Here is a 288,358-nt window from a genome sequence, read left to right on the forward strand (position 1 = left end):
ACTCTCACAAAGGGGTACAGCACCCAGGACAAAGCGACTTGCCAAATGGGCATACCGTTAACTGCCCTAACTGTCTGTACCCTCCACTACTAGCTCACAGTGGCTGCAGAACCATCTACAAAATGAACTTCAGCTGTTCACCCAGGCCACTCCAACAGTAACTTCCAAATCTGTTAACTCACCCACCGAGAATAGCAGGTGTATAGGAAATCAGTAATATGCAAAGTTTCCCTTCAAGTCATACTCTCCAATCTATTGTCGGTTCCTCATTGTCACCAGCTCTAAGTGTGGAAATTCTCATCCACCCACACTGCAGGATTACCTTTACCACAGGACTATTCAAGCAGGCAATTGACCATTTAGGAATGGGCAATATTTTTGACCTTGGTACCACTGGCTAGAACCCAAAAAATAAATTTGAAAAGCCAGACTAATATATTCTGATATATGTATTTGGATGCCTGTGACTTCAGACAACTTTATTACATGAAGTTTTCTTTTTATAGTATTTTTATTCAGAAGAAAAAACAAGATTTACAGAGTGCAACACATAGATACATCTCAACATAACTTGTGTACATTCATATATTGTAATAAAATTGACCAAAATGTTATAGCATAACACATAATGGTATACCACCCTGTAATCAAAAATTTAAAGATAGGTCATACATCATAAAAAAAAATTATATAAAAAAAGTCAACCCCCTACCAACTACCAAAGAAAAAAGCTGATGGATGATAATGGATAATTAGAAAAAAAACATATTCGCTTAAGAAGAGAAGATAAAAATATACACGAAAGTCTGTGCACTGTTAAACTTTATAAATTGGAAAAGTAATTTAGGAAAGGTCCCCAGATATCATAAAAAGATTGTTTCGAATTTAAGACTGAGCAGCGGATCCTTTCTAAATTTAAATAAGACATAATATCATGTAGCCATTGAAGATGTGTAGGAGGGGTAGACTCCTTCCATTTAAGCAAGATTGCTCTTCTTGCTAAAAGAGAGGTAAAAACTAAAACCTGTAGGTTAGAAGTATTTAAAGTTATATCTTCATTTGCAATAATACCAAACAAGGCAGTAAAGGGATTTGGGTCAAATTGGACCCTAAAAAGTTGAGAGAAGGTATGAAATACTTCCTGCCAAAACTTTTCAATTGTAGGGCAAAACCAAAACATATGAATTAAAGAGGCATCAGCAGAGTTGCATTTGTTACAAAGTGGAGAAAAATTTGGGTAAAAACTGGAGAGCTTCTGTTTAGAAATGTAAGCTCCCTGAACCACTTTAAATTGTAGAAGAGAATGATGAGCACAGAAAGATGATTTATTAACCCGTTTAAGAATTTTATTCCATCTATCATCAGAAATCTGCCAATTTAGGTCATCCTCCCAAGCTTTTTTTATTTTATCCAAACAGTCTTGTCTAGAATCAATCAACAAGTTATATATACTGGTAATAGAACCATTAACAAAAGTTTTTAAATTTAAAGGATCGTCCTGTAAATTTTTATCAGTACCTATAGGAAAAGTAGTTAATTGGAAACGTAAGAAATCTTTAATTTGAAGGTATATGTAAAAATGTGTTTTTGGGAGTGCAAATTTAGTTGACAATTGGTCAAATGAAGCAAGAGATCATAATTTTATTCGTTGGGTTAAGTAATTTACTTGTCTCCTACCGCTCAGGTTATTACTAACTCTCAAATTTCTAAGCCCTTTAAATTACAGTGGGGAACTAGACAACGTTGCCCTCATAGTCCTTTACTTTTTGCTTTATCTATAGAACCCTTAGCAATAGCATTATGAGAATCTAAGGACATTTCTGGTATACTAAGGGAAGGTATGACTCATAAAATTTTGTTATACGCTGATGATATTTTACTTTTTATCTCTAACGCTGAAACTTCCTTACCTTTGGTTCTTTCTTTAATTTCCCATTTTAGTTTTTTTTTCAGGATATAAGCTGAACTTACATAAAAGTGAGCTATTTCCTTTAAATGACCTAATGTCATCAAATGCCAAATTTCCGTTCCAAGATGTTACGTCAATTTACATATCCAGGTGTAACAATTACTAAAAACTTCAAGAATTTATTTAAAGAAAACTTAAACCCTTGTTGAATTATGTGAAAAAGACGCTTTCTAAATGGTCTCCTTTTTCTTTATCCCTAATTGGCTGAATTAATTCGATTAAAATGAAGATTCTTCCTAAATTTTTATATCTTTTTCAGGCCTTACCTATTTTTATTCCTAAGACCTACTTTGATTCTTTAGATTCAATTTTAACATCTTATATTTGGAATAATAAACAAGCTCGCTTAAGTAAAGTTTACCTACAAAGAAATAAAGAGATGGGTGGATTAGCCCTACCCAATTTCAGGTTTTACTATTGGACTGCCAATATAAGGAATATTACATTCTGGTCCTATTATATTTATCGTAAAGATTGCCCATCATGGGTTTCCTTAGAAGTTAATTCTGTAAAAAATTCCTCTATTGTCTCTCTTCTTGGATCATACTCTTCTTTTTCAGCAAAAAAATAAAATAACAGATAACATAATTAACATAATTGTTAAGCAAACTTTAAGGATTTGGTCTCAATTTAGGGAATTTTTTGGTTTAGCAAATTTTTCATTATCATCTCCCATTCTCCTTAATTAATTTTTTATCCCTTCCATGACTGACAATGTCTTTAAGGATTGGGATGAACTAGGTATTAAGTGTTTTTGGGACCTGTTTATCTCAGGACCTCTTGCTTCATTACATAAAGTTAAGTAAAATTACTCAGTTAAAGTGAAAGCGGAAAGATTAAAAAGGGACTCGAGCTGGCATTTTTTAACACAAAGGACAGAAGGAGCCAGATGAAGCAGTAGAGGCAAGTACAGTTACAAGACTTAAACAACAGTTGGGTAGGAACAGGGATAGGAAAGGTTCAAAGAGGCATGAGACAAGACAGGAAAATTGGGCAAGCTCAGACAGGTAGCTTGGTTGGCGGGATGAATTGGATTAGAGAACTTGTTATCCCTGATGTAGATTGTGATAAGGGTGAATTCTGAAAGATTAATGCGGGTCCCCACCCTTTATTTCTACAGTATTAATTATACAAATTTTTGGTGTCTCTTGCTGTACCAACATGCAGTAAAAGCAAAAGGTAATATTTTTGACCTTTTAAACTAATGAAAGATTTCATCAATGCGGCATGATTTCACCTACCAATGCACCTTGGTAGCTTGTCACGAAGCTGTAAGAAATGAAAACAAATCCAGACAATGCATCTTTGTGTATGTAGACAAACCCACAACATTACAAGGATTTGAGTGATGGAGCAAGGATGTCTTGCTACCTCTGTACAGGACCTTTGTATGAAGGCACCTAAACTTTTGTGTGCAGCTTGGTCTCTTCATCTGAGGACACATGCACTTACTATGAAAGTTTTGTAGTAAATATTTCCTAGACCATCCTGGGATGACATTGAAAGTATGAGGAAAGAGTGGATGGGTGCATTATTCACTAGATTTTAGTGGAATGAGCTGTGACTACAAAGTCCTAACAGAAATAGTCAGTTTCAACGTAGAGAGGATATTCCCAAAGGCTGGAAAATCCAGTGGTGGGAGTCTCAGAATTTGAGGTATGCTGTTTGGAATGGAGAAAAGAAAACACTTCATCCCCCAGAGACTGGTGAACGTGTAGAATTCTCCACCATGGAAGGCAATGGAGGCCAAATTATTAAATATACTCTCAGTGGTGATATATTTCTTAATCTAGAAGATATTTGATAAAAGGCTGCATGAATGACTTGTCCTTAAGATAAGGATGCATGGAGTTGGGGATAATGTATTAGCATGGGCAGAAGATTAGTTAAGCAATAGGAGGTAGAGAGCTGGGATAAATGGGTGATTGGTAGACAGCGGAAGGCCACAAGGGTCAGTGCTTGGCCCACAAATGCTCACAATATGCAACCACTATTTTGAAGAGGAGTTCAAGTGTAGTGCATCTAACTTTGCTGATGACTAAACTGAGTGGAAAAGCAAATTGCGCAGAGGATGAAGAGAGTCTTCAGAGAGATATACAGTAGATATGTTAAGTAAATTGTCAAGGGACTGGCAGACAGAATACAACTTTGGTAAATGCAAGGTCATCCACTTTGGAAGGAAAAATAGAAGATCAATTATTATTTAAATGGTGAAAGGTTGCAACATGCTGCTGTACTTGGGTCATCTTGTGCAGGAATCACAAAAGATTGGTTTGCTGGTGCAACAGGTTATCAAGAAAGCAAATGGAATGTTGGTCTTCTGTGCTGGAGGGATTGAATTTAACAGCTGGGAGGTTATGCTGCAACTGAACATGGAAAGGGCAAGGCTGAACCTGGAGTACTGCCTGCATTTCTGGTCTTCTTACTTCGAGAATGATATTCTATCTTTGAGGGTGTTCGGAGAAGATTCAACAGGCTGATTCAGAGATGAAGGGGGTTAACCTGTGAGGCGAGATTAAGTCACCCGGGACTATACTTGCTGGAACTTAGAAGAATGAGAAGAGATCTTATAGAAACATACAAAGTAAAATTATGAAAGTGATTGATAAAATAGGGAAAGGCTCCTCAGTAGAGATTGTCAAGAACACCAAATTTCTTGGTGTTCACCTGGCGGAGAATCTCACCTGGTCCCTCAACACCAGCTCCATAGCAAAGAAAGCCCAGCAGTGTCTCTGCTTTCTGCGAAGGCTGAGGAAAGTCCATTGCCCATCCCCCATCCTCATCACATTCTACAGGGGTTGTATTGAGAGCATCCTGAGCAGCTGCATCACTGCCTGGTTCGGAAATTGCACCATCTCGGATCGCAAGACCTGCAGCAGATAGTGAGGTCAGCTGAGAATATCATCAGGGTCTCTCTTCCCAGCATCACGGACATTTACACTACACGCAAAAGGAACAGCTTTATGAAGGACCCCATGCACCCCTCATACAATCTCTTCTCCCCCTTGCCATCTGGGAAAAGGCTCCGAAGCATTTGGGCTTCCACGACCAGACTATATAACAATTTCTTCCCCCAAGCTATCAGACTCCTCAATACCCAGAGCCTGGACTGACACCTTGTCCTACTGTCCTGTTTATTATTTATTGTAATGCCTGCACTGTGTTTGTGAACTTTATGTAGTCCTGTGTAGGTCTGTAGTCTAGTGTAGCTTTCTCTGTGTTTTTTTTTTACATAGTTCAGTCTAGTTTTTATACTGTGTGATATAACACCATGGTCCTGAAAAATGTTGTCTCATTTTTACTATGCACTATACCAGCAGTTATTGTCGAAATGACAATAAAAGTGACTTGACTTGACTTGACTTGAAAGGAAAGTTGCTTCAAATAGTAGATAAGAATTGTGATAGGAGACATTGCCTCAAGATTCAGGAGAGTAGATTTAGAAACATAGAAAACCTACAGTGCAATACAGGCCCTTCGGCCCACAAAGTTGTGCTAAACATGACCCTACCTTAGAAATAACTAGGCTTACCCATAGCCCTCTATATTTCTAAGCTCCATGTACCTATCCAAAAGTCTCTTAAAAGATCCTATTGTACCCACCTCCACCACCTTTGCTGGCAAACCATTCCAGGCACTCACCACTCTTTGCATAAAAAAACTTACCCTTGACATCTCCTCTGTACCTACTCCCAAGCACCTTAAACCTGTGCCCTTTTGTGGCAGCCATTTCAGCCCTGTGAAAAAGCCTCTGACTATCCACACGATCAATGCCTCTCATGTTCTTATACATCTCTATCGGGTCACCTCTCATGCTCCGTCGCTCAAAGACGAAAAGGCTGAGTTCACTCAATCTGTTTTCATAAGGTATGCTCCCCCAATCCAGGCAATATCCTTGTAAATCTCCTCTGCACCCTTTCTATGGTTTTCACATCCTTCCTGTAGTGAGGCAACCAGAACTGAGCACAGTACTCCAAGTGGGTTCTGAACAGGGTCCTATATAGCTCCTATATTACGTTTTGGCTCCTAAATTCAATTCCACGATTGATGAAGGCCATATGCCTTATTAACCACAGAGTCAATCTGCATAGCGGCTTTGAGCATCCTATGGACTTGGACCCCAAGATCCCTCTGATCCTCCATACTGCCAAGAGTCTTACCATTAATACTATATTCTGCCATCATATTTGACCTACCAAAATGAACCACTTCACACCTGCCTGGGTTGAACTCCATCTGCCACTTTTCAGCCCAGTTTTGCATCTTATCAATGTCTCGCTGTAACCTCTGACAGTCCTTCACACTACGCTCAACACACCCAACCTTTGTATCATTAGCAAACCTACTACCCATCCCTCCACTTCTTCATCCAGGTCATTTATAAAGATCACAAAGAGTAAGGGCTCCAGAACAGATCCCTGAGGCACACCAATGGTCACCAACCTCCATGCAGAATATGACCCACCTACAACCGCTCTTTGCTTTACGTGGGCAAGTGTTGGGGTCCGGTCCATTCCGAGCCCGTGTTCCGGGTCTTGATCCGGTCCATGGACTCCAGACTCCCAGTCTTGCAGTTGTCCCTCCCGTCACCCTTGAACCAGTTAGGATCCTCCTGGCTTAAGGAGGCATTCCTGTGGCCAATTCAGCTGCAGGTGTTTAAAAGGGGCCTTGGGATCTGCTCCACATCCTGTTTACCCTGCCTGGGTTCTGATCTGCTCTGCATCCTGTTTACCCTGCCCGGGTTCTGATCTGCTCTGTATTTGTTCTGTCCAGGTTGGTCTTGTTCCCCTGCTTTTTCTTGCATGCACTGGTCCTGCTGCTCTGCCCGTTTCGCCTTGCTTGTGCTGTCGTGCTGTCTGCCTGCATCTCCTGAGCTACCTGGGGATCATGGCTGTCATGCTGGTCACCCTGGATCTCATCCCTATTCTACTCCTTTGCCTCTGTTGGGCAGGTCTGGCTGGACTGCTGCTGCGTGGGGCATTCTGCCCTTTTCTATCCATGACCCCTGTTGGGCAGATCTGGCTGGACTGCCGCTGCCCGGCGGGGTGTTCTGCCCCTTCCCCCCCACCCCGGCTTCTGAGGGGTTGCGCCCTGCACCTGCCTAGGAGTCCGCATCTTGCCCAGGCCTCTGTGTTTCTGCCTGGGAGGTGGCCCTACCTGGGATATATGTGGCCCGCCCGGGGGGGGGGGGGTGTTTCCTCCAGCCAAGCCATGTACCTCAAGACCCTGCCTTCTGCCTGACCTCTGGATTCCTGCTCTGCCTGCCTGACTGAGACTCTCTGTATGCATGAACCCCAGCATTACCCCTTGCATGCCATGGCATCCCCCTCCTGTCCTACCCCTAGTACTTTAGTGCCTGTATCCTGCACTTGGGTCCATTCCTGTCCCTGCTCCTGACAGCAAGCCAGTTCTTGATCCACAAAGCAATGTCCCCTTGGATCCCATACCCTCTTACTTTCTCAATAAGCCTTGCATTGGGTACCTTAGCAAATGCCTTGCTGATATCCATATACACTACATTCACTGCTCCTCCTTCATCAATGTGTTTAGTCACATCCTCAAAAACTTCAATCAGGCTCGTAAGGCACAACCTTCCCTTGACAAAGTTATGCTGATTATTCCTAATCATATTATACCTCTCCAAATGTTCATAAATCCTGCCTCTCAGGATCTTTTCCATCAACTTAACAACCACTGAGGTAAGACTCATTGATCTATAATTTCCTGGGCTATCTCTACCCTTTTCTTGAATAAAGGACCAACATCAAGAACCCTCCAATCCTCTGGAACTTCTGTCCCCATTGATGATGCAAAGATTATCGCCAGAGGCTCAGCAATCTCCTCCCTCACCTCCCACAGTAGCCTGGGTTACATCCCATTTGGTCCCGGTGACTTATCCAACATGATGCTTTCCAAAAGCTCCAGCACAACCTCTTTCTGAATATCTACATGCTCAAGCTTTTCAGTCTGCTGCAAGTCATCACTGCAATCACCAAGATCCTCTTCCATAGTGAAGTATTCATTAAGTAACTCTGCTATTTCCTCCGGTTCCATACACACTTCCCCACTGTCATTTAGGATGGAGATGAGGAGAAACTGCTTTTTCCAGAGTAGAGAATCTGTGGAATTGTCTGCACAAAGAAACAGAAGAGGCTCCCTCATTAAATATATAGTATTTAAGACTCAGTTAAATAGGTTTTTGCATAACAAGGGAAGTAACATTTATGATGAAAAGGCATGTAGGTGAAGCTGCATCAACAGATAGATCAGCCATGATCTTATTGAATGATGGAGCAGGCTGGATGGGTGAGATGGTCAACTTCTCCTCCTCCTTCCTATGTTTTTAACACTAAAGGAATGGAGGGATATCGGGAGAAGACTAGAACATTTTACAGAAATGGGTCATCAGCCCTTGACTGTGTTGAAAGTTTGGGTAGGAGCTGGAAAAGTTTGGACTGAATGCCCTCCTCTTGCTCCTATTTTCTATGTTTCCATTCAAGAAATGTGAAATATTAATAAATGCGTTAGTCTGAAAATAAGAAATTGCAGATCAAGCAAAGAAACCTATTAGAGTATATATTTATATTATGCTAAAAACATTTTAATGATCAGATTAGATGACATTAATTTGTTGCTATACCATATATACCCTTGTGCAATAAAAATCCTTGTCTGCAAGAAGCTCACAGTGTAAACATGTAAAAATAAATACAACAATAAAGGAACAATGAGCATAAAACAGCAAATTGGTGCTAAATTTGTAGAACAATATGAAGTAGCTAAAACAATAATGACAATAAAGGAATAGCTAAGGGAAAATTTAAAGGAGATGTGGAAGACAAATTGCTTTATACAGAGAGCTGTAGGAGCCTAGAGTGTTCTGCCTGGGGAGGTGGGTGCAAACAGATAAATAGCAATGCTTAAGAGGCATTTAGACAAATACATGATAGACAGGAAATGGCAGGATATGGACCATGTGCAGGCAGGTAGGATTAGTTTTGCATAGTGGCTGATGCAGTGGGTCAGGCAGCATCTGTGGAATGTTGCAGATCCAAAACACATGGTTAGACCAGGAAAAAGAGGTAAGATGGCCATCTTAAGTTGCATGGAAGTTAGTGGGAGGAACAGTGAGGACAAGGTCTTTGTTTTATCCTTTTAAATCTTTTGTGCCATGTCTCCAATAAATAGGAGGAGTCACTGGATTACTTTTCAGTAAAGCTGAAATGATGTTCAGTCATCTGTGACATTTCTCTCCATATCCGTAGCCCACAACGACAACAATTTAAGGTTCCTTGTCCTTGTCTTGGTCTGAATATGCATCTTCTATTGGTTTCCCTCCTTTATCTTCTCTTGGAATTTACCTTGTCCATGTTCGCTCCCTTTAATTTTCCCTAACCATTGACTACCAAAATTCTCTTCATTCACACCCTGTCTGCCAAATTGGACGTAACCAGCTTTCTTCATATAAAACCATCTCTAACCTTTACAAACAAGCTGTCACTTATTAAATTCAAACACCAGGTAAATGGAATTTATATCCAATCAGATTTCTACTATTTCTAAATCAATAATCATCAAATTAAAATGGAAACTTCTGTACTTGCCACTGTGTTAAACTATCCCTCTGCTTCCTTCTCAATCTACCTGCTGTTTCTACATGTCCCTCATCTGATTGGATCCTATTCACCTGGTTCCATCTTTATTTGCCCAGTAAAATCCTCCAACCCTAAATGGGCTCTTAGAAACCAACTGAATAACAACTGAACCTCTTGACAATGTTTGTTGCTGTCAGAGCACTGGTGTTCTTCCACACAGTCACCTAGTCTACACTTTAAATCATACACTATGCTATATAAGATAATTAGGGCATGTAATATGCAAATTGGAAGAATCTACTTTTTGTGGCAGAGTCACTAGCTAGCATTGAAAGTAAACCAGAAAAATGCTGGAACCACTTGCAGGCCTGACAACATCGGTGGAGGAAGAATTTATCCTATCTATACCTATCAAGTAAGATTAAAAAAAATTGGACATGGTCGCGGTATTCTCCTTGTTTGCTTCTCATAATATCCAAGGATGCACCTGGTTAGTCACTGGAGATTTTACTCACCTTTATATATTACAAGACTTTTTGCTGTTTTACAAAGCTGTATCATAACCTCTCTGCTCCTACATTCTACAGCAAAATATAATGAAATCTATTTTGGTAAGATTTATGGTTATTTAGTCTGGTTTCTAAGAAAGCATTGGCCCAGATTTTGTTTTTAGTTTGTTATTCGGGAACTAAAGCACGTCAGACATCAAGTCACTGTATGATCTTATTTGATCTAGTCCAAGATTTGTTTGAGGCTTTCAAGTGAAATCAAAAATTGATTCATCATCAACTTGCAGCAGTGCCATGTCTCAGGTTGGATCCAGGTGGAATTTCTGACTTCTTAATCCAAAATTCCCCCAAATACCATTTTAGACTATGGGTTCAAGCTTCTTTTCTGAGGTTCCTTTGTGAGTCTCATTCTTGTTTATGGTCTGATGATATAATTCTTTCATATTCACTCTATCTGCACCTTTCAATATTTGGTAAGTTTCAGTAAGTTGTCTAAACTTCAGCAAGTACAGGTCCAGAGCCATCAAATGCTCCTCAAATTAATCCTTTCATTCCTGGGATAATTCTGCTGATCTCCTTTGAACCCTCCCCAATGCTAGATCATCCTTTCTTAGATAAGGGGACCAAAATGTGCTCACAATACTCCAAGTGCCTTATAAATCCTCTGCATTGTATTCTAACACCAACACCAACCCTTGTGGACAACCACTAGTCATTGGCAGCCATTAAGAGAAGTGTCCCTTTATTCCCACTCTTTGCTTCCTGTCAATCAGCCAGTGCTCTATCTACATATATTGATAACTTTCCTGTACTACCATGGGCTCCTAACGGGTTAAGCAGCCTTTTGCATAGTACCTTGTCAAAGGCCTTCTGCAAATCCAAGTACAGAATATCCACCCACTGTGCTTGCTATTCCCTCAAAGACTTCCAATAGATTTGCCAGGCAAGATTTTCCCTTAAGGAAACCATGCTGACTTGGCCACAAAGCCATGAACTCCATCATTGACATCTAGGTGGTCCCATCACCAACCTCTGTACTAGCCACCAGTACCCAACCAGAAAAAAAAACCTCTTTATTATCACTCTTTGCCTCCTGCCAGACATCTAGTCTCCCATCTGTGCATACAGACAAGGTGTCTTCCAAGCCTTTATCAATATTTGGCCAGCATACAAAACTCCTATCAATGACTGACATGGATATTCCTCATCCAGGTACATCTAGGTGTTTTCTGAAAACACATGTGATAACCATTCCTTTTCTCCATTCTAAATGATTCTGACTTATATAACAATATACTAACTGCAAAACTGCCTATCCCAGAAGCTGCAGTTGCTGTAATTCTTGATTCAGGATGTAGAAATGACAGTAAGTGTTTGTGATCCATAATAAGTCCCAGGGGATTGATGGAATTGCTTCACAATGTAAGTAACTGCCTTGTCAATTTGTGAGTGGTTTTGTTCACTTTTGATGAGAGTATGACAAGTAGATAATGTAAGCTGCCACATCTGTCATGGCTGTAACCTGAAAAACTGTGTTCCAGTTTTAGGGTTCTCTTTGGTTTATGGTAAGCCGATAGAAATTTGTTTCTCACTAACTGATAAAGCATGGAAACAGGTCATCAAGTCTGTACTTGCCATCATCTCCCCATCTGCAGTGATCCTATATTTAAAATTCTTCACATGTTCTCATCAACACCCCATAATCTATTACTCACAAATTACAGAGAGGCAGAGCAAAGTCAAGATGCTGCTAAATAGCGACTCCTTTGCTTGCATCATCAGAAACAGCTCTATTTCCATCTTTAAAATCTCTAATTTTCCCTTTCAGGGATCTTTTGAAGACCCTAACCTGAAGTTACACGCTGACTTCGGTTCTTTGTGGGAATGGGACCCATTCTCGTTGTTTCAGGACTGGCTGTTGTTCAGCACATCAAGGGTTTGGCCTGAAAGCCCGGCTCGGTATTGGAAGCCTAGAATATTGGGGCTCTGGAGATGGGAGGATTGAGGGCCGGTGTCACGGCAGGAGACCCGTGTGTCTTCGGGGATTCGGAAAATCTTCTGCTGTGTGCCCAAAGACCCGGAATCTTTGAGATCTTTGGGAACAAAACTCAGAAGAAGCAACGTAATGGACTTTTAACATCGTAAACCAGTGAGCTGTTAGTTATGTCTCCCTGCTTGCTGGGGAAAAGAAGGAGACACCTCCTTCTCCCTTATGAGAGAGAGAGAACCTGTGGTATGTCGAATACCGGGTGAATGAGTAGTCTTTGGGGTAACTGTGTCTTTGCTGTTGCTTTGTTCACGCTTGAGTGCTCGGTGGTGGGTCCTGATGCTTTTTTTGCTGGTGGGGGCAGGGGGTATCGCTGCTTTCTGCCGCTTATGCACGGGAGAGAGGGGAGCTGGGGGGGACTTTGGTGTTCTTACATTTAACCGTCATTCATTCTTTGGGGCATTCCTCTGCTTTTGTGGATGTTTGCAGAAAAAAGCATTTCAGGATGTATATAGTATACATTTCTCTGACATTAAATTGGACCTTTGAATCTTTGAATTTACAGTGGACAATTAACTTATGATCCTACACATTTTTTGGTTGTGGGAAATACTAGAACTTCCAGTGGAAAGATAAGAAACTTCACACAGACATGGCCAGAGGTCAGGATGAGACTCAATGGAATAATAGAGTATGGAAACAAGCCATTCAGCTCATCATGTCCATACTAACCAATGGAAAATCTTCTCCCATCTCTTGGTCGATAGCCATCTATGCATCGGTGATTCAAATGGGTGTCTATTTACTTTTTAAGTGCCATCAGTGCTTCCGCCACTCTGTCAGGCATTGTATTCCAGGTACTCATCACTCTTTGGGTGAAAAGAATACCCCCCATCCCGTACCTCTTAACTCTGATCGTAAATCTACATGATCTAGTTTTATCTACCTGTGACATGGGGAAAAGTTTCCCAGTGGTTACCTAGTCTGTAACCCTTGCAATTTTATATAATTTAAGTATCTCCCATTGTAATCCCCTCTTCTCCAGGAAAAAGGAGAAATGACCTCCACTCTCTCCTCATAAATGTAATACTCCATCTAGGGCAACATCATGGATAATCTTCTCTGCAGAGCTATCACATCTTTTCAAGAGAATGTTGACTAGAACATCATGCAGAATCCCTTGGGTGGTGTTCACTACTCTTTGTTTCATCTGTAAACTTGCCCCCAGATCAATATTTAAGTCATTCACATATATTACAATTAGCAATGGTCTTAAGATTGACCTATTGGGAGCACTGGTATTCATAGATATTCAACCACAGAAAGAGCCCTCCCTACTTCTATCCAAAAGCCAATTAAAGAGGGATGCCACATTTGCTATCAGCTGGCACCTCATTTGAATTTCACCCAGCCCTGGAGATATATCCATCTTTAAGACAGTCAAGGCATTGAGTACCTCTTAACATGCACCAGAATTTAATCTTGCCCTTCACAGATTGAACCCAGGTCTCTTGCTCTGTGAGTGATTAACTATGCCACTATGCTGGCCATTGTACCATACTCAAATATACAGTAGTTGCATTGAAAGCGTGCTGATTGAAGTTTTGTAGGAACTTGGATCCTACCAATTGTACATAGAGGTCTTGGAAGATAGGCAAAAGAACATCTTTTTCTGTGTATAGTCTTATTTAAAGTTAGCCTGCTGAAGCTGCATAATTTTACTGCCTTTGATTTACGTAAATATTGAAGTTCCTCAATTACTGTGTGACTTTGACCAGAATGTTTTACAAGGAATAAGGAAGTGGCAATGGTTTGCAGAAGACTGGTTTGATCCCTAGTTTAACCTTTCTACATACTAGGTATTCCAGCAAACACATTTTAGAAGATTTCATTGTAAATGATCAAAACATCTCCAGATATGACAGCTCTGTATGCTGAATGATGGACTGTAATTAGCTGCCAAATCCAGTAGCATTTGGTGACATAATTAAGTTAGAGAGGGTATTGAAAATTTCAGGAGGATGTTGCTTGGAATGGAGGGCTTAAGATATCAGCATAGGTAAGTCTATTTTTCCTGGAACCAAAGAAACACAGAGCCAGACAGCAGGGAAATAGGCACTTCAGTCCAACTCGACTGTGTCAACCGAGGCGTTTTATTTAGTGGTCTATAAACCAACCTTACCATGTGGGATTTTGTCAAGGTCCATGTAGATAACTTCTACCACTCTGTCCTTATCAATTCCTTTGGTTACCTTTTCAAAAAACACAGTCTAGTTAGTGAGATATGTTTCCCCAGCACAAATCAATGCTGACAAACTCTAATCAATTCTTGCCTTTCCAAATGCAGATAGATCTTGTCTCACAGAATCCCCTCCAGTATATTTCCTATCATTGATATTAGGCTCACCAGCCTGCACCATTCCATGGCTTGTCCGTGAAGTCCTTCTTAAATTAAGGTACAACATTTTCCATCCTCCAGTCTTCCACCTCGCCTTTAGGTAAGGAAGGTAAAAAAATCCCATCCCAGGGATCCGGCAGTTTCATCCCTTGCTTTCCATAATGTCCAGGGATATTCTTGGCAATTTATCCCATTTTATGCATTTGATTACTGCTAGTGGCTCTTTTTTCATAATGTTGAAATATTTCAGGATATCATGTTTTGTCTTCCATTCTCCAACTTTAATGACCTTCTCACAGCGAATCAAATGAGAAGTATTTAATCAAATCCTTGTCCATTTCCCATGGTCAAAACAGAGACAACCACATTGATCTCTAAGGGGACCTATTCTCTCCCTAATTACCCTTTCTATTCTTAGTATACTCTAATTACAGTCCCTTGTGAAAGCATATGGCCCCTAACTCTTTGTTCCCAGAGATGAGTATTATAGCTAGGGATTTTGATCAATTTAACTGTGAATCACAAGCTCCTTTTTTTATGCAGTAGAACCCTCCCCCCCAAAAAAACAACAGGGAAAATTGTAAAGCATGAAAAACAAAAAATTCAAAAACGGAGAAGTTGGTGGACTCTGGCCATAGAGCGGTGGTAGATAACATTCTTGCGGTCTTGCCAGAGATGTTCAATTGGGTTAAGGTCAAGACTCTGATGGGATCATTCAATGACATTAATTTTCTTCATTTGAAGCCACACCATAGTTGCTCTGGCAATGTGCTTTTTGTTATTGTTCTGCTGAAAGACAGACTTCCTTCCCAGTTGAAGCTTTCTGGCAGAGGCTAACAGGTTTTGATCCAGGATCTCTCTGTGAAAGGCAGCATTCATCTTCCTGTTAATCCTGGCCAGTTTTCTAGTCCCTGCTGCAGAAAAGCATCCCCATAGCTCCACCGTACTTTACACTAGGGACGGTGATACGTGACTGATGCACAGTATTAGATTTATGTCATATGTACCACATAGGGTTGAGGCCAAAATGTCTTACTTTAGCATCATCCAATCACAAGACCTTTTTCCACATCTGTATGGTATCTTCTAAGTGACACACTACCAAGTCTTTTTGCTTTTTTTAAATATAGACAGAGCTTCTTCCTTGCCACTTTTCCATATATACCCTTTTTGTGCAAGGTCTTAGAAATTGTGGATCCATGAACTTCATCTCCAGTTGCAGCCACTGACTTCTGCAGCTCACTCAGAGTGACTGTTGGCATCACAGTATCCTCTCTTACAGATGCCATTCTTCTTCAGCGTGCCTGTGGTTTTAAATGTTTCATGATGGACTGCACTGAGCTCTGAGGTACTTCCAGTGTCTTTGAGATGGTCCGTACCCTTTCCCAGATCATTTCCCTGACTTGTCTCGAATGCTCTTTTGTCTTCATTTTGGTTTGTTCTGTGGAAAATCTATCGTACTGTTGGACCTTACAGAGAGAGAGAGAGAGAGAGAGAGAGAGAGCGTGAGAGAGTGGGGGTGGGGGGGAGGTATTTATTCTTATGAATTCTTTGGAAACAGGTGATGCTTCAAAGTCCTACGTCAACAAAATGGGTGAGTTGGTATCTTTTTTTTCCTCACCTGCTTTCCTTCTTAATGTACTTATACATCCTTCATACTCATCAAGGGATTCACTAGATTCAAGTTACCTGTGATTCAGCAATTCAGGAACAGCTCCTTCCTCTCTGCCATCCAATTCCTAAATGGACATCGAACCCTTGGACAATTCCTCACTTTTTAAAAAATATACAATATTTCTGATTTTTACACGTTTTTAATCTATTCAACATATGTATACTGCAATCTATTTATTTATTTATTTATCTATCTATCTATCTATCTATTTATTTATCTATCTATCTATCTATCTATCTATCTATCTATCTATCTATTTATTTATTTATTTATTTATTCTCTTCTATATTATGTATTGCATTGAACTGCTGCTGCTAAGTTAACAAATTTCATGTAACAAGCTGGTGATAATAAACCTGATTCTGATTCTGTATCTGACATAGGATTTCTTCTTTTTCTTTAACAGTCCTTCAAAATCCATGAACAGCCAGGATTTCCTAATCTTGCCAGGCTTACACTTCTTTCTAAAAAAGAATCTGCTAGCAGTGAAATATTCCTATCTCACTCCTATCTTCCACTTGCTAGATGTCCCTTTCACTGCAAACAGCTTTTTCCAATCAAACTTTGTACGTTCCTGTCTATTGTCATCAAAATTATCTTTGCCCCAATCTAGGTCCTTAATATATAGACCTTTTTATAAGTGTTTTAAAACTAATAGCATTATGGCCAGTGAGGCTGAGAGGTGACATAACAGGGCTTTATAAAATTATGAGAAGCATAGATAGTCAGTATTTGCTTCCCATGGTAAGATTGTCTAAAACTAGAGGGCCCAGGCTTAAAGTGAAAGGGAGAAGGTTTAAAGGGGATCTACGGGTAAAATTTTCACATAAAATTTGATTAGTATCATGGATGAGCTGCCAGTGGAGGTTGTAGCAGAAACAGTAAGAACTTTTAAGAAGCATCTTGACAGGTATCTCCTGAATGAATAGGACACAGGACATGGAGTTAATTCAGACAATTGGGATTAGCATAAATAGATATGATGCTTGGTAAAATGTGGTGAGCCAAGTTCTGCTTCTATCCAATACAACTTTATGAACCTATAGCATGGCTAAGCATTGGAAGTTCCAGACTCTGAACATAATAGCATTCCACTTGCTGTCTCTGTCACCAAAACTTCAAAGCTCCAGCACAGGATCTCACAATGTCCACACCTCATAGGATGCCGACTCAAACTAAACCTCTTCTTCTGTGCATGATTTGTATACCTCCATTCCCTGCATATTCATGTGTCTAACAGCCTCTAAAAACCCTGCTATTATATCTGCTTCCACCACTACACCTGATAACTCATTCCAGATAACTATCATACTATATGGAAAAAAATCATGCCCAGCACATCTCCCCTTCTTAATTTAAATGCATGTGTCTAGTACTTGACATTTTTACTCTGGGGAAAAAGATTCTGTCTTCCTTATCTGTGCCTCTCATAACTTTACAAACTTCTATGAGGTCTTTCTTGAGCTCTTGACACTCTAGAGGAAACAAGCCAAGTTTGTCTAACCTCTCTTTATGGTTTATACCCTTTAAGTCCAGGTGGTATCCTTATAAACCTCTTCTGCACCATTTCCAAAACCTCAATATACTTCCAGTACAAAATTCAAAGTTCACAGTACATTTAATATCAAAGTAGGTTTACTGTATATAACCTTCATATCTGTCTTCTTGCAGACAGCCACAAAATAAAGAAACCCATTAAAAACCCCACACAACCAAGACCATCAAATACCCAATGTGAAAAGAGAAGAACAAATAATGCAAGAAATAAAAATGAACAAATAACACGGAGAACATGAACTCTAAAGTGAGTTCACAGCCATGGAGTCAGTTCAGTGCTGAGGCAAGTGCCGATGATCGCAGAATCTGTTTGGCACTGAAGTGAGTATATCTCGCAGAGTAGTGAGCTGAACCCCCGTTCGCCTTTTGCCCTCGGCCTTGATGTCTAGACCAAATCACGCAAAAAGTATAAAAAGTAGTCAACAAAAAGCACATGGAACATCAACTGCAGAGTCCCCAAAAGTGAGTCCACAGCTGCTGAGGCAAGTGAAGCCCGTCCAGGAGCCCAATGGCTGCAGGGCAGCACCGGCTCCTGAACATGGCCGCACAGTATGCAAGACACCCGCAGCTCCTGCCCGACAGTAGTAGCGAGAAGAGAGGGAGGCGGGTCAAACGTAAGCAGATGGCACTGAACACCTGTTCATTTTCAGTCCTTGTCCTTGACTATTTTAATCTTGCTCAGTGTTTTAATCGGCACGGAGTAATGGGTGACCGTCGACACAGCGTCCATCCCCAGTGATGGTGATACCAGCTCTCATGAGAGTCCAGTTTGCCAAATCGCACAGGGGATCACAAAAGCACCAGACCATTCAGTTGGTTCGAAGGAAAATCCTTAAAAGAGAAATTAAAGGCTGCGGACTGTAGTGATCGCAGTTTAGGAGTATATCTACTAGAGTATAGAAGTACGTGTACTAGTAATGGGGCAAACACAAATATCCCAGTTCAGCCTAACCAAAATTTTATGTAGCTATAATATGATTATCTACTCTTACACTCTGTGCTGCATTCAATGAAGGCAAGCATTTTTACCACCCTATTCCCTGGCCTGGTCACTTTCAGGGGGATATGGACTAGGCACCAAGACCCTTCAATATATCAGAGTCCTGCCATTAACTTAGCTGTATACTTTCCCTTACAGTTGACTTCTTGAATTGCAACATCTCACACTGGCTCAAATGAAACTCCACCTGCCATTTTTGGGCCTATATCCGCAAATGATTCATATTCTGCTATAATCTTTGACAATCTCTACCATGTTTACAGCTCCACCAAGCATGGCGTCATTTGCACACCCACCTCTGTTTTCATCCAAGTCATTTATACTGTATATCACAAGCACAGAGGAACCAGGACCAATCTTTGTGGCAACGGACCCCTTGCAGAATAGCAACCACCTCACATTGGATGTGCAATCCAATTTGGAATCCAGACTACCAAGTCACCTTTGACCCCATATCCGCTGAATCAACCTACCATCAGTGACCTTATCATGTGTCCTACTAAGGTCCATGTAGGCAACGTCCACTGCCCTAAGCTCATAAATCACCTTCACCTTCATCCTCAAAAACTGAGTCAAGTTTGTAAAACATGACTTTCCCTGCACCAAGCCATGCTGGCTGATCCTAATTAGGCCACACTTTTCAAAATGCAGATAAATCCTATTCAGCTCCAGTATTGACCCTGATACTGATGTAAGCCAAACTAACCTATCACTTCCTTTCTTCTGGTAAAAGTACAGCCTAAACACGCAATGAAAGCAATCTCTTGGGGAACTACTGCTGATACGTCCACAACACTGAATCACGCCACTCACTTCTCATTTCTCAAACAATGCTTTGGGAATTCCCCTTTGAAAGTTACATTTGTGGCCAGCACACTGAATTTGGTATCTGACAAGTCACATTAAAGATACGTGCCTGTGTACCTAACAGCTTTTGATTAGATTCTTTCATCCCCTATACATCACTCCTACCTTAAATGGTTTTGGTTTAAAATACTCTTTTTAACTTTCAAACTACCTCTACAAGGAAATGTTTTTCCACTTTCTGTGTTGCTACTAAGTTATTGAGTGTACAGTTTGCTTCAGAATTGGTATCTGTATTGAAAATAATGTCCCTTTGCATTATTCAATGTTCTTCATTATCAACCGCAGGGATATTATTGGGCATGAAAGCCATCTCTATCCTTTCCATGTAGGATGTGGACAAGTTACACCTTATAGACAAGGCTGTCTTTGAATTTGGGTTATGTTTCAGTTCATCTGTTTCTTTTTTCGCACAAAAGAAAAATGGCAACTGCTCTAATGTGTGAACAGCCTCTGCTCAGCATGTCTCACAATCTTGTCCATCTTGGTTTATTTATACTTTAAAATCTTTTGTACAGCTTTAAAAACGTTGGGTGTATCTGCTGCTCTCCAGTCTCTTTGATTCACAAGGCCTGTCTGTACTCAGCAAATTCAAAGATCGGCCCTGTTTTTTTGTCAATGCGTGTCCCTGATTCAGGGTCTCAATTTAGAGCCTCAGCCAGTCCTTTCCCTTCACAGATGCTGTCTGACCTGTTAAGTTTGCTCTTTGCTTCATTTTGTTTTTGCTAATTCTGCTGATTTTTCTTCACAGCCACAGAGTTTCCCTGGGGTTCCTAGGCAAATACAAAGTAGCACCCTGTTCAGAGGTGCAACAACAATTTTGACTTCTGAACTGTTTTTCCCTTGAGTGCAGATGTGCTTCAGAGCCAGAAAACTATTTTTGATACCATTATAATGTACCTTGGCTGGTTGTTGGATTGTACTGGGATTGAGGAGCGCTCAAACCATAACAACATATGTAGGACAGATGGCTCCAAATAAGAGTGAGTCATTCATTTTGGTATTAATTTTTATATTTACAGCTGATAGGTAAACACACCATTCTCATATTCTATGTTAATGTTGTGCATAAAACTTTGCTTAGAGTACTGTGCACAGTTCTGGTCACCCCATTACAGGAAAGATGTGGAGCGTTTGGGAAGGCTGCAGTAGACACTAACCAGGCTGCAATCTGGATTAGAGAAAATGTCCTATAAGGGGAGATTGAACAAACTCAGATTGTTACCTCTGGTGCATTGGAAGCTGAGCAGACACCTGATAGAAGTATATTAAATTATGAGAGACATAGATGGATTACACAATCCAAATCTTTTTCCTAGGGTAGAAAGGTCAAGTACTAGAACATGTACATTTAAGGTGAGGGGGGTAATTTTAAAGGAGTGTATGAGTCACATCTTTTACACCAAATGCAGTAGGTGCCTGGAACAGGCTGCTCGGGATGGTGGGGGAAGCAAATAGTATCAAGGTATTTAAGAGGTTGCTAGACAGACATATGAACATGTAGGGAATGGAGGGATATAGATCATATACAGACAGATTCAGAATCACTGACATATGTCATGAAGTTTGTTGTTTTGCAGCCGCTACAATATATAAAATAAATAAATACATAGTGCAAAAAAACAGCAAGACAGTGAGGTAATGTTAATGGGTTCTTGGACCTTCCAGAAATCTGATGGCTGAGGGGAAGAAGCTGTCCCTTAAATGCTGAGTGAACATCTTCAGGATCCTTTATCTCCTCTCTGATGGAGTAATGAGATGGCAGAAGAGATTTAGTTAAATTTGGTGTCATATTCAGCGCAGGTTGGTTGGTGGGTTGTGGAGACCTGTTCCTAAGCTATATGTTCTATGGCCTGTTGTAGCTTTCCAGATCGGGTTCCAGCACTTGTAGTTTGTTCCAACGCTGACTCAATATTCCTTCAGCTTCAGCATCACTGACTCCCAACCTCCCCACCTCAGTAAATCCCCAGAAACAGGTGTATTCCAGTTCTGTCCTCTCTCTTTGCTTTTATAATGTTCTACTGAACCAAACTCTTTCTGTAAAATCTCTTGTTGTGGAGTCTGGATAGGGATGGAGTTTCAGCAGCTGCCAGGCTAAGGCTGACAGCAGAGTTTGTTGCAGACTGGCTAAACTGTTGGAACTATACATAGCTCAACAACAATCAGAGTGCAAAGCTTGCCTGATCCTGAACTATTAGCTCAGAATAATTTAAGAATAACAGTAAAGGAATTGTGGATGTGATGGAAATACAAACCTAGTTCTTAATTTAGTGGAAGTTGCAGTTTCTCAAAATCAGAATGTTGTGAAAACAATCTATTGACATAAATTCCAGTTGTGGTATATATATTAAAAACATTTGGCAATAAAATGAACTTATCTTCTAGTAGCACTCATGCTGAGTAATTATGCTTACTTAGTAAAACAAGTAATCATGAGACATTAAATTATGTAGCTCCGACTGGAGTCAACTTGCTATAAGATAAACTCTGTTACCTCAGATGAACTCTGGGCCAACAGAGATTAGTTTGCCTTGACATTGGGTGTAATGAATAATTTGTCTCTTTTTAGGGAGACTAGATAGGTTTAAGTTTTTTTATCTATTCATTTATGGGATGTGGGCATCGCCAGCTAAACCAGCATTTATTGCCCATCCCTAGTTGATAGCCATGTGTAAGATTAAGAAAGATGTGCAAATTTATTAACCATGGAAGTGCGAACTGTGTGATATCTCATTGCACTTCTTCTTAGAATAGGATGACAAGGAATTCCAGAACCTCTGAGGCCTCAAATCCAGCTTTCAATTGTCTCTAGGTCCCTGGTAGGCAGAAGAACACAAGACTCATTACTCTATGAATATTTTACTAAATGTAGTATCTGCAACTTTACATTGTTAACATATCCTTTCTCCATCATTGACCCAAACCCTCAAAACCCTCAAACACTGCTTACATTCCATTAAACCAGTGAAGGCATCAAGTAAGGTGGTGGGGGTAAAGGAGGACATTGATCATCAATATATGGGAGTGATCTGTTGCCATAGCTAAGGAATTCTTCAGTGCCCATTATTGGGAGAGGTGGGCACCCACCATCTCCTGGCTCAGCTGAGAGAGAGCTGACCAAAGAAGTTTGTTTCTAAAGAAAATCATAAAATAAAAGAGAGACCAGAAATTAAATGAATCAGGATATTAATATTAAGAGCAGCTTGGAAGGGCATTTCTTATTGGCTAATTGTGAGACACATCAGCCAATAAAAAAAGCAGGCACTAAAACAGTGTCCATTGTGAGAGTAGGTCAGTGCTTAAGTGATAAGATGAGAGACTTTGGCAAGAGGCACAGGTAAGGTTGCTTATTTTTTTCAAACCTTAGAGCAGTGGCATGTTCCCTCTGCAGGATGTGGAAAACCTAGGAGACTATGGCAGTTGAATGTGTGGCTGAAGAATTGGTGCAGAGGGCAATGTTTCAGATTTGTGGATCATTGGGATCTCTTCTGGGGAAGGTATGACCCGTATGAAAGGGGCAGGTTCCACCTGAAGTCAAGGAGGGCTGATAACTTGGCAGACAGGTTTGCTAAAGCTGGTGAAGAGGGTTTAAACTAGTTTGGTAGGGGTACAGGAATCAGTGTGATAGGATGGAGTTGTTAGTGTAAAGATGGATGCAACAGTAGAGACAATGTAAGGAAAGATGGGCAGTGTATATTGTATAAATACAGTCAACTGGATGGTCTGAAATGTGTTTGCTGTAATGCAATATACATCAGAAACATGGCTGATAAGCTTAGAGCATGGTTCAGTACATGGAACTTTAATGGCCATTACAAAGGCTTGCCTGTTACTAGGGCAGGAATAGTTGTTGGATATTCTGGGGCTTAGATGTTTCAAAAAGGACAGGGAGGAAGGTAAAAGAAGTTGTTGTCATCGTTATGGCTATTCCTCGAGGTCGAGGATGATGGTCTTGTTCCGTTGCCACAGAGTGAAGCCATCTGTGCATGTATTTGTTTAACGTGTACTTGATGTTGCACTCCAAGAAGCACACGATACTTCACAAATCAATCAACTGATTCCAATGGCATGGAAACCATGATGATTGGAGCTGATGGATTTGTTGCAGCCTTCATCCACCTTCACAGCCATTGAGATCAAAGTAACTTCATCCAGTTGTTCCACTGTTGAGGCCTTGGTTGGATTGTTCTTTGTCAGGGACCTCACCCGCTACCTCACCGCTATGGATGACCCTACCAGGAGCATAGCTCCAGACGACATTGCTCCTGGGATCTTAGGACCACACAAGCTTCTCCACCACGACAAGGTGACATCCGCAGAGAAGGGTAAAAGAAGAGGGAGGGGGGTGGTGTGATGAACTACGTGTGCCTGACTGGACACGCCCCCTGCTGACTGCTCTTGTGGCTCCTCTCACAGACCCCTGTATAAAGGCGATCTGAGGCCTGAGCTCGGCCTCTCAGTCTCCAGGATGTAGTATGATGGTCACTCACTGCTGGTTCCTTCTTCCAGCCAATAAAAGCCGATATCTCGCCTTACGTCTCAGAGTGAGTTATTGATGGTGCATCAGGTGGAGCATTGATAATCAGTATCACAGTTGAGGAAGGAAAGACTTCATGCAGGGATTACCTACTGAGTGAGTGCAAGTGGAAAGAAGCAATCACTCTACCCTGGGGACTCCCCCCCCCCACCCAACCCTCACCCTGACAGTAGATCAGGAGGCTGATTTTGGAAAGATGCAAAAATACCAGGGTGACTTCAACTTCCCTAATATTGATTGACATGTTCTTAGTGCAAAAGGTGTAGTTGGGGTGGAATTTGTTACAAGTGTCCAGGAAGGACTCCAGACATTACAGAGGTGGATTTGGATCTGGTACCAGGCAATTAACCTGGTCAGGTGACAGATCTCTTGGTGAATCAGCATTTTGGAGACCACAACTCAAAGACTTTTACCATAGCGTTGGACGGGGATTGGTGCACATGGTATGGGAAAGAATTTAAATGGGGAGGACAAATTATGATAACATTAGGGAGGAACTTGATGGTGAAGGTTGGGAACAGATGAACTGAGGAAAGAGCACAATGGAAATATTGAGGTTGCTTTGGGATCACTTGCATGGGGGTTTGTCTCATTGAGGTAGGGTGAGAGCACCATGGATGACGAGAGATGTGGAACATCTAATCAAGAGGAAGAAGGAAGCATATTTAACGTTTACAAAAGCAAGGATAAGAGAGGGCTCCAGAGAGTTACAAAGTAGCCAGGAAGGAGTTTAGGAATAGACTTAGAAGAACTAGAAGGGGACATGAGAAAGCTTTGCTGAGTAGGATTAAAGAAAACTCCAAGGCATTCTACGTATACCTGAAGGACAGGAGGAGTACTAAAGTGAGATTAGGAATGATCAGGGATATAAGAGGGAACATGTGCTTGGAGTCAGAGAAGGTAGGTGAGGCCCTAAATGGATACTTTACCTCTGTATTTACCAGCGAGAGGGACATCGCTGAATGTGAGGACAGTGTGATCAGGCTGAGATGCTGGAACTTGTTGAAATTAAGGAAAAGAGTGTGCTGGATCTTTTGAAAAACATTTGGATAGATCCTGCTCTCTGACCTGTTGACCATGTGCTCAACAAGAATTGCTACTACAGAGTACTTTATTTTGATTTTATTTTGAGAGACAGCGCGGAACAGGCCCTTTCAGCCCTACAAGCTGCACCGTCCAGCAACCTACCTATTCAACTCTAGCCTAATCACACAGAAATTTGTAATGACCAATTAGCCTACCAACTAGTATATCTTTGAAATTGGGGAGGGAACCAAAGCTTCACCTATCACTTTCTAGCTTGTACTCTATCCCCTTTACTTCCACACCTTCTTAGTCTAGCTTCCTCCACCTGCCTTTCCAGTCCTGCTGAAGGATCTTGGCCTGAAACATTAACTGTTTATTCATTTATGTAGATGCTTCCTAACCTGCTAAGTCCCTCCAGCATTTTATCTGTGTTGCTCAAGATGGATAAGTCCCTGGAGCTGGTTGGGAAATACCCCAGATTACCATGGGAGTTGAAGGATGAGACTGCTCCACCTTTGACAATGACTTTTGCATCTTCTCTGGCCATGGGAGTAGTACCAGAAGGTTGAAGGGTGGCAAATGTTATCCCGTTGTTCAAGAAAGAGACTGGGGCTGATCCTGGGAATTATAGACCAGTGAGTTTTACATCAGTCATAGGAAAACTATTGGAGAGGATTCTTCAAGATAGGATTTATAAGCACTTGGAGAAGCACAGTAGAATTAGTAATAGTCAGTACAACCTTTTCATGGATAGGTTATGCCTCACAAACTGGATTGAATTACTATGGGAAGTGAGGGAGGAGATTGCTGAGCCTCTGATTATGATCTCTGCATCATAATTAGGAACAGGAAAAGTACCTACCAGAGGATTGGAATGTTGCAAACATGGTTTCCTTGTTCAAGAAAGACAGAAGAGATAACCCAGGAAACTATAGACCAGTGAGTCTTACTTCAGTGAGGGGAAAGTTGTTGAAGGAGATCCTGAGAGGCAGGATTTATGAGCATTTGGAGGGACATAATCTGATTGGGATAGTCAGCATGCTTTGTCAAGGGCAGGTCATGCCTTACAAACCTGATTGAATTCTTTGAGGATTGAACAAAACATATTGATTAAGGTAGAGCAGTGGATGTAGATTATATGGATTTCAGTAAGGCATTTGATAAGGTTCCCTATGCGTGGCTCATTCAGAAAGTAATGAGGTATGGGATCCAAGGAGACCATGCTTTGAGAATCCAGAATTGGCTTGCCCACAGAAGGCAGAGGTTGTAGATGGTTCGTATTCTGTTTGGAGGATGGTGACCAATAGGTTACCGCAGGGATCTGTTCTGGGACCCCTCCTCTTTGTGATTTTTATAAATGACCTGGATGAAGAAGTAGAAGGGTGGGTTAGTAAGTTTGCTGATGACACAAAGGTTGGGGGTGTTGTGGATAGTCTGGAGGGTTGTCAGAGGTTACAGCGTGACAACAATAGGATGCAGAACTGGGCTGAGAAGTGGCAGATGGAGTTCAAACCAGATAAGTGTGAAGTGGTTCATTTTGACAGGTCAAATTTGAAGACAGAATATAATATGAATGGCAAGAATCTTGGCAGTGTGGAGGATCAGTGAGATCTTGGGGTTCATGTCCATAGGACACTCAAAGCTGCTGCGCAGGTTGACAGTGTTGTTAAGAAGGCATATGGTGTCTTTATCAACCGTGGTGTTGAGTTCAAGAGCTCTGAGGTAATGTTACAGCTACATAAGACTTTAGTTAGACCCCACTTGGAATACTGTGCTCAGTTCTGATCGCCTTACTACAGGAAGGATGTGGAAACTATAGAAAGGGTGCAGAGGAGATTTACAATGATGTTGCCTGGATTGGGGAGCATGCTTTATGAGAATAAGATGAGTGAACTTAGCCTTTTCTCCTTGGAGCGATGGAGGATGGGAGCTGACCTGATAGAGGTGTATAAGATGATGAGAGGCACTGGTCGTTTCATTGGCTAGAGGCTTTTTCCCAGGACTGAAATGGCTAACCTGAGGGGGCATAGTTTTAAGGTGCTTGGAAGTAGGTACAAGGGGGATGTCAGAGGCAAGTTTTTCACACAGAGAGTGGTGGGTGTGTGGAATGCACTGACAGTGATGCTGATAGAGGTGGATAAAATAGGGTCTTTTGAGAGACTCTTGGATCGGTGTCTGGAGCTTAGAAAAACAGAGTGTTATGTGATAAGGAAATTCCATCATGTCTGATTTATTTTCCCTCTCAGCTCATTCTCCTGCCTTCTCCCCATAACCTTTGATGCTCAGTCTATTCAAAGCCCTTTCGCCCTCTGCTTCAAATAATGTATACCCAATGACTTTGGAAAGGGGATAAAAGCCAGGATGATAGAACTGAGGATGAGCCAGGGGGTTTTCAAGTAGATGATAGGTGTAACGTGAATGTAAGGAAGGACACCCCAATGATTGGGTCCTTTGAATCGGGAGCAAGTTACAGCTTGTGATTCGGCTGGGAGCTCAGAGAATTTGACCGTGTAGGTAGGATTTAAGCCTACCTGGTCAATACCTGTGGAGGAGGGGGAACTGCGCAGGCGCGAGTGACGTCAGCGTCGAGCGCGCACTTTAAAAGGCAGGACTTCTTTTCAGAGCGGGCAGCGGAGTCCGTGGAAGCAGTGTCCTGGGCTTTGGCTAAGTGGGCTTCGACGTAAGGGGACTTCGGTAAGCTTGTGTGATTGCTCGCTGAGGGGAAGAAGGTAAGGTCGCTAGGTGCTTTATAGACTTATTCTATTAATCCAGTTCAGGTATGGGGGAGACAGTCAGAGCAGTGGTGTGCTCCGTATGCAGTATATGGGAGGTCAGGGTCAACACAGTTGTCCCTGATGACCACATCTGCAAAAGGTGCGTCCAGCTGCAGCTCCTATCAGACCGAGTTAGGGAGTTGGAGCAGGAGCTGGATGAACTACGGATCATTCGGGAGGTGGAGGCAGAGATAGATAGGAGTTATCAGGAGGTAGTCACACCAAAAAACCAAGAAGTAGGCAGATGGGTGACGGTCCAGAGAGGCAGGGGGAGCAGGCAGAGAGAGCAGAGCACCCCTGCGGCCATTCCCATTAACAATAAGTATACCGTACTGGATACTGTTGATGGGGATGACCTACCAGGAATGAGTTGTAGTGGTCCTGCCTCTGGCACAGAGGTTGAACCCTCAACTAGAAAGGGGAGGAGGGAAGAGAAGAGAGCGATAGTTTTAGGGGACTCTATAGTTAGGGGGGCAGATAGGAGATTTTGTGGGGCAGATCAGGAGTCTCGGATGGTATGTTGCCTCCCTGGTGCCAGGGTCTGGGACATCTCAGATCGGGTGCAGGCTATTCTTGAGAGTGAGGGCATGAACCCAGATGTAGTGGTCCATGTAGGGACCAATGATGTAGGTAAGGTGAGTGAGGGGGTCCTGCTTAGAGAGTTCAGGGAGTTAGGAGTGAAGCTGAAAGGCAGGACCTCCAGGGATTGCTACCTGTGCCACGTGCGAGTGAGGCGAAGATTAGAATGATTATGCACATTAATACGAGGCTGAGAGCATGGTGCAGGAAGGAAGGGTTCAGGTTTTTGGATAATTGGTCTTTGTTCCAGGGACATTGGGATCTGTTTCGAAGGGATGGTCTACATCTGAACCGGAGGGGTACTAACATTCTTGCAGGAGTATTTGCCAGTGCTGCTCGGGGGGGTTTAAACTAGATGTGCAGGGGGCAGGGATCCAGATCCAGAGGGTTGGTCAGAAGGTGCATGGGGTTAAATGTGTACAAGGTTTGGGTGATCTTGAGAAGGTCATCAAAATTCAGGGTGCAATTTGCCCGATGGAAGTTCAAGGAGCTGGGTTAGGTACAGTAGACAGTGTTTTAAGCAAAGAGAGGAGGAATGGGCTAAGAATTCTATACTTGAATGCGCGTAGAGTCAGAAATAAGACAGATGAGCTTGAAGCTCAGATGAAAATGGGGAACTACGATATTGTTGGGATAACGGAGACATGGCTGCAAGGGGATCAGGCTGGGAATTGAGTGTACCAGGGTATATGTGCTATCGTAGAGACAGAAATATGGGAAGAGGGGGTGGGGTGGCCCTGTTGGTGAGGAATGAGATTCAGTCCTTAGCAAGAGGTGACTTGGGAACAGGGGAAGTAGAGTCTGTGTGGATTGAGCTGAGGAACAGTAAGGGTAAAAAGACCCTAATGGGTGTTGTGTACAGGCCCCCAAACAGTAGCGTGGATATTGGGTACAAGTTGATTAGGGAGTTAACATTGGCATGTGCTAAAGGTAATGCAGTCGTTATGGGAGATTTCAACATGCAGGTGGACTGGGAGAATCAGGTAGGTGCTGGACCCCAGGATAGGGAGTTTGTGGAGTGTCTAAGGGATGTATGTTTGGAACAGCTTGTGCTTGAGCCAACCAGGAACGAGGCTATTTTGGACTTGGTGATGTGTAATGAACAGGAATTGATAAGTGATCTTGAAGTAAAGGAGCCATTAGGAAGTTGTGATCATAACATGATAAGTTTTTATCTACAATTTGAGAGGGATAGGGGCAGATCAGAGGTGTCAGTGTTGCAATTAAATAAAGGAGACTACGGAGCCATGAGGGATGAGCTGGCCAAAGTTAAATGGGCGGATGCCCTGGCAGGAAAGACAGTGGATCAGCAGTGGCAGATATTCTTGGGCATAATACATACATGCAAATGCAGTTCATTCCAATGAGAAGGAAGGATTCAAAGAGGGGGAAGGGGCCACAGTGGTTGACAAAGGAAGTCAGAGATTGTATAGCATTAAAGAAAAAGAAGTATGACAGGGCTAAGATGAGTGGGAATACAGATGATTGGGAAAGTTTTAAGGAACAGCAGATCTTAACTAAAAAAGCAATATGGAGAGAAAAAATCAGGTATGAGCTCAGTCTAGCCAGGAATATAAAAGGGGATAGCAAAAGCTTTTTTAGCTATGTGAAGAGAAAGAAGATAGTTAAGAACAATGTTGGCCCCTTGAAGAATGAATTGGGAGAAATTGTTATGGGAAACAGGGAAATGGCAACAGAATTTAATGCATACTTTAGATCTGTCTTCACCAGGGAGGACACAAGCATTCTCCCAGATGTATGGATGGGCCAGGGTCATAAGGTATCAGAGGAATTGAGACAGATTGACATTAGGAAAGAAACTGTGATGAGTAGACTGGTAGGACTGAAGGCTAATAAATCCCGGGGTCCAGATGGTCTGCATCCGAGGGTTCTAAAAGAGGTGGCTCAGGAAATTGCAGATGCATTGGTAATCATTTTCCAATGTTCCTTAGATTCAGGATCAGTTCCTGAAGATTGGAGAGTGGCTAATGTTGTCCCACTTTTCAAGAAGGGAGGGAAGGAGAAAATGGAGAACTATCGCCCTGTTAGCCTAACGTCAGTCGTGGAGAAGATGCTTGAGTCCATTATTAAGGACGAAATAGTGGCACATCTAGATGGCAGAAATAGGATTAGGCCGAGCCAGCATGGATTTACCAAGGGCAAATCATGCTTGACTAATCTGTTGGAGTTTTTCGAGGGTGTAACAAGGATGTTAGACGAGGGTAAGCCAGTAGATGTTGTGTACCTAGATTTTCAGAAGGCATTCGATAAGGTGCCACATAGGAGATTGGTGAGTAAAATCAGAGCTCATGGCATTGGGGGCAGGGTTTCAACATGGATAGAAAACTGGTTGGCAGATAGAAAGCAAAGGGTAGCAGTGAATGGGTGTTTCTCAGACTGGCTGGAGGTGACTAGTGGGGTACCACAGGGCTCTGTATTGGGACCACAGCTCTTTACGATTTATGTCAATGATTTAGATGAGGGCATTGAAAACGATATCAGCAAGCTTGCTGACGATACTAAACTAGGTGGCAGTGTGACATGCGAAGAGGACATTAGGAGAATACAGGGAGACTTGGATAGACTGAATGAGTGGGCAGATACTTGGCAGATGTCATTCAATGTGAATAAATGTGAAGTTATCCACTTTGGAAGCTGGAACAAGAGGGCAGAGTATTGTCTGAACAGTGTCGAGTTAGGTAAGGGAGAAATGCAAAGAGACCTAGGAGTCCTAGTTCACCAGTCAATGAAGGTGAATGAGCAAGTGCAACAGGCAGTGAAGAGGGCAAATGGAATGTTGGCCTTTGTTACAAGGGGAATTGAATACAAGAGCAAGGATGTTCTTTTGCATTTGTACAGGGCCCTGGTGAGACCACACCTGGAATATTGTGTACAGTTTTGGTCTCCAGGTTTAAGGAAGGACATTCTGGCAATTGAGGAAGTGCAGCGTAGATTCACTAGGTTGATTCCTGGGATGGCAGGGCTGTCTTATGCATAGAGGTTGGAGAGATTGGGCTTGTACATGCTGGAATTGAGGAGATTGAGAGGGGATCTGATTGAAACGTTTAAGATAATTAAAGGATTTGATAGGATTGAGGCAAAAAATATGTTCCAGATGTTGGGAGAGTCCAGTACCAGAGGGCATGGATTGAGAATAAGAGGTCAGTTATTTAAAACAGAGTTGAGGAAGAGCTTCTTCTCCCAGAGAGTTGTGGAGGTGTGGAATGCACGGCCTCGGAAGACAGTGGAGGCCAATTCTCTGGATGCTTTCAAGAAGGAGCTGGATAGATATCTGATGGATAGGGGAATCAAGGGATATGGGGACAAGGCAGGGACTGGGTATTGATAGTGAATGATCAGCCATGATCTCAGAATGGCGGTGCAGACTCGAGGGGCCAAATGGTCTACTTCTGCACCTATTGTCTATTGTCTATTGTCTATTTGCGAATAATGGCTGCCCTGGTTGTATTGCAAAGAAGATCTACCTCGAAGAAGTTGCTGTAGTAATCAACGGTGATGAGGTACTCTTTTCCTTCCAATGTAAACAGGTCGGTACCTATCTTTTTCCATGGCCAAGCAAGTATCTCATGATTTATAAGTGATTCTTTCTGCTGTCTCATTTCGTATGTGTGACAAACATCACATTTAGCAATATATTGCTTGATGTCGCTGCTCATGCCTGGCCAAAGAAGACATTTGTGTGCACGTCTGAGGCATCCTTCTATGCCCAAGTGTGAAAAATGAATTCTTTCCTTTGTTTGCTTTAGTTCACTTTGTGGTGTGATGACACATTCACCTTTGAAGGTTAAGCTGTCCTGGACTGTGAGCTCATCTCTGTAGCTATAGTAAGCTGTGAGTTGCTCTGGTAGTGCGTCACGTTTGCTCGGCCACCCGCTGATGATTACGCGTTTCAACATCTGTAGTGCATCATCTTTTGCTGCGAATCTGCTCTGGACGCTCATTACGGATTGGCAGGTGTGATAGCATGTTAACTTCGTCGAAGCTGTTCTCCTGGCCTGGAGTACCGCTAACTGCTCGCGATAGCGCATCCGCGAGGTGCATGAGCTTTCCTTGACAGTAAGTGATGTCGAAATCACAGCTCTGCAGGCGAAGAAGCATTCCCTGTAGGCGCTTTGGTGCCTTCACCAATGGCTTCTTAACTATCATTTCGAGCGGCTTGTGATCGCAGAGTACTCTCGTGAAGCGGCCAGAAGTGTATTGATGAAACGTTCATGTGTAAACAATTGCGAGCATTTCCTTTTCGATTGCTGAGTAACGCGTTTCTGTGTCAGTTAGCGCTCTGCTTGCATATGCAATCGGATGCCCATTCTGGAGGAGTGCTGCCCCTAAGCCTATGTTGCTGGCCTCACATTGGATGGTTAGCTCTTCCTTAGCGTTGTAGTGTGCTAACACCGGTGCTTCGGATACCATCTGCTTGACCTTGGAGAGAGCGTCTTGCTGCTCAGCTGACCACTCCCATGCTACATCTGGCTTTGTCAGCTGTCTTATTGGCTCCAGGGTATCTGAGAGACTTGGTTGAAAACGGCTCAGTTAGTTGACAAATCTGATCAGTCACTGCACTCCCTGCCCTTCTGTGGGTGCTGGCATCTTGAGAATGTCAGCGACCTTTTTAGGATCGGGCTGAAGTCCCTCATTTGTGATGAGATGCCCCAAAAAGGGTATCTCTGTTGCCCTGAAGACAGATTTGTCCTTGTTGAGCCTGATATGCTGCGCTGCACAACGCTCTAATAGCTGCTCAAGTTTCACATCATGATTGGCCATTGCCTTTCCCTGCGTTTCCCCTTTTCCGTACACCAGAATGCCGTCTGCGACGCAGATCACTCCCGGTAGTCCTTCCAGCGCCTGATGCAGTCTGCGCTGGAAGATCTCTGATGACACATTGATTCCAAACGGAAGTCTGAGCCATCTATACGGCCAGAAAGGTATGTTGGAGGTGGTGAGCACGCTTGGTTCACTGTCCAGTTTCACTTGCCAGAATGCAGAACTCATATCAAGCTTACTGAAAACCTCAGCCTGGTCAAGATCTGGCAAAATGTCCTCTATCACCGGAAGGGGGCTGTGTTCTCTCCTCAGTGCTTTGTTCAATGGTCGAGGGTCAATTGCTGTTCTTCTTCTCTGCAACTGGTTGGCTAACCCACCTTGTAGGTTCATGGACTGGAGCTAACACCTTGCCGTCTACCAGTTGATCAAGCTCAGCTTTCACTTTCCACTTCATAGCGTGAGGTAGATATTGTGTGGGGTAACACTGTGGGTTGAACTTCCTCATCAATCTGCAGGTGGGCTGCACCCGGAAGCTCCTCGAGCGCATCATCAAACTCCTCTGCATAGCGTTCTTCTGGTGTGTATTGTTTTTCTTTGAGTGTAGATGCATGCACCCTGCGAAAGTTGTCATCATTGACCGTAATCAGCTTCGTTTGCTGGCTGGCCCTGCTTCCCAGCAATGGTGTAAAGTCATCAGTGACCACGACAAATCCGACAGAATACTTGCAGTTCGTCATGGAGTTACACAATTTCACTCTGCACGGCCCTTCTGCATCCATGGTGGTCTTGTTCCACATCATCAGCTTTTTTGTGCATTGTCTTAGTGTGTAATCTACTCCCTCCAAGTATTTGTGGGGTAAAATGTTAATGCTCACCCCACTGTCAACTTGGAAATCTATTGGCTTTCCATTGATGCGATTACGTCATCCTTTGTCTTCAAACTGTTGACCACCGGTACGACATTGTCGATAAACTCGGTGCTGCTGTCGCTGTCGGTTTGGTCATCGCTTTGTGCTTCCGCTCCATGCAGGGGCTTCTGCTTGCATACCTTCGCAAGGTGATTTCAAATGCCTCACATCTTGCACGTCTGTCTGTATGCTGGGCATTGTTGCTTGTCTCTTGCATGTTCCGTGCCACAAGGGTTCACTTTGCTTCTGTGGCTGTTCAAGGTGCCTTTTGCTCCGGCTCCACCACTGGCGCTAGCCTTCTGTCCAGGATGCTTTGAACCTTTCTTGTTAGCGCGAGGTTTAATCCCATGGACAGTAGTGGACCTGCTATCTGCAGCTGTACTGAATGCTTGTAGGTGTGATTCAGCCATTTCTGTGCTTTTGCAGATGTCAATGCAGTTATTGAGCGTTAGCTTTCTCTCTTGTGTTATGTCCATAGCCCCCTCCTTTTTGAGAATCGCAAGATCACTATTGAGTCAGTTCAGGAGACCCGGGAAATGAGAGAAAGACATGCAGAATCCACAAAGAGTTTGGAATGTGTCCTGGCCTCCGAAAGGCGGAACCATTGATACTGGCTATTGTCTCTTGGAGACGGAATTGTGTATTGAATCCTGTACGATGCATTGAAGCCCCCAGGCAATGAACCGAGGGGGGGGGGGGGCTTGGTGGAGGGAGTGCATCATTCCAACCTGATTGACATCTGAGACCCTGTGAGTCAGGATAAAAGAGGGTCTGTGGGAACAACCCCTCAGACGCACTAGAAGAAACGCTAGAACTCCTGTAACAGTGTAATAGCGAAAGCTGGTGGAAACAGCCCACGTGTGTCCCTTTCCATTTGCCTCGGAATTGGTGGGTCTTGCCATGGAAGCATGGCTTTAGCTAACACAAAGGGGAAACCAGTCCCCAACGACTCTCGAAGGATTGACATCATAAAAGGAATGGGCAAGTTAAACCTCCGTCTTTCTCTCCAACCAAAAAAAAGCTGCAGCCTACAGCTTGAATGAACTAAAGTGACTTTTATATTTCCATTGGACAATACATGATCCCCTAGACAATGATAGATTGTTATAATCTATTGATTATTATTATACCCGCGCTTTTAGATTTAGTATTATGTTTGCATTGATATTATTTTCGTGTATTTTTATCAATAAATACTGTTAAAAATAGTACCATCAGACTTCAACGGACCTCTCTATCTTTGCTGTTAAGTGACCCAGTTACGGGGTATGTAACAGTTGGGGTTCTTGTCTTGAGATTTGACACCAGATTGGGAGGCCAGTGAATCGGGCTTGTAAGTCCAAACTTGGATTTGGTTACGCGTGTAGCCAGACAGGAAACCAGCAAAGATGGATGTGGATGAATTTATAGAAAACCTGACTCTAGGGGCACTAGAGGCGGCCACCAAATCGGACTTGATAAATCTGGCAAAAGGGCTAAACCTCACAGAGGTGAGGTTGTCCATGAAAAAGCGGGAGGTGCGAAGGGCAATAACTCAGTATTATATTGGGAAGAATGTGTTTGCAGCTGAGGTATTGGAAAATATCTCTGAAAAGGTACCAGCTAGTGGAACGGCTCAGTTAGAGTTGGAGAAATTAAGGTTGGAACATGCAATTAACTTAAAGCAGCTGGAAGCAGCTGAGAAAGAGAAGGAGCAAGAAAGAGCTGAGAAACAAAGAGAGCATGAAATTCAGTTAAAACAGCTGGAAGCAGCTGAGAAAGAGAAGGAGAGAGCCGAGAAGGAGAGAGAGTATGGGGAGGCAGAGAAACAGAGGAAACATGACTTGGAGATGGAGAAGTTAAGGCAAGGGTGAAGAGATCAAGGGTCAGACCGAGAGGAGCGGTTTAATGTTAGTCGGGAGTTGAGGTTAGTACCTCCGTTCGAGGAGACGGATGTTGATAGTTATTTCTTGCTTTTAGAAAAGGTGACAGTGAATCAGAAGTGGCCCAAAGAGCAGTGGGTGGCGTTGTTACAAAGTGTGTTAAAAGGGAAGGCACAACGAGCATATATGGCGTTCTCCATGGAGGAGGAAGAGGAGGAGAGTTATGACAAAGTAAAGGCAGCCATTCTCCAGAATTATGAGTTAGTACCTGAAGCGTATAGACAAAAGTTCAGGAATTTAAAGAAAGGGGGGAATCAGACGTATACCGAGTTTGCCTATGAGAAGGCTGTGCTCTTGGACCATTGGCGTACAGTGGAAATAGTGGACGAGAATTATTGGCATCTCAGTGAGTTAATTCTGATTGAGGAATTTAAAGGTTGTGTTTCGGAGTTTATCCGGATGTATTTGAATGTCCATCTCAGAATTTGCTAGGTTCGCAGATGAATACGCCCTAACCCACAAGACAAAGTTTTCCTCGAATAAAAGTTCCCAGAGAGACCGTGGGACCGATAGAGAAAGTCCGCCGGCTGAGGCAGAGGTCCCGCCGGGAGCTAGTGGTAAGATCGAGGGGGAACGGCAAGACGGCCGGAGATTTCTGGGCTTGACCTGTCTTAATTGCAGAAAGGGGGGGGGGGCATATTGCATCTAGGTGCTTTGCTCCGAGGAAAGAGACAGGAAAAGGGAAAGCAGTGGTCCCTATCGGATGTGCCGTGGTAATCAGTAAATCGACAAGAGATGCCCAGGTAGACAAAGTACAGGAAGGGTCTGAGACTTGTATGTCAAACGGAACCGTGTCTGTGAGGGAGGGAGTCACACCAGTTCCAGTAGGGATCTGGAGAGACATGGGGGCTGAAATATCATTGATCAGCAGTAAGGTACTAGATTTTGGTCGCAAGATGGGAATGGTAGCTGTGAAAGGAATAGGCAAAGGGACGGAAATGGTGCCCTTGCATAGGGTCATTATGAATTGTGAACTAGTCTCTGGACCAGTTGAAATGGGGGTGCATTCAAAATTCCCGAGAACTGACGCGGACGTCCTTCTGGGTAATGATTTAACCGGTGGTAAGGTTTGGGCAGCAATGATGCTGACAAAACAGCCTGTGAGTGTTGAGGCTCCGCCCCTAGATTCCCAGATCTATCCCGCATGCACGATCACTCGCAGCATGTCGAGAAAGGCAGCTGAGAAAGGGAGCAGTTTAAATCAGGCCAGTATCGATTTGGCCAAGATGTTTTTACCGACCCTGTACCACGAGGGTTTAGAGGGTGGTAAAATGAAGAGTAGTAAAGTGAAAGAGAGTAAGGGAGAGGTGGTAGACCCGCCCTTAGCGAGGAGAAAAGTTCTTGAGGCAGAAAATAAAGATGAGGAACAGTTAGAGCTGTTAAAAGGACCAGAGTTGGACATGGATGATCTGTCTGGTTTGGCAGAACTGTTTGAAGAAGTTGAAAATTCTAAAGGTGTTCCCGATAATGAAATGAGGGCAGCCCTAGATGAAAAGGATGCCCTTACCTTGAAGAAGTCTGTTGGGTTGGCAGATGAGGTTGTTTCAGCCCACGGGGTTGAGTTTACTCCAGAAGGGAGTTGCCCAGAGAGTAGCTGGGAGAATCAGGGGAATTTAGAATTTGGACCAGGTACAGGTATTGAAAGCCTGGAAGAGGCAAATGTCCCGTTTGAGTGTGTCCAAGATATGGATGCACGTGGTGCTGAACCTAGTAATGGAGCTCAGAAAAAGTCTGAGGTATTTGATTCAGTTGAAAAGGAAAGCAGTCCTTGTGGGTCAGATAGACTTGGTTCAGGGAAGAAAGGGTTAACCTTGGTAATAGTGGGAAGTGAGAGTTCCCAGGTGTTTGTGCTCGAAGGTGTGCTAAAAGTTAATGCAGAGATCAAAAGTGGGGAAACGAATATTATTATCGAAGGAAATGGGAAATATGTAGTTCCCAAATTGAATGAAGAAAATTTAAAGGCTGGATTGATATCAAAGGCAGCAACCAGGCTACAGAGACAATGGTGTGATACCACAAAGCCTGTGGATCACTTACAGGTTGAGTTGGAAGGTGACGAGGCCCCACACGCTATTGTTATTCCAGAGTGTGGTGTGAAAAGGCAGAATTTGAAATTCTGTTTGAACCAAGAGTTCGAACTGAAAACTAATAACCTGAAGGGTCCTGAAGAGAAAACTAGCAACTTGCGTAAAATTAAAGAATTGGGTGGAAATTCAGAAGATGGTCTAAGTTTGGGGCACATTGTTGATAAAATAACTTCTATGGAAGGAGCAGACGAAAACCTATTTCGCCAGGGAGCCCAAGCTCCCCACGTGGGAATTAACCGGAAAAGAGGCGATGGTTAGTGGGGACGCCATTTTTAAATAGCGAAAGCTGGTTTTACGGGATTTTGACAAAGCATGTGAATAATAAAGACAACCCCATGGAAACCTGCCTGTTCAGTTTGAAAGCAACATAGAGATTAGTATTTGCATGAACTTTTGTAGTATACCTGTAAGCTAAGATCACAACTCTTTAGTTTTTGGTTGCTAAAGAAAAATAAGACCTACAAATAGTTGGTTACTAAATTGGAGTCTGATGCTACAAGACTTTAGTAAGGTACAAGATGTTAAGGTATCAAAGGAAGTGACAATGCAATCGGTAACCATCTAGAGACTGAATTGAATGTATAACTGTATTACTCTGTAGAAAAAAAACTTTGGTGTTGTGTTAGATTCTAAAATCCTGTAAGACTTTGTATTACTTCGTTTTATTCCGATGGTAAAAAATGCGTTGAAGAAAGGGGGTGTTACATCCGTAGCCCCGTCCTTTTTGAGAATCGCAAGGTCACTATTAAGTCAGTTCAGGAGTCCCAGGGAATGAGAGAAAGACATGCAGAATCCACAAGGAGTTTGGAATGTGTCTTGGCCTCCGAAAGGCGGAACCATTGATACTGGCTATTGTCTCATGGAGACGGAATTGTGCATTGAATCCTGTACGATACATCGAAGCCCCCAGGCAATGAACCGAGGGGGGGGGGGGAGGTTGGTGGAGGGATTGCATCATTCCAACCTGATTGACATCGCTTGTTGAACAAGTACTGTTCATCTGCCTCAGTTTTCTCCTCGGTGGCATATCTGTCAAATGCAGCTAAAATCTTTGTGAGGTCTTGGCTTTCAGCCTCATCTGCAAACACTGAACTGTCATAGATCTCAAGTCCTGCCAGTCCAACTGCATGCAAAAATAATGCCATCTTGTATGCTGGAACTTGTTCGTGCAGTTGTGCAACGACGCTGTAGTTAGTCCACATCTGCTGCCATGTCTTCCATCCATCTATCGGTCCGCAGTTGACCGTCATGGTCGGTGGCGGGCAAATGCCATTGACTGGGAGAGTGCTTTTGGTCCGACCATGGTTCCCCGGTACAGGGTCGCCCCCGGGTGCTGGGTGCCACTGAGATTCTGCTGTCTCACTTCCAGGCAATGCTACTACACCTGTCTCTATTTGTGGCTGGTTGCTTGTCTCAGTTGGTATTCTTCTTATCCTCCTATGTTTCAGAGTTGTGCTGTTATTATGCTGCCAACTGCAAGTTGAAAAAATCGGGCACTGCAGTTGAAAAAAGTAAATTTTCTGAGCACCACCGCTGCCATCATGTTTTGAGACAGATATTTCAGATAAAAACAACGGCGCATGCGCACCAACTTTAATCGTCTGCTCACTAGTGCATGTACAAGTATATCATAACACCTCCCTCTGGTGCTCTTCCCCCTTTCTTCCATGGCCTTCTGTCCTCTCCTGTTAGGTTCCCCCTTCTGCGCCCTGTATCTCTTTCACCAATCAACTTCCCAGCCCTTTATTTCACACCTCCCCCTCCTGGTTTCACCTTTCACCTTGTGTTTCTCCCTCTCCTCCTGTGGTGAACTATGTGCCTGTCTGGACACGCCCCCTGCTGACTGCTCCTGTGGCTCCTCCCACAGGCCCCTGTATAAAGGTGATTGAGGCCTGACGCTCGGCCTCAGTCTCCAGGACATAGTATGGTGGTCACTCACTCCTGGTTCCTTCTTCCAGTCAATAAAAGCCGATATCTCGCCTTACGTCTCAGTGTGAGTTATTGATGGTGCATCACCTCCCCCACTTTTTAACTCTACTCCTCATCTTTATTTTCTCCAGCCCTAGTGAAGGGCCTTGGCCTGAAACATTGACTGTACTCTTTTCCATAGTATGCTGCTGAGTTCCTCCAGCATTTTGTGTGTGTTGTTTGGATTTCTAGCATCTGCAGATTTTCTCTTGTTTGAGAAAAGAACTCAAGGTGTGAATTGGAAAGGGCAGAAATGGGAAAGTCCTTGGCTAGCAGTACTAAAGAGAATCCTAAGTCATTCTATACAAAGAATCAAGAGCAAGAGGATAACTAGGTAGGCCCACTCAAGGGTAAAAGAAATCTCAGTTACTTTCCTTTGCACGCATTGTTATTATATTGTGCAAGGAAAACAATTAATTGTAGAGTATAATTTTTTTTCTATATTTTGAAAAAATATGGCAAAATGTTAGTGACATCTGATCAACCTTGCAACAAATGTTCCTTTAATGACTCTTTCATCATGTGAGCTGATCCTTCTACTTCCCCATTTGCAGCTGGGCAATGAGAAATGAAATAGCTTTTTTTATTGCACCATTCATCATATTTTCTTCAACCTGAACCAAACTCTTCAGTATATTACCAACTGATGTAATCTCTTGTGGGAGAACACTTATGGTAAGGGTGGATCTGTGCATTCCTTGGAACTGAATTCCTCCACATGCTTTACTTTAAGCATTTCAAGTGGCTATTGATTAAAATCAAAAAGTTGTCCACAAATTTTACATAATAACCTGCTAGAGTGGTCAGCAGTATTGACGTTTGCAGAGTTGATTTTCTGTAATGCTGACATATTATGATCTTATTGGATAAGTATATTTTGTTTATGTCAGGAAAACAGACCAACACTCAAAGCATTGCCTTCATAGCCAATATATCCTATGTTCTCGGAATTCCTTCATAGTTTTGGTTTTTCTTTAGCATCTCCAACCAGTTCCATGTAACCTTATTTAGTAAATAGCTCATGGCATCATTATGAAATATTTGCATATTTTTATTTGGACTTGTGTCAGAATGAGTCACTTAACACATGTTTATATACTTGCCACAAAATCAAGTCTTTTTAAATAGTTCTAGTTATTTCTACTCCAGTAACAATGCCATCATTTTCTACTATCTATAGAGTATAAATTTAATCTTAAATTTCTGAAGACTGTCTGGTCAAGGCAGTCACCAAAGCGTTTGTATATTTGCTCTATCTCAGTAAGATTGTATTGTTCAGATAGTAAAATAACCTTCTTTAGTGTCCTTATTGCTGCCATTCCAGAACTACAGACTGAAAAAATGCTCAATAAATGGTGTATTCTCAGTGGTGATTAAAGGGGATATGTCCCCTCCTCTAACTGACCTTTTGTCAGATTTGGCCAGTGTCTGTGGCATGTAAGCAAAAAACTTCTTGAGGTTTTTCGGGAAATATCTTCCCAAGTTTGCACTGTATCCTTACTTTATAATATAGAAATCACAACAATGAAAAAATTATTGATTCATCTCCCATTTTCCTTTTTTTTATTTGTTATGAGGTTAAAGGTAATTAAGTGACCAAAAGAACTTTCTGTTTGATGTTTATCATTTTTCACAGAAAAAATCTTGATGGGAAATCGTTCACCAGCATTTTGACGATTTGTTCATTTCATTTCCCTCTGTAATAATTCTGATGTTCCCGCTTTCACAGGTTGTTGGAATAAATCCAGACTTAATGAGCTTTTCTGTTGACTTACAGCTTACAGTCACGCCATAGTTTTCAAGAGAACCGATTGTTACATTTGTCTGCATCCTGTTTGTATCTGAATGGACAGCATCTTTAATATTATTTCGGTTCATAGATAGAAAACAGATGCAAGGCTCAGACATCGGCATTTGATTTTATTGAAACCTTCTTGACTGGGGTAGAAATTTAGATCAATTTTTAGTTTATCTGTTTACCATTATTGAAATAGCAGCTTGCTGGAGCTTGGCTGTCTGTGACATGGCCAGTCATTCCACAATTAGATGTATTGTAAGGGAATTTTAGATCATCAGTAACAACAGGTTCAAGAACAAATGTAATCAGCCTTTAACCATTTGCTTCTTGAATCAACTGGGGCAACACTTATCACTACAGTATTACATCACTATGAACACTTTGATCACTTGGCACTAAAATTCACTTTGTGTCATTCTTCTGTTCTAATTGTGTTTTTTTTTCTTGTAACATTTTTGTATAATGCATGTTTTTTTTATTCATTTATAGGAAGTGGGCATTGTCAGCTAAGCCAGCAGTTATTGCCCACCCCTGGTTGCCCTTGAGAAGGTAGTGATGAACTGCTTTCTTGAACCACTACAGTCCCTGGGTTGTAGGTATGCCCACAGTATGGAGAGATCTGGTGTAGTGGTAATTACCCCTGGATCCAGAGAACCAGTTATACACTGTGAATATGAGTTCAAATCCCCCCAGGGCAGATGGTGAATTTGAATGCAATAAAAAAAATCTGATGATCTAAAAAATCGTAAAAACCCATCTGGCTAATATCCTTTTGGGAGGGAGTCCTGCCGTCCTTACCTGGTCTGGCCTATAAGACCCACCAGCAAAGTGGTTAATGTCAATGTTCAATGTGGACTCTTAAATGTCCTCTGAAATGGACTACAAGCCATTCAGTTGTGTCCAACCACTGTATGCCAGGTAGCTTGACTTTGAGATAATGCAGCACAAAGGAATCACTGTTAAGGTTATCCATTTTCCAATCCTTCCCACCAACATGACTCATCTTTAGTAGTTGATGGAGCTTGTGCTGCAGTAAAGTTGACTAATAATCTAGCATAACATTGCTTCATTCTTAGATCTGACAAAGCTCTGTCTCACTTTCAGGTTTTCAGCTTTTGATCATCCTTTAACTGGCTGCTGTCCATGTTCACCTACTCACAGATCTAAGTAAACGTCTGCCTCTGCTCAAGGGCACACTAAGTTTAGCTTGTTGCCATGTGATTATTTTCTGCAGTAACTGAAGGGTTCTATTCCCCATACTCCTGTAACTAGAGATCATCAGATTGCATAAACAATATAAGAGACACTGTGGCCTCTGATTCAGGGTTATCAGGAATAATTTTGGTGGTAATTTCACCCAACTGGTAGCTTTATAATAGAAACTCTGGAACGGCTAATATGTAGAACTGAAATTCTTCACCTGAAGTAACTTTGGCATCAGCACGAGCCCTTAGAACATATAACAGTATAGTTCAGGAACAGGCTGTAGTGCCCATGATGTCGGTGCTGAGCATGATGGCAATCGAAATTAATCTCATCTTCCTGAACATCGTCCACATCCCTTCATACCCTGTATATCAATGTGCCAATTTAAAAGCCTATTGAATTCCATTATCACATCCGTTTTTATTACCAGCACTGGAGGTGTGTTCAGGGCAGCCCCCACTCTGTTTCTTTAAAAAAAATGTTCTCCCCATGCATCCCCTTTAAATTTTACCCCTTTCATCTAAAGGCTATGCCCTCTGAATTTGACATTTCTTCCCTAAGAAAAAAGATTCTATCTACTCTATCTATGCCTCTCATTATATAAACTTCTATTGGATCTCTCCTCTGAAGTTCCAGAGAAAATAATACAAGTTTGTCCCACCTCCCCTTATGATTAATGTCATGCAGCCAGCACCTCCTTCCTCTGCTCAGGTAGGACATGGATACTGAGCGGAGCCATCCACAGTAATTGGCAATTGATTATCGAACTGAGATATCATGAGCTTTTGTTTTGTACGCCGCCCAAACAGATCATTTCAAATATACGTATATCGAGGCAGTATAAAAAGAAAGACAATAACAGAATTCAGAATATTGTGTTACTGCTGTAGAGAGGGTGCAGAGCAGTGAGAAAAATGGTTTAAATTTTGATGCTGATTGGGAGATCAATTTCATCTTCAGATTAAAAGACATTGAACAGTTTTATGACAGTGGGATAGAAGCTCTCTATCGAGTCTGTTGGTACATGTTTTCAAGTTTTTCTATGTTCTGCCTGATGGGATTGGGGGTTGGGGGAACAAGAAAGAATTACTGGCGTGCCAGACGATCAGAAGACAACAAATATCGTAGCTTAAACACAAGAGATGCTACAGGAGCAAACATAAAATACAGACAGGAAATCAGATGGTCAGGCAGCATCTATAAAGAGGAATGAACAGTCAATATTTTGAACTGAAACCCTTCCTCAGGATCCTGACTGAGGACGGAGAGACAGATAGATGAAAGCCAGTTAAGAACAGACTTGTGAGTTTAAAATCAGTAATAGAGAAATTATTGGAAGAAGTCCATAGCAGCCTGATAAATCTACAGTTGGAAAGGAAATAATTAATCAAAGCATGGTTTTCTCTGGGAGAAATCCAATATGACTAATCTGGTAGAATGTTTTAGAAGTTACAACGTGTACTGATGATACAGTGTGACTGCTTGTCTACATTAGCTTCAGTAAAACCTTTAAAAAGGTACCACATATGTTAGCCATTAAGCAAAGTAAAATTCTGCTTTATCCGTTCCAGCCCTGATGAAGGGTGTCAACCCAAAACATTGGCTGTTAATTCCCCTGCATACATGCCACCTGACTTGCTGAGTTCCTCCAGCATTTAATGTGTAATACTTCATAAAAATTTTGAGGAGACTTGATCCATCACTGAAGACACTGTACTGTTACCACACAGGACGAATCTCATGACATGATCACTGATAATGCAGCTGATCCTGATTTAGATTAAACCCTGAGGGTTCTCTGTTCTGTGAGACAGCAGCTTTCCAAGCTGTTCACCGTACTTCCTATTTCATGAATGAGCAGAGTCTTAACAGGCTGGGTTGTTTTTCATGGAGCGTGGGAGGCTGAACAGAGACTTGATCTAGGTATGTAAGACAATTAGGGGCATACATAGCAGAGATTTTAAGATTCAGATTAGTTCATTTTCGGAAAACCCAGGGTGCGATGAAGTAAGAACAGAATTAGGCCATTCAGCTCATTGAGCCCACTCCACCATTTCATCATGGCCGGTTCATTTCCATCACAATCCCATTCTTCTGCCTTCTTCCCGCAACCTTTCACTGATCAAGAATCTATCAACCTCCACCTTAAATACACCCAATAGTCTGGCTTCCGTAGTCGCTTGTTTCACCGAATTCCACAGATTCACTGCCCTCTGGCTAAAGAAATTCCTTGTCATCCCCATTCTGAATAGACATCTCTCTACTGTGTCCTCTGGTCTTAGACTCCCCCACCATAGGAAACATTCTCTACACATCCACTCTATCTGGGCCTTTTAACATTTGATAGGTTTCAATGAGATCACCCTTCTTACTTCTAAATTCCAGTGAGTAAAGGCCCAGAACCATCAATCACTCCTTTGATTCCTGGAATTATTTTGTGAACTCCCTCTGTACCTTCTCCAATGTCAGCACATCTATTAAGTAAGTATCCCAAAACTGCTTGCAATTCTCTAAAAGAGGCTTGCCAGTGTCTATAAAGCCTTAGCATAATGTCCTTGCTTTTATATTCTAGTCCTCTCAAAGTGAATGCTAAAATTGCATTTGCCTTCCTCATCACCAACTCAACCTTCAAATTAGCCTTCTTGGGAATCTTGCATGAGGACTCATAGAACATAGAACAGTACAGCACAATACAGGCCCTTCAGCCCACAATGTTGTGCTGACCCTCAAACCCTGCCTCCCATATAACCCCCCATCTTACATTCCTCCATATACCTGTCTAGTAGTCTCTTAAATTTCACTAGTGTATCTGCCTCCACCACTGACTCAAGCAGTGCATACCATGCACCAACCACTCTCTGAGTGAAAAACCTTCCTCTAATATCCCCCTTGAACTTCCCTCCCCTTACCTTAAAGCCAGGTCTTCTTGTATTGAGCAGTGGTGCCCTGGGGAAGAGGCGCAGGCTGTCCACTCTGTCTATTCCTCTTAATATCTTGTACACTCTATCATGTCTCATCTCATCCTCCTTCTCTCCAAGGAGTAAAGCCCTAGCTCCCTTAATCTCTGATGATAATCCATACTCTCTAAACCAGATAGCATCTTGGTAAATCTCTTCTGTACTCTTTCCAATGCTTCCACTTTCTTCCTATAGTGAGGCGACCAGAACTGGACACAGTACTCCAAGTGTGGCCTAACTAGAGTTTTATAGAGCTGCATCATTACACCACATCTCTTAGACTCTATCCCTCGACTTATGAAAGCTAACACCCCATAAGCTTTCTTAACTACCCTATCTACCTGTGAGGCAACTTTCAACTTTCAGGCTCCCAAGATTTTTCACAATTAGAGAAAAGTCTATGCTCTTATTCTTTCTACCAAACTGTATTACCATACAATTCCTGACACTGTGATCAATTTGCCACTTATTGTCCATTCTCCTAAACCGTCTGTCCTTTTTCAGCCTCTCTGCATTCTCAAGACTACTTGCCCTTGCATTTATATTTGTATTGTCTGCAAACTTGGCCATAAAGCCATCAATGCCATCATCCAAATCATTGACATACTGTAAAATGTAAAAGAATTGGTTCCAACACCAACTCCCGTGGAACACCTCTGCTCAGAAAAGGCTCCCTTTATTCCCTGTCTTTTTCTTCTGCCAATCAGTCAATTTTCTATCCATGCTATTATCTTTTCTGTAATATCATAGACTCATATCTTAATAAGCTGCCTCATGTGCAGCACCTGAATAAATGTTGTCTGAAAATCCAACTACATAATATCCACTGATTTTCCTTTGTCTATCCTGCTTGTTAATTTCTTCAAAGAATTCTAACAGATTTGTCAGGCAAGATTTTCCCTTGAGGAAACCATGCTGACTATGGCTTATTTTATCATGGGCCTCAAAGTACCCTGAAACCTCATCCTTAACAATCGACCAACATTTTCCCAACCACTGAGGTCAGACTAACTGGCCCATAATTTCATTTCTTCTTCCTCCCTCTATTCTTGAAGAGTGGAGTGACATTTGTTATTTTCCAGACCTCTAGAACCATTCCAGAATCTAGCGATTGTTGAAAGATCATTACTACTGTCTCTACAGTATCTTTAGCTAACTTTTTCAGAACCCTGTGGTGTAGTCCATCTGGTCCAGATAACTTATCTACCTTAGACCTTTCAGTTTCCCAAGCACCTTCTTCCAAGTAATAGCAACTGCACTCACTTCTGCCCCTTGACACTCTTGAATTTCTGAGATACTGCTTGTGTCTTCCACAGTGAAGACCAATGCAAAATATTTATTCAGTTTTTCCACCATTCCTCCCCCAACTAACTGTCCAGCATCATTTTCCAGTTGTCTAATATCTACTCTCGCTTCTTATTTACTCTTTATATATCTGAAAAGACTTTTGTTTGGCTAGTTTACCTTCATATTTCATCTTCACCCCCCCATAACTTTTTTTAGTTGCATTCTGTTGTTTTTTAAAAGTTTCCAAATCCTCTAACTTCCCAGTAATTTTTGCTCTATCATATGACCTTGCTTTTGCTTTTAAGTTGACTTTGACTTCCCTTGTTAGACATGGTGGCGTCATCCTGCCTTTAGAATATTGCTCCTTCTTTGGGATTTATCTATCCTGCACCTTCCGAATTGCTCCCAGAAATTCCAGTCATTGCTGCTGTGCCATCATCCCCGCTGGTGTCCCTTTCCAATCAACTTTGGCCAGTTCCTCTCTCATGCCTCTGTAATCCCTTTTACTTCACTGTAATACTGTTGCACCTGACTTTAAATTCTCCCTCTCAAACTGCAGGATTAATTCTATCATATTATGATCATTGGCTTCCAAGGTTTCCTTCAACATAAACTACCTAATCAAATCCAGTTCATTACAGAACACCTAGACTAGAATAGCTGATCCTCCTGGTGAACTCAACCTCAAGCTGCTCTAAAAAAAAAAGCCATCTTGTAGGCATTCTACAAATTGTCTCCCTAGGGATCCAGCACAAACATGATTTTCCCAATCTTCTTGCATATTGAAACCCCCATGACTATCATAGTGTTGTCCTTTTGACATGTATTTTCTATCTCCCATGGTAATCTGTAGCCCACATTCTGGCTCTTGTTTGGAGGACTGTATATAACCGACACCAGGGTCTTTTTACTCATGCAGTTTCTTAACTCGACACACAAAGTTTCTACATCTTCTAATCCTATGCCACCCCCCCCCCCTCTACCTTTCTGTCTTTTCAATACAATATCTATCTTTGGATGTTAAGCTCCCAACCATAACTTTCTTTCAGTCACAACTCAGTAACGTCCTGAACATCATACCTGCAAATATTTAACTGTGCTACAAGATCATCTATCTTATAAACTCAGTGCATTCAAATATAACACCTTTGACCCTGTATCTGCCATCCTTTTTGATTTTGTTCCCTTTTACCCTGCAACTCATCCCACTGACTGCAATTTTGCCCTATCATCTGCCTGTCTTTTCTGACCGTCTCACACACTGTTGCTGCTTGTAAACAAACCACCCTATCACACGAGTTCTCTTCTCTTTGCCAAGTTAGTTTAAGCCCTGCACAAACCTGCCCACAAGGATATTGCTCACCCCTCGGGTTTAGGTGCAACCTGTCCCTTTTTTACAGGTCATACCCTCCCCAGACGAAGTCCCAATGATCCAGAAATCTGAAACTCTGCCCCCTGCATCAGTTTCTCATCTGCCAAATTATCCTAATCTTACCCTAACTGGTGCAATGCACAGACAGCAATTCCCTTTTTGCATGAAGTTCATAAAGAAAAGAGGATACCTTCACCATCCACAGATGTGTTTAAAAAAAACAAGAGGTTTATCATAAAAGGAAAAGTGGTGATTGGGATCTGGAATGCACTGTTTGGCTGGGTTTTTCCCAACATTGAAGAAATAGCTGGATGAGCAGTTAAGTAAAATGTTCTCTTGTATTTCTTGCAAAAATTATGTTTATGGTTATCTTGTGACTGCTGCTTACCTGATGCCATGTGCTGGCGCTGGCAAGCCTTTCATTGTACCCATTCATACATGTACTTGTGCATAGGACAATATATTCAACTTCTGAACTCTGATGAGATGCAGAGCAAATGGTGACTGGTGAAATCTGAGGAAATCGATGAGAAGGATATTGACACCTAATGTAGGCAAATGGGATTAGTGTGGATGGGTATTGACACGGTAGACCAGAGGCTTGTTTCCATGCTGTATCACTCTATGACCCCGGAATTGAAAGGTCGCAGGTTCAAAGGAGAGAGAAGTAAAAGGTTATCGACTGAAGTAGGTTGTTAAAAGCAGCATGTCTTTGAAATCATAGAAATAAAGCAAAAAAAAAAATGCTGAATGGAAACACACTGATGGGCCATTTTTTTTCTGGAAGGAAAAGAATAGTCTGTAAAGTGCTTTAGGTTGTTTTGAACAGAAAGCAGTTCTATAGCTATAGTTTATGGTTGGTGCCTGCTAAGGCTTATTAAATTGCTATTGCCTCAGTGATCCAAGGTTGTGTGTACTGTTGAACTGGTCTCGCACAAGACTGGACTTTCCTTTTGAGGTCTTTCAAACTTTAAAACTTCGCCCTGCTGATAGCATGTCTCTAAACCCTGCAGCAATTTGTGTGCCGTAGGATCCCATAAACAGCAATGGGAGGATTGGTTTCAGTCTGCAAATTCATACAGATGGTTCCATTTCTTTCTGCACTACGCACGTGAACATTGATATCAGAAGTCAAACTTTATTATGGAGAATAATTTCACAGTAGTATGCATTAAATGTGGCAATAAACATTCCTGCAATTTGTGACAAAATAATGAAAATTGTCTCTTGTTCTGATCACTCAAACATTGTACTGTTCCTTCAGAATTAGAATCATGGTTTTACTTCTAACGATGAAAGGAGCATCTATTTTCTGCCAGAAGTGAATATAACTATTCTGGTGAAAAGTTAGCAAAATCTATAGCACTAAGACTTTATCATATTAATACAAACAAGATTAAAATCCTGAAAGCACTTCTTGCCGAAAGCCTACACGTAAGTCTGATTCATTATCATTGAGAACATCATGATTCATCATTATAATATTTCCTTCGCTATAATCTCAACTTCAATCAATTACAAAGCCAGTTGACTGAATCTGGGTGTATAGCTTAGTTAGCGAGGAAAGTATTGTAACTAATCTTTATACCTGTTCTGTTAGTAAAACACCAGAATTTGATGGGAGTCATTTTGCTTTCATGCAATTTAGAGTACTTATAAGACCAACAAGAAGAATCAGAGATACACCACCAAGCCTGCATTGACCATGAACGGTTGATTTTTGCACTAATCTTACATTAATTCCTTCTTTAGTCATTCCACATTTTCTTCAACACTACCAAGTTTCTAACACTCACTCAGACATCTGGGGAAATTTACAGTGGCAATTAACTACCAACCTGCATGTCCTTGGAATGTGGGAGGAAAAAACTAGAGCACCCAAAGGAAACCTACAGAATCAGAATCAGGTTTATTAACACCGGCATGTGACGTGAAATTTGTTAACTTAGCAGCAGCAATTCAATACATAATCTAGCAGAGAAAGAAAATAATAAATAAAACAAAACATAATAATAATAATAATAATAATAATAATAAGCAAGTAAATCAATTACATATATTGAATAGATTTTAAAAAAACATACAAAAACAGAAATACTGCATATTTTTTTAAAAAGTGAGGTAATGTCCAAAGCTTCAATGTACATTTAGGAAATGGATGGCAGAGGGGAAGAAGCTGTTCCTGAATTGCTGAGTGCCTTCAGGTTTCTGTACCTCTACTTGATAGCAACAGTGAGAAAAGGGAATGCTCTGGGTGCTGGAGGTCCTTAATAACACCGCTCCCTATAGATGTCCTGAGTACTTTGTAGGCTAGTGCCCAAGATGTTGCCGACTTAATTTACGACCCTCTGCAGCTTCTTTCGGTCCTGTGCAGTAGCCCCTCCATACCAGGCAGTGATGCAGCCTGTCAGAATGCTCTCCACGGCACAACTATAGAAGTTTTTGAGTGTATTTGTTGACATGCCAAATCTCTTCAAACTCCTAATAAAGTATAGCCACTGTCTTGCCTTCTTTATAACTACATCAATATGTTGGGACTAGCTTAGATCCTCAGAGATCTTGACACCCAAGAGCTTGAAGCTGCTCACTCTCTCCATTTCTGATCCCTCGATGAGGGTTGGTTTGTGTTTCTTCGTAGTATGGTCATGCAAACTCCGCCCAGACAGTGCCCGAGGTGAGGACTGAAGCTACGTCTCTAAAACTATGAAGCAGCAGTTTTATGAGTTGACAAGGTAAAATCACAAGTCAATGGCAACAGAACAGAGCAAATATAAAGGAGTTGACAGAAGGGAAAAAGGGCAAAACAGAACCAAGTCTGCAATATAAAATAGATTCTTTAGTCAGAAATAACAATCTAAAATTACCAACTAAAGGGAAAACATTAATATTTTGTTATTGTTTTGATTTATGGTTGTAACTATGAAAGAAGCTACAGTTTTTCAACTCTTATTTAATCATCTTGAAGCAACTGCATAGGCTATTTTAACTGTTATACTACATAAAGTGTAAACAGATCTATCCCCAGCAACACACTTCAACCTCGCAGAAAGTGGATTAAAGGCTGATAATGTCATTACAGGAGATTTGATTCAATTTCAAAACCAATTTTTAGAAATTTCAGAAAACAAATGAAAGCTGAAAATAGTTGAAGTGCAGACAATAATTGTATAATAATAATAATAATGAAAATCCAATCTATCACTGTGAAAATACAATCACATTTCAGTCACATATTTCAAACTGTTGATGTATTCTTTCTACCATTATTTCCAAACAATATATTATCTATAGTTGCAAAAGTATTCCTTTGTGATATTTGTTTATGAGCTCTGTATTTGTTTGTTTAATATTTCTCACACTTCTATTTAAAATCTTTGCCTCTTAAACCATGGAATAATATTAAATCTTTGCTCATTCTGTTGAAATATCACTGGTCTGATCTGTATTTTATGCCTTTAGGAGCTTTCCAAAAAATTGTGTTTTTTCTTCATTTTCTGTTATAAATTCAGAGAGAAAGATATAGAGAGAGGCAGGTTAAAAGCTGGTTGGCAGTTAAAACTGAAATTAAAATCATTTTGTAGTTGTTAAAAAAATTATGGGCCTGGTGTTAAGGCCGCTGTAAATTGGTCAACTCACTTCAATTCTAATATTCACATAAATTGCAATTTGGACCATGTAGTGTAATCTCAATCAGAATCCAATTTGGAAACATGGCCCAAGACAATTATTAGACACCTTATATGTCTAGATAACAAGTTATACTCTTGTGGGTAACCTACCCATGTATTGAATCCTTCGATGATTATTTCCTCCCTGAAAAATGGTAGCAACACATTTTAAACTCTGGGACAAATGCCAATTCAACACACAAACTAAGTGACTATAACAAACACAAGGAAATCTGCAGATGCTGGAAATTCAAGCAACACACACAAAATGCTGATGGAACGCAGCAGGCCAGCCAGCATCTATAGGGAGAAGCACTGTCAATGTTTCGGGTCGCGACCCTTCATCAGGACTAACTGAAAGGAAAGAAAGTAAGAGATTTGAAAGTAGGAGGGAGAGAGGGAAATGCGAAATGATAGGAGAAGACTAGAGGGGGGTGGGGTGAAGCTTTTCCCAATCACCTTTCCGGCTCTCAGCTTCACCCCACCCCCTCCGGTCTTCTCCTATCATTTTGCATTTCCCCCTAGCCCTCCTACTTTCAAATCTCTAATTTTATTTCCTTTCAGTTAGTCCTGACGAAGGGTCTCGACCCGAAACATTGACAGTTTTTCTTCCTATTGATGCTGCCTGGCCTGCTGCATTCCACCAGCATTTTGTGTGTGTTGCTAAGTGACAATAGTCTTGTCTATGCTACTCATGGAACCACAATAATTCAAAACTAAAATATCATGAAAAATGGAAAGAAAAGCAGAAAGTTCTGGAAATATTCAGCCAGTATAGCTCAGTTGAGTTCCATATGTGGGAGAAATAATGGATTAGAAGGTATTTGATTGATCTAGATACCTCAAGAGCTGTTAGAGAAAAAATAAATAAGAGCTGTGTTTTAGTTTGTAGACTGGGCAATCAACCTTGTGATAAATATTTGCTTTCTGCATCAGGGGGCCTCTTATTTTTTTGGCCAAGCTTTGCTTTCTAAGTACGGTAGCTGCCACATGTAAATAACAAACAGTTTTAAGTTAAACTTCCAACTATATTCATTGTTTAGTTTCTGGTTGTAAACAGAAGCCAGTCTTCAGTTCTTAATGTAAATGGAAAGTATCAATCAGTTTCAAGTTGTAGAAACATAGTTTGCAAGCAAGCACTGTTTAGATATCAGAATGCTGGCCATTATACCTGTTGTACAGCTGGAGAGATGCAGTATAAAACAGTAGGTTATTTAACTGGGCCAATCCCCTCACAAACTTTAGCATGTTTCCATTCACTAATTAACAATTGCAACACAATATCATTAAGTAATGAAATGATGTAAGCATTTGTTCCCATCAGATTGAACTAGCATCTGTTTCCTTCACAGACTTCTATTGAATAGGAATTTTGCGTCATTAACCCTATGAGTCCAGTCTTGTTCATACATTAAATCAAGCTGTTCAGGATGATAAACAGGATTTAATCAATATATTTCACAATTAGTGCACTTGATATTGAAAAACTACAGCATGCTTTGACCTTGCATTCTGAATCATAACACTAAGTATTCTATTATATACGATCACCTGGATCAATCTTTCCAACTGTTTAAATTATACTTCCTCAGCTGTAGTTGGGCAAAGAAAAAAAACCCCACAAAACCTTACAAAAAGAAAAACTTACTCATCTCAATGTTTCAAAAGCCCTCCATTTGACAGTGTCTCTATGGCCTAAGTGCATATATGATTTTTAATTTGTAAAAGTAAGACCAACATACATTATCAACCTCATTGAACAGATGGCGATTATTTTTTGAACCACTGTAGTCTCCAGAAGCTGTCTGGATTAGAGGGCATCTGCTATAAAGAGAGAGTTGGAAAACCAATGTTTTCTTACTGGAGCAGCGGAGGCTGAGGAGAGAACTGATAGAGGTTTATAAGATTATGAAAGGCATTGAGTTGACAACTGGTATCTTTGTTCCAGCGTCATGTCCATGCTAGAGGCCTGCATCTAAGACAAAATGGTTAAAGATCAAAGAAGAGGTGCAGCACAAATTATTTAGCGTAGTGAGTGACTGGAATATGATACCGTAGGTGCTGATGGGGATAGATATGATAGAGGTGTTTAAGAGGCTCTTAGATAGACACATGAATATACAATCAACGGAGAGAGATGGAGCATATTAGCTTAATTGTTTAGGCACAACATAATGGGCTGAAGTACCTGTTCTTTCGTTGTGCTGTTCTACATTGCAAAGATAACGTCATTTGCAAGATATCAGATTCCCAAAACAAACATTGTATTCTGAGATCTGTAATGAAGTGACTACAATATGGGCGTGAATTGAAGGATGTGATCAAAACCTCTTTGAAGAAATGTGACATTACTATTGATATGTGAAGCTCTAGGCTAGGACCATCCCTTAGCTCAGAGTATAAGCAAACAGATGGGAGCGTGTTGAGAGGAGGAATGGGGGCAGTTTGCACTTATCTTTGTACAGGTTGTAGAGTTTGTGACTGTGTGAACAGCCATGTACTTAATTACCCAATTCACCTTGCATTCATGTCACTTACATATTGTAATAAATTATCCTTAGAAGCATCACCTCAGAATAAACAAATAAGTAATTGAGCAATTATGGTTTGAATAAGGACTGGTTAATAAAGATGTGTGTGCACCCCTAACTCCTGGTTTAGTTGTTGGGGCACCGTCATGACAAACATTTTGCACCGATCTTTTAGGTGATTGCTCATCGTACAGCATGTCTTGGGCATCTGAAACCTGGCAGAGCCTATCCCTCTCCAGGTTTTTGGAGGCGGCTGGATTCAAACTCGGGAGCCTTCGCTCCAAAGTCTGGCACTGATGCTGCTAGACCAACAAAGGTACAACACAACACTAACTACAACACCAACACTACACCGGCCAAAGGTAACTACCACCTGGACAAAAAAGACACATGCGTTCGGATGCTGTTCATAGACTTCAGTTCAGCATTCAACACAATCATCCCTCAGAAACTGATTGGAAAGCTGAGCCTATTGGGCCTGAACACCTCTCTCTGCAACTGGATCCTAGACTTCCTGACTGGGAAACCTCAGTTAGTCCGGATCGGGAGCAGCAGCTCCAACACCATCACACTGAGCATGGGGGCTCCGCAGGGCTGTGCGCTCAGTCCATTGCTGTTCACTCTGTTGACCCACGACTGTGCTGCAACACACAGCTTGAACCACATCATCAAGTGGATAGCTTAGCATTTATTGGGGTTGTGAGGCCAGGGTTACATGTGGTTAAGCTGTAACCAGCATCACCCAGTGGATGCGTTAACGATAATGGCTGGAGAGAGAGAATCTGAACAAAGGAGCTTAAACACCTATGACGTGAGGGCAGCTAGAAAATACAAAGTAAAGGAATATGTAGGATCTGCCTGGATGGTCCTATCATGATGTAGGGGGGCAGTTAGAGACAGAATGGAACAATATTATGCAAGGGTGAATGTCCATTTGTGATGCTAGCAGAGTAAGTTATAGAATTTAACACAGAGTCCAGAAGGCTGCTTTTTTCCTGGATGGAAGGTGAGGTGCTGTTCCTGAAACGTCAACGTAGCAGTGCAGGGGGTTAAAGACAGATAGGTCAAAGTGGGAGAAATCAAGGGACAAGCGATGGATTGTGGCCCAGGGCCAGTCATAACTTGCAAGATTACCTTGAAGACTCAAACCAGATCGGATGATTGGTTTACAAGTTACCCATGCTTTGTTATCACCATACAGTCTTTCTTTCTGCATTCCTCTCATTCCAACCATTTGTACATTTGCTTTTCCAATTTATCATAAAATTTCCATCATGTGATATCACATTCTGATGATCCCTTCCTAAATCTGATCACGTTTCTGCTTAATTCTTGTAGGCCACTTCTTTGGCCTGGTGTTCAATCTCTTGGAATTACTGTAGGTGGCATTGTGTCACATCTTACCTGATAACTTTTCCCTGAAATACCATGGCTACTATATTAAAGGTGTAGCCGGGTGACCGTCGAATCTTTTTCAGTATCTTTAAAAATGTACTCAGGCATTCATCTGGTTAATGCTGGAGTAGTTGTCCGTGCCTTTAAGTGGCGATGGTGATGTCATGAAGCACGTGCAGGATAGCTTGGAGACCATTTTGTTTTCTGCTGCAGGAGCTGCTGGGGCATTGGAATCGAGTTCCCCCAGAGGTACTGAGCTTGGTGAGGAAAGGCGAGCATTAATTTACAATATCCATGTGAATTCGTTTATGCTTGTTGGCCAATCAGGAATATCAATAATTTGACATGTTTTACATGTGGATGCTTTAGATTTTCACGAGTAAAGAACCCGACGCTGGATAGTGTGGCTTGCAAAGTTCCTCACCAACCAAGTCAGTCTTCCTGTAATTTAACTCCCAGGCAATATCTTGTAAAAGTTGTGCCAAAATGTACCTCTTGTCAAACTTTATTGTATCATGACTGATTGTGCATGTAACAGCGTAACGTGAATGTTCAGTCCCTGTTCGGGAGTTCAGCGCCTGTGTACTAAAAAGTAGTAGACGTCTTAGATGAGATGTATTCGCTTACATTTTTTGCTGCTTTGTACAAGATACAGGGTTGGGGGAATTCTAATGTTGTCTGTAGTGTGTTCCTTCAGAATTGCCACTACCATATCAGTACTGTATTAGTTTCGTGCAGTTTTCTTTGTATTTTTATACTGCATATGCAATTGGCCGAGACACAAGTGTGTGGATCGGAGGTTAAACAGAAATTGTAATGGCAGGACCTGATTGTAAAGTCGTTCGTTTTGTTTTAAGACCCTCTTCTGGCGCTTAAACACTAAAACAGATAAAGGAATTAAAACCCGAAAAAGTAGTAGTTGTCCTGAGTGTGTACTTTTCCCCGGGCTACAACAAAGGTAAAATGCATCTTCTTATTCAAAGTTTCCACTTTGAAAGCTGGGAATGAGAAACTAAAATCCAATGTCAGTATTTCAGTGGAATAAAGGAAATTACAATGGCATGAGAGGGGAACTGGCCAAATTTGACTGGAAATTTGACACTAGCAGGAAGGACAGCAGAGTAACAAGGCAGGAGTTTCTGCAAAAAATGAGGGAAGTGCAAGTACTTCCAAATATTCCAAATAAGAAGAAATCTTCAAATCAAAGAAGAGCACTACCATGGCTGACAAGTGAAGTCAGAGCCAAAGTAAAAGCAAAAGAGAGGGCATACAAGGAAGTCAAAGCCAGTGGGAAGATAGAAGATTGGGAAGCTTTTAAAAACTTGCAGAAGGAAATTAAGGTCATTAGGAAGGAAAATATGAATTAAGAAAGGAAGCTGACGACTAATATCAAAGAAGGTATTAAAAGCTTTTTTAAATATATAAAGGGTAAAAGAGAGTCAAGGGTAGATGAAGGACCAGCAGAAAATGACGCTGGAGATATTGTAATGGGAGACACAGAGATGGCAGAGGAACTGAATGCATATTTTGCATCAGTCTTCACCGTGGAAGACATCTGCAATATGCCGTTCATTCAAGAGTGTCAGGGAAGTGAAGCATGTACAGTGAAAATTACGACTGAGGAAGTGCTCAGGAAGCTAAATAGTCTGAGGGTGGATAGATCTCCTGGACCTGATGGAATGCACCCTCAGGTTCTGAAGGAAGTAGATGGAGAGATTGCGGAGGCATTAATGATGATCCTTCAAGAATTGATAGATTCTGGCATTGTATCAGATGACTGGAAAATTGCAAATGTTTCTCTGCTATTTAAGAAGGGTGGGAGGCAGCAGAAAGGAAACTATAGACCTGTTAGCCTGACATCAGTGGCTAGGAAGTTGTTGGAGTTGATTGTTAGGGATGAGATTACAGAGTACCTGGAGGCATGTGACAAGATAGGCCAAAGCCAGCATGATTTCCTGCAGGGAAATCCTGCCTGAAAAATCTTCTGCCATTTTTTGAGGAAATTACAAGAAGGGTGGACAAAGGAGATGCAGTAGACATGGTGCACTTGGATTTTCAGGAGGCCTTTGACAAGGTGCCACACATGAGGCTGCTAAGCAAGCTAAGAGCCCATGGAATTACAGAGAAGTTACTAGCACAGGTGGAGCATTGGATGGTCCGCAGAAAACAGAGAGTGGGAATAAAGGGATCCTATTCTGGCTGGCTGCCGGTTACCAGTGGGGTTCCACAGGGGTCGATGTTGGGACCGCTGCTTTTTACAATGTATGTATGTACATTCATAATTTGGACTGTGGGATTAATGATTTGTGGTTAAGTTTGCAAATGATACAAAGATAGGTGGAGGACCAGGTAGTGTTGAGGAAACAGAACGTGCAGAGAGACTTAGATAGTTTAGGGGAATGGGCAAAGAAGTAGCAAATGAAATACAATGTTGGAAAGTGTATGGTCATGCACTTTGGTGGGCAGACTTTTATTTCGATGGGGAGAGAATTCATAATGCAGAGATACAAAGGGACTTGGGAGTCCTTGTGCAGGATATCCTAAAGGTTAACCTCCAGGATGAGTCGGTGATGAGGAAGGCGAATGCAATGTTGGCAGTCGTTTATAGAAGTATAGAATATAAGAGTAGGGATGTGATGTTGAGGCTCTACAAGGCACTCATGAGACCACACTTGGAGTATTGTGTGCAGTTTTGGGCTCCTAATTTTAAAAAGGATATACTGACTTTGGAGAGGGTTCAGAGAAGGTTCACGAGAATGATTCCAGGACTGAAAGAGTTACTGTATGAGGAACATCTGGCTGCATTCCCTGGCATTCAGAAGGATGAGGGGAGATCTCACAGAAACATTCTGAATGTTAAAAGGCCTGACATGGCAAAGTGATTTCCCATGATATGGGAATCTAGGACAAAAGGGCATAACTTCAGGATTGAAGGACGTGCATTTAGAACAGAGATGCAGAAAAATTACTTTAGTCAGAAGCTGGTGAACCTGCGGAATTTGCTGCTACGAGCGGCTGTGAAGGTCAAGTCATTGAGTATATTTACGGCAGAGATAGATAGGTTCTTGATTAGCCAGTGCATTAAAGGGTATAGGGAGAAGGCATGGGAGTGGAGACGACTGGAAGAATTGGATCAGCCCATGATTGAATGGCGGAGCAGGCTCAATGGGTTGAATGGCCTACTTCTGCTCCTATATCTTATGGTCTTATTATGACCTGATTCCATTCTACTTTTGTGGTTCTGAAAATCAGCAATAAATGTAGATGCTGAGAATCTAAAACAATTATCTAAAGATGTTGGAAATACTCAGCAGGTCAGGCCACATCTGTGTGAAGAGAAACAGGGTGAACGCTTCAGTCTGGAGATCCTTCAAAAGAACTTGAAAGAAGACATAAGACATTGTAAATCTGCATGGAAGGTTCGGGAGGGTGATGTCTCTGAAAGAGTAATATTAGGTTGACCACGGGGATAAGCTGTAAACAATGTTACATGGTCCATAAATGAATGAGAACATTTGGAAGGGGGGAACCTAGATAAAAGAATGTGTGTGTTGCAAAATGCAGAGCACTAGGACCAGGCTAACAGATCACACCAGGTATGTCTCCACTCCTAGAGAGAAAAATGGTAGGAAAACAAAACAAGCTGAGGTAATCTTCAATATTATTTATCGATACAGACTGAGAAATCAAGCTATCTTCAGTCATAGAATTGAATTTAAGTCAAGAAGGCTGCCTCCAGGGTGGAGGTTGAGATACAGAACCCTCAAAGCAGTGAAGAGGTATCAACCATACTAACTTAGACCAGAACCAGAATCAGGTTTAATATCATTGGCATATATCATGAACTTTATTGTTTTACGGCAGCAGTACATTGCAGCACATAATAGAAATGAAATTACATTCAGAAGTGTGTATACGTATATATAGGTAAATAAATATTACAAAAAGAGAGGAAAAAACAGTGAGGTAGTGATCATGGGTTCAGTGTCCATTCAGAATTCTGAGCGTAGAGGAGAAGCTGTTACTGAATAATTGAGCATGTGGCCTTCAGGCTCTTGTATGTCCTCATTGATGGTAGCAATGAGAAGAGGGCATGTCTTGGGTGATGGGGTCCTTAATGATGGTTAATGCCTTTTTGAGGCAATGCTCCTTGAAGATGTCCTGGATGCTTGGGAGCCTTGTGCCCATGATGGAGCTGACTGTTTATGACTTTCTGCAGCTTATTTTGGTCTTGTCACTCCCCCCTCCCCATACCTGATAGTGACGCAGCCAGTTAGAATGCTCTCCATGGTACATCTGTAGAAAACTGCAGATGTGACACACCAAATCACCTCAAACTCCTAATGAACTATACAGACAGACAGACATACTTTATTGATCCCGAGGGAAATTGGGTTTGGTTACAGTCGCACCAACCAAGAATAGTGTAGAAATATTGCAATATAAAAACATAAATAATTAAATAATAATAAGTATATAATGCCAAGTGGAAATAAGTCCAGGACCAGCCTGTTGGCTCAGGGTGTCTGACACTCCGAGGGAGGAGTTGTAAAGTTTGATGGCCACTGGCAGGAATGATTTCCTATGACACTCAGTGTTTACATCTCGGTGGAATGAATCTGGCTCATAGCTGCTGTTATGCCTTCATTGACATGGAATAAACATGCTGGGCCCCTGATATATCCTCAGTGATGTTGACACCAAGGAATTTGAAATTGCTCACCGTTTCCACTTCTGATCCCGAAATGAGGATGGTTACGTGTTCCCTCATCTTAGCCTTGCTGACCAGTTTGGTTTTACTGACATTGAGTGCATTTTGTTTCTGTGACACCACTCAGCAAACTGGTCTATCTATCTCGCTCCTGAACGCCTTCTTATCACTGTCTGAAATTCTGCCAACAATGCTTGTGTCATCAGCAAATTTACAGATGGCATTTGAGCTGTGTCGAGCCACACAGTCATGGGTGTGGAGAGAGTGAGCAGGGGGCTGTAGTCTTGGCAGGGAAAGCAAACCAATATTAGTGTCCTCTCTGTGCCAACATTCACAGCATCTAGAAGTTAAATACACTCAGCCAGTCATGATCAGGACATATCATCCACATCATACCATAAGGTGGCAAACAACCAACTGATGAAAGTAGGATATGTTTCTCACAGACCTTGACAGTCCATAGAAATTCTTAGAAGTAAACTAAAATGAAATATTTTGAGGCATTTATATTTTATCTTGAAACTTATATAGTATCTATAGACTTCCTCAACCAACTTGTCAAAATTGCCGTCAAGTCTACTTGTATCCTTGTCATAACTCACATTCCCATTCAATTTCATACTGTTAGCAAATTGGAAATATTGTACCTCCAAATTGCTAATACCTATTGTGGATCTCTGAGGCTCACTGTAGATGCCAACACCAAAATAAAATACTTATTGTAACTTGCTTCCTGCCTAAAAACTAATTATCACTCTATCCCAGTACATTACCTCCAATCCCACATGCTTTAAATTTGCACAATAATCTTTATGAGGGATTTATTTTTACAATAATTTGTGAATAACTGTTCTGAATGTTGGTTATTAACTATTGAAAAATGTAGAGCTGACCTCTGTAGTTTTACATTCGGGTTGCTGTCCAGTCCACTGAAATTCCCTTTGTTGCATTCCCCTTCTCCCAGACCGAGAGGATGCTGGACTGGTAAAGTTGCTTGATGCTCACCCAAGTCAGCCTCTATCTGACCACCGGCTTATCTGTCCCTCACCCACTTTTCATTCCCTTGAAATGGTACTCGGAGTGAGGAATCTCCAGCCTTTGCGCCAGCAGGAGACCTCAACTGGCTCAGTCATTCTCTTCTGAGTGGCTGGAAGTCCTTAAGCTTATTGGGGTTCTAGAAAGCATAGTTCTCTGGCTTCATCTGTGACATGGAGGATAGGTGTCACTTATTATTTTGCAATGCTGTTTTATTGTTCCTGTCAAAGAGAGTCGAAGAATCCAATATTCAACTTTGCACCGTGCACACTATACAGAGTGAGGAGGTGTGTGGATTGACCTTTTCTTTGATCCCCTTCATCTCTTTCCAATGCTTATGTGGGAATGCATCAGGGCCAGGAAAAAAAACAGCATTCAGGAGGGAAGTAAGGTGCATTGTTCTCTTGGAATGTATCTAATTTTTGAACATCACCTTTCTGAATCCTTGCACAACACATGGATTCATTTTCACTTTAACAGACAGACAGACATACTTTATTGATCCCTAGGGAAGTTGGGTTTTATTACAGCCGCACCAACCAAGAGTAGTGAAGAAATATAGCAATTTAAACCCATAAATAATTAAATAATAATAAGTTAATCATGCCAATTGGAAATAAGTCCAGGACTAGCCTATTGGCTCAGAATGTCTGACACTCCGAGGGAGGAGTTGTAAAGTTTGATGGCCACAGGCAGGAATGACTTCCTATGACGCTCAGTGTTACATCTCTGTGGAATGAGTCTCTGGCTGAATGTACTCCTGTGCCTGTGCCATTATGGAGTGGATGGGAGTCATTGTCCAAGATGGCATGCAACTTGGACAGCATCCTCTTTTCAGACACCACCGTCAGAGAGTCCAGTTCCACCCCCACAACATCACTGGCCTTGCGAATGAGTCTGTTGATTCTGTTGGTGTCTCCTACCCTCAGCCTACTGCCCAAGCACACAACAGCAAACATGATAGCTTGGATTGGTCCAGTTATAATACTGCCTGGTTGTATCTGCTTAAGCTTGTCAACTGTGAAGCTGCAGAAAGTTGTAAATCTAGTCAGCTCCATCTTGGGTACTTGCCTACAAAGTACCCAGGATATCTTCAAGGAGCGGTATCTCAGAAAGGCAGCGTCCATTATTAAGGACCTCCAGCACCCACAGCCTGCCCTTTTCTCACTGTTACCATCTGGTAGGAGGTACAGAAGCCTGAAGACACACACTCAGTGATTCAGGAACAGCTTCTTCCCCTGATCCACCCGATTCCTAAATGGACATTGAAATCCTGAACACTACCCCACTTTTTAAATATATTGTAGCAACGTGCTACACACAGCACTGAAATAACTACACGCAATCGGTAAGTCATTTCAAGACTAGTTTATTCAAAGTTCGCAGAGCTGGTAATTCAATCTCTAGTGCCTGCCCTCTCCGGGTGGAAACAACATCAGAATGCATTACCAAAGTCTCTTCCCGTGCGCTGGCTATTTGTGAGCCGGTTCGCCTGCGCAGAAAGTGGGGTGCCACATAACCCCACCACCCCAGAACTGGCGATACACCCCCCAAAGTCCTCAGTCTGGGTCGGACTCTGTTTGGGAGGTCTGCCTCTGCGCCACGGTGCCTGAACCTCGACGAGCTGCGCCGTCCACATGGGCTGGTTTGAGTCGGTCTACCATGAAAACCTCTTTCCCCCCAACGTCCAGAACTTACGTGGACCCATTGTTGTTGATCACCCTGAACGGCCCCTCGTACGGCCGCTGTAGCGGCGCCTGGTGTCCACCCCTTCGTACAATCACAAACTTACAGTTCTGCAGGTCTTTGGGTACGTGGGTCGGGGTCCGTCCGTGCTGTGAAGTTGGTACGAGGGCCAGGTTGCCGAGCCTTTCGCGTAGTCTGTCCAGGACTGCTGCGGGTTCTTCCTCTTGCCCCCTTGGGGCTGGTATGAACTCTCCAGGGACGGCAAGGTGTGCGCCGTACACCAACTCGGCCGACGAGGCGTGCAGATCCTCTTTGGGCCCTGTACGAATTCCGAGCCGGACCCAGGGAAGCTCATCCACCCAGTTAGGTCCTCTCAGGCGGGCCATGAGAGCCGACTTCAAGTGACAGTGGAAGCGTTCCACCAGACCGTTCGACTGTGGGTGGTAGGCAGTTGTGTGGTGCAGCTGCGTTCCCAACAGGCTGGCCACAGCTGACCACAGGCTGGAGGTGAACTAGGCGCCTCTGTCGGAGGTAATGTGGGCCGGTACTCCGAAGAGTGTTACCCAGGTTGTGATCAGTGCTCGGGCGCAGGAATCGGCAGATGTGACAGTGAACGGGACCGCCTCTGGCCATCTCGTGAACCGGTCAACCACTGTTAGGAGGTACCGCGCTCCTCGGGACACTGGTAGGGGGCCCACGATATCCACGTGAATGTGGTCGAACCTCCGGTGGGTGGGTTCAAACTGCTGTGGTGGGGCTTTAGTGTGCCGCTGCACCTTGGCTGTTTGGCACTGCGCGCACATTCTGGCCCATTCACTGTCCTGCTTGCGAAGTCCGTGCCACGCGAACTTGCTGGAGACCAGCTGGACGGTTGTCCTGATAGTTGGATGCGCCAAACCATGTATGGAGTCGAAAACTTGCCGCCACCAGGCTGCCGGGACGATGGGGCGAGGTTGGCCGGTAGCCACGTCGCACAAGAGGGTCCTATCACCTGGGCCTACGAGAAAGTCCTGCAGCTGCAAACATGAGACTGCGGTCCTGTAGCTGGGCATTTCGTCGTCTGCCTGCTGCACCTCTGCCAGTGCTGCATAGTCCACCCCCAGGAACAGGGCCTGGACAGCTGGTCTGGAGAGTGCGTCTGACAAGATGTTGTCCTTCCTGAGACGCGCTGGATGTCCGTCGTGGACTTTGAGATGTACGACAGATGCCGACCAGGGAGCAGACACCTTTGTGAAGGCGAAGGTCAACAGTTTGTGGTCTGTGAACGCGGCGCACAGCCTGCCTTCTAGGAAGTACCTGAAATGCCGGATTGCCAGGTAGAGCGCCAACAGTTCCCGGTCGAAAGCACTGTATTTGAGCTCGGGTGGCCACAGGTGTTTGCTGAAAAATGCCAGGGGTTGCCAGCGGCCTGCGATGAGCTGCTCCAGTACCCCACCGACTGCCGTGTTAGATGCGTCCATTTTGGGGTGCACTAGCATCGCGGCGTTTGCTAAGGCTTCCTTCGTTTGAATGAAAGCGGCGGCGGACTCCTCGTCCCAGGTAATGTCCTTGCCCTTATCCAACATCAGGGCGAACAGGGAGTGCATGATTTGGGCAGCTGAAGGGAGGAAGCGGTGGTAGAAATTCACCATACCCACGAATTCCTGAAGGCCTTTGATTGTGTTGGGTCGGGGGAAATGGCGGACTGCGTCTACCTTAGCGGGCAGAGGGGTTGCCCTGTCTTTAGTAATCCTGTGGCTCAGGAAGTTGATGGTGTCGAGCCCGAACTGGCATTTGGCTGGGTTGATTGTCAGGCCGTACTCACTCAGTTGGGCGTAGAGTTGACGGAGGTGGGACAGATGCTCCTGACGACTGCTGGGCTATGAGGATGTCGTCCAAATAGATGAAAGTGAAATCCAGGTCACATCCCACCGCGTCCATTAACCGCTGAAATGTCTGTGCGGCATTGTTTAGGCCGAACGGCATGCGGAGGAACTCGAAAAGGCCGAAAGGGGTGATGAGTGCCATTTTGGGAACGTGTCAGGATGCATTGGGATTTGATGGTACCCTCGGATGAGATCTACCTTGGAGAAGATCCGTGCGCCATGCAGGTTTGCTGCAAAGTCCTGAATGTGCGGCACAGGGTAGCGGTCTGGTGTTGTAGCCTTGTTCAGCCTGCGGTAGTCGCCGCATGGTCTCCAGCCCCCTGTTGCTTTGGGCACCATGTGCAGGGGGGAGGCCCATGGGCTGTCAGAACGCCGTATGATCCCCAATTCCTCCATCTGCTTGAATTTCTCCTTCGCCAGGCAGAGCTTTTCTGGGGGGAGCCTTCGAGCACGGGCATGGAGGGGTGGTCCCTGGTTCGGAATGTGATGCTGTACCCCATGTCTGGGCATGGCTGCCGGGAACTGCGGTGCCAGAATCGATGGGAAGCCCGCCAGGAGTCTGGTGAACTTGTTGTCTGACAGCGTGATGGAGTCCAGGTGTGGGGCTGGCAACTGGGCTTCACCCAGGGAGAACGTCTGTAATGTCTCGGCATGTACCAGTCTTTTCCCTTGCAAGTCGACCAGCAGGCTGTGAGCTTGCAAGAAGTCCATCCCCAGGAGTGGTTGGGCCACGGCAGCCAGTGTGAAGTCCCACGTGAACCAGCTGGCGCCGAACTGCAGCTGCACTGTGTGGGTGCCGTAGGTTCGTATCGTGCTGCCGTTTGCGGCTCTCAGGGTGGGTCCTGGCTTCCTGTTGCGGGTGTCGTACTCAGACGGGGGCAAGACGCTGATCTCCGCTCCGGTGTCGACCAAGAAGCGGCGTCCCGACTGTTTGTCCCAGATGTACAAGAGGCTGTCCTGGTGGCCAGCCGCCATAGTCATTAGTGGCAGTTGGCCCTGGCAGGGCGGGCGACAACGGCGGGCTTTTGTGCCCCACCGCTGGTGGTAGAAACACTGCTGTTCACTGGCCTCCTCACTCCTGTCTCTGTGTTGTGTGCGCCCCCCCGCTGGGCCTGGTCTGGTCTGCTGTTGGGCACGTGGCCTAGTAATCTGACCAACAGACGCCACGCTCTCCCTCTTGGCTTTCCACAGCACGTCTGCCCAGGCCGCCACCTTCCGGGGGTCGCTAAAATCTGTGTCGGCCAGCAGCAGATGTATGTCCCCGCGCAGTTGCTCCAGGAACACTTGCTTGAAAATGAGGCAGGGCTTGTGTCCGTTAGCCAGGGACAGCATCTCGTTCATCAATGCTGATGGCAGTCTGTCTCACAAACCGTCCAGGTGAAGCAGGCGGGCACCCTGCTCCTGCCATGAGAGGCCAAAGGTCCCAATGAGCAGCGCTTTGAATGCTTCATATTTGCCTTCTTCCGGGGGCGACTGTATGAAATCCGCAACCTGGGCGGCTGTCTCCTGGTCAAGGGCGCTCACCATGTGGTAGTAACATGTGGAATCAGAGGATATCTGCCGAATCTGGATCTGGGCTTCTGCTTGGCTAAACCACACGCGTGGTCGCAGCGTCCAGAAAGTCAGCAGTTGTAGCGAAACTGCGTGTACAGATGAAGAGTCGGTCATCTTTGGTCCAAATCCCGTTTGGACCGTCGGGGTCACCAACGTAGCGATGTGCTACACACAGCGCTGAAATAACGACTTGCAGTCGTTAAGTTGTTTCGAGACTAGTTTATTCAAACTTCGTGGAGCTGGTAATTCAATCTCTAGCGCCTGCTCTCTCCAGGCGGAAATGACGTCAGAGTGCATTACCAAAGTCTCCCCCCGCGCGCCGGCTATTTGTGAGCCGGTTCGCCTGCGCAGAAAGTGGGTCGCCACAATATATTATTTCTGTTTTGCACAATTTTTAATCTATTCAATAAACATACACTCTAATTGATTTACTTATTTATTTATGTACTGTTATTTTTTTCTTCTTCTATGTTATGTATTGCATTGAACTGCTGCTGCTGAGTTAACATCACATGCCGGTGATAATAAAGCTGATCCTGATTCTGAAGACCAACACTCAATGATTTAGGAACAGCTTCTCATTAACCATCAGATTTCTGAATAGTGCATGAACAAGTGAACACTATTTTGCTTTTCCTTTAGTTCCTGGACAATTCATTTATGTTTGTAATTGAGAGGTTTTTACACCTTTGCACTATACTGCTGCTACAAAACAACAAATTGCACATCATATCAATGAAACCTGATTCTGATTGAACCTGAGTCATTGGACCTGTGGAAGCAGCAGCTATGTCATCCTATGTGCTATTACCATTCCTCCAATGTTGAACCAATCTTCTCTACATTTACAGTCATATGGTCATAGCGTGGTCATCTTAGGGCTAAGGGACAGGGATGAGGAAGGGACAGGGAAGTAAAGCCAAAGCCAAGGTTAGAATGCTCTGCATTGAAGTCCAGTGATCCTCATGGTCGGATATCAGGTCAGCAAGTGCTGTGGGTGAAGACCAGTGATCCCTGTGGTCAACGAGCAAAGACAGTGAACCCCCCTGGATGAGGGCCGGTGACCCAGCAGGTTGACAAGTCACCCGAAGTCAGTGAGTCCCAGTATTGGAGATCCGTGTGGACAGGAGGCACAAGGGCTGTGACCACAATCCTCCCCACAACTCACCCCCCCATGTTAGTGTGTCCTAGAGCCAGAGGTCTGAGTGGGGAGTTGGTGAGTCCAGAAGCTGAGGCCCAATGGTCAGTGTGTCTGAAAGCTGGAGCTCTAATTGCCACAAGATCATAAGAGCCCCAAACTGCCAAACTTTCCTCATATGTTGACCTTTTCATTTCCATAATTATCCTTGTGAACCTGCTCTGGACTTTTTCCAATGACAGCACATCCTTTTTGAGATATGGGGCCCAAAACTGTTGACAATACTCCAACTGAGGACTGACTAGCGTCTTATAAAACCTCAGCATTATTTCCTTGCTTTTTTATTGCATTCCCCTTGAAATAAATGCCAACATTGTATTTGCCTTTTTTACCACACTCAACCTATTAATTAACCTTCTGAAAGTACTGCATGAGGACTCCCAAGTCATTTTGCACCTCTGATGTTTGAATTTTCTCCCTCCTTAGATAATAGTCTGCATTGCTGTTACTTTTACCAAAATGCATTGTCATACATTTCGATTTGCCACTTTTTGCCCATTCTTCCAATTTGTCGAAATCCTGCTGCAATCATATTGCTCCCTCAGCACTACCTACTGCTCCACCCACCGTTGTAGAATCCACAAAGTTTGACGCAAAAGCATCAATTCCACTATCTAAGTAAATGACAAACAATGTGAAAAGTAACAGTCCCAATATACCGATCCCTGTGTCACTGGCTGACAACCATAAAAGGTCTCCTTTATTCCTTCTTCCTGCCTCCTCCCTTTCAGCCATCCTCTATCCATGCCAGTAACTTTACTGTAATGCCATGGGAATTTATTGTGTTAAGCAGCCTCATGTGTGGCACCTTATCAATTGTTTTCTGAAAATCCAAGCAAATAACATCCACTACCTCTCCTTTGTCCACCCTGCTTGTTACTTTCTTTAAGAGCTCTTAACAGGTGTGTCAGGCAAGATTTTATTTCACAGAAACTGTTGTTGCATGAATGAAGACACTGGGGAAAATTACTGGTAGATACAAAGCAGCTTTTTTATTCAACAAAACAAGGTCATACAGAGATGCTATCAGTTGAAAGTTCTCACTGCCCCAAAGTGCCAAAGTTTATGTGCTAAACATCAAAGGATAATTCCATATGTTCAAAGTATGGACAATACTTTTGTAATGTTCTCGCTCAGGTGTAAGAGAACTCTGAACTAAACACCGAGGTAAACCATAGTCAATGAAAACAGGATCGCAGTAAGATTAAACGTTTACTGTTCACTCTTCCACACTAACGTATGGTGAAAACTGTTGATTAAACAATACAAAATGTATACAGTATTTGTTTCCTTCTTGATATCACATTTACATTGTAAATACTTGCAAAAGTAAAACTACAACAACTACATTACATTAAAGTGCAGCATACAGTCAGAATCTAGCTATGCCATTGACTGCTTTAAATACAATTCAACACAAACTATCTGCAACTCTTTAACTAATGAAAACATAAACCTTATCAACCGTCATTACTTTTAACAGAATCAGCGTTAACATTTTTAATTCAACACATTGATTATCTCATGAACTTATAGCGTTGCTTCACTGAAGTGTCTAATGCGTAGAAAGAAAACTTTTCTTGCACTGATCCTGCACATGTGAGCCCCCTCCTTCCCGTTTCTCCAAACCGGTATTTTCCCACAAGACGCAGCGAAACCGGGTGTGATGTCATCGCATGCAGCAATATATCACAGACAATGAATTTACTTTAAACAATCTTAACTTTAACTAGAAAATGCTAACAAACGAATTACTAAAGCGAAAATATTATAAACTAAACCAATGCCATAAAGGAAGCACACTCCCCGTTTGACCTTTGTAAGGTCACAATGAACATAATACAAAACTTCAGTCTCTAAATTAGTCCTTAGGTAGAAGTAGAATGACTTCTGTAACTGGCCTTTGGTAAATTTTCACATCACCTTGGTCAGAAGTTTTCAACTCAACCTTCCTGACATGTCCATCCCTACTAGGGAATGTGGCAGTGATTCTGGCCATTGGCCAGCTGTTGCGGGCGATTTGCTTGTCCCTGAGCAGGACTAAATCTCCAACTTGAAGATTCCTGCAGGGTTCTGTCCACTTTTGTCTGTGTTGCGACAAAGGTAGATATTCCTGTCTCCAACGAGACCAGAACCAATTTGCCAGAGCCTGGACTTGTCTCCATTGCTTTGTGTACAAATCCTTATCAGAGAAGTCCCCTGGTGGAGGGGGGGCTCCTGCGTTCTGCGTAAGGAGCATTGATGGCGAGAGTATGAAGGGGTTTTCCGGGTCAGAAGACACAGGTAGGAGTGGTCGTGCATTTATTATGGCTGTGACCTCTGCCATTAGTGTGCACAGTACCTCGTGGGTCAATTGGATGCATTGCTGCATCTCAGGTTTTCTTTTCAGGGTTTTTTGCAAGGGCGTGAACCACTTGACTGCCTGCTCTTTGTTGTTTGGCAAACACTGGCGTGGTTCTCTGAAAGGCAGTGGGGCGACCCCATTATTTGCTTCATCTCTGAAGACTTTGGTGTCCTTTGTTTTTAAGAAAATGGCGTCTTGAGCTGATGGAGCAAGTTTATTATCATGCTCAGTTTGAGCGAAGACTGACTGACCCAGCGTCTTGTCGGTTACTTTACATTTGTTAAAGCCTTGTCGTGCTTCCCTGATACACGTGACACTTGTGTGGGGTTGAAAAATTGAATGACAGCCACTCTCTAGCACATTGGTGTTGAGTGTGCTAACCATCGATTTGTGTACATTGCCAAGGCACACCTCTCCTATCACCACCCAGCCTAGATCCAGGCGTTGCGCAAAGGGGGCGTCATGTGGTCCATTGACCTGCTGCCTAACCTTGTGCACCCGGAGAACATCTCTTCCTAATAGCAGGAGTATTTCTGCTTTTGGATCCAGTTCTGGGATGCGTTTGGCGACGTGGTGGAGATGTGGCTGGTGTAGCACCGCACTTGGTGTCGGGATCTCAGTGCGGTTCTTCAAAATTTCATTGCACTCTAAGGGTGGAAGGAGACATATGACGACTTTACCATCCAGGGACTCGAGCTGGAAGCTTTCTGCCTTCCTTCCGTGAGTTTCCACGTTTCCTGAGCAAGTTCTAAGGTAGTATGGGAACTGATTACTCTCAATGTGGAACAAGTCAAAGAACTCTGGTCTGACTAGTGAGCGATTGCTCTGATCGTCCAGAATTACATAGGCTTTGATGGCCTTGTCTTTGGCTCCCTTAGGGTACACCTTAGTGAGGCAGATCTTTGAACAAGAACAGCTTTACTGAGCTTGACCGCAAACTTCTGTGCAGTTTGAGCTGACAACAGTTGTCCTGGAGTGAGCCTCTCCCTCCCCGCCGTCCTGTTGTGAGGGTGAAGGAGCTTTGTCGGTTTGCGGTAACGGGCCGGGATGCATGGCCACATCGTGATTAGTGCTATGACATTCCGGGCACTTCACGGCGGTCGTACACTCTCTAGCAAGGCGAGAGGTAGAGGAACAGCATTTAAAACATATTTTTTTTCTCCTTGAGAAGGGCCATCCTCTCTTCAAGGGGTTTTTCCCTAAGCGTTCTGCATTTTTGAGGGGGTGGGGTTTGTTATGCAATGGACAATTCTTGCTAGGGTCATTGTTAGTTGTAAAGGCTTCAGTCTTAAGCACTGAGACGGGTTTATTAATGTCAAAATTATTCGAAGTGGATTTATCTGGCTTGGTGTAAATTGTACTGCTTCCTGGACCCATGAGGCTAGGGTCATTTCGCTTCTTCGCCTCCTTGCACACAAACCTAGTGAAATACTCAAAGGGAAGAAATCAACCAATGTTCTCTTCCTTGTACTCTGTGCCAATGGACACCCACCTTTCCTGCAGCCCAAATGGAAGTTTGTCCACGATTTGTCTAATCCCGTATGGAGTATCTAGGTATAATAGACCAGTTAGATAGCCATCTTCTTTGGCGCCTTGAATCTCCATGAGTAAATCTCCGAGCTCTCTTAACTGAGTGTGGTCCTTGGCTGACACCTTAGGAAAATTTTCCAGACGTCGGTATAGTGCCACTTCAATAATTTCGGGGGCCGCATAGCCCTCCCAAAGTCTCTCCCATGCTTTGCATAAGGCTAGCTTGGGGTTATTGATGTACACTGAACGAATGCGTCTCACCTGTTCGCATGATTCTTTTCCCAGCCATTTCGCCATAAGATCCAACTCTTGGGTTGCTCTGAGCTGGACTCCGTGGATAGCGTTGGTGAATGTGGAGTACTGTGCATGGTAATTTTCAGGCTTATCGTCAAACTGGTATAGTCCTGAAGTGACGAGATCTCGTCGTGCTAAATACTGTGCCATGGGTTTAACTGCAAGTAGCATGCAGCCTGGGGGAATATATCGGCGAGTATATGACTGAGGGCGTACCTCTGTTATGGAATTTGCTGTTCTGAATTCAGCCTTTGCCTCTCTTCTCGCCAAATCTGGTAAGTTTGGTGTCGAGAAGTATTTGTCATCAGTCTTTTCATTCTTGAATTCATTGCGGAGTTGCAAGGGTAAATTGTCTTCCTCGGATGGATGTGATGCAATCGGGCCTCTCTGAGGCTCCTCATAACGTGGGGTTTTATAGTATAAGTATGGAGAGGAAGAACGAATCTTCAGGTCTATTTGAGATTGGACATAGTCGCTTGTGCGTTTCAATCTGATCTTTTCTGAAGTAGATTTTACATCAACCAGAACATGCATTTCTTCAGCATCTTCTATGAACTCTGCTTCCACCCTGGCAGCTTCTGCTTCTCTGTGTAGCGTCAGCACTTCTAACTCTGACGCTATCCTTACCCTTTCCAACTGGTTTTCAGTTTCTCTGGCAGCCGCTTCCTTCCGGTTTTCGGCTTCTCTGGCAGTCGCTTCCATTTTCAATTTTGCTTCTTGTTCGGCATACGATGCTCGCACCTTGGCGGCTTCTGCCTTAGCTCTTGCATGGGCAGCGTTACTTGATGATGCCCTACTGCCCATGTCGCTGGATGGCAATGACTTGATGCTGGATCGAGTTGTCATTGCAGCACTTGAAACACCTGATAATGCCACCTTTTCACTGTAGTGTTCTCACTCGGGTGTAAGAGAACTCTGAACTAAACACCGAGGTAAACCCTAGTCAATGAAAACAGGATCGCAGTAAGATTAAACATTTACTGTTCACTCTTCCACATTAACGTATGGTGAAAACTGTTGATTAAACAATACAAAATGTATACAGTATTTGTTTCCTTCTTGATATCACATTTACATCGTAAATACTTGCAAAAGTAAAACTACAACTACATTACATTAAAGTGCAGCATACAGTCAGAATTTACCTACGCTATTGACTGCTTTAAATACACTTCAACACAAACTATCTGCAACTCTTTAACTAACGAAAACATAAATCTTATTAACCGTCATTACTTTTAACAGAATCAGCGTTAACATTTTTAATTCACCACATCGATTATCTCATGAACTTATGGCATTGCTTCACTGATGTTTCTAGTGCGTAGAAAGAAAACTTTTCTTGTGCTGATCCTGCACATGTGAGCCCCCTCCTTCTTGTTTCTCCAAACCGGTATTTTCTCACAAGACGCGGTGAAACCGGGTGTGACATCATCGCATGCCGCGATATATCACAGACAACAAATTTACTTTAAACAATCTTAACTTTAACTAGAAAATGCTAACAAATGAATTACTAAAGTGAAAATATTATAAACTAAACCAATGCCATAAAGGCAACACAACTTTCTTTGAAGCTACACACAAACTTCACACCCCCTCTTCAAATGCACACCACAGACTTTGAATGAATTTTAATCAGCATTGTCTGGACTGAGATTCACAGCTTTGAGGAACCCATTGTTCAGGGCTGCACTCCAAGATAAATCCAGAGGTGAAGACTGGTAGCCAAAGTCATTTGCTAAACGAAAATGTGCTAAACCCAAAAATTGTTCAAATATTCTCCTCTTGGGCTTCCTGGACAAAAATAAATTTGTATCAGGAAAGGCCAACCAAAAGGAGGATTTACTCAATACGGCAGCAAAAATGTCCTGCCTCAGAATTCCCCCTCCCCCAATTATTTTATGTGCATCTGCATCTACCCTATCATCCCTAATCACTACCTTCAAAATGCTAAACAGAGATTGTTCCAGAAATTTGAACAACAGCCTTTAGAAATGTGGCTTCTTTTGTACGCTTATTGTCTCTTCCCCACCACCCCACCCGGCTGATTGCAGATTAATCACCCTCCTCATCTTTTACCCTTCATTCTCTGGTAGCTAAAACTCTCTTTCCAGGCTCACAGGTCCTGTCATCGACGTACGGGAGGGGTCGGGGTGGTCTCTATTTGAATGACTGCAAGGACTGCTTGCCGGTGGCACCCCTTCCGAACTGTCCAGTCGATCACTGGCCTGACTGCTGAAAGGGCCCAGCTCATTTGTATTCACTCCCCATTCAGTCTGGGGGTGACTGCCTTCAGGTGCCATGTGCAATCTTTCTCCATCTGCCATGCCATCAAAGCTGTGGAACATTATGTCTCTGCTTTAACTTAACACCCCCCCTCCAACTACTTTCCCCAATATCTTTTCTGCTGTGTGCTATTCAACTAATCATCTACCTTCAGCAAGCAGCCTTCATTACAGAGTACCATCAGCATCACACTTCAGCATGCCATTCACGGGTTTCTGTCATGCTCTCAGTGTCTTCTGCTGTTACTTTTGTTTCCATCAGCTGGCGTCAGGGCTGGTGTGGCCAGCTGGTGTTCACCCCTTAGGTTCTCTGTAATTACACGGTTACTGGGTACACTCGATCTCCCACTCTCTCTGTGCGGGCAACAAGAAGCTGAGTCATATGGTTTAACTTGAGTCCACTGGCTACCTCGCCGAGTCTACACACAGACGCAAGTGTCACTTGTAAAAAGTACCATCTGTGGTCCGATCCATCTGGGAGCAAACCCTGCCCTTTCAGGCAGCAAGCTCACCATGACCTGGTCACCCTGCTGTGGGAGGACTACCTGCTTTCCCTCCAGCTCTCTCTGACCAGCAATGTGCTGCTGGTGTTTTGATTGGTCCTTCACACTTTAATTTGGTTACAAAGATTTTTTGCACACTTTGTCATTCTATCCCTGTAAGTCCCAGGCTCACCGCAACCCGTAGTTACCCATTGCTCGCCCCATCAGCAATTCATAGGGGCTGAAACCCAGCATGCAGTTTAGGGGTTGCTCGTAATCTCATCAGGATTCCTGGTAATGCATCCACCCATGACTTTCCCGTCTCACCTATAGCGTTCTTGATTCTTTGGTTCATTCTTTCTACCACCCCTGAACTCTGAGGGTGGTAGGACATGTGGAACTGTTGTCAAATCCCTAACAGTTGGCAAATTTCCTTCATCACTTTCTCTGTGAAATGTGCTCCCTGATCTGAATCCACCTGGGCAGGGGTTCCCCTCCTTGGGAGGATTTCCTGAACTCGGATCCATGCAGTGGTGCTGCCGGTGCCGGTAGTCCCTTGTTGGGAAAGCCTCGACCCAACAGATAAAGTGATCCATAATTACTAGACAGTTGCTTTCCCCCTGCCTTTTGGCAGGGGCCGCATAAAGTTCATCTGAATGTTTTCCCATGGTCTCCCCAGCCGTGGCTGATATGCCAGCTGTAGCTTTCTGCCCTTACCAGGGTTATGCTGGGCACATATAATGCAACGGTGGTAGAATTCCTCAACATCCCTGCCAAGTCCTGCCGGAGGATTGTGATAACGTCTGTCTGCCCTGATACACCACCCATGATATAACTCCAGTAGTATCTTCCTAGTACATGGTGGTAGCATGACTCCTTCCTCTCCATGTGTCCAGCTCGCACCTGCTCTCTCCTTTGATCCCTTTCTCCTCCATTTTTCCTTCTCTTCTGCCTCAGCCTCTTCATATAGTTTTACTAAACTGACTTCTGTCATTTCTTCCTTCACACTTACAATTCCAGTTGCCTCTCATTCCTTTGTTGCCAAATTCACACTGATTTTCTACTCATTTTCTTTCTGATCCTCATCTCCCCTTTCTTGTGAGCTTTAACTTTAACTACTGCCACCTCTGTTGGCAGACTCACTGCTTCCAGCAGTTGTTATACTAGGTGCCCCTGCTGAATACCTGCCCCTCTGCTCTTGGTGACTGCTCTCAGCCTCCCCGTGTTCGGGAACTCTACAATGATTTGGGATATGTGTAATATGAGTTGTCCCATCATTGCAACTGGTCCACTTACTCGTACTGCCCACCTGGCGCAGTCTAAAGCTGCTATACAACAGGGAAGTCTTACTGCAAAGGATGTCTGTTTCCTTGAATAACAGGTGTCTGGCCTTCTTGTGTCCCCATGGACCTGCATCACTAGTGTGTTGTAGTGCTCTCTCTCATTTCTGCAGTATAGGTGAAAGGGACCAACCACATCCAGGAATCCTAGTGCGGGTCCAGAGACCAGGGCTTTCTTGATAACTGTAATCATCTTTTCCTCATCTGGCCGCCATCTTGCTTACTCCAGAGGGGGCTTCCCTCCTTTAATCGAGGCCTGTATAGGGGCCACTAGTACTGAGATCCCTGGTATGAAATTACAGCAGTAATTCAATAGACCCATTACCTTCCTCATTCTCCTTACGTTTACTGGGCAGAGCATAAAGCCGATTGCTGAACGTCTATCATTCTGACATTTCCTTCCTCCCTTGGGACCATATGGTTTCGTTTCCTATCTGAGCCTTGTGTGGACTGATTTTAAACCTCTCGTCTTGCAGTATCTCTGAAACACTGGCTATCGCCCCTAAATGACCTGCTTCATCTTCCAAAGCAATTAGTAGATCATCTGCACGTTGTAAGCTAGTTGACTGGTAGGTATTAGATTGAGCTTTTCCAATGTCTGTGCCATGGCCTTCTGAGAAGTGGCTGGGCTGTTGGGAATCTCTGGGGAGTCTGGTCCACATATAATGCTGCCTACCTAGGGTGAAGGCAAATTGATCTTGGGACTCATGTGCTAATGGGAGTCCCCAAAAAACCATTAGCAATATCTAGGGCAGAAAAAATTTCATATTCTGCAGACAGGTCATTCAGGATTGTTGGAGGGCTCACCACAATGTGATGCAATCTCGCCATGCTCTTATTAGGAGTGGTATGGTCTATTGTTAATCAGATTGATCCATCTGCCTTCTTTACTGGCCATAAAGGCCAGTTAGTAGTTGCTCTCTAGTTAGTCTCTGAGAAACCCCAGGTGTTTCAGTTCCTTCACTATGCCCTGAGCATCACTTTTTATACGGTACTGCTTATGGGGATTATACAGGCTCCCCTCTATTTTAACTGGGTTTATCTTTACCTGATCACAATCTTGCTTGTATCTAGCCCACACTACTGGGAACTTTTGACAAAGTAACCCATCCTGGCTCCAGTCTCTGATGACTAGGGCAGCTGCAACTATTCGAGTCAGGTTGTGTACTTTGTTGGTTTTACATGTTTCCTGCCCCTAACTATTATTTCTCCCTTTCCCAAATCTATAATGGCCCCTGCTTCCCTTAGGATGTCTATTCTGAGGAAAATACCTTCATTATTTGGACAGACCCAGAAACACACAGGAAGCTGCACTCCACCAATTTCGATCATTTGCGACTCACTCCTTTCTGCTTTCACTGTTTTCCCTCCTACAGCCCGAATATAAATAGTCTGTCCGGTCGCTGGCAAGGGTAGGTCAGTTATCAATACCGATGCCCCTGTGTTCACTAACTTATCACATTGCTGGCCCCAAATGATGCTGTGGTGTACATCTGTAGGTGGCCAGCGCTGGTAGTGGAGGCTGCTGCCACATCTTTTTCTGACCTAGAAGCTGTCTTCACCAGCTCTGTGATCTGATTGACGGTCTGACTGGTCCGTCTGGGTTCTGATCGTGTGCGAGATTGCATGTCTGCTGTGACAGCCTCCTATTTTTCTTTTCTCTTATCTGGGTGCTGTCTTCAAACATCCTTTGATAGGCACACCTGTGGCATACCAACTGCTATACCTTCCCACGTCTATTCCAGAGTTCACACCCAGGGAGCTGGTAAACAAAGCAACACAAACCCTCTGTGCCTCCACTATAGCCACTTTACAATTGCTCTTGCATGTTCTTTCGTCTATCTCACCGACCCACAAAACTATCACGGAGTAGGTCAACCCCACCACTATCCCTAAATCTAAAACTTCCTGGTGGGCTGAGCTCAGGCCTTCCTTCATCATTTTCAGGAAGACTGTGTCGTCCCTCCCTGGATGACCCAACCCCGAATACTCCACATACACTCAATATTTACGTTCTGCATAACCCATGGCCGTCTCATCAGCTCATTGAATCACTGCCACTATCATTCCCCAGTTACTCTTACTTCCCCCCCAGTCTGTGCCTCACTTCCCGTTTAAAAGAGCAATAGCTTTCTTCATTGCTGGTGTTCCTGGCAGTTGCCCATGTACCATCCCACACCCCCTGGGCCATCCTGTCCAAAATAGTCCTTGGGCACTTCGCTTTTACCAACACATGAATATCCTTAGGGTGTATCTGGTGAATTTTAACCATTTCCTTGAGTTTGTGTCAGAATTCTGAATTCCTAAACGTGGCTTTAAGGGAGGGCAACTCTGTCAAAATGCTTTGTTTCTCTCGGGGTGTGAAAGGCCTTTGAATGGTTCATGGGCCAGCTTGGGATCATCAGGGCTCTCGACCTGTCATTTCCTGACCTCAATAGGTGCCATCCTGATAGATATATCTGGGCAAAACCTCTCCCTGAAATATCTCCACAATACGCAAAATATAAATAATGGTTACCAGTTAAGCAGCACGTGCTTAAAACCACTGAATATGTACTCCGCAGTTTGCCACTTCTGACCGCCTGAACTCATGCTGCCTGCTGTATTCCTTTGCATCACACTGGCGAAAAGTGTACGCTAAAATGTAGCTCGCTAAATGAGTATACACGACCCCCTCTCCCCCCATCCCCAGCATCCCGAACCGTCGGTAACCACTTTTCACAACTGGTGGCTCTGTCTCACCAAATTAACACGCAAAGTTCTGTCTCTAATATAAACACACATGCACGTGCACACTCTACTCGTGTTCCCATGTACAGCTCTCCATATACGAGATACCTCATGTTCCCATGTACCACCAACCCAAACAGATTTGAGCCTGAATGCTAGTTTTAAAAATACTCACCCACGTAGACTGCTAAAATCACTGACCACACAATGGGTCACGATCCCACTCTAGACACCAAATGTTTTTTGCAAGAATAAAGTCGCTGGAGAAAAGTGCTGGTAGTTACAAAGCAGCTTCTTTATTCAACAAAACGAGGTACAGCAGGCATCGTATAGAGGTGCTTTTGGTTGAAAGGTGTCGCCACCCCAAAGTGGGGCTCAGTATTTTATGTGATAAACATCAAAGGACAATACCATATTTGCAAAGTATAGATAATGCTACACACAATCTTCACATCTCCAATTCACACACTCTTCACAGACATCCAAATAAATTTTAATCAGCATTGTCTGGTCTGAGATTCACAGCTTTTAGGAACCCATTGTTCAGGGCTGTACTTCAAATTAAATGCACAATGCAAATTCAGATGTGAAAAATGGTAGCCACAATCATTTTGCTAAATGTCAATGTGCTAAACCCAAACATTGCTCTAACAGAAACCATGTTAACTTTAACTTATTTTATCATTAGTCTCTACATACCTTGAAAACTCATCCTTAATAATGAACTCAACTCTTTCCCAACCACAGAAGTTAGGCTAACTGACCTATAATGTCCTTTCTTTCTCCTTCCTCCCCTCTTAAAAGAGTGGAGTGACATTTGCAATTTTCCATTCCTTTGGGGCATGGCAGAATCAAGTGATCATTGAAAGATCATGACCATGCATCCATTGTCTCCTCAACAACCTCTTTTGAGACTGGGATATGCTCTATGTGTTCCACGTGACTTATCCACCTTAAGGCCTTCCAGTTTGCCTAGTACTTTCTTCCTTTGTATTATCAACGGCACTCACTCCTGCTCTCTGACATTCACAGACCTCTGGCACACTGCTAGTGTCTTCCACAGTGAAGACAGATGCAAAGTACCCATTAGGTTGGTTTGCTATTTCTTTGTCCCCCATTACTGCCTCACCAGTGTAATTTTCCAGTGGTCCAATGTCATCTCACATCCTCATATCCTGCTTTATATTACTGGCTAGTCTGCCCTCGTAGTTCATCTTTTCCCTTCATGTAGCTTTTTTAGTTGTCTATTGATTAAAATCTTCCCAATCATTCAACTTCCCACTCACCTTTGCTACCTTATACATCCTTTCCTTAGCTTTTATGCAGTTCTTAATTTCCCTTGTCAGCCATGGTTGCCTACCCCTGCTATTTCAGAACAAATTCTGTGGGTCATATCTATCCTGTGCCATGTGAACTATTTCCAGAAACTTCAGCGATCTCTGCTCTGCTGTCATCGCTGCCAGCATCATCTTTGGCAAGGTCTACTCTCATTTCTCTGTAATTCTTTTTATTCCATTGCATACTGACACATTTGGCTTACGCTTCTCCCTCTCAAGTTGCAGAATGAATTCAATCATATCATGATCATTGCCTCCGAAGGATTTCTTTACATTATGCTCGCTCATAAAATCTGAGTACTTACACAACACCCAATCTAAGAGAGCTTTTTCCCCAGTAGGCTCAAGCACAAGCTGTTCTAAAAAGCCATCCCATAGGCACTCAACAGATTCCATCTCTTGCAATCAGATGCCAATCTGATTTTCCTAATCCTCTTGCATATTGTAAAATTACCGTTAATACATGTTTTTTCTAGCTCCCTTTGCAATCTCAACCCAACATCTGTGCCACTATTTGGAGGCCTATATACCCATATGGGTTTTTCACCCTTGCTGTTTCTGAACTCCTCCCACAAAGGTTCAACATTCTCTGATCCTATGTCACCTCCTACTATAGATGTAATTCCATCTTTCACCAACAACCACACCACCGTCTCAGCCTTCTGCCTTTCCTTTTACTCAAAGTACAGTTGGCTCTCCTTATCTGCAAATTCTGCATCCACAAATTCAGCCAACCGTGAATCATGAAAACCTGGAAGTGCTCTTCCAGCACTTGTTGTTCGAGCATGTACAGACTTTTTTTCTTGTCATTATTCCTTAAACAATGCAGTATAACAACTATTTTACATAGCATTTACATTATATTAGGTATTATAAGTAATCTAGAGATGGTTTAAAGTATACGGGAGGATGTACATGGGTTATCGTGGATAAGGATCGAAAAAATCGGAAGTTCTTTTACTAAGGAAGTCGGAACAGGTACATCCGGTATTATTTAGCGTCAGTTAGTCAAACGTTTGCATTTGTATATAGTATATATTTTATCTTTCTATGCAAATAAAACACTTAAGAATGTATGTTACAGCGCTGGGCTCGGGAAGTTTCCGATTTCGATCTAGTGACAGATCGTTATCGAGTGCGCTCTCCACCGTGTTGGGTTGATGTGGAAGATCAAAAACCGAAAACCCCAAAACCCAATAATTAAACCACTGCATTGCTTAGTAATAATTGTAGCTTTTATTGGGGCAGAGCCTTTCTCACTTTATCCTTTAAAATTGTTCAGATCGTTGACCGACGTAGCCTAACACTTTTCCAATGACCGATGGTGTTTCACCTCTTTCCATTGCTTTATTATTTCCACTTAATTTTCAATTGTTATCGTGATTATTTTCATGAACAGAAACACTGCGGATTCAGATCTCTTCTGCTGGGTCCTAATGTCCACCGTACTAGGACAGGTTAAATAAAGCCTTGGGTTCCGTTGGGTCTTAAACATCACTGCACTGATTCAGGTTAAATAAGGGACTTGAGCATCTGCGAATTTTGGTATGCACAAATGGGGTCCCAGAACTAATCCCTTGCAGATAAGGAGGGCCGACTGTATATCCTTTGATGTTTATCTCCCATCTATGGTCTTTGAGCCACAAGCCACAACTCAGTGGCGCCTACCAAGTCACACCGACCAATCTCCAATTGCGCCATTCGTCCAACTTATTCCAAATGTTACTTGTATTTAAATACAGTACTTTCAGGCCTGCATTCTTTGCCCTTTTGAATTTTGTCTCTGTGGTACAATTTAACTCTTTGTTCTGTCTGCATTTGTACCCAATCATCTACTACTTGTAAACCTGCTGGTTCATCCTCTGCTCTTTCATACTGGTTCCTATTCCCCTGCCATATTAGTTTAAACCACTCCCAACAGCTCTAGTAAACTTGCCTGCAAGAATATTGAATCCCCCTTGGATTCAAGTGCAACACGTCCCTTTTGTACAAGTCACACCTAGTCCAGAAGAATTCCCAATTATCCAGAAATCTGAATCAGACAGACAGACATACTTTATTGATCCTGAGGGAAATTGGGTTTCGTTACAGTCGCACCAACCAAGAGTAGTGAAGAAATATAGCAATATAAGACCATAAATAATTAAATAATAATAATATGTTAATCATGCCAAGTGGAAATAAGTCCAGGACCAGCCTATTGGCTCAGGGTGTCTGACACTCTGAGGGAGGAGTTGTAAAGTTTGATGGCCACAGGTAGGAATGACTTCCTATGACGCTCAGTGTTACATCTCAGTGGAATGAGTCTCTGGCTGAATGTACTCCTGTGCCTAACCAGTACATTATGGAGTGGATGGGAGACATTGTCCAAGATGGCATGCAACTTGGACAGCATCCTCTTTTCAGACACCACTGTCAGAGAGTCCAGTTCCACCCCCACAACATCACTGGCCTTGCGAATGAGTTTGTTGATTCTGTTGGTGCCTGCTACCCTCAGCCTGCTGCTCCAGCACACAACAACAAACATGATAGCACTGGCCACCACTGACTCGTAGAACATCCTCAGCATCATCTGGCAGATGTTAAAGGACCTCAGGTTCCTCAGGAAATAGAGACGGCTCTGACCCTTCTTGTAGACAGCCTCAGTGTTCTTTGACCAGTCCAGTTTATTGGCCCGGCCCACTGTTCCAATTCTGCAGCCACGCATTTATCTGCCACCTTATTCTATTCCAATACTCATTGTCACAGCACAGGCAGCAATCCCGAGATTACTACCCTGAGGTCCTGCTTCTCAGCTTCCCTCCTAACTCCCTGTGTTCTGCTTTCAGGACGTCCTCCCTTTTTCTACCTATGTCAAAGGTACCAGTATGTACCACGATCTGGCTGCTCACTCTGACATCGCAGAACCTGGCACTTGGGAGGCTAGCTACCATCCCTGTTTCTTTCTCGTGTCCACAGAATCGCCTACCTGTCATCCTAACTATAGAGTCCCCTATGACTGCTGCCATCGGCCTCATTTCTTGTCTGCAAGTATGCAAATCCACTGGGGGCTGGAGGCCTGGAGATGGCCTGTCCTGGGGTAGGAGGTATCTGAATGAATCTGACTCTGATCGGTGAAAGCTGTAGTCCACTGATAAGATTACACTTGTTCAACTCCCATCTGGATTATGGTGTTCTGAGAGAGGATGTTCTGTCAATCCCCTGATAAGGAGGAAGCAGAGTGGTCACACCAAGAGAAGGGTGGTAATGAAATTAAATTGAAGTCTGCTCATACAAATACGACTCCTCTAATCATGTATTAATTTTATTTATTTAATGATACTGCGCATGGTAGGTCCCTCCGACCCTTCAAGCCACGCTGCCTCAGCAACCCCACAACCGCGATTCACCCTAACCTAATCATCGGACAATTTACAATGACCTATCTGGCACATCTTTAAACTGTGGGAGGAAACTGGAGCACCAGTGAAAACCCACGCATTCCACGGTAGTACAGTGACTACTTACAAATGATGCCTCAATTTAACTCCGGAATATCCCAAGCTGTAATAGTGTAACACTATCCACCATGTTGCTGTATAATCTGTGGGTTCTTTTATGAGCTAGAAGACTGATGAAACTTAATAATCAAAAGTGGACTGTTGTCAATCATTTAGTAACTTGTTACAACTATTTATTTCCGCGATGTTTTTAGTAACTGCAAGTGTCTAGGACTGTGCAATCATTCTGAGAGTAGATATAGTTACCAGCTCAGTTCAGATAACAAGATAATAAAACAATTTTGTTTCTAAAGGGTTGGTGCTATTGACTTCTGTGAACCTGAAGCTTCAAATCTTTCAAATGACAGGGATTATGGTGAATCAATCTGTGATCTATCTGTCCTGAGAAAGAGTTGCCATTCTTTATCCCCATTTAAATACTTGCAAACTAGGAACCTAATCCATCGTTCCACCACTGACACAGATTAAGATTGGTTTTCTCAACCTTTCACACTATAATATTGTGCCTACCCCCTCACCCAATAAAACTACAGGATTGAAATTAATCATTAGGAGCAATGAGAAACCTTTCAAAATGCATCGTCTCCACTCAACAACCAAGATCACGCCAAACTTGATCATGAGAGCTTGGGTGTGTGAATGCTGCCTCTTTTCAGCTTGCAACACAAGTCTTTCAGCTCCTGGGTCCCTCTGCCATCAACTGCGCTACTCAGCTGTTGCTCATAGCAACGAAGCCTCTGAAGGTGTTGGGTTGAACCTGATGGGTGATGGATGATGTTCTGTTTCCTGTACGGCTCTTTATGTAGCCATGCTCACACTCAAAGTTGCTTGCAAATTGGAATCATAAATCCGGTAGTAAAGATCTTCTAATAAAGGTGGCAATGCTGACATATTGTGATGTTTTACAGGCAGCAAACGAAACCAGTAACTGTTCTATTTACAATTTTTCTGGACTACGGTCTCTGCAATTCACAGCCTGTAATTTCCCTTTGGGAACTGTGCATTTGAACCAGGAGTTTATGTAGTACTATGCATGTGAAAGGTTCAGCAAACTGGACTCTCAAGAGTGCAAGTACGACTGACACGAGCATTGCTGGAGCAAACTTGCTACTGGATCAAACTGATTGGGGCCCAAGTCCGAGAGTGGAAAATGAACCAATGTTTGGTCATTGCTTGAGCAGACCTTGGGCCAGGATCAACGTGGCAGGGCCTGGGCCTGAGAGCAAGAAGTGTCTAGCCAGGTTAAAAAGATCAAGGTACTGGAAAGATGTGCAGCAGTTTGATCTCTCTGAGGTCGAACACATTATATGTGCTTCCTGGAATTGTACAGATGTCCAAACTCATGAAAAAACAACAATGCCAGGAAAGTCAAGATTTCCTTCACATAAATCTAAGTAGATGAAATCATTTCTACAGAATAGGGAAACAATGTTTGAATGGCAACTATGATGCTGCGGTGAGAAATATGTTTGGAGGTATGGTAAGGCAGTGGCTAGCTGGAAAGATCCTGTGATCAGGAAGTCGAACTCCATAGAGAAAACAGTCCAGCAAAAGCTTGGGCTGAAATGTCTGTATACCACCCTTCATATACCTGTGTGACCACGGCCTTGGAAAACCCCAGCCTGTGAATACGTTGCTGTCAGAGAGCTTCAGAGTAATACGTAATGTCCTTGAAGACACACTGCATTCTTCTTCCTCACGTCAAGCCACGTCACTTTTTATTGTCATTTTGATCTAACTGCTGGCACAGTACGCAGTAGGATCGAGACAATGTTTTTCAGGACCGTGATGCTACATGAACAATACAAAAAACTATACTGAACTATGTAAACCATCACAAAAACTACACTAGTTTAAAAAACTAAATTAAAGTAGTACCAGATCCGAAAGACCACTGCCACGCCGCCTACAGTTCCTGAAACATCAATTGTGTATTCCCCTCTATAGATGCTACCTGCTAAGTTCCTCCAACGTTTTGCATGTGATGCTCAAGATTTCCAGTATCTGTATGAACTCCTGTGTCACAGATGGAACATTTTGTCCCAAAGCTGCTGACCACAATCATAAGACCATAAGATCATATGGCACAGGAGCAAAATTAGGCCATTCATCCCATTGAGAATGCTCCAGCACTCTATCATGGCTGATTTATTATTTTCCAGCTTTCTTCCCGTAACCGTGACACTTCTACTAATTAAGAACAATTCAGCCTTCGGCTTAAATACACCTAACACACCATACACCCAAGCATGGCAATGAATTCGACAGATTCACCACCCTCTGGCTAAAGAAATTCGTCCTCGTCTCTGTTTTAAGTATGTTGGTACAGTCTGTTCCTAGGCTTTCCCACTAAAGGGAACATTCTTTCCAAATCCACTCTACCAAGGCTTTTCAATATTCAAAATGTTTCAGCGAAATCCCTCACAATCCCCTAAATTCCAGCAAGTACAGGCCCAGAGCTATTAAAAGCTCCTCATGCATTAACCCTTTCATGCCCAGAATAATTCTCATGAATCTTTTGAGGACTCTTTGCTGGCACATCTATACTGAGATAAAGGGCCCAAAGTTGCTCCAATACGCCAAGTGCGTTCAAAATGGTGCCAGTGTACAGCGTTCCTTCTGTTGCATTTTCTGGATAGATTATGAAACTATATATTTCAGTTCCTTTAGGTCTTTTACATTTGTTTTTCAACTTGAATGTAAATCCGTGAAGTGTTGGAGCCCGTGATTTGCAGCTTGAAGGTTGTTCGGGTGTTCCAGTGCTCTGCAGTTTCCAGCAGGATTCTGGGAGGTAGAAGTGGCAAGCATGGGCAGGCTGCAGGATGAGGCATGAGTCGACGTTCAATTGACCTGTGATTAGGCTAGGGTTAAATACGGGTATTGCTGAGTGGCACAGTTCAAAAGCCAGAAGTGCCTACTTTGTGTTGTTTCTCAATAAACAAATAAAAAACATATTCCATGTGCCACTTCTTTTTCCATCCTCCTAATTGATCTGAGTCTTTCTGCATACACCCTGGCTTCTACAGCACTACCTGCCTCTCCACCTACTTCTGTATCATTTGCAAACTTAGCCACTAAGCCTCCAATTCTGTCATCAAAATCATTGGCACATGGTATAACATGAAAAGAAGCAGTCATAATGCCAGTCCCTGTCACCAATAGCCAATCAGAAAAGGCCTGCTTTGTTCCCACTCTTTGCCATCCATGCTACTCTCTAATACCATGGGTTCTAACCTTGTTAAGTAACCTCATGTGCCGCACCTTGTGAAAATCCAAGTAAACAACATCCACAGATTCTCCTTTGTCTATCCTGCATGTTATTCCTCAAAGAAATACAACAGATTTGTCAGATGAGATAACCGGTTAAGGAAACCATGCTGACTTTGACATGTTTTATCATGTGCCTCACAGTACCCTGAAACCTCATCCTTAGTAACAGATCCCAAAACCTTCTCATCCACTATAGTCATGCTTTGTTCTGCCTCCCTCACTTCCTAAAGAGTGGAGTGACATTTGCAATTTTCCACTCCTCTGGAAACATCCCAGAATCTAGTGGATTCTTGAATGATCACTGCAGACCTTTCAGCTTCCCTGGTTCCTTCTCCTTAGCAATAGCAACTACACTCATAATAGCCCCCTGACGCTCTAGAATTTCTGCCATACTGCTAGTGACTTCAACAGTGTAGATTGATGCAAACTATTAATTAAGTCCACCTGCCATTTATTTGCCCATTACTTTCTCCCTTATCATTTCCCAGTGGAACAATAACCAGTCTCACCTCTTTTCATCTATCTGAAAACAATCATATTACGATCACTGCCTCCTAAGGAGTCCTTTCCCTTAGACTGTCTAATCAAATCTGGTTCATTACACAACACCCAATCCAGAATTACCTTTCAACTGCTACTCTAAAGAGCCATTTTGTTGACACTCTACAAATGCCTTCTCTTGGGATTTGACACTCATTTGATTTTTCCCTGTGAATATTGTAAGTAACATTGCCTTTTTTACATACCTTTTCTATCTTCCATTGTAATTTGTACTCAACATTCTGCCTACTATTCAGAGGTCTGTAAATAATTCCCATCAGGATCATTTTACCACAGCAAATTCTTAACTCTATGCACAAGGATCCCACAACTTCTGATCCCACGGCACCTCTTTCTAAGGATGTGACTTCATTTTTTATTCAACGGCGATTCCCCACCTCTTCTGCTCACCTGGTTGTCCTTTCAATACAATGTATATCCTTTGTTATTAAGCTCCTAATTATGATCTTCTTTCAGCCATGACTCAGTGACACTTACAATATCATACATACTAATTTCTAACTGTGCTCCAAGACCATCTACCTTTCTCCATATACAGTGTGCATTCACATATAACACCTTCAATCCTGTTTTCATCACCATTTTTGACCTTATCCCCATGTTACATTTCAACTCATTCCACAGACTGAAATTCTGTCCTATCATCTGCCTGTCCTTCCTCACACTGCATCTTCTTGTATACTAACTGCTCTATCCCTAGCCTTATCACTCTAGTTCTCATTCCCCTGCCAAGTTAGCATAAACACTTCCCAAGCACTCTAGCAAACCTGCTCACATGGATACATTGGTGTCTCTTGGTTTAAAGTGTAGCCTGTCTTTCTTGTACAGGTCATACCTTCTCCAGAAGAGATCCCAACGACCCAGAAATCTGAAACCCAACTCCTCTGCCATGCATTCACTTGCCAAACCATTCTATTCTTCCCCTCAGTGGCATGTGGCAAAGGCATCAATTCAGAGATTACTAACACGCACAACAAGCCAGAGGAACTCAGCAGGTCGGGCAGCATCCGTGGAAACAAACAGTCAATGTTTCAGGCCAAGACCCTTCGTCAGGACTGAAGAGGGAGGAGGCAGGGTCCTTATAAAGGCGGGAGGAGGGTGAGAAGGAGAAGGCTGGTAGGTGCCAGGTGAAAACCAGTAAGGGGAAAGATCAAGGGGTGGGGGAGGGGGAGCAGGGAGGGGATAGGCATGAATGGTGAAGAAGGAATGGAAGAGGAAAACACTATGGGTAGTAGAAGGAGGTGGAACCATGAGGGTGGTGATAGGCAACTGGAGGAGGAGGAGGAGAAGGGAGGGGGAGGGAATTGCCAGAAGTTGGAGAATTCAGTGTTCATGCCAAGAGGCTGGAGACTATCCATACGGTATATGAGGTGTTGATCCTCCAACCTGAGTTTGGCCTCATCATGGCAGTAGAGGAGGCCAAGTATGGACATATCTGAATGGGAATGTGAAGCAGCGTTGAAGTGGGTGGCAATAGGGAGATTCTGTCTGTTGTGGCGGACAGAGCGGAGGGACTCAACGAAGTGGTGCCCCGATCTGCATCGGGTCTCACCAATGTAGAGGAGGCCGCACTGGGAGCACCAGATGCAATAGATGACCCAACGCAGATTGACCTTTTCCCTTACTGGTTTTTCACCTGGCACCTACCAGACTTCTTCCCACCCCCCCCCCCTTTATTTATAGGGCCCCTGCCCCTCCCTCTTCAGTCCTGACGAAGGGTCTCGGCCTGAAATGTTGACTGTTTTTTTCCACGGATGCTACCCAACCTGCTGAGTTCCTCCAGCGTGTTGTGCGTGTTTCTTTGACTACAGCATCTGCAGAGTATTTTGTGTTTACTAGAGATTTACTACCTTTGAGGTCCTGCTCTGTACCTAACTGCTTACTGTATATTCTCTCTTTAGGACCTCAACCCTTTTCCTACCTACTGTATGTTGTTGGTATCAATATGCACCACAATTTCTGACTGTTCACGTTCCCCCTTCAAAATGCTGTGGAACCGATTTGATTCACCTCTGACATTAGAACCTGCAAGGCAATATACCGTCGGGTGTCTCTTTCACATCCAGAGAATCTCCTGTCTGCTCCGCTAAATATGGCACCTCCTTACGCCACTGCACTCCTCATTTCCCTTCTGAGCCTCATAGCCAGACTAGTGCCAGGGACCAGAATGCTGCCAGTCTCCCTTTGGTAAGACATCCACTTCCAACATTATCTAGAACAGTATACTTATTATTGAGGGGAACAGACAAATGGGTAGTGACTGCCCTTTCCCCTTCTCTCTCCTGACAGTCATCCAGGTACCTGCCTCCAGCATGTTTGGGGAGACCACCTCTCTGTAGCTTCTAGCTATTCCTTTCTCAGTCTCCTGTATGAGTCAAAGTTCATCCAGTTCATTAACATAATCTCTAAGGAGCCGTAGTCTGATGTGCTTTGTGCAGATGTAGTTATTTGGAAGAGCAGAGGTCGCCCTGAATTCTAACATCTGGCAAATGGAGTCCAAACCAGATAAGTGTGAGGTGGTTCATTTTGGTAGGTCAAATACAATGGCAGAATATAACATTAATGGTAAGACTCTTGGCAGTGTGGAGGATCAGAGGTTCTTGGGGTCTGAGTCCATAGGACACTCAAAGTTGCTGTGCAGGTTGACTCTGTGACTAAGAATGCATTGACCTTCATCAACTGTGGGATTGAGTTTAAGAGCCGAGAGGTAATGTTGCAGCTACATAGAACCCTGGTCAGACCCCACTTGGAGTACTGTGCTCAATTCTGTTCACTTCTCTACAGGAAGTTTCTATGGAAACCATAGAAAGGGTGCAAAGGAGATTTACAAGGATGTTGCCTTACCATCTCATCAAGGCTGATCCATTTTTCCTCTCAACCCCATTCTCCTGTCCTCTGCCCATAACCTTTCATACCTGGACAAATCAAGAACCTATCATTCTCTGCTTTAAATACTCCCAATAACTTGGCCTCCACAGCAATCTGTGGCAACGAATTCCACAGATTCTCCACCCTATGACTAAGGAAGTCCATACTCACCTGTGTTAAGTAGAGATCTGTACACTTTGGTCCTAGACTTCAGTTTTCCACATCCTTGCCACATCCACTGTATCCAGGCCTTTCAATATGTTTCAGCAAGATCCCTCACTATCTCCTAAATTCCAGCAAGTACAGCCCCAGAGCTATTAAAAGCTCCTCATAAGTTAATCTTTTTATTCCCAGAATCATTCTCAGGACACTCTGCCAGCACATCATTTCTGAGATAAGGGGCCCAAAACTGTTCCAATACTCCAAGTGTAGTCTAACCCATGCCTTATATAGCGTCAGCATTATGCACTTGCTTTTATATTCTAGTCCTCTTGAAATAAGTACTAACATTGCATTTGGCTCCCTTACCACTAAATCAATCTGCGTATTAACTTTAGGAAATCTTGCATGAGCATTTCCTTTGCATATTGATTTTTTGAATTTTCTTCCTGTTCAAAGAATTCTTCATTTCTTCCACCAAAGTTCATGACCATACATTTCCCTATACTATTGACCGGGGCTCCTTTCCCACAGTTGACTGTAATGAGCAGGTATGTTCCCCTGTGACCACATGGATTTTCTCCTGGTCCTCCGGTTTCCTGCCACTGTCCTAAGATGCACCAGTTGTTAGCTTAATTGATAATTGTAAATAGACCCGTGATTAGGTTAGAGTTAAGTAGAGGGATTGATGGATGTCACAACCCAAATAGCCAGAAGGGTCTATTCCATGCTGTTTCTCAACAAATACATAAAAATATTCTGTCTGTCATTTCTTTTCCCATTCTCCTAATTGGTCTGAGTCCTTCTGCGTACTCCTTCCCTTCCACAAGATGACCTGCTCTTCTATCTATTTTCGTACCATCTGCAAACTTGGCTACTTGGCATCAATTCTGTCAACAAAATTATTTATATATAGCATAACATAATGCGGCCCCCGCATCAACCCCTATGGAACATAACTCATCACCAGCAGTCTACCAGCAAAGGCCTGCTTTATTCCTGCTCTTTGCCTTCTGCTTGTGAGCCAATCTTCTATCAATGCTGGTATATTTTTCTGTTATACCATGGGCTGTTATCTTGTTAAGCAGCCTCACTGACTGTATTCTATGAAAGGCTTTCTGAGAATCCAAGCTAACAACATGCATTGATTCTCCTTTGTCTATCCTGCCTGTTATTTCCTCAAAGAATTCCAACATAGTTGTCGAGCAAGATATCCCCTTAAAGAAACCATGCTGACTTTGGACGATTTTATCATGTGCCTGAAAGTACCCTGAAACTCCAACATCTACTACACCACTAAAACCAGACTAACTGGCCTATAATATCCTTTCTTCTGCCTTTCTCTGTTTTAAAGAATGAAGTGACGATTACAATTTTCTATTCCTCTGTAAACATTCCAGAATCTAGTGATTCTTGAATGATTGCTGCAGATCTTCCAATTTCCTTAGTTCCTTCTCCTTAGTAATAGCAACTACACTCATTTATGCCCCCCGACACTCTAGAATTTCTGCCATACTGCTAGTGACTTCAACAGTTGAGATTGTTGCAAACCACTGGTTAACTTCATCTGCCATTAATTTGTCCTCCATTACTACTTCTCCCACCTCATTTCCAGAGGGACAATATCCATCTCACTTCTCCATTTATCTATCTGAAAAACTATTACAATCACTGCTTCCTAAGGATTCCTTTACCTTAGGATCCATAATCAAATCTGGTTCATTACACAACACCCAAACCAGAATTCCCTTTCACCTGCTGCTGTAAAGAACCATTTCCTTGACACTCTACAAATGCCTTCTCTTGGGATTCACCACTCAATTGATTTTTCCCCATGAATGTTGTAAGTAACATTGCCCTTTTCACATACCTTTTCTATCTCCTACTGTAACTTGTACTCAACATTCTGTCTACTGTTCAGAGGTCTGCAAATAACTCCGGTCAGGATCTTTTTACCATTGCAATTTCTTATCTCTACCCACAAGGATTCTACATCTTGGTCACCCCTTTCAAAGGATTTGATTTCATTTTTTTCAACAGAGACACCCCACCCTTCTGACCACCTGCTTGTCATTTCAATACAGTGCATATCCTTCAATATTAAGCTCCTAACTATGATCTTCTTTCAGCCACGGCTCAGTGACACTCATGATATCATACATATTAATTCTAACTGTGCTCCAAGACCATCTACCTTTCTCCAGTGTGCATTCACATTTAACATCTTCAATCCTGTTTTCACCACCATTTTCGACCTTACCCCCATGTTACACTTCAACTCATTCCACAGACTGAAATTCTGTCCTATCATCTACCTCTCCTTCCTCACACTCACTAAACACTGCATCTTCTTGTACACTAACTGCCCCATTCCCAGCCTTATCACTCTAGTTCCCATTCCCCTGCCAAATTAGCATAAACCCTTCCCAACCACTCTAGCAAACCTCCTCACAAGGATATTGGTGTCTCTCAGTTTAAAGTGTAGCCCGTCTTTTTTGTACATGTCATACCTTCTCCAGAAGAGATCCCAATGATCCAGAAATCTGAAACCCTGTCAGCTGCACTAACTCCTCAGCCATGCATTCATCTGCCAAACCATCCTATTCCCCTCATTGTGAAGTGGCAAAGGCATCAATCCAGAGATTACTACCCTTGAGGTCCTGCTGTTGACCTAACTGCCTGCTGTATATTCCCCCCCTCAGGACCACATCCCTTTTCCTACCTACTGTATGTTGTTAGCATCAGTATGTACCACGACATCCAACTCTTCCTTTAGAATGCAGTGGGACTGATCAGATTCATCCTTGACTCTAGAACCTTGGAGACAACATACCGTCAGATGTCTCTTTCACATCCAGTGAATCTCCTGCTTGGTCTGCTCACTATGGAATCCCATTTCCCTTCTGAGCCACAGAGCCAGTCTAGTGCCAGCTTCCCCTGGTAGGATGTTCATCTCCAACAGTATCCAGAGTGGAATATTCATTATTGAGGGGAATGGACAAGATCCCCATTATTCTTATAGATTTCTGTGAATACAGGCCCAGAGCCAACAAACACTTGACATGTGATAACCATTTCATTTCTGGAATCCTTCTCTGAACCTTCTCCATCATCAGCACATCTTTTCTAAGGTAAAAGATCCAAAATTGCTCAATATGCTCTCAGTTACACCTCTCCAGACACTTAGAAATCCTCAGCATTACGTTCTTGCTTTTATATTCTTATCTTCTCAATATGAAAGCTAACATTTCAATTGCCATTCCTACCACCAACTCAACCTGCAAATTAACCTTTAGAAATTCCTGCACACATATCCCAAGACCATCTGCTTCTCTGATTTTCTGTCCATTTAGAAATAGTCTACACTTTTTCTCCTTCTACCAACGTGCATGACCATACGTTTCCTGACACTGTGTTCCATCTGCCACTTTTTTGCCCGTTCTCCTAATCTGTCTAAAGGCTGATTTATACTTGTGCATATGGGCTAGGCGCGTCGCTTCTGCGTCGCTCTATGCGTCTCTACGTAGCGAGCGTGTGTTCGTGTACGCCAAAACGCTAGTTGGCAGTGGGTTTCTATGCCACTGTGTTGAGTTTCTTTGTGAGAGGCATGGATGAGGAAATGCATTTCAAACATTTTCGCATGTCAGCAGGTAGATTTGACGATATGGTTCATCTATTTCGCATCGGTGTACGCACAGCCTACAGACATTGCGGAAATACATAGGAGGAAATGCGGTTCTACCAAGCGAACCAAGCGCAGTTGTTGAGATCTGTGTCGCTGCAATGCGTGAGTAACTTTTCTGGAGAGGTGCATGTCACCCTATGGTGTAGAGTATGGTGTAGGTATGGCGTAGGGTACATGGTACCTACGGCATAGATGCAACGCACAAGTATAAATCAGCCTTAAGTCCTCTGTAGCCCCTCTACTTCCTCAAAACTACTTTCCCCTCCATCTATCTTCATATCATCCTCAAACCTGGCCACAAAACCATCAATTCCATCATCCAAATCATTGACATATAGCATAAAAAGAAGTGGTCCAGACATCAAACATTGCGGCACATATTTAATCACTGGTAACCAACCAATAAAGACTCCCTTTATTCCCACTCTTTGCCTCCGGTCAATCAGCCAAATCCTCTATCCATGCTAGTATCTTTCCTGTAAGACCATGGGTTCTTATCTTAAGCAGCCTCACATGTGGCACCTTCTCAAAGGCCTTCCGTAAATCTATCAATTCTCCTTGCTCTATTTTGCTTAAGAATTCCTGAAGAATTCCAACAGATCAGTCAGGCAAGGTTTCCCCTTAATGAAACCATGCTGACTTTGGTCTATTTTATCATGTGCCACCAAGTACCCTGAGACCTCACCCTTAGCAATCAACTCCAGCATCTTCCCAGCCATTGAGGTCAGGCTAACTGGCCTCTAATTCTCTTTGTTCTGCCTCCCTTCTTTCTTGAGAAGTGGAGTGACATTTGCAATTTTCTAGTCCACCGGAACCATGCCAGAATTTTGTGATTTTTAAAAGATCATTACCAATGCCTCCACACTCTCCACAGCCACCTCTTTCAGAATCATGGGGTGTAGTCCATCTTGCCCAGCTGACTTATCTGACTGCAAACCTTTCAGCTTTCCAAGCACTTTATCCTTAGTTACAGCAATTGCACTCAGTTCTGCCCCCTGAACCTTTGAACGTGCGGCATTCTGCCTTCCACGGTGAAGACTGATGCAAAATATTTATTTAGCTCACTCACTGTTTTCTTGATCCCCATTACTACCTCTCCAGTGTCATTTTCTAGCTGTCTAATATCTACTCGTTTACTCTTCATATGTCTGAAAAAGCTTTTGATATTCTCTTCGATGCTCTTCGCTTGCTTACCTTCATAGTTTGTATTTTCCCTTCTTATGGCTTTTTAGTTACCTTCTGTTGTTTTTAAATGCTTCCTATTCCACTAACATCCCACTAACTTTTGCTCTATTATAGCATCTCTTTTGCATTTATGTTTGTCAGCTTGTCAGCTATGGTGGCGTCATCCAGCCTTTAGAATATCACATCCTCTTTGATATGTATCTATCCCGTGCTTTCTGAATTGCTCTCAGAAACTCCAGGCATTGCTGTTCTACTATCATCCTTGCTAGTACCTCCTTCTAATCAATCTTGGCCAGCTCACCTCTTTAGTGATTATAAATTCCTTAACTCCACTGTAATATCAAAATATCTGACTTCAGCTCCTCCTTCTCAAATTGTAGGGTGAAGTCTTTCATATTACGATCACTGACTCCTAAAGTTCCTTTACCATTAGCTCTCTAATCAAATCTGGTTCTTTACACAATCCAGCGTTGCCTTTTCCCTAGTGGGCTGAACCACAAACTGCTTTAAAAAGCTCTCTCAGAAGCATTCTTTAAATTCCTTCTCTTGGGATCCAGGACCAACCTCAATCTACCTCCAGGTTGAACTCTCTCATGACTATCATAACATTGCCCTTTTGACATGTTTTCTATCGCCTGTTGTAATTTGTATCCCAATTCCTATTGTTCAGAAGCCTGTACATAACTTTCATTAGGGTTTTTTTTCCCTTGCAGTTCTTAGCTCTATCCATAAGGGATATACATTTTCTGATGCTATGTCACCTCTTTCTAAGGATTTGATTGCATTTTTTTACTAACAGAGCCATGTCATCCCATCTTCCTACCTGCCTGTCTTTTGATACAATGTGTATCCTTGGATGTTAAGTTCCTAATTATGATCTTCTTTTAGCCATGTCTCAGTGATGTCCACAATTTCATACTTATGAATCTCTAACTGCACTACAAGGCCAACCACCTTTTTCCATATACTGTGTGCATGCAAGTATAACGCCTCAGTCCTGTGTTCATCACCCTTTTAGATTTAGTCCTTTGTTATACTGCAACACATCCTCTGACTACAATTTTGCCCTATCATCTGCCTGTCCTTCCCAAGAGTCTCATTGCACACTGCATCTAGTTGTATAGCAACTGCCCCATCCTTAATCCTATAACTGAGTTTCCCATCCCCTGCCAATCTAGTTTAACCACTCCCCAACAGCTCTAGAAAACCTGCCAGGAAGGATATCTGTTCTTCTCAGGTTCAGGCATCCTTTTTGTACAACTCATATCTTCCCCAGAAGAGATGTCAATGATACAGAAATATGAAGCGTTGTCCCCTGCACCAATTCCTCAGCCACACATTCATCTGTCAACTCATAGAACATAGAACATTGAAATCTACAACAATGTTGTGCTGACCATGCAAGCTATTCCAGAAACTGCACAGCATTTCCCTGCTACATAGTCCTCTATAATTCTAAGCTAAGAGTCTTTTAAAAGACCCTATTGTATCTGCCTCCACCACCATCACTAGCAGTGCATTCCATTCACCCACCACTCTCTGAGTGAAAACCACTGTCTGGCATCCCCCTTGTACCTACTTCCACGCACCTTAAAACTATGCCCCCAGAGTTAGTTATTTCAGCCCCGGGAAAAAGCCTGTGCACAATCAATGCCTCTCACCATCTTATACACCTCTATCAGGACACCTCTCATCCTCCATCACACCAAGGAGCAAAGGCCAAGTTCACTAAATCTATTCTCATAAGGCATGCTCTTCAAAGTAGGCAACATCCTTATAATCTCCTCTGCACTCTGTCTATAGTATCCACAGCCTTCCTGTAGTGAGGTGACCAGAATGGAACACAATATTCTATGTGCAGTCTAACTAAGGTCTTATATAGTTTTAACATGATCTTATGGCTCTTGAACTCAATCCCACAGAGAGCCATCACACCATACGCCTTCTTAACAACATTGTCAACCTGCACCGCAGCTTTGAGTGTCCTATGGACATGGACCCCAAGATCTTGCTGGTCCTCCACACTGCCAAGCGTCTTACCATTAATATTATATTCTGTCTTCAAATTTGACCTACCAAAATGAACAGCTTCACACTTATCTGGATTGAGTTCCATCTGCCATTTCTCAGCTCAGTTCTGCATCCTTTCGATGTCACGTTGTTACCTCTGACAACCCACCAGGCTATCCACCCTCAACTTTTTTGTCATCGGCAAACTTACTTATTCATCCAGGTCATTTATAAAAATTACAAAGAGGAGGGGTCCTAGAACAGATCCCTGCAGAACATCACTGGTCACTGTCCTCCAAACAGAATACAAACTATCTATAACCATCCTTTTGTCTTCTGTGAGCAAACCATTTCTGGATCCACAAAGCAAGGTCTCCTTGGATCCCAGACCTCCTTACTTTGTGAATGAGCCCTGCATGGGGAACCTTATCCTCACTGCTGCATGGCACAGGCAGCAATCTAGAGATTACAACCCTGGAGATCCTGCTTTTCAGCTTTTTACTTAGCTCCCTCTCTTCAGGATCTCCTCCCTTTTCCTACCTGCTGTTTGTCTTTGGTGCAAATAGGTGCAAAGACCTCTGGCTGCTTTAGAATGCTATGGACCCAATCCAAGACATCACTGACCCTAGCAACATACCATTCATGTGTCTCATTCACATTCAGAGAATCTCCTGTCTACTCCCCTAACTATAGAATCCTCTACTGCTACTGCATCCTTCATCTCTCTCCTTCCCTTCTGAGCCACAGCGGGAGACCCCGTGATTCTGGTTCTCCCTTTTGGTTGTCCCACTCAACAGTATCCAAAGTGATATACTTATTACTGAGGGGAATAGCCATAGGGGTACTGCTGCCCATTTCCTTTCCCAGGTACCTTCTTCCTGCAGCTTAGTGGTGACTACTTCTCTGTGGCCCCTATCTATCACCTCCGTATGAGCCAAAGGTAATCGAGCTACAGCCCCAATTCCTTAACATGCTCTCTGATGAGCTGCAGTTCAGCGTACCTGGTGCAGTTGTGGTTATCCGAGAGGCTGGAGATCTCTGGGAATGCCAACATCTTACACAAAGAACACAACACAGCCCCAGAACCATTCTCATTGCACTAACTGACAAGGATGCAGAAGAGGAAACTCACCAGAAACTTACCTCACCCAAGGCTCTTCTCGCCTAAGCCTGTTGAGCCAAAGTCTAACCACTCTACTGCTGGTCCACTCCATCACTGGCCACTCCGCTTGTCCCTGGCTGATTTTTATTTGCCCTTGCTAACAAATCGTAATTCTATTGTGCCACCAGAAATAGCTGAAAGTGCATGAATGCTCGTTTTTAAATCCCTTTCCCTGACCGGTGTGTATCCCCCTCTCTCGATTTGGTCGGGCACAACAAAAAACTGAAAGGCTGCAAATTCTCCTTTTTAAAATCCCTTGCTCTGACCTGTGTGTATCTTCCTATCTCAATTCGAGAAAAAGCCGAAAGGCTGTGAATGCTCATTTTTAAATCTCTCGCCCCAGCCTGCATGTAGCCTCCTGTCTCAGTGCAATTTGGCAATAGTAATGCTTCCTGATAATGTATTCTGATATCAATAGGGTCCCATGAAGCATCGGAAGAAATCATTACGTAGTGTAACATGCACCTTATTGTAACCTGGCTGTTTAATCAAAAGCTCCAAATTTATTTAGTAGTAGTAGGAACAGCTGATAATCATTGTTATTTGGTGCATGGCTGATGTTGGGATATCATCTGATATCCAATCATGAATAGTGTACAGAAATGCCAGTTTAATTTCCTAATGGATGCTATGTCACCAGATAGTGATTGCCAGGCCTATCGTATTCTGATTAATTTGAAATTATGCACAATAGTTGCATAAAAACAATTACAATGCAAGCACATTTCTAGGCAATAGAGACACCATAGGCTGCAGATGTTGGAGTACAGAGTGTAAAAGAGATCACTGGAGGAACTCAGCAGGTCAGGCAGAATCTGCAGAAGGAAATGAGCTGTCAATGTTTTGGTCCGAACTCCCCCATTAGACTGAAAGATTAGAGGGAAGATAGCCGGTATAGAGATGTGATGGGAAGGGGTGAGGCAAGAGCTAGCAAGTGATAGGTGACTGGCAGATGGAGGAGGGAGGAGGGAGAGATAGATGTGTGCTGCCTAGACAATACAGAACCCGGACACACATTCTTCTGCCCTGTCTTTTCTAAGGACACTATTTCTTTCTCTCAGTTTCTCCATCTCCTCTACATCTGTTCCCGAGATGAGGCCTTCCACTCCGGGAGATGTGGGCTGGGTTCCCCCCCCCCCCCACTGTGACAATGGAACCTTACCATCACCTCCTCCAATTCCTGTACTTCTGCTCGAATGTCACCTCCAAATCAGCCAGAAAAAGGAAAGGGTTCTCTTTCATTTCACCAGCATATGCACCTAGAACATCATCCTTCAACTTTTCTGACTGCTGCAGCATAATCCCATCACCTGCCACATCTTCCCTATTTTCTGCTTCAGGAAGATCTCCCAGGGTCTATTCTGTCAAACATTCCATGAATCTTGTACACTTTAATGTGATAATATTCTTCTAAAATCCAGTTAGCATGAGTCTTTGTGATCTTATCTCTCCTCTTTGGACTGGACCTTCGTTCATGGGAACAAACTGGTATACTTTTTGCTACCTGCCCTCAAAGACAAATATATGCTTGAGTTAGGAGGGAAAGTTGTAGTCTCAATGTAATTCCTTACTTTTTATCCTCCATCACCCCACCTGCAAGAAAGACTAGCAAGTTTTCTTATTTCTGACTGCACCTGCATTTTCTGAGGTACATGTCAAGAAATTTTTCTGAATATGAAATTAACTCCTTTTGCAGCAGTTAAAGAAATATGTTGTGTTTCTATTCTACATACCAAGGGGATTGAATAGTGGAGCATGGTTAAGGGGCTGATTAGCTTCTTCCTGCTCTTATTTCATATGTGGGCAAGGAGGTGTTGGGTGAACTATATTGTGGGGTTTCTTGATTTGGAAGGAAGAGTAAGAAAGCAGTTAATTGTGTACATGGAGTGAAACTATAAAATGTTTCAACATAAAGGCACCTAGAGTTCTTGGTGCATGAAAGGAGATGTCTGGCAAGTGGGAGGCTTTTAAAAGTAACATGGGAAGAGTTCAGGGCCAGCATAATCCTGTTAGAGTGAAGGGCAAGGATGGCAGCAGTAGGAAACCCTGATTCACAGGGGTATTGATGCTATAGTCAGGAAATAGAAGGAGGCATATATACACTTTGGAGGAAAAAGTGAGGACAATAAAGGGAATGGAAAATCACAAGGGATTGCATAAGTACTGTATATTGAAAGCAAAAGTGTAACTAGAGAGAGGGAATAGGTCTGTTTAGCAGTAAAGCTGTTGTCTATATGTGGAGCCAGGAGAGATCGGGCAGGTCTCAAATTAACGTTTTTGTTCTGCACTTACTTTTGTTCCTTAAGGTTGCTATAGCCAGGGTGGTAAGGGGTCAGCCTCCCAATGATAGCCACAAGTAGCCTCTGACAAACAAGTCCAGCTCCTGGCCTTCACAGGCTTAGCTACTAAGCTTGGTGGAATCATTTCTACTGATTGGAGAAGGGGCAAAGGCGGGGTACTGACACCTTAAAACTAATCTCTTTGGCCAGATGGGGCTCGTCAGCCATGGTTGGCAGCTCATCTAAGAGAAGAAGATCTCTGATCTCAAACTTCCGCTTCCTTACGACTAAACCCACTCATGGGGAAGGCTTCACAAGTAAAACCCGTGTGAAAAATCCGTAGCTGAAGTCCCTAAGACTGCATTGAATTCAACACTGACTGGCAACTCCTGCAACGCTGCCGGTGCCAAACTGTATCGGTCTCTGCCGTTCCTTTGGGTACATCAGAGGGGGAGTTTGCTACATGGGCAACAGCTTGCTCTCCATATTGTACAGCCCAGGCTTGTGAACATAGGCAGCTGATTTGTACTATTTATGACTGACAGACGCCTCAAGCACTCACTGTGGAGAAGGTAATGGAAGCCAGGGAATTCAGAGAAAAGAGATGCTTTGGAACATATTCACATTTCAAAAGAAGAGATGCTGGCAGTGTTACACTAAATAAAGCTGGATAAATGTATGCTAGGACATGGGGAGGTAGGAAAGAAATTTCTGGGATCCTGGCAGATATATTTGTATCAGTGTTTGCCACAGATGGTGTACTGGAAGGCTGGAGGATGGCTTTATTTAAGAAGGGCTGGAACAATAAGTGAAAGAACTATTCTCTGTGGAATCTAACATCAGGGTTGGAAAGCTACTAGAGGGGATTCTGAGATGCAGCATCTATCTGCAATTAGATACCAAGGAATGCTTAGGGGTAGGCAGTGTGGTTTTGAATGTGCGTGTCTCACAGACCTGAGTTACTTTGAAATGGTGACCAAGATGATTGACATTGGCAGGGTAGCAGATGTTGTCTACGTGGATGCAGTAAGACCTTTGACATGATCCCTCATGATAAATCGGTCCAGAATGTTGGCTCGCAAGAGATTCTAGCTGAGCTAGACACTTGGATACAAAATGGCTAGAAGGAGCTGTGCAGGGAGGAGTAAATAAAAGCACAGAAGGGACAAGAGGAATGGTTCTATAGGTCAGTGGGACTAGGCAGAAAAATGGTTTGGCACAGCCAAGAAGGGCTAAAAGGCCTGTTCCTGTGCTTCTATGGTTCTATGGCCATTGTTGGAGGGGGGTTGTTGGGAGTGGTCCAGTGGTGAGAGTGGGAGTGTCAGGTTTTGGCTCAAAGGAGGATTCAGCTCAGAACAGGCATTAGCACTGGATAAGTTGTCCAGATAAGCTTCTTTCTATTATTTCTTACAGTGTCAGGGGTACTAGGTGTAGTTTAAATGACCATTGTGTGTTCTTCATGCTGGATGTTAGAGTCCTGGGAGACCCAGAGTGATGTAAAGAGATAGAATATGGCAGTCGTGAGTTGTTTTTCAGATTAGAGGCTTGTAACCAATAAAGTTAATGTTGGGACAGGACAGGCTACTGAGTGTAAGAGTCAGGATAAAATGTTATAACTGTACAAGATGTTAGAGACCACACTTTGAGTATTGTATGCAGTACTGGCCAGCCACTGATAAAAAGGAAGTCAATAAGCTAGAAAGGATACAGAACAGAGTCACAACCATGTTACTGAGACTGGAGGGCTTGTTTTAAGGAGAGCTTTTTTTCCCTGGAGTGTAGGAGGCTGAGGGCTAACCATACTGAGGTTTGTAAAATCACAAGAGTTATGAGTAGCCAATTTGCTTTTCACAGTGTGTCTAAAACTCAAGGGCACACATTTAAGGTATGAAGGCAGGAACTTAGAAAGAGAAACACACACAAGATGCTGAAGGAATTCAGCAGGTAAGGTAATATTGAAGCAGAGAAATTAATATTTGATTTATAAGGAACTTGATGGGAATCTTTTTCACAGAGAGTGTGGTGGCTATATGGAGTGAGATGCCAGAGTAAGTGTAAGTGGGGAGCGGTACCATTGCAATGTTTAAAAGATCTTTAAACAGGCACAAGTTAGAAAGAAAGGGTTTAGAGTGATAGGGGCCAAATAAAGGCAAACACAAGCTCAGGTAGGCAACTTAGTTGGCATGAATGAATTGTATCAAAGGGGCTCCTTCTGTGCTGTATTACCTTATGCTTCTAGCAAACACAAAAGGTTAGCAAGTAGGGACAGCATATCATCAGGAAAACTAATGGAGTGTTCGTCTTTATAGCATGGAATATGAAACGTAAAATTTGGAATGCTTACATGGGACGTAATACAGAGAACATTCACTGGAGTGATTATTGGGGTGGAGAGATGACGCTTGAAGAAAGGTTGAGTAGGGCTGGGCCTGTACTCCTTGGAATATAAAGGAACTAGAACTGATCTTATTGTATTATGTAAAAATCTAAGGGGAATTGACTGAATGATTGTTGAGGGGGTGTTCCCACTAGACACATAATATTGGAAGTGTATTTTCAGAATAATGGGTTGCCCAATTAGGATAGAAGTGAGGAGGAGTTCTCTTTCTCGGAGATCGGAATTGTCTACACCAAAGAGTTATGGAGTCTGGATATAGATATCGCTGGTAAATGGGACTAGCTTAGATAGGCATTATGGCCAATGTGGACCAGCTGTATTCAACTCTGTGACTCTGTTGATGGACAGATAAACTATACAGAAGTCAAAGAGCATGAGCAGAGAACTCAGTGTGGATTCAGATTGTGAAAACAATCTCAGCCACAGTGAATGTTTAAAGTCTGTTAACTCTCCTAGTTACAAACCTGGGATGTTAACCCTCTGCCTCACCAGACCAGTTGTGTACTGCCAGCACTTTTTGTTTTATTTCAGATTTCTAGCATAAAGCAGTTTAAATATCAAGTTAAATGCAGTCAAACTGAAGGAGTGGTCAGTCTTTGAATTCATTAGGGTGCAGAATGTAACCTTAAAAACTGGTGAGCTGCTCAAACTTGCTGGTTATACACCTTATTCTTTCCAGCCAGTTCCTGTCCAAAATCTCCACAGGGAATGACCATCGCACAGATGGTCAGCTAGAACTAAACAGCAAGGGGACAATTGTAAGTGACAACTATCCCGTTGAGTGGTTTTAACAACCAGTAAATCTGAACCCTCAACATACTGGCTGTCAGATGAACCACATTTTCCCCTGGGGCTCAGTACTTCACTCTCATTGTGTCCTTCAGCAGGTTATCAAGAAAGCAAATGGAATGTTGGCATTCATTGCTAGAGGGATTGAATTTAAGAGCAGGGAAGTTATGCTGCAACTACACAGGGTATTGATGAGGCTGCACTTGGAGTGCTGCATGCAGTTCTGGTCTCCTTACTTGACCAAGGATGGCTTTGGAGGCAGTACAGGAGGTTCACCAGGTTGATTCCAGAGATGAGGGGGTTAGACTATAAGGAGAGGTTGAGTCACTTGGGACTGTACTCACTGGAATTCAGAAGAATGAGAGGAGATCTTATAGAAGCATATGCAAATATGAAAGGGATAGATAAGATAGAGGCAGGAAAGTTGTTTCCACTGATTGGTGAGACTAGAACTAAGGGATGTAGCCTCAAGATTTGGGGGAATAGATTTATGATGGAGATGAGGAGGAACTGCTTTTCCCAGAGAGTGGTGAATCTGTGGAATTCTCTGCCCAATGAAACAGTGGAGGCTACCTCAGTAAGTATATTTAAGACAAGGTTGGATAGATTTTCGCATAGTAGGGGAATTAAGGGTTATGGGGGAAAAGGCAGGTAGGTGGAGATGAGTCCATGGCCAGATCAGCCATGATCTTATTGAATGGCGAAGCAGGGTCGATGGGCCAGATGGCCGACTCCTGCTCCCATTTCTTATGTTTTTATGTTCCCCTCTGTTTACTAATGACGTCCTTGTTAATTCCCTAGTTAATTTCCAAGTCTGCAACTGTTTCCAGGCTTTCAATAAAGCCATGGTGGACACACATGCCCAGCTCACCCAGTGCCTTGTTTTGCCACATACACCAATTGTTCCTTGGTTTCATCTGGTAGCCCGGAGGTTGTAATCAGGAAATGGTGAGTCACCAGCCCTTAGGCTTTGAGCCAACCTTTCTTCTGTAGCTTGTCAAGATGAGAATCTGTGTTCTCTCAGCCAAACCCAAGCCAGGAAAGTCGGCAGTGGCTTGGTAGCATTAACTATTTTGTGCTCATGCCAGGAAATACTTGCCGTTCAGTTCTTGTGGTAACCAGTGCTGGTTGGCGCTGCTGGGTTGGAGAGCCTTCTGTCAAGGTCAACATATTCCCTTGGGATATCATGGTTAATGGAATAGACAGAGTTGGGTCGATGGAGGGCTCATTGCCTTATCTCCTCAGAGGAAAATAATTCAGTGTACAATTGTGCAATTAGCTGACTGAAGGATACGGATGAGAAACTACAATACTTCTGGAGAGTAACATGGATATCTCTCAGTTGAACAGCCACATTGGCTGCAGGTAGGGGAAAGAATGAGAAGGAGTAAGCAATAGTAAAATGAGATTCAGTGGTTAGTGAGATGGACAGGGTGTAGAGGAGACTCCAGGGTGGCTCTGTTGCCTCCTTAGAACCAGGATCAGGATGACACTGAATGGCTGCAGACACTCTGAAGGGGGAAGGTATATCTAGAGGGTGTGATCCAAGTTACTACCAGCTATATTGATGGCAAGGGGACAAGATCTTGTAGGCAGAGTTGTCGAAAGGGAGGAAGATGGTTGCAGAATTTAAGATGATACTGATCAGCTGTCAGATGGGTAGAGTAATATCAGGTGAAATTCAATCCTGATAAGTGCAAGGTGCTATACTGTGAAAGTACTACTAAGGATAGGGCATGAACAAGGACTGATACTAAAGCTCTAGACAGTACTGAGTTAAAAATAGATCTTGCTGTAAAGTTCAAGCATCCCTGAAGGTGTCAGCTCTGGTAGAACGCATGTGTGATATAAAATGGGCATAGGCTATAAGAGAAGGAAGGTTATGATACAACTTTATAAATTATTTGCTAGGCCACAACTCTGTACATTTTTTTGCTTCCACATTACAAGAAGGAAGTTCTGAGAAGAGACTGGACAGGCTGGGTTTGTTTTCCTTAGAGCAGAAGATGCGAGGCATGATACACAACTCATACATAAACATTCTGCACAGAAATAGCATCTTCGGCCCATCTCATATACAATAACCAACTTACACAAACCCCATTTTATTCTCCCCACATTCCCATCAGCTGCTCCAGATTCTACCACCTTCCTTCACACTTGGGGTATTTACAATAGCCAAATGGGCTCACCAACTTGCATTTCTTTTGGAAGGGGAAGGAGAGTGGTGTTACTGGGTGAAGCCCTTAAGGTCACAAGGAGAGTTAGCTATCTCCACAAAGAGAGCATCAGGGGTCAGGATTGATACTGGATCACTGAAGGGGGAGGACGACAACTTGACTAGATGCGTTCTCTAAGACATTACATCGATAGTCTGAGCAACATGGCTTCATTCTCCACTTTGGCCCTCTTCAGACCTGGCATCATTTCTGATGGAGAAATATAGGAATATGAGGGACATACATAGGACAGATTGTACTTACCCCAAGGCAGAGTTATTTATAATTAGACAGAATTGGCTTAGGGTAAGAAGATTAGACAGGAGCTGATGAATAACGTTTTTACCCATAAGATGCTTGTGATCTGGAGCATACTGTCAGAGTGAGTGGAGGAGGCTTACTCCCTTAACATTTGAGAAGTATAGAGATGAAGACACATCACCGGGATGCCTAGGTATCTATGGCTGGTACATATGGGATTAATATAGGCATGTACCTGATAGTCAACGTCGACATAGTCTAGGAAGGGTATGTTTCTGAACTATACTGTAACTTAATGAGCAGTATAGATTGTGCAGCTGGAGAGACGGTGTAGGAGTAAGAACTTGGCTTTCTCCTGGAAAGCAGACATTTCTGGGTTCATTCCAAAGGGCTAGAAGTGTAGATGCATAACAACATTACAGGAAGTAGAGTCTGAGTAAAGAGAATATAAGATAAAATTAAAGATCAGGTTGCACACAACATTTAGAGATGACAGATGAATTTTTAACACAAACAAAATAAAGGAGTGTGATCTGATAGTCAGGAACCAAATATTATTCAGAGGTATCTGACATTGCAAATTCCAAAAGGAAAATGAGGTGGGCTAGTTCTGTTAATCAAGGAACAATATTGGCTAAGAAGGTCACCATGTAAAACCCAGTTTGGGTGGTAGTGACAAATAGTACAGGAGGGTATAGTACACAACCCTCTGAGCAGTAATATACTGTAAGATTGAGTATACACCAAAATAGAATGGGAGCTTGTGAGAATAGCACTGCACTGCAATGGTGAGTTTACTCATTATTAGCTGAGACTAATCAGATTGACTAGGACTGCCTTGAGTATTAATACATACAGTGCATTCGGGATGGTTTCTCCGAACATTAAGTTGAGGAAACAAAAAAGATCAGACCATTTTTGCTCTGCTATTGTGTTACGATACAGGATTAGTTAATAGGATCATCCAGAAAAGACCAAATGTAAGCATGCTAGAAGTTTCAAACTCAGCTTGAAGCTCAGAAATATGGGTAGGAAAAGAAATGTCCTAATAACGATTATTACAATAATAAATTGTAATAATGATAAATAATAAAGCTAATTACAACAATAAATAATAAAGATAATTACAACAATAAATAATAATAAATAATGATAATCACTATATGAGGGCAGAACCGAATGGAATGGACAATAGATCAATGGTTGCAGATATGTAAAGAGAAATTTCATAAATCTCAACTCAGGTATATTCTAATGAAACAGAAGAACCTTCTTGGAAGACCTTATATATGATTTCTGCAAGTTAAGGATGCTAACTGCAAGTTAACTGCAAAGATGAATAGTAGGCAAGGAGACTGGGAAATTGCAAAGGATGTCTAAAAGAATTAAGAGAGAGAAAAAAAGGTATGAACACAGATTAGCAAATAATATAATTTATGATAGATAAAATATCCCTTAGAAAAAGAAACGGGGAATTAATAATGTGGGAAATAAATATTCAGAAATGGTAATTATTTGATTGGATTTCATGGAATCATACTGCACTTAAAACATCCCAGTGATAATAGTCAATCAAGGGGCTTTGGAGAGAAACAACTTTAAAGCACACCCTATCACCGAAAAAAATTCTAGGCAAACTAATGACCTGAGATGTGGTAGAATTTTGTCAAACCAGATGGCTTCCTTCTGAGGATCTTAAAGGAAGCGGCTTTGGAGAAAGTGAATGTGTTGATTCTAATTTACCAGATTTCCCTTGTCCCTGGAGATGCCCCAAATGACTGAAAAATACCACTAATTGAAAAGAGGAGGCAGAAAAGTGGAAATGATTAGTAAGTTAACCGAACATCTGTCATTGGGAAAATACTTGACTTCAATAGGAAATTTAGAAAATTAGGGTCAAAATGGCTTTATGACAGGGAAATAGTGTTTGACACGTTTGCCATATTTTTTGAGGATATAATGGTGTTTTAGATAATGGTATTCTTAGATTTCTGAAAGGTTTTCAGAAGGATATCACATAAAATGTTACTGAACACAATAAGAATACATGCAGTTGTGGATAGTATGCATTTAAAGTGAAGGGGAAAGTTTAAAGGACATGTTTGGGACAACTTATTTTTTTTCTTTACACAGAGAGATGGACAAGCTGCTTGGGTGCAAAGACATGATTGTGATATTTAAGAGGCCATTAGGTAGATACATGAACATGCAGGGAGTGGATCAAGTACATAAAGAACAGATTTAGTTCAGTTTGGCATCAAGTTTGACACAGATATCATGGGCTGAAGTGCCCATTCCTGTGCTGTACTGTTCTATGTTCTATGTCAGAGAGGATTTGCTATCAGAAAATAGAAAGTTGGGATTAATGGGTCAATTTTGGATTGACATCAGTAACTAATGTAATGCCACAATTAGTAGTGCAGGAGCCTCTCCTATATATAATCTCCATAAGTGACTTGGATGAAAAGATCAGCTTTGCTGCAGCCAGGATGACTAATGATAGAAAGTTAGAGATGGCAGGAAAATATGAAAAGGATACAAGGAGGCATATGGGTTAAGTGAGTAAGCAAGAAGTTGGCAGTTGAGATATAATGCTGGAAGTTATCCACTATGGAAAGAAATGGATAAATGGAATAAATGAAACAAACTACCTTTGTTTCATACAATGTTACTGACACATGAAGCACAATATGATATCATGTAGGCGCAGCAAGTAATTAGGATAGCTGATGTAATTTTGGCCTTAATTGCATGGAATATGGACTATGAAGGCATGGAAGTCTTGATGTAACTTTACAGACATTGCTGAGAAGCATATCTAAAATATTGTGTAAACTCTTAGCCTGCATATTGAAGGAAGGATATACTTGTGTTGGAAGTAATTAACCAAAGGTTCATCAGGTTGATTGCTGGGATGAAAGAGTTCAATACAAATGATATGTTAAGCCTAAACTCATTTCAGCATAGGGAATGAAAGTGAATTTATTGTGACATATTAGATTCCACAGGGGTCTGATGGGATGGATGCTGGGAGGCTATTTTTTCCATGTAGAGCATTCACATTAGGCCGAACTTCCTCACTGTAAAGGCCCATTTAAGAAGGATATGAGGAAAAATTTTGTCTTCTAAATGGTCACATGCTGTGGAAACAGAGCCATTTTATATATTCAAGGCAAAGGTGTACAAACATGTGAACTATGAAGGAAAGTATGTGAAAGCGATGCTGAGATCAAGATTATCTGAGCCATGAATGGTTGGGCAGGTGTGAAGAGGTGATTTACCTATTTCTGGTCCTGTTCCTTGTTCTCATAACCATTTTCTGACCAATAATTATATTTGTTCGACTTTTACTTGGGTTTCTTACCTTGTAGTGTAGGCCATACAATACACAAGGTTTACAGCTTAGTAAAATTCAGTCCAAACACATGCAAATGACAGTCTAGTATGCTAGGCCGCATACAAGACTAACAGGCTGACCTTCTAGGCCTCACATTAGCCACAAATAGGGGCCTAGCATATTAGCTCCAACATTACAACAACCAATGGCCTTAGATTCTATGCCACAATTTACATGCTCATAGCCTAGTCTGCTATGCCAAATGAGATAGACAGCTGAAGATTCCATGTTCTATTTACACACAACTAACTTTTTCACTGATAATTATGCAGTTGTTTATAGAAGATACTGTAGATTCTACTGTCACATGTAGTCTTTCGTCAGGGGCACTAAGTCTGTTGCTCGGTGACTTATTTCCATTGATCATGCTGGTCATTTCAAGATTCCTCTCATGTATTGCTGACGTGGAAGCAGTAACAGTGAAGTGATTTTTGTTTCCTTTGTATTGACAGCAAATGTAATGGGAGAAGGCTCGGCGATAAGCCCCGTTAAAGAGCGTATAAACCAGTGGATTGACACCAGATGAAGTATAACCAACCCATACAAACACGTTGAGGAGGTCTCCAATGATGTCTTCATTGCAGGAGTTTTTGCAGATGACGGACATGACATTAGTGATGAAGAAAGGACACCACATAACTACAAACAGGAAGAATACAATTCCAAGCACCTTCGAAGCCCTCTGCTCATTGTTAATTGATTGCATGGCCCCTTTCCGAAAGAGTTTAGCTTCCTTATTTGAGGGTGACCTTGAAGTTTTCTCTGGAGTCTCTGATTTTTCTATCATTGCCGCATTTTCCGTTAAGTTCCCCTTTTTAAAAACATGCAAGTTTGTTCGCTTTTGTTTTTGGTCACCTAGAAAGACGCTGATCTGCTTCTGCAAAGTCTGTACCGTCAGGCAGTAAGTAAAAACCATTATAATCAGTGGGATAAAAAAAGCTACAAAAGACCCAACTAGCATAAAGCTTTCTTCATTAATAACGCAGCTGTTAACAATAAAAACCCTGGATTCATCTTCAAGGCCAATGACAAGGATTGGCATCGAAATGCCTGCAAAAGATAATTGGAAGAATATGATGAAACAGTAGAATATTTCAAACAAACCATCTTAAATGAACATCAGATGAAAAGGAGAGAGGACAAGCATATGACAAGAAGACTAGTTTATCCTGTTTGCTCCACCACCCATGATATAATCTGACTATTTGCTATATTTGTTTACACAGTGAATGGGAGGGCACTGAGGAGGGTGATAGAGAATACAGGTCCATAACTTGTTGAAAGTGGCACAGGTAGACAGGGTCATAAATAAAGCTTTTGGCACATTGGCCTTCAAGAATCAATGAATTGAGTACAGGCAATGGGACATTATGTTGAAGTTGTATGAAACATTGGTGACTCTAATTTGGAGTATTGTGTGCAATTTTGGCCACCTACCTACAGGAAAGATGTAAACAAGGTTGAAAGAGTGCAGAGAAAACTTACAAGGATGTTGCTGCGTCTGGAGGACCTGTTATAAGGAAAGACTGAATAGGTTAGGACAGTGTTCTTTAGAATGTAGAAGATTGAGAGGAGATTTGATAGAGGTATACAAAATTATGAGGGGTATATATATATAGGGGAAATACAAGCAGGCTTTTCCCACTGAGGTTGGATGGGACTACAACCAGAGATCGTGGTTCAAGAGTGAAAGGTAAAATGCTTAAGGGGAACGCAAGGGGAAATTTCTTCATTTTGAGGGTTATGGAGTGTGGAATGTGTTGCCAGCACAAGTGGTACATTCAAGCTCAATTTCAATGTTTAAGAGAAGTTTGGATAGGTACAGGGATGGTAGAGGCATGGAGGGCTAGAGCAGGTTAAGGGAAGTAAGCAGTTTAAATGATTTTGGCATGGACTAGATGGGGCAAGAGGCCTGTTTCTGTGCTGTACTTCTCTGTGACTCTATATTCTCTCTTTTTCAAATTATATCCTCGTGGATACATCTGGGCAGAATTCTTTCAAATCCTTAACTGCACAGGTATTTCAGATCTGCCACTTTTTGTTTCATTTCTACTCCCTTGTTGATGCTTGTTGGGCACTTTGAGCAATAAAAGTGAATCTTATAACTTCCTTGCAAGCCTGCTGTGTCCACTCCTGCATTGGCAGGAATGTTGAATGCTTTCAGTTAATGTCAAATTGAAGTTATCCAGACTGGTTCAGGAGTCTGATTTTTGTAGTATAATACCAATTCTTGAACCTGGTGGTGCGGACCCTAAGGCTCCTGTACTTCCTGTCTGATGGTAGTAGCAAGAAGAGAGCATGATCTAGATGGTGGGAGTCTTTGATGATGAAGACTGCTTTCATGTGGCAATGCTCCATGTAGATGTGCTCAATGGTGGGGAGGCTTTGCCCGTGATGTACTGGACTGTATCCACCATTTTCTATAGATTTGTAGAAGTTGTACAGCATTGAAGTAAAATCTGAAAGGTCATATTGTAGTTATATAAAACTTTGGTTTGTGCCACATTTGGAGTGTTGTATGCATTTCTGGTTGTTGTACTACAAGAAGACTATGGAGGCTTCGAAGAGGGTGCAGAAGAGCTGCACCATGTTGTTAACTGGATTAGAGAGTGTTAACTACAAGGAGATGTTGGACAATCTTGGATTTCTTTCTCTGGAATGCTGAAGACTGAGGGGCAATCTGATAGAAGTATATACAATTTTGAGAGGCATAGACAGGATACCTAGTCAGAATAATTTTTCTCAGGGTGGAAATGTCACATGCTAGAGAGCATAACTTTAAGGCAAGAAGTGTGAACATTAAATGAAATTTACAAGCCTTAACTTTTACACAGAGAGTAGTAGACTGATAGTATATAACTTCACTCAACCCAACTCTGAACTAATTTGACAAATCTACAAACTCACTTTCAAGACTTGACAACTTATGTTCTCAATATTTTTTTTATTTGCAAAGTTTGTCTTCTTTTGCACATTGGTTGTTTTCCAGTCCTTGTTTATGTGTACTTTTTCATATATTCTATTGTATTTCTTTAGTTTCCTATAAATGCCTGCAAGATAATTAATGACAAAATAGTATATGGTAACGTACAGTTTTCGGACTTTGATAATAGATTTACATTGACTGGTTACATTTACATTAATTTCTTAAGACCATAGCTCCCGGAAAGTTGTCACTTGCAGGAACTATGATCTTGCACCCTAATCACCAAGAGTTGTCACTTGCAGGAACTATGATCTTGTACCCTAATCCCTGAAAGTTGTCACTTACAGGAGCTATGGTCATGCGCCCGAAATTCCACTTTACATTAATGCTCAAAAGAGATGTACCATTTGCTGTATACTTTCCTTTTACGTACGACCTCTCAAAATACAAAACATCATACAGTACTTGTCTGAGTTAAGCTTCATCTGCTATTTCTCCAACCAAATTTCCAACTGATCAAATTTCCTTCTTATCAACAACACTGCCAATTTTTGTGTCATCTGCAACTTTACTAATCAACCCATCTACACATTCATCCAAATAATTTTTATCTATCATAAACAACAGAGGTCTGATCAATGATGTCCACAGAATTCCAGTAGTCAAGGACCTGCAGTCAGAATAAAACTTCTCCATCACTACCCTCTTTCTTCTACTGTCAAGCCAATTTTGAAACTAGTCTATAAAATCACCATGGATCCCAAGTGTCTTAATCTGAATCATCTTAACATGTGTAAAGCTTTAGTAAAGTCCATGTATACAACATCTACTGCTGTTTAAAGTGAATCATCTTCTATGCACAAAGCCATTCCGGCAGCCTTGTTTAAGAAGGGAGGGAGGCAAAAGCCAACGATTTTAGAATTAATTATAACCATATAACCATATAACAATCACAGCACGGAAACAGGCCATCTCGGCCCTCCTAGTCCGTGCCGAACTCTTAATCTCACCTAGTCCTACCTACCCACACTCAGCCTATAACCCTCCACTCCTTTCCTGTCCATATACCTATCCAATTTTACCTTAAATGACACAACTGAACTGGCCTCTACTACTTCTACAGGAAGCTCATTCCACACAGCTATCACTCTCTGAGTAAAGAAATGCCCCCTCGTGTTTCCCTTAAACTTCTGCCCCCTAACTCTCAAATCATGTCCTCTCGTTTGAATCTCCCCTACTCTCAATGGAAACAGCCTTTTCACGTCAACTCTATCTATCCCTCTCAAAATTTTAAATACCTCGATCAAATCCCTCCTCAACCTACGCTCCAATGAATAGAGACCTAACTTGTTCAACCTTTCTCTGTAACTTAATTGCTGAAACCCAGGTAACATCCTAGTAAATCGTCTCTGCACTCTCTCTAATTTATCGATATCTTTCCTATAATTCGGTGACCAGAACTGTACACAATATTCCAAATTTGGCCTCACCAATGCCTTCTACAATTATTGATGAAATGACTGAGTACTTAGAAATATATGATAAAATAGGGCAAATTTCATTAAGGGGATATCATACCTGACAGACCTGTTAGAATTATTTGAGAAGGTAACACACAGATTAGGCAAAGGAGAGTTGCTGGACATTATATACTAGAATTTTCAGAAGTTCTTTGACAAGGTGCAGCACACAAGGACACTAAAGAAAGTAAACCCATGGCATTAGAGCCAAGGTACTCATATGGAGAGAAGGTTAGGTGACTGGTATGAGACAGCAACTGGGTACAAAGGGGTCCAATTCAGGATGGCTGCTGGTGACTAGTGGGGTTCTGGAGGGGTCGATGCTGGGACTGTATCTTTTCACTTAATATGTTAATGATTTGGATGAAGGAACTGATGGCATTTTGGCCAGGTTTGTAGATGATACCAAGACAGGTGTTGTCATAGAGGCAAAGAATCTGCAGATGGACCTAGACAGGTTGGGAGAGTGGTAGTGGTAGATGGAATACAGCATAGGGAAGTCTGTGGTTATGCACTTTAAGAATAAAGATGACGAGAAATGTTTTTAGCCAGAGGGTGGTGAATCTATGGAATTCATTGCCAAAGATGGCTGTGGAAGCCATGTCATTGAATATATTTAAAGTAGTTATGATTAATAAGGGCGTCAAAGATTATGGGGAGAATGCAGAAGATTGGGGATGAAAAGCATAATAAATCAGCCATGATTGAATGGTGGAGCAAATTCAATGGACCAACTATGTCTGTTACATTCTTATGGTCTTTCAAGAGATGACTGGTTTGAAATAAATTGTCCGATTGGTGGTTCAAAATCAAATACAGAAAAAACATAACTATCTGGAGCATGCAGTATTTTGAGTTCTATATAATGGAGTATTGAGGATGGATTAATTTGATTGAAAGCAGTGACTCATTCATGGCAAGAAATAAGCAATTACTGGTCTAGAAGGAAAAGCAATGCTTACCTATTGAAATGGTCCAGACTGCAGTGATTTTTATAATAGCTATGGTCCGTGAGTTGAAGCGGCTGTGCTCGATAGGGTTCCGAATTCCAATATAACGGTCCAGTGATATTGCACACAGATGCATGATGGATGCAGTAGAAAATAGAACATCTAAATAAATCCAGATAGGACATAGCTTTTCTGGGAAAGGCCATGTATTTTCTGAAACACAAACCAATCAGTTTATATATATATATATGTATAATCATGCTTTTGTGTACTTATTTAGCGATACAGCCCTTCTGGTCTTTTGAGCCATGCTGTCCCAGCAACCCCGCAGGCCCCAGATTAACCCTAGCATAACCACGGGACAATTTACAATGACCAGTTAATCTACCCAGTATGTCTGTGGAGTTTGGGAAGAAACCGGAGCACCAGAGTGTTTATACAAAACTGTGGTGAAATTGAACTGCAAACTCTGGAACACCCCGAGCTGTTGTAGTGTTATATTAACCGCTACGCTGTAAATATATACAAGAGCTTGTTAATCCCTCTGTTTTCTCCCCTCATCACTCCTTTGGTGAACTCTATCTGCCTTATGGAACAGTTCAGACTTTGATCCAGTTAGAATACTTATGGGTTTGACTCTTATTCTACTTCTGTTCCAGTTGTTGCTCAAGTGAAAGCCTGCAAGACTTGCAGACCTGCAATAATGTGCCATGTTCAAAAAGATGGCATTCAATGTGATTATAACACTGAGCTTTTGTATAAGTTTTGTAGAAAACACAGGTTACGTACACTCCTGTGGAGGGAACCCATAGGATGATGTTTTGCCTATTAGGAAACTGCAAAAGGCAAGTTAATCAGAATCAGAAATTTGTTAACTTAGCAGCAGCAGTTCAATGCAATACATAATCTAGCAGACAAAAAAAATAATAATAAACAAGTAAATTAATTATGTACGTTGAATAGATATTAAGAAAATATGCAATAACAGAAATACTGTATATTTTTAAAAAAGTGAGGTAGTGTCCAAAGATTCAATGTCCATTTAGGAATCGGATGGCAGAGGGGAAGAAGCTGTTCCTGAATCGCTGAGCGTTTGCCTTCAGGCTTCTGTACCTCTTACCTGATGGTTACAATCTCTGTCTAAAGCTTTGTTCACAAATGGCATCACTGAAAGGTATGGATTTAGAGAAAGCTGCCGTTCTTTAAATGTTAAACAAATTTAATGAAATGTCGTCAAGGTCTTCAAAATATCAATTGCTGAAGGAATGAGTTTCTTCACTTTTAACTTATTTTCCAGAGCATGATCGCAATGTCAAAAGGTACCTCCCAACATGTTAGTGGATAGTATAAAGGTTTTATGAGCAATTACTTTTGCTAGTACAGCAAGTCCATGAAACCAGCAAGATACAGATTGTTACTTTATGGTACAGTTCTTCTTTGCAACATTACTTGGTGATTTTCACATTAATAACGGAGCACACAATTCACTCGGGATTTTCAGAAAATTCTATCATGGCTCTTCCAAATTGAAGCGGAACTACCAATCCAAATGTCCACCATCCTTGGCCTGTCTTCCATACGTATTAACAGGAGCAGAAAAAGAGAATACAGGGGTTTGTTGAACCAGCATTTGTCAGGCCTGTGTAGACAAGTCCATGAAGTTGGACAGCTCTTCCACATCTTTGATCAATATTGTTGTAAAAAAACTGATTTTCTACCACTGCAGCTAGCAGTAGATAGGAATCAAGTCCAGCAGGTATTTAGAAAGAAAGGAGAAACAATGATATCATGCTCACCTGATGAATAGTTAATTTTCTCATAAGTTAAAAAGAAAATACTGGAAACACTCAGAAAATCAGGCAGTATCTATGGAAAGAGAAACAGTTGACAGTTTGGGTTGTAGACCATTCATTGGGTATGAAATGTTACCTCTGTTTCACTTTCCACAGATGCTGCCTGACCTGATGTGTGTTGCAGCATTTTCTGCCTCTACTTCGGGTTTCTAGCATCATCAGTTTATTGAATTTCTAATCGCTTGAGCATACCCTTTTTGCCATTGTGCTTTCAATATCCCTGAAAGATTTATAATGGGACTTCAATATTCTTTATTGTATCTTGCAGTCTCAAACATTGGCATGTTAAAAATAAAACAATTGCAAGCATGGGACAGTTGAATATCCATGTGCAGACTACAAAGCAAAACTCGGGATGAAATTCACTATCAATCACTTGGAGAGAGTGTCTCTGACAGATGCAGGTCTTTAAATAGATTGTGGGTGTTATGCTTTGTAACTTCAAAACAAACTAATTTAATGGAAGAGATGGGAGTCCGAAATATGAGTCTAACTTTGTGTTCACTTTAAGCGAGGTGCGCACGTGTCAGATGCAATTCATATATTTATACATAGAGCTCATAAAAAATTATTTTACATAAACAAGACTGCTTTATCAACCAATATATGTACGATTACTCAAATATTACTGAAATATTAAATACACAGTACTCCTTCCTGCTTAGCTATAAATTCCTACTCAATACAGAATGCATCCCGACTATATACACAGTGTATTATATAATACAAATACTATATACAGACCTCCACAGCATAGTAAATTTTAAATAGCCGCATTCGTGCCTTAAGATTTAATGCTGTGGAGGATTTCTTACTCTTGTGGGATAAAGTTTTCCTGACAAAGGGGATGACTTTGCTCGGTAGACAAGACTTGCGGCTGTGAAACAATATCAAGTTCTGGGGTTTCCTTATGTTGGTTGTAGGAGTTGATTCTGAGACTGCAGGAAGCGGTTCTGATAGCCGTAGCCACCTTTCTTCTTCTAGCTTGTGCAGCTTGATCTTGGGATCTCTTAATAATCCTCCTTTAAGATCTGATTTCTCCTTTTGGTTTCCTGATCCAAATTATCTGATGAATCCACTGTTTTTTTTTATCTCCTATTGACTCATTTTTTTTGGATGTCCATTCATCCAGCTGGGCTTTTTCTTTGCATCTACTACAAGCAACTTTTGTCTCCCAATTGAAGTTCATGCAATAATCTTAATGCATGCAAAGAATATTCTGGTTCTTTATACTCACAAAGGCCAAATGCTTGCAACTTCCTTGAAGCTTCTTGAAGACTTCCAGCTTAAAACCAAGCACATTTTGCAGGTTCATCTCAGCACTGGTAAAAGTGGAGGAACTGGGGCTTTTGCTGCATATTTCAGCCATTCTGGGTGATTGTGTAGATCTAAGACAGTGTGGGGTCTCTTTTTGTTTCACTTTGGATCATTTCTGCCATAATAGGGAGACTTTCGATTTGCATTCACAAGAATACATCAAGAGTGTCCTTTTTTTTGTAATTTTTCTGGTATTTCCTTTCCAAAGGGTAAATAGGACAATCTTTCAGCATTTCCATGATTAGTCATCCTTTAGAATTCAATCTTGAAATCGTGACGTCCAAGAAACAATGCCTGTCTCTGCACTTGTGCTGCTGTTAGTGAAACACCCTTCAGTGAATTGAAAATGAACACTGGTGGTTGATGATCAGTAATGGGAGTAAACTCTCCCATACGAGTACAGGTTAAAATGTTCCACACCCCAAAACTGACTCAAGACCTCTCAGTCAATCGGTGCATCATTTTTCTCTGCAATGATAAGGGAACGTAATGCAAAGTCTATGGAGCGTTCACTTCTATCACTCAAAACATGTGACATGGCTGCATCTATACTATAAGCTGAGTTGTTACAGGCACACTTCAATGGATGATGTGGATCATAATGGATCACTGTGCCTGACATCATCACTTCTTTATCTTTTTGAAAGCTGCCTCACATTTTTTTGTCCATTGCCATTTCTGTTTCTTTTCATTATATAACTCGTAATGAATCATTTAAAAGGACAAGAATGCTTAATCAACCTATATATATACAAAATTACTCAAATATTACTTTAATATTAAATACACAACAGTGAGACTTAATAATAGCAATGTTCATTCAAGGCACCCTTGATTAGGAATTGTTCTCTTAGTTTAGAAAATATCCCTAGTTAACAAAGGTGAGAGAGGATGAACAGGGAAATATAGAGGAATTAGCTTAATATCTATCATTAGAAAATTACTAGAGTTAACAATAATTAAAAATCATTAAGAAGATATTAACTGAACACCTTGTAAACTTACTATTGATCAAGAAAGTCAGGAAGTGTTGTCCAGGTCTGATGAAGCAGTTTTAACTTTTAAAAAGATGACAAAAATAATGGGCAGGAGAATAAATGAGGACTCGTGTTGACTGTCAGAAATGAAGTGATGTTATTATTGATAAGTTGTGAGTAGCAGAGGTCCTGAACTAATTTTGTGAAATATCATTACCAATCTTCCTCCACTCCCTGTTTTTTGTTGTGATGCCAACTAGCAACCCATTCTGATACCTTTCCTTTAACATTACCTGGGAGGGGGGGACACCTTATCCATTTGTTTATCTAGATGAGTTACATCTACAGTATTATTATTACCTCTTCAAAACATAAATAAGTTTGGTTAAGCAAGACCTATCCTCTGGAAATCCATGTCTGTTGTTTATTATCATACTTTTCAGATGTGTTGTTCTCTCCTTGAGTATGGAGTTTATTGTTTCTACCATTAATGTTAAGTTGTCTGGTTTATATATACTGCGCAGTATATCCTTCTTAAAGATATGAGTATATTAGCTCCCACAAGTTTTTGGGAAATAAATCTTTTCCTAACTAACTATTATGAATCGTAATGCCTCTGTCTCTCTTCAGAACATTTGAATCCAGGGATTTATCTTTAGGAATTTATTATTTTATTACACATATATATATATATATATATATATAGATATATATTTCCTCTTTCCTTTTTAAGTACACTTATCATATTACTTATCTCAACCTCTAATGTCATACCCACCTGTTCTATCTCACAAAAGTGAAATAACGACAATATTTCTGCCACATCACTGCCGTGAATTCTTTCAACACAGTTTCATCCATGTGCACTAGTTACTAATATCTGTTAATTTGGGTTCATTTATAGTGCTTAAAATTACAAACACCTTTACTTTGTTGGCATGCTTGGTATACAACCCCCTTTCTCATTATTTGTTATTTTTGATATGCTAATGAGAAATATTAACAGGACGTGTACAGTAAATGGCAAAGTCCTAAGCAGTGAAGATGTACAGAGGACTTCTGGTCCAAGCTCACAGCTCTCTAATAGATGGTAAAGCAGGTGGTTACTTCACTTTGGAATTTACCAAAGAAACAGAACAGATGAACATGACCTTAAAAGAGCAATATGGTAATTGAATTTAAAGTGGAAAGTATTTTAAGGAAGTGGATACATATATAAAATTTCCACTCGTAGAGAAGAGAATTACCAGAAAACATCAATGCAGTCTTTTCACCAAGAATTTCCTATAAACTGAATTCCCTAGATTGATATTTCCCATTAATATAAAGAATGTAGAATAAATTATTTTATTCAGAATGGTAAAAAGATGGAACAGATCTATAATGAGTGGTTGAGATGAATGGTAACAACAGTTAAAGGAATTATACAATTTTACCAGAATTAAAGGTAGAGAGGGGTAAATTGATTGATTTTGATAAAGGAAGATGTGATGAGGCTTGAGGGAGCTCAAAATGGTTGGGTTGAATGACTAGTTCAAGTGTAAGTAAATGTGAGAGTATCCAATTAGGACCAAGAGGGATGTTAGGACTTAAGGGTTAGCGAGACTATGCCCTGAATGAAAAGTTATTAGAGGTAGTTTCTAGGGGATTTAGAGATCTCTAGATATTGATCACACTAATCTTCCAGTAAGATGGTGCCATTAAGTGGCAATATTTTGCATGCAGTTCTGATGGGAATCACCAAATATTCCAAGTTAGGACTACAGTACTGCAGCTGAAATCCACAGTAACACCAGGGGCATTTCAGCAAGCAGCATTGCTTTTAAGATGTTTTAAAAAATCCATCAATATTCAAAATTGATGATCCTCAAACAGCAGACTCAGGTTGTGAGAGCAGTTCCCCTTGAAGAAAACTGAAGCAGGCATGCCACATGGTCTACAGGTATGATTGAAACACAAAAGCTTCTAATGACCTTTCTGGTGATTGTAAAGCCTTTGGAAACTAGAACTGAAGATCTCAGAGCAAAATTGCTCTGGACTGCTCGGGCAGGCACTGCAGGAACTGAGCAATCCTGGTCACCTTGAAGAGGTCTCTGAACAACTGCCACCAACATATCATCTGAGGAACTAGAGGAGTCAACACACCTGACCACTGCGGTTCCACCATCTAGAACACATACAGTGCCATCCCACGCCCACACTTTTGAAAGTCTGATCACTTGGCTGTACTTCTACTCCCAGGGTGTAAATAGAGATTAGTGACAGCTGTACCAGTGTTGAGGACCAAGAAGCTATAGTCAAGGGAAGTGGAGGAGACTTTATAGGGCTGCATTGGGTTGGTGGACTGGACAATATTCTGGGATTCTTTTTTGAGTCTGAATGATTATGGCACAGTTGTCACCAACTTCACCAAAACTTGTGTGGATGACTGTGTGCCTTCAAGAACATAAGAAAAATTGCAAAACCAAAAGCTGTGGATGGACTAGGAGATTCATAGCCTGCTGAAGTCTAGATCTGTGGTATTCAAGTCTGGTGATCCAGAAGTCCAGGTACAGCCTATGGAAGACTATTTTAAGGACAAAATCAATTCTGAAGTTAGAGACAGAAATGGATGCACATCTGCTGTGGTAGTGTTTGCAGGCCGTTAATTCCTACAAAGTAAAACATAACATCATAAATGGCCATACTGCTTCATTCCTAGATGAGCTCAACACTTTTATGCACACTTTGAAAATGAGAATAAAACTACACGTGTGAATCCCTGCAGCTCCTGTTAACCCCATGATCTCTGTCTCAGAGGCTGATGGCAGAACATCTTTTAAGAGGATGAATGCTCATAAGGTGTTGGTCCCTGTTGGTGTATCTGGTAGGTCTCTGAAAAACTGTGCCATCCAACTGGTAGGTGTGTTCAAGGACATTTTCAATCTTCCTTTGTTGCAGTCAGAGATTTCCACCTGCTTCAAAAGGGTAACAATCACTCCATTGCCCAAAAGCACAGGGTAAGCTGCCTCTACAACTATCATCTAGTGGCACTCACACCTACTGTGATGAAGTGCTTTGAAAGGTTAGTCATGGCTAGAATCAGTGATTTGCTAGGGTTTACACAAGCCCGAAAGAGGAGCTTGAAGAGAAGTAGTGTGATTAATGAGAAAACAGGAATATAGAGAAGTATGTGTAGCTATCGATAAAGTACTGGAAAACTCAATGAAGCCGGAATCTTAATATGAGTCATTAAAGTGTGGTAAGATGAACAGAATTGTTCTTTTGTGTAATAGGAAATTATTTATAGCTAGGATTGATTGAGCATGAGGGTGGTGTGCAGCTGAAGCAGAGAGCATCATAAAATTCGAAATCAACACACACAAAATGCTGGAGGAATTTAGAAGGTCAGGCAGCATCTGTGAAAATGAATAAATAGCTGAGACCCTTCTTTAGGGCTGAAAAGGAAGATGACAAAATAAAAAGGTGGGGAGGGGAGGAAAGAAGATAACTAGAAGGTGATGGGTGGGTTGGAAAGATAAAGGGCAGGAGAAAAAGGAATCTGATAGGAGAGGAGAGTGCACCATAGGGGAAAGGGAAGGAGGATGAAAGCCAAGGGGCGGTGATTGGCAGGAAGGAAGAGGTAAGAGGCCACAGTGTGGAAAAGAAGAAGAGGGAATGGGAGGGAATTTTTTTACTGGAAGGAGAAATCAATGTTCATGCCATCACTTTGGAGGCTACCCAATGTGTCGCTACTCCACACTGAGGGTGGCCTCATCTTGGCACAAGAGGAGGTCGTGGACTGATATGTCAGAACAGGAAAGGGAATTGGACTTACAATATTTGGTCACCTGGAAGTTTCACTTTTGGCAGAGGGAGTGGAGGTATTTGATGGAGGTGTCCTCCAATTTCTGTTTTGAAAGAGACTCTTCATATTGACTTCTTACTCTGTTGAATGGAGTCCCAAATATGAAATTCCAAATAGGGCCATAGAGTCATAAACCATGGAAACAGGCCAATTGGTCTACTATGCCAACTAACATGCACCAAGCACATTAATTACATCCTCCAGTACTTGGTTGTCCATTGCCTTTACGCAGAAGTGATATACATGAATGCTTATCTACAGACAGTCCTTAAAATGCAGTAATTTTGCTTCCACCACTCTCTCTGGCACTGCATTTAGGGTATTCATCTCTGGGTTTACAAGGTTCCTCTCAGATCTCCTCGAAATGTCTTATCCCTTACTTATCCTAAAACCTTCCAGTTTTATTCATTTCTAATAAAGGGAAATGTTTTATAGTTTTAGAATTATACAGCACAGAAAACAAGCCACTTATCTACTTTTTTTTATTGCTGTCCAAGATGTCTATAAAAGCTACTCATAATCCTCCAAACATTTTCTATTTATGTACCTCTCTACAAGTCTTTTAAAGATTGTCATTGAACTCATCTCATATATCTACCACCCTTTGTGTGGTGAAGTTCCCCATAGGTCCCCTTTTACTTATCTCCCTGTTATTAGAATCCCAATACTGGGAAAAAGGAGCAACACACAGCTTACTGGAGGAAGTCAGTGGGTTGAGTACTATCTCTGGGTGAAAGGAATTGCAACAAGCCATTGCAGATTGTGCATTGCCCTCCTAAAGTTTTCCTTTTCCTTCCCTGGGAAAGCTATTTTATGTACCCTTTTTGCCCTCATGATTTCCCTTTGAAGTGTACTCTTTCATCTCTTCGTAACTTCACCGTAACTCAAATAACCATGTGTTATAACGGTGGTGTACAGAAGAGCATCTCTGAATGCACAACATGTTGGACATTGAAGTGGATGAGCTACAGCAGCAGAAGACCACATTGACTTCTAATCCTGTATCTAATAAAGTGGCCAATAACTGTAGACACACCTACCATGAGAAGCAGTCACTGACTCTCTATACCTTTCATAAATTCATATACATCTATCATATTACTTCCTGGTGTCCAGGGAAAGCAGGCCTAACCTATCCAATTTCTCCTGATAACTTGAGTCCTTCAATCCAGGCCACATTTTGAATCTATTCTGCATCTTCTCTAAATTAATCACATCCTTCCTATAGTACAAAATCAGCATGGTTTCCTTAAGGGAAAATCTTGCCTGGTGAACCTGTTGGAATTCTTTGAGGAGATTACCCCTTTAGGATCGATGAAAGAGATACAGTGGATGTTGTGTATTTGAATTTTCAGAAGGCCTTTGACTAGGTGCCACATATGAGGCTGCTTACCAAGTTAAAAGCCAAAGATCCAAGATGCAAAGGGACTTGGGAGTACTTGTGCAGAACAGCCTAAAGGTTAACTTGCATGAATAGCTGGTGCTGAGGAAGGCGAATGCAATGTTAGCATTTATTTCAAGAGGTCTAGACTACAAGAGCAGATGCTGAGGTTTTGTAAGGTACTGGTGAGGCCTCACCTTGAGTATTGTGAAAGCTCCTCATCTTAGAAAAGATGTGCTGGCCTTGGAGCATGTTCAGAGGAAGTTCAGAAGGACAATTCTGATAATTAAAGGGTTATCATATGAGGAACGTTTGATGGCTCTGGGTCTGTACTCAGTGAAATTTGGAACGATGGGGGGAGGGAATCTCATTGATATCTTTCAAATGTTGAAAGGCCTCAACAGAGTAGATGTGGAAAGGAATTTTCCCATGTCTAGGCCAAGAGGGCAGTGCCTCAGGATAGAGGGACATCCATTTAAAACAGAGATGTGGAGACATTTCTTTAGCCAGAGGGTGGTAAATTTGTGGAATTTTAAATAACAGGTAGGTGGGGAGGCCAGGTTGTTGGGTATATTTAAGGCACTGCTTGATTTGTTCTTGATTGGATATGGCGTCAAAGGTTATTGGGAGAAGGCTGAGGAGGAGAAAAGAAGGTCAGCCATGATTGAATGGCAGAGCAAACATGATGGGCCAAATGGCCTAATTCTGCTCCTATCTCTTATGGTCTATAGTGTGGTGATCTGAAATGCATATAACACTGCAGTTTAAGCAATTATTTGTAAACTCTTATACTCATTGCCTTGGCTGATGAAGGCAAGTACGCAATACACCTTCTTCATCACCGTCTACCTGTATTCCCATTTTCAGGAAGCTATGTAATTGGTTTCAAAATCTCTCTGTTCAACAACATTTACCAGTGCTCTCTATTCACTCTGTATTTCCCTCTCTGGTTTAACTTCCCAAAATGTTTTTCAAATTATGTTCCATCTGCTGTCTCTCTGGACACTTTCCCAGTTGATCTACATCCTGTTGTACCTTCTGACAACCTTCTTCACTGTCAACAATGCCACTTTCAAGGATACTGGTCCCACTTCTGATGCAACCTGTTCTTCTTGTGCAGGTCATATCTGACCTGAAGGAGATTCCAGTGGTCCAGATTGCTGAGGCCCTTCTGCCAGCTCTTCAGTCATTCCTTATCCTCTTATTCCTACTTTTATTAGCTTGTAACACAGGGAGTAATCCTAAGATTATGAATTTAGGTGTCCTGCTTTTTAACCTCCTTCTTAATTCTTTTTACAGGACACCACCTCTCCTCCTGGTTGTCGCTTGTACTAATTTGGACCATAACATCTGGCTGCTCACCCCTGCCTGCTTTTAAATTGTTTCAGTTCTTGGGAGTTTATCAAAGTATCAAAGCTTCATCAAAGTATCTTTGGATGGTTAGAAATGGAACATAGAACAGAATGATACTTCTTCAGAAGAAGGGTAACCACATTTGAGGAAAAATAAAGCACTGTTGTGCCATCATCATCATCATATGTAACAAAGCTGGAGACCTTGGGAGAATAGTATGGAATCATTATTGAGAACATCATTGGACAATGTGTAGTCAAGGTAAGTGAAAATCCATCAGCTTTCAAAATAAATTGGATGCAAGAAGTTGACAAAGAAGAGTCAGAGATAGGACATTGAACCTTACAGCACATTACAGGCCCTTCAGCCCACAGTGTTTTGCCAACCATATGACCTACTCTAGAAATTGCCTAGAATTTCCCTCACACACAGCCCTCCATTTTTCTAAGCTCTATGTACCTAGCTAAGAAGCTCTTAAAAGGCTTTCACCACTGCCGCCGGCTGTGCATTCCTTAAACCCACCACTCTGTGTTTAAAAATCTTACCATGGACATCCCCTGTTTCTAAGCACCTTAAAACTATGCCCCCTCATGTTAGCTACTTCAGCCCTGGGAAACCGCCTCTGGCTGCCTACACGATCAAAGCCCTTCTTCATTCCTCTACCGTATCACCTCTGTCACTCCAAGGAGAAAGGGCCAAGTACACTCAATCTATTCTCATGAAGTATTCCCTCTAATGATGAACCACATATAACTGAGAGCAGAATGAAACTTCTGAGCTCTGTATGAGAGGAGTGGATTCTAATTTGCAAATGAGGCATGACTGGTGATTCACAAATCTCTAGCATTATCCCTTTGCGTTTACAATATATTCTGTTCGTTTCTTTAAGTAACTTGCATTTCAATTACCATTTCACCGAGACCTGCTGCCTTTAGATATTTGTATTTTTGGAAACAAAGAACTCTACTAATTCACAGAGTATTCTTCCCACACAATATGACTTCATACTTATCCACTTTGAGGTTTAATCTGCTGTTCTGCTACCCTGAAGCTATCCTTATCATTAATAATTAATAGAATGTTTTATGTTATATGTAAGAACACAAGAAAATAGGAGCAGGAGTAGACCACTCACACCTGCCAACCATTCATAGTCAATCTACACTGGCTTTAACCCCTCTTCAGTGCATCAATTCCTCAATCTTTCAAATATTTATCTATCTCCACCTTAAGTATGTCCAATGATCTGGCTTTCACCATGGTTTGGGGCAGAGGATTCCAGGAGCTAACTGCCTTCTGAGAGAAGATATTTCTGCACACCTCTGTTTAAATGAATGTATCTTATAGATACGTTCTCTTGTTTGTGACTCACCCATGAAAACATTTCAATATCTATCCTTAGAATCATTTGACTAAGATTGTCACTCATCTTTATAAATAACAAGAATACAGACCCAAGATGTAGAGTGCTACTCCCTACACTTGATGAATTATTTATAAAAATAGAAACAACATTTACTCAGAACTGATCCTAGAGAAACATCAGCCCAAACCAGCACTCAGTTTGTTGGCATTCAACACTACCAATCACCCCTTCTTTCCTGTCACAGAGACACCCCTTAATTCCATGATTTCCATGAATCCATGATTTTATTAATATTAATACATAGGTAAATCTGCTGTATGATCTTTTCGGTTACCTCATCAAAGAATTTAAAATGCTTTGTGAGATATGAATCTTTTTCAAAGCGTTTATCCTGAAAATGAAATAACTGTTATACCTTATTACTCTGGAGTAGAAATTTATTATGACTTTTTATTAATGTTCACTCTGTAATTGTGACATTTACACACCAGAAATGTCCAGACTGAGGTCCAAAGAGTGATTAGAATCCAGAAGAAGCATAGTTGGTCTTTCTAGCTCCAGTTCTCCCCAACATCCCCCCCCCCATGGTCTTACAAACACCTTTCTTCCAGATACCTATCCAGCTCTTTTCAAATGTTCTCAAAGTTTACGCATTAAAATATACTTTTACCATACCAATTTTGTCTTTTTTTACCCATCACTGTTCCCAGTTCATCTTTTCACCAATGGGAATCATTTCTTTCCACTAATTCTGTTAATGCACTTCATGCCTTTAGACATCTGACAAACCCCTTTGCTGCAAGAACAACTGCAGTTTCTTGTCCATTTAACTAACTGAAGTCCCTCATACCCAGAATCATTTTAGTAAATTTCTTAGAGTCATAGTAGAAATAGGCCCTTCAGTCCAACTCACCTATGCCAACAAAGATGTCCACTTAAGTTAGTTCCTGTTGCCCACGCTTGATCCATATCTCTCTATGCCTGCCTCTTCGTTGGTTATGTAGAGCAGTCCATGTTCGAAGCCTTCCCTGTCTATAATCCCCAACTCTTCCTCTGCTACATTGATGACTGCATTGGTGCTGCTTCATGCACGCCTGCTGAACTCGGCAAAGTTGATAAAATTGACTCGAACTTCCACCCTGCCCATAAATCCATTTGGCCTACCTATGACACTGTCCTCCTCTTTCTTGATCTCTCTATCTCCATCTCTGAAGACAAACTGTCAACCGACATCTTTTATAAACCTATTTGATTCCACGGTTATAGTGAATATATCTCTTCCCATCCTGTCTCCAGTAAAAATGCTATTCCCTTTTCTCTTTTCTAAATTTCTTTCACTCCACTGCATAGAGTGGATGTGGAGAGGATGTTTCCTATGGTGGGAGAGTCTAAGACCAGAGCATTACAACCTAAGAGTGTATCCTTTTAGAACAGAGCAATTTCTTTAGCCAGAGAGTGGTGAATCTGTGGAATTTGTTGTCACAAATGGTTGTGGAGGCCAAATCTTTATGTATGTTTAAGGCAGAGGTTAATAGATTCTTGATTGGTCAGGGCATGAAGGGATACAAGGGGAAGGCAGGAGATTGGGGCTGAGAGGAAAAATACGAGGAGTGATGGATAAGTTTGTGGCCTAAGGTAGAAGGAGTCAATTTTAGAAAACCTAGCAAATCTATTTTTCAACATAGTCCCCTCCTACATTTACACACTTAGTCCAGCTGTTGTGGAGCTTACGGATCTTGGACGTCCTGAAAGTGTCCACAGCAGGGGTGATTGATAAATCTGTGGCCTAAGGTAGAAGGAGATGAGTTATTAACTTCAAACTTTCTGTATAATCACTCAATGAGTTGATCTGCATGTGCATGTAACGAGAGCTGTATAACTCATCTTCTACCTTAGGCCACAAACTTATCAATCACCCATCTGTGGACACTTCCTGGAGGTCCAAGATCCATATGCTCCACGACCACTGGACTAAGTGTGTAAATGTAGGAGGGGACTATGTTGAAAAATAAATGTGCTAGGTTTTCTAAAATTGACTCCTTCTACCCTAGGCCACAAACTTATCAATCATCCCTCGTAGATCAGCCATGATGAAATGGCAGAGCTGACTCAATGGGCCAAAATTGCCTAATTCTGTTCTTATATCTTATGGTATTATTTGTTTCCAGGATGCGGCTTTCCATCCCAGGACATCAGAGATGTCCTCCTTCTTTAATGAACAGGTTTCCCCCTGCCTACTATTGATACTGCATCTCCTCTATTTCCTGTACATTTGTGCTTACCCCATCATCTCGCTGCCTCAATAGCGATAGAGTTCTTCGTGTCCTTACCTACCACCCCATCAGCCTTTACATTCAACATATTATCCTCCGCAACTCCCACCACCTCCAAAGGGATGCCCTCCTTTGCTTTCTTCAGGGATTGCTCCCTCCACGATTCCCTTGTCCATTCATCCCTCCCCCATTAATCTCCATCCCAGCTCTTATCCTTACAAGCAGCCTAAGTGCTACACTTGCCCAATCACCTCTGTTCAGGGCCCCAAACAGTCCTTCCAGGTCGAGGCAATTCTTCACCTTCAACCTGCTGGGGTCATCTATTGTGTCTGATGCTGCCGATATGGCCTCCTCTACATTGGTGAAACCTGTTGTAAATTAGGGGATCACTTCGGCAAACACCTTTACACTATCTGCCACAAATGGAACTTCCTGGTAACCAAACATTTTAATTACTGTTCCCATTTCTGCTGATCCATGGCCCTTCCTTGGGAAACATTCCAAATGTTAAAAGGCCAGAATAGATTAGATATGGCAAAGTTATTTCCTGTGGTAGGGGAGTCTAGGACAAGAGGGCATGACTTCAGGATTGAAGGATGTCCATTTAGAATAGAAATGCGGAGAAATTAGTTTAGTTAGAGGGTGGTAAATCTGTGGAATTTGTTGCCATGAGCAGCTGTGGAGGCCAAGTCATTGGGTGTATTTCAGACAGAGATAGATAGGTTCTTGATAAGTCAGGGTATGGGGAGAAGGTAGGGGAGTCAGGATGACTGGAAGAATTGGATCAGCCCATGATTGAATGGCAGAGTAGACTCAATGGGCCAAATAATGTACTTCTGCTCCTATATCTTATGGTCTTATAGTCTTAAGAAGAGGCTAACCTCAGTGTGGAGGAGCAATACCTTATATTCTGTCCAGGTAGCCTCCAACCTGAGGTTTGCATGGATATCTATTTCTCCTTCCAGTAAACAAACTTCTAACCCCTGCCTTTTTCTATTCCATGCTCTCACCTTTTACCTTTTTTCACCTGCCTATTACTCATCACTGGATCCCCTCCTTCTTTCCTTTCTCCTATAGTCCACTCAGATTTCTTCTTCTCCAGCCCTTGACCTTTCCTACCCACCTAGCTTCACCTTCCAGCTAGCCTTCTTACTCTCCTCCAAATCTTTTATTCTGTTACCTTCCCCCTTCTTTTCCAGTCCTGAAGAAGGATCTTGGCCCGAAACATTGATTATTTATTAAGTTCTATAGATGCAGCTTGACCTGTTGAATTCTTCCAGCATTTTGTTTGTGTCCCTCTAAATCTTTCCTATCCATGTACCTGTCCAAGTTTATTTAAGTGTTATTATACTTGCCTCAACCACGTTCTCTGGCAGGTTGTTCCATATACGCACCACCCTCTCTTTAAAAGTTTTTCTCTCTCACTTTACACCTATGCCCTCTACTTTATGATTCTCTTTCCTCAGATAGAAAGAAAAAGCGTTTGCAATCTCACTGAGGTTTTTATAGCTTTCTTCAAGTGTGGCACCCCCAACTGGGGACCATTCTCAATCTGTGGATGAACAGTGTTTTGTAAGTACTCATCATGACCTCATAGAGATGTTTAGAATTACAAGAGGTGTAGATAAGATGGATGGTACCACATGAGGGACAGCAGAAGTAGGGGGAATAGATTTAGGGTGAGAGGGAAAAGATTCAAAAAGGAGCTGGCAACTCTTTTCACACAGAGGGTGGTGAGTAAATGGAATAAGTTGCTGGAAGGAGTGGTTGTGACAGGTACAATTGTATCATTTAAGCTGCACTTGAATAGGTATTTGGAGAAGTAGGGATTAAAGGGATATGGCCCAGTACAGCAAACGGGAGTTGCTGGGTTGTCATAGGCTTTGAGGGCTGAAGGGCCTATATCTGTGCTGTATTACCCCATGTCCCTATGACCTCCTTGCACATTTGCCCTGCCCAGTTTCTTAGCCACTCTCTCTATCTGCCCTGCAATTTTTGACAAACTATCCATGTATACTACTCTTTTTCAGGCAGGTGGGGCTCATCAGCGTTGGACAGTAGCCCGCCTAGCAAAAGGAATACTTTGATTTTAAACCTCCGTTGCAGCCATACCCACCCATGGGAAAGGCTTTGGGAGTAAGCCCCGAGGAAGAAATCTGGAGCCAGGGTCCAAAAGGTAGTTTGAAACTGTTTCCAATCATCTTCGCTCTGGCAACCTTTGCGATGACACTGGTGCCAAGGTGTATTGGTGCTTGTCCTTCCCTTAGACGACATCAGTGACGTGGAGAGGGGAAACCCACTGCATGGGCAACAGCCGGCTCGTCCAATCTTCCCGCCCAGGCTTGAGCCCTAGAGTGGACACAGTCCACCAGAGGTGGAGACCCATCAACAGCTGCCTACCAGGGATACTTCTCTTTAAATCTCTTTAAATTTTCAGAATATTGTCCACTATTTTACATCCATCTTCGTTCTTTCTACTAATGTCTAACACCTTTTACTTCTCTGCATTAACTTCCATCTGCCATATCCACACATTCTATTTCTTCAAGTCTGTTCTTATCTGCCTCAGATCTCACTGTGCCTTCAAGTTCTGTGTCATCTGTTTGGAAATTGTGTTTTATTGTCTCACATTAAGGTTAATGACATATTTTAAGCAAGCAAGTTTATTCATATAGCACTTTTCAAACACAAGGCAGTTCAAAGTGCTTTGTACAGAACAAGATATAAAATTCAAACATCAAATTTCAGACAATATATGAGAGAATAAAATCACACAAAAATAGAAATGATAAGTAGAAGTTTCAGAGAAGGAAATTCTAATTAAATGCTCCAGTGAAAATAAAAGTTTTGAGCCTCAATTTAAAAGGATTTAAAGTTGGGGCAGACTTCAGATCCTTTGGAAGGTTATTCCAGATAGGTGGAGCATAGTAATTTAAAGCTGCTTCACCATATTTCGTTTTGACCCTGGGCAGCAGATCTTTTCTAAATTTAAATAAGACATAATATCATGTAGCCATTGAAGATATGTAGGAGGGGTAGACTCCTTCCATTTAAGTAAGATTGCTCTTCTTGCTAAAAGAGAGGTAAAACATAAAACCTGTAGGTTAGGAGTATTTAAAGTTATATCTTCATTTGCAATAAATCCAAACAAGGCAGTAAGGGGATTTGGGCCAAATTGGACCCTAAAAAGTTGTGAGAAGGTATGGAATACTTACTGCCAAAACTTTTCAATTTTAGGGCAAAACCAAAACATATGAATTAAAGAGGCATCAGCAGAGTTACATTTATTACAAAGTAGAGAAACATTCCGATAAAAACTGGACAGCTTCTGTTTAGAAATGTAAGCTCTATGAACCACTTTAAATTGTAGAAGAGAATGATGAGCACAGAAAGATGATTTATTAACCCATTTAAGAATTTTATTCCATTTTTCACCAGAAATCTGACAACTTAGGTCATCCTCCCAAGCTTTTTTTATTTTATCTAACAAGTCTTGTCTAGAATCAATCAACAAGTTATAGATACCAGTAATGGAACCATTAACAAAAGGTTTTAAATTTAAAAGATCGTCCAGCAAATTTTTATCAGGACCTATAGGAAAAGTAGTTAAGAAATCTAGTAGTTAGGAAAAGTATTTAACATAAGAAATCTCTAATTTGAAGGTATCTGTAAAAATGTGGTTTTAGGAGTGCAAATTTAGTTGACAATTGGTCAAACGAAGCAAGAGATCCTGAGATAAACAGGTCCCAAAAACACTTAATACCTAGTTCATCCCAACCCTTAAAGACATTGTCACTCATGGAAGGGATAAAAAAAAATTAAGGAGAACGGGAGATGATAATGAAAAATTTGCTAAACCAAATTCGAAACAATCTTTTTATGGTATCTGGGGACCTTTCCTAAGTTATTTTTCCAATTTATAAAGTTTAACAGTGCACAGACTTTTATGTATAGTTTTATCCTCTCTTCTTAAGCGAATATGTATTTTTTCCTAATTATCCATTATCATCCATCAGCTTTTTTCTTTGGTAGTTGGTAGGTGGTTGACTTTTTTATATAAAATATTTATTTTATGATGTATGACCTATCTTTAAATTTTTGATTACAGAGTGGTATACCTTTATGTGTTATGCTATAACATTTTGATCAATTTTATTACAATATATGAATGTACACAAGTTATGTTGAGATTTATCTATGTGTTGCACTCTGTAAATCTTGTTTTTTTTTCGTCTGAATAAAAATATTGTAAAAAGAAAGTTTTGTCCCTGGGGACAGTAAGCAGATCCACCCCAGACAACCTCAGGAAAGTTCAGAATGCAGCAAGAGACTGGAGATGTATTTTGGTCGGAGACCATTCAGTGCTTTTTAAACCAGTCGTAAAGTCAACTCTCTGATGGACAGCAACATATTTTAAGAATAAGAGCAATATGAGTACAGACCTGGTGAACTCCATTCTACACTTTCCTCCAGTTCAATAGCCATTATGACTTGCTCTTCTCAGAACATTACCAATGCTGTTGCTGTCCTTTTAATTCCATGTCAGTTACATACAACATTATCAAATGATTTTTGAATATTTTTATATCTCACAGAAAATGCATTTTTTCTCATGCACTTTCTCTGAAATCTTCCTCAAAAATTTGATCAAGATAGATGCCTTTAGCAAAGACACGGGAATTTTTGTACGCAATTGATAACTGTCTGCATGCTTAATAACTCTATTCCTGATTGCTGTCTCTGAAACTTTCCCCACCACCACGGATGAAAGAAACATTGGGTCTATTCATTCACCCATTTTGAATATAGGTGAAATATTATGCAGAAAATTTGGAAAGGACATGGTGGCCAAAGAGCCCCTTCCTGTGCTCTGTGATTCAATGCTTTACAGTGTTCCTGTCCTAAAGCAGTAGTCTTGATGCTTGGATGATTATGGCCAGACTCTCAACATTTTCCGTCATTAATTCTTTCAGCAAACTAAATGCACCCCATTTGGACCCAGTCAGCCTTTGGTGCAACCACCCTTCTACTACCACTTCTCATTTTTTTTTCTTGAGAAACAGCACAGAACAGGCCCTTCTAGCTAAATGCGCCATACCACCCAGCAACCAGCCTATTTAACCCGGGCCTAATCACAGGTCTATTTACAATGACTAATTAACCTAACTGGAATGTCTTTGGACTGTGGGAGGAAACCAGAGTGCCCAGAGGAGACCCAAATAGTCAACCAGAATCCACTGTGTATAGTTATTGGAAAATATTGATCTTATTGTTATGTGTTGCAAAGTACTAAGGACTGTGGTCTTTGGACTCTGGCCTCAGCTCTCCGCTATGTGCTCAACAGTCTGTGGTCTTTGATCTCTGGCATAAAGAATCTGTAAAGATTGTACAAACTCTTTACAGACAGCATTGGAATTGAACTCTGATTTTTCCAGCTATAATAGCATTGTGCTAACCAGTATGCTACTCTGGTGGCCTTCCTTATCAATCCAATTCTGAGTTACATCGCCTGCTGAGACTTCACTGGCAAGCTGATGTAAAGTTTAGAGTCATAGAGTTGTAAGAACACAGATCACCACATCCCTCAGTGTCTCAGTTAGTTAGTACTTTAGCCATGCATTACCACACCTCTTTTTTTGATCTCTGATTGGCTACACCTATTCTCCTAATACACCTTTCCTGTTCTTGTGAGTTTCACATGTTTTATATAGGCACAAAACTCAAATACCCTCATCACTTTTATCTTCCTGGTGCTTCCTAATCATAACTTCTGTAATCAGCCTGGTTCTCATACAGCACTTAAAGAGGCCGTTTGCCAACCCGTATCTGTGCTAACCATTGAGTGCCAACTTATATTAATTTCATTTACCCGCACGGTCCATGCCTTCAATATTTTGGTGATTCACGCGTTCCTTGAGATACTTCTTAAATGCTAAGAAAATACCCACCCCTACTGCCTACTCTGCCAGGGTACTCCTGATTCCAAACGTCCAACACTGAGCAGGCTCTTCTTGAACATCTTCTAAGTCTTATACACAACCTATGAGCTTTAACTTGAGATATGTTTGCTTGGGGAATAGTTTCCTGCTACCAAACTTATCTGTTCCACTCGTAATTTTGTTAAAGCAACACACACAAAACACTGGAGGAACTCAGCCGGTCAGGAAATGAAATAAGCAGTGAACGTTTCTGGCCAGGACCCTTCTTCAGGTCTGGAAAGGAATGGGGAGGGTGCCAGTATAAAATGTTTGGGGGAGGGAAGAGAGGGCAGCTGGAAGGTGATAGGTTAAGCCAGCTGGGCAGGAAAGGTAAAGGGCTGTAGCACCTCAATCTGCTCAGCTCTCAGGAAAAGAAAGTCTATCCAATATCTTCATGTTACTGAATGCTCCATCCAAGTTAATGAAGGCAACCTTCATTGCCTTATCAACCCGCACATCTACCTTAGACATAAATGTGGTCCCTTGACTCCTCAGTAATCTCTAAGGTGCTACGATTCACTGTGTATGTCCTCCCTTTATTTCTCCTTCAAGAGTGTGTTACCTCACAATTATCAGGGTTAAATTCTATCTTTCATTACTGTTTTTATCTACCAGCTGACCCACATCATCCTGTAGCAAATGTCGGTTCTCCTCACTATAATCACCACCACTAATTTTCATGTCATCTGCCAATTTGCTAGTCTACTTGTGTAGCCCCTTTTTTGACTGTATTCTCCATCTTTTGGTCAACTTCGGCTATAAATTCTCTAACAACTCAAAAATGGACATGCACCTTGTCTATAGCTGAAACATCCCCACTTTAAAGAACTCCCATTCTTCAATTCTGTAACAGAGTAGATTCTGCAGATTCCTCTATCCATGCTAATACCCCCAACTCTATGCATCCTTATCTTATGGATAAGTCTTTTGTGTGGCACCTCATTGAACGCCTTCTGGAAATCCATCTGTTCCCCTCTATCCACTGTGCTCATTATACACTCAAAGAACTCTTAAGTTTGTCAAACAAGACCTGCCTTTGCTGAATCCAGGCTGCGTCTGCCTGATGGATCCATTTCTTTCCAGGTGCCTCGCTATTTCTTCTTTAATGATAGCTTCAAGCATTTTCCCAACTACTGATGTTAAACTAACTGGCCTATAGTTACCTGCCTTTTGCCTACATCCTTTTTTGAACAGTGGTGTGACATTCACCGTTTTCCAATCCACTGGGACCTGCCCAGAGTCCAGAGAATTTTGGCAAATCATCACCAAAGCCTCGACTATAACTTCTGCTATTTCTTTCAGTACCCTGGGATGTATTCCATCAGGGCCAGGAAACTTGTCTATCTTCAGGCCCACAAGTTTCCTCAGCACTGCCTCTTTAGTGATAGCTATTGTATTGAGGTCCTCACCTCCCATCGCATCCAGAACATCTCTCTTTGGCATGTTAGATGTGTCTTCCACTGTGAAGACGGACACAAAATAATCATTCAAAGCCTCGGCCATTTCCTCATTACTTAATATCAATTTCCCCTTCTTGCCCTCCAAGGGACCCACATTCACTATAGCCATCCTCTTCAGCTTTATATAATTATAAAAACTTTTACCACCTATTTTTATATTTTGTGCTAGTTTGTTTTCAAAATCTGGTTTCCCTTTCTCTGTTGCATGCTTAGTGGTACTTCGTTGCTTTTTAAAGTTTTCCCAATCTTCCAGTCACTACTCTTGGCGACTTTGTATGCACGAGCTTTTATTTTGATGCCTTCTCTAATTTCAGTAGTTATTCAGTCTACATTAGCCAAATCTTCCTTCATCCTTTTGTAGTCTTGTTTAGGCATAATACATTGGTTTTAGATTGAACTATTGCTCCCTCCATTTGTATGAGAAATTCAGTCATGCTGTGATCACTCTTTCCAAGAGGATCCCTAGCTACAAGATCACTAATTTTATCTGTCTCATTGCACAGGACCTGATCTGAGATAACACGTTCCCTTGCAGGTTCGGTAACATGATGTTTAAGAAAGCCATCATGGATACATTCTGTGAAGTCCTCAAGACTGCCTCGATCAACTTGATTCATCCAATCTTCTATGTTTTATCATCCTCTGTTCTATCTTGTACAGTGCCATGAGGGTTGGTGCTGGGAGCTTTGTTGCTTGCAATTGATACTGAGAGAAATGATTCTTAAGGAGTCCATTTAGAATGTGCTGACACAGAAAGAACGTGCAAAGCAACTTGCAGGGCAACGTATAAACCAATTTGCAAAATCAGGATGAAACAATAGCTTGCTGATTAAAGAAGCGATACAGGTAACGGGGAGACATGCTTAACGATTGAACAATAACGGTGTTAATGCGCTGAGGCTGATAAGTGGGCCAAAGGGTAGTCACATTTGTAATTTTGTAATGAGATTAAGGAAGAATGTCTGCACCTCACATGGGTGCAACTCACAAAATTGTAAACAACTAGGGTATAAAAAAACTGTGCAAAGTGTAATTCGGCACTCAATCTAGCAGGAGCTGGTTGGGTCCGACTCTGCAGACTCGAAAAATAAAGTTTACCGTTCTGCAAATTGCTGAGACTCAGTGTGTTTCTGACAGATACTAATAATTTGTATGTGAATTATAGGGCATGGTTAGAAACTTGGCAGGCGATACTGTAAAATTGCAGATAGTGTAAAATGTAATGAAAAATTGCAGAAGGATCTTGAAGAGCTAGGAATGTGGACTGAGCATTGTCAAATAGTTTTCATTCCAGATTAATGTGAGGTACTCCATTTTAGGAGATTAAAACATGGTAGAACTTATAAAGTAAATGGCAGAGTCCTGGCGAGCTTTATGCAATAGAGCATATATGTCAAACTCAAGGCCCACGGGCCAAATCCAGCCCGCGGTGGAATTATCTTTGGCCCGCGAGATAATATCTAATTACTATTAAAGCTGGCCCCAGTAATCGAAGCGCCTGTGGCGTATGATATGACTAATGCTGAGTTTATTCAGGTACCAGGTTTTCAGGGTTTTTAGTGTTTATTTGGTTTCCCTGGTTTATTTCCTGAATATCATTAATGAATAATTTTTTTCTCTATTAGAGCTGGCCCGCCGGTATATTGCATGAACCACTAATACTACAAATCCCACAATGCACTGCCACTGCATTGCTCGCGCTTGCCTGACTCTCTCATCAGCATCCTTATGGCGCTAGTCATGTGTGGACAACTTTCAACTATCCCTCACCCCAAAAATGGCTGAACGAAAGGTGGACTTTGAAAACAGGGGTTTTCAAGGCAGGTGGGAGGCAGAGTATATGTTCGCAGATATAAAGGGTAAACCTGTTTGTCTTGTGTGCGGAGACGGTGTGGCTGTAATGAAAGAATATAGTGTAAGACGACACTATGAAACAAAACACCACGACAAATACAAGCATCTGGACAAGAAACAGAAGCCCGCGATGTGCGGTCAAATGAGTGGATTGGTGGGCAGTATCTGGGAGAAGATGCGGGAGGAAAACGGCGCAGGTGAGCTGATAGCTTATCACTGCATCATACACCAGGAATTGTTGTGTGGCAAAGCCTTGAAAATGGAACATATAATGAGCCATAACATGAGCAGTTAACTTCATAAGAGCCAAAGGTTTAAATCACCGTGAGTTCAAGTCGTTTCTGGAGGAGTTGGGTTCAGAATATAATGATTTGCCCTATCACACAGAGGTGAGATGGTTAAGCCAAGGAAAAGTGCTGAAAAGATGTTTCGAGTTGCGTGAGGAGATCTGTCAGTTCATGGAAAGCAAAGGGAAAGACACAACAGAGCTCTGGGATAAAAAGTTGCTTTGTGAAATGGCATTTTTGTGTGACATCACGAGCCATCTCAATGCGCTCAACCTGCAGCTTCAGGGGCGGGGTCGTGTGATCACAGAAATGTACGCTGCAGTGAGGGCTTTTAAGACTAAGCTGCACCTGTGGGAGATGCAGATGCAGCAAGAAAACTTGAGCCATTTTCCGTGTTGCCAAACTATGAAAGAGCAGGTTTCTACCGCTGTGTTCCCACGTGCAAAGTTTGCTGAAAAACTTAGCATACTTGGTGCCAACTTCACACGGCGATTTGCCGACTTTGAAGCCCAAAAAAGCAGGTTCGAACTGCTCTGTAATCCATTTGCAGCTGACGTGGAAAGCGCACCAACCAACATCCAAATGGAGCTGATTGAACTCCAATGTAGTGACACACTCAAGGCAAAGTATGACTCAGTGGGCGCTGCACAGTTTCTATGTTTCATCCCCGACACAATGCCCCAACTGTGTAGCTAAGCTGCTCAAATGCTCTCTATGTTTGGCAGCACATATCTGTGTGAACAACTGTTCTCTTTGATGAAGATAAACAAAACATCACACAGGAGTCGTCTTTCTGATGAACACCATCACTCAATTCTGAGGATTTCCTCAGCTCAGAGCCTGACTCCAAACATTGATGAACTTGCATCCAAGATGAGATGCCAAGTATCTGGCTTAGACTAATGTGAATCACAGAGTGTTGGCCTGTGGAAAAATGTTTTCATTAGAAATTACTCCGGAAAAGCTGCAGATAAAGCCATAAGAAATAAATGCAACTGATTTTTTATTTATTTTATGTTCAATGTTGTTTTGTCAGCAATAACCTAAGCTTTGTTAGTTCCAGGTTAATATGTGTAATAAATTCATTTCAATAAGTTTTGCAATAAACGCTGAACCAGTCCAGCCCTCGACTTGTACCGATTTTTAAATTTTGGCCCACTGTGTATTTGAGTTTGACACCCCTGCAATAGAGGGATCAAGGAGTTCAAGTGTATAGTTTACAAAAAACAGGTAGATAGGGCAGTGAAAAGGGTATTTAGCATACTGGCCTTTATCAGTCAGTACATTGATCATGGGAGCTGGGGAATTATGTTGCAGTTATGTTAGATGTTGGTGAGGCTGCATGTGGAATATTGGGTACAGTTTTGGTCACCCTCTTGCATGAAAGATGTGATTAAGAGTGCAGAAAAGAGTTACCAGGAAGTTCCCAGGACTTGGGGGATTCAGTGTTTGCATAGATTAGGATCTCATTTCTGCAATGTAGGATAAGGAAGGGTGGCCTGTTAGAGCTATATAAGATCATGAAGCATGCAGAAAGGGTGAAAGCATATAGCCTTTTTACTAGGAAGGGCTGCTAAACACAAGAGGGCTTAGGTTTAAGATCAGAGGTGAGAGATTTAAAAGGGACATCAGGTATAGCTTCTTCACAGACAGCATGGTCCGTACTTGGAATGAGCTGCCAGAAGTAATGGTTGAGACAGAAAAATCAGCAATATTTGAAAGCCATCTAGACAGGTACGTGGATAGGAGAGGTTTAGAGGGCTATGGGCCAAACTAGAACAGATGGGACTGGACAAGATGAGGCCACACAAGGTTGGAGGAGCAATATCTTATATTCCATCTGGGTAGCCTCCAACCTGACAACATCAGCATCAATTTCTTGAACTTCTGGTACTTGCCATCCCACCTTCACCATTCCCCATTCCAGTGTCCCTCTCTCACCTTCTCTCCTTATCTACGTATCACATTATTCTGGTGCTCCTCCCTCTTCCCTTTGTTCCATGGTCTTCTATCTCTTCTATCAGATTCCCCCTTCTCTAGCACTTTATCAATCAACCTCCCAGTTCTTTACTTCACCCCTCCCCCTCTCCTGGTTTCACCCATTAGCTGCCACCTTGTACTTCTTCCTTCCCTTCCCCCACCTTCTTACTCTGACCTCTCCCATTCCTTCCCGTCCTGAAAGAGGGTCTCGGCCCAAAACGTTGACTGTTTACTCTTTTCCACAGATGCTGCCCGGCCTGCTGATTCCTCCAGTATTTTGTATATGTTGCTTTGGATTTCCAGGGTCTGCAGATTTTCTCATGTTTGGGATTAGCTTGCTGGGCAACACCATCAACACGGACAAGTTGGGCTGTAACACTGCTTCACTGCAGTATGACGCTCTGACTGTATGTTTCAAATTTAAAGGAGGTACAATGGGAACATTCACACAGTCATCAGTTCTTAATTGAACCTCGCACATTGTTTTCACCTCGGGCGTTTCTTTCCTGCTGCTTGCTGTATTCTTTCTCAGTACATTAAGCATTAAAATCTAATTACATGCTCAAATTTACAAGTGCTTGTTAGTAAATTTATCTAAAACATATGCTTTCAATTTTATAATTGGGATACTTACATTCTATAAATTTTACTCACAGTCTCAGAGATTTTATGGTCCTACAGGCAGATGCATTGCTGTTCTGGTTACATTCATTTAAGAAAAAGATGAATTACTTGCACTACGATGAACTTTACTCCATCAGACACTGTACCAGAATCTGAAAGAAAGCTTCTGTTGTTGGAGGACAATTTTAATTAATTCACAGATCTCAGTCCATATAACAAAATGGGTTGATCAGTGGATTTACCTGAGATCTGTGGTCAGTTTTGCAAGACTCTTTACCTGCATACTATCACAAGTTCATACAAGCTAGATACAACTTACCATAGAGAATAGTGATCAGGGAAACCGGCATGACTAAAATCCCAACCAGCATATCAGCAACAGCAAGTGACATTAAGAAGTAGTTTGTTGCGTTCTGTAGTTTTTTCTCCAAAGAGACTGCAATGATCACCAATATGTTACCCCCGATAGTCAGCACAATGATCACCAGAATCAGCAAGGCTGGCCAGTTCTTTTTTGAGATAGCTGTGTGTGAGATGTCCTCCGACATTGAGGCATTAAGAACTTCATCTGTGGCCAAACTGTGGTTCAGTATATAAGAACTATTGATGAAACTGGCCATCAGAACACGGTCCAGAATAAAATTCAGAGACATAGAATTGTAGCAGAGACAATATATTTTTTTAAAAAAGTATTTCTCTTAAATAATATTTAAAATGCTTTGATCTTTACTGTTGTGAAAAGTTTCTTTCAAATGGAAGACCAGTTCTATGAATTCAGGCAGACAGCAAGATAAGCCATCCATTTTCTTGTGAGCATTTAGCTGAAGACTCATGTGCTTTAAGCCATCAAACATTTTTTTTCTCACACACTAGCAGAGTGAACACTAGTGAAAACACTTGGCTTCTCGAAGTTCACAACTTAATCACCCCATCAAAATGCATGCGTATCTTGCATCATATTCCTTGCAGGAGTAATGAGACCATTGCCGAAAATGTCAGCAGCCTCTTCAAATACTTATTTCTTTGTCTCATTTTGCTTTTTGTCTTCCTCTGTCTCTTTTCTTATTTTCTTTTTTTCCTCCAGAAGTTGGGAAGTTCTCTTTGATTTTCCACAGGCCTCGTTCTCCATCCAATCAACTCATTAAGATCTAATCAAGCTCCACTTTCCCTGGAGTTGAATGCTTTCAATTCTGAAAAGAGTTATAATTAGAAGGATATTATTTTCATTCAATCTAAATAAGTATTAATTTAATCAAAATGATGTATTCTTACCTGCTTTCAAAATTCAATGAATACTGCCTCACTTCCTGCGAACATGATGAAAATACATTAGCTGCTTTTTTAAGCACCACCCTTACATACACATTCATTCATTTTAATTCCTTTTACAGTCCTGAACAGCTCACATCATTACCATATTTCTGCCAAAACTATTAACACACAGAGGCAAGCAATTTGATAGAACTCCCGTTCTGGTTTGTTTTTTTTAAATCTCTGATATCCTTGCAAATATCTTTTCCTTCAGTTCTTTAGCTGCAGTACATCCATCACTATCCCACGCAGAACAAGGAGCATTAACTCCGTATGTTCCAAATTACTCAAGGTAATGTGCTTTAATTAGCTACAAAGCTCATAGTGTAGTCTTATATTTTTAGCATTTCTATAGTACTAATTGAGACTGCTTTAAGATAGATATCAGTGTAAACATAATTCTGTATCCACTTGCTTTCTGTAACTGAAAATTGCTTCAAAAGGTTAAAGCTACTGAAAAGATTTAAAGCTAGATTACTTCATGGATCTTGTACAGATTACAGAGGAGGAAGTGTTTGCGACCATGAGACAAATCAGGTGGATAAATTACCAGAGCCTTACAGGGTGTTCCCATGGACCCTAGAGAAGTAAGTTCAGAAATTGCTAGGGCCTAGTAGAGATATTTTAAATATCCTTAGCAACAAGAGAGGTAGCAGAGGATTGGAGAATAGCCAATGTTTTTCTGCTGATTAAAAAAGGCTGTAAACAGAAACCAGAAAGTTATAGATTGGTGAGTCTGATATCATTATGTGGGAGAATTATTGGAAGGCATTCTTGGGGATCAGATATATACGCTTTTGGATAGACATGGGCTGATTAAGGATAGTCAGCATAGCTTCGTATATGGTAGGTCATGTCTAACCAGTCTTATAGAATTTCTTGAGGAAGTTACCGGGAAAGTGGAAGAAGGCCAGACAGTGGACGTTGTCTGCATTGACACTCTATCATTAGGGACAGTGTCTGACGAGGTCCTACATAGGAGGTTGGTAAAGAAGGTTCAGTCACTTGGCGTTCAGGGATGAGCTGGCAAATTGGCTTTGTGGGGGAAGCCAGAGAGTTGTCGTAGAGGATCACTTCACTGACTGGAGGCCTGTGAGTGGTGGTGTGCCACAAGTATCGGCTCCTTGTTGTTTGTTATCTGTATCAGTGATCCGGAAGGTAATGTGGTTAACTGGATCGGCAGATTTGCAGATGACCCCAAGATCCGGGTGTAGTGGACAATGAGGAAGGCGATCATGGCTTGCTGAAGGTCCTGCAGCTGGAAACATGGGATGAAAAATGGCAGATGGAATTTAATGCAGACAAGTGTGATGTCTTGTACTTCGATAGGACCAACCAGGGTAGGTCTTACACAGTAAACAGATGGGCACTGAGGAGTATGGTAGAACAAGGCTTCTGGGAATACAGCTCCATAATTCATTGAAGGTGGTGTCACAGATAGGTAAGGTTGTAAAATATGGTTGTGGCACATTGGCCTTTATAAATCAATGTATTGAGTACAGAAGATCGGATGTCATGTTAAAGTTGTATAAGATGTTGGTGAGGTCTAATTTGGAGTATTGTGCGCAGTTTTGTCGCCTATCTACGTGAAAGATGTAAACAAGGTTGAAAGAGTACAAAGAAAATGTACAAGGATGTTGCTGGGTCTGGAGGACCTGAGCTATAAGGAAAGATTGAATAGGATAGGACTCTATTCTTTAGAATGTAGAAGACTGAGAGGAGATTTGATAGAGGTATACAAAATTATGAGGGGTATAGATAAGGTAAATGTAAGCAGGCTTTTTCCACTGAGTTTGTGAGGGACTACAACCATGGGTCATGGGTTAAGGGTGAAAGGTGAAAAGCATAAATAAAATATGAGGGGAAGCTTCTTCACTCATGAGAGGGTGGAATGAGCTGCTAGAACAAGTGGTGCATGTGAACTTAATTTCAACATTTAAGTGAAGTTTGGATAGGTACATGGATACATGGATAGTAGAGGTATAAAGGGCTATGCTCCCAGTGCAGCTTGAAGTAGGCAGTTTAAATAGTTTTGGCATGGACTAGATGGGCCAAAGGGCCTGTTTCTGTGCTGTACTTCTCTATGACTCTATGATTCAATTGGTGAATATAAACTCGGAGGGTGCACAAAGGACTATATGGGAATTTGTGTAACCAAGGTCAACTTGATTGCACTTAACAGTGTTGCAGGCCTGAAGTGATTAATAGTCCAATCATACTCTGATTCTCTACATTTCTATATGTGGGGGCATCTTCCCCAATTTTATCAACTTAGCCACTGGGCGGGAGTGGGAGATGCTCTGTCATTAGGGACAGTATCAAGTATCTCGCTTTGGGTAGCAGTTATAATCTTGTGGCAGCACAATGGAAACCCTGGGCTGATAGAGGTAAGTGCAGCGCTGCAAGTTAGGGATCTACATAAATAGACCTTACCTGACAGGTAATGTTTACTTCCCACCTGTAGGAATAGAGAATGTCAAGCGGAATGTCGACTGTAGCACTCAGAGCAGAACCTGTGCGAAGAATTTAGGTGTCATGTGATAGTTGTAGGTTATTCAATAATTAGGGATAAAGAACATAGTTTTGATATTATGTCACATAGCTGGTGACAGGGTAATATATACCTTGAATTAGGATGAAAGGATATCAGAGTGGAATGGAAGAATCTAGTTTTTGTTATTATAACACAGGGAGGAATGTGTAAGAGATTATGTTCAGGCAGTATAAAAAAGAATGAATTAAGAAACAATTCTTCATAGATTACGGATCTATATTGTCATACAAGTTACATACAAATTGACAAAGAAGTGAACATATAACTGAAGATGTGTTGTGGGAATGAGAGTCACACACCTAGGGGCTGGATCAGGGTAAAAGTGTACCATTGGTGCAGACTGTACTTTTAACATCTGCCGGACGATGCTGAGGATGTTCTACGAGTCTGTGGTGGCCAGTGCTATCATGTTTGCTGTTGTGTGCTGGGGCAGCAGGCTGAGGGTAGCTGACACCAACAGAATCAACAAACTCATTTGTCAGGCCAGTGATGTTGTGGGGGTGGAACTCTGACAGTGGTGTCTGAAAAGAGGATGCTGTCCAAGTTGCATGCCATCTTGGACAATGACTCCCATCCACTCCATAATGTACTGGTTAAGCACAGGAGTACATTCAGCCAGAGACTCATTCCACAGAGATGTAACACTGAACGTCATAGGAAGTCATTCCTGCCTGTGGCCATCAAACTTTACAACTCCTCCCTCAGAGTGTCAGACACCCTGAGCCAATAGGCTGGTCTTGGACTTATTTCCAATTGGCATGATTAACTTATTATTATTTAATTATTTATGGTTTTATATTGCTATATTTCTTCACTATTCTTGGTTGGTGTGGCTGTAACGAAACCCAATTTCCCTCGGGATCAATAAAGTATGTCTGTCTGTCTGTAAGCTGTAGAGAGAAATAGTGATGTCACAAGGACTAGCAAAGTCAAATCTGAGTGTATTGTCATCTGCACAAGTACATGTATGTACCGGTGCAATAAAATAGAATCATAATAAATAGAATCAATTCACGTCAGCGGGAAGAATTCAAAGCCTGAAATTTTTATACCTAATATCTAACTGCTTAGAAACTGAGTTTGACAATAAGTTAGCCACGGAAAGTAAATACAATAAAAACTTCTTTAAATTACCAAGAAAAAAAGGGAATTCAGCAATGAGGATATTGTATATTAAAATGAAATAGCATACGTTTAAAATTAGTAATTTGTATCACTATTTACAGTACCATTTAGAGTAGGCTGAACATTCCGAGGGTATCAATTTTGAATCAGTGAAGAAATGTAAGCACAAAATTCCCAGCACTAGGGTTTAATTACAAGGACATGAGAAGATTTTCTAAAAATATGATCATCCAACGTTCTCTCAATTTGTGAAGCATTCCTCTAAGTTGCAAAACTCTGCAGAGTACTCTATTACAGAAGAAAGGTGAGAGGGGGAAGAAGAATGATTACAGACCAGTTAGCTCAACAGCTGTGTACAGGATATCTCTAGAGTCTATTATTATGGAGGAAGTGACTGAAAATCTGGAAAATTTTCAGGTGATGAGAGAAAAGCCAGGTTAGATTTAGAAAGACTATGTCATGCTGAATTATCGTGACTTAATTTCTTGAAGAAGTTAAACTAAATGGTGAATGTGGGCGGGTATCTATGCACCTTTTTTTTATACTTCTGGAAGCTACTTAACAAACTCCCTTGTTACAGATAGCTAAGAAAAAAATAAAACCTTTGGAACTGAAGGCTTATTTTAGAGTCTCTTCGAATGGATGGTTGATTTTAGATACTGCTGGAATGTTCAGAATTGCACACTGTGAAGGACTGCAGAAATGGGTAGACCCTCAGATTGGTGGAAGTTGACAACCGGAAAAGCACAGGATCTGTCTTAGCACTGATATTGTTCCCTACATCTATTAGTTACAGGAATGGTGGTTCCTATCTCTCTCTATGGTACCATATCGACAATTTGGATAAGAATGCTCAAGGCATAGTTAATCAGCTTGTAAATGACACTAAAATAGGTGTTCTAGATATTGAAGATGGTCAGAAAGAATTACAGAGGGATCTTGATTATCTGGGTAACAAAACCGAGGAACAGCAAATTGAGTTTAATTCAGAATAGTGTAAAGTATTCCATTAAGATTAATGGAAAAATTAGAACATACAACATAGAAATCTACAACACATTACAGGCCCTTTGGCCCAGAGTGTTGTGCCGAACATGCAGCCTACTCTAGAAGCTGCCCTGGATTTCCTTACTGCATAAACCTCGATTTTTCTAAGCTACATTTACCTACCTAAGAGTCTCGTAAAAGACCCTACTGTATCCACCTCCACCACCATCACTGGCAGTGCACTCCATGCACCCACCACTCTTTGTGCAAGAAACCTTCCCCAAGCACCTTAAAACCCTGCCCCCTGTACTTAGCCATTTCAGCCCTAGGGAAAAGCCCCTGGTTGTCTCAATGCTCCATGCCTCTTGTCATCTTATACACTTCTATCAGATCACCCATCACTCCAAGGAGAAAAGGCAAAGTTTGCTCAACCCACTCTCACAAGGTACTCTTTCCAATCCAGGCAACATCCTTGTAAGTCTCCTCTGTTCTCTCTCCATAGTATCCATATCCTCTCTGTAGTGAGGTGACCAGAACTTCAATTGGGGCCTAACTAAGGTCTTAAATAGCTGTAACATTACCTCATGATCACAGCACATGCTGTACTGAGAGGCATTGTAAGATTACAAAGGGAACAGCCCTTCAGAGCTGCTACAGTTTTAATGATCCACTGAGATGAGCCTCAGATGTAAAGATAAAGCTCTTTAATGCTTTGGTCATGCTGTTGGAATGTGCTTTGTAGTGGTTTTCACAAACAAAGGCAGGTGGGAAATCTGACAAGACTGAGCAAGTGATCCTCATTTCATAAATAGTGTTTATTTGATGTAGCTTCATATCATACCCTTGTGGGGCATTTCCAAATCTTTAATGGCCAGAGAATTAGAAAGGTTGTGCGCAGAAAGATGTTCCTGCGTTGTTCTCATTGGCTTGATATCTGAAAGCATCACGGGGGGCGGCGTGGTGGCCAAACAGTTAGCACGATGTGTTCCACTACCAGCGACCAAGGTTTGGTTCCCACTGCTGCCTGCAAGGGGTTTGTACATTTGTATCCTCTGACAATGCGCTCCAGTTTCCTCCCACAGACCAATGATGCACTGGTTGATGGGTTAATCAGTCATTGTAAGTTGTCCTGCAAGTAGGCTAGGGTTAAAACGGGTGGGGAGGGGATTGTTGGACAGCGTGGCTCCGGTTTCCACCCACAGTCCAAAGAAGGTACTGGCTGGTGGGAAATTGTCCTGCGGCTAGGCTAGGATTGAATCAAGGGAGGGTAGCATTCTTGCCTGCATCTCCATAAATAAATAAAACGTGTAACACTGCCTCAGCACTCTGCTGGGTGTTTTAGTCTCTGGTATAGGATATGAACCCTTCTTTCCTGACTCACCAGTGACTGCTTTACTCAGCCAAGACTGACACAGAAAAAACAAACAGAGGCAACTAGGTGTATCAGGTGACCCCCTCCTACTTGCTACAAATTTTCAAAAACAAAATATCCTCGTCTCATACCTAAAATCATTGGGGCCATGATTCTGCCTAGCCTGCCTATAAGACCACCTAATCATATTTGTTTTGGTCCTTGCCGACTCTCTTTTTGAATATTTGAAGGATTTCCATTCACTGCTTCCTTCACTCCTTGGCCCACGGGAAGTCCTCTTTCATACCTCAGCCGGTTGCTCACAGACACCCTCAGGTGGTGACTGCTGGTACAGAGTTTGCCTGCAGGGCAGAGCGAGGGAGGAGGTGACCGAGCCAAAATCTCTACACGAGGGGTCTCGACCCATAACATCAACTGCGCTTTTCCCTCCATGGAAGGCCACACCAATACTCTCCTGACTGATGACTGTACCATAACTTATTCCTATACTGTACCTTTTATACGTATTAGGAACTTGCTGCAGTGTGTTGGTCAGGGTATCAGAAGACGACATTCCATAATTGTAAAGAGTTATATGAAAAGTAAAGTTAGAGGTTAAAGTCCAGATATGGAATAAAATGTGAAAAAAATACATAAATTTCACCATGAATTTACAATGTAAACAGCATTACAGAAAATGGTCTGAAGTGTTTCCAGTGCAGAGATGGGGGGTAAGAGATGGAAGGGAGGGGGAAGGCTAACTAAAATGGTCGATCAGGTGAACTTCCTCTGGGAAGTTCTTGTTTCGCTGGCCCTAAGGCGCTTCCCGGAAGGGGGCTTTTGGAAAAACCAGGTAGGTGGCTGGGTAGTGTCCACAATGATGTATTCCTGTCCGCCTCTCTGTCCCGGGCGCATTACACATCCTGTTCATGTTTCTGCTTAGTGATCAAGAGTGGGAATGGCAAATAATTCCTGGTCTGCGTGAGCCAATTCCAAAGCTGAGCCTTTACTCAGAACGATCTAACCCTTCTTTTAGGGTGGGACTTTAACAAAGAACAGTAGGGTCCTGGGGACCGTTAAAGGAAAAAAGACTTAGGAATAGAAGTACATAGCTCTCTGAAAGTGGTGTCATAGGTAGACAGTGGGGTTAAAAGGCTTGCTGCATGCTGGCCTTCATCAATCAGGGCATTGAACACGGAAGTGGGACCATTATGTTGTTGGTGAGGCTGCATTTGGTATATGTGTTCAATAGGAGAGATGCAATTATGTTGGAAACAGTGCAGAATAAAAGATTTAGTAAGATCTTGTCGTGACTCAGATATTGTGATGAAGATATTGTGGACTTCAGAAAAGGTAAGATGAGGGCACACACACCAGTCTTCATTAAGGGATCAATAGTGAAAAGGGTGAGCAATTTCAAATTTCTGAGGATTTATCCTGGGCTTTGCATATTGATGCAGTTACAAAGAAGGCATAACAGTGGCTATACAGTATTTCAGTAAGAGTTTGAGGAGATTTGATTTGTTACCAGAGACACTCACAAATTTCTATGTATCAAATTTCACATGTATCGTGGAGAGCATTTTAACTGGCTGCATCACCATCAGGTATGGGGGTGGGGGCACTGCACAGGATCAAAATAAGCTGCAGAAAGTTGTGTACACAGTCAGCTCCACCATGGGCACTAGCCTCCCTAAAAATCCAAGACATCTTCAAAGAGTGATGCCTCTAAAAGGGGGCATTCATTATTAAGGAGCTCTATCACCAAGAACATCCACTCTTCTTATTGCTACTAGCAGGGGGAGGTACAGGAGCCTGAAGGCACACACTCAACAATTCAGGAATAGCTTCTTCCCCTCTGCCATCAGATTTCTGTATGATCATTGAACCCATTAACACAACCTCTATACTGTATTTTCTCTTTTAACTATTTACTTACAATATATATGGTTACTGTAATTTACAGTTTTTATTATATCGTATTGCATTGTACTGCTGCCGCATGACAACAAATTTCAAGACGCGCTGATGGTATTAACCCTGATTCTGATTCTGATATGTCTAACTTGAGGGACTGAGTTTTAGGGAGAAGTTGGACACTCTAGGGCTTTATTTCCTGGAGCACAGGAGAATGAAGACTGATCTTATAGAAGCATATAAAATAATGACCAACATATATAAGGTGAACACACACCGTCTTTCTCCCAGGGTTGGGGAAGTCAAGAAGTAGATAGCATAGATTTAAGCAACCACCAGTAACAGACCTCCAGTCAGAATAATTGCCATTGGCCACAAACCTCTGTCTTCCATGGGCAAGCCAATGCCAATATAGTACAAATAGTTACATCACCATGTATCCCTTGCATTTCAATCTCTCGATGAGTCTACCTCCCGAGGGACCTTGTCAAATGCCTTCCTAAAATCCATGTATACAACATCTATTGAAGAGAATTGAAGAGAGATTTGGATGCCCTAAGACACATATAAGGCTAGAATGTAGATACCTCAAGTAACTAGGAAAGCTTACAGAACATCATTATTTATTGCTGAGGGGAAATAATAATAAAACTAAAGAGGTTAAAGTTAATTTAATTAGAGCACAGATGATATCACATGTACAGTAATGGTCACTTTAAAGCATAAAATTAATTCAAAAGAAGACATGGGAGACAGGAAATGCCGATCTAACTTGTATTTACTTTGTGAGGCACACACATATCATGTGGTAGTGTGATGATGTATGCAATTCACATATTTATACATATAGCTCATAATTAATTATTTAAACAAACAAGAATGCCTAATCAATCAATATATTTACAATATTACTCAAGCATAACTGAAGTAGTAAATACACAACACCCCTCCCTGCTTAACTATAAACTCCAACTCAACAGGGATTGCTTCTCAACTATATACACAGTTTCTTATACTATACAAATACTATATATATATATATATATATATATACATCAATAGCATAGTAAATTTTAAATTGTCCCATTCAGGCTTAAAGATTTAATTGCTGTGAAGGCTTTCTTACTGTTGTGTGATAATGTCTTTTCTGGCAACAGGCTCACTCTGCTTGGCAGGTGAGTCGTGTACCTGAGAAACAATCTCAGATACTGGGGCCTCCTCTGCAGTGGCTGTGGGTGTTGACTCTGACTCTGCTGGAAGTAATTCTGACAGCTCTGCACATCATGCGATCTAGTTTACGGTCAACTTTGTCACAGATGGTATAAGGAACCAAACAAGCTTTGGGGGCAGCATTTTCATTTAACTCTGTTTTACCCTTGATATGTTTGAGTTTTCCAATGCCATCATTGAACATTTTCGAGGCATCATCCAGTATCTTCCTTAATTTACTTTCATATGGCTTCATTGCAGAAGATACGGCATGCAAACGGTGGATGGGTCTCCAACTGAGTTGTAGTTGTCTTAGTCATTCACATCCCCGTAATACTTGTCCTTCTGTTGCACTCTGTGGCTTACTGGTTGTTGTATTTCACTGTTAAGGATTTCATTCCCAGTAGAGTTATCTTTTCTCCAGTGTAGGTTCTTATTTGGATATCTGAAGGCTTCCATTTAGTATCTTGGAAATGCCACTCAGACTCATTTTGTGGAATGTCTGAAAAGCTGAGCCAGTGTCTAATTCCATTTTAAGTAATCAATGGTGTATACCATATTGCTTGACTTTTGTTAATTTTCACACTGTAAATTTCAAGGCTACATGGTCCTGTGTCACTCTCATCACTATCAGATTTTTCATCCATATCAGGAAGATTAGTGCTCTTTTTGAAACTGCAACTTGACTTTCTATCTTTTTCTCTTCATTGTGCAGTCCATTTATTTTTGCCTGCCAGATATACTCTTTGTATGTGTTCTACTTTGTCGCATATTCTACAAGTTTTTCCATTAAACCTACATTGGTCTGATGTGCCTGCATCTGTTCCTTAAGGCTGGTGATAATAGGGACAAGTTCCCAACACCTATTAAGTTCTTCCAGTCGCATGCACCTCAAATAGCCTTTGACAACCAAATCCAGCTCCTGGCCTTCAAGAAGGGCTTAGCTACTAAGCCTGGTTGATGTTTTTTCCTGACAGTAGAAGGGGCAAAGATGCCTTAAAGCCAGTTGCTTCACTCATATGGGGCTTGTCAGCTGTGGTTGGCAGCTAATATAGGAGAAGAAAAACTCTGATCTCAAACCTCCATTGCCTTGCAGCTATACCCACTCATGAGAAGGCTTCATGAGTAAACCCTGAGGAAAATATCCGGAGTAGGAGTCCCTAAGGCAGTCAGTCTTACATTGAGTTCAATGCTGATCGGCAACTCCTGCGATGCTGCTGGTTCCAAACTGTATCGATCTCTGCTGTTCCTTTGGATTCATCAGTTGCACGGAGAGGAGGAGCTTACTCTTTGGACAACAGCTTGCTCTCTATATATCGTACTGCCCAGGCTTGCACATCTAGACAGCTAGGACGTAATAACCACGGTCAACTCTGACCCTCAGCAGGTCTGATGAATGTGATCGCCCGCCACAATTTGTTCAGCCAGGCCAGTTTCTGTTTCAAAGCTGCAATTCTGTTCATGTTCACTTTCATTCCTGACTGCAACTCAACTGTGTCTCTGTCTGTGGCTTCCATTGAAATTGCGATTTCAACTGCTCTTTTCAATGTAAGTTGTTCTTCAGTTAGGAGCCATTTTCAATTGTTTCCTAGTAAGATTCCACAAACTAAACTATTTCTCAGTGCAGCATTAAGTACACAGACATTGTCTGCAATTCAGCCACATATGTTGAAATGGATTCCCCTTCTTTTTGATTCTGCTTATGAAACCTAAATTATTCTGAAATCAACAATGGTTTCAGTTCTGAATGCTCCTGCATTAATTCATGCAGTTGGTATACCTTTAAACCTTTGAACTCAGAAAAATTGGTATTTGTTTCTCATTGGCTATTTCTTTTGTTTCAAAATATTGTTGAATTAGTTCAGTACGTATGAGCCAGTTACTCGTTGCATGATCATCCAATATATATACAAGATTACTCAATATTACTGATATATTAAATACACAATAGTCTCATTAACAAATGGAGTATATTAATGCATTGGAAGCATTTCAGAAAGGATTCAGTAATCTAATTCCTGGAATGCTGGGTTATCCTGGGAGGATCATTTGGACAGTTAAAAACACTTCCGTGGAATTTAGAGGAATAAAGGGTCAATTGAAGTATGTAAGATTTAGATAGCAGTTGTAGAGAAGTTGTTTACTCTTGGCAAAATCTAAGTTTTATAATTGCTGGGTTTCCGATTTAAGTAAGAGATGAGGCAAAACATTTTCTTCTGGAGAATTGTTATGACTTTGGAAATATTCTTTGGAAATATTGTTTGTTTTTCTTTCTTTTATATTACTTATTAGTTATAGTTATTAGATTAGATTAGTTAGTTTTGCATTATATACATTTTTTTTTGTTTTTTTTTCTTTCTTTTTTCTGTTTTTTTTTATATTATACATTATGAAATATTTAGATTTACTATGTCCATACATATATCTTATGGCTTATGTCTTGGTAAACTCATTTATATTGTAACTATTATGTATGTTTTTTTTCATATGTAATGGAATGTGTATGTTGGTAATTTCTTTATCAATATATCATCTGTATTCTGTCCATATTACTAATATTAATAAAAAGATTTAGAAAGGAAATATTCTCAGAAGATTGTGAGGGTGGAAGTGGAGTCTTCACATATCTTTATGACAAAGATAGATAGATTCTTGATCAGCAAAGTGGCAAAGGGTTACTCTGGCTAGTCAGGAATCAGATCGACCATGATCTTACTAACTGATGGAGTAGGCTCAAGTGGCCAAGTTGCCTACACAAGCTTAGACATACTGTTTCTGCTTATGGAGGAACCTAGGACTGTATATTGTTTAAAATATATCTAGAAGTGAGGGAAGGAAATATCTGCACATGCAACAGAATGCTGGAACTCACTTCCAAAATGCCGGCTGTATCCAGGCCAATTCTTAATAAGGACTATAAGAACTTTGTTTATCAAAGTTAGAAATGGAACAAGAAAGTTGCGTGTTTTTGGAGTTAGTCATTTATCAGCCACGAAAAAAATGGAGGACCACATAGGAGGATCCTCGAGTAGGCTTAAAAGGTCAGTAGAAAATTGTGGGCAAAGTGCCTGTACCATGCTCTGTGGTTCTATGATCTCAGTAAATTGCAGAAAGCACTTAGAAACACAGAAACGTCCAAAATTGCGGCATGCGTTGGCCAGTTAGCCCTTCAGAACTACTCTTGTCATTTAGTTGGTTGATTGTTCACTTCAGTTCCTTGTTCCTGCATTTTTCGCACATCTTTGTTCTCTTTAATATTAACAAATTTCTCCATTTCCTTCCAGAACATATTTAAAGATGATTTCAGTTACCGTTGTGGTGGATAACTTTGCAGGTTCCACAAGACCATAAAACATTAGAGCAGAATTAAACTATTCAGACCATTTGAAGAACCGTTGTTCCTCCATTTGATCATGTCTGACTTAGTTTGCTTTTCAACCCCATTCTCCTATTTTCTGTTCATAACCTTTGACACCCTTACTAATTAACAAACTATCAACCTCCACTTTATATATACCCAGTATTTACTTGGCCTCCACAGCAAAATGTGACAATGAATTCCACAGATTCACCACACTCTGGCTAAAGAAATATTTCCTCTTCTCTGTTATAAAGGGATATATTTCTATTCTAAGGCTGCACCCCTAGTCCTAGACTCTCTCACTATTGGAAACATTCTCTCCACATCCATTCTACCAAGGCCTTTCAATATTTGAAATGTTTCAAAGGAGATAATTCCTCATTCTTCCTAACTCCAACACATTAACCGTTTCATTCCCAGGATCATTCTCATAAACTTCCTCCAGAAACTCCTCAACATCAGCACATAGTTTTTTATATACTTCTGGTGCAATGAGCCAGAACTGATCAGAGAGCTTAAGGTAGAAGAACCCTTAGGGGAAAGTGATCATTATATGACTGAATTCACCCTGAAATTTGAGAAGGAGAAGCCAAAGTCATATGTATCAGCATGATAGTGGAACAAAGGGAATTACAGAGGCATGAGAGAGGAATTGGCCAGAATTAATAGGAAAGGAACACTGGCAGGGATCATGGAAAAGCTGAAATGGCTGGAATTTCTGGAAGCAATTTGGAAGGCACATGACATATACATCCCAAAGAGGAAGAGGTATTCAAAAGGAAAGATGACACAACTATGGCTAACAAGATAAGTCAGAGCTGACATAAAATGCCAAAGCGAAGGCATATAATAGAGCAAAAACTAGTGAGATGTTAGATTGGGAAGCTTTTAAAAACCAATAAAAGGCAACTAAAAAGTCTTTAAGAAAGTAAAGATGCAATACGAAAGCAAGCTTGCTAGTAATATTAAATGGATACCAAAAGGTTCTTTAGCTACAGGAAGTGTAAAAGAGTGGATATCATACTGCTGGAAAATGATGCTGGAGAGGTAGTAATGGGGGACAAGGAAATGGTAGATGAAATGAATAAGTATTTTGCATTATTCTTCACTATGGAAAACACTAGCAGTTGGGTAGAATTTCTAGGTGTTAGGAGTCATGAATTTCCTATAGCTAGAGAGAAGTTACTTGGGCAACTGAAAGCTCTGAAAGTAGTTAAGTCTCCTGGACCAGATGGCGTACAGCCCATGGTTCAGATAGAGGCAGCTGAAGTGATTGTGGAGTCATTCGTAATGTTCTTCTAAGAATCACTAGATCCTAGTTAGGTTCCAGGAGAATGGAAAATTGCAGATGTCATTCCACTCTTCAAGAAGGGAGAGAGCAGAAGAAAGGAATCTTTCGGCCACTTAGTGGCTGGAGTTGATTATTAAGGATGAGGTCTCAGGGTACTTGGAGGTACATTATAAACTAGGCTGTAATCAGCATGGTTTCCTCAAGGGAATATCTTGATTTACAAATCTGTTGGAATTCTTCGAAGAAATAATAAGCTGAATAGACAAAAGAGAATCATTTGATGGTGTGTACTTGGATTTTCAGAAGGGCTTTAACAAGGTGCCACACATGAAGCTGCTTAAAAAGCTATGAGCCCCTGGTAATACAGGAAAGATTCTAGCATGGACAAAGCAGTGGTTGATTGGCAAGAGGCAAAGGGTGGGAATAAAAAGAGCCTCTTCTGGTAGGCTGTTGGTGACTAGTGGTACTTGACTGGAGTCTGTGATGAGATCGATTCTTTTTACGCTATATGTCAATAAGTTGTTTCATGGAATTGGTGGCTTTGTTGCGAAGTTTGCAGATGACATGAAAGGTGGAGGGCAGGTAGTTTCTAGGAAGTAGAGAGGCTACAGAAGGACATAGAAAGATTAGGAGAATGGGCAAAAAATGGCAGATTGAATAACATGTCAGGAACCATATGCACTTTGGTATTAGAAATGGAGTGAAAATACAAAACACTTAGGAGTGCTTGTCCAGGATTCCCTAAAGGTTAACTTGCCAGTTGAGTCTGTGGTGACGAAGGCAAATGCAATGTTAGTATTCATTTCAAGAGGAACAGAACTTAAAAACAGGGATGTAATGTTAAGAATTCATAAAGCACTTGTGCGGCTGCACTTGGTGCATTGTGGGTAGTTTTGCAACCCTTATTTTAGAAAGGATGTGTTGAAGGTTCAGAGGGTTCAAAGGAGGTTCATGAAAATGATTCCAGGATTCAATGGCTTGGCATATGAAGAGTGTTTGATGGCTCTGGGCCTGCATTCACTAGGATTCAGAAGACTGACGGGTGGCCTCATTGAAACCTATCAACTTGAAAGGCCTTGATAGAGCGGATACAGAGATGTTTCCTATGGTGGAAGAGTCTAAGACCAGAGGACTCAGCCTCAAAATAGAGGGGTGTCCTTGTAGAATGAAGATAAGGATCCAAGATCCAAGATGGCCGTGCGACGCAGCTTGCAGCGGCCACTCTGGAACTGATTATCTGTTATTTGTGAAGTGGGGTGCCGTGTACAATCATAATCGATTGAAAACGGATGTGGAAGCACGGTGAAACATTGGGAAATTGCAGGAAGACCTCCTTCATTGCTGCTGCAGCTGTGTGGTCCGGGACTGTGCTGGGAAGAACAGGCCCCCAGTCCTCGGGGTCACGTTGCCGATGGTTGTTGGCGGGGGCATCTTAATACGCTTGGCAGAGGATGGTGCTCAGAGAAGCCGTGCCGGAGGGGATGGTCGTCGGCTTGTGGGTTCGATGGACTCGGAGACCTTTTGATGGACTCAGGTCGCTTCCATTGTGTGCTGCGTCTGCGAGGCTGTTTTCGACGGAGCTTCCATTGTGTGCTGCGTCTGCGAGGCTGGTTTCGACGGAGCTTCCATTGTGTGCTGCGTCTGCGAGGCTGTTTTCGACGGAGCTTCCATTGTGTGCTGCGTCTGCGAGGCTGGTTTCGACGGAGCTTCCATTGTGTGCTGCGTCTGCGAGGCTGGTTTCGACGGAGCTTCCATTGTGTGCTGCGTCTGCGAGGCTGGTTTCGACGGAGCTTCCATTGTGTGCTGCGTCTGCGAGGCTGGTTTCGACGGAGCTTCCATTGTGTGCTGCGTCTGCGAGGCTGAGTCAGGCGGCGCCTTGGAAGTCCATAGCGGGGGTACTCCGGTGTGGGATGGCGAGTCTGTCGGGACCCTGGGGACTTGTGGAAACTGTGGTGATTTCTTTTGAATTTACAGTCCTTTAACATCTTGGACTATTTTTACTGTGCCCATAGTCTGTTTTTTTTTTATCAATTATGCTATTGTTTGCACTGTTGTAACTATGTGGTCTTGTAGCTTTAGTTTTTGGTCTTGTTTTTGACTGGTGGATTTGGAGCTCCTTTCCGGGGAATGCAGTAGAGGGTAGCGCGATGTTAATACGCAACAGCCTCTCCAGACTCTTGATTGGGGATTGCCAAACGTTCCATGGATTTTCTGGTGTAGTCTGTTTTGTCATATGCTTTTGTGATATCATTCTGGGGGAACGTTCTCTCATTTTTTAACTGCATTGCATTTGTGGTTTCTAAATGACAATAAACTGAATCAGAATCTGAATAAGGAGGAATTACTTTAGCCAGAGGTGGCTTCATCTGTGAATCAGTGGAATTCAATGTCACAGGCAGCTGTGAAGGCCAAGTTTTAATGTATATTTAAGAGAGGTTGATAAGTTCTTGATTGCTCAGGGCAGGAAAGGATATGGGGAGAAGGCAGGAAATTGGGGCTGAGAGGAAAATTGGATCAGCTATAATGAAATGGTGGAGCAGACTTGATGGGCTGAATGGCCTAATTCTTCTCCTATATCTTTTGGTTTTATATTGGGCCTAAAATTGCTCAGAATACTCTGAAGGTAGTCTGACCAAAGTCTTATAAAATCTTAGCATTACATCTTTGCTTAATGCATGTCCCTTTGCACCTCTGACTTCTGAATATTCTCCCCATTTAGAAAATGGTTTGTGCCCTTTTCCCTTCTACCAATGTGCATTACTGTACACTTCCTCACATGGCTAATTCTTTGCCCTGTCTTCTAGACTGTTCAAACCCTTCCGCAGTCTCTCTGCTTCCCCAACACTACCTACCCCCGCCTATCATTGTATCATCTGTGAACAACATCATCAATTCTGTCATTCAGATCATTAGCATATTGCACGAAAGGTCAAAGTAAGAAGGTGGGGGGAGTGGAGGAAGGAGTACATGGTGGTAGGTGATAGGTGAAACTGAGAGAGGAGGATGGTTGAAGTAAAAAGCAGGGTCGTTGACTGGTGAAAGAGAGAAAGAGATAAAGGGCTGAAGAAGGGGGAATCTGATAGGAGAGGGTAGAAAACCATGAAAGAAAGGGAAGGAAGAGAAGCACCAGAAGGAGATGATGAACTGGTTAAGTGGATAAAATGAGAGGGAAATGGGAATGGGGATTGGTGAAGGAGAGAGTGGTGCCACACTGTGTACGTCTTCCTCCCGTCCACCATCTTCTTACTCTGACTTCTCAGCTTCTTTTCAGTCCTGATAAAGGGTCTCAGCCTGAAATGTTGATTGTTTACTCACCTCCATAGATTGTGCCTGGCCTGCTGAATTCCTCCACCTTTTTGTGTTTTGCTTGGATTTCCAGCACCTGCAGATTTTGTATTGTTTATAATTTTCCCTCTTTTGCTTTCCTCACTTCCTAAAGAGTGAAGTGACATCTACAAATTTTCAGTCCACCAGAACCCTTCGAGAAACTAGTGATTCTTGAATGATCACTACTAGTAGCTCCACCATCTCTTCAGCTACCTTCTTCAGAGGAGTAATCCATTTGGTCCAGGTGACTTATCTGCTTTCAGTCCTTTCAGCATCCTAAGCACCTCTATTCCTCACTAATAGCAGCTCTGCTCACTTCTGCACCCTGTCACTCTCAAATTCCTAGCATACTTCTGGTGTCTTCCATAGTGAAGACTGATGCAACATACTTATTCAATTCATTTGCTAATTTCTTTGTCCCTATTACTCCCACTCCAGTATCATTTTCTAGCAGTCCGATGTCTATTCTTGTCTATCTTGCAACTCACTGGGTGAAGACATTTTCCTGGTCTTAATTCTAAATGCTTTACCCAATATCTTGGCATTTGAGCCACCTGTTCTAGATTTTCCAAACATTGGGAGAATTTTCCTTGCATCCACTCTGTCTGGTCCTGTTAGAACTTTATGGGCTTTTACAAAATCCACTCCTGTCCTTCTAAAAATCCAATGAGTAATCAACAGGTCAATGATTAGCAGGTCTGATCAAGCCAATCTCTCCTCATACATCAATCATAATTCAAGTACCTGGAATGAAGTGTCTGGCATAAAAGTTGCCAGTCACAGAGATCTTTGTTGCCATTGATGTTTGATTAGCCCATAGATATCCATAGACTAGGTATCAAATTGTCTCCACTTATTCCTCCATCAGATCACAGCCTAACAATTGGGTTGTACAGAAACTGAAAGAGAGGGAGAAGGGGAGGATACTAAGCCAGGCTGAAACATTCAGGAATGGAAGCTCCTCTCCCCAGCATCTTGTTAGCTAATGTACAGTTGCTGGAGAACAAGACTGGGGACCCAGGGGCAAGAGATATAAATGGGGAATTGCTGCATTCTGTGTTTCATAAACACATGGCTCATTCCAGATGTGCCAATTATATTGGTAAGACCCAAGGGTTTCAAGATAGACAAAATAGATGAGACTACTGATTCAGAGAAGACAAAAAGTGGGAGTTTGTTTCTCATGATAAGCTCTTTGTGGTGCTCAGACACAATGGTCACTCTTGTTCCAGCAACCTGGAACATCTTAATGATTCAGTGTCAACTTAACAAGAGAGTTCTCCATGATCCTAACTGTAGTTTTACATACCACCAAAAGCCAATGTTAATCAGGTACTTGAAATATTGAATGTCCCAATCACCAGACAAGAAACAGGTTACCCTGATGTTTTTCAAATCATAGTCATGGTCTTCAATCAGGCTTGTTTAAAGAAATCTCTGCCTACTTATCATCAACATATCACCTGCAGCACCAGTGGCCCCAACACGCTCAGCCACTGCTATACTATACGATTAGGAAGGCCTACTGTTCCATGTCTTGATTGCATTTCAGGAAATCTGGTCACTTGGCTGTCCTCCCCTACCTGCATACAGACAGGGGCTAAAGACCAAGGCTCTAGATAAGGACAACAATGATGTGGTTGGAGGAGGCAAAGGAGTGACTACAGGATTGCAAATTGCTTCGAGTCAGTGGACTTGGCCATGTTAAAGGACTCATCTGTCGATCTGAATGAACACAACACAGTTGACATGGACTTCATAAAAACAGTTGTAGATGAGTATGTTTCCACAAAATCATTCAGTCTTCCCTAACCAGAAGCCCTGGATGAACCATAGGATTTTCAGTCCGCTGAGGATCAGATCAGTGGCATTCAGGTAGTGACCAAGTAAAACACAGAAGATCCAGGTATGACCACTGGAAAGCCATCTCATGTACGAAGTGGCAACCAAACTTGAATCACTGAATGATGTTCAATGGCCATGGAAGGACTTGAACACTGTTACCTCTTACAAGCTGAAACCAGTCTACATAGCTGACAATAAGGCTTCACTCCCAGATGAGCTCAATGCCTTCTATGCTTGCTTTGACCGCAAAACTTGGAGGAACCTTCAGGAACTTCCAACCCCCTGATGCCCCTGTAATTTCATTCATTTAAGACAATATGAGAGCATCCTTTGGGATGGCAAATCCACAGAAAGCATTTGGTCCATATGGGGTGCATGACTAAAGACCTGTCAACTGGATGTTTACTGCTATCCTTAACCTCTTGCTTTAGCAGTCTGAGTTACCCAGCTGCTTTAAGCAGGCTTCAATTATACTGGTCCCTCAGAGAAACGTCATAACTTGCCTCAATGGCTATTGTCCAGTAGCATTTACATCCACTATGATGAATTGCTTTGAGAGGTTGGTGATGAAACATACAGTACTTTGCCAAAGACTGAGGCATATATCTATATCTAGGATTTTTGTATTTTTGTATTTTTAAACATGCAGCAGCAAGCGTGTTTATAAATTGGGCAGGAGCAAAGGATGTTGGGAATGGTGAGGGCACAGTACCATGGGAGGGGTGTGTGAAAGGTGGGCCAGGGATAGTATGTGGTGTGAGTGCAGACAGAGACAGCACTAAAAAAACCAGGCAAACAATTGGTTTATTAAAAAATGATCCAGTGCTTGGTTTATTGATCATTACAGAATGTCTTCCTGGTGCTTCCTGGTCCCTCCCCTCTCCCTTTCCTTTTTCTTAACCATGATTCCCTTCTCCTTGTCCTCTTCCCACTCTCAATCAACAATAGAGACCCATATCAGAATCAGGTTTATGATCACTCAAATATGTCCTGAAATGTATTTTTTTCTGGGACTGCAGAAGAGTGCAATACATAAAATTACTGTGAGAGTTTGTGATTCATTACTGTGCAAACGTCTTAGGGGCCTTACAGTACCTTTAAAATGTATTCACCCCCCCTTGGAAGTTTTCACATTTTAGTGCTTTACAACATTGAATCACAGTGGAATTAATTTGGCTTTTTTGACATTGATCAACAGAAAAGACTTTTGCGTCAAAGTGAAAACAGATTTCTAAATTTATTACAAATATAATACACAAAATAATTGATCGCGTAATTACTCACACTCTTTAAGTCAGTATTTAATAGATACACCTTTAGCAGCAATTACAGCCTTGAGTCTGTGTGGATAGGTCTCTATTAGCTTTGCACATCCGAACACTGCAATTCTTCCCCATTCTTCTTTACAGAATTGCTCAAGTAGGAACAGCCCTTTTCAAGTCCAGTCACAAATTCTCAATTGGATTGAAGTCTGGACTCTGACTTGGCCACTCAGGAAATGTACTTTGTCGTTTTAAACCATTCCTCACTAATTTGGCTCTATGCTTGGGGTCTTCATCTTGCTGGAACTTAAATCTTCTCCCAAGTCACAGATCACTTGTAGATTGCATCACTTTTTCCTCCAGGATTTCCTAGTATTTTGTTGCATTCATTTTACCGTCCCCCTTCACAAGCCTTCCAGGGCCTGCTGAAGTGAAGCATCCCCACAGCATGATGTATCCATGATGCACCATCAATAACTCTCTCTGAGACATAAAGGCAAGATATCGGCTTTTATTGACTGGAAGAAGGAACAAGCAGTGGTTGAGCACCATCCTACATCCTGGAGACAGAGAGGCCGGGCTCAGACCTCAGTTGCCTTTATACCAGGGTCTGTGGGAGGAGCCACAGGAGCAGTCAGCAGGGGGCGTGTCCAGACAGGTATATGTAGTTCACCACAATCCGCCAACATACTGCACGGTAGGGATGGTGTGGTTTTGATTATGTGCAGAGACTGGCTTCTGCCAAATGAAGCATTTAGTCTGATGAGAAAAAAATACAAACTTTGGTGTCATCAGAGCATAAAACCTTCTTCCATCTGACATCAGAGTCTCCCATATGTCTTCTGGCAAACTCTAGCTGAGACTTCATGTGAATTTTTGTCAACAGGGGATTTCTCTTTGCCAGTCACCCATAAAGCTGTGACTGGTGAAGCACTCGGCCAACAGTTGTTGTATGCGCAGTCTCTCCCATCTCAGCCACTGAAGCTTGCAACTCCTCCAGAGTTGTCAAAGGTCTCCTGGTGGCCTTCCTCACTGGACCCCTTCTTGCACGCTCATTCAGTTTTTATGGATGGTCTTCCCTAGTCAGATTTATAGCTGTGCCGTATTCTTTCCAATTTTTGATGATTGATTTAAATATGCTTCAAGGGATAATCAGTGACTTGGAAATTTTCTCGTATCCATCTCCTGACACTTGATTTTAATAATCTTTTCCTGGAGTTGCTTGGAGAGTTATTTTGTCTTCATGATGTAGCTTTTGCCAGTATACTGACTCACCAGCAGTTGGACCTTCCAGATCATGTGTACTTTTACTACAATCAACTTCAACACTTTGCTTGGACACCATAACTAATTATATGACATAAACCAATTGGCTGCACCAATGATGATTTGGTTTTTCATATTAAAATGAATACTAATGCAATTAATTATTTTGAGTTTATATTTGTAATTAATTTACATGACACTGTAGAGATATGTATTCACTTTGACATGAGTCTTTTTCTGTTGATCAGTGTAAAAAAAGCCAAATTAAATCCACCGTGATTCAATATTATAAAACAATACAACTTGAAAACTTCCATGGGGGGGGGGGTTAATTCTCTTTATAAGCACTGTAAATCTGCCTAAAACTGTTGTACAGTACTGTATAAACTCCTGGCCGGAAGTGACTCGGATCTACTCCAATTTGCCTACCATCACAACAGGTCTACAGCAGGTGCCATTTCATTGGTTATCACTCAACCCTCTAATATCTGGACATTAATGATGCATACATCAGGATGCACTTTATTGACTACAGCTGGACATTCAAAAATGACCTCAAAACTAATCAAGAAGTTTCAAGACCTAGGCCTCAATACCTCCTTTTTCAATTTGATTCTCGATTTCCTCACTTCCACAATCTCCATCAGCACAGGTGCACCATGAGGGTGTGTGCTTAGCCTCCTACTCTACTCATTTTATACTTTTGACTCTGAGGCTATGCACAGCTTCAATGCCACTACTGTTGTTGACTGAACCAAAAGTGGTGACAGCATATAGGAAACAGATTAAAAATCTGGCTGAATGGTGCCACAAGCTGTACTCAATGTCAGCAAGATCAAGGAACTGATTATCAAACTGGAGGTCCATGAGCTATTTCACACTGGGGAATCAGAGGTGGAGAGGGTCAGCAACTTTAAATTCCTCAGTGTTATCATTTCAGAGGATTTGCCTTAGGCCCAGCACATAAGTGCTATTACTAAGAAAGCACGGCAGCACCTTTACTTCCTTAGAAGTTTGCAAAGGTTGAGAATAACATCTAATAACTTAGTTAAACTTCTATAGATGCATGGTAGAGAGATTGCATCATGGCCTGGTATGGAAACAGCAACACCTTTGAATGGAGAAGCCTGCAAACAGTCGTGAAAATGGCCCAGTGCATAATGGGCAAAGCCCAGCATACCATTGAGCACATCTAAACAGAGCACAAGAAAGCAGCATCCACCTAGGCCGGGGGTCGGCAACCCGCGGCTCCAGAGCCGCATGCGACTCTTTCATCTCTGTGCTGCGGCTCCCTGTGGCTTTGGAAAATAAATGGTCAGTATTCAATTAAAATGTATTTTATGTTAGTTTGTTAGTTTTTGAAATGTAATTCTAAATTTGAAGATTATGGTGATCTTGTACAATCTAAATAAAACGTTGTGGCGACCCATTTCCTGGCACATCTGAACTGGCTCACAATTTGCCAGCGTTCAGGCTAAGGGAGATAGCCTACGGGGGTTTGTGAGTACGTGTCTTTTGGAGCATCCGCGCCCATGGGGGGTGGGTTGAGGGAGGCTTAAAAGCAAGGCTGTTTAGTTCAAATAAAGTTATCTTTGACTGCAGTTTACTGACTGCGTGTAGCACACCGCTACAACGTGTTTTTGTCGCTGGTTGTCCAGAGAGGAGGTGCTGAAACGCTTTGTCGCGTGTCTGGAAGAAGTGAAAACTTTCCTGGGCAGCAAAGGGCTCACCTTTCCTGAGCTGGAACAGCCAAAGTAGCTGGAAAATCTACACTTCATGGTAGACATGACAGCGCACCTGAACACGCTGAACACAGCTCTTCAGGGGAAAGGACGTACAGCCCTATGTACTCCAACGTACATGTTGGAGGATGTTTTGGCATTTGAGCGCAAGTTGCCAGTGCTTGCCAGAGATTTACAGAAAGGCACATTGTTTCACTTCCCCAATTTGAGAGAGTTCAAACAAGGTCATGACATGATGAATTCGGAGTATTTACATTCTGCAATCATCGCAATGCAAACATCGTTTGGGAAACGCTTCTCTGAGTTCAGAGAGGGAAAAAACACATTATCCTTCCCGGTCACTCCCCTAAGCATCGATCCATCCCTACTGAATACAACTGCATTGGCAGGTGTGAGTCAACCTGATCTTGAGATGGAACTGGCCGACATAGCCGACAAAGACATATGGGTGTCCAAGTTTAGATGCTTGACAGCAGACCTTGAAGATGTTGCCCGTCAGAAGGCCGTTCTTGCTCAGAATCACAAATGGAGTGATATTGAAAACCTCCCCAAACTGGACAAGCTTGTGTTTGAAACATGGATTGCTATCCCCGACATTTATGTAAACATTAAAAAGTATGCGCTTGGAGTCCTGTCGATCTTTGGATCCACATATGTATGTGAGCAGGTGTTCTCCAACATGAACTTTATTAAAAACAAACATCGCGCACGCCTCACAGATGACAGCTTGCGATCCTGTGTAAAGATGAAGGTGACGTCATACAGCCCTGATGTGCAGACGCTGTGCGCTGAGGTCCAGGAGCAGAAATCCCATTAACCAAGTATGATAAATATTTTAATTGCCTATTATTTTACGTATATTCAAATGTTTTCATTGTTCAGTGAAATAGTCCTTTTATTTTTCAGGTTGACAGCTGGCTGACATTATTTTTGGTTTGCTGCTGGTGGAAAATTTAAGTTTGGCATTTTTCATAAATACAAGAAGGACTCAAATAGACATTGAGTATTTTACTTAAAAGTAACCTTCAACCCAACGTCTTTTTTTTGGAGTTCAAAATGTTTTTGTTGCATGCAGAAATGTAATTTCGTTTTCTCTGCAGGAGTTCATCGATTTCATAAATGCAACACATTATAGTTTGTTTATACATAGCATAAAGGCAAAAAAAACGTTGTATGCAGTGTTGTTTCATTTTAAATGTCAAACTTGTATTGTAGCTCCCAGTGTTTTCTTTTCTGTGGGAAGCAGGTCCAAATGGCTCTTTCAGTGGTAAAGGTTGCTGTCCCCTGACCTAGGCCATGCTCTCTTTCCACTGTTGCCAACAGGAAGAAGAGTTTCAGGACCCACACCAGCAGGTTCATGAACCGTTTATTAGCCCTCAATCATCAGGCTCTTGAAACACAGGAAATAACTTCACACGCCCCATCACTGAACTGTTCTCACAACCTATGGACTCACTTTCAAGGACTCTTCATTTAATATTCTTGATATTGCTTATTCATATGTCAATATTATTTTTCTTTTGTGTTGGTACGGTCTGTTGTCTTTCGCACATTGGTTGTCCATCCCAATGGGTACGGTTTTTCACTGAACCTACCCAGTTTTGTGCATTTACTGTCTATGCCCACAAAAAATGTATACACGTATATACTGTATATATACTTAGATAATAAACTTATATTGAACTTTGAACTTTGAATCTGATTGATGAGGAAATTGGTAATTGGGTTAACTTTGGCTACAATCACTCTGGCAGTCACTTCCAGGTGTAGTAGTTTCAGTCAGTAAAATTAGACTGGGTGTTTCTGTTCAAGTTATTGTATTAACCTTTCTCTTGCATTCGTTTTGTATTGATGGCATTATAATTCACACAATGCCCTTTTCAAGCTAAAGGGTATCAGTTTCAACCAATAGCTATTGATGTCCGTCATGAGCGACTAAAGGCACATTACACCAGTCTATTGCTATTTCTGTTATTCAGAGTGACAGGTTTTAAGATGAATGCAAGTTTCAAAGCAATGGTTTAGAGCAAAAGGACCAAAAAATCCTAATGTCTTTTTGTATACAATGAGCTCCCTAGTGATTTAATTTAATTACATTCATATTATATAATTGCCAGAAGAAAGCATTCATTAAGTACTTGTGTTTATTGAAAACAAATTATAACTGGATGTACTGCAGCTGGATAAGATATCAAAAGCATGTGATATGTTTAGCAAAGTTGAAGTTCAAGGACAGTGAAAGTGTGAGAAAAAGCTGGAAAATAGTTGCTCTTGCCTGTCCCAATGGAGCGAAGCAAGCAGGGTCAATGTAAAGTGAAAATAAAACAGTAACAGCATATGCTCAAAATCTGAAATCAAAGCCGGTAAGATGGAGTCTTGGAAAGAGAAATGAAGTTAATATTTCAGATCTGTAACTCTGTGTTAGGAGTGGGAAAGAGAGAAGGTAAGCTAGTTTTCAGTAACAGAGAGGGATGGTGCTGGAGAAATAAAACAAAGAGTAAACCTGATGGGGAGACACCAATGAGTTAGAGGCAGATTATTCCTACCTATGTTTTGTGTTGCTGATCTCAGACATGTCCAACAAGCCAAAATAAATTAATTGAAAAAGAAAATGGAGTCAAAGTCACAACTAGACCAATATGATGGCCGCTATAATTTTTAATAAATATATGACCTTGATCTAGGCACTCAGACCTTATTAGAATCTTAGAAATGTTGGAGAGAACAGAGAAAACTTTAGAAAGATGAAACCAATAGATAATAAAATACTTTACATTGATGTAGTGGTGAAATTGACAGGTGTGATCCTGTTGGACTTTACTGTCAGAGGAGTGAAGTGTTTTATATTTAGGTACAAGAGAAAGGAGAGTTAAAATAAATACTACATTAGAGTATAAAGAGAGTAAAATTATACCTATTTTATACATCACTGGTCAGCCTTTTATTGTGTGGTTCTTCACTTTTAAAAACTATACTGGCAGATGGGAGTTGCCATAGAAACACTAGTAGAGAGGACATCAAACTGAAGGAACAGGAGTTGTTTCTGGAGGTAAGAAAGGTAAGGGGGATTTAACAGTGATGTCTGAAATTTTGAGGAGCAGTCATAGAGTGAATAAGCTGAAAATATTTCTGATGGTAGGGGAATATTGAGGAGAAAAAAATCAATTAAAGATATTAGCAGAAGTTCCTAAAGAGAGATAGTAGTCGGTCAAAGTTTTGTAAAGCTCTGTAATGCTGTAGGAAAATTGCTCTGAATGTTTACTGTGCTAAACTAGCTCCAATACCTTCTTGCTGTAACTTTATAAGGTGTCTTATAAAAATTTTCATTTACTTGATTATCACAGAGTAGATTTCAAACCCACAAAAGTATCAGGAGAGATATATTTATGAGCATTGCTCTTGACATTGTGCTTTGTAGAAAATACAGAGCTTCCATAACCAATTGTCAATTTCAACACTTTTGCCTCCATTAATTTCAATATAAAGTAAGCTGGTAACTTGCCACAAAGTCAAGATCTACTCTCTAGTGTTCCCTGTTATTCCTTATATAATGTAGCATTTGCCATCTGTTGCAAATTATCTAAAGTCACAATTAATATAGTTTACTGGAGACCATCAGCTTAAGTTATTAAGTCTTCTAATGTTAGTATCACAAACATGAACTCCTGGTAACAATGTTACTAATGTGTTTTGATATTTTCCTATAATATGAAACAAAATTGGGTAGCAACATAGTCACAGAAATCTAAAGTATATTAATTTTTAAATTTTATTTAGAGATTCAGCATGGTAACAAGACCTTCTGGCCCAATGACCCAGTACCACTCAATTATACCCTTGTGACCAATTGACCTACTAACCCATAACTCATTGGAGTGTGGGACAAAACCAGAGCCCCCAGAGTAAACCCACATAGTCACAGGGAGAACTTAAAAACTCCTTACAGACAATGGTGGGAATTGAACCCAGGTCACTGGCTCTGTAAAGCGTTACGCTTACCACTTCACTGCTGTTCCACATTTCATAGCATCTCCAAAAATGTTTTCTCTTTTTGATTGCAATCAATAAATAATCATTAGCAGAATGCTGTTTTAATTTCTGTGAGATTTATCAATAAGGTAATCAATCATGCTTTGCCATTCCTGAATAATATTGAAGTCTGTGCTTGGATTTTAGGACTGACATAATCATTTTTCTAGAGGTAATATTTGTATGTGTGGCAGGATGGAGATATGTCTCTACCAAGGGATGTTTACGGCATTCCTTTCTTCAACTAGCCTGCAAGTCAGCTTTGGGAAAGGTGTAGAACCTGCTTAATGCCCCGATCAGGGCCATGAGAGCAGATTATGGATGGTTGTATGAGCAGTTGGTGCATATCACTAATGGTCTACTCCTGCTCCTATTTCTTATGTTCTTAGGCCCAATCGTGGTCCCATGAACATGATAGCCTACATTATATGACACTAACCTGATGATGATGATGATTATTTATAAATATGATCACTGGTTAAAGAACAGGAGCTTGTAAATGGGCTAGATTTTCAGCTTGCTTCCAGGGTTTAAAAGATATATTGCAAATAATAAGCTTTCTGTGTCAGTTTTATTTCCTGTGAAATTAAGGCAAAGGATTATTGAACTAGCTGCCCATAAACCTTACCTATTTTATGCTCAGATGTTGATTTTAAACTTTATCCAATTAATTCTGATGTAGCAAACTAATTAATTATTTCTTCAACTTTATAAATGTGCATTACAGATTCAGGAGATGTTTAACATTTATGGAATTTGGAAATTAATTTGAATGCACCACTCATACAAAAACTGCATTCAACATGACATACTAATTGATTTTTTATGCTGTTCAACCATTTTCCAGTATGCCTACAAGCAGTTAGAATTACAATGTGCACATGCGAAGCAAATGAAGCTTGATGGGGTCAAGGAAGCTGTTTAAATTCATGAAAGTTAGCATCCGTGGTGATGCTGTCCCCGGAGGACACCTCATTACTTCTGACTTGACCAGATTTGGCTAGTTAATCATGGAAATTTAAAATCTACATAATAGGTGGATGTTACCTGCTCATGATAATATCCACAGAACAAAAACTATAACAGGGAGAAATGTGGAAACTTTCATAACCTTAGAGCAGGTAGACACTACATTTGAGGTTGTGATGGCAACCTATAACCTATAACCACCATCAGCCAGCTTACTTGTAGTCAATGGCTGGGAGGGTAAATGCTTGTCATGCAAAGGTGACAGCTTCTAGCCCAGGCATGGGCAAACTACGGCCCGGGGGCCATATGCGGCCCGTTAAGCTTTTTAATCCGGCCCGCAGAACTTGATGAAATTATATTAATAAACCTTGTTAACGTTTTTTCCCCGCAATTCTGGCATTTTCCCAATAGATGACGCACTCTATATACATTGACCTTTGTTGAGGTGCAGCATATTACTCCACATTTGCGCTTTACTCTTTGTTCGGCTCGACCTATTTGTGTGAACAGACGTTCAGATTCATGAACATCAACAAAGCCAGCCACAGATCCAAGTTAACTGACCAACACCTCAGATCCATCCTGAGAATCGCCACAACAAAACTAAATCCAGACTTTGATGCGCTGGCTAAAAAGGGAGACCCGCAACACTGTTCCCACTGAAATTAAAAATAAGTTTCTTCGTTGTGTTATGTAAAAAATGCATTTGAAAATATTCTTTTCAATAAGCCTTACATGTTACATGTCATTTCTGTTAAGTGATGGACATGAGTAGTGCACAGGTGCACGTACATTCTCAAAATAAAAAATGAGCTCCAGATCAAATAACGCACTCTGCATACTGGCGCGCTGTCACTGTTCTGTCCTTGTGCTGGTCGTTGTTGAGTTTTGGCACAGGGGACAATTGAATAAGAAGGAGCAGGACAAGTAGACCTGCATCTCCTACCGTTTTTGAAATAAAGACAGTCAGGAGGAGAGTGATGATGATAATATCTTGAAGGATAACAGAATTTTCAGTGCTTTAAAATAATAACTGTTACTATTAAAAAAAGCTGTATTTTATTCATTTAATTTTCAGTGTTTTAAAAGTCATTTCAATAAATAGCTAAATACCATGGGACTTCAAAGACAGATATTTTGTTGTAATGCATTTGTTCATTTTCAGTTGAAATTAAAGCACATGTTTTCTACATATCCCATGATATTTTATTTTCTCTTATGAGGTGTATTACCAAAACACTCCGTCCATCTGCTCCTGGTCCGGCCCCCCTGTCAAATTTTAGAACCCTTTGTGGCCCACAATTCAAAAAGTTTGCCCACCCCTGTTCTAGCCTTTTACAAACAATACCTTTTAAAGAGGCATCAGAAGAATCAATCAACAACCTTGAATATGGGGTCTACCTGAAGTACAGGCTTGATGGATTACTGTTCAACCTGTTGTCTTCAATGTAATGGAAATTTCCTCTTTCTGAATAAACAAGATGTGAACAAAAATAGTCAAGCAACTCAACCTTGAAGCCCTCTACATTGATGACTATGCACTGATGGCTCACACTAAGTCCACTCTTTAGCTAATTGTCAACAAATATGCTGAAACCTCGCAGAGCTTTGGTGGACAGGGCATGTGATACACATGAAGGATTCCTCAAGCAGTTACTGTATGGTGGGCTTTCGCTGGGCAAGAGGAATTGAGACAGGCCCCATAAAGATTCAAAGACTGCGTGGAAGATAACATTTCACACACCCAACTTCGGCTGGAGCAGGGTGTGCAAACTGGAGTGACTGGTGAGCCTTGGTTAGAGCCGCTCACACAACCTGGTGGAGAGATGCTGAACTCTCACTGCCCAACAAAAAAGAAAGATGCACTAATCACTGCCCAACAAAAAAGAAAGGAAGCAATAGCAGTGGCTTCACTTTCAGATTCAGCACAGTTGCCATATCCTAATTCTGGACATCTATGGTGCTCACAAATCGAAATTGGCAGCCAGCTACAAACAAGCAACAGCCCTTCACAAATCTGTCATCGTCTAATACGATGGACAACATTGTGGCTTGATAAGGCAATTGTTGTGCCCGAGACCACGAGGAACTGTAGAGAGTGGACATGTCATGATTGCTAGCCTTCCTTCCACGGACTCAGTCTATCCTTCCTCAGCCTCGGTAAATCAGCCAACATCGTCAAAGACACCTTCCATCCTGAGCCATTCTCTCTTCTCCCACTCCCATTGAGCAGAAGCTAAAAAAAACACAGAAAGCATGTATCACCAGGCTCAGGGACAGCTTCTGTTCTGCTCTTATAAGACCATTGAAGTCTCCTTCGGTGATAAGATGACTGCTTGATCTCACAATCTGTCTTGTCATGGCCGTGCACCTTATCGTCTGTCTGCACAGCTCTTTCACTGTAACTCTAATGCTACATACTGCGTTCTGTTACTGCTTGGCCCTTGTACTATTTCAATGTACTAGTGTGATGGTATACAAAGTAAAGTTTCCACTCTACCTTGGTATGCGTGACGATAATAAACCAATTTACTATCCTCTTCTTTTACATTAATCCTCCTGCAGTTTGAGCCCTGATCTAACAGAGACTCAAATGTTCTACTACTCTTTTCACACTGCTCTGAAGTACCAGTGGAGTTAAGATTTTGGAACTGGATTCAGTATTTGTGAACTCTCAGGTAGTTTTTTTTACCACGATTCCAGCTGCAAACCTCATTTGTAAAGAGTTAACCAAATCTCAACTGTGATTGCATTATAAATAAACATTTACTGCCTCAATGATATGGGCACAGTTTAAACAAGGAATAGTAATCGATATGTTACATATGTAACGATGCAGTGCTCTTTTTACAAAACAAGGCATTGTCATCATAATTACTGGGTTAGTGTGAGTATGACAAACAATTAATATTACTCAGAGTCTGCTTTGGCTTGTATCTGAAATGTTAATTGATCTTTACTCGAAAAAAGATGTGTTTACTGGAAGAATGGATGTGTTATGTATTTCCAACATTCTTGAGGTACACGGTGCAGATTCACCTTTCTGATACAAGTAGTAAATCTCATTGGCCTGCATCATGCAGATTACTGTTGTGGAAGCATTTAGGTCATGGAATTGTTGTCAATGTAACACAATGGTGAGTAATAAAAACACTAACAGCATGAAGATTATTGAAATGCCTTCTGGGTTAAGTTAGTTAATTCTGACAAAACTGACAGGCTTTATTTTTTAACCTCAATTGCAACTCAAGACGATGCGATGTCTTTTGATATTTTGCAGCCTTCTGGGTTCAGAAGGCCCTACAATTTCCAATTATAGCCGAGGTCAACAGTATTTCACACAGCAGCTGCTGGTAACAATTACTACTAGAAGTTGTTGAAAGCTTCCTTGGTTTCACTTTTTTTGTTGCATTATATGTTCTATGATTGTCCATTCCCCATTCTGATTTATATACTGATTGCTTCTGTCATTTCATCAACATTACTTTGCAACCTTTCACAGGACATCCTTGTTGCACCTGTAACCACTTAACTTCTTACCAACACGTCGTACGTGCCCTTTAGCTACTGTTAGAAAATTAACCTGTCAGTTCCAATGAAGCATCGTCCGTTCACAGATGCTGCTGACCAGTTGAGCTTTTTCTATCATTTGACTAAATTGCGTCATCCTCTTGGGTCCCAGCTTAAGCAAATGAGAGATGTCTGTGGTGAACTACATATACCTGTCTGGACACGCCGCCTGCTGACGCTCCTGTGGCTCCTCCCACAGACCCCTGTATAAAGGCGATCAAGGCCTGAGCCCGGCCTCTCAGTCTCCAGGATGTAGTATGGTGGTCAACCACTGCTTGTTCCTTCTTCCAGGCAATAAAAGCCGATATCTCACCTTCACGTCTCAGAGTGAGTTATTGATGGTGCATCAATGTCAAGGGCACCATACCTGAGCCATTGTCTCTCTGAGGTGCATGCAAAGGGCCTGGGTATATATGGTACATATATATGGTATATATGGTACATATATAAATTTCCCGTGTTTGTTCCCTAACCACAGTTGGGAACTCTATGGGCATCATTGGAACAATGACATATGCTGAGATGGTTATAGAATACTTTAATCTAAAATTTGGTGTGGGCAACAATTCTATATAGCTATAAATCTTGTCAGCAAAGAGCATACAATGACAAGTAAAGTTAAAGATTTACCTCACTTTACTTGGAGCTCTTTCCCAGCAGCAGATTTTCTAGAACAGGAAAATGGGCTGCTGGTAGTATTATTTTCAGTAATTCTGTGCAGTGATTTGAAAATAACCATCTCAAGATGTGCAATGCAGATCTTCTAAATCAAATCTTTTAAACACTTAACACAAACTGAAAAATATGAAGACAGGCAATGTCAATTCTCTAGCACCTCACTGCAATATTTTTAGCACACCAGTTAGTATATTGTGTAGATTTCTCTGTAGGTTATTTTGGCACACATTTAACTATTAATTTTGAATGGAATTAGTACTGCAAATTTGAACAGGAACTTATGCATTGGTGTTAACTATTGTTCCAATAATGCCAGAAATTAAATGCTAGAAATCAGCATTAATAAAGTCTGCTTAATGGATGATTTAAATAAAATCATAATAAGTTCTGCATACAAAGAGAATTATAATGGAATTTATTGTCTGGGCTAGTGTTGGAATACTTACTGCAAATAGACAGTAGGCAAATATATACCTCTACACCATCGAATCACCCATACCTGGTTTACGCCACAGGACAAGATCATCAATATCTGAAACTTCCCCTTACTGCCCTGTGTGGAACAAGGCAACTGAAGATATAGGATGGGTCCTGATACCGTAACCATAGTTACCATTACTGAACAGATGGTCAAGAACCACCAGATCCTAAACAGACCCAGCGATCTGTAAGTAGATTCACAAAGATAATTCCGGGAATGAAGGGTTAACATATGAAGAGTATTTGGTAGCTGTGGGCCTGTACTCACTGGAAATTAGAAGAATCTGTGGCGGGGGGGGGGGGGGTGGAATTTCATTGAAACATACTGAATGTTGACAGTACTAGATTAAGGTGGAAGTTGGACGTGGAGGGGATATTTATTATGGTGGGGGTACCTCGAACTAGAGGACACAGCCCCAAAATCGAGTGGTGACCCGTTAGAACAGAGGTAAGGAAGACTTTTTTAGCTAGAGAGTAGAGCATCTGTGGAATGCTCTGCCACTTACAGCTGTGGAGGCCAAGACTGTGGGTATATTTAAATTGACAGTTTCCTGATTGGTCAGGGCATCAAAGATTATGGTGAGAAGGCAGGTGTACAGGGTTGAGCAGGATCCAGGGCCAGCATGGTGGAATGGTGGAGCAGACTCAATGGGATGAATGGCCTAATTTGCTCCTATGTCATATGGTCTTATGAAATGATCACACAGGAGAGATAATGTCAGAAGTGACTATTCTTGTGTTTTATTGTTTTGGCTTGGTCAATCGATGATAAATGAATATCTGTATGTTAGACTTATAATAAAAATGTACAGTTAGAGACAGTGTAGATCACACAGGTAAGGTGAATAAGCATCTTCTTCTCTCCCTGGGGTGAAAAGCTGATGGAATAAATATACTTTTACTTGATTTGTAAATGCAATTTGTGAGCAATTATCTTTCTCTACAAAGTTAGGTTTCATCAACAGGATCTTTCCACTGTATGAATACGTGACAGATCAAAATCATCACTTGGATGAATATAATGTGTATTCTGTTCTCATTCTGGTGACTCTTTGGATCTCACATATATTCCGGTAAATTTGATAGCAATCAGTGAATTTGAGTGAAGTGATTCCCACTGATTCAAGAGTCTGATGGTTGAGGGGTAATAACTGTTCCTGAACTTGGTGGTGTGGGTCTTGAGGCTCCTGGTCCTTTTTCCTGATATCTCTGTGATAATGATCCATGTAGATGTGCTCAATGACTGGGCCATATCCACTATTTTTGCAGGATTTTCTGTTCAAAGGCATTGGTGTTTCCATACAATGCTGTGATGGAGCTAGTCAATACAGTCTCCACCACACATCTATAGAAGCCTGTCAATGCTGAATCTTTGCAAACTTCTAAGGAAGTAGGGGTGCTGCCAGGCTTTCTTTATAATTGGACTTACATGCTGGGGCCAGAACCTCTGAAATGATAACACTGAGAAATTTTAAATTGCTGATTTTCTCCACCTCTGTTCTCTTGATGAAGTCTGGCTCATGGACCTCTGGATTCCTCCTCCAGAAACCAATAATTAGCTCTTTGGTCTTGCTGACATTGAGTGAGAGGTTGTTGATGTGGCACCATTCAACCAGATTTTCAATCTCCCTCCTATATGCTGATTCATCACCATCTTTGATTTAGCTGATGACTTTGGTGATTGGTGGTTTTGCTGATGACATTGGTGTCATCAGCAAACTTAAATATGTGATTGGAGCAGCGATTAGCCATAAAGTCACAAGCGTAAGGTGAGTAGAACAGAGGACTAAGTACACAGCCTCCCTCAGCCTCTTATTATATCTTGTTCCATCACATGCCCTCTAACCAGACAACATCCTGGTAGACCTCTTCTGCCCACTTTCCAAAAGCTTGACATCCTTCCTATAGTGGGGCAACCAAAACTGTATGCAATACTTCAGATGCGGCATAGCTAGAGCTTTATAAAGCTGCAACATAATTCCCCAAAGTTTGGAACTTATTGCCTCAACTAATAAAGGCAAACATGCCTTAAGCACCCTCTCAACCTGTGAAGCCACCTTCAGAGAGCAGTGAACCCTCTGCTCATCAACACTGTCAAGTATTTTGCCCTTAACAGTGTACTGTCACTTCATATTTGACCTACCAAGGTGCAAGAATTTACATTTGACTGGGTTAAGCTCCATCTGTCATTTCTCTGCCCATTTCTGCAACTGATCTATACAACTGATGTACTCTTTGCCTGTCTTCCCTGATATCCACAACACCACCAAATTTTATATCATCTGCAAACTCACCATTTTTATCCAGGCCATATACTGTACATCACAAACGGTATAGATTCATGCTGAATACTATTAGTGGCAGACCCCCAGCTAGAATAAGATCCTTCAAGCACCATCCTCTGTCTTCTATGGGCAGGCTAGTTCTGAATCCAATGGTCAATTCACCACGGTTCCCATGCATTTTAATCTTCCAAATGAAGGGCCTTGTCAAATGCCTTACTAAAACCTGTGTAGACAACATCCAAATCTCAACCTTCATTAAGCATCTTCGTCAACTTGTCAAAAACCTCAATTGTTAGTAAGACACAACTTGCACCCCCCCCCCATGTTGGCTCTCCCTAATTAGCCCTTGGTTTCCCAAATGCTCATTAACCCCATCCTTAAGAATTCTCTCCAGCAACTTCCCTACCACTGACATGACTCACTGGTCTATAGTTTCCAGGGTTATCTGTTGTTTCCTTCTCGAATAATGGAACAATATTAGTTAGTCTGCAGTTCTCTGAGACCTCGCCTGTGGCTAGAGAGGATATAGTGACTAGTCTGAGACCTCTATCTGAAGTTTGCTTAGAAGAATACAGCGCAGTGCATGCCTTTCAGCCCACAATATTATGCTGACCTCTTCACCATAAGACCATAAGACACAGCAGCAGGATTAGGCCATTTGGCCCATCGAGTCTGCTCCACCATTCAATCACGGTATGTCCTGTTTTCCCTTCCTCGGCCCCTCTCCCCGGCCTTCTCTCCGTAACATTTGATGCAATGTCCAATCAAAAATCTATCAAGCTCTGCCTTAAATACACCCAACAGCTCCACAGCTGCCTGTTGTAATAAATTCCACAAATTCACCACCATCTGGTTAAAGAAATTTCTCCACATCTCTGTTTTAAATGGATGCCCCTCTATCCTGAGGCACTGCCCTCTTGTTCTAGAATCCCCCACCATGGCAAATATCCTTTCTACATTTACTCTGTCTCAGCCTTTCAACACTTGAGAAGTTTCAATGAGATCCCCCTCTTATCCTTCTAAATTCCAGTGAGTACAGACACGAGCTATCAAATGTTCCTCATATGGAAGCACTTTCATTCCCGGAATTGTCCTTGTGAACATCCTCTGAACTCTCTCCAATACCAGTACATCTTTTCTTAGGTGAGGAGCCCAAAACTGTTCACAATACTCAAAGTGAGGCCTCACCACTATCTTATAAAGCCTCAGCATCACATCCCTGCTCTTGTATTCTAAACCTCTTGAAATGAATGCTAACATTGCATTTGCCTTCCTCACAACCGACTCTACCTGCAATTTTACCTTGAGGGTGTTCTACACAAGAACTCCCAAGTCCCTCGGCATCTCAGATTTTTGGATTTTCTCCCCCTTTAGAAAATAGTCCACACATTTATTTCTACTACTAAAGTGCATGACCATGTGTTTTCCAACATTGTATTTCATTTTCCACTTTCTTGCCCATTCTCCTAATCTGTGTAGGTCCTTCTGCAGCCTCTCTGCTTCCTTAACACTACCAGCCCTTCCACCAATCTTCATATCATCTGCTAACTTGGCAACAAAGCCACTTATTCCATCCACAAAATCATTGATATACAGTATAAAAAAGCAGTCCCGCACCAACCCCTGCGGATCAGTAGTCACTGGCAGCCAACCAGAAAAGGGTCCTTTTATTCCCACTTGCTGCCTCCTACCAATCAGACAACGCTCTAACGATGCCAGTAACGCTCCTGTAATACCACGGGCTCTTAACTTGGTAAGCAGCCTCATGTATGGCACCTTGCCAAAGGCCTTCTGAAAGAGCAAATATACAAATTCACGGCATTCCCTTTATGTGTAATCTCCTCAAAGAATTCCAACAGGTTTGTCAGGCAAGATTTTCCCTTAAGATTCTAATATCAATAATTAAACTACTAATATCAATCTAACAAGCAAACACGAGGAAATCTGCAGATGCTGGAAATTCAAGCAACACACTCAAAATGCTGGTGGAACACAGAAGTCCAGGCAGCATCCATAGGGAGAAGCACTGTCGACGTTTCGGGCCAAGACCCTTCATCGGGATCTCCCCCCCACCCCTTGCTGACTGCTCCTGTGGCTCCTCCCACAGACCCCGGTATAAAGGCGATGGGAGACACCGCCCCGGCCTCAGTCTCCAGGATGCAGTGTGGTGGTCAATTGCTGCTTGTTCTTCCTTCCAGCCAATAAAAGCCTATATCTCGCCTCACGTCTCCAAGAGTTATTGATGGTGCATCAGTAACACACACAAAACAGAGGTGGAATTCAGTAGGTCAGGCAGCATTTAAGGACAGGAATAAACAGTCTATGTTTCAGGCTCTTCATTCCAGTTCTGACCCTTCATTAAGACTGGAATAGGAAGGGAAGAACCCTGAATGAGAAGGTGCAGGGAGGGGAAGGAAAGGAGAACAAACTTGTGGGTGAAGAGGAGGGCAGGGGAGATGAAGTATGAAGCTGGGAGCTGATAGGGAGAAAAGGTAAAGGGATGAAGAAGGAGGTATCTGATAGAGGAGAGTGGACTATGGGGAAAAGGAAAGGGGAGGAGCACCAGAGGAAGCTGGTAGGCAGGTGAGGAGAAGAGAAGGGGTGGGGGGAAGATTTTGGTGAAATCGATGTTCATGCTGACAGGTTGCTGGCTATGCTGAAGGAATATAAGAGTAAGGTTGGTTGAGTTTGCAGAACTTCTGCAGAATCTCTTGTATTCATGAAACTTCTCGACATCTTTTGTGGATTGTAAGCCAATTCCTTGTATGATCTCTTTCAAAAGTGTCTGTCCATTGTCTTCATTGTGAATATTGTCATGTTCAGAGTTGGAAGCTTTAATGAAATTTCTCTAATTTGGAAAGCAAATCCTAGAAGGAGTTTTGAATTAAAGTTATTAATTAACATTTTAATTGTCAACATTGTCCTTTAAACAATGAGATTTTGACTGCTACAGGGAATTAGAAATAAAATGTGGCCTTGAATTTGAAATTCAGTTATTGTCTAAGAAGATAGAATATTTCAAAAAGGTCTTTTATTCAGTTACAGTAATAAATCACGACATTTCCTCTGGTTAAAAAATTGTGTAAGCCTTAAAAAATCAAAATTGTAAATGGTATGTAGATTTTATGTGTAGCAGATAATGATATGTAGATTTTAATCCAACAAAGTATAAATTAAAGCAAATCATCATCAGAATTAATGGAAAATATACAGTAGATATTGGATGGAACTGTTGGTCTACGAAGGGATTATAATCAATAGGATGAATTGTTTAAATGTCAAATCAAGTAATATTATCTTATTTATTTAGTTGAAAAATTAAGGAAGTAAGTATGCAGGATAGTTAATCTGATTCTATCTATAATAGTAGCAAAAGGCACTTACATGAATAAGTTAAGGGAGAACCCCAACACAGATGGATTTGGACCAGGAAGTTTATTTTATGATAAAAATAGTGAAAAATGTATGTAACTGTGCCATGGACTGTTGCAATCCTGGCTGTGAAAGGATGCAGGTGGGACATGGAGCGAGCAACCACATCCCATAAAAAACAAGTGCTATGGAAGCACCAACAGAAATTCCAAAGAATCCTCCATGGGAGAGGAAGGATCTAAAGATGGGCTATGCCTTGGGACAACTTGAAAGACCGTTCCAGAATAGAGGACTCTGGTGAGCTGCTGTCAGCAGCATATGCCCCTGTAGGGGTGAAGGAATTAGGAAGAAAAAGTGTGTAAAGCATAGAAAACCTACAGCACAATACAGGCCCTTCAGTGGGGTCTGAGCATGGTTCCATACAGCTGTAACATTAACTCCTGGCTCTTGAACTCAATCCTACGGTTGATGAAGGTCAATTCACCATATGCCTTCTTAAACTCACAGTCAATCTGCGCAGCAGCTTTGAGTGTCTTATTGAATTGAACTGAATTTAATTTCAGTTTATTGTCATTTAGAAACCACAAATGCAATGCAGTTAAAAATTGATACAACGTTCCTCCAGAATGATATCACAAAAGCACACGACAAAACAGACTACACCAGAAAATCCATATAACGTTTGGCAATCCCCAGTCCAGAGTCTAGAGAGGCTGTTGCATATTAATATCATGCTACCATCTTATGAACACAGACCCCAAGATCCCTCTGATCCTCCACACTCCCACACTTCCACACTCTTGCCATTAATACTATATTCTACCATCATAATTGACCTACCAAAATGAACCACCTCACACTTTACTGGGTTGAACTGCGTCTGCCACTTCTCAGCCTAGTTTTGCATCCTATCAATGTCCTGCTGTAAACTTTGACATCCCTTCACACTATCCACAACACCCCCAACCTATGTGTTATCAGCATATTTACTAATCCATCCCTCCCCTTCCTCATCCAGGTCATTTATAAAAATCACAAAGAGTAGGGGTCCCAGAACAGATCCCTGAGGCACTCCACTGGTCACAGACCTCCATGCAGAATATGACATGTCTACAACCACTCTTTGCCTTCTGTGGGCAAGCCAATTCTGGATCCACAAAGCAAGGTCCCCTCAGATCCCATGCCTCCTTACTTTCTCAATATACCTTGCCGGTGACTTATCCAACTTGATGCATTCCAAAACCTCCAGCACATATTCTTTCTTAATGTCTATATGCTCAAGCTTTTCAGTCTGCTGTAAGTCATCCTCACAATTGCCAAGTTTCTTTTCCATTATAAATACTGAAGCAAAGTATTCATTAAGTACCTCTGCTATCTCCTTTGGTTCCGTACACACATCTCCACTATGACACTTGATTGGTCCTATTCTCTCACATCTTATCCTCTTGCTCTTCACATACTTGTAGAATGACTTAGGGGTTTTCTTTAATTCTGCTTGCCAAGGCCTTCTCATGGCCTCTTCTGGCTCTCCTGATTTCATTCTTAAGCTCCTTCCTGCTAGCCTTGTAATTTTCTAGGTCTCTATCATTACCTAGTTTTTTGAATCATTCATAAGCTTTTCTTTTCTTCTTGACTAGATTTACAACAGCCTTTGTACACCATGGTTCCTGTACCCTACAATCTTTTCCCTGTCTTATTGGAACGTACCTATGCAGAATGCCACTGAAATATCCCCTGAACATTTGCTACATTTCTGCCGTACGTTTCCCTGAGAACATCTGGTACTAGTTTATGCTTCCAAGATCCTGCCTGATAGCTTTGTATTTCCCCTTACTCCAATTAAACATTTTCCTAACTTGTCTGTTTCTATTCCTCTTCAATGTTATGGTAAAGGAGATAGAATTGTGATCACTATCTCCAAAATGTTCTCCCACTGAGAGACCTGACACCTGACCAAGTTCATTTCCAAATGCCAGATCAAGTACAGCCTCTCCTTTTGTAGGCTTATCTACATATTGTGTCAGGAAACCTTCCTGAACACACCTAACAAACTCTACCCCATCTAAACCTTTCACTCTAGGGAGATGCCAATCAATATTTGGGAAATAAAAATCTCTCACCACGATAACACTGTCATCATTATACCTTTCTGAATCTGTCTCTCTATCTGCTCCTCAATGTCTCTGTTACTATTGCGTGGTCTATAAAAAACACCCAATAGAATTATTGACCCCTTCCTGTTTCTAACTTCCACCCATAGGACTTAGTAGACAATCCCTCCAAGACTTCCTCCTTCTCTGCAGCCATGACACTATCTCTAATCGGTAGTGCCATGCCCCTCCTCTTTTGCCTCCCTCCCTGTTTTTTTTCTGAAACATCTAAAGCCTGGCACTCTATTTCACCATTCCTGCCCCTGAGTCATCCAAGTGTCTGTAATGGCCACAGCATCATAGCCCTATGTACTGATCCACACTCTAAATTCATCTGCTTTGTTCATTATACTCCTTGCATTAAAATAGACATATCTCAACCCATCAGTCTGAGCATATCCCTTCTCTATTACCTGTCTATCCTCCCTCTCACACTGTCCACAAGCTTTCTTGATCTGTGAGCTACCTACCCCTTTCTCCATCTCTTCAGTTCGGTTCCCACCCCCCAGCGATTCTAGTTCAGACTCTCCCCAATAGCATTAGCAAACTTCCCTGCCAGGATATTGGTTACCCTGGGATTCAAGAGCAACCTGTTCTTTTTGTACAGGTCACATCTGCCCCAAAGAGGTCCCAATGATCCAGAAATCTGAATCCCTGTCTGCTGCTCCAATCCCTCAGCCATTCATTTATCCTCCACCTCATCCTATTCCTATAATCACTATCACGTGGCACAGGCAGTAATTCCAAGACTACTACCTTTGAGGTCCTTCTTCTCAACTTCCTTCCTATCTCCCTGTAGCCTGTTTTCAGGACTTCTTCCCTTTTCATACCTATGTCATTGGTACCAATATATACCACCACCTCCAGCTGTTCACTTTCCCACTTCAGGATGTCGTGGATGTGATCAGAAACATCCCGGATCCTGGCAATTGGGAGGCAAACTACCCCCCTGTGTTTCCTGCCTGTGTCCGCAGAATCGCTTATCTGACTTCCTAACTATAGAGTCCCCTATCACTACTGCCTTTCTCTTCCTTTCCCTACCATTCTGAGTCACAGGGCCAGACTCTGAGCCAGAGGCGTGGCCACTGTTGCTTCCCCCAGGTAGGCCGCCCCCCCCCCAACAGTTCTCAAACAGGAGTACTTATTGTCAAAGGGTACAGCCACAGGGGTACTCTCTAGTATCTGACTCTTTCCGTTCCCTTTCCTGACTGTTACACACTTATCTGTCTCCCAAGGCCCTGGTGTGACTACTTGCCTGTAGCTCTTATCTATCGCCTCCTTGCTTTTTCTGACTAGGTGAAGGTCATCGAGCTGCATCTCCATTTCCCTAATCCCGGTTCCCTAAAGAGCTGCAGCTCAACACACTTGGCGCAGATGTGGCCATCTGGGAGGCTGGGAGTCTCCCGACCATCCCACATCTGACACTCAGTACAGAACGCGGGCCTCACAGACATACTTCCCATTCCTATTCTTCACAAGTAAATTACCTCACGTGACCCGTTGACCCAAAGTTCTCCTACACTGTCACCTGCTCTATAGAGCTGTCTTCTTTTTATACTCTTCCCTCCAGTCTAACTCGTTGACATCCACGTGCTTGCGCAACCATTCCTCGATCAAACCACCAAAGAAGAAAAGATCGTCTTTTCTATTCTTCCTACGGTCTCACTCGCTGGCGTTCACGCACCTACGCAGTCGTTCCTTGATCAAAAGTCGTAGGTTAATGGGAATGAATCAGAAGTTTCACATGCATTACCATCCCAATTTTGAGAAGGGTCATTAGAATGAAACTATGTTAAAATGGCCACGACAAAAATCATTCAGTAAAAAAGGCAAGTCATTGGCAAAATCACTCACTATGATTCTAATGAGAGGAAGGATAATACCAATCTGAACTCAAACACTTGCCCGTACAAACTGAGAAGCAGAAATAAATAATGAGACAGCTGGAGTGGATTTTCACAGGAGGAGGAGATGTAGGGCCTCAGAAGATCAGGGTCAAGAGGTACATGACAGTACAAGGGTGGGCCAGTAGCGTAACAGTTAGTGTAATGCTGTTACAGCACTAGCAAGCTGGATTCAATTCCACCACTGTCTGTAAGGAGTGTGTACATTGTCCTGTGGCCACATGTTTCTCCAGGTGATCTGCTTTCCTCCCACATTCCAAAGATGTATGGGGTAGTAGGTTTGAGGGTCACATGGGTGTAAAATGGGGCAGCAGGGCCTGTTACCATACTGTATCTCTAAATAATAGAAAAATGTAGTAAATTGTGTAAGTGGCTGAAAACTATAGTATGGGAAAGATATGAAGCTCAGTACAAAGAAGGAGGTTGAGAATCTCTAGCCTTGAAAGATCTTGGATGTTTGAGGAATAGGGAGCTTGAAGATCAAGACTTGGTTACTGCAGTCCAGTAGAGCACAAGTTTCATGCAGGTTATCTCTTCCACAGAAGTGCCTTTTGGAACATGTTTCTAAGATCCAGTCCACCTACAGCAGAAACCTCAAGGGAAAAATATTGCCTCTGTAAAATGAGAGCTCAAAGTATTTTTTTTTAACGAAGTACATATATTTCATTTTATACTACCCTGAAATACATTTTCTTGTGGGCATTCACAGTAAGTACAAAGAAAGTTAATAAAATCAATGAAAAACCACACATAATGGACAATGTGCAAAAAGATAAAGTGTGCAAATACAAAAAGAAATAAAATAATAATGATAAATAAATAAACAAATATAGAGAACATGAGAGAAAAAGTCCTTAAAAGTGAGTCTATAGGTTGTAAGAACTGTTCAGTGTTGGGATGAGTGAAATTATCTCCTCTGGTTAAAGAACTTAATATTTGGGATGTAATAACTGTTCCTGAGCCTGGTAGTGATGGTCCTGAGGCTCCTGTACCTCTTTCCTGATGGCAGCAGTGGGTTGAGAGGATAGCCTGGATGGTGAAGATAGGGGGGTCCTCAATGATAGTTGTTGTTTTCCTGCAACAGGATTCAGTAGGTGTGCTCGGTGCTGGGAGATCACATCCACTACATTTTGTAGGCTTTTCCATTCAAGGCCATTGTTGCAATGTTCAGTATGCTCTCAACTGCACATTTATGACGGTTTGTCATCTGAAACTTTGACATACTGAATCTTCGTAATCTTCTAACAAAGTAGAGGTGCTGCCATGCCTTCTTTGTAATGGCAGTTACATGTTGGACCCTGAACAGATATCTGAAATTATAATGCTGAGGAATTTAAAGTTGCCAACTCTCTCCATTTCTGATCCCCTGATGATAACTGGCACATGGATCTCTGGTTTCCTCCTCCTAGAGTCAACAATCAGCTTTCAGGTTTTGCTGACAGTGAGTGAGAGGTTATTGTTGTGGCACCATTCAGCCAGATTTTCAGTCTCCCTTCTATATGTTGATTCGTCACCACCTTTGATCCTTTGATTCAGCCGATGACAGAGGTGTGATCAGTAAACTTAAATATAGGATTGGAGCTTTGCTTGTCCTTATAGTTGTAAGCATAAGGTGAGTAGATCAGGATCTAAGCAAATTAAGATGGTTGAGATACAGGAGCCTCAGAACCCTCACTATCAGGTTCAGGAACCCCTCAACCATTAGGCTCTTGAACCAGTGGGGAAAACTTCACTTATCCCAACACTGAATTGTTCCCACAACCTATGGGCTCATTCTTAATGTCTCTTCTCTCATGTTTTTGATATTTATTGCTTATTTATCTATTATTATCATTATTAGTTTTGTTCTTTAGTATTTGCACAGTTTGTTGGTTTCCATTCTCTTGGGTGTGATCATTCATTGATGCTATGTCATTTCTTGGATTTACGGAGTATGCCCTCAAGAAAACTAATTGTATGTGGTGACATATATGTACTTTGATAATAAATTTACTTTGAACCTTGTGGTGCATCTGTGCTGATAGTTATTGTGGAGAGAATTTTGTTGCCAAACTGAATTGACTGGGGTTTGTAAGAGCGAAATTCGAGGATCCACTCACACTTGGAGATATTAAGGCCTAGGTCTTGCAGCTTATTGATTAGTTTTGAGGGAATGATAGAACTGAATGCTGAGCTGTAGTCAATGAAGAGCATCCTGATATATGTACCTTCACTGCCCAGATGTCCCAGGGTTGAGTGAATGGCATCTACTGTACATCTGTTGTGATGGTAGGGAAATTGGAGCAGATCCAAATTGCCCCTCAAGCAGAAATAGTTTTGTATCATCACCAACCTCTCAAGTCACTTCATCATGTGGGCACAAGTGCAACTTGTCACTGAGGCAGGTTGCTACGTTCTTCTTTGGCACCAGTATAGTTAAAGCCTACTTGAAGCATTTGGGTACCTCAGGCTGCTAAAGCAAGATGCTAAAGATACTCCAGCCATTTGATCCACACAAGTCTTCAGTACTCGTCCAGGTACTCCATCTGGGCCAGATGTTTCCTGTAAGATGCCCTCACATTGGCCTCAGAGACTGAAATCACAGGGTCGTTGGGGGCTGTGGGTGCTTGTGGAAGATGCCTCAATGTTTTGTCAGTCAAAGATAGCATAAAAGGCATTGAGCTCCTCTGGGAGTGAAACTTCATTGTCACATATGTTACTAGGATTTAGTTTTTATCAGGTTATAGCATTCAAGCTGCAGCTGTCGAGCATCCATTTGTGATTCCAGTTTGGTCCGGAATTGCCATTTCACATGTGAGATTTCTATTGTTCAAATTTACTGGAAAAATAAGTAAACCAGTGCCAGAATCCTCTCCTAGTTCAACATTCCCAGCATTGAGGTCATTCTTGTGCTTGCAACCGGACTCTCATACAGTCAGAGGGATGCAAAGGACTGCAGATACTTAAATCTGGAGCAATAAACAGTCTGCTCCGTTCCTCCCATGGATATTGCTGAGCCCATGGGCTTTCTCCAAAGATTGTTTTTCACTGCCAACATAAGAGATTACCATGTGGATAGTGGGAAAACATTCAAGGAGTTGCTCAAGATTCCTTGAAAAATGCCACAACTCCGCTGATCCCGGTTGGTGACACAGAGTGGATAGCATGTCAAGAATGTATGTGCAAAGACTAAACAAAATTTTTGAATGAGTTTAATGATTTGGCAAAATGCAATTGACAAAGTTGTTTAGCTGCAACGTTCTATTTACAGTAATTGTAATGATTAATAATGGTTATGGTGCCAAGGCTATAGATTCGATTCAATCATGAGATTTCAAATCTACAGATACCAAGCAACTGAATGTGAAACAGTATTCCGGTCAGCCTGTACCCTTCCTCTCACCACTCACCAACAAAGTTAGTGAGATTTTCAGTCAGTGTAGAGGATGGAGCAGGAAAGGAAGTGAGGTCAGGGAGTGGGGGGGGGGGAATCAACCTGCACATTCAGTTCCCAGTGTGGCACACCTGCGGCAGCCAGCAAATCAACCCCACTAGTCTCTGAAACAAACACTTGCTGATAATGTGCACGTTGTCTATATATTGTAAATGTGGCGTTTGTAATCTAGGGAGGATCTGTAAACAGAGGTGAGGAGAGGATGAAAGAAGCCATAAAGAATGATGCAACATAAAATCCTGTTGTGGCCAATTCATAGACGGGTGAAGCATTCATTCATATGCAAACTTCAAAGCTGATTGAGGAAAGAACAATTTAATGTTTCATACATGGGCTACTAAAATACTGTAGTGGAAAACAGGTTTTCTCTAGGGCTTCTGCAAATGCACGAGCAATTACAGTGTGATTGAAGGGACTGTGAAACAGAAGTTAGAAAATCATACTGGAAAAGGGTTATTATCTGGCTGCTTAGAAGATGTGTGGGTGCATACATTAATACATTCTATAGAACAAATGTCAGGAAAGAATAATTACAAATAGGTAGCTGACAATCTTCTCTTGGGAATACAGTGTCCATACTTTGCACACTTCATTTTAAAAGAACTGCATTTGATAACCCGTCTGCTCCTGACACATTAGGAGCAAGAAGATGAAATCTACAAATTCAATGATCTTTAGTAAAAATCAGATTAAAACTGTAAAAGCAGATTGTTTTGGGTGACGTGTTATTTGGTATAGATCTTCAGTATATGCGGTGATGAATGGTTACTTGGCATAAGCAGCAAAGTGAAAAATATGGTTAATTTGTATGAAAGATTGGACCTCAGATATGACAGTTCTGTAAAACTAAACAATGAAAAATGGTTAATGAAGCGTAGGAGAGTGAGAAAGTGTTTTATCTTATCAAGACCCTCAGAGAAATTAATCTGATTGTTCCCTTAATTGCACCAAGATAATTGTTACCAAACCAGAGGGATTTAGGTGCAGAGAATGAGAAGGAGGATATAGATTCATAATTATGGTTTAAAAGGAACTATTGCTCCAGGCTGTGGAGATGGACATAAACTAGGTAATGCCCTGAATAAATACATCACAACAGTACTCTTCTGGGAAAAGGATGGGATGCATGAATGCTGATAGTTTGCATTAAAGACCCTTTTGTTTCCGCCTCCACCACTGCCGCTGGCAGCCCATTCCATGCACTCACCACTCTCTGCGTAAAAAACTTACCCTTGACATCTCCTCTGTACCTGCCTCCAAGGGTTTTTGATGTATGCTACCTTCCTGAGGCACCGAGGATGTATTTGCTGGTGGGGAGGGTTGTGCCCACGATGGAGCTGGCTGAGTCTATAACCCTCTGCGGCCCCTTTTGATCCTATGCATTGAAGCCTCCATTTGCAGACTATGATGCAGCCAGTCAGAATGCTCTCCCTCTGTAGAAATGTGCTATTTTTGCTGACATACTAAATCTCCTTCAACTTTTTTAACATGGTATCCTTAGGACCTTTAGAAATCTCTCCCAAATTGCTTTGGGAAACAAGAGAGGAGATTGCTGGGGCTCTGATTGAGATATTGAGTGTAGAAAGTTGAGGGGGGACTTGATAAAGGTATTTAAAATTATGAGGGTAATAGATAGAGTTGACGTGGATAGGCTTTTCCCATTGAGAGTAGGGGAGATTCAAACAAAAGGACATGAGTTGAGAGTTAGGGTGCAAACGTTTAAGGGTAACACGAGGGGGAATTTCTTTACTCAGAGAGTGGTAGCTGTGTGGAACGAGAAGAGGAAGTGGTAGAGGCAGGTTCGGTATTGTCATTTAAAGTAAAATTGGATAGGTATACGGACAGGAAAGGAATGGAGGATTATTGGCTGAGTGCAGGTCAGTGGGACTAAATGAGTAAGTGGTCGGCATGGACTAGAATGGCCGAGATGGCCTGTTTCCCTGCTGTAATTGGTATATGGTTATATGGTTATTTCTGCTCAATCTTTAGACATGGAAAAGGTAGCAGAAGACTGGAGGTGGCTAATATTGCTCGTATATTTAAGACGGGTGTTTGAGATAAACCAGGAAACTACAGGTTGACAAGCCTATTTCAGTAGTGAGGGAACAATTGGAAACATTCTCTTGGGATAAGATTTATGATCATGGTCCTCTGTATCTGAAATCCCACCTTACAAATGTGAGTTAGTTTCTTTGAGGAGGTTTCTAGGAAAATCAGGTGGTAGATGTGGTTTACATGGACATTAGCAAAGCTTTTGACAAGGCAAGCTGGCCCAGAAAGATATGGCACATGAAGACCAAGGTATTTTGACAAATTGAATCTAAAATTAGTTTGGAGATAGGAGGCAGATAGTAGTAGAGGGTTAATTTTTCTGACTGGCTATCTGTAAGTAGCGATGGAAATGCCTTATTAAACTTTGATGGAAATGCCTTGGGTTTGATAAGTAAATTTGTTGATGACGTGAACATTGGATACAAAGAAATGTGAATCATCTGCAAAGTTGCTTAAGACAGAGGCAGATGAAAATTATTCAAGTATGAAATAATGCATTTTGGGTCATCTAATCCTGGTCAGAAATATACAGTGGCATGCAAAAATTTGGGCACCCTGGTCAAAATTTCTGTTACTATGAATCATTAAATGAGTAGAAGATGAACTGATCTCCAAAAGTCATAAAGTTAAAGATGAAACATGCTTTTCAACATCTTAAGCAAGATTAGTATGTTATTTTTGTTTTGTACAATTTTAGAGTGAAAAAAAAGGAAAGGACCACCATGTAAAAGTTTGGGTACCCCAAGAGATTTAAGCTCTCAGATAACATTTACCAAGGTCTCAGACCTTAATTAGCTTGTCAGGGCTATGGCTTGTTCACACTCATCATTAGGAAAGGCCAGGTGATGCAAATTTCAAAGCTTTATAAATACCCTGACTCCTCAAACCTTGTCCCAGCAATCAGCAGCCATGGGTTGCTAAGCAGTTGCCTAGCACTCTGAAAATTAAAATAAATGATGCCCACAAAGCAGGAGAAGGCTATAAGAAGATAGCAAAGCGTTTTCAGGTAGCCATTTCCTCAGTTTGTAATGTAATTAAGAAATAGCAGTTAACAGGAACGGTGGAGGTCAAGTTGAGGTCTGGAAGACCAAGAAAACTTTCCAAGAGAACTGCTCGTAGGATTGCTAGAAAAGCAAATCAAAACCCCCGTTTGACTGCAAAAGACCTTCAGGAAGATTTAGCAGACTCTGGAGTGGCGGTGCACCGTTCTACTGTGCAGTGACACCTGCACAAATATGACCTTCATGGAAGAGTCATCAGAAGAAAACCTTTCCTGCATCCTCACCACAAAATTCAGCATCAGAAGTTTGCAAAGGAACAGCTAAACAAGCCTGATGCATTTTGGAAACAAGTCCTGTGGACTGATGAAGTTAAAATAGAACTTTTTGACAGCAATGAGGAAAGGTTTGTTTGGAGAAAAAAGGGTGCAGAATTTCATGAAAAGAACACCTCTCCAACTGTTAAACACGGCCATGGATCAATCATGCTTTGGGCCTGTGTTGCAGCCAGTGGCACGGGGAACATTTTGCTGGTAGAGGGAAGAATGAATTCAATTAAATACCAGCAAATTTTGGAAGCAAACATCACACTGTCTGTAAAAAAGCTGAAGATGAAAGGAGGATGGCTTCTACACCAGGATAATGATCCTAAACACACCTCAAAATCCGCAATGGAGTACCCCATTCCCTGACCATCATCAAAAATCTGTGGATAGACCTCAAAAGAGCAGTGCATGCAAGACTGCCCAAGACTCTCACAGAACTAGAAGCCTTTTGTAAAGAAGAATGGGTGAAAATCCCCGAAACAAGAATTGAAAGTCTCTTATCTGGCTACAGAAAGCATTTACAAGCTGTGATACTTGCCAAAGGGGGTATTACTAAGTACTGACCATACAGGGTGCCCAAATTTTTGCTTCGGGCCCTTTTTCTTTTTTGTTATTTTGAAACTGTAAAAGATGGAAATAAAAAAGCAATCTTGCTTAAAATATTAAAGAGATGTGTCATCTTTAACTTTATGCCTTTTGGAAATCAGGTCATCTTTCACTCACTTAGCTATTCACAGTAACAGAAAATCTGACCAGGGTGCCCAAATTTTTGCATGTCACTATACAGCAAATGTCAGGGACCATAAAGGTATTAATACATAGAGGAACCTTGGAGTCCAAGATCATCACTCCCTCAAAATGGTGACATGGGTGATAGTGTAATAAGCAAAACACTAAGCTTACTTGCCTTCATTGACAGGAGTTCTGTGGTGTGGACACAAATTGAGACATTTGTTAGGCTGCACAAATGGAATATTGCAAACAGTTTTGTTTATCACCTGAGAGGATCTTGTAACGCTAGGAAAAGTGCAGAAGAGATGCAGTGAAATTTCAGTTACAAATACATAGTGCTGGATAACGTTATCATTACCCATACATTGAAACTTGTAAAATCACATCAATAACCCATTAGATTAAGGATTTCAGCCCCTTAAGGCTATGCAATGATAACCAAGAACTGTCGACAGTGTCACACAACCTTTTGTTCATGAATTATCAAGCTTCTAGGAATTCAAGTAAAAAGGAATGAGAGTGATATAATACTATAGATGTAATAATTAATAGAACTTCTTAGAGAAATGTAAAGGTAAATTGTAAGAGCCTGCCAATAGTCAATAAGCAGCCCATAGGATCAGCAAGGTGAAAAAAAAGAAAGGATCACAGTATCGCAGAGACATAAGGAGCTGGAGTGGTGTTCAGTACTGAATCAGAATCAGCTTCGTTATCACTGATCTCACACAACATGGCATCTGCTGTTTTGTGACAGCAGTGTAGTGCAAAGCCAAAAAAATTACTATGAATAACAAAAATAGTGGGTAGAGAGGAATGACAAGGTAGTGTTCATGAGTTCATGAGATATCAGAAATCTGATGTCAGAGTGCAACTTCAGACTCCTGTACCTGCTCTTTGATGGTAGTGATGAGAAGAGGGCAAGTACTGGATGGTAAAAATCCTCAGTGATAATGCCAACTTCTTGAAGCACGGATCCTTGGAGATGTTCTCAATGGTGGGAAGAGTCATCCTTGTGATGGAGCTGGCTGAGTCTACAGCCCTCTACAGCCTCTAGTGATCCTATGCATTGGAGGTTCTATACCAGTTGGAATACTTTCCACTGTACGTTTATAGAAAAGCACACAAAATGCTGGAGGAACTCAGCGGGCTATGCAGCATTTATGGAGGGGAATAAATAGTTGACAATCTCGTCAAGCTCCCAATGAACTAAAATGACTGGCATGCCTCCTTTGTGATTGCATGAATGCTTGATATTCCCCAATGTTGATGCCCGAGAGCTTAAAGCTGCTCACCCTTTCCATCACTATTCCCTCAATAAGGACTATGGTGCTTTCCCCCAGCTCCACTATCTGAAGTCCACAATCCGTGGGCTTGCTGATATTGGGTATGAGCTTGTTGTGGCACAACTCAACCAACCAATCTATCTCAATTGTGAAGGTCTCCTTGTTGCCATCTGAGATTCTATCAACAGCTATGGCGTCACTTGTGAATTTATAGATGGTGTTTGAGCCGTGTTTAGCTAAAACATCCAGTGGAGTAAATCATTCAGGCTGCAGAGACGTCCAACACCATTCTGCTAGATGGTGCTGTACTGACGTTCAGGACCAGGGTGGATTAATTAGAACACAGGTAGAATGTAAAACAGTCAGATAGAAGTAGAACTGATTGACAGAGAAGACTGCATTTGCTTGTCAATGCAGATGCAGGGCAACTAATATAGTCAAAAAGCTGGAGGAACCTAGCAGGACAGACAGCATTATGGAAACAAAGGGAAAATTGACATTTTGGCTTGAGATCCCAGAATGGTTAGAGCCAGTATAAAGAGACAAAAGGGAGGGCTGAGGCAGGGGCTGGCAGGCTGTAGGTGGAATTAGAGGGGTTTGATACACAGAAGGAGGCAGGCGAGGAAGGGGGAGTGGAATTGGGAGTCAGTGGCTGGTGGGTGATAAGTAGAGTCAGATAGAGAGAAAAGGGGAGAGAGAAAAGAAGGGATTGAAGGAGCTAGGTGGAGAGTGGGGCAGGTCAAGGTTGAGATGGGGGCTGGAATTTGATGTGGATGCCACAGAATGCTGGGATCTGTTAAGGAAATGTGGTCAGTGGAAGAAGATAAGGGATGGATGATAGATGGATTGAACGAGGTGGGGAAGGTGTATGGGTTAGGTTTATGGGTGACAGGCAGATGGAACCACATGGGGAAGGGAAGACACTGGCTGGATCAGAAGGAAAGCAAACACAGTACATTGAATGTAGGTAACCTAAATATGAAAAATTAAAAATTCGTGCCATTGCGTTACAGACTACCCAGGAGGAATATGACCTCTTCTTCTTCTAGATCAGGGGTTCCCAACCTTTTTTATGCCATGGACTCCTACCATTAACCAAGGGATCCATGATCTCAGGTTGGGAACTCCTGTTCTAGGTTGTCTTTGTCCTCATCCTGGCAGTGAAGAAGGCCAAGGGAGGCATGGGAATGGGATGGAGAGTTGAAATGATATACAACTGAAAGCTCAGTCTATGCTTGTTGACTGTTGAAGAGTGCTAATTACTGTTTTGATTTCTCTGGTAGTAGTGAGCCTCCAAAATATTAGAACTTAACATATTTGCCAAATTCTGAAATTCTCAGGAACTGTCAATGAGCTAAAGTGTAGGAAGTTATATCGAGAGCACTGAATGCAGTAAACAAGGTTAAAGAAAGTGCATGTGAATCTTTGCCTGATTTGGAATGCCTGTTTAGGTTTCTGGACAGTGGTGAGGAAAGAAATGTAAGGCAAGTGCTGAACATCCTACTGCCCCATGGGAAATTCCTGGGAATAGGGAGGGAATAGGTGATTGGGATGAGTAAACAAGGCCTTCTTGGAGAGAGCAAAACTGGGGTGGGGGAGAAGATGTAATTGGTATTTGGTGGAAATTATGAAGGATGACGTATGAACATAGACATAGGTGGACTGAAATGGAGGACCATGAGACCCTGCCTCTGTTTTATCTGGGGGAGATGGAGTCAGGGCTCCCTGTATCACAGTGCAGGTGGGGCCACTTTTCATGGAAAGGGAAGGAATTTCAGATATCCGGGAGTGGAAGACCTCATCTTGAGAACTGATGTGGCAGAGAGAGAAGTTAGGAGAAATGGGTCACATCCTTCAAAGAGGAGAGATGATGTCAAGGGACTCATTGGGTTTATTGTTAAATCTCTGTGGATAATTTGTTTCCTGAAAAAGAGACAGAAAAAATTGAGAAAAGGGACAGAAATGTCAGCAACTGTCCAAGTGAATTGAGGACAGGGTGGAACCTGATAGGGAAGTTGATAGAATTTTCATGTACCATGTGAACACAAGAGGAAGCTGCTGGGCAGTCATGCATGCAGGGGAAAAAGAGTTGGGCAGAGGATCAGAGAAAGATTGGAACACAGACTGTTGTCATATACATGGCAGTTCTCAGAATTTGGTAAAATATTTGTTTACTTCTATTCCTTTGGAGCATTTCTACTGACTAGATAAATCACTGTAACATACTTAGCACACTTCAACTGTTACATGTGTCCAGGACATAAATTATACTTACTCTGATTTGAGCTTCATATCCTTCCAGATGACAGATAGTAATTTGGCACTGTTTCTCCATTGGAAGGTACATAAATAAACAACTTAATTATTTAAAGGAACCGTTTACAGTACGTCTAAACATAATTAATCTGTCAACTCACTGCCTCATAATAAATCATAAAATTGCACTGTAAAAATCAGCTCAGATACATAGAGCATGCACACAGATCATTTAATTCATCATAATGAATTTTCCAGTAGGTAATTTTACGCCATATAGATATACAGAATTTTCACAATTTCAAAAATCTCTCTGAACTAAGAGTCAATTCTTGAGGATAGGAATGAGAGCCAACTATCTATTCTTTAAGTACAGGATCACTGAAAAAATTTGATCCTTGCAAGAGCCACATATTAGAGACAGGAAACAAATAATTTGTATCAGTTATAACTATAATTTTGTTAGAGGGAATTGAAAATTAATACTTGAAAGATGGATATTGAAGTATTTTACAAAAGTAGTCCACTTATTAAGTAGTCAGTTTATCCTGGACTCTTTAAACAGCACTATTAGGAGATGTAATGAGAATGAATATCCATGTATGGTTGACAGGTGGGCAAAGGGAGAATCAACAACTCAGGCCATGGAAGAGTCAGCACTGCCTGAGAGATATCTGTAAAGAAATTCTAATGGGCCCACTAGATTGGGCACAGCAGAAGGGAGACAACAACCACTTTGCCTGGTGTCATCTTCTTGCAAAATGTATCATCTATTATTCTATTTCAAGGCTGGATTCTGGATGCCTGACAGTCTCATGCCTGGTTGCACGCGTGCTGTGATCAGGTGGGTGCTGGGAATGGCAATGGTTGAATGAACAGGCGAATGGGAGAGTCAGGCCATGGGACTTCGTGGTTACTGGACTTTGTCGAAGTTCCTGCAATGCTACAAAAGGAGAATTGCACAGGAACTGAGATCATTGCACTCATGGCAGATACAGAAACAATTCTGGCAGCACAAGGGGGCTTACATGAATAGTCAGTCAAAGATCTAGATTGACTTAAAACATAAAAATCAACATTATTTTATTGAGATAGAGCATGGAAAAGCCCTCCCAGCCCATCAAGGCACACTGCCCAGCAATCCCCAATTGTAATTGTAGCCTAATTTATTGTATTAATCAATTAACCTACCAACCGGTAGGTGTACTTTGCACAGTGGGAGTAAACCTAAGTGTGTCGCAGGGACAGCATACAAACTCCTTACAGGCAGAGACAGGAATTGAATCTGGGTTGCCGATATTGTAAAGCATTGTGCTACCAGTCTGCTCAAATTATCTAATTGAATTTCTGAGCAAATGTGTTTCAGGCACACACAGAATTTGGAGGAGGATGGGAAAGAAATAACAAAGGCATAGCAGTGCTAGTTGGAGGAAGCAACTTACAATCTGGGGAATGGAAATCAAGCCAAGGCTGCACCATTGTCTCCAAGTTTTGAGGAATAATAATACTCTGTCACTCATCTGGCACAAAGGTGGGGTCTTAACCGAGGATGTCAGGATTTTGAAAATGCTCCAAAGAGAGCAATCTGACAGATTCAAAGCATAGGGTGGCACAATTACTGTCTCACAGCTTCAGTGCTGTATGTGTGTTGCCCTTAAGGCATTCATTTAGTTTATTATATTTTTGCTTTAGTAATTCATTTGTAATTATTTTTTAGTTAAAGTTAAGGCTGTTAAAAGTAAATTCATTTTCTGTGATGTATCGCGGCATGCCCGGTCACACCCGGTTTTGCCGCGTTTTGTGGGAAAATACCAGTTTGGAGAAATGGGAAGGAGGGGGTTGTGTGTGCAGGATCAATGCGAGAAAAGTTTCCTTTCTACGCACTAAAAACATCAGAGAAGCAACGCCGTAAGTTCATAAGATAATCGATATGTTGAAGTAAAAATGTTAATGCTGATTCTGTTAAAAGTAATGACGGTTGATAGAGTTTATGTTCTTTGTTATTTAAAGAGTTGCGAATAGTTGTGTTGAAGTGTATTTAAAGCCAGTCGATGGCGTAGGTAGATTCTGACTGTATGTTGCACTTTAATGTAATATAGTTGTTGTAGTTTTACTTTTGCAAGTATTTATGATGTAAATGTGATGCCAAGAAGGAAAGAAATACTGTATATATTTTGTATTGTTTTATCAACAGTTTTCACCATATGTTAATGTGGAAGAGTGAACAGTAAACGGTTAATCTTACTGGGACCGCGCCTCATTGACCGGTTTATACATGGTGTTTAGTTCAGAGTTTTTACACCTATGCGAGCACACTACAGTATGCATTAAGTTTATCTGTGTGCTCCATTTTCCTCCCACATCCCAAAATGTTGCAATGGAGACACAAATCCTGCAGTGGCACATTAACCTTGTAGTGATAATGCTTGGTTTTATTCCAAAATATCAACAATTCCCTTCCTCCTGGTTGACAATTCCTGAAGCTGATTGACTCATTAGGTTCCTCCAGCAGATTGTTGGTTGCTCCAAAAAAATGGCAGGTCGATTGGCCGCTTGGCTAGAGCACAAAAATGTCTTGTGTGTCGGTGAGAGGTAGAATCTAGGAAGATTGATGGTAAAGTGGGAAGAATAAAATAAATTGGCATAGAATGATGTAGGTATGGGTGGTCTATGGTGTAATCTGGATTGGGTTGAATGGCCTAATCCCATACTGTATCTTTTTATGACTCTAAGATCTAACATGTGATAAGGAATACATGAAATCCGAAAGATGGTCTCCATTGAGTTCTCTGGGACATTGATGAAGATGAAGGAGAAGGAAGGGTCAGAAGTACAAGCAGTTATAATAATGACAGTCCATATAAAAAGCAGATGAAATCCAAAAGCATGCATTCATTTCTTGCAAACACGTGCACAGATTTATTGGACTGGAAATCTGAGTGCAGAAGCTGACATCCCACACAGTATCAAGGGGATGCTGCACTTATAGGAACTTTTAAACTGAAGATATATAAATATATATATATATAATTAATTAGTATTTGGCTGAAACTCATTTCTCGGTCAAATCCATTAATTCAGTACAACTTATGGCATCTTGCAGGATATAAAAATCAACTGTGTTTTGTCTCCTAGAACTACAATTCATTCAGAACGTGCGTATCTAAAAGCTTTATGGAATGATCTATCATAAAAATGGCAACAAATAATGTCTCCATGTCCATCATCAACACATTCACCCTCAGATGAACTCTTTCTGTAGTGCTTTCTAAAAAGAACGGCTTCTATTCCCTGACGGTTCTTATTAACGTTACTACCCTTTGAAACTACAAAATAACACTGTTATTTCATGTCAGAAACTACTTCACAATGCGCTAAAGATTACTTTAGTACAAGAACATAAATACACCTGGATTATTAAAATAACTTAATCCCTAGAGTATTCCTATTCTAGGCAATCTAATGTTATTTGGTATACTAGCTGTTCTCTGGGGCAATATTACACTAATAACATGTTTAAATATTTAATACTGATAATAAGCATTTAATTAACTAAAATATAGGTTGGAGCTTGGAATCATAAATGATACTGCACATAATTAAGCTATTACCTAATTAAAATTGATTTGTATGTTCCTGCTATTTTTTAAACCGAGGAAGTGCATGATTTTGAATAGTTCATATAGAAGCTCCTTGTAATTCAAATTGTATTACTATTAGTATAAGAACAATGTAATAAATTCCTTCACTTATCTTGGCAAGAGAATTTGATTTACGAGAATGCTGTTAGGAATCAAAGGCCAGAGCCATTGGGAGTGAGTGGGAATACTCAGACATTTGTCATTGAAACATAGAGATTGAGGGGGTGACCTTACAAAGATGTATAAAATCATGAGGCATATAGATAGGGTGAATACATTACTGTAGTCTTCTCTCCCCAGGGAAGGAGAATAAAAAAAAAGAGGTCATAGGTTCATGATGAAAAGTGTAAGATTTAAAAGGGTTAGAAACATAAAAGCATAGAAAACCTACAGCACAATAAAGGCCTGTCGGCCCACAACGCTGTGCTGAACATGTGCTTACTTTAGAAGTAACCTCGGGTTACCCATAGCCCTTGATTTCTCTAAGCTCTAATTACCTATCCAGCAATTTGTTAAAAGACCCACCGTCACTGACAGCCCATTCCATGCACTTATCACCCCCTGCATAAAAAACTTACCTGTGACATCTCCTCTGTACTTACTTCCAAGCACCTTAAAACTGTGCCCTCTCATGTTAGCCATTTCAGCCCTGGGAAAAAGTCTTTGACTATCCACATGATCAATGCCTCTCATCATCTCATACACCCCTCATCCTCTGCCACTCCAAGGAGAAAAGGCCAAGTTCACTCAAGTTATTCTCATAAGGCATTCTCCCCAATCCAGGCAACATCCTTGTAAATCTCCTCTGCACCCTTTCTATGGTTTCCATATCCTTCCCGCAGTAAGGCGACCAGAACTGAGCACAGTACTCCAAGTGGGGTTTGAGCATGGTCCTATATAGCTGCAACATTACCTCTTGGCTCTTAAACTCAATCCCATGTTTGATGAAGGCCAATGCACCACATGCCTTCTTAACCACATAGTCAACCTGTGCAACAGCTTTTAGTGTCCTATGGACCCAGACACCAAGATCCCTCTGATCCTCCACACTGCCAAGAGTCTTACCATTAATACTATATTCTGCCATCATATCTGACCTACCAAAGTGAACCACCTCACACTTATTTGGGTTAAACTCATTCTGCCACTTCTCATCCCAGTTTTGCATCCTATTGATGCCCCACTGTAACCTCTGACAGCCTTCCACACTATCCACAACACCCCCAACCACTGTGTCATCAACAAACTTACCAACCCATCCCTCCACTTCCTCATCCAGTAACTTCTCCACACATAGTAGATGAGCTGTCAGAGGAAGTGGTTGAGACAGTTATAATAACAGCATTTAAAAGACATTGGATAGGTACATGGACAAGTGGGGTTTAGAAGTATAGTAGTCAAGCATGGTTAACATGAATGAATTGGGCTGAAGAACCTGGTTCCATGCTATATTATTCCATAATTCTATGACTCACAAACCTAAATTATATTATATTAAACTGTGGTAAATCAAAGCAAACTGGTTGCATTGTCTCGAAGACATTTTGCCACTCATCCAAGAGGCTTCTTCAGTTCTGATCCATGGTGGGTAGATTTTCTGCTTATAAATTGTGTTGTTTAGATGCATAGCTATCCCATGAAGGTTTTTAAGAGCCATAGTGACAATGACAGGGTCATTAGTCTTACCTTTGCCTGAATGGAGGTGTGGACTGCTGCAGAGACACCGGGGTGGAGGTGTTAGGACTGCACTGTAAGTAGCTGATAGGTGGTTCAGGGATGGGTTTTCTCAATGACCCTCAAGTGGTGGATTACTGAGAACCTTCATAGACTTGGATTCTATTACTTTTTCTCAAATCGTCTTGGAACTGTAAAATTGTAATTTGTAGCATTCAGGCTGTGTTCTGGGTCTAGCTTGTTCACCCTAATGAATGCATGTCTACACCGACCACAACTCATTTGGCCACACAAACCAAATAACAAGAGTGGGGGAGGAAAGTTCAGTTTTAAAGCCATTAAATGCAAACTAGAAAAAATCATTGCCTTTCCCCAAAATATTTGAAAAGAGCACAGAGTTGTCAATAAAGCTAATAAAATATCGATGCTGGAAACTGAAATAAAAATAAGAAATGCTGCAAGTACCCAGCAGTTCAGCCAGCATCTGTGAACAGAGAAGAAGAGTTACACTTTTAGGTAGATAACTAGAAGGTATATTGTAGGTTTAAGGTGAGAGGGGAAAGATTTTCACAGAGGATGGTGGTGGGTATATGGAATGAACTACTGGAAGTCGTAGATATAGTTACAATCACAGTGCTTAAAATACATTTAGGCAGGTATACTGAAAGGAAAGGTTTAGAAGCATATGGGCCAAACACAGGCAAATAGGATCTGAATAGGTTGGTATGGATGAATAGGGTTGAAGGGCCTATTTTGTACTGTATAACTCTATGAATCTATGCATCAATAGCTTGTTACTGCTCTTTTGGGAGTATTGCTTTTCATGTATAACTCCCAAGGAAATCATAAATATAAATCCTGTGGATGGTGTCTACATATATTTTAATAAGGCATTTGACGAGAGTCCTAATGGAAGCCTCATCCAGAAGATTAAGATGCATGGGATTTGCAGTGAATTGTCCATTTGGATTAAAAATTGGCTTGCCCATAGAAGATAGATGTGGTTGATGGGACTTGTTTCATCTGGAGGTCCATCACAGTGGTGTTTCAAGGAGATCTGACATGGAACCTCCGCTGGTTGTGATCTATATAAATAACCTAGACGTAAGTGTAGTTGAGTGGATTAGTAATTTTGCAGATGATACAAAGATTGGTGGTGTTGTGGATAGCGTAGAAAGCTAGCAGATTATACAGTGGTCTATAAATCAGTTGCAAATATGTGGGGGAGAAATTCTAGATGGAATTTAACCCAGCTAAGTGTGAATGGCTGCACTTTGGGAGATCAAATGTAAAGAGACAGTGTTGATGTGCAAAGGGAATTTGGAGTCCAAGTCCATAACTCCCTGAAACTGGCTACACAGGTTGATATGGTGGTAGAGAAGGCATATGACATTTTACTTTATTTGGTGAGTACTTGCGTTCAAGAGTGGAGAAGTTATATTGCAGCTTTATAAAACTTTATTTAGGCAGCATTGGGAGTATTGTGTTTTGCCCCATTATACGAAGCTCTCAAGGTTTTGGAGAGGGTGAAAAAAATGTTTAGTTGGATCTTGTCTAGATTTGAGGTGAAGTGTTATAAGGAAAGGCTGGACAACCTTAGGTTGTATGCTGAACAGAGATCTGATAGAGGTTTGTGAGATGAAGAAAGGTAGAAATAGCATACACAGACTACATCATACATCAGAGAGCATGCATTTAAGATAAGTTCGAAGGTGATGTGCAGGACAAATGTTTTTACACATAGAGTTGTGGGTGCCCGGGGTGATGTGGAGGCAGATATGATAAAAGTGCTCATGAGTCTCTTAGACAGGCCCGTGAATGTACAGAAAATGGAAGGATATGGACACTATGTAAGCAGAAGGGATTAGTTTAGTTGGGGATTTGATTATTAATTTAATTAGTTCTGCACAACATTGTGGGCTGTAGGGTTTGATCCTATACTGGACTTCACCGTTTTCTGCATTGAGGCAGATGATCTGCTGGTCTGAGTCCACTGGTCAGCTAAATGCTAGACAGTAATTGAGGAAGCAGTATTGTCCTTGACAAATCTCTCACCAGAACATCAGCAAGGTAGAGCCTCCTCTAAAACAACAGGACAGCTGTAGTGTGGGAGCACTTTTGCAATTAGTGAAGCTCCAGCACCTGATTGGCGGGCAGTGAAATCTGTCACCCAAGTTAAATGCTTCTGCGTACATATTTGACAAGCACAAACATACAAAACCAAGCAGGATCTGTCCAGATTTTAACATAATTTGACAGTTTTCGCAACATATCTCCCTCACCATGTGATGACAGTCACAGGTGGTTAGTCAAGGTTTCTACATCAAAGCTTGCTGTTGACATTCTGTAACAATTTCTTGACAGATCCCATAAGACAGTCTACATTTGTGAGAAAATGAAGAGCAAGCATGTGTGACTCACTGCTGTCTGAAAATTCAGGACCAATGGCTCTGATGGTTTTCCCAGCACCAATGTTAGGATGGTGGATCAATAGTTGACACTTCTATTCCTGTTCTTGTCTTTGAAGAGGATTGTATATAATATAATCTCTTCTATATTACAGAGATTGAAAGATTGTGCTTGTGGTCCTAACCTCATTTTGCAACCTAGATGAAACTCCATCTTTCTATATCCAGTTTGGTCTTCCACTGAATAATTAACCAGACAATTGTCATACAGTGATCATTAAAAAATAAAAACAGCAGATGCTATAAATTGGAAATTGAAAACAAACATTAAAATGCTGAAAGTGCTCTCCAGGTTTGGTGAAGCTGTCCAACTAGTTGAGTGTTTTTAAGCAAATGTCATACATCTTTTATTCAAATGCAGCAGACCAACGAGGTGAAATGGAAGTGACATTAAGGAAGCAATTGAGTGTGGTATCCAGGTGCCATGGTAAAGCAGAAGTCAATAATTACATAGGGTAAACACTCCAGCAGTAACCATTATCAGTGGTTGTGGTTGTCAGAGATCAATTATCCCAAATTCTGAAATCATGGCAAGGCACTATTAGTAAGGTAGGTTTTTAAAGTACAGCCACCTGGAGCCAAATCACCTTTGGGAACTTGCCTTCAAGGAATGTGGTTTCCTGCTGACCTCCGTTCTAATCTCCAGATGTTACCTCACCTTCTTCTATCTCCTAGCTGTCACTCCCACCCTGATCTAATTGCCCACCTTCCAAATGTTCTTCCCCACCCCTCACTTTCTGGTTGTTTCTTCCCATAACCGTAGAGGTGCCTTGCTCTTCAACCTGCTTAACCTTAACTTGTGCCTCCATGTGGCTACATTTTAAAAACCGACCTTGCTAATGATTTCAGAATCAGGTTTAATATCACTGGCAAATGTGAATTTTGTTGTTTTGCAGCAGCAGTACAGTGCAATACATAAGAAGGAAATATATATCTAAATTAAATTCAATCAGTAGTGCAAATAGATAGCAAAAAAGAGAAAAAATGGCAAGGAGGTAGACATAAGTCCATCGTTCAATCAGAAATCCAATGATGATAGGGGAGAAGTTGTTCCAAAAATGTTGAGCATGCATCTTCAGGCTCCTGTACCTCTTTCTTGATGGTAGCAATGAGAAGAGGGCATATCCTGGGTGATGAGGGTCCTTAATATCGGGGGTGATTAATGATGCTACCTTTTTGAGGCATAGCCTTTTGAAGATGTCCTTGATACTGGGGAGGCTAGTGCTCATGACTTTACAACTTTCTCCAGCTTTTTTTTGATCCTGTGCAGCGGCCCTTCCATACCAGCTGGTGACACAAATAGTTAGGATGCTATACAGAAGAGAGTACATCTGTAGAAATCTGCGAGAATTTGGTGATATTAAATCTCCTCAAACTCCAAATGAAACATAGCTGCTGTCATGTCTTTGCAATTGCATCGAAATGTTGAGCCCAGCATAGCTCTTCAGAGACGTTGACACCCCAGGAACTGAAAACAGCTCATCTTTTTCAGTGCTGATCCCTTGATGAGGACTGGTGTGTGTTCTTCTGACTTCCCCTTCCTGACATCCACAGTTCATTCCTTGGTCACTGACATTGAGTGTAAGGTTGTTGTTGTGACACCACTCAAACATCCGATCTATCTCATTCCCATACACCTCTTTGTCGCTATCTGAAATTCTGCTAACAATAGTTGTGACATCAGCAAATTTATAGATGGTGCCTGAACTGTGTCTTGCCACAGAGATAGAGTTTGGGGTGATCAATGTCAGACAATAACAACTATTGAGGGTGTGATATCAGCTTTTGGGAGTATTTATCCCCAGTTCTCATTGGACTTCTGTTGCTGTCTATAATTCCCCCGTTATCCAGTTGGCTCAGGCTTCACCTCTGATCCCAGCTAACATTTCCTCATCTATCCTCTGATAGGGATTTGTTGATTTTTTAAAAATACAAACCACTTGATGTGGAGTCAGTACAGATGTGTAAAAATGCAGCTAAGATACAGTCTGCTCTATCTGAGATATGCCATTTATCCAGGGTGAAAATATCAAATATTAGAGGGCATAGAGGGGGAAATTTAAAGGAAATTTGTGCTGCATGTTTTGTGCACAGAGAGTGATAGGTGCACGGAATATGCTGCCGGGAAGGTGTTGGAAGCGGATAGCAATATTTAATAAGAGGCATTTAGACAGGCATAGAAATAAATAGGGAATAAAGGGATACAAGTCTGAGCCAGAATGGATTTGTTTAATTACAGTGTGTCTCACTTCCAATCAGTGTATGTTCCTAGCAGCTGTTTGGAAAGACCTAATATTTGTTGAATTTGATTTTCTATATGCATTGTAGTTGATTGCTTGAATATTATCTGTTCACCTCAGCAGGAGCCCAATGTGTGTGACTATTATCAACTTATGCCTGCATGTTATTCATAAAGACTACTGCAGCTCTTATGGATCTGGTAAAAGGAAAGGTCCATTATGGAAGTGATAGGTTCTGGCAGACAATCTGACAATCAGTCTTTCTCTCTTGCTTCTCCAAAGAATGAATCACCTCCAGAACTCATTGGGATTGAGTCACAGTAGTAAGAGAGAAGACAGGTCTATGCAGAGTAGGAGCCATTAAAACAAGTCTAGTTGGGAGTACTGAGAGAGAGATCTGTGCAGAGTGAAAGCCATTAAAACAAGTCTCATTGGGAGTGAGTTTTACTTGAACCATTTAAAGCAAGATTTAAAAGGACTTATCATTATTGGAGTGGACAGTGTTAGATGGAAAACTGAGGCTTTACCTCAAGAGGCTTCATTAGGTGGTAAGAGTAGGCAAGGATTTTTCATTATAAGTATATCATTTTAATTTTATATAATTAAAAAGATACCAAATCATGGCTAATTAAATACAACAGGGATGCAAGTTGAGGTGATGTGTTGTAGCTTTATGATGTGGGAGCTAGCGGACACCACTGGTTCCTGGTGGCCACATCTGCCACAAATGTTGGTTGCTCGAGGAACTCAGGTTCAAGTTTGATGACCTAAAGTCTGAGCTTCAAACACAGCAGTGCGACATGGAAGGGGAGAGTTACCTGGACACTGTTTCAGAAGGCAACCACACCTCTTAGATTAAGTACTTCAAATTTGTTCTGTGGTCAGCGACAAGAAGGTGTGATAGTATCAAAGCAATTGAAGGATCCAAGAAGTAGTGCTGGAGTAGCCTCAGCTCTTGAGCTATCCCAACAGTTCTGAGATTGTTGCTCCCTGTGAGGATGAGATTGGGGGCCATAGGAAAGATGAGTAGCCAAACCATGGCATTGTGGTTCAGGAATTCATTCAGGACCATGTGGAGAGTACATATATAGTTGTTATTTGGGGTAGTATAGGCAGGGGAATAGACAATTCTCTGTCACAAGAATTGAGAGTCTTGAAGGCTACATTGTTCATCTGGTATCTGGGTTCAGGACATCTCATCTGGAGAGAGAAAGGAAAGTTCCAGTTGTCGTGGTCCATGTGGGTACCAACAATACAGAAAGAACAAAGGAAAGAGTTTATTTTCAATAAATTTGAGAAGCTGGAGGCTAAATTAAAATGCAGAACCAAAAAGATAATAATCTCCTGACTGTTAACTAAGCCATATTCAAATTGGCAAAGGATTAATTGTATTAGAGAGCTAAATGCATGGCTGAAAATCAGTGTGAGGAAAGTGGAATTGAATTGGTGGGATTGGGGAAGGAGGGAGCTGTTCCCTGGACAGGCTATACCTGAATCATCCTGTGACTAGTGTTCTGACAAATCGTATAAATGGAGCTGTAGAAAGGGATGTAAACTAAAGAGTAAGGGGTGAGTTCAACACTTTGGAAAAAATAGGATAAAATAAAAAAGGAGAGTGAAGCAGAGGTTAAGTATTCAGAATAAGGAAAAAGGCAAAAAGTTTTGAAAGGTATAATAATTAACTTCCAGTAGCATAGAAACACTTGAAAGGGCTGATGAATACAGGGTTGAAGTATACAAATTAAGGTGCATGATCTTGTAGCATAGTTAGATATTGGCAGGTGTGACATTATGGGTGTAACAGAGTTGTGGCTGAAAGAAGATCACAGTTGGGAGCTCAATATCCAAGAATACAAATTGACAGGCAGGTGGGTAGAGGGAGGAGGGTGGCTGTCTAGGTAAAAAATAAAATCAAATCCTTAGAAAGCAGCAACCTCTAGATCTGGAAGATGTGGAATCCTTGTGGGTAGAGTTAAGAAACTGCAAGGGTCAAAAAACATGATGGGAGTTATATACAAGCCTCCAACAGTAGCTAAGATGTGTGATACAAATTACAACAGGAGAGAGAAACGGTGTGTAAAAATGGCAATGTTGCCATAGTTATGGGGAACATCCATATACAGGTAGATTGGGAAAATCAGGTTGGTGTTGGATCCCAAGGGAACGAACTTTTGTAAAATGCCTATGAGATGGAATTTTAGAGTAACTACCAGTTGAACCCACTAGAGAAAAGACAGTTCTGGACTAGGTGTTGTGAAATGAAACAGGTTTATTAGGGAACTTAGGTGAAGAAACCTGAAGAAGCAGTGATCATAATGTGATGGAATTCACTCTGCAATTTGAGAGGGCGAAGCTAAAAATTGGCACTACAGTGGAGTAAAGGGAATTACAGAGGCATGAGGAAAGAGCTGGCCAAAGTTGATCAGAAGGGAACAGTAGTAATGATAATGGCAGGACAGCAAGGGTTGGAGTTTCTGGGGGCAATTTGGAAGGTACAGGACAGATACATCACAAAGATGAAGAGGTATTCTAAAGGGAAGATGAGGCAACTGTGGCTGTCAAGGGAAGTCAAAGACAGCATCAAAGAAAAAGTGGGCATACAATATCACAAAAATTAGTGGGAAGTTAGAGGACTTGAAAGTTTTTAAAAGCCAACTAAGCAGGCTATAAGGAGAGAAAAGATAAAATATGAACATAGGGCAGACTATAATGTAAAAGATACAAAAGATTGAGATATATAAAGAGTAAAAGAGAAGCAGGAGTGGATATTAGACCACTGGAAAATTATGCTAGATAGGTAGAAATGGTGGACAAAGAAATGGAAGACAAACTAAGTATTTTGCATCAGCCTTCACCGTGGAAGACAGAGTATGCTATGAATTGGAGAAAGTAAAACTGCAGAAGTGTATGTAGTTGCTAGTACTGAGGAGAAGGTGGTTGAGGGGCAGGAGGTAAATAAGTCACCTGGGCCAGATGAACAAGCTCCAAAGGTTCTGAAAGAGGCAATTAAAGAATGCACTAGTGGAGATTTTTCAAGGATCACCAGATTCTGGAATGGTTCCACAGGACTAGAAAATTGCAAACGTCACTCCACTCTTTTAAGAAGCAAGGGAGTCAAAAGACAGGAAATTGTAGGCCAGTTAACCTGACTTCAATGGCAAGAGGTTGGAATCCATTGTTATGGATGAGGTTTCAGTGTTCTTGGAGGCACGTGATAAAAGAGGCCAAAGTCAGCATCGTTTCCTTAAGGGGAAATCTTGCTTAAAAATCTGTGGAATTCTTTGAGAAAATAACAGAATGGATGGATATAAAGGAGAGTCAGTTGATGCTGATTCCTTTCTTCAGAAGACCTTTGATGAGGTGCCACACATGAAACTGCTAAAGAAAAGAGCTCATGATATTATAGGAAATTTATCATCATGGATAGAAGACTGGCTGACTAGCAGGAGGCAAAGAGTGGGAATAAAAGGACCCTTTTCTGGTTGGCTGTCAGTGACTAGTGATTGGCAAATCTGTCAATTCATTGCCACAGTCAGCTGGAAAGGCCAGGTTTGAGTATATTTAAAGTGGAGGTTGATAGGATCTTCGATAGTAAGGGTGACAAAGGTTACGGGGAGAAGCCATGAGATGGAGTTGGGAGAGATAATAAAACAGCTATGATGGAATGCTAGAGCAGACTCAAAGGGCTGAATAACCTAATTCTGATGTTATGTCTTAAGGTCTACATTCTTTTTGACCTGGGAGACATTGATTAAGGGCACAACAAAGAATCAAAATAATTACAATGTGGAAGGAGGTCTATCATACCTGTGCTGGTCAAGTAGTCAAAGTAAATTTATTATCAAAGTAACTACACTCAGTTGCCAGCTTATTAGGTATACCTGCTTATTAATGCAAATATCCACTCAGCCCATCTTGTGGCAGCAACCCAATGCATAAAAACATGCAGACATGGCCAAGAGGTTCAGTTGTTACTCAGATCAAATGTCAGAATGGGGAAGAAATGTTTTTGCAGTGACTTTGGCCATGGATTGATTGTTGGTGCCAGAAAGAATGGTCTCAGAAATGGCTGATCTCCTGGGATTTTCATGCACAACAGTCTACAGGGAATTATGGGAAAAACAAAAAAAATCCAGTTAGTGGCAGTTCTGAGGCTGAAAATGCCTTGTTAATGAGAAAAGTCAAAGAATAATGGCTAGACTAGTTCAAGCTGGCAGGAAGTCAACATTAACTCAAATAACCATGTGTTACAACAGTGGTGTGTGGCAAAGTATATGAATGCATAACACAAACCTTTGAAGCTGTACTTAGCCTGACAATCATAAAGTATGCAGACCAGGGGGCTAAGCACACAGCCTTGTGGTGCACCTCTGTTGATGGAAGTTGTGGAGATGTTGTTGCCAATCTGTACTGACTGCGGTCTTCAGGTGAGGAAATTGATGATCAGTTGCACAGGGAGGTATCAAAACACAGGTCTTAGAGCTTAGCAATGAGTTGAAGGTATGATGGTGTTGAATGTTGGGCTGTAGTCAGTGACGTTCATCCAGATGTAGGCATCTTCGTTGTCCAAATGCTCCAGAGCTGTGTGAGGAGTCTATTAAATGGCATCTGCTTTTAACCTTTTGCAATGGTAGGCAAACTGGAGCAGGTCCAGGTCAGTCGTCAAGCAGCAGTTGATATACTTCATGAAAAATATCTCAAAACACCTTATCACAATGAATGTAAGTGCGACTAGACGGTAGTCTTTGATGTCCTGAAGTAAGAGCTATCTGGCCTAATGTCACGTTCTTGCACTCTATCTCAACTTCCATTCGCCATGATTCTTTGACTACAAGCCACAGACCAAGTAAATGGGATCAGTATATGTGGGTACTTGATGGTTGGTAAAGACAGTATGAGCCGTTCTCTTAGCTTTACAGATCTAAGTTTTTATGATTTTATGATCAAGGCAATTTAAATGTGGTGAGCATTTCTTCCCCTCCCACTTGTTCAAGCAGTGGGTTCCAGACTCATATTATCCTGAGTGATAGAGCTCTCCTCATCTCATCTCAACCAATTAATTTGTTTCTGCCTCCTACTATTTGATCCTGCTATGAGATTAGTTCCTTTCTGTTTACTGCACGTGAGCCCTCATGGCTTTAGGTAGCTCATTTAAGTTTCTTCACAGCCTCTGACAGAAAGTGCAGGGACCACTCAACATGCCAGGCATCATCTGCTGAAAGAGACATGGATTTTTAATGTTTTGGGTCAAAGACACTTCCACTAAAACTGGAAAAATAGATGAACAGGTCAGGAAAGAGAAGTAGAAAGATGGATAAGAAACATGGAATATCTGTGATAGGGTAAGACAAGATCATATGGGTTGGTGGGAGTGCTATCTTCACAGCACGTACTGTATAAACAAAGAAGCAACATCATCTTCATTTATGATTTGTGGTGACACAGCTAGTTGAGTTGGGTGTCTTACACCTTTAGCAACATGTGTTTAATCCAGTGGCATCAGACAAGTTGAAGGGTTTGTTTCTGTGCTGCACAATACCAGGAATTCCGTAAATAACATTGGAGAATTCATTGCCATGTCTAAATGTTCACTTATAAGCCTTCATTCCTTTGCTTCCTCATTCCAGAGAAAAGAACACCAGCCTTTCTCATGGTTAAAATGTTCTAATCATTCCGCTTCAATGCACTGATCACCTTCTTGTAATGTGACCAAATATGTGCAGAATTCTCAAGCTGTAGTGTAATTTGCCAGTTCTTGTACTCAACCCCCAAGCTCATAAAGAAAAGCATTTAGTATGTTGTTTTAGGCACCATTTTGAACTGTCTGGCTGATCCTAAGGAACTAATGGATAAGCTTTTATTCACTCCCTTGCTTTGTTGCACTTCCCCAAATGTGTTACTTTCACACTTTTCACTTCATGTCTTTTCTTTCTCTGCACAACTGTTTGGAACATCTATAACTTGTAACAGTCTGAAACATTTTACTTCACTGTCAAACACAACAATTTTTGTATCATCTCCAAGCTTCTAATACATGCCCCACATTTGTTGAAGTTGTATATTGCAAGGGAACAACTGCTGAGCCCTGTGGAAACAATAGCTTTTCCAGTCGGAAGAACATATGTATTTGCTTTTAGCCAAGTGGTTCTTTTGAAAAGCTTGGATCCAATTTGCCACTCTCCCTTGGGTTCCATGAGTATTTTATTTTACTTTTCTGAGCAGCGTTGGATTTTGTTGAAACTTTGGCTGGTACTTATTTAGGTCACATCAAAATCATTGCTCATATCAACTCTTCTATCTTTCTCTGACTTATTGGCACAAGCCTAATCTTCACATCAAGACATCTACCACGCTTCAAATCTGGGTCTCATGCCTCCCTCTATGACTGGATTCTTGACTTCCTCATCGAGAGACCAAGAGACCACTGTTAGTGCAGAGCAGTAATAACATCTCCTCCTCACTGTCATAAGTGTATCTTGAGGATACCTGTTTAGCTTACTGCTTTATTATCTCTGTACTAATGACTGTGGAAAGCACAGGTCAAAGACCATCTACAGATCTGTTAATTAGCCCTCTGCTGTTAGCAGAGTATCATGTGGGGATGAGGAGTCATAAACGAGTGAGATAGATTGGCTGGTTGAGTAGTGTCACAACAACAATCTCACATTGAATGTCAGCACAACCAAGGAATTGATTGTGGACTCCAGATGGAAGTCAGGAGAACACACACCAGTGCTCAAAGGGTCAGCAACAGAAAGGTTGAGCAGTTTCACGTTCCAGGGAGTCAACATTTCACAGGATTTATCATGGGCCCAACAATTTGATGCAATCAGAAGGGTGGTAATGCAATGGTTCTACTTCATTAGTTTTAAGAGATTTGATATGTCACCAAAGACTCTTGAAAATATCTGCACATGTATGGTGGAGACTATTCTGACTGGTTGTATCACAGCCTGGTATGGAGCCTTCTTCAATGCACAGGATTACAGGGTTGTAAGTTCAGCTAGCTTCATCATGGGCACAGTCCTTCCCACTTCCAAGGACATCTTTAAGAGGTGATGCCATACAAAGGCTGCATCTATCACTAAAACATTCACCGTGTGGCTGATGCCCTCTTCTCATTACTACCATCAGGGAGAATTGCAAGAGTCTGAAGACCAACACTCAACACTTTAGGAACTGTTTCTTTCACTCCGTCAGATGTCTGAACAGTCCCTGAACACGACCTCCTCATCGTTCATTTTGTGCACTATTTATTTTGTAGCTTATAGCAATATTTATGTCTTGCAATGTACTACTCTCAGAAAACACAATTTTGTGAGGCAAGTCAGTGAATCTGAATCCATTTCTACTTCTCAGGTTGGGTGGGAAGAAGATGTGCCGTTTATGGTAGCACTACATGCTTTATCCGCCTGCAGTCTGGTGAGGGAAAAGTACAGTATTAATTCTGAAGAGGGGATGGCCATATAAAAGCCCTGCTGCGGAAAAGCTGATAAAAGATACAATATAGAACACATAAGGAACAGGAACAGGCCATTTGTCCTGTAATGCCCATGCCAATTTAAACTAATTGCTTCGCTCTGCACATGGTGTATATCCCTTTATTTCCTTTCTGTTCATTTACCTGTCTAAATGGCTCTAAAATGTTATGGTCTCTGCTTCTACAAATTCCTCTGGTAGCAATTTCTAGGCATCTTCTATCTTCTGTGTAAACAATCTTGCCTTGTAAAGTTTCCTTTAACTCCATCCCCTCATCTCAAATCTATATGCTATTTTATTTGTCCATCCTGGGAATAGAACTCTGAACATTTACTCAATTAATGCCTTTCATAAATGTGTATACTTCTAACAGTTTACTCTTGTCTGCAGCACCCCAGAGAAAACAAACCAAATTTACCCAATCTCTCCTTACAACAAATACTCCCCAACTCAGACAACTTCCTGGTGAACTTCTTCAGCATCCTTCCCAAAATCCTCCATATTCTTCCAGTAATGCAGTAACCAGAATTGCTGTACACACATTGCTCTAAATGAGGCTTAATTGAAGTTGTGTTCAGCTGCAACTTGACTTCCTGCCATTTATGTTCTACAACACAATCTATGAAGGTACCCATCTTAAATATACCCAATAACTTGCTCTCCACAGCCATCTGTAATGTACAGGAGTGAGACACAGCTGGTTGAATGGTGTTGCAACAACATCCTTGCACTCAATTCCAGGAAGACCAAGGAATTGATTGTGGACTTCAGGAAGGGGAAGTCATGGGAACACACACACCAGTTCTCAATGAGGGATCAACAGTGGAAAAAGTGCGCAGTTTCAAGTTGCTGGGTGTTAACATCTGTGAAGATCTAATCTGATGCAATTACGAAGAAGGCACAGCTGAAAGGAAAATGGTCCCATTGGGAACTGAACTTAGGTCACTGGGTTGAAAATCCAGCACACTACCACTGAGGGCTGTGTAAACCCAGCTGCAGAAACCACAAAATGCTGGTGGAATGCAGCAGGCCAGGCAGCATCTATAGGGAGAAGCACTGTTGACGTTTCCGGCCGAGACCCTTCGTCAGGACTAACTGAAAGGAAAGGTAGTAAGAGATTTGAAAGTAGTGGGGGGAGGGGAAATGTGAAATGATAGGAGAAGACCGGAGGGGGTGGGATGAAGCTCAGAGCTGGAAAGGTGATTGGCAAAAGGGATACAGAGCTGGAGAAGGGAAAGGATCATGGGACGGGAGGCCTAGGGAGAAAGAAAGAGGGAGGGGAGCACCAGAGGGAGATGGAGAACAGGCAGAGTGATGGGCAGAAAGAGAGAAAAAAAAGAGTAAAAAGGAGTGAAGAAGGGGGAAAAAACTAAACATATCAGGGATGGGGTAAGAAGGGAGGAGGGGCATTAACTGAAGTTAGAGAAGTCAATGTTCATGCCATCAGGTTGGAGGCTACCTAGCCGGTATATAAGGTGTTGTTCCTTCAACTTGAATGTGGCTTCATCTTGACAGTAGAGGAGGCCATGGATAGACATATCAGAACGGGAATGGGACGTGGAATTAAAATGTGTGGCCACTGGGAGATCCTGTTTTCTCTGGCGGACAGAGCATAGGTGTTCAGCGAAATGGTCTCCCAGTCTGCGTCGGGTCTCACCAATACATAAAAGGCCACACTTGGAGCACCGGACGCAGTATACCAAACCAGCCGACTCACAGGTGAAGTGTCGCCTCACCTGGAAGGACTGACTGGAGCCCTGAATGGTGGTGAGGGAGGAAATGTAAGGGCAGGTGTAGCACTTGTTCCGCTTACAAGGGTAAGTGCCAGGAGGGAGGTCAGTGGGAAGGGATGAGGGGGACAAATGGGTAAGGGAGTCGCATAAGGAGCAATCCCTGTGGAAAGCAGAAAGGTGGGGAGGGAAAGATGTGTTTGGTAGTGGGATCCCATTAGAGGTGGCGGAAGTTACGGAAAATTATACGTTGGACCCGAAGGCTGGTGGGGTGGTAGGTGAGGACAAGGGGAACACTATCCTGAGTGGGGTGGCGGGCAGATGGGATGAGGGCAGATGTGCGGGAAATGGGAGAGATGCGTTTGAGAGTGGAGTTGATGGTGGAAGAAGGGAAGTCCCTTTGTTTAAAAAAGGAAGACATCTCCTTCGTCCTGGAATGAAAAGCCTCATCCTGAGAGCAGATGCGGTGGAGACGGAGGAATTGTGAGAAGGGGATAGTATTTTTGCAAGAGACAGGGTGGGAAGAGGAATAGTCCAGGCAGCTGTGAGAGTCTGTATGCTTACAGTAGATATCAGTAGATAAGCTGTCTCCAGAGATGGAAACAGAAAGATCAAGAAAGGAGAGGGAGGTGTCGGAAATGGACCAGGTAAATTTGAGGGCAGGGTGAAAGTTGGAGGCAAAGTTAATGAAGTCAACAAGCTCAGTATGCGTGCAGGAGGCAGAGCCAATGCAGTCGTCGATGTAGCGAAGGAAAAGAGGGGGACTGATACCCGTATAGGCTTGGAATATGGACTGTTCCACAAAGCCAACAAAAAGGTAGGCAGACTGGGAGACCATTTCGCTGAACACCCACGCTCTGACTGCCAGAGAAAACAGGATCTCCCAGTGGCCACACATTGTAATTCTACGTCCCATTCCCATTCTGATATGTCTTTCCATGGCCTCCTCTACTGTCAAGATGAAACCACACTCAGGTTGGAGGAACAACACCTTATGTACCTGCTGGGTAGCCTCCAACCTGATGACATGAACATTGACTTCTCTAACTTCTGTTAATGCCCCTCCTCCCTTCTTACCCCATCCCTGATATATTTTGTTTTTTCCCCCTCCTCCCTCTTTTTTCTTTTTTTCTCTCTCTTTCTGCCTGTTCTCCATCTCCTTCTGGTGCTCCCCTCCCTCTTTCTTTCTCCCTAGGCCTGTCCCATGATCCTTTCCCTTCTCCAGCTCTGTATCCCTTTTGCCAGTCATCTTTCCATCTTTCAGCTTCACCCCACCCCCTCTGGTCTTCTCCTTTCATTTCGCATTTTCTCCTCCCCCTCCTACTTTCAAATCTCTTACTATCTTTTCTTTCAGTTAGTCCTGAGGAAGGGTCTCGGCACTTCTCCCTATAGATGTTGCCTGGCCTGCTGCATTCTGCCAGCATTTTGTGTGTGTTGCTTGAATTTCCAGCATCTACAGATTTCCTCGTGTTTGCAGAAACCACAAAGCAGACAGGAGTTGATGTGCAGATTCAGAAGCAAGTTTTACTTTCTTTTAGCCAAAATCGGCAAAAAATCCAGTCCAACTCAAAAACGCACTACTCCAAACATAAATTCAATAATCAAAGATCATGATGCACAATTAGGATTCAAAAACAGCAGTAAGTAAGCTGACATCAAAAACACATAGAAAAGACTATAAATATTTAAATAAAACAGAGGCTCTTCTTACTTACAAAATCACACTTGAAGAATAATCAATAAAAGGTACAGAATGCAGGCTTTAAGTACACAGATGTTACTTGTGCAGTCAACGATCAATAACAAGGGAATCCAAACAATTTTGAAAATACCCCTTTGGGAACTAGGTCTGCTCCAGAATAGGCAGGAGTCTCTACAGGACCCCCTCCCCAAAGAACGGCTCCTAAAATTCCCCTGGAGACAATGAGGATGGTGCCGATGGAACAATATATCCTGCACCGGAACCCAAGAATGTTCTTCAGGCCCATAACCCTCCCAGTCTACTGAACACTGGATGCACCCACAGACCTGGCTAGAGTCCAGGTGGCAGTGAACCAGGTATGTAGGCTGGCTATCAATGAGCTGTGGATGAGGCAAGTAGAGGTAGGAGTCTTGTAGCAGAAGCCAGGGGACTGGAGACAGCAGGCCTGAAATGGGAAATATGAATAAAGGGCTTAATCCACATCAATCGGGGAGCAGAAGGTGACAGGTCTCAGGATTGACTCTCAACACTTTCAAAGGGTCAATAAACCAGGGACACAGGTTTGGAGAGGGCCAATAAACTGGGAAGCCAGCTTATGGGATTCTACCTGCGGAACGAGATCCCAGATAGAGAGCCCAACCTTTTGCCCAGGGTGATATGATGATGTTGATGCTGAGAAGCCCATTGCAGAGACAACTGGAACTTCCTCCAAGTATGCCATCAGCATCAAATGAACGTCTGTGCTGAAGGCACGTCCATTTCAACTTCCTGGTCCTTGAACAAAGGAGACTGGTACCTAAACTGGCACAAAAATGGAGACATTCCTGAGGAGGAGCAGTGCAGGGTGTTGCGAGCTTGATCTGCCCTCAGGATATAACTGCTCCAGTAGGTGGGACAGGTAGAAGTGAAGCGTCTTCTGCTTGGTTCTGTGCAAGTACTGCTGGACAGCTGTTATAACGCACAATCGGTGTGAACGGTGTGAGAGTTAAATTGTAAAGTGAGCTTTTTTGACTAGATCCCCTAAATTGATTTGATTGAGTTTACCTTTAAAAATATTAATGTCAGAAATACTGCGCAGGTCTGGTGGCAGAAGATTCCACTCTCTTGCTGATCTTGGGTAGAGGGAGTACTGGTAGCAAATCTTGTTGAATGAAGGGATTTCCAGTACGTAAGGGTCAGTTTGCTGTTGAGTTGAACTGACCCTGTGATGAATTTGGTGGAGTGATGTTGCAAACTTTGAAAATGGAGATTAACCGCAGTTTAGTACATTGGTTTTCAAGTGGTTCCCGTTGAAGGCTAGAGAATAGGTTGTTGACACTGGATTTCCTGCTGTAATCATTTAGCACAAAGTGAACAGCATGGCGTTGGATTTTTTCGATGGACTTCTTACTGTTAGCTTGATGGGGATCCCATATAGCCGTGCAATACTCAAGCTTTGGACGGATGAGCATTGCAGAGTTGTCCTTGAGATCCTGGTTTTAATCTTCTGTCTGGCCTTTGGACTTGGGATGAAAGCCAGAACAGTGATTGACTGATGCCCCAGTCAGTCAGGAGAATGCCTACCAGAACCAAAAAGTGAACTGTGGCCTACAGTCTGAACCAGTGGTGCGGAGAAGAGGCAAGGAGCATGACACATAAGACCCCACTCAATTACAGTTCCAGTAGACCAGCCAAAGTGTGGGTTGCAGCAAGTTAACCATGGGAATCCTAGGACAACAGGGGAGTGGATGAAATGAAACTGGATTTCTTCATGATGATTAATAATGGACAGGCACAGGTGCAAGGGGACAGTGAGATGATAAACACTACCATTACCCAGAGGCCTTCTTCTAGGACAGTTACAACCAATGGGGCCTCTGGACCGGTGAGACAGATGAGAAGAGTCTTTGTAGGGAAAATGTCCACTAAACTACCTGCTGCACCAGAGCTTGGTGGGCATGCTGTTGGACTTCCCAGGATATGAAGATGGGAAACAGGATGTTGGTAACAGGTCTTGGGAGTGAAGGAGGACCCAACCACAGACATCTCTACTCTGGAAGGGCTTGAGCTTTCCTTGATAGCTTAGGTCAGATTGAACTAAAGTGGCCATGTTTTCCACAGTTTGCCCTCATCCCAGTTTCACTCAACCTGAGAGGGTAACATACATCCTAATTACCTAAGCTCTTCCAAGGCAGTGGAAATTTGAGGGCACTCTGGAGGAGGCAATGTCCTTGCTTCTGGTCTTGGGGGCATTAGAAGCAGAACAGCATTCCTTCCATCTCTCATGAAAGCAATTGTCCAGTTGAATGGAGACGTCAATCAGGGTGTCCAGATTGCTCACCACATCTCTCATTAACTCGTTTTTGATGGCATCAGAAAGCCCATACTTAGAAGCAGCAATGAGCACTGTGTCACCGATTACACCATCTCCTTCTGCACCCTAGCTGCTGAGAGCCAGAGCCAGTGGGACTCTGAAAGAGATGTTGTAATCAGTGATGGAGAGGCTGCCCTGACAAAGTTGGAGGAGTTGTTTGGCTGCTTCATGGTTGAAAATCCTTCAAATCTCATACATGAAAGCTCAGTAACAGGAGCAGAAGGGCCCCAGCTGTCGACAGATGGCAATGGCTCAAGTTAGTGTAATCCATTAAGCAAGATGACAACATAAGCCATCTTAGGCCAGTCTGTGGGGGAAGGTAGTTCGGTGGAGCTGTGTAGGAACCTTGACTACGAAACCCTCAATACTACCTGGGTTCTCATCACACCTCTGCGGAGCAGGCAGGTGTGGCTCAGAACCAGAAACCAGTGGACTAGGAGAGGGTGATAGACCTTGAGGACTGGCAATCCAGATGATGGATGGATTGCAGTGTAGAACTTATGTGAACAGTTGTTCACACCTAATAACCTCATCTTCCTGTCTCGCTGAAGCTTGCTCATGCCTCCTCATAGTAGTTTCTTGACTGGCTGTAATAACAAGGAGATGGTCCCAGTCAGAAGGGCCTGGATGACATGGGTTTGCCACCACTGGATCCATGAAGTAGCTCAATCTTGCAGTAAGGGAAATGGCCCAATTAGGAATCAAACTCAGGTCACTTAGTTGAAAGTCCAGCACCCTATGACAGAAGCCTAAGTAACCCCAATTGCAGAAACCACAATGTAGAATGGAGGTGATTTGCAGATTCAAATCAAGTTTTATTTTCTTTCAGTCAAAATGTAAAAAAAACAGGCAACCAGTCCAACTCAAAAATGAAGTAATCAAAACACAAATTTTCTAATGAAAGATCTTGATGAACAAATAAAATCAGAAATGACAGGCAGAAAGAAGACATTTGAAAAAAAAACCCACCCCAGAGGCTCTTGCTACTTACAAAATCACTCTTTAAGACTGAGCAGTAAGACGGACTAAGTAATGTATGGGAAGCAGGGTTGAAATACACAGACATTAATTGGGAACATCTGCAGTAAATGATCAATAACAAGCAAGTCCAATCAGTTCTGAAATGCCCCTGGGGAACTGTCTTCCCCTGCTGGCCAACCCCAGAATAGACTGGAGTTCTGACAACAATAGTGGTTATATTTCATTAGGAGTTTGAAGAGAATTGATATGTCATCAAAGACTCTCTCAGATTTCAACAGGTGTGACATGGCAAGCATTCTAACTGGTTGCATGACTCTCTGGTGTGGAGGGACCACAGCACAAGATGAAAAAATGCAGCAGAAGGTTTCTAACTCAGCCAACTTAATCATGAGCAATAACCTCCACAGCATCAGACATCTTCGAAAGGCGATGCCTCAGAAAGGCAGTATCCATCATTAAGGAGCCCTATTACCCAGTACAGTTTCTCATTGCTAACATCAAAGAGAAGATATAGGAGCACAGGAGACACAGAGTCAACATTTTAGGAATAGCTTTTTCTCCTCCACCATCAGATTTCTGAATGGACAGTGAACCCTTGAACATTACCTCATTAGTTTTCCTCTTTTTTTGTATTATTAATTTAATTTAATGTTTGTATATGTATTTTTATAGCAATTTATAATTTTTAAATTATGTATTGCATTGTACCTCTGCTACAGAACAACAAATTTCATAACATATGCCAATGATATCAAAGCTGGATTTCCACAGATTCACCACCCTCTGTATAAAGAAATTCTTCTTCACCACTGTGTTAAAGGGGTGTGCCTTTATTCTGAGGCTGCGCCCTCTGGTCCTATACTCCTACATTATAAGGAACATCCTCTCCACATCCACTCTATATTTAATGAGATCCCCCCTCAATTTTCTGAACTCCTGCGAGTAAAGGTCCAGAGCTATCAAACATTATTCTTATGCTAATCTTTTTATTCCTGGTATCAATATCATGAGATCCTCTGAAATTGCTCTAATACCCCTTAAATAAGGGGCACAAAACTGCTCCTAAAAAGTCCAGTCTGACCAATGCATAATAAAGAATTCGCATTACATCCTTGCTTTAATGTTATGGTTCTCACGAAATGAACGCTATCATTGCATTTGCTTTCTTTACACTGACTCAGCCAGCAAGTTTTAGGGAATTGTGCACCAAGACTCCCATGGCCCTATGCACCTCTGATTTTTGAATTTTCTCCTTGTTTAGAAAATAATGTTTTTATTCCTTGGGAAAGTGATACTTCCCTACACTGTATTCCAGCTGCCACTTCTTTAACCATTCTCCTAACCCTTGTGCAAGGTTCCCTAAGGGTTAACTTGCAGGTTAAGTCAGAGGTAAAGAAAGCAATGCAAACACCTATGTCAGGTTTGTTAGCTACAGCTCAGCGTTTAACACCTTCATTCCCACAGATCTGATTGATAAGCTACAGAACATGGGCCTCTGTACCTCCCGCTGCAATTGAACTATAGACTTCCTAACCTTAAGACCACAATATTTGTGGATTGGTCATAATATCTCCACCTCACTGATAATCAACACTGGCACACCTCAGGGATGTGTGCTTAGCCTGCTGCTCTACTCTCTCTATGCCTATGACTGTGTGGCTAGGTACAGCTCAAATGCCCCCTATAAATTTGTTGATGATACAATCACTGTTGGTAGAAACTCAAAAGGAGATGAGGGGGCTTACAGAAGCGAGATATAACAACTAGCTGAGTGGTATTGCAGTAACAACCTTGCACTAAATGTCAGTAAGATGAAAGAGCTGATTGTGGACTTCAGGAAGGGCAGGATGAGGGAACACAAACCAACCTTTGTAGAGGAATCAGAAGTGGAGAGAGTGAGTGTCAAGTTCTCTGAGGATCTATCATGTTGCCAGCATATCGATGCAGCAATAAAGAAAGCAAGACAGCGGCTATATTTCAATAGGAGTTTGAGGAGCCTGAAACACTCAAAAACTTCGACTGATGTACCATAGAGAGCATTCTGAGAGGCTGTATCACTGTCTGGTGTGGGGGGGGGGGGGGAGTTGCAGGGGGTGGCTCCTGCACAGGATCGAAAGAAGCTGCAGAAAGTTGTAAAAATTAGTTAGCTCCATCTTGGGTATTAGCCTCCCCAGTATCCAAGACATCTTTGAGGAGCAGTGCCTCAGAAAGGTGGCGTCCATCATTAAGGATCCCCATCACCCAGGGTATACCATCTTCTCATTGTTACCGTCAGGAAGGAGCTACAAAAGCATGAAGTCACGCACTCAGCAATTGAGGAACAGCTTCTTCCACTCTGCCATACGATTCCTAAATGGACATTGAACCCATGAACACTAACTCACTTTTCTTATATTATTTCTGTTGTTGCACTATATTTAACTATTTTGCACATATAATTCACTGTAATTGACTTACTTTCTTTCTATATTATCATGTATTGCATTGTACTGCTGCTGCTATGATAGCAAATTTCACGACATATACCGGTGACATTAAAACTGATTCTGGTTCAAGTCCTGCAGACCTCCCTGCTTCCTCAGCACTTCCTCCCTGCCCCTCCTCTCATCTTCATATCATCTGCAAACGTGGGCCACAAAATCATCAATTCACTCATCCAAATCATTGTTTACAAAGTTATTCACAGTATGCTTTCTTCCTACATTCCATTTTCCAAAATGCAACCTTACACACATCCACATCACATTTCCCTGATAGGTAATGGATTTAAGCGTAAAGGTGGGAAAATGGGGCTGGGAAAAACTGAATGACAAAGCCGACTGGATGGACTGGATGGCCCAAATCTGAGAGTCTAAATTCCATCTGCCATCCCCCTGCTTATTTTTCCAACTGCTCTATATTCTGTTGAACCCTTTGACACTCTTCCTTACTATCCACAACTCTGCCAAATTTTGTGAACAGCTCCAACCGCATGCAGTTTTGAACAAAACCTATCCTAAACAGCAAGTCCATGTCATTGCTCATAGACTCAACCACAACAAGGTGTCTACCATCTTTCGTCTAGGTCTCTGTTTCAACATAAGCCAAACCCCAATAATGATCAAGTGTACCAGCAAATACTGCTGTCCAAGGTCAGCTTAGAGCCAATCTAACTCAGCTGCTACATCATTGCTTTAGTTTCCATTGTCCAAAAGAAATTTTGAGTGTTGCAGCCCTCGTGGAGCATGGCCTCTGACAGGATACCGATATTGCTGATGCCTTGCACTGCAGGAGTGGCAGGGCTCAATGGGACATGAACAAGCCATTCTTTCTCAGTAACAGAGCATCAGAGTTCCAGCACCACAGAGCCCCATATCAGCTGCCAGACTCAAAACCAGGCCACTTAACTGGTAAGACAGCGTATCTCAAATCCAGGCCATTTAACTGGTAAGACAGCGCATCTCAAAACCAGGCCACTTAACTGGTAAGAGAGCGCATCCCAAAACCATGCCACTTAACTGGTAAGACAGTGTATCTCAAAACCAGGCCCTCTTAAAGGATTTAAGGGAATTTTAGATAAACTTATGAATAGGCAGGGAATAGAGGGATACAGGCTACGTGCTGGCAGATGGGATTAGTTAGCTTAATATGGTCAGTGCAGATATAGTAGGCCAGCTTGTCTGTCCCTGGACTGTGTTGTTCTATGTTATATAGACCTGCTGGTGCTTGTGACTGGCTTAACAGCACTCTACAACAATATAAGTCACTGAAAGAATGGTCTTGGTTTTAATATTACCTGTATTGGGTCCAGCACATATACTCAATTGCAAGGAAATTTGGATAATTTCCGCTGGATAATTACACAACAACCTCTTTGACGACTTTGCACTACAGTAGACTTTTCATTCTAGCTGTGCTCTTTCCTCTAATAAGTATGTATCATTTATCTGTTACTTTGGAATGGTGCTTATCTGAAGTTATGCACCTGTGATGCTGCTGTAAATTAGTTTGCCATTGCCTCTGTGCATTCAGGTATTAGGGGATAATGCAACAGACTCAACTTTGACTTTTAAGTGGATATATACAGTTTTCAGGAACATTCATTTTAGTACATCACCTTCTTCTGTTATTAATCATTTAAGTGTTCACGTAAGCACAATTAATGAATTAGCTGTGTTTGTCATGGCCTGTGCCCTTCCTTGGTCCCTCTCTGTATGTGTTCTATGCATTGAGTCATAGAGGTGTAGAGTCATACATTCTAAAGCCAGATTGTTCAGCCCACTAGACAAAGAAAAATTTAATTCATGTACTATTAATGAAATGGATGATTCAGGGTCAACGTGGGCTTGATGGGCCAGAGGGCCATTTTCTGTGCTGTTAACACTGTCATGTCATCAATCACGTAGCCAGCAATATTAAACCCATTCACAAGCACCAAGTCCTTCGTTACTATACTTTGACAATCAAGTTTTTGTTTAGATATTTCCTAAATGTTTCTAAAGTACCTGCCTCTGCCAGCCACACAAACAGTGCATACAAATTCCAAATATCTTCAGAAAGCAATCTTTTTCCTTTTCATTACCTATGGAGTTCCATCATTTATTGCTAATTTTTTTTTTCACTGAAAGAAAAGCTGCATCTTCCCAGATTTCTGTTTCCCTTCTATGTTTGACTGAGCCTATTATTTGAGGCATTGAACAAAACCTGCTTTCACAGCCAAATCAATGTCTTAGTGTCCATCACATCATAAATATAGCCTGTATGTTTCCCCATGCCGAATCCTCTTGGACCAATGCTTGAGATAACAGCAGAAAACATTGGAGATAATGAGCACCTTGGAATTTATTGAGTGAAAAACAAAGTTAACATTTTGTAGCTTGCAGTGAGGGGGAGGATAGTGACTAAAGGGAAATGTCTGAAATAACAGTGGAGACCTTCTTTCTGTACTGCGCAACATTCACTTCCCTCTATGGATATTAGACAGTAGAGAGACTAATGTATTCCTGGAATAGTGAAGTGCAGAATACAGCGACTGCCAGAAATAAGAAAAATAAAAGGGTCTGCTGGAGGTGTTCAGCTAGTTCTGAGTCTGAAGTAAACAGGGAGGCTAGTTATATGAAACTGGTGAATTCAGTTTTCATGTTCCAATATCTCCAATGTGTCTAGACGAGGTATTGTTCCTCAAGCTTATTTTAGGCTTTGTTAGATTAGTGTAGGAGGTCAAAACCCGAGAAATAAGAGCAACAAACCAAGTACCACAAACAGCTAGTTACTTGATGCAAAAGCAACTTGGGGCTCAATGCCCTTGAAACTGTGGAGATGCAAGTCAACCTCAGGAGAAGTTCATCTCCTCTCCACCCACTCATCATTAACAATGCCACAGTTAGCATGGCTTCAACGTTCAGCTTCCTGGGCATCATTATCTCACAGGACTTCTTGTGGAAGAAGCATATCACTTTATTAACAGAAAGACCCGGCAGAGGATGTACTTTGTGTGGCAGTTGCTAAAATTCTGCCTTCCCCGGAACGTACCGGTGCGTCCTAGAGAGCAACCTCACATCGGCTGTTACTGTCTGGTGCGGCGCAGCGTCCTCCCACAATACCTGATAACTACGGCAAACCATTAAGTCAGCAGTAAAGGTCGTTGGCTGCAGTCTACCATCACTTTGTGTGTTCAGGACAAAGAAGCAGGCAGGGAAAGTGATTGCAGACACTACCCACTCGGCCAACCGTGCTTTCAAAAAGCTCCCTTTTGGAAAGTGCTATAGGCCTATAAAAAACAAAAGCTTCACACCATCCTAGAAGTCTCTTCCCTCAGGCAGTTCATTCCATTTTGCCATCTCCCTCTATCTATTACCCCTGTAACTGCACTGTAAACCACTTTTTATAATGCTGTTTACATTGCAAGTTCCAAGGCCTGGTCAGGGTTGATCATAGAATTTAGGTCCTAGCTGTCTAGGTATATGCAAGCCCAGGCAGTATGATACGAAGAGCAAGTCATTGAACGCTCTCCCTTTCCACAAAGCTGATGAATCCAAGTGAACCACAGAGACTGATACAGTTTGGCACCAGCGAGCGTCGCAGGAGCTGCCAGTCTCTGTTGACTTCACTGCCTTAGAGACTCCAGCTCCAGATTATTTTTCCTGAAGCTTTCCCCACGAGAGGGTATAGCCGCAAGACAGCGGGGCTTTGAGATCAGAGTTTTCCTTCTCCTAGGTGAGCTTCCAACCGTGATAGACAAGCCCCATCTGCCAAAAGCATCTGGTTTTAAGGTGTCAGTACCGGCTTTTGCCTCTTCTACTGTCAGTAGAAACAGTTCTGCTGGACTTAGTAGCTGAAGTACGTATGAAATCAGGAGCTGCCCTTGGTTGTTAGAGACTACTTGAGATGCACACCATTGGGACCATTAGAGGAAGCTCATCCCCACTACCCCACCCTCCTCCTCCGGCCTTGACAGCTTTAAGGAACATTATCAGTACATGCAGATATTTATGTACTAATGCACATTTTATTCTATATCCATACTTTAACCTCTAACTTTAGTTTTATATAATTCTTTTTATTTTATAATTGTGGAATGTTGTCTTTTGTTTCATGTCATGCCCTGACCTACACACCATAGCAAATTCCTAATACCATACATGTAAATGTACATGGTAAATAAAGATGACCTTAATCCTTCAATCTGGTCACCCAATCTGCCTTGGTTTTTCTACTATAGAAGTGACCACACATTTAGCATTAAACGCCATGTATTGGAAGAAGTGTAATTGTGTTTCTGTTGTATCTGGAAATATTTTTTGAGTATCTGGATGGATTGTGAGAACAATTTGACAAAGGTGGAGAAACTGGGAGAATGGAACAGAAACAGGATGAGGTGCAGTTAACACACACAAAATGCTGGATTACCCCAGTAGGCCAGGCAGCATCTATGGAACAAAGTACAGTAGACGTTTTGGGCTGAAACCCTTTGGCAGGGCTGGAGAAAAAAAGCTGAAGAGTAGATTTGAAAGGCGGGGGGAGAGGAGAGAGCAACCTTAAACGATAGGTGAAACTTGGAGTGGGAGGGATGAAGCAAAGAACTAGGAGGTTGATTGGTGAAAGAGACAGATGTCATGGTCCCGATTGTTAATTCCCTATCTTGCTCCTAATTTACTCTGATTATGCCTTGATTTCGACCATTTAATTTCCCATTTACTGCTAATTCCCTTTGATGACAGCACACCTGGAATTGCAGTACAAGAACCCTGGCATCACACCACTAGTCGCCAGTTCGTTGGTCTATTCCCATGTCATAATTTTGTTTCCCCACCACTTAGAATGATTAGTTCTAAGTTCAGCTCCAGTTTCAAGATATTCCATGAAAACCCCATCTCCGTGTCAAGACTCAGAGCTCAGTGTCAAGATTCCTCCCATTTGCTGTTCAACGTTCATGTCTGTGCCAACATCCCCAACTCAATCTCCGTGCCTGTGTCCTCAGTCACTCCGTGCAACAACAGAAGGCCATGGAAGAAAGAAAAAAATGGGAGGGCTGGGGAGGAGCACCAGAGAGAGGCGATGGGTGGGCAAAGGACATGAGAGAGGGACAAGGAGATGGGTAGTGTGGCGGGAGGATGGGGTAAGAGTCGGCATGCATGAAATGGAAGGCAGAAGGGGTCATTACTGGAAGTTTGAAAAATCAATGTTCATGCTATTGGGTTGAAGGCTACCCAAACGAAATATAAGGTGTTGTTCCTCCAGCCCTAGTGTGGCCTTATCCTAACAGTGGAGGAGGCCATGGACTGACATATCGGAATGGGAATGGGAAGAGGAAGTAAAATGGGTGGCCACTGGCAGACGGAGCATAGATGCTCAGCGAAATAGTCTCCCAATCCACTTCATGTCTCACCAATATACAAGAGGCCACACCCAGAGCACGAAACACAGTATACAACCCCAACAGACTCACAGGTGAAGTGTCCCCTCACCTGGCAGGACTGTTTGGGGCCCTGAATGGTAGTGAGGGAGGAAGTGTAGGGGCAGGTGTAGCACTTGTTCAGTTTGCAAGGATAAGTGCCAGGAGGGAGATCAGTGGGGAGGGATGAATGGACAAGGGAGTTGCCTAGGGAGCGATCCCTGCAGAAAGCAAAAAGTGGAGGGGAGGGAAAGATGTGTCCAGATGGATGTGGCGGAAGTTTCGGAGAATTATGTGCTGGATGCGGAGGCTGGTGTGGTGGCAGGTGAGGACAGGATGAACCCTATCCGTTGTAGTGTGCGGGAGGATGGATTAAGAGCAGACGTGCATGAAATGGAAGAGATGCAGTTGAGGGCAGCTTTGATGGTGGGGGAAGGGAAGCTCCTTTCTTTGAAAAAGAAAGACATCTCCTTCATTCCAGAATGAAAATCCTTATCCTGAGAGCAGATGCTGTGGAGACGGAGGAATTGAGGGAAGGGGATGGCATTTTTATAAGTAGTTGTGTGGAATGAGGTATAGTCCAGGTAGCTGTGAGAGTCCATTGGTTTATAATAGATATTGGTAGATAAGCTGTCTCTGGAGATAGGGACAGTGAGATCGAGAAAGGGAAGGGAAGTGTTGGAAATGGATCAGGTGGATTTGAGGGTGGGGTGGAAGTTAGAGGCAACCTCCAACTGGATCCCACCACCAAACCGCCCCCCACACCCCCCACTTTCTGCTTTCCACAGGGATCGCTTCCTACACAACTCCCTTGTCCATTCATCCCTCCCTACTGATCTCCCTCCTGGCACTTATCCTTGCAAGTGGGACTAGTGCTACACCTGCCCCTACACCTCCTCCCTCACCTTCACTCAGGGCCCCAAACGGTCCTTCCAGGTGAGGAGACACTTCACTTGTGAGTCTGTTGGGGTCACCATGGCCTCCTGTATATCAGTGAGACCCAACATAGATTGGGAGACTGCTTTTTTTTAATTAAGTGCAGTCGTGAACAATAGCCAGATCAGAACTGTTGATCAAGTCAAATAGTTCCCAAAGAGAACTCTGATAGGCTAATAAGATGGTTCACTGCTGCTCAGCGATAGAACATAAAAAAATCATGTGTACAAGTAAGAAACATTAAAAAAAAATAGTAGAAATACTGGAGTCATGATGATCTTGATGAAACCTGCTGGAGAGAGACATGTATACACATGCTGTCCTCCATAATTCAGAGAGATTGAGGGATAAGTTTACAGGGTGACGAAACGTGAAATGCTTCACCAAGCATCTATGCTCCATCTGCCAGAACAAGTGGAATCTCCCATTTTAATTCCACTTCCCAATAAATCCAGCAATGGCCTCCTTCACTGTTGGTATAAGGCCACACTTAGGTTGGAGGAACAATATCATATATTCTGTTTTGGTAGCCGCCAACCTGATGGCATGAACTTCGATTTCTCAAACATCCAGTAACGCCCCAACTTCAGCATTTCCCATCCCCTTGTCCCTCTCTCATATTATCTCCTTTCTCGGCCATTGCCTTCCTCTGGTGCTCCTCATCTCCCCCCCCCCACCCCCGCCACCTTCTTCCATGGCCTTCTGTCACTTTCACCAATCAACTTCCTAGCTCTTGCTCCAACTTTCACCCATCGCCTGGCGTTTCTCTCTCCCTACCCCCCACCTTTCAAATCTATTCCTCAGCTTTTTATCTCCAATCCTGCTGAGGGTTTCGGCCTGAAAGGTCGACTGTACTTTCTTCCATAGATGCTGCCTGGCCTGCTGAGTTTCTCCAGAATTTTGTGTGCGTTGCTTGGATTTCCAGCACCTGCAGATTTTCTCTTCTTAGTGAGGTGCTGCTAAAATAGCTATGGAAGGTCTGAGCTCTTAATGGATATTTGTCACTCACCTATCCCTTGATATGGAGATGGAGAGGTTAAGAAAGAAAAGGAAGTATCAGGTATGGGCCAGGGTGGAAATTGGCAGCAAAGGTGATGTTATTTTTGAGCCCCATATAAGTGCAGGAAGCAACACCACAGATATCAAAATACATGAAAAAGGTTAAAACAAATTTGTACCTTGCATTAAATGTACATTTATGTTCTGTACATGAATTATTTTTGTAATTATGCTCATTTTGGGATCCAGAGGATATAAAGAAAATACGGTATATAAAGACGCTTCCATACTTTTGCCTCCACAGCTAATTACTGATTAGCATTTAAATGACACTATGTTACAATAATATTTACATATATGCAAATAGTAATAAAGGCAATATTCTCCCTTCTGACTCTTGCTAAAAAGGTCACTGTAAAATAACAATTATAAATATGCAGAATTAATCCACACAGTAAGCAACAATGATGTCACAGTTTTGCACAATTGGGTACCCGATCAACATTAAACCTCTTGTGCACAGAATTGCTCTTTCTCATTAGAGCACATCCTATTACCATAACATCTCCATGTAATACTTTTCATAATATTTCCAGACTGCTTTTGGCTGTTTTGTAATCCCAGTTTTAGGATGTTAAAAATAAGTTATTGTGTGCATTTTATTAGTGATTATTCTTCAATTTACCATTGACCAACGGGTTATGTGGTATGTGATTAGATAAGAGGAAGAATAATGTCTTGGATGCTTGAAATAAAATCTTGCAACCTGCCCCTCACTGTCAAATTCCCAGGTCTGTAGAAAATCCAGCACTTCCTGCAGGTAGCAGATTACCTGTTGCACTGGTAGCAACAGTGGTAACAGTTCTTTTTGTCGTGTATGTGCAGCACGGCAAGTAAATTCCATGTAGTGTGATTGACATCAGAGTTCCTAGCTTGTCCAGATTCTCTTCATTGTCTTTAATAGCATTTCTATCCCATTAACTACACAAAGTATGCATGGATTTTAAAGTTGATTTTAAAGGGCTCATGGCTGGTGATCTTTTTATTCATGTTCTATTAAGGAACATTTCCAGACTCTCTTCAGCGCCAACAACAGCCAGAGAAAACAGAACTGGACAAGATTCCAACTCTAGAAGAGCCTGTCAAGGCCATAGACCAGCTGAATCCCACCAGAGATTTGGAAGCATGCTCCATGAGTTCTTTGTCTGCTGCTAGGAGCAAGGCAAGCTACCACAGAACCTCGGTGATGCAGCATCATTGCCCTGTATACGAACAAGGGGGGAAAATCTGACTGCTCCAACTCTGCTCTCCATCGCAGGAAAAATCCTCGCAAGAGTACTCCTGAATGGATTGGTGCCCATCATTGCAGAAAAAAACCTCCCAGAGAGCCAGTGTGGCTTCAGAGCCAACAGGAGCACCACTGACATGGTATTTGTTCTCAGGCTGCTCCAGGAGAAATGTAGGGAACAGAACAGGGGACTGTACATGACGTTTGTCGACTTTACCAAAGCGTTCGACACCGTGAGCAGGGAAGGTCTTTGGCAAATCATGGAACGACTGGGCTGCCCCTTAGAGTTCCTCAGCATGGTCCTCCAGCCACATGAAGATCAGCGTGGCCAAGTCAGACACAACAATGACCTATCAGAGCCCTTCCCAATAAGCAATGGTGTAAAGCAAGGCTGTGTCCTTGCGCCGACTCTCTTCACCATCTTCTTCAGCTTGATGCTCGAAAGAGCCACAGAAGACCTTGATGGCGAGGACGGTGTCTACGTTTAATACTGCACTGATGGCAGCCTGTTCAGCCTGAGGTGACTACAGTCCCACTCCAAGACATTGGAGTAACTCATCCAAAAGCTCCTCTTCGCCAACGATGCTGCCATTGTTGCCCACACAGAGACATCCTGCTTTGCAGAGGCTGCCGAGCTCTTCGGACTGGAAGTCAGCTCGAAGAAGACAGAAGTTCTCCATCAGCCCGCACCTCATGAAGATTACCAGCCTCCCCACATCACCATCGGCAAGGCAGAGCTGAAGACAGTCCACCAGTTCAGCTATCTGGAGATGCCAAGATTGACAACGGACTGCCAAAGGCAAACAGTGCATTTGGCAGACTGTACAAAAGAGTCTGGAACAACAAGCATCTAAAGAAAGGCACAAAGATCAGCTGACCACCCTCCTGTACGGCTCCGAGTCGTGGGTCACCTACCGTCACCACCTACAACTCCTTGAGTGTTTTCACCAGCTCTGCCTCCGCACCATCCTTAAAATCCACTGGAGTGACTTCTTCACCAACATCGAAGTCCTTGAACAGGCGGATGTCACCAGCATCAAGGCCAGGCTGTTGAAGAGGCAGCTGCGCTGAGCAGGGCACATCTCCAGGATGGAGGATCATCGCCTTCCCAAGATTGTGCTGTATGGCGAACTCCCCACTGGCCACCGTGACATGGGGGGGCACCGAAGAAGAGGTACAAGTACTCTCTGAAGAAATCCCTTGGTGCCTGTCACACTGACCAGCGCCAGTAGTCTACTCCAGACTCTGATCGTGAGGTCTGGCGACACACCATTCACCAGCCTGTCTCCTCCTTTGAGAACGCACGTAGGGCTGGCCTTGAGGATGAAAGGAGAAGGAGGAAGAACCTTGACGCAGCAGCAGCAGCACCAAAACCCAGAACAGCTTTTCCCTTGTAGCTGCTGCGGCCAGGTCTGCTGTCCCGTATTGGCCTCGTCAGTCCCAGCGAGCCTGCAGCAGACATGGGCAGCCCCCTTTCTAAATCTTCGTTCGTGAAGCCAAGCCATGATGATTAAGAGCAGTAAGTTCCAATTTAAAACTGAGCCATGAAATTAAATAAGAATGTTTAGAAACTGGACGCATTTGTTTTTTTTTATGTGGGCAAATATATAAAAGGCATACAGGAATTCAAGAGGAAGCACCTAAAATTATTCATGTTAGTATCTATCACAATTGACCACAAGACCGAAAGGTAGAGACACTTGGCCCATCAGTTAATCCCTGGCATTCAAACATTGCAGATTCTTTTAACCCAATGCTGCCAGCTTTCCTATAACAGCTTAAGTCCTCTTATCACTCAAGGATGTATCAATCTCCAGTGCATAAAACATGCTATTCTTGATCAGGCCTTGACTATCCAAGTAATCTTGTCCTTCATAACTCCCTCCAGCAATTTCCCTGCAACTGAAGTCAGGTTATAGCCCTGTAGTTCAAAACTACCTGACTCGCCATCTACGTTCATATCATTCCCAAACTTAGCCACAAAGCCATCAATTCTTTCATCCAAGTCATTAGACCCCCGTGGAGAACCAATGATCACAGGCAGCCAACCAGAAAAGGCCCCCTTTATTCCCACTCTTTGCCTGCTGCTAATCAGCCAATGTTCTATCCATGCTAGTGTCTTACCTGCAATACCATCAGCTCTTGTTAAGCATTGTCAAAGGCCTTCTAAAAATTCAACTTCCACCAATTCTTCTTTGTCTATCCTGCTTGTTATTTCTTCATAGAACTCCAATAGATTTTTCAGGGAAGATTTTCCCTTGAGGAAATCATGCTGACTATGCTCTATTTTACCATGTGCCTCCAAGTATCCCAAAACCACATCCTTAACAATTAAATACAACATCTTCCCAACCACTGAGACCAGACTAACTATCCTATAATTCCCTTTCTTCCACCTCTCTCCTTGAAGAGTGGAATGACATTTGCAGTTATCCATTCCTCTGAAACTACGCCAGAATCTTTTGATTCTTGGAAGATCACTACTAATGCCTCAACAATCTTCAACCTGATTGGCCCAATCTACCTGCATATTGAAATCTCCCATGATTATTGTAACATTGCCCTTATCGCATGCATTTTCTAATTTCCATTGTAATTTGTAGACCACATTTTTAGTTCTATCAGGGTCTATTTACCTTTGTAGTTCCTTAGCTCTAGCCACACAATTCAGCACCTTTCAACCCTACATCACCTCATTCTAATGATTTGATTTCATTTTTTACCAACAGAACCACACCATGCCCTCTGCCTAACTGCCTGTCCTTTCAATACAATGTGTATCTTTAGACATTAAGCTCCTGGCTATAATATTCTTTCAGCTATGATTCAGTGATGCCCACAACATCATACATGCCAGTCTGCAACAAGTTCATCTACCTTATTCCATATACTGTGTGCATTCAAGGTGCAGAGGAGATTTACAAGGATATCGCCTGGATTGGGGAGCATGCCTTATGAGAACAGGTTGAGTGAACTCGGCCTTTTCTCCTTGGAGCGACGGAGGATGAGAGGTGATCTGATACAGGTGTACAACATAATGAGAGGCTTTAATCGTATGGATAGTCAGAGGCTTTTTCCCAGGGCTGAAATAGCTAGCATGAGAGGGCATAGTTTTAAGGTGCTTGGAAGTAGGTACGGAGGAGATAGTCGGGGGTAAGTTTTTTACGCAGAGAGTGGTGAGTGCATGGAATGGGCAGTGGTGGTGGAGGCAGAAACAATAGGGTCTTTTAAAAGACTCCTGGATGGATACATAGCTTAGAAAAATAGAGGGCTATGGGTAAGCCTAGGTAGTTCTAAGATAAGGACATGTACAGCACAGCTTTGTGGGCTGAAGGGCCTGTATTGTGCTGCAGGTTTTCTATGTTTCTAAATATAACACCTTCAGTCCTGTACTCACCCTTTTCAATTTTTTACTGCCAATTACATTGCAACTTATGCTGTTGACTGTAATTTTGCCGTTATCAGTCTGCCTTTGCTAGCAGTCTCATTACACACTGCCTGTGTTTGTTAAACCAACTCCTTCATCCTCAGTAGTGAACTGAATTTCTTCACTCCTGATGAAGGGTTTCGGCCCAAAACGTGGTCACTACCTCCTCCCATAGATGCTGTCTGGCCTGCTGAGTTCTGCCAGCATTTTCTGTTTTTATTTCCTTCATCCTCAGCAGTTTCACTCCCATTCCCATTCCCCTGTCAAGTTCATTTAACCCACTCCCGAACAAGTGTAGCAAACCTGACTGCAAGAATATTCGTCCCCCTCAGGTTCATGTGTAACCCAACCATTTTGTACAGGTGGTACCTTCCCCAGAAAAGATCGCAATGATCTATAAATCTGAACCCCTGCCCCCTGCCCCCTGCACCAGTTCTTCAGCCACACACTCACCTACCAAATTATCCTATTCTTACCCTCACTGAGGCGAGGCACGGGCAGTGTTCCTGAGATGTCAAATGGTTGTTGTGACTCATCTTGTGTGGTAGTGTAGTGGGCAGTGTTTGTCTGTCTTGCTCTCAGCTTCCACGGCTGGCTAGTAGTCTCGCGAAACAGAGAGCTGTATGCACAAGTCTCTCCCTGCCTCTCCAACAGCAAGCCTCATGTAATGCCTCCTTGCTAGCGACACATGGAAACTGGGCTTCGTTTGGACTCGGGCTGAACGACAGAGGACCAGGAGGAGGTCTGGCCCCTGTACATGTAATGCCTCCTTGCTAGCGACACATGGAAACTGGGCTTCGTTTGGACTCGGGCTGAACGACAGAGGACCAGGAGGAGGTCTGGCCCCTGTACATGTAATGCCTCCTTGCTAGCGACACATGGAAACTGGGCTTCGTTTGGACTCGGGCTGAATGACAGAGGACCAGGAGGAGGTCTGGCCCCTGTACATGTAATGCCTCCTTGCTAGCGACACATGGAAACTGGGCTTCGTTTGGACTCGGGCTGAACGACAGAGGACCAGGAGGAGGTCTGGCCCCTGTACATGTAATGCCTCCTTGCTAGCGACACATGGAAACTGGGCTTCGTTTGGACTCGGGCTGAACGACAGAAGACCAGGAGGAGGTCTGGCCCCTGTACATGCAGCACACATGTCCTTTGGCATTTGCTCACACTCTGGTGCTTGTAAAGCCGATTCCCAGCTATGGGTAAATAGCCCCACTGCCTTGTGGGCAGCCTCATGATGGGTGAAGGCTACGGGAGTAAACCCAGACAGCAAATCCGGAGTGGAGCCCCTAAGGCAGCTGGATGTCACTGAAAATCCTTTCAGCAGCTCCTGCAGCCAAGCACTTCCCTTTAGACTAAACTGGTGAGATCGAGGGGGGGATTTTGACAACTGGACTTCCCAGGGTGTCCACCCAGGCTTGTGCCCTGGTGAGGTCACTCCATTGTCCTTGAAGCCATCATCATTATCATCATGACCATGGAACCTCTGTTTCTCAGCCTTCTACCCAGAACCCTAAAATCTCTCTTCAGAACCATCTCACCTTTTCTACCTATGTCATTGGTGCCATTATGTACCAAATCTTCTGGCTACTCACCCTCCCCTTTGGAATGCCATGGACCCGATCCGAGACATCTCTGACCCTGGCAGCTGGGAGGCAACATGCCACGCAGTTGTCTCTATCATGTCAGTTGCAAGGGGGATAGGACCTGGAGCGATAGAGCAGTGAAAGAAGTGCATGGAGTAAAGCCAGATCTAACATATAGAGAGGCTTTGAGGAAAGAGCAGCAGAATAAAGGGTGTAAAGGTAGTAAGGTAGAAGGGCTAAAGTGAGTGTATTTCAATGCAAGAAGCATCAGGAACAAAGGTGATGAACTGAGAGCTTGGATACATACATGGAATTATGATCTATTGGCCATTACGGAGATTTGGCTGGCACCAGGGCAGGAATGGATTCTCAATATTCCTGGATTTCAGTGCTTTAACAGGGATAGAGAGGGGGGAAAAGGGGAGGAGGGGTGGCATTACTGGTCAGGGATACTATTACAGCTGCAGAAAGGGTGGGTAATGGAGCAGGATCCTCTTGGGTCAGTATGGGTGGCAGTCAGGAACAGGAAGGGAGCAGTTACTCTACTGGGGGTATCGTACAGGCCCCCTGGTAGCAGCAGAGATACCGAGGAGCAGATTGGGAGGCAGATTTTGGAAAGGTGCAAAAATAACAGGGTTGTTATCATGGGTGACCTTAACTTCCCTAATATTGATTGGCACTTGATTAGTTCCAAGGGTTTAGATGGAGCAGAGTTTGTTAAGTGTGTCTAGGATGGATTCTTGTCACAGTATGTTGACAGGCCGACTAGGGGGAATGCCATACTAGATCTAGTATTAGGTAACGAACCGGGTCAGGTCACAGATCTGTCAGTGGGTGAGCATCTGTGGGACAGTGATCACCGCTCCCTGACCTTTAGCATTATCATAGAAAAGGATAGAATCAGAGTGGACAGGAACATTTTTAGTTGGGAAAGGGCAAATTATGAGGCTATAAGGCTAGAACTTGCAGGTGTGAATTGGGATGATATTTTTGCAGGGAAATGTACTATGGACATGTGGTTGATGTTTAGGGATCTCTTGCAGGGTGTTAGGGATAAATTTGTCCCAGTGAGGAAGATAAAGAATGGTAGGGTGAAGGAACCATGGGTGACAAGTGAAGTGGAAAATCTCATCCTTGTTCTGCCTTTGTTCTAAAAAGGTAGTGGGGATAGTCCAGGTAATTATAGACCAGTGAGCCTTATGTCTGTAGTGGGAAAGATGTTGGAAAAGATTCTTAGAGATAGGATCTATGGGCATTTAGAGAATCATGGTCTGATCAGGGACAGTCAGCATGGCTTTGTGAAGGGCAGATCATGCCTAACAAGCCTGATAGAGTTCTTTGAGGAAGTGACCAGGCATATAGATGAGGGTAGTGCAGTGGATGTGATCTACATGGATTTTAGTAAGGCATTTGGCAAGGTTTCACACGGCAGGCTTATTCAGAAAGTCAGAAGGCATGGGATCCAGGGAAGTTTGGCGAGGTGGATTCAGAATTGGCTTGCCTGCAGAAGGCAGAGGGTTGTGGTGGAGGGAGTACATTCAGATTGGAGGGTTGTGACTAGTGGTGTCCCACAAGGATCTGTTCTGGGACCTCTACTTTTTGTGATTTTTATTAAAGACCTGGATGTTGGGGTAGAAAGGTGGGTTGGCAAGTTTGCAGATGACTCAAAGGTTGGTGGTGTTGTAGGTAGTGTAGAGGATTGTCGAAGATTGCAGAGGGACATTGATAGGATGCAGAAGTGGGCTGAGAAGTGGCAGATGGAATTCAACCCAGAGCAGTGTGAGGTGGTACACTTTGGAAGGACAAACTCCAAGGCAGTGTACAAAGTAAATGGTAGGATACTTGGTAGTGTGGAGGAGCAGAGGGATCTGGGGGTACATGTCCACAGATCCCTGAAAGTTGCCTCACAGGTAGATAGGGTAGTTAAGAAAGCTTATGGAGTGTTAGCTTTCATAAGTCGAGGGATAGAGTTTAAGAGTCGCGATGTAATGATGCAGCTCTATAAAACGCTAGTTAGGCCACACTTGGAGTACTGTGTCCAGTTCTGGTCGCCTCACTATAGGAAGGATGTGGAAGCTTTGGGAAGGGTACGGAGGAGATTTACCAGGATTCTCCCTGGTTTAGAGAGTATGGATTATGATCAGAGATTAAAGGAGCTAGGGCTTTACACTTTGGAGAGAAGGAGGATGAGAGGAGATATGATAGAGATGTACAAGATATTAAGAGGAATAGACAGAGTGGACAGCCAGCACCTCTTCCCCAGGGCACCACTGCTCAGTACAAGAGGACATGGATTTAAGGTAAAGGGGTGGGAAGTTCAAGGGGAACATTAGAGGAAGGTTTTTTACTCAGAGAGTGGGTGGTGTGTGGAATGCATTGCCAGAGTCAGTGGTGGAGGCAGACACACTAGTGAAGTTTAAGAGACTACTAGACAGGTATATGGAGGAATTTAAGGTGGGGGGTTATATGGGAGGCAGGGTTTGAAGGTCGGCACAACATTGTGGGCCAAAGGGCCTGTACTGTGCTGTACTTTTCTATGTTCTGTGTCCACAGAATCTCATCTCTGGTCCTCTGACAATGGAATCTCCTATTCCCTCTGCTGTTCTCTTCACCCCTCATCTCTTCTGAACCACAGCACCAGATTCAGTGGCTAGAGACCCAGTCACTGCAGCTCCCTCTTGGTAGGTTGCCCCCACCCCCCCCCATAACTTTCTAAAGTGATATACTTATTATTGAGGGGAATGGCCACAGGTCTACTCTGAACTAGCTGTATATTTCCTTTCCTTCTCCTGACAGTCACTCAGATACCTGTCTCCTGCAATCTAAGGGTGACTATCTCCCCGTAGCTCCTATCTATCACCTCCTTAATCACCTGTACAAGCCGAAGGAGATTGAGCTGCAGCACCAGTTCCTTAATACGGTCTCTGGGGGAGCTGCAGCTTGGTGTACCCCACATCCCACCCCTAGAGGCATTCTCACTGTACTACTATGCCCTAACAGATGAAGAATGAAGAATTAGGAACAAAAAGAGAAATGAGTCTATCTCATCTAAGCCTGATATCACCTAAGTCTGATGAGACAAAGCCACCCCAGCTCTGGCTCACTCGCCACAATGGCGCTCTGCTTGCACTTGAGTTATTTTTATTCGCCCTTTCTAATGAACCCTGCCCAGTGATTGGTTTCAATCCAACTCTGAAGAACTTCCATGAGGTTCTGCCTTTTCAATCTTGAGTGCAGACATGATTGAAAAGGTAGCTCACTTCGCCTGGTTGCAGTTCAACTACTACATTAATAAAAATATATTGTAAGTCAGGCAGGCTGGATCAAGGAGTTTGCGCTCTCTTTACTGTGACCTCTCTGTCTAGTCTTGCTACTATTATGTGTGTCACTGGTGATTGTGCTTGCTAGCAATGATGGGACTGTGTCTAAAGTCTGAAGTCCTTGTGCTAATCCGTGTGCCTGCACTAATCCACTAGGTTGTTTGGTACACCTTGTAGTCTGTTGTTCCACCTTATTTCTGGGGAAAATTATCTTTTTTTTATCGTTTTGGCCTTTGGCAGTTTTTGTCTGAAACCTAATCTCTTTCATTAATCCTTCGGGGTTTCTCTTATTACCTTGATTTCCGAAATCCAACATCTCCAGAAGTACGAGATAGTAATTAAAGAATGATTGAATGACTCCAAATGATTTGAATGCATCAGATTAAATAATTTTGTGAAGATGTATTAGATTGCAAATGCGCAAAGTTTTATTGCTATGGTAACAAACAGAAACACACGGCACATTTAATGATTGAATTACCTGTCAAAATGACAACCAGCTACCTCTAGTCATGTCCTATTATTTCATACAATATTATTTCCCTTCGTTCACTGAATCAGTGTTCCATCAAAGGAAAACTGCAAAAATGGATCTGCTTTTGCATGATGTCCTAAAAGGAAAAAGGCAAGTTAATATTCTATCTACATACTCATTACCAAAATATCTAAAATGTTAACTGCCTGTAGTCATTATGAATAATCATTGACTGAATCTCAGAGTAACAGCACATGAGATATTCACTTAGCTGATTACATCTGTGCCAGGTCTTTAGAAGTCGTTGTATCCTACTGTTTCCGAATAACTATATAAGTTTTATAATTAGAATATTAATGTTGCTTCCACTACCATTTCAAGTAGATTAAACCAGCTTGTAAAGTAAATATAAATTATCTTCTGGCAGCTGGTAGAACACCCATGTTCAGTCCTGGGTTGCGTGGCGTGCATGTGGCATCTGCTCTTTCACCCTGTGACCACATGTGTTTCCTCTGGGTGTTTAAGTTCCTTCTCACATGCAAAACATAAGCAGCTTGGGAGGTTAATTGGTAGGTGATTTTCTCCTAGTGTGCATGTCTGTGGTAGGAGGAGTTAGCGAGAAATTAGGGAGAATGGGTGGTTGATAATCAGTACAAACTCAGCGGACCAAAGTGCTTACTTCTGTGTTCCATTTTCCTATGATTCTATGACCTTACTCCCAAATATGAGTAACTTATCAAACTATAATATCCGTTTACAATTCAGTGAAATGGATTTCTCCATGCTCTCCTTACTTTACCAGGCTTCAGTACAAATTCAGATACCATGCTAGAATCCAGAGAGAGAGAAGCAACAAGCTTCTGGAAGAACTCAGTGAAGGCTTTGTGAAGGCTGAGGGATGATTGGTGTTTCAAGTCAAGAGCGTACATCAGGACTGAGAGTGTAACCAGTACAAAGGGATGAGAGGGACAGGTGAGGCAGGGGCTACTAGGTGATTGGCGGAATCAAGTAAGGTGGAGGATGATGGGCAGATGGAGCCATGTGCAGGAGGAGAGGGGGAAGATAGAGGACAAAGATAAGATGTGATAAGTGGGATTAGATGGAGGATAATGGGTAATGGGATGAGATGGGGAAGAGTTTGGAAAGATGAACCAAAAGAGATGAAATGATGTGGATGGGATGTGGGTGATGGGCAGAGGATCAGGTGGGGAAAGAAGGAAGGTAACAAATCTAGGTAGTGGTGGAGGGAGAGGAGAAATAAAAAATATGAACAAAGGGAGAGAGAATCTGGCAGAACTATTGGGGGGGGGGGGTGGTATCTGTTGGGGAAGGAACACAGGGATGTGGGTTACCTGAAATTCATACCATTAGATTAGGCTACCAAAGGTAAATGTGAGGTGGTGTTCTTCAGGTTTGTCTCTGGCAGTGGAGAAAGCCAAGGTTATTGCAGGAATGAGGAAGATAGTTAAAATGACTGGAATTGAAAGCTCAAGATGGTGTTCAGAGAGGGAGAGAAAATGTGTGCTCTATAAATTGGTCTCTTATTCCTTGCTTCGTCACATTGATGTAGCGGAGGCCACAACAAAAGAACCAGATGCAATAAACAAGACTGCAGGAGGTGCAAATGAACGTCTTCCTCACCTGGACTGGGATGTGTAAGTTCTAATGGGCAGTTCACAAAATTACAAGATCACAAGACAAAGGAGCAGAAGTAGGCCATTCAGCCCATCGAGTCTGCTCCGCCATTCCTCCATGAGCCAAATTATTCTCCCATCCAGTTCCAGTTTCCGGCTTTTTCCCCATATCCCTTGATAACCTGACTAATTAGATATCTATCAATCTCTTCCTTAACCATCTTCAATGATTCAGCCTCCACAGCTGTTTGTGGCAATGAATTCCATAAATCCATGACCCTCTGGCTAAAAAAAAATTTCTCTTCATCTCTATTTTAAATGGGTACCCTCTAATTCTAAGACGGTGGCCTCTTGTCCTGGATTCATCCAACAAGGGAAACAGCCTTTCCACATCTACTCTGTCCAACCCTTTCAACATTCAAAATGATTCTATGAGATCCCTTCTCATTCTTCTATACTCTAATGAATACAGCCCAAAAGCCAGTAAACACACCTCATATGTTAGTCCCTGCATTCCAGGAATTGTCCTCGTAAATCTTCTCTGAACTTTCTCCAACATCAGTTGCTGCAATGACAAGTGTTTCACTTCTGATGATGCAGGGGGAAGTGACACTGGCTGGGGAAGGATGGGTGGGGAGGATGAATGGACCAGTGAGTCATAGAGGGAACAGTCTCTATAGAAATCAGAAAGAACTGAAGAGTGGGAAGATGTGACACATGTGGAACTCAATTGCACCAGTTGGAAATGGATCCTCCTTAAACAACAACTGGTATCCTTCCTTTAAAAGTGTTATATAGTTCAAAAGATGCTTCTGCCATTTTCTGCGTAGATTTTAGATAACAAGGATCGGCAACATTTTACTTTATGTGTTCTGAGGTTTCAATGACTGTGAATCCAATGCACTGGTAACATAAACACTAAATAGAGATATCATCAGGGTGGTCAGGAGTTTGGAACTTTTGCTCTGTGATAGATTCTTCATTGGTCAAGGCATGACAGGATACAGGGAGAAGGCAGGAGATTGGGGCTGAGAAGGAAAATGAATCAGCCATGATGAAATGGTGGAGCAGACTTGATGGGCCAAATGGCCCAATTCTGCTCCTATATATTATGGTCATGGAGAGTAGTTTGTGTATAGAGTCATAAAACATGAAAACAATCCCTTTGGTTCACCACATCCCTTTGCTAACCATCGAGCCACCTATTTGAACACTAATTCTACCCTAACCCACTTTCCCATGTTGGTTAAATACACTCGTGATGTAGTGACAGAACAGTAACCTGCATCCAGCCTGTCGAGTATTTGACAAGATACTGTTTTATATTTTGTTATTGAAGCTAATATGATGGCAAAACAACAATGGATCCAAACAGAAATCCATTGACCCTAACTCCTGGAATCAATGTAAGTGATATCATGAAGCAAGCTTTTCATTTATTGGGTATATTATTACGTAATCTAAAACACTCATTGTTTTGCTTAATCCTTTGATTTTTGGAATTGAAAACATATATCCATGAATTGACTGGCATGCTGACCACATCAATTCTAATTAAAAGATAACATTAAGTTTGGAGTTTAAAAAGTCACACTTACAAAAACACATTGTGAATTCCAGTCACAAGAGAAAAACTGCAGATGCTGGAAATCCAAGCAATACACACAAAATGCTGGATGAACTCAGCAGGCCAGGCAGCATGGAAAAGAGCGCAGTCGATGTTTCAATCAGTCTTGCTGAAGGATCTCAGCCTGAAACATCACCTGAACTCTTTTCTGGCCTGGCCTGAAAAGATGCTACCTGGCCTGCTGAGATCCTCCAGCATTTTATGTGTGTTGTGAATTCCAGCAGCTTTCTATGGATATTTATTTACAGGTTCATGTAAAGTCTGAGGCAGTGAACAATTCTGAGGAAAACTTTTCACCACTCTGCTTTGTAAAGTGATAAAGTCTAACACAAGGAAGCAGTGGAACATCAGTGCAAATATATAAGGCCATTGGATCTGACTTTCTACTTGAAAACCCTCTGAATGTGAAACCCCTTTAAAACAATTCATACTATGTTGGACCACTTGAATATCATTCAGAATTCAAAACTTTTCATATATTAAAAAAAGGATTAAACAGCTGACACAAAAAGCAGACAGCAGAGAGGGAGGAATCTGAAGTCCAATTTGTTCAGAGCAAATGGGGAGGGATGCCTGAAATCTTAGTGTCAGTTTAGAGGGGAGTCAACAACTACAGTTGTAAAAGGCAGGCTATAACTTAGGAGGAAATCTTCGTGGCCATGAGTTTTCTGCAGCCAGTGGAAGGGGACTAAGCAGGCGGACCACTGAGGTGGAGAAGGATGACCTAGTGAGTTACCAGAAGTCATGCATCCGATATCACTTCCATTAAGATGGCACGAATAAGTGGCAACTGTTGGCGTGCAGCTCTGATGGGAATTATCATATAATCTATATTGGATCGCTGCAGCTGAAATTCACCATCACAGCCATGGGTACTTCAGTAAGCAACATCGTTTTAAGATATTTAGAAAATCTATTGGTACTCAAAATCGATGAACCTCAGACAGCAGATTCAGGTCATGAGTGCATTTCCCCTTTAGGAAAATGGAAGCAGAGACACCATGCTGTTTTATAGGTATGATAGGCCGTAGAATTCCACTCCTGACTGCCCTGATGACAAATGTACAGTATCTGGAAAATAAAATTGAAGACCTCAGAGCAAGATGCTCTGCTAGAGAGACATCAGGGGCAGCATTTTGTGTGTATTGCTTTGATTTCCAGCATCTGCACATTTTTTCTTGTTTGTGTTTAGACTCCAGGAAATGTTGTGTACGTAGCTTCATAGAAACATGGCTGTCCCCTGCCATTTCAGATGCAGCACTGCAATTTAATGGCTTCACCATTCTCCACAAACACAGGACAGCTCCGGCTTTTGAAGACAGAGGAGGTGGAGTATGCTTTATGATAATCTCATTGCAGTGCACAAGCATAGTGGGTCTGTTTCAGTTCTGCTCACCTAACCTGGAATATCTAGCAGTCAAATGTCATCCTTTTTACCTGACGAAGGAGTTTTCCACCATTATCCTGGTAGTGATTTACAGTCCACCACAGGTTAATGTCAGGCAGGCACTGGAGGAGCTGAGCAACATAATCAGCTGGCAGGAAACTGTGAACCTTGATGTTTTCCCTCTCACTGTGGGAGATACAACCAGGTCAGATTGAAAACATCTCGGAACAACTACCACCAACATATCTCCTCTGAAACCAGAGGAGCTAATGTACTTGACCATTATTAGACCATCATCAAGAACACTTACTGTGCCACCCATGCCAACACTTTGGAAAACCCAATCACTTGGTTGTACTTCTATTCCCTGTGTATAGGCAGTACTAGTAGTGAGGACCAAGAAGGTATGCTCAAGAAGGCAAAGCAGCGCTTACAAGACTGTTTTGAGTTAGTGGACTGGACAACGTTCAGGGAATCATAGAAACATAGAAAACCCACAGCACAATTCAGGCCCTTCGGCCCACAAAATTGTGCCGAACATGTCCCTACCTTAGAAATTACTAGGGTTACCTATAGCCCTCTAATTTTCTAAGCTCCATGTACCTATCCAAAAGTCTCTTAAAAGACCCCATCATAATAAAGTCAATTCAATTCAATTCAATTATTGTCAGCAGAACTTCAGATGGTAATGAGAAGGCATACAGGAGTGAGATAGGTCAGCTGGTTGAGTACTATTGCAGCAACAACCTTGCACTCAACATTAGTAAGACCAAAGAATTGATTTTGGACTTTAAGCAGGGGAAATTGAAGGAACACACACCAGTCTTCATCAAGAAATCAGAAGTGCAAAAGATGAACAGTTTCAAGTTCCTAGGTGTTAACATCTCTGTAGATTTATCCTTGGGCACAACATATTGATGCAACCACAAGGAAGCCATGACAATGGCTCTATTTCATTAGGAGTTTGAGGAGAATTAGTATGTCACCAAAGATACTCACAAATTTCTACAGATCAAGTCAAGTCAAGTCAAGTCGCTTTAATTGTCATTTCAACCATAACTGCTAGTACAGTACACAGTAAAAACAAAACAACGTTCCTCCAGGACCAAGGTGCGACATGAAACAATACAGAACTACATTAGACTTCAGACACATAAAGTGCACAAAACAGTGCAAGACAGTACAATAATTAATAAACAGGACAGTAGACACAGTAAAGGGCAAATTGCAAAATAATAATAAATTATGTAAATGTAAACAATGTTTTAGCAGGAATTGAGAAAGAAATAAGCAAAAATTGCAAAGGGAAGTGTGTGTGTGTGTAAGTTGGTGTCAGACTAGACTCTGGGAATTGAGAAGTCTAATGGCTTGGGGGAAGAAGCTGTTGCACAGTCTGGTCGTGACAGCCCAAATGTTTCGGTACCTTTTACCAGATGGCAGGAAGGAGAAGTGTTTGTATGAGGGGTGCATGGGGTCCTTCACAATGCTGTTTGCTTTGCAGATGCAGCATGTGGTGTAAATGTCTATAATGGCAGGAAGAAAGACCCCGATGATCCCTTCAGCTGACCTCACTATCTGCTGCAGGATCTTGTGGTCCGAGAAGGCAGAGATGCAGCTGTTCAGGATGCTCTCAATTCAACTCCTGTAGAATGTGATGAGGATAGGGGAGTGGGAGATGTACTTTCCTTAGCCTTCACAGAAAATAGAGATGTTGCTGGGCTTTCTTTGCTATGGAGCTGATGTTGAGGGACCAGGTGAGATTCTCCACCAGGGGAGCAACAAGAAATTTGGTGCTCTTAACGATTTCAGCCGAGGAGCTGTTGATGTTCAGCGGGGAGTGGTCGCTCTGTGCCCTCCTGAAGTCAACAACCATCTCTTTTGTTTTGTTCACATTCAGAGACTGTTTGTTGGCTCTGTACCAGTCCGTTAGCCACTGCACCTCCTCTCTGTATGCTGACTCATCATTCTTGCAGATGAGACCCACCACGGTCGTGTCATCGGCGAAGTTGATGATGTAATTCGAACTCAGTGGACTGAGCACACAGCACTGGGGGGCCCCATGTTCAGTGTGTGGTGTCGGAGATGTATAATGTGGAGCATTCTAACTGGTTTCCTCATGTCTAGTATAGAGGGGCCATTGCACAGGGTCAGAAAAAGTTCCAGAAAGTTGTAAGCTCAGCCATCTTCATCATGGGCATTAGCCTCCCTGGCATCAAGGACCCCTTCAAAAGGTGATGCCTCAAAAAGGTAGCATCCATCATTAAGGACCCTCATCACCTGGGACATGCCTTTTTCTCATTGCTACCATCAAGGAGGAGGTACAGGAGACGGAAGGCACACACTCAACATTTCAAGAATGGCTTCTTGCCTGATTCTAAAGTAGTTTCTGATTCATGATGGTCATGAGTGTACAGGACCAGCTTAGAACATCGAGGGCTACAGAGAAAATGAAGTTCATATAATTAGCTGTCACATTAAGCTCAATGTTTTCCTTCAACCTCAAATAGAGACCTCTGCATAGAAGATATACAGAGTATTGGTCATTTGGGGCATCACAGTAGTGTAGTGGTTAAAATATGTTATGGTACCAGCCCCCCGGGTTCATTTCCCTCTGCAGCCTATAAAGAGTTTGTATGCTTCCCTCTGACTGTGTGTACTTCCTCCAGGTGCTCCAGTTTCCAGCCACAGTCCAAAGACACACCGATTGGTGGGAGAAGAATTGGGTATTATAAATTACCCTGCGATTAGGCTCGGATTAAATGGAGGGGATTGCTGTGCAGTGTGGCTTGAATGGCTGGATGGGCTTATTCTGCACTTATCTCAATAAATAAATAAATTTCACACACACACACACACACACACACACACACACTCACACACACACACACACACACACACACACACACACACACACACACACACACACACACACACACACACACACACACACACACACACACACACACACACACACACACACCTTTGAACTGAAAGCATTACAAAAGGTAGTAGATTCAGCCCAGTACATCAAGGTTAAAGCCCTCTGAACCATTGAGCACATCTACATGAAATGCTGTCGTATGAAAGCAGCATCCATTGTTAGAGATCCCCACCACCCAGGTCATGCTCTCTTCTCACTGCTGTCATCAGGTAGAAGGTACAAGAGCTTCAGGACTCACCCCACCAGGTTTACTAATAGCTACTACCCCTCAGCCGTTCGGCTGTTGAGTAAAGAAGGACAACTAGACTCACATAAGATGTTGCCCTTAACTAATTATCTCACTTTAAGGACTCTTCAGCTCATTATCTGATGTTCTCATTATTATTGCTACTTATTTATTTTTGCATTTACACAGTTTATTGTCTTCTGCAATCTGATTGATCTTTCATTGATCCTGTGATACTGTAGTCCTGACGAAGGATCTCGGCCCGAAACGTCGACAGCGCTTCTCCCTATAGATTCTGCCTGGCCTGCTGTGTTCCACCAGCATTTTGTCTGTGTTGTTGTCTAAAATTCTGTTAAAAGACCCTATCGTATCCAACTCCACCACTGTTGCTGGCAGCCCATTCCACGCACTCACCACTCTCTGAGTAAAAAACTTACCCCTGACATCTCCTCTGCAGCTACTCCCCAGCATCTTAAATCTCTTTCCTCTTGCGGCAACCATTTCAGCCTTGGGAAAAAGCCTCTGACTATCCACACGATTAATGCCTCTCATCATCTTATACACTTCTACCAGGTCACCTCTCATCCTCCGTCACTCCAAGGAGATAAGGCCAAGTTCACTCAACCTATTCTCATAAGGCATGCTCCCCAATCCAGGCAACATCTTTGTAAATCTCCTCTGCACCCTTTCTATGGCTTCCACATCCTTTCTGTAGTGAGGTGACCAGAAGTGAGCACAGTACTCCAAGTGGGGTCTGACCAGGGTCCTATATAGCTGTAACATTACCTCACGGCTCCTAAATTCAGTTCCATGATTGATGAAGGCCAACATACCGTATGCCTTCTTAACTACAGAGTCAACCTGCGCAGCAGCTTAGAGCGTCCTATGGACTCAGACCCTAAGATCCCTCTGATCCTCCACGCTGCCAAGAGTCTTACCATTAATAATAATTTCTGCCATCATATTTGACCTACCTAAATAAACCACTCCACACTTACTGAGTTGAACTCCATCTGCCACCTCTCAGCCAGGTTTTGCATCCTATCGATGTCCCACTGTAACGTCTGACAGCCCTCCACACTATCACAACACCTTCAACCTTTGTGTCATTAGCAAACTTACTAACCCAACCCTCCACTTCCTCATCCCAGTCATTTAGAAAAATCACGAAGAGTAAGGGTCCCAGAACAGATCCGAGGCACACCACTGGTCACTGACCTCCATTTAGAATATGACCCATCTACAACGACTCTTTGCCTCCTGTGCGCAAGCCAGTTCTGGATCCACAAAGCAATATCCCCTTGGATCCCATGCCTCTTTACTTACTTAATAAGCCTTGAATGGGATACTTTATCAAATGCCTTGCTGAAATCCATACACACTACATTTACTGCTCTTCCTTCATCATTGTGTTTAGGCACATCGTCAAAAAATTCAATCAGGTTTGTAAGGCACGACCTGCCTTTGACAAAGCCATGCTGACAACTCCTAATCATATTAAATCTCTCCAAATGTTCATAACTCCTGCCTCTCAGGATCTTCTCCATTAACTGACCAACCACTGAGGTAAGAATCACAGGTCTATAATTTTCTGGGCTATCTCTACTCCCTTTCTTGAATAAAGGAACAACATTCACAATCCTTCAATCCTCTGGAACCTCTCCCATCCCCATTGATGATGCAAAGATCATTGCCAGAGGCTCAGCAATCTCTTCCCTCACCTCCCACAGTAGCTGAGGTATATCTCATCCGGTCCCGGTGACTTTTCCAACTTGATGCTTTCTAAAAGCTCCAGCCTATCCTCTTTCTTAATATCTACATGTTCAAGCTTTTCAGTTTGCTGAAAGTCATCACTATAATCACCAAGATCCTTTTCCATAGTGAGTACTGAAGTAAAGTATTCATTAAGTACCTCTGCTATTTCCTTCGGTTCCATACACACTTCCCCACTGTCGTACTTGATAGGTCCTATTCTTTCATATCTTATCCTCTTGCTCTTCACATACTTGTAGAATGCCTTGGGGTTTTCCTTAATCCTGCCTGCCAAGGCCTTCTCATGGCCCCTTCTGGCTCTCCTAATTTCCTTCTTAAACTTTCTATTAGCCTTATAATCTGCTAGATCTCTAACATTACCTAGCTCTCTGAACCTTTGGTAAGCTTTTCTTTTCTTCTTGACTAGATTTATTACAGCCTTTGTAAACCATGGTTCCTGTACCCTACCATAACTTCCCTGTCTCATTGGAATGTACCTATGCAGAACTCCACCTTAACCATCCCCTGAACATTTGCCACATTCCTTCCGTACTTTTCCCTGAGAACATCTCTTTCCAATTTAAGTTTCCAATTTCCTGCCTGGTAGCCTCATAATTCTCCTTACTTCAATTAAACGCTTTTCTAACTTGTCTGTTCCTATCTCTCTCCAATACTATTGTAAAGGAGACAGAATTATGATCACTATCTCCAAAAGGCTCTCCCACTGGGAAATCTGACACCTGACCAGATTAATTTCCCAATACAAAATCAAATACAGCCTCTCCTCTTGTAGACTTATCTACATATTGTGTCAAGAAACCTTCCTGAACACACTTAAGAATCTTCACCCCATCTAAACCCCTTACTCTAGGGACATGCCAATCAATATTTTGAAAATTAAAATCTCCCATCATGACAACTCTGTTATTATTACATCTTTCCAGGATCTGTTTCCCTATCTGCTCCTCGATATCCCTGTCACTATTGGGTGGCCTATAAAAAACACCCAGTAAAGTTATTGACCTTTTCTGTTCCTAACCTCCACCCACAGAGACTCCATAGACAATCCCTCCATGGTGTCCACTGTTTCAGCAATTATGACACTATCTTTGATCAACAGTGCCATGCCCCCTCCTTTTTTGCCTCCCTCCCTGTCCTTTCTGAAACTTCTAAAATCCTTGAGCCATCCAAGTCTCTGTAATGGCCACAACATCATAGCTCCAAGTACAGATCCACACTCTAAACTCCTCCGCTTTGTTCACAACACTCCTTCCGTTAAAATAGTCACATCTCAAACCTTTGGTTTGAGCGCATCCCTTCTCCATCACCTGCCTATCCTCCCTCTGGCACTGTCTACAAGCTTTCTCTATTTGTGAGCCACCCTCCTCTTCTCCACTCTCTTCAGTTCGGTTCCCACCCCCCCAACAATTCTAGTTTAAACTCTCCCCAATAGCCATAGCAAACCTCCCCGCCAGGATATTGGTCCCCCAGGATTCAAGTGCAACCCATCCTTTTTGTATAGATCACATCTGCCCCTAGAGGTCCCAATGGTCTAGAAATCTGAATCCCTGCCCCCTGCTCCATTCCCTCAGCCATGCATTTATCCTCCACCTCATCCTATTCCTATTCTCACTGTCGCGTGGCACAGGCTCTTCTATAGGTTTGCTGAGTATTCCCACAGGAAAATGAATCTCAGTATTGTATATGGTGACATAGGTGTACTTTAATAATAAAAATTATTTTGAACTTTTCATTCATCTATACTAACCACACTTACCAGAAATCAACCTATCATAAGACCATGAGACCATAAGGCACTGGAGCAGAATTTGTTCCTCTCAACCCCAGTCTCCCACCTTTTCCACAAAACCTGTGACACTCTTACTAATCAAAAACCTGTCAAACTCCACTTTAAATATGACCAATAACTTGGTTCCATAACTACTTACACCAATAAATTCCACAGATTCACCACCGTCAGGTTATTGTATAGTGAACTTTACTGCCATTAGTACTTGGTATGTGTCTGACAATTGTTCAATAATGTTTCACCATGGTTGTCCCACTTTTCCATTCTATGCCTCAGCAAGTGAATCTCATACATCTTATGAATAATTTCATCTCTTTTACCACAATGTTCTGGGATCCTTAGATTTATACACTAAAGCCCTCAGTTTCTCAATGATCTCGAGGTCCTTACCATTGTATTGTCAAATCCATACACTATTCATACCACAATTTTCATTTTCTGGATCCAGCTTTATCCCTTGATATCCAGGAATTCCTTTCACCTTCTTTGGAACACATTGGACCTGAACTTTCACTATTACACCTGTGAATGTCTGCGTTACCAACAAGAAATTGCTCTAAGCATACTGCTTCCAGGTCCTGTCCGATGTAATTGAAATTAGCCTTCGCCACCTCCCCCCACACCCCCAAGTCCAGGACCTTAATTTGTGGTCCATCCTTAATCATTACCAAATGTAATAATTCATTTAGAGATTGTTAATTGGGATGTGATGGAATTTGTATGCATTGATGTTTGAAGATGCATGAACATGCACTCAGAAACCAAGACCTTTTGTATATTGCAACCTGGGAACAGCATCTCAGTTGTCACCTCATGATGCATAGTTCTAGAGGACTCTGCCAGCCATCTCTTTATGTCCTTTGCACCAGTCACCTCAAAACCCTCACTCTGAAGATGTGCCTCAACAGATGACCTTTGTCACACAGCTCCAGAAATCAAGTTCAGTTTTGATCTCTGGTGCTGTCTGTGTGGAATTTGCTCTTCCTGTCACTGTGTGAATTTTACCCATTGCTCCAGTTTCTTCCCACATCCCAAGGGCTGCTTAGTAGCTTAATTAGCTCATGTAAATAAACTGTAGGCCTCCGTTAGTCTCGTGAGACCATGGATTTGTGCCTTGTAAAGTTTCTAGGGCGCAAGCCTAGGCAGGGTTGTATGGAAGACTGGCAGTTGCCCAAGCTGCAAGTCTCCCCTCTCCAAACCACCGATGTTGTCCAAGGGAAGGGCATAACTATAAGGTAGATAACCATAAAGTGGATGAATTATAGAATAATACGTATGGATATAACGGGGACACAAGAGTTGTATGGAAATAGATGGAGGAATGTGGCAGATGGTGTCATCAACTTAGTGGACCAAATATCCTTCTTCTATGTCATAAGAAAATGAGGGGAATATGAGACTTGTCATTTAGCAGATTTCATAATCTTCCAAGTCTGCAAACGTGTTAGCTGTGACTGCAGGAGACAAAGAATGGGTGCCATGAAGCTGTATTTTCCAGTTTTACTTGGACTCATAAAATGAATACTATCCTGCTGTAAAATGTAGTTTACTTGTGGATTGGGTGCTAATTTTTGCCTTATGATCTCTATGGAATGGGCAGATCAGAATTCATTGCAGAATATTGATGATAACAATGAAGTCTTAGATTCCATTCACTGCAACTACAACATCTGAAAGATGCAAAGCTGCTTTAGATATGTCAGCAGTAGGTGAATACAGTAATCATTCCTTTCGACCCTGCCATATCTTGCAATATTTTGGGTCATACGTAGATGGGAACATTTCACTCCAAGAGGACTGAATACAGAATAACAAGCTTTCACCAGTTTTCTCACTATTTTTCTTAAATGATATAGTGCTCGGACGTAAATATAAAACCACATACTCCAGAGCTGAAGCATGCCTTTCTTTCACATTGTTTTTTCTGCTGTATTGTCCACAGTGGTAGAGTTAGCAGTATGTTAGATAGACAGTACTGATGACGGGTCTTGACTCGAAACAAAGACTGTGTATCCCCAGCTTTTTGCATGTGTTGCTCAAGATTTCCAACATTTGCAAAATCCCTTGTGTTTATATGGGGGAGGGGGCTAGACCATTACTTCTGTAAATGTTTATTTAAATCCCCTAATTCTTGGTATTGCATGTCAATCCATTTTACATGTCTTATTGTCATGTTTTCTTGATGTGATTTTATGCTAAATATTTTCTGTAATTAGTGGCTAACAGCACCAAAATACATTTCTTTACTCTTTTCTTTTGACTGATGTTTTCTGTGATTGCCTTATTTTCATTTGTACAAACCAGTCTGAAACATTCACTGAATTATGACAGTGCATTGAGGTGCAGCAGTCAATCTGTGCGCATTTCAACTGATCTCTAAAGTCTAGATTTCCCAGAAAATGATCTGTGAAGCAGATAAATCCTTATGTTCAATATTCCATGAAAGATTAACAACACGGAAATAAAGTCTATGATTATATGGTCTTCATGTGAGAGATTTGAAGGAAAAAACTTGACTTTGGTTGTAAGCACAACATTCTGTGCATGTTTGGACAGCTGGCTATATTTTCAATGTAAAATCAGCTTCATTGCTGATTTAGTGCCAAAGGTGAACACAAATAGCGCAATATTGATGGCAGATTAATTGGCTGTTCTAAATTGCCCCTGCTATTTGTGGGTAACTGGAGAACCAGTAGGACATTGATGTGCATTTGAGGGAAAATAGTTTGGAGAAATAAGCATAAGAATGAGATGGGAGGGGTGCAGTCTGACAGCTGGCAGACTTAAGTCATAGAAAAGTACAGCGTGTAACTAGTCTTTCAGCCCATCAAGACTGTGCCGAACAACTTAAAACGTATACTCACATCAGCCTGCACTGGAACCATAGCCCTCCATGCTCCTACCATCCATGTACCTATCCAAATTTCTCTTAAACATTGAAATCACATTCACATGCCCTATTTGTGCTGGCAGCTCATGCCACACTCTCACAGCACTCTGAGTGAAGAAGTTTCCCCTCATGTTCCCCTTAAACTTTTCAACATTCACGCTAAACCTATGATTTCTATTTGAAGTCCCACCAAACCTCAGTGGAAAAAACATACTTGCGTTTACTCTTATCTATACCCCTCATACTTTTGTATACCTCTATCAAATCTTCCCTCAATCTTCTACATTCCAAGGAATAAAGTCCTATCTGTTCATCTTTCCTCATAACTTAGGTCCTCCATTTCCAGCAACATCCTTGCAAATTTTCTCTGTATTCCTTCAAACTTATTTACATCTTTCCTTTCGGTAGGTGACCAAAACTGCATATGATACTCCAAATTTGGCCTCACCAATGTCCTATACAACTTCAATGTAATATTATATCTCAATATATCTCATGTGCTCAATAAGTTGCTTTATGAAGATAAATATACCAAGAGCTTTCTTTACAATCCTATCTACCTGTGATGCAACTATCAATGAATTATGTACCTGTATTCCCATATCCCTTTTCTCTTCCACATTCCTCAGTGCCCTACTGTTTCCTGTGTAAGACCTATCCTGGTTGGTCATACTGAAGTTGTGGTGAACTATATATACCTGTCTGGACATGCACCCTGCTGACTGCTCCTGTGGCTTCTCCCACAGACCCCTGTATAAAGGCGATTGAGGTCTGAGCCCGGCCTCTCAGTCTCCAGGATGTAGTATGGTGGTCAACCACTGTTTGTTCCTTCTTCCAGTCAATAAAAGCCGATATCTCGCCTTTACGTCTCAGACTGAGTTATTGATGGTGCATCAATTTTATTGACTTGAAGTTTTAAAACATGGAAACCGTTTTACGTCCGGAAAGATTGGATTTGGACCCCCAAGACCCTGAAGCAGCTCTCGCTTTTGAACACTGGCTTGCATGCTTCCAATCATACTTGGAGGAGGTTAGTGCAACTGACCCCGCTGTTATGCACAGATTTCGCCTCTCGAGGGTCACCCCAAAAGTTTATTCATTTATCAGGGACCTGCCTACCTACGAAGGGGCACTGGACGCCCACAAAAGACAGTACCTGCGGCTGGTGAACACCGTCTATGCAAGACATCGCTTAGCTATGTGACGACAGCGGCCTACAGAGTCGTGCGCCCAGTTTCTCCGAAGCTCGTCTGAACTTGTGACTGCAAAATGCTCACGGCAGAAAAGCATGTGGAGCTGCTAGTACGAGACGCCTTTGTTACAGGAATTAGGTCAGTGTATGTGCGCCAGCGGCTGCTGGAAAATGCCGATCTTACCTTACGCTCAGCGATCGAGACGGCCGACACACTGGAGGCTGCTCTGCACAACGCTGACGCTGTCCAGCTGCACGATTCCCCACCGGATCCGTGGACACCTCAGACCCTGCCACCGCCAGTTCCTGCAAACGAATTCACCAACGCCGCTGCCAGTCGTGATTCCACGAATTCCCCGAACCCAACCACGGCTGCGGCCAGGCGAAAGCCAGAACTGTGTTACTTCTGCGGACTCGAAAAGCACCCCTGAAAACGCTGCCCGGCCTGAGAAGCGACCTGCTCCAGCTGCAGGAAGAAGGGCCATTTCGCCAAGGTCTGTAAGTCTAAACCACGAGTGGGGTTGAGGAGCGCTGCGTGTGATATGTGGGGGCCGTCACCTTGCATGCCTGGATGTGGGCAGCCATCTTTGTCGGCGTCACGATGCCCCACCCCGGACCCGCCGGTGTTTACCGGGCACCAAGACGGCAGTTCAACTCTGGCCACTGTAACCCTCTACCAAAGCACCCCACACCAGCTTGCAAGGTCAATGATGGACATCCTGGTGGAGGGGCACAGGACTAGCTGCCTGTTTGACACGGGCAGCCCTGAGAGTTTTATTCACCCGGACACAGTGCAATGCTGCGGACTCGTGACACGGCCAGTAAGTCAGAGGGTCAGCTTGGCTTCTGGGTTGCATTCCACAGACATCCGGGTGGGTTGTGTAGCGACATTGGTGGTGCAGGGCACAGAATATCGGAACTTTGCGCTACTGGTCATGCCTTAACTGTGCGCGCCTGTACTATTGGGGCTGGACTTCCAGAGCCATCTCGAAAGTGTGACTCTGGTATATGACGGGCCCCTCCCACCACTCACTGTCAGGAATCCTCAGTTTGGTGGGACTTCACCATATACCCCGCTACTGACCACACACACACACCGAACCACACGTCCTGCCCAGCACCATGCCGACAGCTGTGCTACCGAAACCACTTGCAGCCTCTCCACCCTCAAGGTCTCTCCCCCATCGCTGTTCGCCAACCTGACCCCCTGACTGTAAACCTGTGGCAACTAAAAGCAGGAGGTACAGTGCGGGGAACAGGGCCTTCATTCAGTCAGAGGTGCAGCGGCTGCTCAGGGAGGGGATCATTGAGCCAAGCACAAGCCCTTGGCGGTCCCAGGTAGTTGTGGTTCGGTCTGGGCAGAAAAATAGGATGGTCGTGGACTATAGTCAAACCATCAATAGGTTCACGCAGCTTGACGCGTACCCCCTACCCCGCATCGTGGATACGGTCAACCAGATAGCTCAGTGCAAGGTGTACTCGACAATAGATCTGAAATCCGCTTATCACCAGCTCCCCATCTGCCCAGAGGACCGCCCCTACACCGCCTTCGAGGCGGGCAGCAGGCTCTATCACTTCCTGCGCGTCCCATTTGGTGTCACAAATGGTGTCTCGGTCTTCCAGAGGGAAATGGACCAGATGGTGGACCAGTACCAACTGAAGGCCACATTTCCCTATCTGGATAACATCACCATCTGTGGTCACGACTGGCCACATCACAACGCCAACCTCCAAAGATTTTTCCAAGTGGCCGAAGCCCTGAACCTTACTTGTAATAGGGAAAAGTGTGTGTTCGGAACCACCCGACTCGCTATCCTTGGGTATGTCATGGAAAACGGGGTCATTGGCCCTGATCCCGACCGTATGCGCCCCCTGTTAGAACTCCGTCTTCCCACCACCCTCAGAGCCCTCAGACGGTGCCTGGGTCTTTTTTCTTATTACGCCCAATGGGTCCCCCATTATGCAGACAAGGCCCGCCCCCTGATCAAGTCTACCACATTTTCCCTCTCTGCCGAGGCCTGCGCGGCCTTCAGCCACATTAAAGGGGACATTGCTAAAGCAACGATGCATGCAGTGGACGAGACCATTCCCTTCCAAGTAGAGAGTGACGCCTCCGATTTCGCGCTTGCTGCTACCCTCAATCAGGCAGGAAGGCCAGTAGCATTCTTTTCTCGTACCCTTCAAGGCCCTGAAATTCGGCACTCCGCGGTGGAGAAAGAAGCCCAGGCCATAGTGGAAGCTATTAGGCACTGGAGGCACTATCTCGCCTGCAAAAGGTTCACCTTGCTGACCGACCAGCACTCGGTTGCGTTCATGTTCAATAACCAACAGCAGGGCAAAATCAAAAATGATAAGATTTTGCTGGTGGAGAATAGAACTCCCCACCTACAACTTTGACATCCTGTACTGGCCTGGCAGACTCAATGAGCCCCCAGATCCCCTATCCCGGGGAACGTGTGCTAGCGCACAGCTCGACCAGCTATACGCCCTCCATGCAAATCTTTGCCACCCGGGGGTCACCTGATTTTACCATTTCATGAAAGCCCGGAACCTGCCTTACTCCCTGGAGGACATCAGGACGATGACCAGGGATTGCCAAATCTGCGCTGAGTGCAAACCGCAACTTGTCAAGGCCACCCTCCCTTTTGAGCGACTGAGTGTTGATTTTAAGGGCCCGCTTCCCTCCACCGACCGCAATGTCTACTTTCTCAACATTATCGACGAGTACTCGCGGTTCCCCTTTGCCATCCCCTGCCCCGACACCACTGCCATGTCCGTCATAAAAGCCCTGCGCCAGCTCTTCACTCTGTTCGGATATCCCTGCTATATCCACAGTGATAGAGGGTCCTCCTTTATGAGTGACGAGCTGCGCTGGTACCTGCTAGCTAGGGGCACTGCCACTAGTCGGACCATGAGCTATAATCCCTGGCGAAATGGACAGGTGGAGAGGGAGAATGCCACAGTGTGGAAGGCCACACTTTTAGCCCTTAAGTCAAAGGGGTTGCCGGTCTCTCAATGGCAGGAGGTCCTCCCCGAGGCACTGCACTCTATCTGCTCCCTGTTATGTACGTCCACCAATGCCACCCCTCATGAGCGCCTATTCTCTTTTCCCAGGAAGTCTGTCACTGAGACCACCCTACCGGCTTCGCTGACGTCCCCAGGGCCAGTGCTGCTCCGGAAACAGGTGAGGAGTAATAAATACTCCCCGCTGGTCGAGAGGGTTCACCTCCTACATGCGAACCCCCAGTATGCCTACGTGTTCTTACCTGATGGGTGGGAGGACACAGTCTCCGTCTGCGACCTGGCGCCCGCAGGAGCAGCAGACCACTACCCCGAACACTCCACAGTAACTATGAACCCTGTACCCAAGGTGACACCGCGCACACCAAGCCCTACACAGACTCCTCACGACACTCATATACCGGGCGTCTCATACGCGTATATACCTGGCGCCTCGCACACGCATGAGGGATCACTGACACCTGGTGGGCTGACACCTCCAGTTAGGCCGGAACCAGCACAACCTCCGTCTCTGTTGCAAGCACCACTGGCACCTGTGCAATCACAGCCGGTGCTACATAGATCGCAGCGACAGATTCGACCACCTGATAGACTTAACCTGTAAATATACTTGTAAGAAACTTCGCCACATGGGGACTCTTTTTGAAACAAATGGGGGGTGAATGTGGTGAACTACATATACCTGTCTGGACATGAGTCTGCCTTGACCCATGGAGGCTCTCAAATACGAAAGTATTTGTTTTAACTTGCTGAATGATCTCTCACAGCTGGCGATGGAAACTGTGATGTTTAGCATTATCTGAAAAGCAATGCGAAGATTGGGGAAGACCCTCTCATCTCCATACTGAACAATAAATTCAAGAAGCTCTTCAGGTCTTGATATTTTCATGTTGACCTGCTTTGATAGCAACATTCTGCAATCCAAAATTTCTTCATATAGCTGCTGTCCATCAATATCAGAGCTGTACAGTTCATCCAAATTTTCACACTTCTTTAAGTCATTACTGTCAGCACTATAACACAGTCCCTTGACATTGAGAAGGAACCCAAACTTGGCGTCAGTGTCGTGCAAATGAGCGAACCTTTTGTCCATTTCTCTGTGAAGATGGTCGAGTATTCCCTTCATGACTCTTTCCATTTCCTGCTTAGCTGTTAACCCAGTGTCTCTCGAGTTCTCATCGGCCATTCATTTCTTTCGTCTTTGACGTTTTTCAACTTCAATATTCCATTCTTGACATAGACCGACTCCCTCTTCGAGTGACTCACTGACCAACACTTCTCTTTCATCATGAAAGTGATCTCGGAAGGTTTTCAAATCCAGGGCAGCATCGTGGAAGTTCATGCTAGGATCCTGCAGCCTCTTTTGAATATGGTCAATGCAAGTGAGTACTTTGTTCCTAAATCCTAGCAAAATCAGAAAATCATAACTCAACATGCAGTTGTACAGCTGCCTTGCATCACTTCTTGTTTCACTGGTCTTGTTTTCATTGTCTATCGTGTCCTGGAGAACTTGAAGTATCTCCTCAAGGTATTTGTTGATGGGCTTCACTGTTTCTGTCCTTGCACTCCACCTGGTTTCAGTCTCTGACAACCACAGTCAAGATGTTTTTCAGTTTTTCCCAGCGTTGTGTTGAATAAGAGAAAAACACGTAGAGAGCTTCGATGGTTCCAAAAAACGTGACCATCGTTGTATCCTGCTTGGCTGCTTGTACACCCATCAAGTTGAGTGAGTGATTTTTGCAATTCACAAACACTGCCAGGTTGTTTTTCTCACTTATTCTTTGATGAACACCACTTCTGTGTCTCGCCATCACAGCAGGGTTGTCATAGCACTGAGACCGGCATTCTTGTAGCTCCATTTTGTCCTTCTCTAACTGTTTCAAGATTCTTCAACCAAGCTCTCAGCATCCTTCTGGCTTATTTGGTTAAAACCAAGGAAGGACTCTCTAACACAGACTGTTTTCCTCTCAAAATCAGCTTCCACATACCTCACTACTTCTGACATCTGCTCACAGTGTGCTTGGTCAGGAGTCAAGTCGAACATGATACCATTGTAGTTGGTTTTACAAATGCTTCACAGTAAACTCTGGTGAACAGCAGATGCCATCATGTGGATGAATTTGTTCTGGACACCGGTGAAAGATAAGACATGGATGCAGGATGATTTCCACCTGAGTGAGGTGTTCTTTTATGACAGGGTCAAAGATGGCCAGTAGTTTCAGTAAATCAAGGAAATTTCCCACGTTGGAGTCATCGTCTAGCTGAAGTGACTCACTGTTTCCTTGCAAAGCCAGGTTCTGAGTCACGAGGAATTTTATGCAATGATGGATTCTTGTCAAGATATCACACCACTTCTGCTTTTCCTTCTCAATCTGTGACTTAAATACCACATCAATAACTCCTGTTTCCAGCTAAATTTCTTTCCAATTTCTTTTCACTGTGTGAAGCATTCCCGATGATTCTTGGCATTCTCATGAACACTAATCCTTTCAGGTGCTTTCCACTGGTTGAATCCACTTTCCTGCTCCAATGAGAATTGATGGTCTGACTGGGAATAGAGAAGACAACAGATACAAAATGTAGACTTCTTAGAAGGGAAATAGATCAGCCATGAGCGAGTTATTCCCTCACCAGGACAATTTCCTAATTTCCTCTTGAACCAAGTTTTGTTCATTGAGTGGTTATTTGTAGGTAGGAAAGGCCCCTCACTGTTCTGGAAATACTTCGAACACAGCTTTATTATTTCTGTTCTCAATGCATCAGGCAGAATTGCTTTTCCAGTATCCTTGTCGAACTTCAGAAGTCCAAAGTCATGCTGTTCAATCACTTCTGGTATGACAGTTCGAGGCTGTCTAACGCCATCCAGTTCATTAGGTTCAGTGTCGTCAGGTACAATCTCGTCAGGTAAAATCTCGTCATTAAACTCAACATCACCACCACCACCATTGTCTTCCCCTCCTGTCATGTCCACATTCTCTGTGGCAGCCTCACTCTTAATCTTATCATACTCAGATTTGTCTGACCTGACTTCCTCCTTGGCTTGTGACGCATTTGTACTTGATCCATCTTCAGATTCTAATAAACTTGTAGCAGGTGCAGGAGACTCCATGGAATGTGTCAAACTACTTGTTCCAGGCTTTTCAAAGAAGGACATGAAGAACTTGCTTGACTTCTTGGCTTCCTCCATCTCCAATTTTCATCTTTTTCCTTCTTCTTTGTGAAGAAAAGTTTCATGGTCTTCTTGCACAATGCTCTGAAATAAATCCATCTTAGTGCTTCTCACCCGTGATAATCAAAGATCATACATCAGAAGAAAATTATTTTTTCACTATCTGAGGGTGGCTTGTCTGACTTAAATAGTAACTGCTTAGTTGTGCCCCCCTTCAAGTGGCACCCAGGGCACATGCCATACATGCCAAACCTTAGATATACCACTGCACCTATGATAACATGCTTAAGTTTCCTGCAGTCTCTAGAAAGTCCGCGATCTCTCTACAAATTTGTTCCTCTAAATCCTATGGACTGCTGGGTAGACTGGGATAGAGCCCCATTAAGGCAGTCACACCTCTTTTATTCTTTAATTCCACCCCTAAAGCCTCCATAGATGAGTTCTCCAATCTGTTCTGACTGAGCACTGCAAAGACCCATCCCCTGTCTAGTAACACCAGTTAATCCCTCCTTTAATCCCTCCCACTCTGTTACATCTAAGGCAACCAAGTCTCACTATTGGCTATAATATCATAATTCCATGTGTTGATCCATGCCCTGAGCTCACCTACAAAACTTCTTGCATTGAAATATATGCAGCTGACGATATTAGTTGCATCATGTTGAACTTTTTGATTCCTGGCTTTGTCTGAGATCTTAACAACAACTGTCTCCAAACCTCTCCACTATCTGTTCTGGCACGCTGATTCCCATCCTCTGCAATTCTAATTTAACCACCCTTCCCTCCCACCCCATGCAACACAAGCAAACCTTCTCATTAGAATATTAGCTCCCCTTCAGTTCAGGTGTAATTTTTTTTTTCTCTACAGGTCCAACATTTCCTGGATGAGAGCCCAATGATCCTAAAATCTGATGCCCACACTCCTGTACCAACTCCATAACCATGTGTTAAACTATATGCTCTTCCTAGTTCTGATCTCACTAGCACATGACACAGGTAGGATGTCATCAGTATCTATGTAGACCATGACCTCTGGCTGTTCATGGTTCTACTTAAGAACAATGAGGTCTTTGAGATGTCCTGATCCTGGCAGCCACAAGGCAACATACCATCCGGGAATCTCATTCTTGACCAGAGAACCTCCTTACTATTCTCCTAGCAGCTACAGCTCTTACCCTTTCCCTTCAGATTCACAGAGTCAGACTCAGTGCCAGAGACCTGATCACTGTGACTTTCCTCTGCTAAGTCATCTTCACTCCCCCCCCCCCCCATCCCATACGGTATCCAATATGGTATACCTGTTGTTGAGGGCGATAGCACTGGCTGCCTACTCATTGTCCCTCTCCCGACAGTCACCCAGGTGCCTGGCTCTTACAGCTTAGGGGTGATTTCCTCTTTGTAGCTCCTATCTATGGCCTCCTCATTCTCCCACATGAGGTGAAGGTATTCAAGCTGCAGCTCCGGTTCTGGAGCATGGTCCCTAAGGAGCTGCAGCTCAGAGCATTTTGTGCAGCTGCAGTTACCTTCAGGGAGACTGGAGATCTCCCAAAGTTCCCACATCTCACAAAATATGAGAAGTATTAAAAACTGTTAGATTTCCAGCAACTGCAGATTGTTGTTTTCAGTAAGTCTCATGTATATTTGTTGCAATCAACCTTTCGATAACAGTATTTGGTAGCACTAAATTAACCCTTCTGTCTTCTTGGTCTGATATCTAGCAACTACTGCTGGGTGAGTGGTAATATTCTCTAAATAAATATCTGATTTTAGGACCCTCAATGAACTTTGTCAGGTTTATAGAGCGGTAGTCTTCACCAGCTCATGGACCATTCAAAAATCTGATTGTAGAGGGGAAGGAGCTATTACTTAAATATTGCGCATGGGTCTTCAGGCTCCTGTACTTCCTGCCTAATGGCAGTAAAGAGAACAGGGCATGTCCAGGTTGATGCATGCCAGCTTCCGAGGCACTGCCTTTGCAAGATGTCCTCGATGGTGGAGAGGCTTGTGCTCATGTTGGAGCTGGCAGAGACTACAACTCTCTGAAGCCTCTTACATTGGCACTTCCATACTAGGCAATGTTGCAACCAGTCAGAATGTTATCCAGCATACATCTATAGAAATTTACTGAGTATTTGGTGACTTGCCAAATCTCAGGCTCCTAATGAGGTACAACTGTTGCCGTGCCTTCATCATGATTGCATCTGTGCAGTGGGCTCAGGACAAGTCCTCTGAGATGTTAACACCCAAGGACTGGAAACTGCTCAACCGTTCCACAACTGATCCCTCAATGAAAATTGCGTTGCATTCTCTTGGCTTCTCCTTCCTGAAGCCTGCAATTAATTCCTTTGCATTGTTAACACTGAGTGATAAATTGTGGTTCTCCCTTTCTCCCTAAGCTCTTCTTTCCTTAACGGCCTCTGTGAATTTATATTTCTCTGCAGCTGTTCCCTTTTGCAAAGCAAATTTAACCGCTTTTCCATGAACAGAATGGCTTCAAGTACCTAATCCCCAAGACTTGGAATTCCATTCCCAATTACACCCACTTCTTCAAGCCTCCCATCAACAACCTCAATTTCAGTGCTTAAAATTATTATTTAGACAATATCCTAATTACTTAGTTTATTTGTTTATCATGCTCATATGTTGTCAAATAAAGCTTCATTTGAATGCTTTCAAATGTTTCACTACATTGAATGGACCATACATGATGCTGCATGAATATTATTCCTACAGTTCTGATTGAAAAGCTCCAGAACCGTACCGGATGCAGTGATTCAGATTGATGAGTTCACTCTACACCATCAGGATAGGACTGTCGAGTCTCTCCAAAGCAGAGGTGGAGGAGTATGCCTCATGATAAACTCCTCAAATGTATCAGTACTGTCCCAATTGTGCTCACCAGAGCTGAATATCTTACAATTAAGTGCTGTCCATTTTACCTGCCATGGGAGATTTCTGCAATCATATTGGTAGCGGTGTATATTCCACCTCAGTCCAATGTCAAACAGGCTCTAGGTGATCTGAGCAATGGGATCAATATGCATGAAACAGCACACCCTGATGCCTTCACCATCATTATGGGGGATTTTCACCAGGCCAGGATGCTGTCATTGACTATTGCTCAGTGCTTAACACCATCATTCCCATAGACATGATCAACAAGTTACAGAGCCTGGGCCTCTGTACCTCCTTCTGCAATTCAATCCTCAATTTCCTAACCAGAGGACCACAGTCTGTGTGGATTGGTGATAATCTTGCCTCCTTGCTGATGATCAACATTGACACACCCCAGGAGTGAGTGCTTAGTCCACTGCTCTGCTCTCTCTATAACCGTGACTGTGTTGTTAGGTATAGCTCAAATGCCATCTATAAGTTTGCTCATAATACAACTATTGTTGGTAGAATCTCAGATGGAGAGGAGAGGGCAAACAGATATGCCAACTGACTGAGTGGTGTTGTAACAACAACTTTGCATTCAATGTCAGTATGACAAAAAGAGCTGATTGTGGGCTTTAGGAAGGGTAAGATGAGGGAACACACACCAGTCCTCATAGAGGGATCAGGAGTGGAGAGAGTGAGCAATTTCAAGTTCCTGGGTGTCAAGATCTCAGCAGATCTAACCTGGTCCCAACATATTGTTGCAGCTATAAAGAGGGCACGACAGTGGCTATATTTCATTAGGAGTATAAAAAGATTTGGATTGTTAAATTAAAACACACAAAAACTTCTATAGATGTACTGTGGATAACATACTGACAGGCTGCATCACTGTCTTGTATGGTGGGAGAGGGGTTGGTGAGCTGCTGGACAGCATCATAAGAAGTTGCAGAAAGTTGTAAAATTGGTCAACTCTATCTTGGGATCTAGCCTCTGAGACATCCAAGACATCTTCATGCAGCAGTGCCTCAGAAAGGCAGTGTTCATTTTTAAGGACCACCAGCAGCCAGGGCATGCCCTCTTCTCATTGTTACTGTCAGGAAGGAGGTACTGAAGCCTGAAGGCACACACTCAGCGATTCAGGAACAGCTTCTTTCCCGCTGCCATCTGATACCTAAATGGACATTGAACCCCTGAACACTTTTTAATATATATTATTTCTGCTTTTTCATGATATTTTATCTATTCAATATACATATACTGTAATTGATTGATTTACTTATTTATTATTTTTTTTCTTCTTCTTTTAGATTATGTATTGCATTGAACTGCTGTTGCTAAGTTAACAAATTTCACAACACATGCCAGTGATAATAGACTTGATTCTGATTCTAAAGTCACTCTATGCTGACAATGAAAAATATGGATATGTATTAAAGTTAAGCATTCCCACCATTTGTTAGTAGTAGGACATGAGATTCAATTTTATTTCTGTAGTAAAATATATTGGATGCAGTAAAATCTAAAAATATAAATCATCCCTAGTAGTGCGATGGAGCATGATGTTCTACTAAGGCATTGTCTATTTGAGGATCCTCAGGAGGCTGTAGAGGCCGATCTGGGATCACATATTCTGCTGCAGTGTGGGCAAGGGTAGGCAGTGACCGTGATTAGTGATTGTGTCTTTTGTTTGTTCAGTCTTTCCTTTCACAGCTACTGATTGTTCTCTGCAGCATAGAGGAGATCGTTCTCATGAAGTGCAGCTCGCTCTTGAATAGATTAATGCCAGATGGATCTATTGTGCACAATGTCTTCCCAGTTTTTAGATGTAATGCCAAAATTCCTCAGGCAGATGTTTTCTTTGAAGCTTTTCCATATCCCCACCATTGGCTCTCTGACCATCCTTCAACTGGGAGTAAGAGATGTGTTTGGGAAGATGTGATTTAGATGACATGGCCTTTCCATTGGAGGCTTGGTGTTGCTTTATTGTGGAGGAGATGCTGTTCATGGTGACCTCTTTTAATATGCTGGTGTTAGTTTTTTCATCCTTCCAGCTGATCCTCAAGGTATTTTGTAAAGATCTTTGGTTGTATTGTTCCAGGGCTTTCAGGTGCCCACAATACGTGGTCCATGATTTGGCTCCATATAGTAATGTAGGAAAGACGATGCTCTACTGATCAAATGTTTTGCTTGGACCTGTCTTCAATGACTCTTTTAATCAACTTACAGGGGCCTGGCAGAGGAACTTGATCATCTTTGTTTTGATGGGACATATCTGAAATCCTTTGGAAAAGCATGTTGCTGCATTTTAATCAAGAGAATGTTTGAACAATAACAAAATATCAGAATTTTTTTGAGGATCTGATGTCATTGAGGTACACAAGAGAATGGATATGCTAGAATATGAAGCAATGGACAAGATGCTAGAGGAACTCTACAGGTCAGGCAACACCTGTTCAGGGACTTGAACAGAATCTTCGGACAGGAATGAAGTAAACTGATCCAAAAAGTCAGATGTCATTGGAACATTTGTAAAATGCAGAAAGGAAAGCCCCTCTGGGTTTTAAAATTTAAAGGAACTCAGTTTCTACCGAAGATGCTTGATGGTTAGCATCAACATCATAGACCAAAAGGCTAATCTCTGTGCTGTATGACTCTATAAGATTCTTCAGCCTTTAGAACAAATGCTGAACCTCATTAACTAGAATTAAATTATGAATATTACGATAAACATATGTGGAGACATAGATACTGAAATTTAAGCCATAGGGGACAATGGGCAGTACTCATGATACATCACACTCGCCAACTTCTTTAGAACTGAATCTTGGATAAGGGAAATGAATATTGAGTGAAGCTGATGATTATGACAAAATCTTTACATCCACATAAGGATTGAATTGCATAGCCACAAGCATTTCCAGAAACTAATTTTGAAAAGATTTCAAGAAAATAATGAGCCACTGTTTTACCTCAGAGAATACCATGAATTTCAATTCCCTAACATAAACAATATGCTGAAGTGACTGAGATATGGAAATATGTTTCCTATGAATAGCAATTGAGATATAGCTGTTTTAAATGAATAATTCTCAAAATTAAACCATGGAGATGAAAACCAAACAAAAAGTAGATGACAGAAATTTAGAGTTAAACAGAAAAGTGCTGCAAATGCTTCTGAGACCAAGCCACACATCCAAGGAGAGAAACAGAGTCAATGCTTCAGGTTGATAACAGTTCATCAGATGAAGAGCCATTGACACCAAACAGTAGTTCCATTTCTCTTCCCTCTGATACAGCCTGACAAACTGTATTTTCAGCAATTTTGTTTCTATTTTAAAATCTATGCAGCCACTTTAAAACTCCTTTTTGAAATATTGCAGAATATTAAAATATCAAAACTCTGATGTTTACTGTGTTGAGATTCATGATTAGACTGCGTGGTGGGAAAATGGCTTAAACAGAAAAGCAATATGTTTCTAACATCACAATCTATGTCATATTTAATGAAGAACTTGCAACAGGGGGCCAAACTGAATTAGCTTCTTGTTGAATTTCCCCGAATAAGTTGCAGATGCGTAACCAGGAAAGAATGTGGTTACCAAGTGGTCTCTCTGAAATTTGCATCTTAGCTCCAGTAAGGGCGGCGGTATCTGAAGTCTAACCTCAGAAAGTTTTCTAATGGCTGGTGGGTTGGGAGGATATACTTTTGCTCCTCTTGGTCCTAATTCTCCTTCCCTAAGGCCAAAGAAACCCAGCCAAGCAAAGTTAAAACTAAGTACAGGTAAAGTCTTGCATCTTGCTCGGAATCAATAATTAACCAATGTGCTTTCTGGGAAGAATAGTTATCATCTCTTCATTGCCCAGTACCTTTAAAAATAGATTCTGGCAGATATGAGATTGGAAATCCTTAATATCTGAAATACATTCAGTAGTTGTCACATTTATCTTCTGGAATTAAGAGGATCCCTTAGGTTCTTTTTATGGTTGAGACTAGTTTAAATACATATTTGCAAATATTTTCAAATTTCAGATTTTTGTTCTTGTTTTTAGCTGGTGTAACAGATTTATTCACTGACTTTAATGATTGCAGGCAGAAAACTGGGCAAAAGAAATCCTTTGTAAATTTCAAATGTATCTAAGGAGCACCTAGTATATTCTTGATACTCTCAGTTGGTTACGTTGGACAAGCAACATAATTCACATACCTGCACTAGGATCACAAAAATAGATACACTCTTCCAAGTTCTGTCACAAAAAGAGATAACTGGGCAGATTGAGAAAAAATTGCAAAGATATGCTCAAAGCATTCTCAAAGAATGCATCCTTACCATTGTTTCCTGGAACCTCTCGCTGATGCTCACACAAAATGGAGAAAGAATTGGGTGACCATTTTGCAGCCGAATGAGCCTTGTTTTATTTTTCATTCTAATGTGTTCTTACTTGTAAAAGTTGTGTAGAATTTTTGACTAATTTATGTAAATCTTGTGAATGCTGTTATTTGATGCCACATGCCTATGATGCTTCTGCAAGTAAGTTTTTTCTTTATGCACATGTACTTGTACACATGACAATAAACTCAACTTTTGATTGTTTTATTATTGAGAGCCTGATATCCATGCATCAAAGGCCAAAGGTAAGAAATGGAGGATATGCATGACACTGCACTCCTCCATCAGAAACCACCATCAAAGATCCCCACCATCCTCTCACAGCTACCATCAGACAGGAGGTTCAGAAACCTGAAGTCCCGAACGACCGGGTTCCAAATACCTACTTCCTTTTGACCACTTGTTTCTTAAACTATCTGGCACAACCCTAACCACTGCAGTTCAGGAACACTAGCACCATTTTGACCCCTTTCCAATGAATGGATTTTGTATTTTGTTCTACCTTGTAAACAAAAATGTGTACAATTTATGTTTTACTTGTGATTGCTGGTTGCTTGATGCTACATGTCTGTCATGCCTCTGTAAGTACATTTTCCATTTCACCTGTGCTCATGTGTACTTGGTCAGATGACAATAAGCTCGATTTTGAAATTGATTGTGGAGGGGTCAGTGGTTTTCACGTCGGCATCATTAAGCATCTTGGAGCCCCTAAAGCTGGAATGGAAACAAGTCACTGTCAGTTACAGGCTGAGGCAGGAGGAGGAGGAACAGCGGAAGAAGAAGGGGGGAGGGTGGCAAAGAATAAGTAGGAGGAAGAGAAAAAGCATGAAGACAAAAAAGAGGAGAAGAAGGAGTGCAGCAAGGAGGAGAAAGGGGAGGAAAAAGAGGAGGCGAGGAAGAAAAAGGAGGAGAAGAAGAAGGGAAGGAGGAGGAGAAGAAAGGGAACAGGAGGAGAAGGAAAAGAGGGAGGAGAAGAAGTAGTAGTAGGAGGAGGAGGAGGGGAAGGAGGAAAAGAAGGAGGAGATGGGAGGAAGAGGAAGAGAAGGAGGAGGAGGAGAAGAAGGAGGAGGAAGAGGAGCAAATGGAGGAGGAGGAGAAGTAGAAGATAAGGAAGTAATAGAAGTACAGTGCATCATAATTGCATTGTAGAATGAATTTCCAATAGGTTCCCTTGTTTCACTTATCTTATCGAGCTTTAAGAAGACTTTATTTTTTCAAGAGATGTATAATTACATTTGATCATCTGTAGAATATTTCTGCTCAATGATTTTTGATTTTCTATGACCTTTCAGGGATTTTGAATTCCACTGGGTGCAATGTTTTAAGCTGTGAGTAAAGAACAGAACAACTAAACTTTTGAAGCCTCCATCAATTGCAGTCACTGCTTCTGTAATAACCCTTATTTTGTTTGCTGTGTGTTCTCAAAGTGACCCAATAAAACAGTGAAGTTCAGAGTTTAAAAGTGGAGGTTTTATTTTCAGAAACACTGTGTTTCTTTGTCATTTTCACTGTGGAGTGAGAATTGAAGAGGAGATTTTCAGCAGGGACATAAAATGCTCAAAAATTATTTGAACTTTGTAACTAATTGGCTTTAAAGTGTATGTATAGTCACTGAAATTGGAATTTGGTCTTGGTGGTTCTCACATTAACCACCTTAAAGTCCTTAAACCTGGAAGAGAGTCAAGTCACTGTCAATCACAGACTGAAGAAGAAAAAGGAGGAGATGGAGTAGGAGGAGAAAAAGAGCAAGAAGGAGGAGGAGGAAAAGGAGGAGGAGATGGAAGAGGGGAAGGATGAGAAGAAGAAGGAAGAGGAGGAAAAAGGAGGAAGGGAAGGAGGAGGAGGTGAAGAATGGGGAGGAGAAAAAGGAGGAGGAAGGGAAGGAGGAGAAGGGGAAGGAGGAGGAGGAGAAGAAGAATGAGGTTAAGAAGATGGAGGAAAGGAGGAGAAGCAGGAGGAGGAGGAGAAGCAGAAGGATAAAGAGAAGAAGGAGGAGGAGGAGGAGGAAGAGGAGGATAAGAAGGAAGAGGCAATGGAGAAGCAAAAGAAGGAGAATGAGAAGAAGAATAAAGAGGAGGAGATGGAGTAGGAGGAGAAAAGAGCAAGAAGGAGGAGGAGGAAAAGGAGGAGGAGATGGAGGATGCGGAGGAAAAGGAGGAGAAGAAGGAGGAAGTGAAACAGGAAGAGGAGGAAAAGGAGAAGAAGGAGGAAGAGTAGTAGAAGGAGAAAAAGATGAAGGATGAGAAGAAGAAGAAAGAGGAGGAAAAAGAGGAGGAAGGAAAGGAGGAGGGGAAGAATGGGGAGGAGAAGAAGAATGAGGTTAAGAAGATGGAGGAAAGGAGGAGAAGAAGGAAGAGGAGGAGGAGGAGGAAGAGGAGGATAAGAAGGAAGAGGCAATGGAGGAGAAGCAAAAGAAGGAGGAAAAGGAGAAGAAGAATAAAGAGGGGGAGGTGGAGGAGGGGAAGAGAATAAGATGAAGAAGACAGGTAAGTAATAGTAGTACTGTGCATCATAATTGCATTATAGAAAATTGAATGCAACTTATTGATAAATCAGTTTCCAATAGGTTCCCTTATTTTTCTTAAATTACTGTTTCAAAAAAACTAATTATTTTTTTCAAGGGAAGTATTATTACATTTGATCATCTGCAGAATGTTTACTGCTTATTGATTTTTGATCTGTGATCTTTCAAGGATTCTGAATTCTACTGGGTACAATGTTTTATGAGGGGTGATAGACAATAGATAATAGACAATAGACAATAGGTGCAGAAGTGGACCATTCAGCCCTTCGAGCCTGCACCGCCATTCTGAGATCATGGCTGATCATCTACTATCAATACCCGGTTCCTGCCTTATCCCCATATCCCTTGATTCCCCTATCCATAAGATACCTATCTAGCTCCTTCTTGAAAGCATCCAGAGAATTGACCTTCACTGCCTTCTGAGGCAGTGCATTCCAGACCCCCTCAACTCTCTGGGAGAAGAAGTTTTTCCTTAACTCTGTTCTAAATGACCTACCCCTTATTCTTAAATCATGCCCTCTGGTATTGGACTCTACCAGCATCTGGAACATATTTCCTGCCTCTATCTTGTCCAATCCCTTAATAATCTTATAAGTGGCAATCAGATCCCCTCTCAATCTCCTTAATTCCAGCGTGTACAAGCTCAGTCTCTCTAACCTCTCTGTGTAAGACAGTCCAGACATCCCAGGAATTAACCTTGTGAATCTACACTGCACTTCCTCTACAGCCAGGATGTCCTTCCTTAACCCTGGAGACCAAAACTGTACACAATACTCCAGGTATTGTGTACAAATGCACAAATACAAATGATTGATAAGTTTGTGGCCTAAGGTGGAAGGAGATGTTATAACACTCTTGTTACATGCACATGCAGTTCAACTCTGAGTGATTATGCAGAAAGTTTGAAGTTAATAACTCATCTTCTTCTACCATAGGCCATAAACTTATCAATCACCCCTGATGAGTTATTAATTTCAACCTTTCTACATAATCACTAAAAGAGTTGCCCTGCACGTGCATGGAACGAGAGCTGTACAACTCATCTCTTTCTACCTTAGGCCACAAACTTATCAATCACCCCTTGTAAACTGTAAGGGAAGTGCAGAGACCAGAAAACCTAACATGTTTGAAACCTCCATCAATTGCAGTCATTGCTTCTGTAATAACCCTTATTTTGTTTGCTTTGTGTTCCCAAAGTGACAGTGAAGTCAAAATTTAAAAGTGGAGTTTTTATTTAGGTAGCCAATGTGCTTTCCATTACATGCTGATCAACCTCTCAGCTCATAACAGCAGGATGAATGATGTGTTCCTTTGTGATTTTCACTGTGTTGGGAAAATTCAACAGGAGCATTTCAGCAAGGACATAAATGCTAGAAAAGTATCTGCCATCTGCAATTAATTAGTCTCAGTGTATATGTATAGTCTTATCTTCACATAAATCAATGTATTACTGAGGGAATAGGAAGAATGTTGTCTAAACCCTAACTGGTTTGTGCACCAATTAAATGAGTACTTTGCACAATTAAATGCTATGTTGGCACTGGAAACATGGCAACACTTGGGGATGACACCCCAGCACTTCCTTCTGTGCTGGCTGCTGACGCGAACAGCATATTTCACTGTATGATTTGATGTTTCAATGTACATGTGACAAAACTGGTAATATTTAATCTTAATCTCTATATTTTACACTCCTGGTTTGATTTTAAACCTTCTATATATGTGTTTCCTTTCACAGCTGCTATGAAAGTTAAAGCTAATCTTCTCGTGTTTAGTACATGTAGACTGTCCTGAATCTTCCAGAAATGGAGGATTAACGTTCAGGACACAAATCAAGGAAAACTAAAAAAAAATCTAATTTTTCGCTTATTTTCTCTGGTCCGGTGTTTTGTAAACAATAATGTGTAGAATTCAGTTATTTCTACCAAGAAAGAAATATCTTTAAGACGTGTAAGATATCAAAACAAAATGCCAAGAAATTGGGTCTACTAGATGGAGAGCCATTGTCCTATTTCTCCCCTCCTCATACTTTGTTTCCCCAATCAGCCTACTACACCTCTCTATTTTCTTCTTGAGTCATCACTCCCAATTGCTGTTTGACTCTCCTCACTGTCTCTCTTCCTTTTCTCTCAATTACTGTCCTCGCCTCTCTGCATTATTTGCTTTGCCTTTCTATGACACAGCTCGGGTTTTCCTTACCTTACCCAATCATTGTGACCCTGGCCACAAAGTTTATGGAAATTTTCCTAAGTAATTTAGAAGCAATAAGACTTGCTTCTAATGAGTTAAGAAGTAATGGCATTACTGATATCAAAAGATAATGATGTTTTTCAGAGCCTTTTTCAAACTGTTTGTGCATTTATTACAAATGGAATCTCTACACAAATATCCATTTTTAAAAGATCAGAATCAGGTTTATTATCACCGGCATGTGTCATGAAATTTGTTAGATTACACCATATTACCCCAAAAATATTCATCTCTATCAACTTGAACTCTCAATCACAAAATGTTGTTTAGTTCAATATAAAGAGCTGTACTTACAAGATTGCACTTCAGTTAAGAACAGGGGACTGGAAAGTGATTATATGAAGCAGGATATCTTGAACATTTCTAAAGGATGGGTGATTGGTCTGTATTATGAAGTATGGGATTTCAACCAATAAAGAGAATGAGATGGTCAGTATTTATAGAGTGGGAGACCAGTGTTTTTACAATGAGTGCAAGATCGTGAACAATTCTAAAAGGCGAAAGGTAGGTGAAAACTTATAGTGAGCGGATTATCAATAAAGAGTGGAAGAACAGTGATAACTTGGGAGGAATGAAATCATTGTGTTATTCGGAGCAGAAGATTGACGGGCTTTTCTAATCCAAAGGAGATCATTCCGATTTTTTATAAGGAGTGAGGAGTGTGTTATTCTAAATAATGGGAGTTTAGGGAAAATTTACATAGAGAGTGAGATTGGTGAGCATTTATAACAAGCAGGGGATTGGTCAGATTTGAAAAAAAATGGGAGTTTCAATGTGTTACTTTTAAAAGCAGGAGATCAGTGTAATTAAATGGAACAGGAGATCAGTGTTATTACAAGGAGTAGGAGATTAGAGAGTATTTTTTTAAGAGTGGGAGATTGGCAAGCATTTATTAAGACCAGTACAATGATGAACATTTAAAATGGAGAAGTGATTGCTGAGAATTGACAAACAATAGAAAATTAGTGGGAAATAAGAAAGACTGTGAATGAGTTGAGAATATAGTGGGAGACCGATAAATATTCATGGTAATAGTAAATTGATGAGCATTTATAAATCATAGGAGTTCATCAAATGAGAGTTTTTAAAGAAATGGAAAACAGGAGTGGAAGTTAAATATGCTGTTAAAAAGAACAGAGAACTGGTGAGAACTTATCAAGACTTTGGATGAGAAGCCCCTTATTTTCTTAGTGTTTCTTCCATGTGATGTTCTATATTGAGATTTGGATTCATATATTTATTTTTCACATATACATCGAAACACAGAATGAAATGCATCATTTGCATTAACAACTTACACAGCCTAAGGAGGTGCTAGGGGCAGCCTGCAAGTTTTGCCACACGTTCAAGCGCCAATATAGCATCCGCAAAAGGTTCAGCAAAACATCACAAGTTACGACAACAAAAGCAACAAAACAAAATAAAAGCAAGGCAAGTCCCTTTCTTACCCACCCTGGCCCCCAAACACAGAAAGGCCTCCAACCTCAGGGGGCGCCGCCACTGGTCTCTGAAATGCAGTGCTTGGCCCCAGGCTATCAGACCTGTAGACGTTGGGTCTTCAATCTCTCGATAATTGATTCCATGTGAAATTACAAAGCAGTTAATCTTCAGCTTATATGTTTAAAGCCCACAGAGGTAATGTGACAGACGCTGAACTTCGGTTAGACCAATGATTCTTACCTCAGTGGTTGGTAAGCTGATGGAGAAGATCCTGAAAGGTAAGATTTATGAACATATGAAGAGGCATAATATGATTAGAAATAGTCAATATGGCTTTGTCAAAGGCAGGTCATGTCTTACGAGCCTGATTTATTTTGTTGAGAATCTGACTAAACACTTTGATGAAGGTAGAGCAGTAGATGTAGTGTATATGGATTTCAGCAAGGCACTTGATAAGATACCCCATGTAAGACTTATTGAGAAAGTAAGGAGTCCCAGGATCCAAGGGGACATTGCTTTGTGGATCCAGAACTGGCTTGCCCTCAGAAAACAAAGAGTGGTTGTAGATGGGTCATATTCTGCATGGAGGTCGGTCACCAGTGGGGTGCCTGTTCTGGGACCCCTTCTCTTCATGATTTTTATAAATGACCTGGATGAGGAAGTGGAGGGATGGGTTAGTAAGTTTGCTGATGACACAACGGTTGGGGGTGTTGTGGATCGTGTGGAGGGCTGTTAGAGGTTACAGCAGGACATTGATAGGATGCAAAACTGGGCTGATAAGTGGCAGATGGAGTTCAACCCAGATAAGTATGAAATGGTTCATTCTGGTAGGGCAAATATGATGGCAGAATATAGTATTAATGGTAAGACTCTTGGCAGTGTGGAGGATCAGAGGGAGCTTGGGGGTCTGAGTCCATAGGACACTCAAAGCTGCTGCGCAGGTTGACTCTGTGGTTAAGAAGGCATATGGTGCATTGGCCTTCATCAACCTTGGGACTGAGTTTAAGAGCTTAGAGGTGATGCTACAACTTTACAGGACACTGGTCAGACCCCACTTGGAGTACTGTGCTCAGTTCTAATCACCTCGCCATAGAAAGGATGTGGAAACTATAGAAAAGGTGTACAGGCGATTTACAAGGATGTTGCCTGGATTGCGGAGCATGCCTCATGAGAATAGGTTGAGTGAACTCGGCCTTTTCTCCTTGGAGTGACAGAGGATAAGAGGTAACCTGATAGAGATGTATAAGATGATGAGAGGTATTGATCATGTGGATTGTCAGAGGCTTCTTCCCAGGGCTGAAATGGCTAACACAAGAGGGAATAGTTTTAAGATGCTTTGAAGTAGGTACAGAGATGTCAGGGGTAAGTTCTTTATGCAGAGAGTGGTGAGTTTGTGGAATGGGCTGCCGGTGACGGTGGTGGAGGCAGATACAATAGGGTCTTTTAAGAGACTCCTGGATAGGTACATGGAGCTTAGAAAAATAGAGGGCTATGGGTAACCCTAGGTAATTTCTAAAGTAAGCACACATTCAGCACAGCATTGTGGGCCAAAGGGTTTGTATTGTGTTGTAGGCTTTCTATGTTTCTATGTCATAATCAGGATTTATTTGATTTTTTTTAACGTGTTTTGATATATCAACCCGATATAGCTAAGAGGCATACTAGTCTATTTTAGAGTGTTGTTAAGTCAATCACTTTGATCTCCAGTTACATAAGACTAAATTACGTGAAAACCGCATGTCCTGCTCCTTTCCTCAGACATGAAAGTGAAATGTAGAATATTTTAACCTGTATTTTTTAAAATTTATTCAATTTTTTTGGGATGCAGACATCACTAACAAGGCCACTATTCATTGCTTATCCCTACTTACCAAAGAAAAGATGGTAGTGAAATTCTGTCCTTCTGTTAAAGTCATTCCACTGACACTGTTGTCAAGGAAATTAGAATTAGAACCGGCAATGACAAAAGAAGAGCAAGAAGTCCGGTTGAAAGGGAGTCTGCAGGTATTGGTGTTCTCATGCCTATTTATGTCTTTCAATATTCAACAGATTTCCATGGCCTTTACACTCTTCTGCGTGGAGATTGAATGGTCACTCTGTGTCTACATACTGTAAGAGTCACACCAGCTGATCTGTATTCATCTCATTTCCCTAAGAGATGTTGGTTGATCAGTTAATTGAGTAATTAAGAATGTCAGTGGCTGGTAGGAGAATCAAAGGGGGATTGACTGGCACACGGGAGAAAATGGGCTTCAGGGAAATGGGTTGGGGAATGGAATTAATGGGATTAAACTGTCAGCTGAAACTCAATGGACCAAAATGGCTGCATTCATTGCAATAAGAAACATGAAGCAAATGCACGTAACTGTAATGATAAGGCTCATAATCTCAGAATAACATGACATTTAAAGCAATATGACATATTGAATTTCTCATTACAGCTCCTGGATGACCACCACTTTATCGAGAAAGGACTGCTAGATGCTAAGAAATCCACATTTTTGATTGCAAGCCCTTACAGCTATGAAGAAATATCAGAAAAGCCCTGATTAAGAAATTTCTGAAGCACAGAAAACATGTACCAAAATTGTTTTTCCAGTTGAACTGCACCAAATGACAAGAATGGCAAGGAACGCACTGCAATACTAGGGAATAAACAGGCTCATACATTGGATTTTTTTTGATACAAAATGATTCACATGTTATTTGAACTTTTAGTTGATTTTGTAAGCAAACATCAGACAAAATAGTTGGATGACATGACTGCAATCTGATGGAAACTTTCTGGGTGAGCTAGGACAGATTCAATGCCCTTTATGTATTATCAGCAGCAGTGTTTCTGACTCATTGACCTTTAGCAAAGCCCGCAAGGAGGGCTGCTCTGGAAGGTTAGATCACATGGGATCCAGGGAAAACAAGCTAAGTGGATACGTATCGGCTTTATGGTAGGAATCAAAGGATGAATAATAGAAGGTCATTTTGCAGGCATGAGGCTTATGTCCAGTAATGCCCATTAGGGACTGATGGTGGGCCTAATGTTCTTCAGCGGATGGGAGTCTCTGGATAGCACTAAAGTAAAGTGGTGTCATTGACAGTGAGAAAGGTTATCAAAAACTCAGCGCAATCTTGATCAGCTAAGTGGGCCAAGGACTTGCAAAAGACTTCCAATAACTAACTATGAGGAGTTGCATTTTGTGAAGTCAAATGGGGTAGGATTTTCACAGTGAATGGTAGGGCCTGGGCAGTGTTGTCAAACACAAGGACCTAGGTGCACATGTTCAGAAGTCACTGAAAGTTGTGTCACAGGTCGACATGGTGGGGAAGAACACATTAGGTAAGCTGGCCTTCATCAGCCAGGGCATTGTGTATGAGAGTTAAGATACCATGTTGCACTTAAGCAAGATTCTGTAAGTACTGTTTACACTTTTGGCTACCATTTTAGAGCAAAGATGTTATTAGAATAAAAAGTGAAAAAATGATTTAGGAGTATGTTGTCAGGACTCAAGGGCATGAGTTATAAGGAGAGGTTGGGTATTTATTCCTCAGAATTGTAAGTGATTGAGCTGTGGCCTCACAGAGGCATATAAAACCACAAGGAGCATTGACAGGATGAATGTGCACAGGCTTTCTCTCAGGGGAAGGGACATAAAAAAGCAGAGGGCATAGACATTAGGTGAGAGGGGAAAGATTTTAAAAGGACCTGAAGGGGCTACATCTTTAAACAGAGGGTGGCACATATATTGAATAAACTGCCAGACTAGAGTGGTGTCACAGCAACAACCTGGCACTCAAAATCATTAAGAAGAAAGAGCTGACTGTGGACTTCAAGAAGGTTAAGACAAAGGAACGCATACCAATCCTCATAGAGGGACCAGAAGGGATATAAAGGAGGGAAGACAGCGGCTATACTTTTTTAGGAGTTTGAAGTGCTTTGGCATGTCAACAAATACTCAAAAACTTCTATAGTTATAACATGGAGAGCATTCTGATGGGCTGCATCACTGTCTGGTATGGAGGGGCTACTGCACAGGACTGAAAGAAGCTGCAGAAGTTTGTAAATCTAGTCAGTTCCATCTTGGGCACTAGCCTACAAAGTACCCAGGATACCTTCAAGGAACAGTGTCTCAGAAAGGCTGCGTCCCTTATTCAGGACATCCAGCACCCAGGGCATGCTCTTTTCTCACTGTCACCTTCAGGTAGGAGGTACAGAAGCCTGAAGGCAGACACTCAGCGATTCAGGAAGAGCTTCTTCCCTTCTGACATCCGATTCATAAATGGACATTGGACACTACCTCATTTATTTTAATATACAGTATTTCTACTTTTGTACGTAATTTTAAGATCTATTTAATATATGTAATTGATTTACATATTTATTTATTATTTTTTCTCTCTCTGCTAGATTATGTATTACATTGAACTGCTGCTGCTAAGTTAAAAATTTTCACATTGTGATAATAAACCTAATTGCCAATAGAGTAGGGCAGGTGCAATTACAACATTTAAAGCATTGTTGGATAGACACATGATTGGAAAGGTTTGGAGGGATATGGGTCACATGTGTGCAAATGGGATGGGCTTCTCTCTGTGGACTTTGACAAGATCCCATATGGTAAGATTGTCCAGATGTTTAGAACACATGGAATCCAAGAAAGGCTTATAAGTTTAGCATTACAAACTTTTAATGTTGCAAACCAATGAGTTGTTTGTTATGTCTCCCTACTCACTGGGAAAAAACCAGATGCATCTCCTTCTTCCGTAATGGGGAGAGAGAGAATCTGTGGTATGTCGAATCCCGGATGAAACGCTAAGTCTTTAAGGGTAGCTGCAAGTCTGTGTCTTTGCTGTTGCTCATGCGGAGTGCTCGGTGGTGGTATCGATACTTGCTTTTTTTTACTGGTAGGGGAGGGCGGATTGTTGCTTGCTGCCGCTTACACGCGGGAGGGCGCTGGGGAGAACTTGGGGGTTTTTGAGCAGGGATTTTTGTCTGAGCGGGGTGGTTGGAGATTGAAATATGTTGCCTCAAAGGTAGTAAAGGCAGATCTCATCAGGATAGTTAAGAAATGTCTGGACTTGAATCGCAAGGCATGGAGGGCTCTGGACCTGATGTGCATACGTGATGTGTTGCATGGACATAGTGAGCTCAAGAAACCCATTTCTATATTGTACAACTTCATGAGGTAAGTGTTAATAATGCAAGGTATAGATTACAGACCTATTGAAAACAAATGGGATTAGTGTAGATAGATAAAAAACGGTCAGCATTAACTGGAAGGGCGAAAGGATATGCTTCAGTATTGTTTGACTTTATACATCTGTGGCTCGATATCTCTGTACAGGCAAACAACCCTGTGTCCATTCCCTTGAAAACCATTCTTTAATTTTCAGTGTTACTCTTAATCTTTGTATGGACAATCAAATCTGTCTGCAACTATTTGCAATCTGCCAACATATTTGTTGAGCCCTCTATTTCTCATATGGTGGATGGATGGTATCTGGAATGAGATGCCAGAGTAAGTGTTGGAGGCAGAAACATTTACAACAATTAGAAAGATGTTTGAATAAGCACATGGATAGGAAAGGCAGAGAGGAATGCAGGCCTAATGCATACAAATTGGATTAGAGTAGTTAGGCTTCACAGTCAGCATGAGCATGGTGGGCTTAAAGATCTCACATCTAGAGCCATAGAATCATCGAACAGCACAGCACAGAAATGGGCCCTTCAGCCCACTTAGTCTGTGCGGAAACATTTAAGCTGCATACTCTCATCAACCTGCTCCAGGACCATAGCCCTCCATACCCCTACCATCCATTTACCTATCCAAACTTCTCTTAAACATTGAAATCAAGCTCATATGCACCTCTTGTACTGGCAGCTCATTCCACACTCTCATGACACTCTGAGTGATGAAGTTTCCTCTAATGTTACCCTTAAACTTTTTATGTTTCACCCTTAACCTGTGACCTCCCACCCAACCTCAGGAGAGAAAGCCTGCTTGCATTTACTGTATCTATACCCCTCAGAATTTTGAATACTTTGATGAAATTTCTCCTCAATCTTCTACATTCCAAAGAATAAAGTCCTAACCTATTCAATCTTTTCTTAAAACTCAGGTACTCCAATCGCAGCAACATCTTTGTAAATTTTCTCTGCACTATTTCAACCTTAGTTACATCTTTCCTGTAGGTAGGTGATGAAAATTACACACAATAATTTAGTGCTGTACATTTCTATAATTCTATGATTTTTATGTACTTGGACACAAATGGATATAGTGTCTCAGTGCTACAGCAAATAGAGCAATTGTGTCATAGCTCCAGCAACTAGGTTAACTTCTGACATGCAGTGTGGTCTGCATGGAGCTTCCACCTTCTCCCTGTGATCATTTAGTTTTCCTTTGAGCATTCTGCTTTCCTTCACTTCCCAAAAGATGTACTCATTATAGTAGGCCTTTGTAACATGCTCCTAGTATAGTGTAGAGTAATAGAATCTGGGCGTAGTTAAGGAGAGAATAAAAGAGGGATTAATGTAAATAGATACCATTCTATACAGGCAATCAACCTTTGGATTGGATTTCCATCGTCTGCAGATGAGTTCCTCCAGCATTTTGTGTGCTTTGATTTGGATTTCCAGTATTTGCAACTTACAGTATCTGTAAGAAATCTCTCATTCAGAACGCTGCTTCTAGAGTCCTCACTAAAACTATAAAAGTAGCTCACATCACTTCAGTTCTCAGATCACTACACTGACTTTAAAATATTACTACTGGTTTATAGAGCATTGAATGGTCTAGGGCCAAAATATATCTCTGACCGACTGACGCCACGCTCTGCCTCTTGGCTTTCCACAGCACGTCTGCCTGGGCCGCCACCTTCCGGGGGTCGCTGAAATCTGCGTCGGCCAGCAGCAGATGTATGTCCTCGGGCAGCTGCTCTAGGAACGCCTGCTCGAACACGAGGCAGGGCTTGTGTTCATCAGCCAGGGACAGCATCTCGTTCATCAATGCTGACGGCAGTCTGTCTCCCAAACCGTCCAGGTGAAGCAGGTGGGCACCCCGCTCACGCCGTAAGAGGCCAAAGGTCCCAATGAGCAGCACCTTGTATGCTTCATATTTGCCTTCTTCCGAGGGCAAATGTATGAAATCCGTAACCTGGGCGGCCGTCTCCTGGTCAAGGGTGCTCACCACGTGGTAGTAATGCGTGGAATCAGAGGATATCTGCCGAATCTGGAACTGGGCTTCTGCTTGGCTAAACCACACGCGTGGTCGCAGCGTCCAGAAAGTCAGCAGTTGCAGCGAAACTGCTTGAACAGATGAAGAGTCAGTCACCTTTGGTATAAATCCCGTTTGGACTGTCGGGGTCACCAATGTAGCGATGAGCTACGCACAGCGCTGAAATAATGACACGCAGTTGGTAAGTCGTATCGAGACTAGTTTATTCAAACTTCGCAGTGCTGGCATTTAAATCCCTAGCACCCACCCTCTCCAGGCGGAAATGATGTCGGAGGTGCATTACTAAAGTCTCCCCCAGCACGCTGGCTATTTATGAGCCGGTTCGCCTGCGCAGAAAATGGGTCGCCACAGTACTGTACCTCAGATTGTCAACCAAAACTGCTCCTGGGAATAAGGTTATTTTACAAGAGAATGCAAGTCTGGATGTAATACTACTGGCATGGATAAGGGATAAACTAGCTAACAGAAAGCAGAGAGCTGAGATAAATGCGTCCTTTTTAGAAAAGGCAATCTGCAAATAATGGAGTACCAATGGAACCCAAAATAGGCTTTCAAATATTTGATGGTATGGATGAACCATCAAGTTTGTAGAGGATTTAAAAACATGTGGCTTAGCATATTCTGAGAACCTAACATGCCTATGAAAAAATATAAGCTGGTCAAGTAAGTTGTCAAGAAATTGGCATATGGAAGTTATTTTATAGGGTAATGTAATTGGTGAAAATGTACAATATTCACAACCACTGACATGTGGTTGAAGTTCACTTTAAGACACTGATCTGATGTGATGGGGTAATTACGTAAAGAACTGTTAGCATGCTTTATGTTCAGGTATTGGAGTTCAATAAATGTGATGTTACAATTTTCTTAAACTTAAAACTCCTCATGTTCTGTTATTTGTGAAAACCTACAATCTGATTTGGTTGAATAAATTATTATCTAACTGGAGTTAGGCCACAAAATGTTATTGATTAAAAAAGGATCTGAAGAACAAAATGCAAGAAACTCATAGGGTTAGTATATTTTTGCACCCCCACCAATCTCCCAACCCCAAATAGTAACTAAAATATCTAATGCAAAGTGGAAATGCAAATGCTACTTTTAAAACTCTCTATTGCACATATGCTATCAAGCAATGGAAAGAGGAAATTGCAATACTTGTTGAGATTGGAGTTTGCTCGTACTCATCCAGTTACCATGAAATGTAAAAGATATATAAGAAATTATAATTTTACTAATAATTGTTAGTAAAACAGAATTTCTTTATTCTACAGTTTATTGCTGTTTCAGATTTTCTTTGCCTTGAGTCATGTGTCTTAATGCCAAAACTAGATTATGCCTATTGTTGTCTAATTCAGCACTTAAGTCCATTTCCTGCAATTTACTTTCCACTTACTTTGCAATTTTGTGTGGCATGACTTAAATTATGATGTTTTCACACTTGAAAATTTCCACTTAATCCATTTTCTATTTGGCAACAAATCAATATATGAAATATTTATAGCTTTAAATGATTTTGAATTCTCAGCAGTGTTTTAATTCAAAGATGATTGCTTGTAATATCATCATATGGAATGACATACAACAGTGATTCAACCCCACCACAATTTTAGATACAAGACCATACTGTTTGTTTGGCATGTTCCATATTTTCTGCTTACTTTTCTCAAAGGATCTAAGCTCAACATCATGCTTATCCATACTGATGTGTGGGTGGGGGAGTTGTCAGTAACATTAACTGCTAAGGCTAATAAAATGGCGTCTCTGTAATGTTAACTGATGAGGTAATGTCTCTTTGTAGCTGCGATGTTTGGGTTACAACTACAGATAATGGGGAACTAACCAATGGAAGTCATGTTATTCTATCTTGTATGTGTGGGAACTGGAGTTAATGCTCAGGCTTTCAGCGAGGAGAGGAGAAGAGGAAGGACGCATGTGGAGCGCTCTGGTAGACCACAGGGGGTGGTCTCGGCCGAGGGTTGCCGGAGTTCGGAGGAGATCGATTGGTGGAAAGGGGACCTGGTTCTGTGAGCTCCAATGAATTTACTTGTGCACAGCCTGGTTAAGATCAACTAAAGTGGCACCCTTTTTCTTCACTATTTTGCTTTTCTACTAACCACATCACAAAATAAGAGTTATAAAGTGTAATCATTTAATCGCATATTGTGCACTGTCTGCTGATTTATGGGTGCATTACACAGCATCTACACAAACATGAGACACAGTTTGGAGGGTAGACAGCAGTTTCCCCTAGATGATCGTGAGTTGATCGAGCCAAGTATTACACTGAGATTCAACTTGCCTGCGTTAATTCCATATCTCTCTGTGCTCTCCTCATTCAAATACCTGTTCAAATGCTGCTTAATCCATCTACATTTTGTGTGAAAATCCATCAGAATTCCTTTAAGGTTCCTTCCTCCCAAATTAAACCTGTCTTCTGGATACAGACACCACTACCATGGAAACTGTCTCTGGCCATCTACCCTATCTATGCCTCTCACAACGTTATATAGTACTAAGTGTCACGGGAGCACAGAGCAGAGAAATGGACTTTTCAGTTCACCGTATCCTTACCAAACCTCTTGCTGATCTGCTCAAAAGTCACCACCCACCAGTCTCTATCCTCCTATACCATTGACTATTTAAGTACCCATTTGTTAAATGATTGGATAAGATTTCACTACACCCTCTAGCAGCAAGCTCCAGATATCGACCATTCTTTGCCTAAAAAAACATATTCCCCATAAATCCTCTTTAAACTGCTTCCTTTCACCTTTAAACTATGCTCTCCTGTTTTTTGATTCTACCTACCCTAGCTACTGTATGCCTTCTATAATTTTATGTACCCCAGCCAGATCACACTCCAAGGAAAATAAACGCAGCCTATTCAATCTCTCTCCATGGCTATACTCCTTCAATCTCAGCAGTATTGTGGTAAATCTCCTCTGCACAATTTCCAGGGTAATCACATCCTTCCTGTAGTATGGTTACCAGAACTACACACAGTACTCCAGGTGTAGATGAATCATATACTACTTGTGCTGTTACTTTCAGGGAATAATAGACTTGAAGCTAAAGGTGTCTTTGCTCTTTGTTCATAAATATTTCTTAGCACCCAGCCATTTAATATGTGTGTCCCAAAATGCATCACCTTGCTCTTGTCAACATTAAATTCTATCTACTGTACGACTAGTCTATCCAACTTTCCACCTGATCTATATCCTGCTATAGCCTTAGAGTTCCTTCCTCACTACCCACACCACCACCGATTTTCATCTCATCTAAAAACCGATGATTCATTTCTCCTACATTCACATCTAAGCTATTAATACAGATCACAAACACTGGTACACCAATAGTCACTGACTTATAATTAGAAAAGCAACCTTCCAACAACCTTCTCTGCCTCTTTATCAGCAAAGCAATTTTTGAAAATTTGCCAGCTCATCCTGGATGTCATGCACCTTTATCTTCTAAATCAGCCTATCATTTAGTACCTTCTGCACCCTGGAATAATACCAACATGAACAATATCACCAAAAAGCCTTAAGAAAGATTTTAAGAATCAACTGAAAAGAGAGACGTACTAACACCAGTATACTGGGGGAGGACAACATCAGTGGCATCTCCACCATGATAAAGCAGCACCAACTCTGGGTCATGCCACCCAGATGCTTAACTCATGTCTCTCCAAATAGATCCTTTACTCCCAGTAAAAGGAAGATCAGTGAGATCTGGTGGGCAAAGGAAACACTTCAAAGGTAACATCAAAATCAGCCTGAAGAAACTCAACATGACATCTAAAAACTGCAAAGATCTTTCAGTCAACATACACCTGGAGGAAATCTGTTCAAAAGGGAGCTGCGCTATGCAAGAACAATCTGTCCCACAGAGAGCATGCAGCTGTGAAAAGATAGACCAAACAATCAAAAGACCCAGCCACTAACCACATCCACCACTTACTCATGCCCCCACTTCACCAGAGTGTGTATCCCAAATTGGCCTCTACAGCCACCTAATAACCCCTTAAGAGAACATCATACTCAACTCAAGTGTTTACACTACTACTACCTTATGCAGCACCTTGTCAAACACCTTATTAAAAATTTATTATACTTTGCACATGCACATCAAAACATACGTACAGTGAAATGCACCATTTGCATCAACAGCCAGCAGAGTCCAAGGATGTAATGCAGAGAGCCCATAGGGTGTGACCATGTTTCTAGCAGCTACATAGCATGCTCAAGCCATAACAAAGCCTAACCCGTGTATCTTTAGAATGTGAGAGGAAGTGGAGCACCTAGAGGAAACTCACACA

The 288,358-nt window shown here is 42.1% G+C and overlaps 1 protein-coding gene across 1 annotated transcript; it reads right to left on the reverse strand.

Annotated features, from left to right (window-relative positions):
- Window positions 1-34,147: 34,147 nt before the first annotated feature.
- LOC132397635 (5-hydroxytryptamine receptor 2C-like) lies at window positions 34,148-143,587 on the reverse strand. The gene is made up of 4 exons (XM_059976407.1): window positions 142,754-143,587; window positions 115,897-116,097; window positions 110,739-111,538; window positions 34,148-34,300 (listed from the first exon to the last, which is right to left on the reverse strand). Exons 1-4 carry the CDS (start codon window positions 143,085-143,087, stop codon window positions 34,148-34,150), a joined length of 1,488 nt encoding a protein of 495 aa, XP_059832390.1. The 5' UTR covers window positions 143,088-143,587.
- Between the last annotated feature and the right edge of the window lie 144,771 nt (window positions 143,588-288,358).

Source organism: Hypanus sabinus, chromosome 8, assembly GCF_030144855.1.
Source record: "Hypanus sabinus isolate sHypSab1 chromosome 8, sHypSab1.hap1, whole genome shotgun sequence".
NCBI lineage: Eukaryota > Metazoa > Chordata > Chondrichthyes > Myliobatiformes > Dasyatidae > Hypanus > Hypanus sabinus.

Excerpts from the sequence above, each read along its gene's own strand:
- LOC132397635 (XM_059976407.1), bottom strand. The coding sequence starts at position 143,087 with ATGTCTCTGAATTTTATTCTGGACCGTGTTCTGATGGCCAGTTTCATC. Across the intron at positions 116,098-142,753 it reads CCTGATCACTATTCTCTATG|AAAATACATGGCCTTTCCCA; the intron begins GTAAGTTGTATC and ends TTTGTGTTTCAG. Across the intron at positions 111,539-115,896 it reads AGTCTGGACCATTTCAATAG|GCATTTCGATGCCAATCCTT; the intron begins GTAAGCATTGCT and ends TATCTTTTGCAG.